This window comes from Anomaloglossus baeobatrachus, chromosome 10 (assembly GCF_048569485.1).
Source record: "Anomaloglossus baeobatrachus isolate aAnoBae1 chromosome 10, aAnoBae1.hap1, whole genome shotgun sequence".
Classification (NCBI taxonomy): domain Eukaryota; kingdom Metazoa; phylum Chordata; class Amphibia; order Anura; family Aromobatidae; genus Anomaloglossus; species Anomaloglossus baeobatrachus.
Window position 1 is genome coordinate 38,315,978 of NC_134362.1, and position 288,358 is coordinate 38,604,335.

A 288,358-nucleotide genomic window follows, 5' to 3' on the forward strand; every position below is an offset into this window, starting at 1 on the left:
CAACATGAGGGGGATCAGTGTTGGACAGGTCTTGAGAACCTTGAGAAGAAAGATGGGGTATGAGTAATGCAACAATGACATTTAGTAACCCAATATTGTTATGCTCACCAGGCTAGAAGGGATTTTAGCGAACTCAACTGGGCCACAGCACACAGAAAACCCTAAGGGGCCTGACTACGGAACCACACCTGGTTTTCACCAGGGTGTTACGCTGCAGGTGTGAGACCAGGTGCCACTTGAAAAGACTGGTGCTGCGATGGCTGGCCCCAGGGGTACGAGAGTGACAGTCTCTGGAGGGAGATAATGGCAGTGGCAGGTGTTGACCGGGATAGTGCAGGTACTTTACAGCACAGGGTATTGTGGTTAACGGCCCAGGTGGCAACTTGCAGCAGCAGCAGGTTAGGGATATCAGCAGCAGTACTCTGAAACACAAACAAATGTGGATACCAGCACAATAAAGCAGAAGCAGCAGCGGAGAAAGCAGTGCAGTGGTAAGGGACCTGAGAACTAACAACATATAAGACTTGCTGCACAGGCACTTTCCTAAGAGGAGGAATACCTTACATAACTGCAGCCTCTCAGCTGACCTGAGAGGCACTTCCGGGTTAAGGGTACGCTGGCCCTTTAAGAAAAGGGCGTGGCCACACACAATTTCCTAGAGCAGAAGCAGGAAGCCTGCGATGAGAACCCAGCCTCCAAGAGACAGCAGCATGGAATGGGAACGGAGCGGCCACCGCAGGTGAGACAGATGGGTGAGCGAGCCAACGCCTGCGCCGGGGGAGGGTGGTAGGACCATGCAGGGATGCCAGTGTGGGCATAACAAATATCTTCTAGGCATCTCCTTGTTCCACTTCATCATTATCCTTAAATCTTGCTATTATAGCTGTTGATTTTGTATTGGACGTTTTAAACGTGCTCATGTAACACAGTTTGTGATGAGACAGCCGTCTATTCTTCTTCCTCTGTAGGAATTTGACACTTAGATAATAATATGACTTCTGTCATCCATTGGCTTCTCCGCAGCCAGAGCTATATAAGCCCTGTACATGCTGTATACAAGCTGACAGCATTGGCTCAGCTGACAGGTAGACGCCATTTCTTATTTACAAAGGCAGCCACATTGAGAGAAAGGTAAGTCCATCCTGTTTTGTTGTGTGATGACTTTAAATGGTGGAATTCCATGGCCTTTATGCTGGACAGATTGTATGTTAACTGTCTAGTTGTTTACTGATTACTTTCTTTAATTATTACTTACTGAGTTTATTCCCAAAAATAAAGTTACCCGCTAGCCATTGGATATGGGATAGTTGTTGACCGCGGGGGGGGGGGGGGGGCTCCGACACCTAGAACTCAACTGATCCTGAATACGATGTTTTGGAACCCCGAGAACCATCTCATTCTGGATGGAGCATGCTTTGTTAATCCGCTCTATTAATTGTCTAAGGGACTGATGGAAAAAGCCAAGCACTGGGCTCAGAAGTCCCATACACACCTCTGCTGCATTCAGGACAAGGCTGAAGAGCCTCGTTCTCAGGGTTCTAGAACTACATTATAGAGACTCATGGGCATCTCAGTGGTCCAATGAGCAGGGCAGATCAAAGTATTGTAGTGCAGCTACGCAGGACCTCAATGCTGGCTATTGTGGATGACGTAGGACGCGTCAACCAGGCTTCAGAAGAAGGAGGACAAAGATGGACAAAAGAGGAGGCGCCGGTACCGGAGAACAGAGACACCCATCCGACCAATCTGCACCGCACTGCTCCTTAGTTGAGTATTATAAAGTGTTATTTTATGTTCTATACAGCGGCCTGGGCTTTTATATACAGCATGTGTTAGAATGCTGTATATACTGTAAGAGCCCACTGGTGGTAGCCGCAGCTTATAGGTCCCAAATCCGGTGACCAGTTCCCTGTAATCAAAACTCAGAGATAGAACTTTCAAGAACAGATATGTCCTTACACTTCAAATAAGGGAGGCCCCAATTTGGAATGTAGTCTTGAATATGGTTCTGAAACTCTGCCTTAGCAGCCTCAGAGGAATGTCTATCAATAGAATATAGAGAAGTGTAAGGCTATGTGCGCACAGTGCGTTTTTCGCGGCGTTTTTGCGCGTTTTTCGGGTGCGTTTTTGGCCTCAAAACTGCATGACTTTGCTTCCCCAGCAAAGTCTATGAGTTTTCAATTTTGCTGTCCGCACACAACTGTTTTTTTTTAAGCTGCGTTTTTGAGCTTAAAAAAAAATGGACATGTCAATTCTTTCCTGCGTTTTTCTGCGTTTTCCCCCCATGCAATGCATTGGAAAACCGCAGAAAAACGCAGAGATCAAAAACGCAGCCAAAAACGCACCAAATCGCGGTAAAAACGCATGCTTTTTTTGCCGCGGGTGCGTTTTTGTGCGTTTATAGCAGCCAATAATGCACAAAAACGCAGCGTCAAAAAACCGCAGTGTGTGAACTTGCCTTAAACTCCTGAAAGAAAGAGGAAATGTCCTCAGTTATAATAGCTTTACTACCCGAAGAGGTTCGGATCGAAGGAAAAAATCCCTGCAATTGCTAAATACTCACTGTTCTGGCGAGTGTTCTACTCCTTTTTTTTCCAAATTCGTAAAAGTGTCTTCTACATTTGGCCACGGAGCACTTAGCTCTATGAGATAATAGAGATCTCAACTCCTCTCCTTCTTGATGAGAAGAACTTTTGTATTGCAATCAGGAAGTCCGCTATGATGAGTTCCAAGTGTACGAATATCGGTGAGCAAATCATTGATTTCTGAAACTCTCTTCCTCTTTAGACAAGATCCACGTTTAATAAAGTTCCCCCTGACCACACATTTATGAGAATCCCAGATTATATTTAGAGCCATTCCCTCCGTAGAGTTGGTAGTGAAAAAGTGTGTTAGAGAGTTCTGGATTTTTTGGATAGTAGTCTGGTAATTTATTAAAGGGAATCTGTCACCAGGTTTTTGCTCCCCCATCTGAGAGCAGCATAATGTAGAGACAGAGACCCTCATTCTAACGATGTGTCACTTACTGAGCTGTTTGCTGTAATTTTGATAAAATCAATGTTTTCTTGCTGCAGATCTAGCAGGTATACAGAGCTCATGAATATGCTGCAGCACACCAAGTAGTCCTGTAATGATAATCTACTGCTGATTAAACTGTGATTTTATCAAGACTACAATAAGCAGCTTAGTAAGTGACACACTGGAATCAGGATCTCTGCCCCTACATTATGCTGCTGTCAGTTTAGGTAGCAAAAACCTTGTGCTAGATTCCCTTTAATGTCGTATTTAGTATACAATGCCCATGTCTGGGAATAAGATGAGACAATGAGAGAGTGAGAGTAACCAAAGCATGGTCTGAGAAAGAGATGCTATCAATTGAGACATTAACAAGTGAATGTAGTTTATTTTTCTAATCCGATTTGTGTGTGATGCATCAGCATTAGCTAGTCTAAGGGGTACTTTACACGTTGCGACATCGCTACCGAAATATCGTCGGGGTCACAGTTGTTGTGACGCACATCCAGCGCCAGTAGCGACATCGCAATGTGTAAATGCTAGGAGTGACGATGAACGAGCGCAAAACAGTCAAAAAATCGCTGATCTGTGTCACGTCGTTCATTTTCATAATGTCGCTCCTGCTGCAGATACGATGTTGTTTGTCGTTCCTGCGGCAGCACACATCGCTGTGTGTGAAGCCGCAGGAACGACAAACATCTCCTTACCTGCGTCCACCGTGAATGCGGAAGGGAGAAGGTGGGCGGGATGTTACGTCCCGCTCATCTCCGCCCCTCCGCTTCTATTGGCCGGCCGCTTAGTGACATCACGGTGACGTCGTGGTGAAGCCGAATGCACCTCCCCCTTGAAGGAGGGATTGTTCGGCAGTCACCGCGACGTCGCCGACGAGGTATTTGCGTGTGAAGCTGCCGTAGCGAACATTATCACAGCAATCACTAGATATCGCATGTGCGAAGGGGGCGAGTACTATCGCGCCGGACATCGCTAGCCGATGCTGGCGATGTCCCAACGTGTAAAGTACCCCTAAGTTGTGGAAGTGAGAAAAATATAGGCAAATATTACATTTATGGGATAACATAAATAAAAATTGACATGTGCATATGTATTCACCCCTTTTGCTATGAAGCCTCAAAAAAATTCTGATGCAAGCAATTAATTTCACAAGTCCCATGTTTAGTGAAAGGAAGTCCACCTGTGTGCAATCTAAGTGATCTGTGGTCTGTCAGTATATACACACTTTTTCTGAAAGGCCACTAAGGCCTTGTGCGCACTAGGCGTTTTTAGCGGCGTTTTTTACCGCGTTTTTGTGCTGAAAACGCAGTGACATTGCTTCCCCAGCAATGTCAATGGGTTTTCATAAGTGCTGTCTGCACACAGCGTTTTTTTTAGCTGCGTTTTTGTGGTGACCACAAAAACGCAGCATGTCAATTATTTCTGCGTTTTTCACTGCGTTTTTCACCCATTGAGTTCAATGAATGTTCAACAACGCAATGAAAAACGCATATAGCCGCGTTTCTATGACTAAAAACGCAGCTATAAACGCAAGGGGTGGGTACTACAGTGACGTGTACAGGAAGAGGATTCCTTCTGTTGGTAAACACAGAAGCATGAATCCTCCCGGTACCGTCACCGCTGCGTCCACAACCCGCCCGGTGCCATGTCAGCTCCGTGCGGCACCATGTCTGGGCGGGAGGTGGAGGCAGCGGCGAAAACCAAAGTGAACAGTAGAAAAAAAAAATGTCATATATACTCACCTGTCTGCAGGGTCCCGGTGCCATGCCCGCTCCCAGCCCCTGTCTCGGTACCGCCGCTCTGTGTGCAGTCTCCCCGGGGCAGGACCTTGCTTGCAGGACCTGGCGGTGGATCACCTGATGCAGTCACCTGACGCATCAGCTGATAGTAGTCTCGCCGGCTTTTTCGCGGCCGGCTATCAGCTGATCCTGCCGTCAGGGGAGTTCATCAGCTGATTACCGGCAGCTCCTGCAGCGATCGGACGGGATCAGACTCCTGTCCAATCGATCGCTCCAGGAGCTGCCGGTAATCAGCACAGCACATAAGTGAGTATTATTATTTTTTTTTTTCTACTGATGCATCTGCTGATTGTATAATCGGCTTTTATACAATCAGCTGATGTGTCACGTGATTCACGTAGTTTAACCTGACACATCATCTGATCGCTTTGCCTTCCAGCAAACCGATCAGATGATATTGGATCCGGATTGGACGGCGCGGGACCCTGACCCAGGATTACTGCGGAGGGGGGTTTATTTCAATAAAGATGGAGTCACTAATTGTGTTGTGTTTTATTTCTAATAAAAATATTTTTCTGTGTGTTGTGTTTTGGTTTTTTTTTATCATTACTAGAAATTCATGGTGGCCATGTCTAATATTGGCGTGACACCATGAATTTCGGGCTTAGGGCCAGCTGATAATATACAGCTAGCCCTAACTCCATTATTACCCGGCTAGCCACCCGGCTTCAGGGCAGCTGGAAGAGTTGGATACAGCGCCAGAAGATGGCGCTTCTATGAAAGCGCCATTTTCTGGGGTGGCTGCGGACTGCAATTCGCAGTGGGGGTGCCCAGAAATCTTGGGCACCCTGCACTGTGGATTCCAATCCCCAGCTGCCTAGTTGTACCCGGCTGGACTCAAAAATTAGGCGAAGCCCACGTCATTTTTTTTTTTTTAATTATTTCATGAAATTCATGAAATAATTAAAAAAAAAAAGGGCTTCTCTATATTTTTGGTTCCCAGCCGGGTACAAATAGGCAGCTGGGGGTTGGGGGCAGCCCGTACCTGCCTGCTGTACCCGGCTAGCATACAAAAATATGGCGAAGCCCATGTCATTTTTTTTTTCTTTTTGGGCAAAAAACTGCATACAGTCCTGGATGGAGGATGCTGAGCCTTGTAGTTCCGCAGCTGCTGTCTGCTCTCCTGCATACACTAGTGAATGGAGGATACTGAGCCTTGTAGTTCTGCAGCTGCTGTCTGCTCTCCTGCATACACTAGTTCTGCAGCTGCTGTCTGCTCTCCTACACACACTAGTGAATGGAGGATGCTGAGACTTGTAGTTCTGCAGCTGCTGTCTGCTCTCCTGCATACACTAGTTCTGCAGCTGTCTGCTCTCCTGCATACAATGAACATTTTGAAGAAGGAAATGACATCAGACCTTTTTTTTTTTTTTTTTCATCAACAATCTTTAATGGCATTGTGCACTGATTAAAAATGCAGTGAGCAAAAACGCAGCAAAAAACGCACCAAATCGCGGCAAAATGCGTTTTTGCCGCGTTTTTTTAGCCGCGGGTGCGTTTTTTGAGACAAAAACGCACATAAAAACGCAGCGTGAAAAAAACGCCTAGTGCGCACATACCCTAAGGCTGCAACATCATTAAAAAAGAAAGAAAATCGCCATAAAAATAACCCCTTCACGACCGGCCAATTTTTCGCTTTCCGTTTTTCTTTTTCGCCATTTTTTTTCTGAGAGACATAACTTTTTTATTTTTCAGTCAATATGGTCATCTGAGGGCTCATTTTTTGCGGAACGAGCTGTACTTTTAAATTAAACCATCAGTTTTACCATGTAGTGTACTAGAAAACGGCAAAAAAATTCCAAATGCAGAAAAATTGCAAAAAAAGTGCGATAGCACTATGGTTTTTGAGATATTTTATTCACTGTGTTCACTATATGGTAAAACTGATGTGTGGGTGTGATGCCTCAGGTCAGTGCGAGTTCGTAGACACCAAACATGTATAAGTTTACTTTTATATAAGGGGTTAAAAAAAAATCGGAAGTTTGTCCGAAAAAAGTGGCGCACGTTTTACGCCATCTTCCATGACCCGTAGCGTTCTCATTTTTCGGGATCTATGGCTCAATGACGGCTTATTTTTTGCGTCTCAAGCTGACGTTTTTAACGGTACCATTTTTGCGCAGATGCTACATTTTGATCGCCTCTTATTGCATTTTGCGCAAAAGTTGTGGCGACAAAAAAACATCGTTTTGGCGTTTGGATTTTTTTTGCTGCTACGCCGTATACTGATCAGATTAATTGATTTTATATTTTGATAGATCGGGCGTTTCTGAACGCGGCGATACCAAATGTGTGTATATTTTATTTTTTTAACCCTTTAATTTTCAATGAGGCGAATGGGGGGTGATTTGAACTTTTAGGTTTTTTTGTTTTTTTTTTTAAATTTTTTAAAACTTTTTTTTAACTTTTTTTTTTATTTTACTAGTCCCCCTAGGGGCTATTGCGATCAGCATTCCGATCGCTCTGCAGTATCTGCTGATCACAGCTACAAGGCTGTAAACAGCAGATACGCTCTCTTTCTCTTTTGCTGTGCCGCTGGCACAGCGAAAGTGAAAGCAAGTCAGGTGTAGTACAGGAGTCCTCACATGACCCTGTGCTACCATGACAACTATCGGAAGTCACGTGATCGTGTCACGTGACTTCCGGTATCGGGCGGTAAGTAAATGTTTACCGCGATCGCGCTTATAATGGCGCTGTCACATATTGACAGCGCCATATAAGGGGTTAAACGGCACGAGCAGATAACGATTCTGCTCGTGCCTAGCAGGCACACATCTCAGCTGTGAAAATTAGCTGAGATGTGTGCCGATCGCAGCATGAGGCTGCCGGCAGACCGCGGGCAGTAACATTATGACCGCAAGGACGTAATTTTACGGCCCGCGGTCGTTAAGGGGTTCATTAAACATTTAAAAGTTATAGAATTACCAATAAACAACCCTCTCTAGTAGTAAAGGGGCAAAACTTAGATAAATTACCAAACCTATGTGCCGCACTGGGAAAATCAGGGTGTCACAGAGGTTTGCATCCATGTTTTCGGTGCAGATCTCACTCTCCCTTGGGGAGTTTTCAACACAGTGACACACAACACCAGTGGGCGGAGCTGAGAGGTCTGGGAGGAAACTATATAGGGAGTTTCCAGTTTGCAGGCAGACGTCAGTCTGCAGGAAGCGTAGAGTCTGGAAGGAGCTCCTGTGTGGAGCTTGGGAGGAGGGGCAGTAAGGGCCTCAGGAATAGGCCAGCCGCTTGTGGGACCCGAAGTGTGCAACCCCCACCCCCCAAAAAAAATGAAAACCCCACCCACCGTCCCCTGGACGTGTTCTGCCTATGGCTAGCAGCATGTTGGCGGAGACCCAAACTGCTAATCAGTGCTGTCCATGGGAATCCGGGCCAAGTCCAAACCCGTGGAGGTACGGTTTGGCTTCACCCGCTGAACCGAACTTCCATGGGTTTTCGCATCTCTACTCTTGACCATGCCAAAGGTGCACATGGCCATCCTTATTAATACATTCATTTTATCCCATTGAGAACTTTTGGTTAATCCTGAAAAAGCATGAGTTCAGGTGTGTCAAGGGTGACAGATAGTCATGTGGTTTCTGGCAATAGAAGGTCACAGCATTTGGTTGCGCAAAATTCTCCCTGACTTTCTATTGTTCCTGCTGTTAGTATTCATTGCAATAGGTAGCTTTCCCGCTGGATATTCATCTCTCCCCCATCTGTAGAATCGCTGCTGAAGCTTTGCTGAACTCCTGCCTGAGTCATCTGTGGATAAGTAGTTCAGGCTTTTTCCTCCTTGTGTCTTCCTTTAGCGTTTAGTGGGGTTTAATAAGAGCTCATCCCATCCATTTCCTATTTAGGGTCCAGCACTAGGGATATCTATGGTTAGGTATCCGGCTCAGCGCATAGGTGCGGAACCTATCTAGGGTGGTGAGGGACCAGCAGTACGTTTGATCAGGGGTCACCCACTCCCCCTTTCCTAGACACAGGGTTTCCCTTTCCTTTCGTTGCTCGCTTGGTACTTCCCCGTACCTAGCATGACACTCCAAACACTGATTAGACAAGAATAGACCATCAATCAGGCTCTGATATCCAGCTGCCAGGGGCGAAGGGCAGAAATCTTGAAAAAGAAGGGACAACATTGTAAATATTAAGTCTTCGCATAAACTTGATGTATTTGTTAAAAAAAAAAGTTTAAAAACTTAGGAAATGTGTATAATTGTACTTCAGTAACCACAGAAATATCTGACAAAAAGATTGAAAAACACCGAAGGAGTTTTCTTTGTGGGAAGCAAAATTTGTCTCAGTCTTAAAACTTAGATAATGAATTCAATACATCTTGAATGGTTTTAATAAATGAACATATCTTTAAAAAAAATAATCTTAGCATATTTTATAACAATATAATTTTTAGGTTCAAAAGTTTGTGTTAAGTAATTGATTGCAGCGCGGTTGCTCAATGGTTAGAGCTTTAATTTTGCAACGCTGGGGTGTTGGATTCAATTCCCATCGAACACAATATCTTCAAGAAGTTTGTATGTTCTCACCGTGTTTGCGTGGTTGTCATCCCACACTCCAAAGACATAGTGATAGGGCTTTTAGATTGTGAGCCCCAATAGGGACAGTGATGACGTCTGTAAAGCTTCTACGGTTGTGACAGGGAAATATGGCGTACAACACAACACCAGGGGTACGCCAAGGCACTTTAACAATGGTGCGCCCTAGTACTAGTGAGGGGGAAGATGGACACCTCCTCCACTTACCTGCAATTGTACTCTGCATTCCTCGCCAACCCCTATAGAGGTTCCTCACCTGTCGCCGAGCAGGAACCTGAAGCCCTGAGTGACCCTACAATAGTCTTAGCTAGTGAGTGGACAGGTAAGGGACACTAGCCCCACCGCGGCACCAAAATAACACACGAGGGAAAGAAAAACAGACAGGGGGAAACACACCAACAGACTGCTGCAGTCAACAACAATACTGCAGCATACACAGCAACTTGAAGAGAGAGTTCCACGAGCTCCTTCCAACTCCAGGGACTGCATCCAAATGAGAGTGAATAAGCGGCACTCTCTACTGGGAGTAGAGGGTACATATAGGCAATGAATCACTCAGATGTTAGAATTCAGATAATATTACCCTTTATTGTCCCAAATATACATTCATTATGGCAGGAACTTTAAAGATAATCACTGGAAGACATTAATACTCTATGTACAAAGACTTTCGATCCAGGCCATCATCCTTCCTTCAGAATGTTCCAGCGGTATGCATCCTAGTAAAGCTCTCATTGTCCCATCAGCATTCACAGTATTTCTAAGCCATACCTGAAGTAACAGTGGATCCAGATTCTCTGGCCACTTCGGAAAGGATTTGCTTCCCTCTGTTTGTGTTTTCTTTTTTGTCTGATCTGTACGGTTTATATTTTCTTCATTGATTCAGTCCCCTGAAATATTTGTTAGTGGTTTTCTGAAATAATTATACCTGAACACCTAAATAATTCAGTGTTTGACTCGTTTTGCGCTCCGTAAACCATCTTTCCCTACGTTTCCAAAAAACCTCTATTAAATTATAGACCGGTATTACCTTACATTGTCTTTCAATTTGATCATATCATTGATTTATCATGAAATGATTCCCTGATCCCAAACTTTCTCTATAAAGTTCTTAATAATTTCTTCATAATTTATTCATTAGCCGTTCCTTCACAGTTACTGACTCCACCCCTGAGGATCTTGGCACCGCTTTCTCGGGGCAAAGTTCCAGTGAACGCTTCTTCTTGGGTCCTTTTCAGACTCAGAACCTCAGCTTGAAGTTGTGCTCTTCCCTCTTGCTCCTAAGCAAAATTTAAATGAGATTTTATTGGTACTTCCAATTATTTTTAAATATCTTTGGGAAGGAGTTCATATGTGAAACAAGGAAAGACAACATGACAGTTTTGTACAAATGATTTTGATTGGACCTCACATACAGTAGGTTTAACTGGATTTGAGTGCTACAAAAGTAGACACTTCAGTATTTGTAAAAAGATAAAAACTAGAGAATCAAGGAGCTCAAACAGCATCTTATTGGAGATACAGTGAAACCATAAGCAAAATCGTGCTCAACTGATGTAGTTGTCTAAGGGGTACTTCTCACATAGCGATATCGCTGCTGAGTCACGGTTTTTGTGACGCACCAGTGACCTCATCAGCGATCTCGCTGTGTGTGACACTGAGCAGTGATCTGGCCCCTGCTGTGAAATCGCTGCTCGCTACACACAGTGCTGGTTCATTTTTTGGACGTTGCTCTCCCGCTGTGAAGCACACATCGCTGTGTTTGACAGCGGAAGAGCAACAATCTGAATGTGCAGGGAGCCGGCTTCTGACAGCTGCGGAAGCTGGTAACCAAGGTACACATCGGGTAACCAAGCGAAGCGCTTTGCTTGGTTACCCGATATTTACCTTGGTTACTAGCGTACGCCGCTCTCAGGCTGCCAGTGTCGGCTTCTTACTTCCTGCACACGTAGCCGGAGTACACATCAGGTAAATAAGCAAAGCGGTTTGCTTATTAACCTGATGTGTACTCTGGCTAGGAGTGCAGGGAGCCAGCGCTAAGCGGTGTGCTCTGGTAACCAAGGTAAATATCGGGTAACCAAGCGAAGTGCTTTGCTTGGTTACCCGATATTTACCTTAGTTACCAAGCGCAGCATCGCTTCCACGCGTCGCTGCTGACTGGGGGCTGGTCGCTGGTGAGATCTGCCTGATTGACAGCTCACCAGCGACCATGTAGTGACGCACCAGCGATCCTGACCAGGTCAGATCGCTGGTGGGATCGCGGGCGCGTCGCTAAAGTGTGACAGTACCTTAAGACACAACCACTAAAAAGCTTAGAAATGGCTGCAGCAGCCCCGTGTATAATCAGCATCTGCGGTTGGATAGGAAGGGATTAATTCTGCTCTGCCAATGGAATGAAGGCAAAAGGGATATTCCTGAATTGTCATTTATTAGTCAATTTGTTTCGGAGTGCTCAGACTTCTTCATCAGGACATTCTTGTGATTGTCCTGATGAAGAAGTCTGAGCACTCCAAAACTCGTTGACTAATAAATCATAATACAGGATTATCTGCCATTGGTGAGTAAGGCTTGAAAGGCAGTCCTGTGGTGTCCAACTGTAGAAGGTCATAGTTTGGCTGCACAAACTGCTCCCTGACATTCTTAGTTGGTGTTAATCTGTTTCCCTTTAGTATCCTTTGAAGTTCTTCACTACAGATGAGCGATCGCGAGGTTCGGTTTTCGAACCAAACATCATCTCAAAAATCAGGGCTCAGATTCAGAGTTCGGATGCTTTACGTCCAAACTTAACTTGCGCGATCAATGCTGTGCTCAGGTATGATTTGTGCTCAGCCCTGTGCGTGCTGCTTGCGGTGTTTGAACTGCTTGCACTTGTAGTACCAACGGTGTGATTAGCTGTAGTGCATAACAAAAAAAGTTTGAAAAATTACGCCCAGCCTCTCCCAGAAGTCATCTGCTTATGGCTAACTGTATGTGCATGGAGACTAAAACTGCCAATCAGTGATTCTGTACATCCGCGGGCCAAGTTCAGACCAATGGAAATTTGGTTTGTTTGCTGCCAGCGAACCGAACCTCCAAAGGTTTGTTCATCTTTATTCCTCACCTTCAGCTGTTAATCAACAGTACTTCCCTTTGTGTGCTTAAATACCCTCATTCCCCCTGGATCTGTGCTGTTGATGGACTTAAAACCTATACAAGCTCTGGATGCTGGATGCCAGCAGGCAGCTTGCACTCATCTGAAGAAACATTGTTGTTCTTTGCTATACTTCTGCCTGAGTCATTTGGAGATAATTTGTTCATGTGCTTTCCCCTGTCTATTCCCTGTGTCTTATTTGGAGCTTAGTGGGGTTGACTAAGTGCGTATCTCACCCATTCCTCTACCTAGGGCTCAATTCTAGGGTCAACCTAAGATAAGGTATCCTGCTTGGCGCATAGGTGCGGAACCTATCCAGGGTGGTGAGGGAAGCCAGGGGCCAGCGATAGGTATCGTCAGTGGTCAACATCTCTCCCTTCCCTAGACACATGGTTTCTCTTCCCTTTCGCCGTTTGCTTGGTACTTCCCCGTACCTAGCTTGACAATATCTATTCTGTCTTCATTCCATCAGCAGCGCAGGATTAATCCCTTCCTCTCCAATGTCATATGTAAAAATTTGAGTATCTTCACATATCGATTGTGGGTACCTTGACCACTGTGATCCTTTATCACAGAATCCAGTTGTTCTCCATTTTTTCTGTTGTGCTAATTTATTTAGAGTGCATATGTCCAGTCAATACAATTTTGTTGTAAAATTAAAATAACCCAAACCTATGGATTTTGACTATAGAGCCTTAAATATTTCATATGATCCTACATGATGCCTGCAATTCCAATTGCTTCCGCAGAAAATACTATCTAAGGATAGGTTAAGTCTGAACTATTTTATAGTCCGTACATGGACAGCAATACCTGTATTGACTTCTGAACTAACTAACAGCTTCATAAGCATGTGAGGTTTAAAAGGCGATGCAGACTTGTGAATCCTAATATGCATGCAGTGCATGCGCTATCAGGAGTCTTCGATGCCAGGAGCAAATATGTGGTCATTTGCCGATTAGACGTGCGTTGCCTCGCTCAATAGAAGTGACTTGAGTGAGGCCGGAGAAGTCTAGTCGTAATCTTGCCGGAAGTATGCAAATCATATACTTGCAGTCAGACTGCCTACTCCCAGGGCCCGCATCGGAGAATCTTCACAGTACATGCGAGGTGTGAGGATTAACAAGTCTGCAGTCACATAGAGTGACTGCAGACATGCACCCCAAGGCCTGGAAATCCTTTTAAGTTCTGGTCAAAACATTGGTGGGTAGTATAGGTATTGTAGTCTACATACTGACCACGAAATTCAGCATTTTAAACCCGGCCTAATATGACATCTGATTGAGCTTGGCACATTTCCTTCAGATTGAGAACTACAGCACTCATTATATAGAGTTGAAAGCTTTAGAATTGTATTAAAACTATATATGGGAACACAATTTTTGTATATTTCAATGAGTTGTCCTATTTGGAAAACACAAGTCTATAGTAGGAATCACAAACTTCTCTCTGCACATAGGATTACTCTTTATACACTAGAACAACTGTGGTCTTTCCCTTGTGGTAGAAGCTAAGTACACAGGGGTTCCAAAAGCCGTACCCTTAATAAACAGCTTGTAATCGGGGGAGCACAAATTAAAATAGGCTCAAACTTCTTGACACACTCCACAAGGAGGGTAAGCCACAAAAGGTCATTGCTAAAGAAGCTGGCTGTTCACAGAGTGCTGTATCCAAGCATATTAATGGAAAGTTGAGTGGAAGGAAAAAGTGTGGTAGAAAAAGGTGCACAAGCAACAGGAAAACCGCAGCCTTGATAGGAAAATAATTTGTAATTTTTTTACCCTTTTAAGGTCTTCCTGAAGTTTCTTCAGCTTCATTTCCAGCTCTGTAACTTTGTCATTAAGATTTCTAGGAGAGAGATGACATTTTATGAGTACAGCAAATGTCATATTGACATCCAATGGTGTGAAATGCGTGGACCTGACAAATTAAGGTGTTTGCTGCTTACCCTGATGCTGCTGGGAGAGAGCTTTGAGCTCCCAAATCATTTTTTAAAGCTTGTACCTGTTCTGCAAGAACACACAAAGTTTAAGAAAAAAGTAATAATCTCCTTGTCACATACTCACACAAGTATCAGCATTGCTGGAAATATTTTATTACGTAGCATCACACTGGTATAAGCATGTGGCTTACAGACACATTAAACGCCCTATACAGTAGCAGTGTGATTATTAGCTTAACACTACCTTATCTTTTTGGACTGTGTGAGAGCTCATTTATGCTATGTGCACATAATGTATTTTTTGGATGGATTTCGCTACAGAACCCACCTGAAAAACCTATCAAACAATACTACAAAGAATGAACATATAGAAACCAAGGGAAAAATTGTGAAAACATACCCTGCTGTAACTAAATAAAAGCATAGTGCATATAAACATAGGGTACTTAGTAAACACTGTTTTTGATCAAAAAAAGCATAAAGCTATCCCACCAACGCCAAGGTGTACCCAGTTGGGATAGTACCTACACTCTCTAATATTAAAACCTTACCATGGGTCAAAAAAACTACATAAAAACAAAAAAGTGAGCCGGAGTATGAGATGGTATACATGGAGCTTGTGAGCTCATGTTCACACTGGCCATTAGACAAAGAGAAACCAAGGGAAAAATTGTGAAAACATACCCTGCTGTAACTAAATAAAAGCATAGTGCATATATACCATCTCATACTCCGGCTCACTTTTTTGTTTTTATGTAGTTTTTTTGTATTCAGTACAAATGGGGTGTGGCCCTCCCTCTTGGTGAGCTGGACATTTCATTCTGTGAATTCCCCTGACTGTGTGTGTCCTGTTGGGACCCGGTCGCTCTCAGCCCTTAGCCACATTGAGGCCTATTTTAGACCCATGGTAAGGTTTTAATATTAGAGAGTGTAGGTACTATCCCAACTGGGTACACCTTGGCGTTGGTGGGATAGCTTTATGCTTTTTTTGATCAAAAACAGTGTTTACTAAGTACCCTATGTTTATATGCACTATGCTTTTATTTAGTTACAGCAGGGTATGTTTTCACAATTTTTCCCTTGGTTTCTCTTTGTCTAATGGCCAGTGTGAACATGAGCTCACAAGCTCCATGTATACCATCTCATACTCCGGCTCACTTTTTTGTTTTTATAAAGAATGAACATATGCATTTCTAGGGAAAAATGACTTATTGTTCATATATTGAGGCTTTTGAACATCTTTTAACCCGGTTTCTAAAACTGCCAAGTGGTTAAAAGAAGTGACGGTTCCATCCTTCTGGTGGAATTTGCTCTGTACTTTGCAATACAAGCAAATAGGAGGATGCTCTAAAATCTTTTGGTGCATTTTACCATCAGCTTTGCTTAAAAAAGCTAGCTTTTCTTAATTATTTAGGGCTGTAAAAAAAACTACCCAAATATGTAAAAAGAAAAGTCACTAAAGATACTTCAGGAAAAAAAGCACAGTTTCTTGAAGCGTCTTCTGCTTGAAAAACTTGATGGTCTTGCCAGATTTTAAAAGACGTTATGTGCACATACTCGAAGGTGTATTGTCAGGTTTGAAAGTGGTCTTATATCCTTTGGATAGCAAATAACTTCTCGATTGCTGGGGTTTGATCGCTAGGATCCCAACTGATCGCAAGAACTGGAGGTCCATCATGCACACGACCACTACATTCAATCTTATGAGACTGCCAAAGACAGCTTATGAGACTGCCGAAGACAGCAAAGACCAGTATTTGGCACCTTTGGCACTCTGATTAAGAATTAATCAAATGTCCATGATTGACCATTTCTCAGTATTCGCTGAGATCCCAGTGGTCGGACCCCAGGAACTGATAAGTTATCGCCTATCCTATGGAAAAAAAAGTTAACTTTCAATCTTGAGATCACCGATTTAATAAACTACAAATTTGATTTCTTATTACAATAAATGTTGTCTATCTGTTCTGAGGTTTTAATATAAAGCAATGAGAAAAAAATATTTACTCCCCAACTTTAAGAATGCCCCAATATTGTATGTTTGTCACATCAAAAAAATGTCAGATTTTTCTGCAAATCGTTAGATTTAATATATAGCAAAGAAAAGATTTAGCACGTGTTTTTTTGTACATTTTGATAAAGAGACTAGGTAAGGCAGGGTTTCCACACTGCAGGAATAGGAAGCCCCAAAACTCTTTCACATTCGCAATTTTGTAGGTAATCCATCACCTCTAGGGCTCACTCACACAAGCATATACATCGGATGGGGACATTTTCCCTGCTAGTAGCTCCTAGTTAATTCACTCCACATGCTGCCGGTTTGTGACGACTCCCATCTCCTTTAAATAGTCACTTGATCCATCACCTGATGCTAGAATTAAAAAAAATCTATTCTGTTCTGACCATGTTTGGAGGGAGGAAGTATTAAGGAGCTTCTGGAGCTTTTGCTGTGGTTGTTCTTCTGTCTGGAGTCGTGTTGTCTGCAGTCTTGGTGTCTGGCAGCAGCCCTGTAGTTTTGTTATATCCTTTTTCTCTATTTCCCCCTGTCTGACTGTCACAGTTATCTTTCTGTTGTGGAGACTAGTGACAGGTTCTGGACCAGAGTCTGTTTGCCTTGAGACTCTGCAGTTTAAATGTATTTCCTTTCCTTTGGGGAGGAGAGGGTTAATGTCAGTTTTTCCTTGCCAACAAGCATTCTTATTGCCTTCCCAGATGTTTCCGGTTTGGACCACTCCCAGTCCCTATATACCCTCTGCTCCCAGTAGAGGGTGTCAGTTATTCTCTGATCTCACTTGCTTCTTGGCCTGGAGGTGGAAGGAGTCTTGGTGCAGCAGTCTTGGTGCAGCAGTCTGTTGTGTTTCCTCCTGGCTGTCTTTCCTTCCCTTGGTGTTTTATTAGTGCAGTAGTGGGGCTAGCATCCCTCACCTGCCAGCCAGTAGCCAGGGCTATTACAGGGTCTGCCACAGAATCCGGTATCCTGTTCGGTGACAGGTGCAGAACTTGTCTAGGAGTGCAGGGTACAGCTGCAGGTGAGTGAAGAAGGTCTTCACTCAGGGCTTAATTATGTTAAAGTGACCCCGGTGTACCCCTTGTGTTGAGGTGTGTCGACTCACATGGCACATTTGCTTGTCACCCCGCATGACACTTTCTACCTACCCTTGTATTTGATTATTATAGTGGTAAGACTAGTGCTCTCACCAGCCTTTTCACTAGCCAGGGCGAGTTTGGGCAAGCGAGGACCTAGATACGTGATCGCCGATGGGGTGAAATAATCTTTATAGGGACGTTAGAGAGTGCAGGGATCAGCCACAGGTTAGTGCAGGTGGTGATCTCACTCCCATCTCCCTAGCGCCAGGGCCCACCGTTATATTGTGTTCCCGGTGTATTCTATTCGTGGCGGCGCTTGTTGGGGGTTCCACTATATCTGGTGGAATCCCCAATAGCCACAGGGTGACAAGCAGAGAACATAAGCTCGCGTAACTCTAGCCTTACTAGCAATATCATGCTATTGCTGCAGCATGGAAACCCAGACTAAAATAACACCGTAATCTCCATTGTGAAAAAGAAGAAACCGATTATACAATTTTGAAAGAGGTCCTATCGGTTATTAGAATAACATTAAGGGTTTACTCACACTAGAATATAAAAAAATAGCTCCCATTCTCATACAGAAAAGGGGTCCAATTTTTTTTCTGACTTGCTGTCGGTATCCAATTAGTTTTTTTTACTCAGCAGCTATTATTCATTTACAATAATTGTTCTATGCAACAGAATTGTAATTTATCCATAAAATGCCACTAGGATAGTTTGTGTGGCATCAAATTTTTTTCTCAAACCCGAAGACTTGAATAGGTGAGTCTAGTCCGATTTACGCGTCCACTTGCAGCATGCTACAAGTTCTTCCTCAGTTGGAATGCAGCTGAGAAAAAAATTGCAGATCTGCATTGCCTCACTGCATGATATTGGTTTGAGTGCAATCCCTTTTTTTATCAGACTGCACCCGTCAAAGTTACACGCCAGTGTGAGCGTACACTAAAAGTAATATTAGATCAAATTCTAAGACTTTTCTCAAATACATGTCGTTAGCAAATATGATAATTTCCCTCGGTATTACAGGGACGCAGGTTTTATTCTCATTCTATGAGCGTGAGCTCAAACTCTTGTGAGGTTCTCTTCTGTAGGAGATACCATCTGTGATAGTGGGGGACAGGGCCGGCGCCAGCACCCGGCAAACCCGGTCAAATGCCGGGGCCCTGAGCTGCCGGGGGGGGCCCACTCGCGGTGGCAGGAGCACCGCTACTCAGGGGGGCACGGTGGCCGCGCTGTCACCGCCCCCCGCCGAGGATCGCGCTTTCAATTGCATCGGCATCGCAGGTGCCGATACAATTGAGAGCAATGATGAGAGAGTGAGCAGCGCGCTCTCTCTCTTATCATTCTCCCCGCTGTGACTATCTGCGTTCTGACAGCTCTGCAGAGGACCGCGGTGATGTCATCACTGCGTGCCTGCTGAGAGGTCAGAGCGAGTGACAGCAATGGACGACGCGCCGAGGAGACCGGATCAGCGGGGGAACGAGGAGAAGTGAGCCGCCCCTCTACTGACACTGGGCTCCCCTGACTCACAGGCCGACCACTACACAGCGGCACTAGTACACATAGGGGCCCAGCAGCCGCTCTGCAGAGCCGGCTGCCGGGCCCCTATGTGTAGTGCCGCTGTGTAGTGGGCGACAATGCGACCGTCAGGGGGCCGGCCTGTGAGTCAGGGGAGCCCAGTGTCAGTAGAGGGGCCCCTGACCTGGAGAGGCCCACCAGCCGTTTCTGAGCTGCAGGAGTGCTCCTGACCTGCACAAAAGACGGAATAAGCCATCCTGCAGGACCTGCGATGATGTCACTCCCATGTGACTGTGAGGGAGGAGACACAGGATGCCGGCAGAAAGCAAGAGATGCTGAATCCTGAAGGAGATTTGGACACATGATGACTGGTAATAAGAAAAGAGGGGACATGAGGGGAAAGGGGGCTGCAGGGTGAGTGGCATATGAGGGCTGCAGACTGTGACAGAAGGATGGGAAGGGGTGCAGAGTGTTTGAGAGGGGTAAGTTGGGGTACAGGCAGGGTGAGATATGTGGGCAGGGTGTGTGTGATATGGGGGTGTAGTGTGTGTGATCTGGGGGGTGCAGGCTGTATGGGGAGCAGGGTGTGTGAGATATGGGGGTGTAGTATGTGATATGGGGGTGCAGGCTGTATGGGGAGCAGGGTGTGTGAGATGTGGGGGTGTAGTGTGTATGATATGGGGGTGCAGGCTGTATGGGGAGCAGGGTGTGTGAGATATGGGGGTGCAGTATGTGATATGGGGGTGCAGGCTGTATGGGGAGCAGGGTGTGTGACATATGGGGATGTAGTGTGTGTGATCTTGGGGGGTGCATGCTGTATGGGGAGCAGGGTGTGTGAGATATGGGGGTGTAGTGTGTGTGATATGGGGGTGCAGGCTGTATGGGGAGTAGGGTGCGTGACATATGGGGGTGTAGTGTGTGTGATATGGGGGTGCAGGCTGTATGAGGAGCAGGGTGTGTGACATATGGGGGTGTAGTGGGTGTGATCTGGGGGGTGCAGGCTGTATGGGGAGCAGGGTGTGTGAGATATGGGGGTGTAGTGTGTGTGATATGGGGGTGCAGGCTGTATGGGGAGCAGGGTGTGTGAGATATGGGGGCAGGGGAGTAACTACCGCGGTCGCAGGGGTCGGAAGGAAAAGACAGGTACTTGTTTTTTTTATTTTGCTGGCTGCATGACACATGATGCCTGGGGGTGCTGGCTGCATGATACATGGAGGTCTATGGGACTACATAATAAACATGAAGGACACCTTATACATGGACTAGGGGTGCATTATACATGGAGGAGTATCGGGCTGCATAATACAAAATGAAGGACACCTTATACATGGAATATAGGGGTGCATTATACATGGAGGAGTATGGGGCTGCATAATACAATATGATGATTTATGGCACTACATTATAATACATATAGGACAATGGGGGCTACACTATAATATATGGAGGAATATGGAGGCTACCTTATACATGGACTATGGGTGTGCGTTATAAAACTGGAGGCCTATGTGGTGCAGTATAATATATGGAGGACTATGTGGTGCAGTATAATATATGGAGAACTATGGGGTGCAGTATAATATATGGAGAACTATGGGGTGAATTATAATGCATGGAGAACTTTGGGGAAATGCATTGTAATACATGGAGAACTACAGTTAGGTCCAGAAATATTTGGACAGTGACACAAGTTTTGTTATTTTAGCTGTTTACAAAAACATGTTCAGAAATACAATTATATATATAATATGGGCTGAAAGTGCACACTCCCAGCTGCAATATGAGAGTTTTCACATCCAAATCGGAGAAAGGGTTTAGGAATCATAGCTCTGTAATGCATAGCCTCCTCTTTTTCAAGGGACCAAAAGTAATTGGACAAGGGACTCTAAGGGCTGCAATTAACTCTGAAGGCGTCTCCCTCGTTAACCTGTAATCAATGAAGTAGTTAAAAGGTCTGGGGTTGATTACAGGTGTGTGGTTTTGCATTTGGAAGTTGTTGCTGTGACCAGACAACATGTGGTCTAAGGAACTCTCAATTGAGGTGAAGCAGAACATCCTGAGGCTGAAAAAAAAGAAAAAATCCATCAGAGAGATAGCAGACATGCTTGGAGTAGCAAAATCAACAGTCGGGTACATTCTGAGAAAAAAGGAATTGACTGGTGAGCTTGGGAACTCAAAAAGGCCTGGGCGTCCACGGATGACAACAGTGGTGGATGATCGCCGCATACTTTCTTTGGTGAAGAAGAACCCGTTCACAACATCAACTGAAGTCCAGAACACTCTCAGTGAAGTAGGTGTATCTGTCTCTAAGTCAACAGTAAAGAGAAGACTCCATGAAAGTAAATACAAAGGGTTCACATCTAGATGCAAACCATTCATCAATTCCAAAAATAGACAGGCCAGAGTTAAATTTCCTGAAAAACACCTCATGAAGCCAGCTCAGTTCTGGAAAAGTATTCTATGGACAGATGAGACCAAGATCAACCTGTACCAGAATGATGGGAAGAAAAAAGTTTGGAGAAGAAAGGGAACGGCACATGATCCAAGGCACACCACATCCTCTGTAAAACATGGTGGAGGCAACGTGATGGCATGGGCATGCATGGCTTTCAATGGCACTGGGTCACTTGTGTTTATTGATGACATAACAGCAGACAAGAGTAGCCGGATGAATTCTGAAGTGTACCGGGATATACTTTCAGCCCAGATTCAGCCAAATGCCGCAAAGTTGATCGGACGGCGCTTCATAGTACAGATGGACAATGACCCCAATCATACAGCCAAAGCTACCCAGGAGTTCATGAGTGCAAAAAAGTGGAACCTTCTGCAATGGCCAAGTCAATCACCAGATGTTAACCCAATTGAGCATGCATTTCACTTGCTCAAATCCAGACTTAAGACGGAAAGACCCACAAACAAGCAAGACCTGAAGGCTGCGGCTGTAAAGGCCTGGCAAAGCATTAAGAAGGAGGAAACCCAGCGTTTGGTGATGTCCATGGGTTCCAGACTTAAGGCAGTGATTGCCTCCAAAGGATTCGCAACAAAATATTGAAACTAAAAATTTTTTTTGGGTTTGGTTTATTTGTCCAATTACTTTTGACCTCCTAAAATGTGGAGTGTTTGTAAAGAAATGTGTACAATTCCCACAATTTCTATCAGATATTTTTGTTCAAACCTTCAAATTAAACGTTACAATCTGCACTTGAATTCTGTTGTAGAGGTTTCATTTCAAATCCAATGTGGTGGCATGCAGAGCCCAACTCGCGAAAATTGTGTCACTGTCCAAATATTTCTGGACCTAACTGTATGGGGGTACATTCTAATATATCAAGGGTTATGTGGGACCCTTTATATTATACGGAAGGCTATGTGGGGGCCATTATAGTATTTGGAGATCTATATACAAGGGGGGACAAAGATACAAGTATGGGATGGAAATGTTTTGTCCTGAGTGAAAAAGGCTCTTTCCCTCAGCACCCAGCTTTCCCATGCTCTGCTGTACATCTCTCAGCACCCAGCTTTCCCATGCTCTGATATGGGAAAGCTGGGTGCTGAGGGAAAGATGTATATCAGAGCATGGGGAAGCTGGGTGCTGAGGACAAGATGGATATCAGAACATGGGAAAGCAGGGTACTGATAGAGGGATTTCAGATCATGGGAAACCTGGGTGCTGAGGGTAAGAGCCAAGTGTCAGCGTCATTATCCTGTACCCCAAGTGTCAGTGTCATTATTCCGTACCCTAAGTCTCGGTGTACGTGGAGGGGGGCCCCGGTCCAAATTTTGCACCAGGGTCCATCAAACTCTAGTTACGCCACTGAGTATTAATCACTGTATTCTACATGAGCATGAGGGTGCCTACTGCTATCTGACTCTGCACTGTGCTGTATACAGGCTGTGCTATATACAAGCTGTATGCTACATGAGGGTGCCTATTGCTATCTGGCTCTGCACTGTGCTATATACAGGCTGTGCTATATACAAGCTGTATGCTACATGAGGGTGCCTAATGCTATCTGGCTCTGCACTGTGCTGTCTGGGTCTGCACTGTACTATATAGGTCTGTGTACTACATGAGGATACCTAATGCTATCTGGCTCTGCACTGTGCTATATAGGTGCTGTGTACTATATGAGGGTGCCTAATGCTATCTGGCTCTGCACTGTGGTATATAGGGGCTGTATACTACATGAGGGTGCCTAATGCTATCTGGCTCTGCACTGTGGTATTTAGGGGCTGTATACTACATGAGGGTGCCTAATGCTATATGTGTCTGCATTGTGCTATATGTGGGCTGTATACAACATGAGGGTGCCTATTGCTATCTGGGTCTGCATTGTGCTATAAGTGGGCTATATACTACATGAAGGTGCCTAATGCTATATGTGTCTGCATTGTGCTATATGTGGGCTGTATACTACATGAAGGTGCCTAATGCTATCTAGGTCTGCATTGTGCTATATGGGGGCTGCTTAATGTTATATGGGGGCTGCATAGTGCATATGGGGGCTTCATAATACTATATGGAGGACAATGGGGGCTGCAAACTACTATACCCCCAGAGTTGTATGTCCCCTCCACCCAGGTGCTGTATACCCCCTCACAGCTGTATGTCCCCCCCCCACCCCAGAGCTGTATACCCCCAGAGCTGCATGTCACCCCCCACCTCACAGCTGTTTGTCCCCCCCACCTCAGTCACTGCCCTCCTCTAGAGCTGTATGCCCCCCATTGCTGTATACCCCTTTCCTCAGTAATATATATTCCCCCAGTAATGTGTTTGTCCCCAGCCTCTCTTGTGATGTATATACAGCAGTGTTAGTGTGCTCTATGTGTGGCCATGTCTGTTAGACAAGCCGGGAGGTGAATGAGGCTGTTGCCGGCTTCCCAATATTAGAAATATATATACAGGATAAATATATAAAAATAATGTGTGTGTGTGTGTGTGTGTGTATGATGTGTATCTATGTATGTCAGTGTATATGACTGTCTAGATTTATGTCTATTTATGTGTTTTTGTGAATTTCTCTTTAAATAAGTATGCGTACGGATGCCTGTATGTGTATGTATCTGTGCATGTCTATGTGTGGATGGGGCCCACTGATACTCTTTCGCCCAGGGCCCACAAAAACCTGGAGCCGGCCCTGGTGGGGGATATTCTATTCATCTCTTGAATGGTGAATGGAGCTTTGTGTTGAGATCTTGAAATCTGGCAAGATTTCTCCTATTTTACCATTTTGTTGTTTCACTGGTGCATAGAATATTTTTCTCAAAAATTCTTAAAGCAAGAATTCAAAAATGCATCGCAGTAGGCAGCAAATTAGTACAACTCAAAATTTAGTGAAATTTTTCCTTACCCCCAAACAGGAGCTTAAATTTTACTTCATACTGAACATTGTTATTTATTAGCCATGTAAGAAGATATCCCTATGTATGCAGCGCAGATAAACGATGACAATTCGGCTTATTCTAAAGGGTTAATCTACAAGAAGAGGACATAGCTGCTTGTAAATGGTAAATCTAATAAAAGGAGGACACAGCAGCTTGTAAAAGGTTCATTTAAGTCTCTCACTACAGATTAACTACATGAACACAGACCCAGTAAACTGTAAGGGTACATGCCCACGATGAGTTTACCTTGCACTTTGACACTAAATATGTTCACGGAGTCTAAAACGCAGCGTTTTACAGTACAAGCAAAGTGGATGGGATTAATAGAAATCTCATGTCCTCTGTCCTTCTATTTTACGCTGCATAGACTCAGTAGTGGTGCGTTTTTCTAAGGAGCAGCATGTCATTGCTCTTGCAGGTACGCTGAGTCTTCTAAGCGGAATTTCCCGTATACTTAACATTAGATGTGGAAATTCCACAGGTAAAAAACACACATGCGATTTTGGTGTGTTCATGAAGCTGAAACACATCAAAAATGCATGTAATCCCCACCAAATGATATCAACACCGGGAGGTTTATTTAAAGGGTGACAACTAGTGTTGAGCGGACCCGAACTGTAAAAATCTGGATCCACGCTGTTTCAGCGTCCGATTCGGGTCAGACCCGAACCCGGGAATCTGGCTGCAGAATCCGGATTCAGGGGTTTTTTTTCTCTCTCTCCCTGAATTCCACGCACCATTGTCATATATGGGGCTGGATTCCGGATCGGATCCGGACTACTTTACCAACCCACACCGGATCCGCCGAATCCGGATTATTGACAATCTGCTCAACTCTAGTGACAACCAAACGGAGACAAAAAAGCAGCGTAAAAAATGCATTAAAAACAATAAAGAACGCAGACAAAATGCAATTAAAATGATGCAAATAAACTAAGGTGCAGAGATTCTGCAGCGTCAAAAATTCAATGGATCCATGATCGTGGGACCATAGCCTAAAAGGTTTTTTCATTGTTGCAGCTTCTAGCCTCCTCCCACTGATTCTTCATAACACGCAGGGATACATCTTACATATTTTCTAATAAAACAACATCCAGTATGAAGAAAGAAAACAGGTCAGATCTGCACACTTACATTCCTCCCAAAAAGTGGTATCTCCCAACTCAGAAGCAGAAAGTCTCACACAGCTGTCAAATAGTAAGACAGTGGAGAGCCACCTTCAATCAATCCTGTTCTTTAAGGGCCAAAGCTTTCATCACGACATTTCTTTAGTTTTTATAATTAAATATATTTGAGAAAGGTTTTATAGTTTGGTTTCTTATCACTTTATATTGTATTCCAGGAGATGATTAGTTCCCTTTAATTGCGATACAACTTATCATTTGTTTTGTGCATCACTTTTTTGGCAGAACGGTATTGGAACCTTATGTCAATAGGGGTCATGTGGGGGAGTAAATACTTTTTCAAAGCAGTGTAAAAATAAAATTGTGTGTAAATACTATTCTTTCTAAGATATTAAAAATATTTCTTGATGTTTTCTAGTTTACTGTTTAATTCATTTGGTGGAATTCAGACATTAAAGGGTAGCAAGCAAAACAAAATGTTACGGGACCCAGCAGCCAGAGAGCCCACCTTCTCTGTTAAAGGAGGTGAGGGGTAGGCAGTTATATAAGTGTTAATGACACTTGCACATAGAAATCAGAAAAGTAGAGATGAAAAGAGAAAACAAATGTGTGGAAGACTGGAGACGCAGTGAATTAGAAGTCAAGGAAGCAAAATGACGAAGAACAGGTTGAAAATCACAACAATTGCACTTCCAAAAGTACCTCTAATGAAAGACCCTTTGTTTTAATTTAAAAGGGCAGCTTACCCTCTTTAGACATGGCTTCCAGTATGCTGTTACAGGCGAGGGTTAGGTCAGAGATACTTTGCCATTCATCTTCAAGAGACTGCGGAGGTGGTGAGAGTGCTGCAGGAAAAAAATAAGCAAAATTCTCTTTGGAACAATACTGATAACACTGTATTACGCATATATTTTCTATTGTTATACCACTTTGCAAAAACAAGAAAATTCTATTATAGAAAGAGCTCGTACAGACGATTGTATTTTCGGTCCAAGCGATATCCGACAAAACATCAGACCAATGTTATTTAATGAGATAATGGCACAAGTGGTCGGTCAAAACAAATTGCAGCATGCACCATTTTTGCCTCTGAGAATCGGATGGCACTCTGCCTTTCAGGTCTATGGGTCCTTGAAAAAAGTGGATGACATCCAAGTGCAGTCCAATTTTCAGGTGGAGAAACTTTTTTTTTTTTTAAAATCTCCTTTCCCAAAATTCCTTTCACTCTGATTACACCCTGATCAGATTCTAATTAGCATATGTAGCGTCGGCATCTCTGCAAAGACACCGACTTACTCACCACCCAGGCCGGATGGCGTCCTCCCCCAGCCATCCAAGTGTGCTGCTGCCTCCTTCCCCTCCCAGGCCCTGTACATGCCGCACAGGGTTTCCGGGAGTTCACCTATGATGCGTGCGCGCACACCATCCCTCGTCTTAAAGAGCCGGCTTGCTATTTCCAGGAAATGCCTCTCAGCCTATGGCTAAAAGGCACCATGTATTTAAGGCAGCCTCCCATTAGGGAAGGTGCCTGCGCAACACCTTTAGTTAGTCAGTCAGTCTGCTACCTAGCTAGTTGTCAGGTCCTGAGCTCCTGCCCTATTGTCCCTCTGTCCGTTTCCGATACCTGCCCTCCAATATCTGTCTATCCCTGCCAGGCCTACCATTCCTGTCTATCCCTACCATGCTTACCATTCCTGTCCAGCCTGCCGCAGTCACCCCACCTGTACCAGGCTATTCCAGAGTCCATCACCTGCTCTTGGGGTCATCTGCCACAGTCCCGGTCACTGTGGTCCAGTGGGTCCACTAATCCCAATCGCTGCCCCTATACTAATCCCACTTGCTGGCCCTATACTAATCCCACTCGCTGCCCCCCTATTAATCCCACTCGCTGCCCCTACACTGGCTGCAAGCGTTACAGCATAATCAGACTGTTTTTCTCGGATTAAGGCCCCTTTCACACGTCAGTGATTCTGGTACATTTGTGCTTTTTTTATACGTACCAGAATCACTGACATACGCAGACCCATTATAAACAATGGGTCTGCTCACACATCGATGATTTTTCACTGAACTTGTCTCCGTGCAGCGTGCACGCGTGGCCGTGATTCTGCACGGAGACAAGTCAGTTTTTTTCTGGCATCACTGATGACCCACGGACCACACTATGGTGTGATCCGTGTGTGATCAGTGAAACACGTACCAGAAAATCACGGACATATTAAATATTTTCAACTTACCTTGCCTGTGATTCGCTCTGCAGCCTCCGCTCTCGGCAGTTTCTGCCTGGCTCATGAATATTCATGAGAGCAGGAAAACCCGACCAGGAAGTAGGTGCTGAGAGCGGTGGGCGGACGCTGCAGAGCTGAGGACTTCAGCACCATGGACAGCAGGAGCAAAGGCAGGTGAGTAATGTCCATATGCAATCACGGATTGCACATGGACAACCCACGTGTGCCGTGAATCACGGAACACGGAGGGACATGTGCATGTTTTACACGTCAGTGAAGAACGTCAGTGTTTTTCACTGACATGTGAAACGGGCCTTAGAAAATATATGGTCGTCTGCATGAGCCCATGTTAGATGGTGGTCGAGTTCCTACCCCTGATGACACCGAAAGTGTTCTTAAATATATGTGTGTGATATACAGTATGTGATTATGTGATAAAATATAAAGTAATGTTATGTAGGAAAGTAATCTAAAGTATAGGGATGCCTAACATGTAGTGTAATTTATAGATGTAGCAGTGCTGGTAATGATAGAAGGTTATAACATAGGATGTTCGTAAGATAGGTTGCCTGGTAACCGAATGCAGGACAGTGACAGTTGGCAGCTGGGATTGGACCATGGGGAGGAGCTGGTGCGGAGGGAAAGGGACATACTCCATCTTAGAGTTCAGTTGGAGAATGACCAGAGTTAAGTGTAGACGTATGGGTCTGTCAGGTCGCTTTGGTCACATCCTTTGGGTGACTCGTGGAGGGATCGAACAAGAGTAGCATGACAAAACATATGGATACATGGAGAGTGGTTGTAACCCAGAACGAAAACCAGTAGAAAAATCTAGGATTGGTTGAAGGCAATAACACCCCTTATGGATAGCGTCTGCGGATGTACGAGTCAGTCTGGTTGTTTTGATCACATTCTTTGGGTGACTCGTGGAGGCTGCAACGTCGAGATCGAACAAAAGTAGCATGAGAAAACATATCGAAACACGAAGGGTGGTTGTAACCAGAATGAAAACCAGTAGAAAAATCTAGGCCTGGTCGAAGGCCGTAGTGCCCCTTGTCGGTAGGGTCTGGAGTTGGACGAGAGACGAGTATGCTGTCCAGTGTGGCAGATCTGAGAGCATCGCTACTCCCTGTTGCTGGGAAGACAAGGTACTGCTTGGGGACTGGATTGACTCTCAAGGACAGTTCTGTTGTGCTAGGCCAGGCTGTGGCAGGAGGACTGGGAACATCCACACAAATAACAGCTGGGTGAACTTAGAGAAAATGTGTCTGTTGGTGTATGATGTTAATGAAACGTACTACAAGATGTGTGCCAGCTGTTTTTAGTGTAAAGTTGCCATCCAGAGACTGTGTAGTAAAGAACTGTTGTGTAATAAGAACTATCAGTCTCTGTCTCTGTTTCCTCCACAATCCGACCCGACCTGTCCATGACAACAGCGACACTCCATCAGTGTTTGTTCTGTTGTGTACAATGTTATCAGTATATTTGCCTATAGAAATAACACAGGTTTTGAAGAAGCATATGTCTCAGGAAGTGAGAGTAGTGATTAGGAGAGTGGCTCTGAAAGTAGCGACAGGTAGGAGTCGGTGACTTGTGATTATGCAGGACTGAAAACAGGTCAGGATCAGGACCTGACAGGGAGATGAGCATATAATTGGTTTGTATGAAGTAGTGTGCTAGAAAGAGGTGGCTGGGATCTCAGGAGCTAAAGGGAATCTGTTATAAGGTTTTGTTACCCCATATGAGAGGAGTATATAGTGGTAAAGATCCTAATTCCAACAAAGTATCTGCTTGCTGCAGTTTTGATACCTACCATCTTCCTCCCTTAATTAACTAATTTACTTAATTAAACTTAGTTAACACTTAATCATTCTATTATCTGGTCACTCTTTCTGGAAGTTGTTTCTGTCTCTAAAGCAGGGTTTACACGCAACAACATCGCTAACGAGATGTCGCTGGGGTCACGGAATTCGTGATGCACATCCGGCCTCGTTAGCAACGTCGTTGCATGTGACACCGCAGGAACGACTGTTAACGATCAAAAATACTCACCATATGGTTGATCGTTGTCCAGTCGTTCCTATCCCGATTATCGTTGCTGTTGCAGGACGCAGGTTGTTCGTCGTTCCTGCGGCAGCACACATCGCTACGTGTGACATCGCAGGAACGAGGAACAACATCGTACCTGCAGCCGCAGGCAATGAGGAAGGAAGGACTTGGGCGGGATGTTCATCCCGCTCATCTCCGCCCCTCCGCTTCTATTGGGCAGCCGTTTAGTGACGCCACTGTGACGGCGTACGAACTGCCCCTTTAGAAAGGAGTCGGTTCGCCGGCCACAGCGACGTTGCTAGGCAGGTAAGTATAGTGTGCCGAGTTTTAGCGATGTTGTGCGCCATGGGCAGCGATTTGACCGTGACGCACAACCGGCGGGGACGGGTACGTCCGCTAGCGATATCGCTTGCGATATCGCTGCATGTAAAGTCCGCTTAAGACCAGGAGATCTCATGTTCCATATGGAATATAAAATGCTATCAATTCCAGGGACAAGAAAGGGCAAAATTCATGACTTTTCATGCAGGATAAGAAACTGCGTCATAATGACTTCTTGATAAAGTCACAATCTAAAATAATTTGTTTAGCCAAATTTATCTATCCATCCAAACAGAAGCGCATGCATGACCGAATTCCGAGAGCACAGAAGCAGCATTGAAACTTCTCTTTTTTCTGTATGTAAGAATTATGCCGCCAGTTCAGGCTCTACGTATTCTGTCATACTGTTATCTTGGATATGGTTGTATCTAATTAGGACACAGTATCTGAGATGAAGAGCCCGATTCATTATTGCATTTGCGTATTCTTATTGTCTAGGTTTTGGTGGTTTTTTGCATGTTTTTGATTTGCTCCAAATTCTTCTTTCAATTTGTCCCATTTTTGAAATTGATGTTCTAGATGTTTGCCTGTTTTTTTCTATGTTTTACAGATATTTCTGCATGATTCACCAATTGTGATTTAAAAAAAACACGTTTATTACAAATATATACTCTGTATAAATATATTATTATTCTTTTTTTGCTTTGGCAATGCTAATAGTTTTTTGGTCCTGCCAATAAAGCCTATTTGATTGGATTTGATTATATACACTGTGTGCAGAATTATTAGGCAAATGAGTATTTTGATGACATGATAACTTTTATACATGTTGTCCTACTCCAAGCTGTATAGGCTTGAGAGCCAACTACCAATTACAGGGTACTTTACACGCTGCGATATCGGTATCGATATCGCTAGCGAGTGTACCCGCCCCCGTCGGTTGTGTGTCATGGGCAAATCGCTGCCCGTGGCGCACAACATCGCTTACACCCGTCACACTACTTACCTGCCTAGCGATGTCGCTGTGACCGGCGAACCGCCTCCTTTCTAAGGGGGCGGTTCATTCGGCGTCATAGCGATGTCACTAAGTGGCCACCCAATAGCAGAGGAGGGGCGGAGATGAGCGGGCCGAAAATCCCGCCCACCTCCTTCCCTTGCTCGTACGTGTTATGTACCCTCCTGAGGTCGCTCGTACGTGTTACGCTGCGATGTCGCTAACGACGCCGGATGTGCGTCACAAACACCGTGACCCCGACGATAAATCGTTAGCGATATCGCAGCGTGTAAAGCCCCCTTAAGTAAATCAGGTGATGTGCATCTCTGTAATGATGAGTCGTGTGGTGTAATGACATCAACACCCTATATAAGGTATGCTTAATTATTAGGCAACTTCCTTTCCTTTGGCAAAATGGGTCAGAAGAGAGATTTGACGGGCTCTGAAAAGTCCAAAATTGTGAGATGTCTTGCAGAGGGATGCAGCAGTCTTGAAATTGCCAAACCCTTTGAAGCGTGATCACCGAACAATCAAGCGTTTTATGGCAAATAGTCAACAGGGTCGCAAGAAGCGTGTTGAGCAAAAAAGGCGCAAAATAACTGCCCATGAATTGAGGAAAATCAACCTTGAAGCTGCCAAGATGCCATTTGCCATTAGTTTGGCCATATTTCAGAGCTGCAACGTTACTCGAGTATCAAAAAGCACAAGGTGTGCCATACTCAGGGACATGGCCAAGGTAAGGAAGGCTGAAAAACTACCACCTTTGAACAAGAAACATAAGATAAGACGTCAAGACTGGGCCAAGAAATATCTGAAGACTGATTTTCAAAGGTTTTATGGACTGATGAAATAAATGAGAGTGACTCTTGATGGGCAGATGGATGGGCCAGAGGCTGGATCAGTAAAGGGCAGAGAGCTCCACTCCGACTCAGACGCCAGCAAGGTGGAGGTGGGGTACTGGTATGGGCTGGGATCATCAAAGATGAACTTGTGGGACCTTTTCGGGACACAAAGAGATATCCTCCTAAGATAGCCAAATCTAAAAAATACCCCACACCAACTTCCAAAAATATTAAGCTTTGATATTTATGAGTCTTTTGGGTTGGCTGAGAACATAGATGTTGATCAATAATAAAAAAAAATCCTCTAAAATATAACTTGCCTAATAATTCTGCACGCGGTGTATATATACAGTATGTATAATATATATATATATATATATATATATATATATATATATATCAGAGTATCTTTAGGTCTCGTGTAGACGGTAGAGAAATGGGTTGGAGACTGACACTGTATGGAGGGCTCAAAGAGTTCCTACAACTTCAAGCTAAGCTTCAGACCTGACAATGGCCACTACACAGTGTATGGAGCTGTGATGTCCTCCTGACTCTGTAGACTGAATTCTGGTGGCCAACGGACTAGCAGACATCGGATCAGTGAGGGTGCCAGGTATCAAACCCCCAACAATCTGAAATTGATGACCTACCCTGAGGCTAGTCCATCACTTTAAAAGTCCTGAATGAGTCCCTTAATGTGACACATGTGCTACATCATATAACCCTATTGTGAAGGCTCTGTCCACACTTGGTTAGTTTGTTTCCTTTAGGCTTGGTTTCTTTTGGATGGTCTTAATAGCACACTGCAATATTGCATTCACCTCCCAAAAAATGTTCATAAACTTGACTGTCCCATTATAAGTTAATGGAGAAAAAAGGGCCTAATTAATCACTTGCAGTTTTTGTTTTATGCCACTTTTTTGTCTTGCGGTACACAACGTTTTTTTGTACCAAATTCTTCCAAGTGTCTCATGTGGTTCATGAGTTTAGAGCAAAATCAAAAATATTTTTGTCTTTGTCCAGTTTTTCAAACTTCTTAGCACCAAAAGTCATCTTCACCAAAAATGACACAAATTTTGGTCCCCATCAAATAAATCCACTTTACATAAAATCTGGTGTACATTGGCACAGGTGTGTTCCACTGCTTTACTTCATGTCACTACCTGTCATTGCGACAGGAATTACATCATTTCCTTGTGTCTTCCTTTTCACCTATGCGACCTGTTAAAGGTTTGATTGGTCCATAGGTTGTCTATCAAGTTTGCATCTTTTGAACTATCCAATTATTTTTAAATTGCTGCACTAATCACACAGCTTTTTTTCAATAGCATTACTTCTTTTATACTATATAAACCCCCTGTGTCACTATTACCATTATCAACCCGTGAAGAAGCTACGGCGAAATGCACGTCGGGCACTGTAAGGAAGATATGATGCTGCTCTATATTTGATGTTATTTACTGTTAGTATAGTTCACTAAGGTACTTCACTGCACAAATTTGTTATATTTAAAAAATTACAAAAAATTTACAAAAAATCAGCTACCTAGCCTGCTCACTCCATATATTTATTTATTCATTCATTCATTCATTCATTCACGTGGTGTGTGCAGTGAAGATACATTACTTATCATATGTGTTACTTTTTAATATTTTTAATGGGCACTTACATATTACTAATTTATCTTTACCTGGGACATCACGTGCTATTGCATTATGTAGTTCCACATGTTAATATACTAATTTGTGATACACGAAATATATATGTTTAAGTGTTCCCTTTTTTGAGCAGTGTATATATATATATATATATATATATATATATATATGTGTGTGTATATATATATATATATATATATATATATATAAAATATATATATACAGTGCCTACAAGTAGTATTCAACCCCCTGCAGATTTCGCAGGTTTGATAAGATGCAAATAAGTTAGAGCCTGCAAACTTCAAACAAGAGCAGGATTTATTAACAGATGCATAAATCTTACAAACCAACAAGTTATGTTGCTCAGTTAAATTTTAATAAATTTTCAACATAAAAGTGTGGGTCAATTATTATTCAACCCCTAGGTTTAATATTTTGTGGAATAACCCTTGTTTGCAATTACAGCTAATAATCGTCTTTTATAAGACCTGATCAGGCCGGCACAGGTCTCAGGAGTTATCTTGGCCCAGTCCTCCATGCAGATCTTCTCCAAGTTATCTAGGTTCTTTGGGTGTCTCATGTGGACTTTAATCTTGAGCTCCTTCCACAAGTTTTCAATTGGGTTAAGGTCAGGAGACTGACTAGGCCACTGCAACACCTTGATTTTTTTTCCCTCTTGAACCAGGCCTTGGTTTTCTTGGCTGTGTGCTTTGGGTCGTTGTCTTGTTGGAAGATGAAATGACGACCCATCTTAAGATCCTTGATGGAGGAGCGGAGGTTCTTGGACAAAATCTCCAGGTAGGCCATGCTATCCATCTTCCCATGGATGCGGACCAGATGGCCAGGCCCCTTGGCTGAGAAACAGCCCCACAGCATGATGCTGCCACCACCATGCTTGACTGTAGGGATGGTATTCTTGGGGTCGTATGCAGTGCCATCCAGTCTCCAAACGTCACGTGTGTGGTTGGCACCAAAGATCTCGATCTTGGTCTCATCAGACCAGAGAACCTTGAACCAGTCTGTCTCAGAGTCCTCCAAGTGATCATGAGCAAACTGTAGACGAGCCTTGACATGACGCTTTGAAAGTAAAGTTACCTTACGGGCTCGTCTGGAACGGAGACCATTGCGGTGGAGTACGTTACTTATGGTATTGACTGAAACCAATGTCCCCACTGCCATGAGATCTTCCCGGAGCTCCTTCCTTGTTGTCCTTGGGTTAGCCTTGACTCTTCGGACAAGCCTGGCCTCGGCACGGGAGGAAACTTTCAAAGGCTGTCCAGGCCGTGGAAGGCTAACAGTAGTTCCATAAGCCTTCCACTTCCGGATAATGCTTCCAACAGTGGAGACAGGTAGGCCCAACTCCTTGGAAAGGGTTTTGTACCCCTTGCCAGCCTTGTGACCCTCCACGATCTTGTCTCTGATGGCCTTGGAATGCTCCTTTGTCTTTCCCATGTTGACCAAGTATGAGTGCTGTTCACAAGTTTGGGGAGGGTCTTAATTAGTCAGAAAAGGCTGGAAAAAGAGATAATTAATCCAAACATGTGTAGCTCATTGTTCTTTGTGCCTGAAATACTTCTTAATACTTTAGGGGAACCAAACAGAATTCTTGTGGTTTGAAGGGTTGAATAATAAATGACCCTCTGAATAAACTTTTCACAATTTAAAAAAAAAAAAGAAGAACTAACATTCTTTTTTGCTGCAGTGCATTTCACACTTCCAGGCTGATCTACAGTCCAAATGTCACAATGCCAAGTTAATTCCGAATGTGTAAACCTGCTAAATCTGCAGGGGGTTGAATACTACTTGTAGGCACTGTACATATATACTGTATATATATATATATATATATATATATATATATATATATAGATATATATATCTCGTGTATCATGAAAGTGAATACACCCTCACATTTTTGTGAATATTTTATATCTTTTCCTGTGTATATGTATATATATATATATATATATATATATATATATATATATATATATATATCTATATATATATATATGTTTTTTGAGCAGTATATATATATATATATATATATATATATATATATATATATCTATATATACAGTATATACATACACACACATAAAGCTGATGACTGTAATATATATTGCGCTTACTGTTTTTGGCACGTTCCTGAGCAGAGGGTGCAGGAGACGAGGTTTCTTCCTGGGAAAGAACTTCGGAATCAGTCATCTCTGCCTGAGGCTCCTCGAAAGTGTCATCCATCATCTAGGAAATAAAAATTACTTCTCTGTTTAGTACAATGACATTGGGGGGTTTATGTAATGAGTTCTGCATTGTTCTCACTGTAAAAATGAACATTACATAATGGATTATTTCCAGTGCTATAGTTAGAATTATACAAACCAAGGCTGTAGCGTAAAAGATTCATCCAGTGACGGCCATCTTTAGCATAAATGTTAATCGGTGAGGATCCAGCTCTACCATTTGGCTGTATTTGGCTACCATGGACCGGTGTGAACTATGGCTCCTTAATTGTCTACACTGCTCCGTACTAAACCACAGTGTACTTTTAGGATATGTTCCCAACAGTGTTTGGTATTTGCCAATTTTCCTATTACCAATTAGGTGTTTTTATCACGTTTTTGATGTTTTTTGCCTCTTTTTGGTATATTATGGTTTAAAATAAGCTGCTTTGTTTTTTATACTTTTTGGTATTTGGCTTTGACAAAAAAACCATATTGAAACAGTCATGTTTGGATTACATGAGTGTATGGTGCAGAAAGGCATATGCATTTTTTTTATTTGCAGATTTCCCAATTCAATGCAGATTTAGGTGGAAAATCCGCCATTAAAACTCAGCGTACCCGCAAGAGAAATTGACATGTGGTGGATTTGAAACATGCACCGCAGGTCAATTTATACAGAGTAAAAAAGAAGCACATTGGGCACAAGATTTGTATAAAGATGGGTTTTCAAAAACTCACCAAAACCTTGTTGTGGGCAATTAACCTTAGTAGTAGCTGGGGTGCGCACAGATCCCCAGATCTGTGCTGGCTTCATGCTTTCTGGTAGGCAGTTAAAAGAATTTTCCACTACTTGAACAACCCCTTCTGCTTCCACATTTCACCCAGGTAAAATAAAAAAGCCTATACTCACCTCCCGTACCAGCGTCATTTCAGCAGTGCCGCGTTTCGCGTTCCTAGGGCTCACGTGACGTCACACGAGCTCCACGTCCAATCACCATCGACTTTTCTCTCCCCGCCATCAGACCAAATCGCTGTGGAGTACTAGTGCCACTTTTTACTCTCCTGGTTTACTGAATTACAACCTTGATTACTGGCTTTTACCATTATTGCAGGGCTTTTTCCTTGTGGCGGTTAGGGTTGTTTTACTACAATTGTGTTCGATACCATGCTTGTATATCTCTATCCATCTATGACCCTGTGATTTCATCCTTGCTTATTGCATATTGCAAATATTGTGACTTTTGTGAGATTAATATTTTTAATGATATTCTCAATAAAATTTATAACCTTTTTTGCAATAATCTTGTGCCATAAATTTCTTTGTCCTCTTTGTTCACAATGTTTTTTGAAGTTGGCACCCTCCCTGTGGGAATTTTTTTGGAATTTTCCCCCAGTGTATATATAGATTAGCCATGCAATTTTTGTTTACAAACAAGCAATCAACAGGAAGTGAGCACAGTCGCATTGATCACTTCCTGTTGATTAACACGTCAACGTCACATGAGCCCTGGGAATGCGAAACACGGCACTGCTGGAATGGCGCTGGTATGGGAGCTGAGTATGGATTTTTTTTATTTTATTTGGGAATATGGGGAAGCAGAAGGGGTTGTTCAAGTAGAGATGTTGATGGGGATTGGACGTGGAGCTCATGTGGCGTCACAATGTTACCTGAGCCCAGGGATTGCAAGTCTCGATACCATTTGAACGGCGCCAATATAGGAGGTGACTATAGGCTTTTTTATTTTACCCGGGGGGAAACATGGAAGCAGAAGGGGCTGTCCTAGTAGTGGACAAACCCTTTATTTGACAACTTCGATTGACATTTCGGAGTGGACACAGTAGCACTGATGCTGCTGAGGACCGGGTGCTAATAGTGCACTTCCAAGATTCTGACCAGGTTTAGATCAGCGTTTACAAGCTCTATACAATAGAGGTGAGGCCGGTAACCTAAGCAGTGAACAGTAAACAATAGAATAATAATGCCTCCATTCTTGAGAACGGAGAAGATTTTTAATAGCTAGTAAATTGCCAGGATGCTGATATTTACAAGCCCTTTGCCATATTATTTTTTACGATGATGCGAATAACCCTTTAAGAGTCAGACTCCCACAAATCTAATAGTTGTAGCCTTTCCTAGGGATAGGTCATCAATTTAAAAAAAAAAAAATCCCTTTAAAAGAATAATTATGCATATCGTCCAGTAAATTTGAACAAGAAATGAATCTCACCACTTCATCTCTCGATGGTTCTGGTTGAGGAATGATATCGGGTGGAGCCAAATCCGCTTTATTGAACCTTAAGGAAAAAACAAACAAACAAATTCACCCACATTATAAAAAAAAAAATCTAGATTTCCAAAAATTCCAGGACTGCTAATAAAAATAGGGCACTTTTTTGCCCTTTTCGTTAACATTTTTTTTTGATTTTTTTTACTGTAATTCTTGTCATTTTATAGTTCACAGTGAATGCAGCTGATGTCTTCATATCACAATTATGGGCTGTAGACATGGATCACTTATAATCGTAATGAGTGGTTTTCCCAATGTGTCCGTAAAAAAACATTGACTGTGATTTTTATAAGTTGTCTAGAAAAAATAAAAAGTCAAGTGGGCAAATCAGTCATGATGACAGTACACAGACATTGAATCTGTGGGGACAGCAATGGGCTGTTCGGATCTTTTGGCAGATCTGATTATCCATATTAAAATGGTCAAACCTGTAGAATTTCTTTACACTTTAAGATCTCATTTATATGCCTCTTTTATTTCACATAAGAGGCTAACCAATTTGTTTCAATGTGATGGATCCAATTATCATCCATTTTTGGTCCGTGTGTCAATCTTTACCATGAGTGTTTTATTTGTTATTCTTGTGTTCAAATAAAAAAAAAAACAAAACATTTTCAAGCATCTTTGGCAATTTTTTTCCACTGACCCATTTGCCCACTTGCCGCCGAGTTCGAGCTGTGAATCGAACAAGTCAGATTAAAAAATATTACTCCAAAGGAGATTTCTTAATTCCGCTGAACCTGCAGATTTCAATAGGACCGGTGGATCATCAGATGTGAAATGCAGTTGTGATGCTTGACAAACTATGTAGCGTACTGTAATGCAAGTCACTAGGTGGCGCTAGATACTACTTGCGTGCAGTGTGAACGGAGAGGTAGTCAAACAAGCTGAGATCAGGAACCAGGAGTACACGACAGGACACAGGGAGCAGAGGCAGAGACGAGATCAAGATACAGGCCGAAGGTCAGGATACCAGGAGAATACATATAGGATACAGGGAGCAGGAGGATACATGGTCAGGAGAGGGTCCGAGGTCAGAAGCCAGGAGGAACGGTAAGTCAGGGGGGTGGGCAGAGCAGAGTCAACTACAGTCCAGGTTTGAGAAGCGAAGATCAGATAACTGGACACAAACAGGAGCAAAGAGTATTTACTGCGGAACCAGGAAATACCACTGGCGACGTTCCAGGCGAGCATGCTCCTTAATGAAAGTAGAGCTATCACTCGGAACGAGGTGCATCTGAGAAAGCCCCTCCCAGCACCAGTGTAAGGTGGGCTTTGCACGTTGCGACATCGCAAGCCGATGCTGCGATGTCGCACGCGATAGTCCCCACCCCCGTCGCAGGTACGATATCGTGTGATAGCTGGCGTAGCGAAAATTATCGCTACGCCAGCTTCACATGCACTCACCTGCCCTGCGACCGTCGCTCTGGCCGGCGACCCGCCTCCTTCCTAAGGGGGCGGGTCGTGCGGCGTCATAGCAACGTCACACGGCAGGCGGCCAATAGCGGCGGAGATGAGCAGGATGTAAACATCCCGCCCACCTCCTTCCTTCCGCATTGTGGCCGGCGGGAGGTAAGGAGATGTTCCTCGCTCCTGCGGCTTCATACACAGCGATGTATGGTGCCGCAGGAGCGAGGAACAACATCGTACCTGTCGCTGCACCGGCATTATGGAAATGTCGGAGGCTGCAACGATGATACGATAACGACGCTTTTGCGCTCGTTCATCGTATCATCTAGGATTTACACACTACGACATTGCAAGTGACGCCGGATGTGCGTCACTTTCGATTTGACCCCACCGACATCGCACCTGCGATGTCGTAGTGTGCAAAGCCGCCCTAAGACCCAGTGCTGAGGAACAACCCGTCCACAAAAGGTCAAGACAAACAGCAGAGCATCTAAACCTGCAAAACGCTCTGCGTGATGGAACAGGCAAGTACCAGCTCTGCAGGAGAGCATGGCAGAATATAACAGAGCACAAGATGATCCGCACATCGGAACCGTGACAGCAGAAGGCCGTAGGTTCTCTCCTGTGAAAGGATATGGCCGATTATGCTAATGACAACTCTGAGCTGAGTGTCAGATTGATATGATCTGATTCCTTTGGATGAGAGAATGGTAGCACACTGCAAGAGAAGATGGAGAACAAAATTTCTCCATCTTCTCCGTTCGGTGGAAATCGAACGTCATCTGAGTGCAGTCGATAATATCTACGCACTTATAAACTTGAATGGGTGCGCGCAAAGTGGGATTGAGAAAAAATAAGCTGATTGGCAGTACCTCATAGTTTAAGATCGGTCCAAGGGCTATCACATAACATTGGCTAGCACTCGTCCAAGTTATACGCTTGTGTGAGTGCAGCCTATAGAAGCCTCTCCGGATAGATGACGGCAGGAAGAGTAGAATCTGGCAATTGGAATTTTCCACTCATGATCGTTTTCTTTTCAGGGAAGATAAGCTACCGCCAGAAGTGTGTGGCAGCAGCTTTTTCCTCTTTCCCCTTGGAGACACATGAATTATTGGCAGAGTTGAGCTTTTGTGTTAATGAAGGAATCGTGAGAGATAGCGTCTGTTGAGCGAACATATGGCACAGTTGTCTCTTGTGTACGTCTTGAAGTTGCCTTTACAAAGTTCTTATTAGTAAGTTGTAGCAATGATATTATGGTACCTGAACTCTGTCCTCTCCTCCTGAACAGATAAGGTGCGCAGGATGCTCTTAGTCTCCGGAGCAGTTTCTGCCTTTCTTGCAATCACGTCCTCCTTCTCTATGTCTCCTTCTGAGCGTCTCATAATTCTCTGTTCTTGCAATGACTTCACATATAGCTCAGAGAAGCTCCTAAGGACCAAGTACAGCAAAGGTTAGGACTTGCAAGACACTTGTAAACACGACTTGACTCCTCCGTCTACACCTGTACTCTTCTTACCTGCGGGGCTTTCCAGCTTCATCTGGAGGCAGAGTGGTCACTGTCACTTTTTTTGACTTAAGGAAAAGGTGGCGGACATCGTCAGGGGTCAACGAACAGAAAGGTTGACCACAGATCGCTACAAGCCTCGCTCCAGGACACAATCCTACAGTCTCTGCCATGCTGAATCTTTCCACATCTATCACAAAGCCACCAGAATCGGCATTAAATCCGAGCTGCCCAAGACCGTTCCTCAGTAGAGGGATCTCACGCGTCTCACAGCCACCGGAGACAACCTACAGAGAGAAAGACATCTTTTTGGTGAAGATACTCGTACAAACAGTCCATCAAATAATTCACGAGATAGGGATGGTTTTTTTTCCCAAGTGATTCTATCCATTATTTTTTAAAACCTTGATGATTGTGATCAACGCGAAAAATAATATAAAAAATACTATGAATAGGGTAAAAAGGAAAAACAGGAAATGGAGGTTATTAACTGCTAATTAAAATTTGCAGATATTAGCACTTTACGTTACAGCTTGTTGCCTAGGAGACCAACCACTGCTGCTGTCTAGCTTGTAAGCCCTGTGCTGAAGCTTGCTGGGATTAGGAGGTAACAGCACTCCAGTGATCATGGTTGGCATCAAAACAGAGCTTGTAAGCTTAGTAGAAAAGGGCTTGTGAGAACTGCGCATGTTCTGTTGTCTAGCAGCAGTCCTTGGTCTCCGAAGAAACAAACTGAAAACAAAAGGAAAGAGTGTTAATATCTCAAGAATGGCTACAAATTTTATTAAGCGGTCAATTGCAAATTTTCTTGTCTTTTACAAGTACTATCCAACAATACTAGAATTAGTGCAAATTAGTTTACAGGACCATCAGTAATCTGTGGCCACTGGATGGGAGCAATGAAAACAGTTTTTACCTGAGTACAACCATGGCTCTTCTTTTGATTAGCCCGCGCAACTTTGTTGTAATGCTGACGCCGGCGTCCTCTCTCTGTCCCTCTTCTTCCTCTCAGCAGGGATGCCAACAAACTCACTATCCCGGTTGCTCAGCGGTGGTGTCAGCATCTGTCCTCCCTGCCAGGTCCTTCGACCAGTGCACGCAGCATAGGTCTCCCAGTAGCGCGCTTAGGGCGCGCAAGCTCCTACTCTTAAAGGGCCAGCATGCCCTAACCCTGAAGTGCCTGTCAGCCTATATCTGAGAAGCATTAGGCAGTTTAGGTATCCTCCACCTATGAGAGGTGTCTGGGCAACTTGATCTATTGCTAGAGATGCCAGCATGCCCTAACCCGGAAGTGCCTGTCAGCCTATATCTGAGAAGCATTAGGCAGTTTAGGTATCCTCCACCTATGGGAGGTGCCTGGGCAACTTTTTTCTATTGCTAGAGATGCCAGCATGCACTAACTCGGAAGTGCCTGTCAGCCTATATCTGAGAAGCATTAGGCAGTTTAGGTATCCTCCACCTATGGGAGGTGCTTGGGCAACTTGATCTATTGCTAGACATGCCAGTATGCCCTAACCCGGAAGTGCCTGTCAGCCTATATCTGAGAAGCATTAGGCAGTTTAGGTATCCCCCACCTATGGGAGGTGCCTGGGCAACTTGATCTATTGCTAGAGATATGCTGCTAGTTGTGAGGTCCCATCCCTTTCCCTGTATCCGTACGTATGCTTGGTAACCTGTACCTGTGTTCTAAGTATATTCTTGAACCTGCTGTACTTGCTACACCTATCCGTACCTGCTATACCAGCCGTGCCCGCTGTATCTGCTGTACCATCCGTGGCTGCTGTAACTGCCATATCTGTATCAGCCGTGCCCTCTGCGCCCAACGACACCAACCATCCAGTCTGCACCTGTCTGCATTAGAGACTGTTCCTGCCTGCATCTGTGCCCGTGCCTCCATCCACGACCCATGGGACAGCTGTCACGGTACCATGTCTCACCTGGTGGCTACCTTCCAGCATCAGAGGCCCTCACCATCAGATGCCCTAGTGAAGATAAGGTAGCCACTAAGTTACGCTCTTTCAGGTTAAGCCAGTATTGTGGCCCAGTGGGTGCTCTTCCGTTCACACCTTACAGTTGTCGTGCCAGGTTGGCTAATATAAAAAGAAGCGCATGCCGTCAGGTAAGAAGCTGTTCTCACAGCTCCAGTCTACTGGCCACTGGTATTTTTTCGTCTCCTAACTTTCAACTGCCATGACATCTTATTTTCTACTTTTCTCATCACCAAAGCTATTTAGGGCCTTATTTTATGTAGGAGACATGGTACTATTTTCAGCACTGCTTTGTGGTTCATATAAATTACTATGAAATTTGTGATGTAAATCGCCTCTTCAGAAGGTAGAGGACTTGATTCCTGGCACCACCTATTGGATGTAACAATGTCGCTTCCCCCTTAGATCCCCCATCAGCGGAATCTCATACAGCCAAATCAGATTTTCTGCTTTGCATTGATGAGGGGCAACAACCTGGAACACGTCTCTGCAAATGGAGTTTCTGTCTTAGCTTATTATCTGTTTCAAGGCTCTTTAAATTGGCTTTTAGGATTTCTACATCCAATAGGTGGTGCCAGAGATCAAGTCCTCTGACTTCTGAAGAGGCAATTTGCATATTTAATTTCCCAGAGGGACATTGCATGGCCTATAAGTCTCCTTACACCACCATGTCAGATATGTCACTCTCCACAATGAGAAACATTCTCCCTTAGATCCCCTAGTCAGCGGAATCTCATACAGCCAAATCAGATCTCCTGCTTTGCATTGATGAGGGGCAACAACCTGGAACACGTCTCTGTAAATGGAGTATCTGATTTGGCTTCTTATTCTAAGTTATGTTGCAAGGCTCATAAATTGACTTTTAGGACTGTTACATCCAATAGGTGGTGCCAGAGATCAAGTCTTCTTAAGAGACAATGTACATATTTTATTTCCCAGAAGGATATTGCATGGCCTAAAAGTCTCATTACACCATGTCAGATATGTCACTCTCCACTATGAAAAATGTTCCCCCTTAGATCCCCTAGTCAGCGGAATCTCATACAGCCAAATAACTATGAAATTTGTGATGTAAATTGCCTCTTCAGATGGAAGAGGACTTGATTTCTGGCACCACCTATTGGATGTGAGAATGTCGCTTCCCCCGTAGATCCCCCATCAGCGGAATCTCATACAGCCAAATCAGATTTTCTGCTTTGCATTGATGAGGAGCAACAACCTGGAACATGTCTCTGCAAATGGAGTTTCTGGTTTGATTTCTTATCCTAAATCATGTTGTAAGGCTCTTTAAATTGACTTTTAGGATTGCTACATCCAATAGGTGGTGCCAGAGATCAAGTCCTCTGTCTTCTGAAGAGGCTATTTGCATATCTAACTTCCAAGAGGGAAACTGCATGGCCTATAAGTCTCCTTACACCACCATGTCAGATATGTCACACTCTACAATGAGAACTGTTTCCCCTTAGATCCCCCAGTGACATGTCTCTCATACAGCCAAATCAGATCTCCTCCTTTGCATTGATGAGGGGCAACAACCTGGAACACGTTTCTGCAAATGGAGTTTCTGTCTTGGCTTCTTATCCTAAATCATGTACATACAAGGAGAATTGTTCCCCTTTAGATATAAAATTTGTATAATTTTTTATTCTGAGAAGAATTAAAGAAACCAGCATTTTTTTATATTGTTGGCCACAAAAGACAATTATTGATTTGTGTTGTTCAGTTTTTCATTGTATCTGCGACCTGCCACAGTTATATTAAAATTTAGGGGCAGAGAGCCGGATTCCAGTGATGTGTCACTTACTGAGCTGTTTGCTGTAATTTTCATAAAATCAGTGTTTTCTCTACTGCAGATCTAGCAGTTGTCTGAGCTCTGCATAGCCCCACCCTTTCCACGACTGATTGGCTGCTTTCTGCCTATGCGCAGTCTACACAGAAAGCTGCCAATAAGTGGTGGCGCGGGGGTTATACAGAGCTCATAAATATGATTGGGAGTAGGTTTAGTAGTCCCCTAGTGATGATCTCCTGCTGATAAAACAATATTATAAAAAAAACTATACTAAGTAGATTAATAAGTGACACGTTGCTGGAATCAGGGTCTCTACAATATTATGCTTTTAGATTGGATGACAGATCACTTGTAATCTATATCCATGTAGGCGATTGACAGTTTTTCATAAAAAGATGCAGTACCGAATTTTAATTCCCTACATGTGATGACTGTCACAAGGTGGCGCTGGACACACTTGTATACAGTAAATGGAGAGGTAGTCAAACAGGCCGAGATCATAAACCAGGAGGGCACGACAGTACACGGGAGGCAGACAGACGGGATCCAGAGACAAGCCGAAGGTAGGGGTTCCGGGAGAGCACGTACAAAATACAGGGAGCAGGTGGGGACTTGGTCAGGAGGAAGTCCGAGGTCAAAAGCCGGGAAGTCACAACAGAAACAGAGGAGGATAGGCAGAGACAGGTAATCAACAGTCCGGAGTCAAGAGACCAATACCAGAACACTGAGCACAACGGGAGCCAACAGCACAACTGAAAACCAGGAAGTTCGACTGGCGGTGTCCTGACCTAACATGCTCCCTAATAAAGCAGGGCAATCATCGGGAACGAGAAGCATCTGTGAGAGCACCTCCCAGGACCAGCGTGAAACCTAGTTACATAGTTAATTATTTTGAACCTAGGTCCATATAGTACAACCTTCCTCCACCAGTTCTACCTTTGGTCAGTAAGTCATTTATAACCAACAATGTTGTGTGCACTGAGGAAATCATCCAGCCCTTTTTTAAAATCTGTTATCGTATCTGCCATTACTACATCTTGTGGTCGGCATTCCACAGTCTGACTGCTCTAAGGGGTACTTTGCACGCTGCAACATCGCTAGCCGATGCTAGTGATGCCGAGCGCGATAGTACCCGCCCCCATCGCAGATGCGATATCTTGTGATAGCTGCCATAGCGAACATTATCGCTACGGCAGCTTCACATGCACTTACCTGCCCTGTGACGTCACTCTGGCCGGCAAACCGCCTCCTTCTTAAGTGGGCGGGTCGTGCGGCGTCACAACAGCGACGTCACACGGCAGGCGGCCAATAGAAGCGGAGGGGCGGAGATGAGCGGGACGTAAACATCCCGCCCACCTCCTTCCTTCCGCATAGCCGGTGGAGGCAGGTAAGGAGATGTTCCTCGCTCCTGCGGCTTCACACACAGCGATGTGTGCTGCTGCAGGAACGAGGAACAACATTGTCCCGACATTATGGAAATGACCGACGTTACACAGATCGCCGATTTACGACGCTTTTGCGATCGTTTATCGGTGCATATAGGCTTTACACGTTGCAACATCGTTACTAGCGCCGGATGTGCGTAACTTTCGATTTGACCCCGACCATATCGCAGTAGCAATGTCGCAACGTGCAAAGTACCCCTAAGGCTATGTGCGCACGTCGCGTAAAAACATGCAGTTACGCTGCGCTTTGTAGCGCAGCGTAACTGCATGCGTCCTGCGTCCCCTGCACAGTCTATGGAGATTGTGCAGGGGCCGTGCGCACGTGGCGTCTAAGAGCGCAGCGCTTCGGCAGTAGCCGAAGCGCTGCGCAAAAAGAAGTGACATGTCACTTCTTTCCTGCGCTTTGCCGGCAGCTCCTGCTCTGTCTATGGCAGGAGCTGCAGGCAGAGCGCATGGAATCGGCGCTCACTACGGACATTTCTGCAGCGATCTAAAGCGCACATGTGCTCTTCAGATCGCTGCAGAAATTTCTGCAGGGCTTGTACGCAACGTGCGCACATAGCCTAACTGTAAAGAACCCTTTCCTATTTAGCTGCCGGAATCGCTTTTCTTCCACTCGCAGTGAGTGCCCCCTGGTCCTTAGTATTGTCTTTGGAAGAAATAAGTCATGTGCTTGTGAAACAACCTGCAAAACGCTCTGTACCTTAGGCGACATATACCGCCTCTACAGGAGAGCATAGCAGAGCGATACAGAACGTTTTGCACATAGGAATCATGACACTAGAATTGTGTTTTGGGACTAACCCTCTTCTTTTCGAGTGCATGTAATCCATAACAGGCCAGGTCACAATTTGGCGTTTGTGTTGTAATTGGTCGCAAATTGACTATATTTTTGCAGATTAATTTGTACTCGATGCACGGAAATCCCGGACATTGCAGTCGTGGTCTGCTTGGAATAATAAACAGTGTGCTGTCGCCTGCATCCTGAATCCTTTGGTGTCCTTGGTGCCGTCAGTTCTTGCAGATACGACTACACTATGACCTTATAAATGCTGTCCCTGCGATAAAATCTATTAACGAAGAGGAAGCCATGTTTTTACATTCTGACACATTTCTGATATACCCCAGCGTCCCGTATGGCATAACTGCTTACGCTACAGCACAATGTCAGGATTGATTACCGCTGCACTTTTACAACTGATTTGATTTAACAATACATCCCTTTAACAATGACTATCCCGCATTATATTAAGCTTCGCTTCCTGAAATGTATTTCCTGTTTTTTATCATACAAATTTCCTGATTTCTGCATTCATGAAGGAGTTGTTTCCTAGAAAAAAAAATAGCCGATCCTTTCCCATAATGAAAATACAGGAGTGTGGAAATACAATGTAGATGCAACAGAGAGGAATTCAATTTGTTGGTAATTCAAATACCCTGTATCTCTGAAAGATCTACCCCAAAAATAATTCCTAGTAGGAGTTTTTGGGACATTTTATGACAAATACCCTGTTTTACCAACCCCAAAAATAAGCCCTAGTAAGATTTTTTGGGGTATGCTTAAAATTTAAGCCCTATTCCACAAATAAGCTCTAGTTGCGATTCCTTTTGGGACTGTCTGCTTTCTTTTGGGACTGTCTGCTTTCTTTTGGGACTGTCTGCTTTCTTTTGGGGATGTCTGCTTTCTTTTGGGGTTGTCTGCTTTCTTTTGGGGCTTTCTGCGTTCTTTTGGGGCATCTGCTTTCTTTTGGGGCTTTCTGCTTTCTTTGGGGACTCTGCTTTCTTTTGGGGCTTTCTGCTTTCTTTGGGGACTCTTCTTTTTTTGGGGGGCTTTCTGCTTTCTTTGACGGAGAGTCTTGCTGTATTCTTGAACTTTATTAGCTGCTTGGGCACTTCCTTATGAAAGCAGACATACCCAAAAGAAAGCAGGAAGCCCCAAAAGAAAGCAGACAGCCCTAAAAGAAAGCAGACACCCTCAAAAGAAAGCAGGCAGCCCCAAAAGAAAGCAGAGAGCCCCAAAAGAAAGCAGACGCCCCCATAGGAAAGCAGACACCCCCAAAAGAAAGCAGACAGTTCTAAAAGAAAGCAGACAGTTCTAAAAGTAAGCAGACGCCCCCAAAAGAAAGCAGATATTCCCAAAACAAATCAGACAGCCCTGAAAGAAAGCAGACAGCCCTAAAAGAAAGCAGACGCCCCCAAAAGAAAGCAGACAGTTCTAAAAGAAGACAGGTCTAAAAGAAAGCAGACGCCCCCAAAAGAAAGCAGAAACCCTCAAAAGAAAACAGACATCCCCCAAAAAGAAAGCAGACAGCCCCAAATTAAAACAGGCTGCCCCAAATGAAAGCAGGTAGCCACAAAAGAAAGAAGACAGTCCCAAAAGAAAGCAGATGCCTCCAAAAGAAAGCAGACAGCCCCAAAAGAAAGCAGACAGCCCCAAAAGAAAGCAGACAGCCCCAAAAGAAAGCAGACAGTCCCAAAAGAAAGCAGACAGTCCCAAAAGAAAGCAGACGCCTCCAAAAGAATACAGACATCCCCAAAAGAAAGCAGACATCCCCAAAAGAAAGCAGACAGCCCCAAAAGAAAGCAGACAGTCCCAAAAGAAAGCAGACAGTCCCAAAAGAAAGCAGACGCCTCCAAAAGAATACAGACAGCCCCAAAAGAATACAGACATCCCCAAAAGAAAGCAGGCAGCCCCAAAAGAAAGCAGACATCCCCAAAAGAAAGCAGACGCCTCCAAAAGAGAGCAGGTAGCCCCAAAAGAGAGCAGACAGCCCCAAAAGAAAGCAGACACCCCAAAAGAAAACAGACAACCCCAAAAGAAAGCAGACAGTCCCAAAAGGAAGCAGGCACCCATTCCTCTCTAGGCATCTTCAGGGCCCTCAGCTTAGTAACAAATCAGCCTTAAAGGGAACCTGTCAGCAGAAAATTAGCACTAAACATAAAAGATTCCCCCTCTGCAGCTCGTGGGCTGCATTCCAGCAATGTTCCTATTATTATTGTGCCCCCTTTTAGACCAAAAAAAATACTTTATAAAGTGGTACCTTTTTGAAAGGAAAAACTGGAAATGGTACACGGGGGCGGGCTGCCTGGTGTCCGTTATTCTGCCTCCTGCCGCTTTAGGCCGTCCCCCATCACTCATTTCCATAGCTGTGGACGCCGCCCAGAGATCCAGAGGTCCCCGCGCATGCCCAGTGCCTATCTCTCGTGAATGAGCACTGTGCCCAGTGTCGCCGCTGGTGACGTGTGCGCAGGCTTTAGATAATGGGCGGTGCTGTGATGTTCCTCAGCAAGTAACCGCCCATAATCGCGTGACCGCGCGTTCCCCTCTGCCTCCACTGTTCTGCGCAAGCGCGGGCCTGCTGACCCCACGTTACCTCTTTCCCATCTTGCCCTGAGGCAGGAAATAAATGGGAGGAGCGCGGAGCAGGACACCACAGATCAGGAGGAGACGCGGAGAGAGGCTTACCGACGTACACAGTAAAAAAAAAACCGTTTACCGTACTGCTTTTCACTATACAGAACACAATGTGTGACTGTTTGTTTTTACATGTTTTTTTTTTTTACTGTGTACGTCGGTAGCGCCTCTCCGCGCGCCGTCACGCGATTATGGGCGGTTACTTGCTGAGGAAAATCACAGCACCGCCCATAATCTAAAGCCAGCGCAACACGTCACCAGCGGTGACACGGCACAGTGCTCATTCACGAGAGATAGGCACTGGGCATGCGCTGGAACCTCTGGATCTCTGGGCGGCGTCCACAGCTATGGAAATGAGTGATGGGGGACGGCCTAAAGCGGCAGGAGGCAGAATAACGGACACCAGGCAGCCCGCCCCCGTGTACCATTTACAGTTTTTCCTTTCAAAAATGTACCACTTTATAAAGTATTTCTTTTGGTCTAAAAGGGGGCACAATAATAACAGGAACCTTGCTGGAATGCAGCCCACGAGCTGCAGAGGGGGAATCTTTTATGTTTAGTGCTAATTTTCTGCTGACAGGTTCCCTTTAAGCTGAAGATCTGAAGCTGCAGTAATATAAAACCCGACTGATTTCTACAGTCAATCTGCCCAAGAATCCCATTAAAAGGGGTTCTCTGGGAATAGAAAAAAATAATTAACTAAATGAAATTTAATTATAAATAGTTTTCTAAGTACCATCAATTAGCAAATCACATTTGGTTTGTATGTGGACTAGGAGATAATGGCTGTAGAATTCAAATGACCACGACCTTATTACATTGACCAAAACTTGTGCTAGAATGTTAATAGGAAAGAAGCCTTTGAGCGTGTGCAGTACATACTCCTTGTGGGTATGCAGATCTAATACTGGAGATAAGGTAGGAAGAGGCTGCTCACACTGATGTCCTCCCTGTCTAGCTGACCTGATACTGGCTACTGATATCAGGGATACTTAAGTAACAAGAAGCTGCTCACACTGCTGTCCACACTGTCTGATCTCATAATAAAGATATCGGAGGTACTGAGGTAAGTAAAGGTTGCTCACACTGCTGTCCACACTGGCGATCTAATCTAATGTTTGAGAATCCAGGGATGCCGAGGTAAGTAGCATGTGCTCAAACAGCTGTCCACACTGTCTGATCTAAAACTGAAGATCCCACGGGTGCTGAGGTAAGAAGAGGCTACTCACACTGCTCTCCTCAGTGTCTATCTGATCTAATACCGGAGATATAAGGGTGCTGAAGTAAGAAGATGATGCTTACACTGTTGTCCACCCTATCTGGTCTAATATTAGAGATGCCATCGTGCAGAGGTAAGAAGAGGCTGCTCACACTGGTATTCACCCTATCTGATCAAATGGCAAGAAAAAAAGGAAACACAGCCAGCACCAAAATTCTCAAGAATTAAAAACTTTTCTGTATTTTTCCATTTTAAAAAAGAGTGTGCAAGAGTGGCATAACAAAGATGGCAGTACCCTTACATGTTTCAGACCTCACAGGGTCCTTAGTCATATGGCCATGTTTTTTATTCCAGTTTTGCACACTCTTTTTGTAAAATGAAGAAATAAAGAAGAAATTTATTCTTGAGAATTTTGGTGATGGCTGTTTTTCCTTTTTTTTTTGCCATTGTCCAGTTGTGATCTCCGTTTTCAGGCCGTGCATCAGTGGAGCTGTTTACAAACTAAGGGGTAGGCTGAATTCAATTTTTTTTCTTTTCACTATCTGGTCAAATATTAGAGATGCCATGGTATTGAGGTAATCTGGTTGCTCACACTGCTGTCCACCCTGACTATCTGATCTCATCCTGGAGATGCAAGGGTTGATGAGGTAAGAAGAGGCTGTTCACACTGCTGTCCACCCTGTCTATCTGATCTAATACTGGAGATATCAGGACTGTTGGGTAGGAAGAGGCTGCTCACACTGCTGTCCACCCTGTCTATCTGATCTAATACTGGAGCTATCAAGACTATTGGGTAGGAAGAGGCTGCTTATACTCCTGCCCACCCTGTCTATCTGATCTAATACTGGAGATATACTATATATATACTGGAGTGTTTGGGTAGGAAAAGGCAGTTCATAATGTTGTCCATCATATTTATCTAATGTAATACTGAAGATATTAGCAGTGATGAGATAAAAAGAAGCTGCTCACACTGCTGTCCATCTTGTCTTTCTGACGTACTACTGGAAATACCAGGGTTTTGAGGTAAGAAAAGGCCTCTCACACTGTATAATGAAAAGTTATACAAATGTATAATATACTTTGCGTATCAATTCCTTACACTTTTTAAGGTAACCGCATGTCTAAATATAAAATCAGTGTCTTTCGGATGTACAGTATAGTTCCACAGAACTATTAAAGCCGTCCGTGCTTACCTGCAGCCTCTTGACAATGTGGTTGATTTCATTTTCCACTTCTGTCTCATTGCTTGCAATTGGGCACAAGGCTAATCTTCCGGCCCGTCCATAGTAAAGATCCAATCCCCCTTTAGTAGAATAAGTCCAGCCAAGTACGTCTCTACATGAACAGTGAAAGCTGACTGCTCCTTCACGCTCCTTTTTCGGATCAACCAACACCAACATCTCGGAAGATATCCCCAGCATGTAAATACCTTCTGGAATGGAGACGCTCACAGCTTTAACTGTCCAGGCTAAGGATCCAGAACTATGGAATTCTGGAGGAACACTGTACGCCCAACGAGTTCCTTTTCCCCCTTTGTCCCCAGTTCCTGTGCTTCCTGCTCGATCCCTTTTCTTGGCAAGACCCAATATGGCTAACTTAGAAGAGCACGATTCCAGAGTTGTGGTGGTAACATGGTCTCTAGCCAAATCCCTCAGGTATTCTTCCCTGGTTCTGGTAGCCATGGCTAGAAATTTACCTCCGCGTTCAGCTGCATTCTCTCCATTTACAGCTTTGGAAAGCAAAAAGTCTCTAAGTTCAGGAGAGCGTCGGAATAATGTAGTAGGAAGAGCAGGGCCAAAGGGTGGAGTGTCGGCAGTGCGAGTAACGGCAACGCTGTAACTGGTGTGGTTGGCACATGGATTGAGGACACGAACCACAATGAATACATGTTGGAAATGGGAACGAATAGTCTGTGGAGTGAAGGGGAGGGCACCCGGCTCTTGGAAGACAATGGTCACAATGTCATTACCAATATGTCTTTTACGAAGTAACTGCAAAAAAACAAAAGAAAAAAATAGTATCACTAAAAAAAACACACTTAAATTTCTTTAATTTTCTATCCAATATTCACGTTTTACTCTTTGTTTTTACTAAATTAAAGGGGTGTTCCAGATCTTATAAAATAAGATAGGTCATCAATATAGGATTGGTGGGAGTACTAAGCCGAGAAAGGTGTGGGGGTGAACATGTTCCTAAGGCCGGCTTCACACTTGCGTTTAACTCGCACGAGTGCAATGCGAGAAATTCTCGCATTGCACTCGGACACATGTTAATCAATGAGGCAGCACCCATCTGCTATTTTTTTTTCAGTCCAAATCGGACTGAGAAAAAAATCGCAGCATGCTGCGTTTTGGTGAGTTTCTCGCATGAGTCTCTTCAATGCAAGTCTCTAGGCCGCTTTACACGCTGCGATATCATGACCGATATCGCTAGCGTGCGTACCCGCCCCCATCAGTTGTGCGACACTGGCAAATCACTGCCCGTGGCGCACAACATCGCGTGAACCCGTCACACTAATTACCTGCCTACCGACGTCGCTGTGACCGGCGAACCGCCTCCTTTCTAAGGGGGCGGTTCGTACAGCATCACGGCGACGTCACAGCTGCGTCACTGAACCGCCGCCCAATAGAAGCAGAGGGGCGGAGATGAGCAGGACGTAACATCCCGCCCACCTCCTTCCTTCCTCATTGCTGGCGGCCGCAGGTAAGGTGAGGTTCCTCGTTCCTGTGGTGTCACACATAGCAATGTGTGCTGCCGCAGGAGCGACGAACTACTTCGTACACCGATCAGCTGCGATATTTGAGAATGGACCCCCATGTCACCGATGAGCGATTTTGAACGTTTTTGCGACGATTCAAAATCGCTCATAGGTGTCACACGCAAAGACATCGCTAAAGCGACCGGATGTGCGTCACAAATTCCGTGACCCCAACGAGATCGCTTGGGCGATGTCGCAGCGTGTAAAGCCCACTTAAGGGTGCGTGAAAAAAAAAAGGATGTCACACGGACAGCACATATACCATTCTAGTGACATGCGTTTTTCTCAATACATTTCACGCATGTAGCAGAGAACACTGTAAATGCTCCTGTACATAAGAGTACATGAGTAACAGCTGCTGAGGGTAAAAACTGATTGCACTCTGACAGCACACTGATGAAAAGTGAACTAAAATCGTCCGACTTTCTAGCATGAGAATCGGACCGATTTTACACTCGCAAGTGTGATTCCAGCCTTATGAATACACCAGACTGGTAAAATATGGCCCTAATTTATCTAGACTGGAATTTTGCATTCACTAGAGTCAGATTTTCTAAACTCAGCTGTGCTTTATCTGTACACAGTGCAGTACCTTTAAAGTTTATATGTTGTGTTATATAATATGCTTTGAATGGTATTGTGGAAACATCAAGGCATAAGATTTAAGTGGTGGGTTACTGTATATATATTTTTTTATAATTGTGATTTTATGGTACTTATTAATATACTAGATGTAGTACCTGGCGTTGCACAGGAGTGTCTCTCTGTCTCTCTCCCACTCTTCCTCTATGTCTGTCTGTCTCTCTCTCTGTCTGTCTCTATCCGTCTCTTGCTGTCTCTTTCTGTCAGGCAATCTCTCTCTCTTTCTCTCTCTCTGTCTGTCTCTGTCTGTCTCCCTCTTTCTCTCTGTTTCTGTCTGTTTCTCTCTGTCTCCCTCTCTCTCCCTCCCTCTCTCTATCTCTGTCTCCCTTTCTCTCACTGTATCTCTATGTCTGTCTCTCCACCAAAATCATATTACCTCACACATAGGCTTCTTATACTAAGAATGTCCTTCGTTGACTATAGCAGCCAATCACAGCTCCTATTAATGACCTGTAGCTCCCAGCTCCATTGACTTTAATGTAAGCAGGTTTTTTGGTGAATAACTGTAAAGCGCAGGGTTAAATTTTCTCCTCAGAACATAGTCTATGACCATGCCTGAGTTAAATGAGGCGTCTGTGCAAAATTTCATGATTGTAAGGCCCGTTTCACACGTCAGTGAAAAACACAGACGTTTTTCACTGGCGTGTAAAACACGCACATGTCCCTGCGTGTGCCGTGATTCACGGCACACGTGGGTTGTCTAAGTGCATTCCGGGCTCCGTTCTCCGTGGCCCGTGATTACACTTAGAAAACTACTCACCTGTGCCCGCTCCCGCTCTCCATGGTGCTGATCGCTCCCGCGGTGCAGCATCCGGCCGGCGGTGACCCCCGCAGCAGCTGCTTCCGGGTCGGCTGTGTCGCGCATCATGAATATGCGCGACAATAATGAGCCGGCTCAGAAGCAGCAGGGAGAACGGGCTGCAGAGGACATCGCTGGACGCCGGGTGAGTTAAAATGATTTTTATTTTAAAAGCACGTTTTTTTCTGGCACGTGTTTCACGGACCACACCACTGCGTGGTCCGTGGAACATCAGTGATGCCAGAAAAAAATGGACATGTCTCCGTGCGGCAAACACGCACACGCGGGTACGCCGCACGGAGACACGTGCAGTGAAAAATCACTGACGTGTGAGCAGACCCATTCATTATAATGGGTCTGCGTATGTCAGTGATTCTGGTACGTTTAAAAAAAAGCACAAACGTCCCAGAATCACTGACGTGTGAAAGGGGCCTAAATGAGACAGTGCAGATTCCTTTATTGAACACACACACACATATACACACACATACATACACATATACACACACATATACACACACACATACATACACACACACACACACACACACACATACACACATACATACAGCTTTATATGTTAGATGAGCATCATAGGTTCTCCTCCTCCTTCTTCACAGACTGCACAGCTCTAATGTTCTCACTATGGCTGCTGATGGAGGAGCATGTGACCAGTCCCGCCCACCAGCCTCCTCCAATTAGAAAACACTGCACACGGGAAAGCTGATTTTTCTATTGGAGGAGGCTAATGGACAGGTCTGGTCACATGCTCCTCCATCAGCAGCCATAATGAGAAAGAAGAGAGCTGTACAGTCTGAGAGGAAGGAGAAGAATCTGCTATACTTATATATTACTACGTTTCATAAAGGCATGTGAATAACACTTTTAAAAAAAATATTAAAATTAAGTGGACAATCCCTTTAAATTAAAAAAAAAACATTAGCAGGAGTAATGAAAAATTCAGAGGTTTTAATGTATTTCAAAACAGAATTTCAGAAAAGCTTTCAGTTCTTTTTGCCTACCTGCTGACTGTTGCTTGCTGTAAATGGAAGCATTGTTGAAACGTGGAACATGATCTCGTAGTCCTGGTAGCGGGTGTAGAGGGAGTGCGTGCCTGTACTGTCAGCTGAAGAAGAAGAAAAATGGATTTATAGTTGGAGAAGATAAACTGTGCTGGGGGAATGTGTATAAAATGAGGCGGCTTACTTTTGTTGTCCAGCTGTGCTCTGTACTTTTCAAAACCCTTTAATTTGACTTCGTCTCCCAGTAAGCTCAGGAACTCCTGGAAAGCCGGTCCTGCTGTTTCGTTATTATACATCTCCTCCTCTGATGACTGCCCACTGCGGCAATACAGAATACCAATCTTTCGCTGAAAACTGAGCTGGAAGAAGAGATATAGTAATGTAATACCCCAAAGTTGTGTATACGCCTTTAAGATGTAGCAGATCTGACAGCTACCTTATTATGTTTGCACTCTGCTAACATTTCACTTTGCAGATATTGCAGATAAGAATTCAGCACATAGATGTGTTTTTTATGTGCACAAAGTGATGTACCTGTTATGTTCTGCTATTAGGAGGTTGTTAAGGGTTAATGAGGCAGCCCTGCTTTCCAGGTCACCTGTTAGGACTACGTGGCCAGGTCTCTGGTAGGACTACGTTACCAGGTCTCTGGTAGGACTACGTGACCAGGTCTCTGGTAGGACTACGTGACCAGGTCTCTGGTAGGACTACGTGACCACGTCTCTGGTAGGACTACGTGACCACGTCTCTGGTAGGACTACGTGACCACGTCTCTGGTAGGACTACGTGACCACGTCTCTGGTCGGACTACTTGACCAGGTCTCTGGTTGGACTACTTGACCAGGTCTCTGGTCGGACTACTTGACCAGGTCTCTGGGCTTAGCAGGGAAGGAGAGGAGATATTTTGTTTCTGTGTGAGTTGATCTGGAGAAGCTGAAGGGGAAGGTAAGAGAGCAGCCATAGCTCCTGTATATATATCATTACATAGAGCCTAAGCTGCAGATAATACATCGGAATACACCACATTACTCCACACTGCCAGGAAACAGATATAAATTTAGTGCAACTTGGCATCACAAACTCTCTTTTCTTTTGATTTACTGTATTTTTTGGTTTATAAGATGCACTGGATTATAAGACGCACCCCAAATTAAGAGGAAAAAAAAAAGGTAAAAAAATAATAAAAATCGGGTCAGTCTTACAATCCGGTGGTGTCTTACTGGGAGCGGGCAGCAGTGGTGGTGCGGGGTCATAGGAGACAGGGGCGCTGGTGGAATAGGCAATGCTGCGGGTGGTGTGCTGGAGCTGCAGTGTGCTGGGGCTACAGGCCGAGGGCACTGTGCTGTGTTGGGGCTGCAGGCGCCATCCTAAAAACGTCAATGGTGCGGACTTCAAATAATGGCACTCTGAGTCGGTGTGTGCACAGATAGAGCTCTAGTCTCAAGATCTCATCTGCGCATGCGCTGCCTCCGGCCCATTGGTCTCCCAGCAGCGAACTTAAGGAATGGCGCCCAGAGGTGGCGTGTGCGCAGATGAGATCTTTAACTGAGAGCTTCATCTGCGCATGTGATAACTCCGGGCGCCATTATTTTGAAGTCTTCACAGCAGACATTTTCAGGATGGCACCTGCAACCCCAGCACAGCATAGCACCCTTGGCACAGTCTGATGCTCCAGCACATCGCCTGCAGCCCCAGCACAGCAAAGCGCCCACAGCGCCAGTGGCATTGCTACATCGTCCGCGTTAACCAGCATTCGGATTATAAGGAACATCCCTCATTTTCTTCCCAAATTTTTTTGAGGAAAAGTGCATCTTATTATCTAAAAAATAAAGTAGATTCTTTTTGTCACTGCCATGGTGGTGTGGTAAATCTTCATATTTCCGACTTGCACAGGTGCACTTTGCCCGACAATGTGGATGATGTGGGTGACGTCATCCACATCGCTGGGCAAAATCTTGTGCCTGCGCAGAGAACTCGCCGGTTCGTGCAGGCGCACGTATGTTTGCAAAGTGCAGCCGGCAATGTGTCTGCGCAGGCACGAGATTTTTCCCGCCTACGTGGATGGCATCCAAGGCATCATCCATGTCAATCAGAACAGGGGTGAAAGGAAGGGCAGGAGGGTGCATATTAGGACACCTATTGGACCGGACAATTTACATACATGGCGGGAGGTATTATAAAGCTATTTCTGGGTCTACAGGGGGAGCAGGGGGTAACATGCACTTTTATAGAATGTCGTACAGGCGCTGCTTAAGGTGCTAGTTTTAGTTTAGAAGGCCAAAACCTGGTGACAGGTTTCCTTTAAAGAGCTTCCCATCCAGGACATTATTGATATTCCACAATTGTCTTGCCGCAATTTTTGGAGCTCCCGTAAAAATTTATAAGAGCAACCTCTTCATTTTTGAAACCAAACACCAGGTCCCCGCTCTTGAGACAGATGTCCGTCCCTGTGGTTTGGCCCACATCTACCAGACATTTATCGCATAGCCTATCAATATGTCATAAAACATCTGTCAGACCACCAGCCCAGAGGCATCAGCGGCGCTCGTCACTCACCGCCCCGGCCTCCATGCCTCCTACTCCAGACTGCTGCCCTCGGGTCTCCCCACCGGCGCCGCCAGCGCTCCCTGACCAGGGGTCCCAGCATCGCTTTCCACTTCTGTCCCCTCCGCACTTCTGCCACCATTCCAGCAGGGTCTGGCTTCTGCACGCCTACGGTCCGCTTCAGCCTCCTCTCCTGTGCTTCCTGCTCTGGCGTCCAGGTCTCGGGGTTCGCACATGCACACTAACGTGCGGGGGTGCGCTTTTTCCTCTTCTTAAAGGGCTAGCATCTCGACCCGAATCTTCCTCTGCTGAGCTCTGACATGTACTGGGTACTTAAGCATTCCTTCCCCATTGTGTAGTGCTTGTTCAACGTGTTCCTGTAGCTTGTCTCTTGTGCTAGTTGTTCAGGTTCCCCTGTGCTCCATACTGTGTTAAATTTGTCTCTGCCTGCAGACCCCGTGTGCCAGTCTTAGAGCATCCATCTTCAGGTCCCTCCTGCTAGTTTCCTCTGCCTACCAGCTACCACCCGTGCCTGCCAGCTTCAGTCCCCATCTTACCCTGTGAGCCTGTTCCTGTCCTGGACCTACTACCACCTCACCTGGAGACCCGCACGGGACGCTATCCAGTCTACTACACTGGTCCCGGATGCCGTGCATTTAGGCCCTCTAGGGTTACCCCCAAAGGTCCCTGTATAGGGGTTAGCTCGTGGTTATCTCCCCTGGGGGAGTCCGGTGCATGGTCCTATGGGTCCCGTTCTGGACTGTTGTAACAAGATCTATTTGAGAACTCCCCTTTTGCATCGAGTCCGTACAGAAGCTCACAATTCATTTCTATCAAATTCATGCAGAATGTACGCTTCTGTAAATCGGAGCCATACGGAGACACTGCTAGCCGTCTTGAAAATGTGAAGCACTTGGCTTGGTTCTTACTAAAATGCAAGTTCTGTATATTTTGCATTTCCCCTTCTGTCTATGTGAATTTCCGTTGGAGGATCTGGCTTCCTCTCGGGCAGGTTAATGAGCTTCCTGAAAGCTTCACTGTGTTAGGAACAGATGTGCTTGAATAAAGATCAGGCTGAATAATTCTGCCGAGTATTTTGGCACAGTGTACATAGAGGAACAGAAAGTGCAAGGATAATCAATCTGCTGTTTATTTCTGTCCCAGCACAATAGACACTACCCCACGTTGGTTATTTAATAAGCAAAACAATTCATGACTTACATGTTATATGATGAAACGAGTAATGCACACTCACCCCTTGTTCATCCAGCTTCAGGAGGGTCTCCGGGACTTTCGGGGAGTTAGATGCTAGCCGTAAACACTGCAGATTAACTTCTGGTACTATGTATTCAAGAAGCTTTTTCGGTGAAATGGCCCTGGAAGAATTGGGTCTTATGGATGATGGAAAGGCTTCCTCTAGGATGGACCCTCGAAGTGTCTTTAACTGTAAATAGAAAATTAAGCTCATGGTTAAATACATCCAATAATTGGCAAATGAGCCTTCATATGGTCAGCCGATCAGTTGCCATCGCTCATTTGTTGGCTAAATTAAAGGGAACCTATCTCCAGGTTTTCCCTTATGAACTGCGGCCACCATCAGCGAGCCCTTATGTACTGTATTCCAGAATACTGTATATAAGAGCCCAGGCCACTCTGTATAACGTAAATAAACCCTTTATAATACACACCTAGGGGGCAGTTTGGTCCGATGGGTGTTGCTGCTTTCTGGTGCGGCGCCTCCTCTTTGTGGCAATCTCCATCCCTCTTTTGAGGCCTGTGTGCATGACACATCCCACGTCATCCACACTAGCCGGCATTGCAGTCCTGCGCAGGCGCATTTTGATCTGCCCAGATCAGGGCAGCTCAAAGTATTGTAGTGCGCCTGCGCGGGCGGTCTTTAATCTTTCCTCGCACCTGCGCATTACAGTACTTTGATCTGCTATCAGCAGGGCAGATCAAAGTGCGCCTACGTAGGACCGCAATGCCGGCCGAGACTGGATAGAAGGAGGACAGAGATCGCCGCAGATAGGAGGCGCTGGACCAGAGAGCAGAGACTCCTATTGGGCTGGACCATCCCCCTAGGTGAGTATTGTAAAAGTGGTTTTACGTTCCACACAGTGGCCTGGGCTCTTATATACAGTACTCTAGAATTCTGTATACAAGTATAAGGGCTCACAGATGGTGACTGCAGCTCACAGTTGCCAAATCTGGTGACAGGTTCCCTTTAATTGTTTAGTCCGGCATCAAAATCATCGGCAGAAGCACATGCGCAACTGGGATGTGCTAATGACAATACGACTGCTGTATGGGGCCAGGACACACGTATTCCGGATCATTCTGTGCCCACACAGTATGTATTGGTCCTTGTGATTGGACAGTTGAAAGAGTGCCAAACATCAACTTGAATATTATTGAATAGCGCATGTTTATAGACCGAAATGCGTCTTCAGCCCGCACCTTTCCAATTGTTTTACAGATTTCTCTCTATACTCTGTACACACCAGACTAGTCAAGTCTCTCCCTATATTCCCCAGCCAGCTTTTCAAACTAAGTTTTCTCTAAAATGCCATAGTGTTTAAGAGTTAACCATGCCTGGCTGCAATCACACACTCATGCTCTGATTCATGCTGCCAGTGGTTCGAGAAGCATCATGACTCTAATCACAGGTACTCTTTAAGTCTCCTCACCTGGAAATACCTGATTAATGTATAGGCAGTATTACTATTACAATGGCCCAGGAAAATACTTTTTATTGTGCTAAATTAAATACTATAATATCAAGTAAAGGAAGGGCTTTCCAGCATCCAAGTCCGTAAATTAAAATTTTCTGTTTATTGGGTATACATTAAAAAAGTATCTTTACAGGTTCCACATTATAAAAACCATGAATGGATGATAATCAGATGGTACGCGTTTCGGACATCTTGTGCCCTTAATCCTAATCCAAGTCTAAGTCTACAAGGGTGAGCTGGATTTTTCTGTGTTTTCTCTATTTCCTCATACTATAATATAAGTATACTGTCAGGGAGATATGAGCTGCTATCATCTTTTACATGCTTAACAACTGGAGAGAAAGGGTTAATTCACGCTGCTGTATGGATGGAGACCAAGAAGAACAAATCCTGGATAGTGATTTATCTGAAACGCGTTTTGGAGTAAAAACAACTCTTTCTTCAGGACAATCACAATGTTTGTTGTGATTGTCTTGAAGAAGGAATTGTTCTTACTCCAAAACGCGTTTCAAATAAATCACTATCCAGGTTCTGTTCTTCTTGGTCTCCATTCCTACGGCAGCCGGAAGAACCCCTTCCATTCAGTCGCTCACCATGTATTTCACTGTGGTGCTGCTGCAGCCGTTTCATGTTTCTTCAATAGTTCTGACTTTCACAACTTTTACACTTGAGCAAGTTTCCTGAGTTTTACACCCTTTCCATGTTAGATAAGACCCTACTTTGTACTATTTGTCTCCCTAGTCGCTCTACTTTCCAACTGTGTGACAGGAGCTGTCTAGTCATAATCAGTAACTGTAATAAGAGTTTCTGGCTCTCAATCCTCTCTCCATGGAAAATGTCAATGTTACTCTCCGTGCGATTTTTTAAGACAGGTAGTTCTGGTAACTGAAACCTAAGCCTCTTCAGAGAACATAGAGTCATATAATTCCAAAGGGGGAAAGGTCTACATGCCCAAAGTAAGGAGAAGAATGCCTGAATTTTCAGATAGAAAGGAACAGGTAGAAAAATAACATTGGCTAAATTATGTATATATTTGGATTAGTGGCAGAATAAATAAATTAAACAAAATACTGGACAAGGACATGTACACTAAACTCTTCTTTTACCTCAGTGATTCGGAATATTAATCTGTAGTTATACTGGACACCATTGGCACCTTCTCTCTCATCCCTCCGTAAGCTTATCGCCACAGGTCCCAGTCTTTCATCAACTCCAAAAAAATTCTGATGTTCTGAAGAAGAAATCATACAAAATTATGTAAAGTGTTCATAAAACACTAACGTGATTAGTAAATAACATATGTTACTGACCTTTTCCATAAAAATACTTTCGGTAATATAGTGCACCCAGGTCTTGGTATTCCACAAAATAGCTGCTATCTCTGATCCTCTCTCTAGCTTCCTCTAATACTGACACAGAAGCATTTGGCCCCCGAACTGGAAAATTGATAAGTGGTGCATGGCGATATGAAACAGAACAAAAATCCCATCCTTGATCTTTTTGGCCTTCTGCTTCTTCTCCTCCTACCTCATTGCGAAAATATGGACAGCTAAGGAGGAGCTCATTGTCTTTTCCATCTCCTGGGTCACCTGGATCTTCTGGGGATGATAAAGATCTTCTAGGTGAAGTATTAGTCCTGATCTGAGAGGCAGCAGATGCCCCACTTCTCACATTTTTTCTGACTTCTGATTCCCTCCTTCGAAAAGGGTCAAACAGTATACTCTGGATGTCATGGTGAGCAAAACTCTTTGGTCGCGGAGCCACAGGATCCCCTTCAGGAGGTTTTTCCTTTATCTCTTGGGCCGATGGCCCTTGGTTGTTTCCAGCCAGCCCAAGCAGTATGAATGGATCTTTAAATCGTGGGGCAGATGGGCTTCCAGATCCTTTATCACGAGGATCGAACTCTGACTCTGAAAGTGAACGTGCTCCACCGTTGTGCTTGCTGTTCCCAGAGGCTATCAAGGACTTAGACTCTCGAGGACTCTTGTGAGGGGAAGATCGAGATGGAGGTTGGCGGAGCTTACGCACAAAGAGGTCATCGGACTGCATCTCATGAGAAGAAACTCATTTATGATATTTAAGAGGTTCCAGGTCTTCAAATATTTTGAAGAACTTCATAAACATAAATTACCTGCGCCTCTCTCTCTATGTATATATATTTATTTTTTTATTTTCCACCTATCCCCCTTTTTGTGTGCTTTTTAGTATGTGCTGTATATTCTTATTTATGTTTAACTGATATGTTTCATTATATTACGTTTCTTGTATATAGCAATTTGATTGTTGTTTCTCATTATGTGTCTGTACAAAGTCAGACTTTGTGTGGTTGTTGCTTTTGTCTTGGTCCTGGTTCCTTTTCTTCTATTTTCACATGCTGTACTACCTGCATTTACTCTACTTTGTCCTTCTTGGTTCCTCTTACTGCTCTCTTATGTTGACCACTTTCTTCTTTCATCCTCTTTTTTTGTTGGTTCATTAAACATATTCACCTTCATGTGCTTTTTATATTTAATCTAGGTTAAAAGTCCACAAAAGCAGTTCAGACCTACAGGAAGAAATAAAGAACATTAAAATTCAGTAAGTTCTTTTTTTTAAGCTTATATTCATATCATTATTTGCTATGGAAACTGTATATTTTGAATTAGGGTCTAAGGGGAAAACGTTTCGCCTTGCGGAGACTGACATACCAATCTGGCTGCCAGTGAGGACACTTATAGCTGCAATGCTCCTCTAGCAGCTATAAGACTCCTCACTGGCAGCCAGATTGATTTGTCAGTCTCCGCAAGGAGGAACGTTTTCCCCTTAGACCTCATTATAGCTTTTCATACAGCCAGATCAGTTACCCATACTTTGCACTGTCAAGGGGCAATCACCCCGAAACACCATGTCTGCAAATTGAGCTTCTTATCTGGCATAAATCCATGTCATATGAAAAAGCTCGTTAAAGGGTCACTTTTGACTTTTAGGATTGATACATCTAATAGGTGGCACCAGAGTTCATCTCCTTCCTCCCTGGAGAGACAATTTGAATATTTTAGATTAAATATGAAGACACTTAAAAGGTTGTCACATAAACAGAAAAAGTGATAAATGTATGATCACTGGGGGTCCGACTGCTAAAAACCACACCAACTCCAATTATGGGAGGTTCAAATCCCCGGCGTCAAAATAGTAGTGCACATGTGTGACCACCGGTCTATAGAAGTGGTGGTCGCACATGCTCACTACCACTCTATTCACACAAGCAACAATGAACCCTCTGTTCTTATGATAACTGAAGATCTCACGAGCTGGTTCCCAGCAAGCATAACTGTATAAACTATTCTGTACATTTTTTTTGCTGTAAAGTCTTTTTAAAATAGAATTTTTCACACTAATCACTGGTTCTTTTATTAAATTCTAACTTCCTGTTGTTTCAGGAAACAACACATGTACATTAACCACAATAGTCAGATCGAGATCCTATCTTTTGTATTGAAGTGTCGAATGAGCCTGTGGAAAGCTCATTGTGAAGGGAGAGGGAGGAGGTGAGCTGTGACATCGATTATTGTGATTGGTAGCTCCTGTGTGATGAGTTGTGTATAGAGGGGTAATCAAAGAAAAAGACTGATGTCACATCCTACCTTTCTAATGTGAACAGGTGCAAACTGCACATGAAATATAGTAACAAAAAGGAGACAGTTGCAAAAATATATGGAACAATGAATATGGGAATATAGACATGCATTACTGCTATGAAAAACATGTAAAAATTGAGATACTTAGCACACAGAAATGGCCAGTTTTATGTGAGCCCAACAGCCAACAACAAAGCGACCTGTTTTTATTGGGTCCCTGCCTACTCTAATGTGTCTTTTTGGGTTAAAAAAAACCCCTCCAATTTATGGGCGGAAAGGAACAAGCAAATAAAGAATTAAAAAATGTATTAAAATCGCATATCTATATTTCCACATGCATTGTTACACATATCTTAACACTACAGAGTGTAACTGTCTGCTTTTTGTGCATAGAGGTGTGACCTGTCATTGTGATACTGCTTCTGATGATAACTAGCCTGCTGAAAACGCTTCAGAAAGTACAGGATATATGTCTAAAGAAAGCCCTAGTGGCAAGTGTGAATATTCCAAGATTATGCATGTTATTATTTTTTTTTTTTTAGAAAGATCATCATATATCTATATTTTATATATATATATATATATATATATATATATATATATATATATATATATATGAGTCCAACAATGTAGACCAGCTCACTCCTGTGAATCACCTGGATCCTCAGCTGACCTGGTTAACTCCGTTGTGCCTGGATCAGGACGTAGGAGTCCATCCATACAAATGTGAACAACAACAAGGCAGAGTCCAGCAATAACGTGAGCAATCCAGGATGCTGTTAAAAAATGTTTTCCTTCTTTTTCTTCATAAATTCATTAAAATATAATGGTCCAAGCAATTCAGAGCAGCATTATCGCAGGCAAATAGCGCAGATAGGACTACGCGTTTCAGCGGTAAAATCCGCCTTATTCACGGTCCAGAATCTGATCTGCTTTCCAAACATAGAACCTTATATACAGTTAGGTCCAGAAATCTTTGGACAGTGACACAATTTTCGCGAGTTGGGCTCTGCATGCCACCACATTGGATTTGAAATGAAACCTCTACAACAGAATTCAAGTGCAGATTGTAACGTTTAATTTGAAGGTTTGAACAAAAATATCTGCTAGAAATTGTAGGAATTGTACACATTTCTTTAAAAACACTCCACATTTTAGGAGGTCAAAAGTAATTGGACAAATAAATCAAACCCAAAAAAAATATTTTTATTTTCAATATTTTGTTGCGAATCCTTTGGAGGCAATCACTGCCTTAAGTCTGGAACCCATGGACATCACCAAACGCTGGGTTTCCTCCTTCTTAATGCTTTGCCAGGCCTTTACAGCCGCAGCCTTCAGGTCTTGCTTGTTTGTGGGTCTTTCCGTCTTAAGTCTGGATTTGAGCAAGTGAAATGCATGCTCAATTGGGTTAAGATCTGGTGATTGACTTGGCCATTGCAGAATGTTCCACTTTTTTGCACTCATGAACTCCTGGGTAGCTTTGGCTGTATGATTGGGGTCATTGTCCATCTGTACTATGAAGCGCCGTCCGATCAACTTTGCGGCATTTGGCTGAATCTGGGCTGAAAGTATATCCCGGTACACTTCAGAATTCATCCGGCTACTCTTGTCTGCTGTTATGTCATCAATAAACACAAGTGACCCAGTGCCATTGAAAGCCATGCATGCCCATGCCATCACGTTGCCTCCACCATGTTTTACAGAGGATGTGGTGTGCCTTGGATCATGTGCCATTCCCTTTCTTCTCCAAACTTTTTTCTTCCCATCATTCTGGTACAGGTTGATCTTGGTCTCATCTGTCCATAGAATACTTTTCCAGAACTGAGCTGGCATGAGGTGTTTTTCAGCAAATTTAACTCTGGCCTGTCTATTTTTGGAATTGATGAATGGTTTGCATCTAAATGTCAACCCTTTGTATTTACTTTCATGGAGTCTTCTCTTTACTGTTGACTTAGAGACAGATACACCTACTTCACTGAGAGTGTTCTGGACTTCAGTTGATGTTGTGAACGGGTTCTTCTTCACCAAAGAAAGTATGCGGCGATCATCCACCACTGTTGTCATCCGTGGACGCCCAGGCCTTTTTGAGTTCCCAAGCTCACCAGTCAATTCCTTTTTTCTCAGAATGTACCTGACTGTTGATTTTGCTACTCCAAGCATGTCTGCTATCTCTCTGATGGATTTTTTCTTTTTTTTCAGCCTCAGGATGTTCTGCTTCACCTCAATTGAGAGTTCCTTAGACCGCATGTTGTCTGGTTACAGCAACAGCTTCTAAATGCAAAACCACACACCTGTAATCAACCCCAGACCTTTTAACTACTTCATCGATTACAGGTTAACGAGGGAGATGCCTTCAGAGTTAATTGCAGCCCTTAGAGTCCCTTGTCCAATTACTTTTGGTCCCTTGAAAAAGAGCAGGCTATGCATTACAGAGCTATGATTCCTAAACCCTTTCTCCGATTTGGATGTGAAAACTCTCATATTGCAGCTGGGAGTGTGCACTTTCAGCCCATATTATATATATAATTGTATTTCTGAACATGTTTTTGTAAACAGCTAAAATAACAAAACTTGTGTCACTGTCCAAATATTTCTGGACCTAACTGTACATCTCACTCCCATCAGGGTAATTACAAACATGTGTGAGAGATTTAAAAACATAAGCTAGAAAAGCAAATCAAACATGTAAGCTATCCGCATATTGATCAATATACAGCATGCATAAGAGTTATAAGGAAAGGATTCAACATTTTGGAGAAAAATACAATCAGAAAATCCAATAACCTGACCATAAAATTATTTTTAAAGTAATACAAAAAGCCTAACACAGTAGTAATAGCCAGCAACATATAATGCAACAATGTATCAATAGTGCATAATGATATCCATACGATTGTTAAAGCCCTGTGGCATGCGGGTCCCCAGCTCAAATATCCACCTACTCTCTCTTGCAAGCACTTTTTTATGAAAATCTCCCCCTCTCAATGTTTTTTTTACATGCTCTATGCCCATAAAAGAAAATCCGCGTAAATCCCCATTGTGTTTTTTTGAAAAATGTCGGGATACTACTGATGCACCAACCATTGGCAAATTGCTAGCATCTGAAAGATGTTTGCGGATTCTGGTTTTAAGGGGGTTCATCGTGCAGCCTACATATTGCATGCGGCATATATTGCAATTAATTAAATAAACTACATTCTCCGTATTACAGTTTATAAAAGAACGAACATTAAACTGTTTTTCATTGGAAATAGATGTAAATATTTTAGACTTATTAGCAAAACTGCAGCACTTACAAATATTAGCACCGCATTTAAAAAATCCTATTGTTTTTAACCAGTTGCTAGGGGCGATTTTGTCTGGATCTTTGAACATGCTAGGTGATAATAATGTAGCTAAGGTTGGGGCTCTTTTTGCCACAAAGGCAATATCATTATTCTCCACAATGTTTTTCAAAATATCATTCTGAGATAATAACGGAAGATATTTTCTGATAATTTTAACAATAGAATTAAACTGAGGACTATAGTTGGTGCTGAAAACTACCCAGATTTTTTGGAGCCAAACTGTCTTTTTTTCTTAGTAGAATCCAACAGCTTAACCCTATCAATGCCTGCTATTTTTTTCTTGGCTCTCTCCAAAGACCAATTGGGATACCCCCTTTTTTTTAAATTGTTACACGTTATTTCAATTTCTTCCTCCAATCTATCACTAGATGTGGTATTCCTTTTTAGTCTAATAAGCTCCCCCACAGGAATATTCTGAATGACATGTTTGGGATGACTAGAGGAAGCCATTAAAATACTATTGCATGCAGTAGGTTTTTTATAGGGAGATATCAAGACCTTGTTGCTATCCAAATCTGCGGTCAATTTTAGGTCCAAGAACTTTGTTGATACCTCATGACCACTACTCATAAATTTTAGATTGAAATCATTCAAATCCAAATAAGAAAAAAAACTTTTCGCAGACGAGAGACTACCCCTCCAGACAAATATCAGATCATCAATAAATCTACCCAGCCAAACAATATTATCCTTGTATGGGTTATCAATGTTAAAAATATAATTTTCCTCCCACACGGACATAACCAGGTTAGCTAGGGAAGGTGAAAACTTAGCGCCCATGCTCACGCCTTGTGTCTGGAGGAAGTATCTCTCATCAAACGAAAAATAATTGTGACCCAAAAGAAACTGAATTGAAGAGACAATAAACTTCTGGATGGAATCCTCGTAATTACTGTATCTGGACAAATAATATGTGATACATCATATCGCGATGTGATGGGGGATAGAGGGATATAACCCCACCACATCGCAAGATAGCCACATATAGTCAGATTGCCAGTGACATTTTTCCATAATCTGTATCATACTTTTGGAATCTTTAAGATGACTTAAGGTCCAGTCACACTAAGCAACTTACCAGCGATCCTAACAACGATAGGGATCGCTGGTAAGTTGCTAGGAGGTTGCTGGTGAGATGTCACACTGCAACGCTCCAGCGATCCCACCAGCAACCTGACCTGGCAGGGATCGCTGGAGCGTGGCTACACAAGTTGCTGGTGAGCTCACCAGCAACCAGTGACAAGCCCCCAGCGCCGCGTGGAAGATGCTGCGCTTGGTAACTAAGGTAAATATCGGGTAACCAACCCGATATTTACCTTGGTTACCACCGCACGGAGCTACACGTGCAGAGAGCAGGGAGCAGCGCACACTGAGCGCTGGCTCCCTGCTCTCCTAGTTACAGCACACATGGGGTTAATTTCCCGATGTGTGCTGTAGCTACATGTGCAGAGAGCAGGGAGCAGCGCACACTGAGCGCTGGCTCCCTGCTCTCCTAGTTACAGCACACATGGGGTTAATTTCCCGATGTGTGCTGTAGCTACATGTGCAGAGAGCAGGGAGCAGCGCACACTGAGCGCTGGCTCCCTGCTCTCCTAGTTACAGCACACATGGGGTTAATTTCCCGATGTGTGCTGTAGCTACATGTGCAGAGAGCAGGGAGCAGCGCACACTGAGCGCTGGCTCCCTGCTCTCCTAGTTACAGCACACATGGGGTTAATTTCCCGATGTGTGCTGCAGCTAAATGTGCACACAGCAGGAGCCGGCACTGACAGTGAGAGCGGCGGAGGCTGGTAACAAAGGTAAATATCGGGTAACCAAGGACAGGGCTTCTTGGTTACCCGATGTTTACATTGGTTACCAGCCTCCGCAGAAGCCGGCTCCTGCTGCCTGCACATTTAGTTGTTGCTCTGTCGCTGTCACACACAGCGATGTGTGCTTCACAGCAGGACAGCAACAACTAAAAAATGGCCCAGGACATTCAGCAACAACCAACGACCTCACAGCAGGGGCCAGGTTGTTGCTGGATGTCACACACAGCAACATCGCTAGCAACGTCACAAAAGTTGTTCGTTAGCAGCGATGTTGCTAGCGATGTTGCTTAGTGTGACGGGGCCTTTGGTGTTAATGGCACTAGGGGTTGAAGATAAAAATCCACCCACTCCCCTAGTTTCTCACTGAATGACCCTATCCCAGACACAATAGGTCTGAGAGGGGGAGGAAAAACCTCTTTATGAACTTTGGGGAGTGAGTGGTATATTGGGACAATCGGTGTTTCACAAAAGATAAACTTCTTAATTCTATCTGAAATAGCACCCATACTGATCCCCTCCTGTAACAGATGTAATAATTCAGAATTAAATGAATTAGTTGGATTTGATGGCAATTCAACATAGGTGCTACTATGTTCCAGATCCAACAAGTTCACTTTCTTGTATAAACCAGCATTGAGAGCTACAACAGCGCCCCCTTGTCCGCCTGGACAACAAGGAGATCGCTGTTTGCTCTCAGCTCATTAATTGCCCTATGTTCAGAAGTACTCAGATTGAATTTAACCTCTTGATGTTCCACCTGGTTGTAAAGAGACACCAACTCACTTTCAATTGTTTCTTGAAAAAAATCAAGGAAAGGAGGTCTCGATTTTACTGGGTAAAATATAGGATTACGAGTCTGAAACCTGTCATTTAAATTCACCCTATGCTCCAGCTCTGTCTCCCCCTCTAGTTGTCTTAGATTGGAGACCGCTACCTGTTCACTAAAATGAATACAATTATTATCCAATGATACACTGGTAGATGATAAATCATTATACACATGAATATTATCCTCATTATAATGAACTTTTAGGGTCAAATTGCGTGCAAATCTATTGATATCAACAATAATGTCAAATAAATTGAATTTTTTGACTGGAGAGAAACATAGTCCTTTAGACAAAAGTCCAATTTGTGAATCTGCTATAATATAATAGGATATAAATATATCCTATCTGCGCTATTTTCCTGCGATAATGCTGTTCTGAATTGCTTGGACCATTATATTTTAATGAATTTATGAATAAAAAGAAGAAAAAATTTTTAACAGCATCCTGGATTGCTCACGTTATTGCTGGACTCTGCCTTGTTGTTGTTCATATATATATATATATATATATATATATATATATATATATATATACACATGCACACACATATATATTTATATATATATATATAAATATTTATATACATATATATATATATATGTATATCTATCTATGTATATACCGTATTTTTCGGACCATAAGACGCACTTTTTTTCCCCCAAATGTTGGGGGAAAGTTGGGGGTGCGTCTTATGGTCTGACTATAGGGCTGCGGCTGGGAATGAGGGTGCTGCGGGTCATCGGGGGCACGAGCAGGCAGCAGCAGCGCCTGCCGTGACCACGTGGGCCCGCTCATTACATATGCACGCCCATCCTCCCGCCCATCTCTCAGCGCTGAAGTCGGCACTGACAGATGGGTGGGAGGACGAGCGGGGACGCGCGCATAGCAAAGAGCCGGCCGCATGATCACCCCTGGCAATTACAGCCTGGAGTGATCATGTGCGGCTGTATTCACTGCCCCCCGCGCGTCATTACCAGCGCGGGGTGCAGTGAATCAGTGTACAGTACTCACCCGTCCCCGTGTGTGGAGCCGCCCCCCTGCTGCACGCGATGTCTTCCTGTCTGTGCCGGTCAGCTGATCTGTGCTGAGCTGGTCAGCTGATCGGCACAGACAGGAAGACATCGCGATGCAGCAGGGGAACGGCTCCACACACACAGGTCAGTGGCGCACAGAGGAAGATGTGATCGGTGCTGCAGGGAGTGAGGAAAAGGTGAGTATAAACGTTTATTTTTTTCTCTGTGCTATAGGATACAGGCCATATACCAGGATGGTATATGAGCACGATGGAGGCATATAGCAGGATGGGAGTATATGAGCAGGCAGGATGGGGGTATATGAACAGGATGGGGGGTATGTGAACAGGATGGGGGGTATATGAACAGGATGGGGGTATATGAACAGGATGGGAGTATATGAGCAGGCAGGATGGGGGTATATGAACAGGATGGGGGTATATGAACAGGATGGGAGTATATGAGCAGGCAGGATGGGGGTGTATGAAGAGGATGGGGGTATATGAACAGGATGGGAGTATATGAACAGGATGGATGGGGGAATATGAGCAGGATGGATGGGGGGTATATCAATAGGATGGGGGTATATCAATAGGATCGGGGTATATGAACAGGATGGGGTATATGAACAGGATGGGAGTATATGAGCAGGATGGGGGAGTATGAGCAGGATGCTGGTATAGGAGCAGGATTGGGGTTTATAGCAGGATCATATACAAGGCAGGAGGATCATTACCAGGATGGGGTACCGTAGTAGAGAATTTGGGGACATTACCCCCATAACAGTGTGTCATGACCACATTTTTTGCTTAAAGTTTTATTTTCCCATTTTCCTCCTCTAAAACCAGGGTGCGTCTTATAGTCTGGTGCGTCTTATAGTCCGAAAAATACGGCATATATATGTGTGTGTATATGTATGTATATATATATATATATATATATATATATATATATATATATATATATATATATATATATACTGATATGTGTAGGAATATGTAAATTGACTACATTTAATAAAAAATTTAAAAAAAAAGTCACACAAAGACCTGATTTAATCAATATGTACATTTCTGACTATAGCCTCTCTTTAAGTGCATGGTCAGCTTATTGGTGGTTTTACATGTTGTATTCTTTGCAAAAATGTCACAGTATGGCTATGTGCGCATGCTGCGTTTTTTTGACGCTGCGTTTTTGTGCGTTTTTGGCCGCTAAAAACGCAAAACGCACCTGCGTCGAAAAAACGCATAAAAAAAGCATGCGTTTTTACCGCGATTTGGTGCGTTTTTGGCTGCGTTTTGCTGCGTTTTTGATCTTTGCGTTTTGCTGCGTTTTTCCAATGCATTGCATGGGCGGAAAACGCAGAAAAACGCAGGAAAGAATTGACATGTCCATTTTTTTTTTCAAGTTCAAAAACGCAGCTTAAAAAAACAGTTGTGTGCGGACAGCAAAAATGAAAACTCATAGACTTTGCTGGGGAAGCAAAGTCATGCAGTTTGAGGCCAAAAACGCACCCGAAAAACGCGCAAAAACGCCGCGAAAAACGCACTGTGCGCACATAGCCTATAGCTGCTTTTTTGACAAAACTATGTGGTCAAAAGTTGTCTGTAACTTAATAGGAACATATGAAATCGTCTGCAAATAATGTTTTTGTGTCATTTATTCCACACTATTTAGTGTTTTGTTGTTTTTTTTCCAAACCGCATATTCAAGTTGGAATTTTTTTTCCATGCATTTTCCCATAAGCTGCTTTATAAAAAAAAATCATGAAATAATAGTATGTATGTATAGAAAATAACCATGAAAACCACCCATTTTTTTTTTATCAATCACAAAAATTGCTAACTAATGGCTCATTGATTATTGTATTTGCACCTTTTCTTGTGTGTTTTTTTTTTTACATTTTCCCTATGTTTTTAATTTGCACCTTTTTAAAAGTCTATTATATTTATACTGTATGCTTGCCTTTTTTTTGTGTGTTTTTTTTATGTTTGCAGTGTGGGTGTAGCATGGGCTTCCAGATTATTTCCTGTGGTTCATAAGTTGCTTTTCAAAAAGATGCTACATTTTCTCAAAAATGTTATTCCAGTCGCCCTCTGGAATGGTTTTATGTTCGTCTGAAATGTTGCCTTAGGGTAACCCTCGACTCTACTCTCTCCTTCACGCCACACACCCAAGCTCTCTTCACCTCCTGCCGACTACAACTCAAAAATATCTCCCAAATGTGTGCATTCTTTAACCAAGAATCAGCAAAAGCACTAGTGCATGCCCTTATCATCTCCCGCCTCGACTACTGCAACCTGCAATTCTGTAGCCTCCCTTCTAACACTCCTGCACCCCTACAATCCATCCTAAAATCTGCCTCCCAATTAAATCACCTCTCCCCTCTCTATTTTCCAGCCTTGCCACTCTGCCAATCCCTTCACTGGCTTCCCATTGTCCAAAGACTCCAGTTCAAAACACTAACCATGACCTACAGAGCCATCCACAACCTGTTTCCTCTATACATTTGTGATCTAGCCTCCCGATACCTACCTGCACGCAACCTCAGATCCTCACAAGATCTCCTTCTCTTCTCCCCCCCCTCTTATCTCCTCTTCCCACAATCGCACACAAGATTTCTCCCGTGCTTCCCCCATACTCTGGAACACTCTACCCCAACATGTCAGACTCTCACCTACCATGGGAAGCTTCAAAAGGAACCTGAAGACCTACCTCTTCCGACAAACTTACAACCTACAATAACCCGCAGTCCACTACACCCATCTCCTGTAGACTGTGAGCCCTCGTGGGCAGGGTTCTCTCTCCTCCTGTACCTGTCTGTTTTGTATTTCTCGTAATTATTGTACGTATATTTTATGTTTATCCTTTTCCCTTGTAAAGCGCCATGGAATAAATAGTGCTAAATAATAAATATTAATAATGGTAATTTTTATTTTGTGGAAAACTCATGAGCTACATGGACCATTTTGAAGAACTTGGCACAATAAATGTCAATGAATACCACAAAATGAAAAAAGAAAAGTCACAAACAAGTGAAGAATCTAGCCCTATAAGTAAAGGAAGCCTTACTGCGACTAAAGTGCATATATGCTGCCCCATGTATAGGTAGCACAGTGAAGCTATAGGACTGCAATCCTAGTTGCCACATTGGCTCAGAGTATGCTGTGAATAAGGACTACTGAAAGAATAAACCGGAGAGTTGACTTATGAATCCGATGTATTTACGCCTTTTCCTGCTTTCTCCCTCACAAGGAGCTGGGGGAGATAGGGAGAGTGGTGAAAAAAATAGTGATGACCTAAGTTTTGTCAGCACTAGAGATGAGCAGACCCGTTGAAGTTCGGTTCGGCGAAATTAAGTTCAGTTTGTGCCCTGAACTTCACCTGAAGCCCAATAGAAGTCACTAATTGGGCATTTTGGGTCTCTGTCTATATTCAGCCAACCATAAGCAGATGACTTACGGCGACTGAGTTTTTTCAGTTTTTTGGGGAGTGCACACTACATCTGTTCATGCTGTTAACCCCCTGCAAGCGGATCACACTGGGCTGAGCACTGAGCATACCCGAGCACAGCGATGCTCATGTGAGTGGTCATCATTCCTAAAGCACCCGATCTCCAAAATTGAACTCAACCGGATATTTAAAAAAGTTCAGTTTATGACTCGGACTTGACCTGAACCCCATTGGAAATCAGTAATTGGACAATTCTGGTCTCCACTCACATGCCACCAGCCATAAACAGATCTCTTCTGAGGTGGATGGGTGGGGTTTTTCCATTTTTTTTGGGTTACACACTACATACGATCACGCTGTTGTTACCCCCAGTGCGAGCCGATCAAACACTGCAAGCAGCTCGCACTGGGCTGAGCACCGAGCGTACCCGAGCACAGCAATGCTCATGTGAGTGGTCAGCATACGTAAAGCACCCGATCTCTGAACTCAAACTCAACTGGACTTTTAAAAAAGTTCAGTTTATGACTCGAACTTGACATAAACCTCATTGGAAATCAGTAATTGGACAGTTCTGGTTTCCACTCACATGCCACCAGTCATAAACAGATCTCTTCCAAAGTGTATAGTCGTGGGTTTTCCATTTCTTTATTTTTGGGGTGCACACGACATCTGATCACGCTGTTGTTTCCCCCAATGTGAACGGATCAAACACTGCAAGCGGCTCACACTGGACTGAACATTGAGTACCTGAGCACAGTGATGCTCCCGCAAGTGAAGTTCATACGGAAAGCTTCTGGACTCAAACTGTATTTTCATAGAAGTCCAAACACCGAAAATCAAACCTAGGGTTCGCTCATCTGTAGTCAGCCCCCTCTGGTACAGACAGTGATTGGCTAGAATAGTTACCTATCAACGTGCCATGTCATCATAATTGCCCAGTAAACAGAGACCGGCGTAGTACCAGGGAAATGTTCATAGCTGAGCAGCATTGGATTGATAATGTATCGCACTATAGTTGATCTTTGCAAGCTGTTTTTTTCTTTTTAATCATGGGGTTAGGAACCACTTTACACCCAACAGTAACCAAGTAAAGACAGCCCTGACCATATAAGAATAAAATCTAAAAAATTCTATTAATAATTATACATGGCTAGTGGGTCTCCCGCCATCAAAATCTTCAGTTTTTCATCAAAACAGTATAACAAAGCGGAATAATGTCAGAATAGTCTAGGTTGGGGTCTCTAATATGATGATTACAAAGTTCCAACTCTTGGATCATTTTTCATTTCCATTGCGATAAACATGGTGATGACATATTTCCTTCTGTTTTCTGTTAGAGAACAATATTAGGTTCTGCTTTAATTACATATACAGTGTGAAAATAATGAACGCAGGTCTGGGAACTGTTAGGTTCTGTTCACATGTCCAGTGTTGAAAAAACAAAAACGGAGATATTGCAAAATGAGCAAAAACGGATGAAAAACGGAAATTAATGTTTCCGTTTTAGAACAGATCTTTTTTTTTTTAAAATAAAACAAAACTAATCTATTTAAAAACACTTTTGTTTCCGCTTCGCATCCATTTTATTCCATTTGGCCATATGCTGTATTAAAAAAAATGAATCTATTATTTAATGAAATAACATATGAATATCCTTTATGATTAGTGATGGGTGGTCCCAGACTGTAAAAAAAAAAAAAGTGTCTGACTACAACCAATCATAAACCCTGTTTGCGGGTCACTATCTTGCTATGCAAATAGATTAATTAAAAAAAAATTGGCATAGGGTCCCCCCGTATTATGATACCCAGCACAGATAAAGACCATGGCTACAGGCTGCAGCCCCCAGCTGTTCACTTATCCTGGCTGTGTATTAAAATAAGTGGAACCGTATGCTGCTGGGTTTTTTTAATTATTTAAATAAATACTTTTAAAAACTGGCGTGCGTTCCCCCACTATTTTGATACCCAGCCATGATAAAACCTGACAGCTGGGGGCTGGTATTCTCAGACTGGGGAAGCCCATAGTTATTGGGCCCCCAGCCTAAAAATAGCAGCCTGCAGCTGCCTGGAATTGCCACATCCATTCGATGTGACAATCCCAGAACTTTGCCTGGCTCTTCCTAATTGCGCTGGGGGCACATCTGAATGCAACCAATCACAAACAGACTTACGGCACTCACCAAACTGCAATGTGAAAAGGTGCATAACTGAACATGACGTAAAATTACAAAAAAGAGACAGTTTGCACACTGAAATGCTAAAGCAAGAAAACCATGAATGTATGAATATAGATATGCATGACTGCTAAAGAAAATGTAAGAAAAATTAGATATTTAATATACAAAAATGGCTTTTTTCTATCTGCCCAGTCGCCACGTCATGGCATATCTCGTAACTGGGTACCTACTCTATAATCCTTTAGCATTTCAGAGTGCAAACTGTCTCTTTTTTCGTAATTTTATGTCTTGTTCAGTTTTGCACCTGTTCACATTGCAGTTTGGTGAGTGACGTCAGTCTTTCTGTTTAGATTAATGGGGGTCATGCCTTCTGACCGTGCACCCCTCCCCCACTAGCCACAGGTGATTTTATCCTGTATAGCAGGTTCATACTTGCCCAAACACAGGAGATTTTTAAACCCATAGAGAGGCTTCAATATAGAGTAGGTACCCAGTTACGAGACAATATGCTGCGACGTGGTGACTGGGCAGATATACGGGCCATTTTTGTATTCTAAATATCTAATTTTTCTTAGATTTTCCTTGGCAGTAATGCATATCTATAATACATTCATGGTTTTCATGCTTTTGCATTCCAGAGTGCAAACTGTCTCTTTTTTTGTAACCAATCACAGACGCCAGGACTACCAGTGGGGGCAGTGAATATGTATTAACAATAATCAGCGGCCCCGGAAGTGGAATGAGCAGCTGCGGGAGCAGTTACAGCTGCGCCGCAGACACAGTAAGTATAGCACACTTGCTCCAATCCCCCTATGCCCTCTACCACCATTTTTAAGTGCCAGATTCTGGTTCCCATAGACTTATATGGGGACCAGTATTCGGCCAGATATTCAGGATCAATCCTGTATTTTTTTAATCCAGTTAGATCTGCCGGTTATCTGCGAGCCCGCCATCACTATTTATGATCCATTTCTCTTAGATTACAATGTTAAAAAAACTGATATGTTTGCTAACAAATTTCTTGGACGAACAAAACTTTTGTGCGTGCTGCATTTCTTTTTAGCTAAAAAATGGATAACAATTAGAAAGGAGGCAAATGGAACTCATTTTATGACATATCCCTTCCCACTTAATTGCTTTTATTTCCTTTTTATGATCTCAAAAGCTAGAATACCTACTGGACATGTAAACAGAACCTAATGTTTAAACGGACAAAATTAATTGAAAACATTAAAAAAATGGTCTTCCCTATACATTTACAATGATTGATTATCTGTACATAAGATTCGATTAACCAAGTTCCTTCGCTTATCAATCAATAGGCAATTTTTAGATTTGAAGCTCAAAATTGTTCATTTGATGTTCGTTAGTAATTTCTTACAATTCGAAAATTATATTTGCAAACTAAGAATCAAAAAGTTGTCAAATGCATAATGTAAGACTCCGTTACAAAAAATAATACACAAGAAAAACACTGAGATGAAATGTGGCATATATGGAAATGACAAAAAATATACCTATACAAAAAAATAGATGATATATATAGAAATAACCAAAAATGTAAAAAATATACATAGCAAAACAAAAATAGTATTTTTCATTAAGGTGCAAACTAATCTGATACAACTGCTAAGAAAATAAGACTACAGAAGAAAACTGTTATATCAAGCAAGAGAAGCGTGAAAAAAAAAGAAAAAGGAAAATTACCTTGAAATAGAACATCAGTCTTGTATGTCAAGCAGAGACACACTAAAGCGCGAATGCTCGTGACAGAGGAAAAAACACCAAAAGCTTGTGGTTTATGTGCTGTATAGAGGAACTGAAATTATAGAGACTAATAAAAAAAGGAACCAAAATAATGAAGCTTGCATAAGTAAAGCCATAAAACTAAGCTGACAAGTAATGTGCACCGTGGCAATACACCAGGTATGGGTTCCCATAGGTCAGTGTTCCCCAACTCCAGTCCTCAAGAGCCAACAACAGATCATATTTTCAGGATGTCCTACGTATTACATAGGTGATAATTTCATCATCTAGGAATTCCTGAAAACATGATCTCTTGGTGGCTCTTGAGGCCTGGAGTTGGGAAACACTCTATTAGGTTCTGCTCTGCTTCACGTCTCCAGACCCCATATGCCACATAAAAAGTGAAAAAAAAAGATCTTGGGTATGTTCTGTGCATGCCACAATATAAATGACCGTTCGGTGCTGACTGAGCCGATATGAGGACACTCTTAAGGCCGCTTTACACGCAACGACATCGCTAACGAGATATCGTTGGGGTCACGGAATTCGTGACGCACATCCGGCCTTGTTAGCGACGTCGTTGCATGTGAGACGCATGAACAACCGTTAACGATCAAAATTACTTACCTTATCGTTGATCGTTGACACGCCGTCCATTTTCCAAATATCGTTGCTGTTGCAGGACGCAGGTTGTTCATCGTTCCTGCGGCAGCACACATCACTTCGTGTGACACCGCAGGAACGAGGAACATCACCGTACCTGCGGCTGCCCGCAATGAGGAAGATAGGAGGTGGGCGGGATGTTCGTCCCGCTCATCTCTGCCCCCCGCTTCTATTGGTCGGCCACTTAGTGACGTCGCTGTGATGCCGAACAAACCATCCCCTTAGAAAGGAGACGGTTCGCTGGCCACAGCGACGTCACAGGGAAGGTAAGTATGTGTGACGGGGCCTAACAATATTGTGTGCCACGGGCAGCGATTTGCCCGTGACGCACAAACGACGGGGGCTGGTACGCTCGCTAGCGATTTCGCTAGCGAGATCGCAGCATGTAAAGTGGCCTTTAGTCTGAGTGGACAAAGATTTCCGCAACTCTTCGTACTATTGCCTGGTCAAGACTGGAGATGTTTCTCCACCATTACTGGTTGTCCTGGTAGCAGAGCTCCTAACACTCCTGACTTTTTATATAGTAACATAGTTTGTTGGGCTAAAAAAAAAAGACCAGTTCAGCCTGTTCTCTTACAATGTTGATCCCGAGGCAATTCAATCCTGTTCTGAAAGAGAGTTCCATAGTCTAACTGCTCCTACAGTAAAGAACCCTTTCTATGATGGTGTGGAAAGTTCCTACAAACCTCTTTGTTATCTTCTTGGGTAAAACTAGATTGTAAGAGAAATTTCTGCAATGACTTAATATATTTATGCATATTTATTAGATCATTCCTCAGCCATCTTTTTTTTCAAACCTTAATTTTTATAATTGTTACTTTGGTTACCCACCTTTGAACCCACTTAAAGAGAGTCTGTCATGCCCAAAATACTAACTAAGACAGGTATGTTGGGACTTAGTGCCTTTAAAAACCATAACGAATGGTGGCTGCAGACCGAAGGCAGTGATGAGAATTGGTAATGATCGTATGTGATCATGGCTAGGATTCTTCAGTGTCCGTGAGGAGGTGCAGAGTCGCTAATTGTCAGCGCTCAACTCAATCATCTCTGCACAGATACTGCAGCCGGGCTCACTTAGTGCCACTGTCGGCCCTCATTACCGGCCCTGGTCGGCGGCTGTCGCTTAGTTCAAGACTATTTTTACCAACGTCACTAGTAGGTATACTACATACCTTTATAAAGTCGCACTACCCTGAAGAAGATTCCGAAACGCGTTGGGTTGCGGTGGCGTCTGGTCTGTTGAGGTCTCACCATGAGTAAGTAAACTATTTAATGTTAAAATGTCCACATGTGTTTTTCACTGGGAGTTACTATCCACATGTTTGGGCTCACTCTGCAGTTGCATCTCATGGTGATTCCTCTGGCCTGACTGTCCCTATGTGTGCTCTGGGCTTTTATCTTTTTACCTGGCTCTACATTTAATCATGTGTAATCCCCTGGATCACTGTCTCTGGTGTGATTTTACCTGGATCTTTTGTACCTAATAAAGATTGTTTATACTTTTTGCATCTGACCCAGTTTGAAGTGTTTTCTTTTAACATCTGACACAGGGTATCTTTTCCTCCCTCCTTGTTCTCTGGTTTAGTATACCTTTATAAATGTATTGGTTAGCACATTTGGAGGTGATAGACTCTCTTTCAAGGGAATCTGTCAAGTGATTTTCTAGTACAATACTAATAGCATCCTGAAATATGGCTTGGTCATCTCTTTCAGGATAGGTAACTTTCATTGCTGTAGCTTCTCCGGTTGTGTTGCTGTAAGCCCCGTAGAAGTCAGCGTTGTGCTCCGACTAGTCAAGCATACGTAAATCCAAACTGAATAGTCACTGCTCCCCGTACCCATAATCCCTCCCACCCCTCAGCAGGGAAAATAAATAACAGTGAAGATTTTTACTATCACTGACACCGGCACCGAGAGGTGGGGGGAATATGAGCATGGGGAGCAGTGCATATTTAAGTTGCATGTACATACACTTGACTAGCTGGCGCACAACGCTGAATTCTCGAACTGCAAGACAACCGGAGAAGCTATAGCAATAAAAGTTACTGATCCTGAAAGAGCTGCCCAAGCCCTATTTCAGGATACCATTGGTATTGTACTAGAAAATCACCTGACAGATTGCCTTTAAGTTCTAATAGGTATTTCTTGTACACCGACGCCTAAAACCCATTTCACAAGGTTTCATGTGAAACACTTTTGTATATCTCGTATAAGATAATTTTTACATTTTGTTAGTGGATGAGTTGTTTTTATAAATGACAAATGTTCAAGTTGACCAAACCCCACTAATATCGATGGGACTTGCTACCATTTGAGATGTATGTGTCACGGCTATCTCTCTGCATTATGAGACTAGTGACAGATTTAGGACTTGAGAGTTATTTTCCATTCTTGACTCTCAATATGAATGTGTTTTCCTTTCATTTGGCAGTTGTAGAGTTAATGTCAGTATTCCTTGACGGCAAGCAGGCTAATTACCAGCTCAGGTGTTTGAGGTTTGGGACCACTCCCAGTCTCTTAATATACCTTCTGCTATCAGCAGAGGGTGCCGGTTATTCTCTTTGCCATTTGGATGCTGGGCCAGGAGCTGGAAGGGGCTGCTGAAAACCCTCTGTTGAAGTAGCTTTGGTGGCTGCAGTCTTGGTGCTGACTGCAGCAGTCTGTTGTTGTGTTCCCCCCTGTCTGTCTTCCTTCCCTGGTGTGTAGTTCGGTGCAGCAGTGGGGCTAGCATCCTTCATCTTCCCACTCCCTTGCCAGGGACTATTGTAGGGTCGTTGCAGGGCTTCAGGTTCCTGCTCGTTGACAGGTGAGGAACCTGTATAGGGACTTGCTAGGAGTGCAGGGTACAGCGGCAGGTAAGTGGCGGAGCTATCCATCTTCCCTCTCACTAATCCTTGGGCTCTCCTTTGTTAAAGTGTCCCCGGTGCACCCCTTGTTTGTTGTGGTGTAACCCCTCTTGTGTGTTTTGACTCATTCAAGACTCTCCCCTAGTGCGCGCCATGACAGTATGGGGGCCAACCACTGCCAGAGGTGTCTGAAAACGCGTTTCTCTCCTCTCCCAAGTAAAAACACAAATGCTGAGCTTAGCATCCATGAGTATGGGAAGTCAGAAGGGATGAAGGACAACAGCTATCTCGTGTACATAGGTTTCATTTGCAGACAGGGAATGTCATAGCATCATTTGGACCTCTCGTAGTGCAGGAAGGTAACATAAGTGAGTTGGAAAATTGTTTTAAGATTATGGAACAAAAATTTTCCTTACATCTTTTCTAAAGCGGGCTTTACACGCTACGAAATATCTAACGAGATGTCGTCGGGGTCACGTCGTAAGTGACGCACATCCGGCATCGTTAGTGATATCGTAGTGCGTGACAGCTATGAACGAGCAGAAATACTCACCTTCTCTATAATCATTGACACGTTGCTCATTTTCTAAAAATCGAACTTCCTGTTGTTCATCGTTCCTGAGGCAGCACACGTCGCTCCGTGTGACACCCCGGGAATGATGAACTGCAGCTTACCTGGGTCCCGCCGGCAATGCGGAAGGAAGGAGGTGGGCGGGGTGTTTACGTCCCGCTCATCTCCGCCCCTCCGCTTCTATTGGCCAGCCGCTGTGTGACATCGCTGTGACGCCGAACGACCCTCCTCTTTCAGGAAGTGGATGGATGTTCGCCGCCCACAGCGAGGTCATTTGGAAGGTAAGTACGTGTGATGGGGGGTTACAGCATTGTGCGACACGGGCAACAAATTGCCCATGCCGCACAAACGATGGGGGCGGGTGCGATCGCAAATGTGATCGCACGATTAATTGTAACGTGTAAAGCAGCCCTTAGACTCTCATTCCAGCCCTGTACTTTATTTATCCAGTGTGACTTAATTTACAGCAAGGTAAATATTACTGTCACACCTGTTATAACATGTTGTACTTGTTACCTCTTTTTCTTCCTTTTCCTCTTTCGGCTAAATTACATCATGATTTGTTCTAAAGAGGAAGCTCTGTATACGTTATATACACAAACCACTGTTAAAAGCTGGAACATACAGAAGTACAAATTATACCACAATTAGTCAACTAAGAGTTCATTGCAGCGCTCCAGGCAGAACAAAACTACAAAGAAAGAAGCTACAGAACGAACAAAAAAGTCTTCAAAGCAAAGTGTGACCAATGGCGAAGATAACATCAGAGAAATTGTGATTACCAGAAAGGCGAAGGAAGGACAATGTTCCATTATTTTCTACGTGCAGAGCTCAAATTGCTGAAATACATTCAATTTTTACGACAAAATGTGTTTTTTTTCCATTTTTAAGCAGTGATGAGTATCCCGAATGCAAAATCTTGTTTTATGATGATTCGAGAATGCATTAAAAGAAATATTAAGCTGACCATAGAAATGCGATAGTATATCTTACATGGCTATCATCAAATAAGGTCATCTTCCGTACCAATTTTATATATCCTCCACCTTATACCTTTATCTTTTCATTGTAGAGCGCAAAAGGAAAAATAGTCCTTTCTGGCATTTTGTGTACATACAGCATGCTCTATGTGAAATAGGTTTGCAGATTTTTTGATAAGCTTTCTTTCTTAAAAAGGTTATCCACTACATTAACATTGATGGTCTATCCTTACGGGTACTTTGCACACTACGACATCGCAAGCCGATGCTTATGATGCCGAGCGCGATAGTACCCGCCCCCGTCGCAGCAGTGATATCTTGTGATCACTGCCGTAGCGAACATTATCGCTACGGCAGCTTCACATGCACTCACCTGCCCTGCGACGTCGCTCTGGCCGGTGACCCGCCTCCTTACTAAGGGGGCGGGTCGTGCGGCGTCACCGCGACGTCACACGGCAGGCGGCCAATAGAAGCAGATGGGCGGAGATGAGCGGGACGTAAACATCCCGCCCACCTCCTCCCTTCCGCATAGCCGGCGTGAGCCGCGGTGACGCAGGTAGGAGATGTTCCTCGCTCCTGCGGCTTCTCACACAGCGATGTGTGCTGCCGCAGAGCAACGAGGAACAAGATCGTAACATCGCTGCCGCGCAATTATATAAATGTTAGACACTACACCGATGATACGATTACGACGCTTTTGCGCTTGTTAACCGCATCAAAAACGCTTTACACACTACGATGTCGACAGCGACGCCAAATGTGCGTCACTTTCGATTTGACCCCACCGACATCGCAGCTGCGATGTCGTAGTGTGCACAGTAGCCCTTAGAATAGGTCATCAATGTCTGATCTGCCTGGGTTCGACACCCGGCATTTCCACTAATCAGCTGTTTTTCAGTGCCAGCGGTAGCAACCTGTGTCCAGAAATGCTGAGTTCTGGAGCTGCTCAGTTTTCTGATAGTGGCCTCTGCCAGGTACTGCACATCATCCTATTGTCATGCTTGCTTGCTGGGTCAAACAAGCTTGGCGGAGGGGGGGAATTCAGACCAATGTGCGTCTGACGTGCAAAAATACAACTAAAAAAGGGAACACCGGGGAACACAAAAACAGTAAGAGGCCCTGGAACAAGTGAGATGGAATAGTGGGACACCTCCTATCCTCACCTGCAGCTGACCCTACTTTCCTAATCAGTTCCTATACAGTCTCCGCAACTATCACCGAACAGGAATCTGAGACCCTAAGAAGACCTTATAGGTACCTTAACTAGTAGAGGGCAGGTGAGGTACACTAGACCTCACCGCTGCCCCAACTAGACACAAGGTAGGGTAAGACAAACAGGGGTAAAAAGTAACAAAAGGATAACGCCTGAGAGGAGGAATCTTCCTCAGCAGAACCTTCCTCCAAGACGGCCAGAGACCAAATGACTTTGTATCTTCAGCAGGGATTGCTGGGTAACACCACTATTTAAACCTGAAGGGCATGACTACTTAGTAAGTGCAGCTGATCACTTAGCAAGGAACTGCTTGGAAAAGCCGGAAGAGCAAAACTAACATTTAGCCATTTCAGAATCAAAAGAAACCCATTTAAATGTAGAAAGCCAGATGAGAGGCTCCTATCCAAAAACTGTCACTGGTCTCTAAAATCAGGGAGATGAACGTCACACCTATTGATTTGAATAGGAGGCGGATGTGCAGTACCCGGCCATGACCGCTATCTGTTGACAGGGCAGCTCCGGAACTGAGCATTTTCTGCCACTGCCGCACCCTTAACAGCTGATCAGCGGGGGTGCTGGGTGTCAGACTTGACCAATCAGACTTTGATGACCTATCCTAAGGGTAAGGCATCAATGTAAAAGTAGTGGATAACCTCTTTAAATGGTCAATGTGGTTTCAACAAACTTTGCATAAATCAAAAGTTCAAGTAAATGTAAGAAACTTTGTTATATAACTTGGAAAATAATTACGCTTCTGTCTCCACTTATGTGCCACTTCTCTTCCCCTGCCTCTTGGACTTACTATTTAATGATACAACTAAAATCCATGCTCAAGATAAAAATGACTTCCAACTTAATGGTCAGCAAAGAATAATAAAAAAAGTACAACTCCGATACTGTGCAAGGAGGGATCTATGAATGTCTGCTGCTCCGGCCACTAAACTCACAAACCTTGGGTGAAGAACAGATCTAAGGAATTGTGGAGGACTTAGTTCTGTCTTACGGGCGCTGCCAAGAATTTCAAGACCATCACACTATGAAGTTTTAGTCATACACTTTGCGGAATTGGTTTAACTCCATCTTCAGGTAACATACTGATCATATCAGATGACAGCTGCCTTCTAGAGTGTATGAAGAGTGAAGGGGGAGCAGCTAAATGGAAAAGAGAAGCAGAGACTATAATGTGACTTTCTGGTAAGTGTTTTATCTCACCCAAGGGCTGGAGTTATAGCTATACAACTCAGTGCCCCTGTATTACATCCTTTATGTTGCTGCTACTTCTGAACACGTGATAAGTGCTAGAGACCGAAAAGCGAGAATCCCTCTTATCTCGGTGTCATCATAACAGCCAGTGTCCACCTATTACCCTGTTTCTCTGAAAAAAAAAAAAAAAAAGATCTACGCCAAAAATAAGCCCTAGCATGATTTTACAGGATTTTTGTCGAATGCCCTACTCCAAAAATAAAGCCTTCTAGGGGTAGTCAAACTGCTCAATTTCTCAGGGACCCCCCTCTCTTAGGGACCCCAGCAGTTATATTCCGAGGTTACGATTGTTTAAGGACCTTTGATGACTTCACAGTCAAGTGACCATGATGTAACCAAAGGTCTAAAAGAACTGAACAGTATACAAGCTGGTATGCAGGACTGGCATTAGGGAGAAGGGAGAGCAAACTTAGCAATTTCTTGGGGCCCCCATTCTCGTAGAGGCCCCAGCGTTTTATTCTGATGACAGAACTGCTTAAGGACCTTTGTGACATCATGTCATGTGACCATAGGATTATATTTGAATAAATGGAGATAATTTTTTTGTTCAAAATTGTTTTTCATGGAAAAAAATAAGATATCGACTGAAAATAAGCCACAGTCCATCTTTGGGAGCAAAAAATAATAAGACCCTCTCGTATTTTCGTGGGAAACACAGTAGCTCAGAGACAAAGGAAAATTAAAAACAAAGAGGCGTGAAACTGTTGGAAATGTTACAAAATGTGTTTACATGATTTACACCGGAATTATGATAAAAAGTGTTGGAAAGGGAAAAGTTATTCCTGGAAAACTGTTTAATAGTGTAAAGGCCGCTTTACACACAACGACATCGCTAACGAGATGTCGTTGGGGTCACGGAATTCGTGACGCACATCCGGCCTCGTTAGCGACGTCGTTGCGTGTGAAACGCACGAACGACCGTTAACTATCAAAATTACTTACCTTATCGTTGACACATTGTTCTATTCCCAATTATCGTTGCTGTTCCAGGGCGCAGGTTGTTCGTCATTCCTGCGGCAGCACAAATCGCTATGTGTGACACCGCAGGAACGAGGAACATCACCGTACCTGCGGCCGCCAGCAATGAGGAAGGAAGGAGGTTGGCGGGATGTTACGGCCGCTCATCTCCGCCCCTTTGCTTCTATTAGGCGGCCGCTTAGTGACGTTGTTGTGACGCCACACGAACTGCCCCCTTAGAAAGGAGGCGGTTCGCCGGCCACAGCGACGTCGCTAGGCAGGTAAGTACGTGTGACCGTTTTTAGCAATGTTGTGCACCACGGGCAGCGATTTGCCCGTGACGCACAACCGACGGGGGCGGGTGCTTTCACCAGCGACATCGCTAGCGATGTCGCTGTGTGTAAAGTGCCCTTAAGGGTCATGAGTCTGCTCAGCGGTGCTCTGCTCTCCTGCAGAGCCTATGCTGGGCCTCATATTTTTTTCCCCAGTTCCTGGTCGAGTCCTGTGTGGTGTGGGAGGGGTCTGTTCTTTCGAGCCTTGCTCCGGGTGATAGCTTCGCTTTATCTGCGAGCTGTTTAACCCAGAACGCCGCCAGTGATAGTTCCTATTTTGCAATGCATGTCTCTGGTTCCCGTAAGTGTTTGACCTGATCTTGTCCCACTACCTAGTTCCTCTGTTCCCCTCCCGTCTCCTTACCTACTGACTTGATTCTCTGACTCCCTGACCTTGGCTCGTCCCCTGACTCCAGCTCTGCTCGCTCCCTTGTACTTATGTGAGAGTCTGAAATGTGATTGTGTCAGCAGTGCACTAGGACCCTGTGAGTTCTGCCTGCCTGCACTGATCAGCAGGGTTTTGGGTCAGAGACCCTGTAGATGCAAAAGATACCTCAGAGAAAGTGTGCTGAGGCCGGGCTGCCTGAGAGAGACAGTTGTGTGAATGCGGGCTAAAACCAGTCTAAAAAGAGAAAGATCAGTGAGACTGTTGGAGAATATTTTTTTTTTTTTTCATTATCTTTTCCTCACAAAAGAACCAGGAGCTGTGCTGAAGAAATTGGACCATGTTGTGTGAGAAAAAGGAGCTTCAATTTCCTGAGGGGAGGGCTGCTCTCTGGACCAAGGAAGCCTGTGTTCTGTCTGAGGATTACTACAGCGCTGTGGGCCTGAGACCGTGTTCTGTGTGGAGTAATTGGCTGATATCGACTAAAGGCTACTTTACACACTGCGATATCGGTCCCGATATCGCTAGTGTGGGTACCCGCCCCCATCTGTTGCGCGACACGGGCAAATCGCTGCCCGTGCCGCACAACATCGCCCAGACCCGTTACACATACTTACCTGCCCGGCGACGTCGCTGTGACCGGCGAACCGCCTCCTTTATAAGGGGGCGGTCCGTGCGGCGTCACAGCGACGTCACTGAGCGGACACCCAATAGCAGCGGAGGGGCGGAGATGAGCGGAACGTAACATCCCGCCCACCTCCTTCCTTCCGCATAGCGGCCGGGAGGCAGGTAAGGGGAGCTTCCTCGTTCCTGCGGCGTCACACATTGCGATGTGTGCTGCCGCAGGAGCGACGAACTACATCGTTACTGCTGCAGTAACGATAATCGAGAATGGACCCCTATGTCACCGATGAGCGATTTTGCACGTTTTTGCAATGATGCAAAATCGCTCATCGGTGTCACACGCAGCAACATCGCTAATGCGGCCCGATGTGCGTCACAAATTCCGTGACTCCAACGACTCCGCATTAGCGATGTCGCAGCGTGTAAAGCCCCCTTAAGTCCGGGGTCCCTGCGTGGCAGGACCGGGGTGAAGACATCCTTAGAGCAAGAAGATTTTTGTGTTTCTTTTTTTTTTGTTCCTTCTTTGTAATTATATACAGCGGACTCGGACTACAGGCCTGTGTGAAACTTCCCTTGAAGTTAACGGTACCAAAGTTTTAAGATACCTGGGTATCCCTTTGTTCAGTGTAAAAGCAAATTTAAAACTTTGTTATTAGTGGTGTTAAGTTATACTCAGTGCGCCATCTCAGATGCCCCCATTGGATTTACACCTCTTGCCTTTATAGTTAATTGTTTTTCTTTGTTCAACCTGGTGTGAGTAGGTAAATTTATTCCCGATTCCTGAGGTAATATACATAACCCGGGAACTCTGAGATCGGCGCATTGATTCCGGCTAAAAGCTGAGTGTTAATTCCACTTTTGTGGTGCTTTGAGGGGTTCTTAAGTCAGTCATTATTTATACTGAATCATACTCATTCTCAACCCAGTAAAGGAACCCTTGTTTATTTCTGCCTCTGTCTCAGTTTGTGACCCACTGGATTCTCTTCGGACCTACGGTCATTACACTTACGTGACCTCTCTGCTTACCGACCCCGGCTGGTCTCCTTACTCCAGCTCTGCTCACTTGTGTTGCCATTTGCGTTATCTCCTGGCTTTTGACCCCTGGCTTGTATGACTGCCCCTCACTAGGTGTGTTTAGCAACACCTAGTGTACAAACCCGGCAGATCCACTCCACTAGTGTGCCTAGTGGTTTAGTGTCTTATTACACCCAGTTTCTTGTCATCACAGTAAATAAATAAGTGTACAATATACAGTAAAACGAGAATTTGCTTTTTGTACCTGACAAGTTTTAACCACAAGCTGTTAACATCAGTGACTTGTATACACCACTTCACCGCATTCGCTACATATATTCCATTGTGCAGAAGAACAGTCACCTTGTGATCACAGCCATATGCTTTTACTTATGTTCTGTTCACACTTCTGTCGAGCCTTTAGTTTCTCTGTCCCGTCATAAGAGCAGAAAACTGAAAATAACAGTGCCGGATAAGTCAATGATGGATCACGACTTTGCCCGATCGATCCCACTGACTTTTCATTGGGCCTGTTGACTTCCCCCATAGTGTTGCCTTTCTCACGGGAATTAAACCGCCGCATGCTGAGCTTTTGTTCCTGTAATATATGAGGACAATTCCTGGCAGAAGTTTGATCGGAGCTTTATGTCGTGTTTTTACCTTGCTATTGATATTTCATTACATTTTAGTGAAAGCGGCTATTTGTGGGCTAAACCATTATTAACGATAACAAAGCCAATGAATTTACTTGGTAAAAAAGATAATGCACATTCATGAATATTTCATACCAGCAAAAATGCCTGTTCGGCTTCATGCCATGTCTCTACTCTGCAAATGTTTATATCTACCATTGTAAGCTATGTCGTGAATGCAATACTATAATGATCCAAGTCAACTCTTCTTAATAGATCAATATATTCATCAAGTGGTTTACACCACTCCAGATAAAAACATTTTAATCGGGCTAATGGATAAAATGTACCCCATTCGTAGTACTATATTTAAGTAGTCGACCATCATCTGATCTAATGCCGTAGGCTATTCTAGGTCATCACCGGTACTATCGGAAAAAAAAATATACCGGTGCCCACAGACATTTTCTATGCACAATTGTTTTATATGACACAACGTGTTCCATCTGCTCATGGAAGGAGTTAGTTGTCCTCATCCAGTCATAACAGTTTTCTTTCTTGCCAAGAGTTGAATTTCTCTCTTGAGAAAATGATCATAATGTTGCTATTATTCATCATTCAATACCCCAAATAAGCGCACCTCGGGGAGTAGGGGGGCCGGAACAGAGAGCAATCTAGAACGTGAAAAAGTCATCTAGATAAACTATAAAACATTAAGAAATCGAATGAGCAAAGTTGTCTTTTCTATTAAAAAGCTGGCCAAACATGAGAATAGCGGTTATTCAGCAGTCAACTATTTCTCCCAACTCCCCCACACATATGAGTCTTTGGCTTGGCCTAACAGTCATATATTGTCAACAAGAAGCTACAGTAGCTGTTGCCAGAAGTGTCTGCCCCATATCACCCCTGAAACCATAAGTATCAGGTGCTGAAGTTCCAACTCTCCTCTCCCAACATCATCTGTATTGGGAGACGGGAGAGTCAGATGGGCAGCCTGTCCCACCTAAATCTGCGAGCTCAGCTAGCTTTTGTCTATTGTGTAAGGGTGTTTTCAGATTCTCAGTCAATATGTGTCATGGATGGTGGTTTCATGGCCGGCTGACCATCCAGTGGCAGTGAGTGTTAGAAAATCCCAAAGATTGGCGCACTTGACAGTTCCCTGTTTCTGCAGCTGCTGACTGTAGGACCCTGGGAGACTGTCAGTTTTTCCTCTCAGTTGCCAGCCTCTCACTTCCTTTATAAACCTCTCCTTGGGGATATTTGGGTGCGGTTTATAGTTTGGTCCAGACTGAGCTGTAAAAATGTTCTTCTATTGCTCCAGACTCCTGTGGTTGCTACAGCTCAGATAAAAAGTTTTTATGTTTGCTATCTACCAGGGCTCTGGTGATTGCAGTTGCGTTTCCCTAGTATTGTTCTCTTGTGTCTTCCTTTTAGGGTTAGTGGTATTGACGAAGAGCACATACCCTCCATCCTTACTTAAGGCCCATTTGCCAGGGTGTAATAGAACCCCAGGAATTCCTGCTTGGCGACAGGTGTGGAACCTGTATAGGGTTCGTCAGGACAATGAGGGTGAACTGCAGGTTGTTGTCAGGGGTAACCACTCCCCCCCCCCTTTCCCCAGCTACAAGGTATTCCTTGGCCCTTCCTGTGTGTTGTCTTATATGGCTGGCTTAGCCTCTCGCCCCTGCAGTGTAACCCTCTGTATAATGTGGCTGCATCCCCAGTTTATTGAGATCCCAAAGCAGGATACAAGTTTTGTGTACCTGCGCTGTCTCTAGAGATGGAACCATTGTCCAAAGAACGTTCGGAGAAGGACAGGAAGTGGTCAGGGAATGTGTCTCTACAAGTGACTTGGGCAAGGTGGACAGGGAATGTGAAGAAAGATGGAAAAACTGCAAGTTGGAGAAAAGTGATCATTGGACATCCTCTGCCTAGGGTCGAAGGCAGAAACAACAGTCGTATGGTAGCAGTACCACAGTATAGAGAGAGGTTAGCATCGTCTGTACGGGATGGGATGGTGATAGCTTAAGTCTAAATCAGAAGCAGAAACTATGTGAAGAAAAACGCAGCAGCTGCCAACAGCAAGAACAAGAGCACCCGGTATCAAGCATAAGTAACCACTTTGTGATTATTGCTTAAAACCATTTTCATCATAACAAGAACGGTTGGGGTGAATCGGAAACTGATTACAGTCACTATTACAGAGAAAGACTATTTTTAGTCGTTGCTGCCAAAACTGATATTATCACAGAGGTGATCAAAAATATGTTCCGCTTGTTGCACCCCTCACCTTGTCATGGACAAGGTTAGAATAAATTTCAGTTTATTGCATGTGTCTGACCCCGTGTCACCATTCAGCCAAAATTTTATGGCCCCCACACATTACACTAACATCAACCAAACCATCGGCGGTCTCTTGTGTGTGGGGGTTTCCTGACTGTTCCCCGATAGCTAATGTCGGGAAATATATAAATCTGGCATGTCTGAATTTGGATTGCTAATACATTTGTACTCTAAAGGGCACTTTACACGCAGCGATATCGCTATCGCTAGCGAGCGTACCCGCCCCCGTTGGTTGTGCATCACGGGCAAATCGCTGCCCGTGGCGCACAACATCGGTAACACCCGTCACACTACTTACCTGCCTAGCGACGTTGCTCTGGCCGGCAAACCTCCTCCTTTCTAAGGGGGCGGTTCGTGCGCAGTCACTACGGCGTCACTAAGTGGGTGCTCAATAGAAGCGGAGGGGCAGAGATGAGCGGGACAAACATCCCACCCACCTCCTTCCTTCCTCATTGCGGGCGGCCGCAGGTAAGGTGATGTTCCTCGTTCCTGCGGTGTCACACGTAGCGATGTGTGCTGCCGCAGGAACGACAAACAACATCATCCCTGCAGCAGCAACGATAATCGGGAATGGAACGACGTGTCAGGCAAGTAATTTTGATCGTTAACGGTCGTTCGTGCGTTTCACACACAACGACGTTGCTATTGAGGCCGGATGTTCGTCACGACCCCAACGACATCTCGTTAGCTATGTTGTTACATGTAAAGTGGCCTTAAGAGATAAGTTGTCGCCAGAGAAGTCCGTCAATGGCTCTCTTATAGAGGACAGAGAGCGAGTGTTTCTCTGTATGAGAGAGTCAGGAGAGATAGCTGCTGGCCAAACAATTGGCAAAACCATTGTTTGTTTGATACCTATATAATTTATATGAAGGGCCTTAAGCCTGCTTTACACGGGACGACCTATTGTGCGATTTCACAATCGATCGTACCCGCCCCCATCGTTTGTGCGTCACGGGCAATTTATTGCCCGTGTCGCACAATGCTGTAACCCCCCGTCACACGTACTTACCTTCCAAACGACGTCGCTGTGGGCGGTGAACATCCTGAAATACAGCAATAATACCTAAAATATAACTTTTATTAATTCCTCTAAAAATAGGGAAGGATCACCTTGCCTATGCATAAAAATAGATTAAATGCAGGGAATAAACCACCTGCCGGAACTCTCCCAACTTCAAGGGGAAACCAGCAGACCCTGTGAGGTAGCAAATACACCTTAAATACACTGGTGTTATAGCAACATAAATTAATCAACCGGATGTGTAATTTGTGTAACCCAGCTGCTTATTCACACTCCGTTGATATTAGCAGCGTCATCCATCAGATTATTGTCCAAAAATAGCACGAAGTCCTAATTAGACCCCAGCTACCAGTGATTGTTTCACAACCGGTTGATGCTGGAAAACAATAACCAGGAATACAAACACCATAGGTTAACCTGATACTCTCTATCAGGGAACAATCTCACCCAAATCCTGGTATCTTGTTTCCCAGAGTGTCAGTGTGTCATCATATTCGGCGTAATCCAAAAAAGACCTTCATCAAAAACGGTCTAGGACCCCTTATGAAAAGACCCACTTCTCCTCTCCCAGACTCTCCTCCTCCCGACGCGTTTCCTGTGTGTCATTCATCAGGGGAGCTTAAAGGAGTAGACCTATACTGGGTTATCAGGCGGTCACGGCGTTAGTCCTGTATGTGGATGGGCGGTGAATATCCACTTCCTGAAGGGGGAGGGACGTTCGGCGTCACAGCGACGTCAGACAGCGGCCGCCGAATAGAAGCGGAGAGGCGGAGATGAGCGGAACGTAAACATCCCGCCCACCTCCTTCCTTCTGCATTGCCGGCAGGACGCAGGTAAGCTGTGTTCATCTTTCCCGGGGTGTCACACAAATCGCTGCCCGAGTCGCACAAAGTCGTGAAACCCCGTCACACATTCTTACCTGCTAAGCGACCTCGCTGTGGGCGGCGAACATCCTCTTCCTGAATGGGGAGGGATGTTCAGCGTCACAGCGACGTCACACAGTCGCCGGCCAATAGAAGCGGAGGGGCGGAGATGAGCGGGATGTAAACATCCCGCCCACCTCCTTCCTTCCGCATAGCCGGCAGGAGCCGTGGGACGCAGGTAAGCAGAGTTCATCGCTCCCGTGGTGTCACACGGAGCGACGTATGCTGCCACGGGAACGATAAACAACCAGCACAAGTAAAAATAAATGAAATTATGAAACTGAGCGACGAGTACACGACTCACGATTTGTGAGCGATACTGCGTCGCTCAGAGGTTTCACACGAGACGACGTCGTGTATGATCCCGGATGTGCGTCACGAAAATCGTGACCCCGATGATGCATCGCACGATCCGTCGTCTCGTGTAAAGCACCCTTTACAGTCTCACCTACAGTATACTTACCACTGCCTACAGACCACCCTGAACGAACCAACATTTATGGCTGCAGACCAACCACTAGACACATATCTAAGTCCTTCTCCTACTGTTGTAACCCAGACATGGTAGTGTCACAGCCCATGTAGCCATCAAATGGTTTCAAAACCATTTTGGACTCCCATATTGATCTTTAGAAAAAAGTTGACAACTTCCCAGAGTAGGTGACGAAATCAAAAAGCTTCTTTATTCTGCCATGAATGCAACGTTTCGACCTACCGTAGCAGGCTTGAAGAAGACCTATAGTAGGTCGAAATGTTGCATTCATGGCAGAATAAAGATGCTATGTGATTTCTTCACCTACTCTGGGACACTGTCAACTTTTTTCTATTGATTTATGCAGCCACGTGGAGTCCTTCGACTTTTTTGACCGTGCGTCCACGTATTTTTGGCCTTGTCCTCTTTTGAGTGCTGCGCGACCCCCGTGGTTGTCTCGTATTGATCTTGACACCTTTTATGTCCTGCCATATGTGCTAGTTAGATAGCTCAGTGTATGATTGTGCACTACGGACAAGTGATGAACAATGAAGACCCCCCCCAATGTGCCAGATTACAATAAACTGGCCAAATAATACTTAATAAAATATATAAATCCATTGTACAAGCAAGAGATGTACAATACCATCCTTCCTGGTATTTATATGACTAAGTTCTGAATATTTTGATTTAGCATTTACCAAGAGTAGATGGAACAAGCATTAAGTGTTGCTACTGTGATTCCTCTTTCCACTTCATCAAATAACTAAACCAGCCAAAGTGTATGCTAACCAAAATGTGTCACTGGTGTGTCATGGGTGACAGACAGTCATGTGGTTTCTGGCTGGCAATAGAAGGTCACAGGATTTGGCTGTGCAGAATGCTCCCTGACTTGCTATTGTTCCTGCTGCCAATATTCAATGTGATAGGTAGCTTTCCTGCTGGATTTATCTCTCCCCCTTTTGGACCCAACAGGAGCTTGCCTTCCACCCAGCTGCTGATCATCAGTATTTTCTTGGTGCTTAAATACTCCTTTCTCTCCTGGACTGGGGCTGGTGATATTATTTAATTCATTCTAGCTCTGAGTGCAAGCAGGTGGCTTGCTGTCATCTGTAGTATCATTGCTGAAGCTTGCTGAACTACTGCCTGAGTCATCTATGAATTAGTAGTTCACTCTTTCCCCCCATGTTTCCCCCTTGTGTCTTCCTTTAGCATTAGTGGAGTTGACGAAGAGCTCATCCCATCCATTCCCTATTTAGGGCCCAGCACTAGGGATACCTAGGGTAAGGTAACCAGCTCTGCTCATAGGTGAGGAACCTCTTTAGGGTGGTGAGGGACCCCACGGACTAGCTGCAGGTTTGGTCAGGCGTCACCATCTCCCCCTTCCCTAGACGCAGGGGTCCCCTTCCCTTCCCTTACGTCACTCACTTGGTTCTTCACCATATGTAGCATGGCAAAATGCTTGAATATTTACTTTTTAATCTACAGATTACTTTGCAATACCTTTCTTTAAAGCGAATTTCAGTAGGATAAACCCTCCAAAGCTGTCTATATAGGCATGTAGGTCATAGAAAGTTGAATAAAATCATACCCTGATATTTACGATCTGATGTCTTAATTCAGAGAATTCAATGTTTTTCTTAATATGTCAATGAACTGTTAAGATCTATAGGCCGGATATAGATCTCCCTAAGAATCTGCCTCCATTGCGTATTTTAAATTAAAGGGAGCGTTACCGGTATGACACATGTAATGACTGACAGTCTGCTCACCTAAGCTACATGTCTCAAACTGGTAACCATCCTTTCATTTAAAATAAGCTTCAGAGGCAGATTGAAGGGAGATCTGGGTCTTCCACAAACATCTTAGTGGCTAATTTACATATTATGAAAAATTGTAGATTTCTCAGGAATAAGATCTCAGATTCCAGGTATCAAGGAGTTATTTTATTCAGCTTCCTATAACCTGCATGCCCATATAGACGGCTTAGGAGGGAAGATCCTACTGAAAAATGACCTTTAAGATTACAGCAATTGCAGCAAAGCTACAAGGTCAATAGATTGAGACAAAACTGGCCGGAGCCTTACACAATCTAATATCTAAGTGGACCTCTAACCTTCCTTCGAAGGCATTTGTTGGAGAAAATAAGGATTGTCATGTCAGTGTTTGGCCGACAGATATCTATAGCTTTCAGTTCGTAAGATTGTATAGTTTTAACTTTCACCTATCAGATGTCAATGGATGCAACTGTTTACTCCAAATGTGATATCAATGGAACCTTAAGGCTTTAGTCTTCACGTCAGTGATATTTGCTTCCTCCGAAAAAAATTAACTTTTACATCATTTTGCTGGATCTGTTTTTCATCTCTATTTTTGGTACATGTATCTCTTTTATGGATCCATAAGTCCCCTGTTTTCTCCATATGCAAAACGAAACTAATGGAGGTTTCTAAACTTCTCCAAGGATGGCATCTGTACAGAGTCAGGCAAATTAGATGGTTGACCAATCGTGCTGAATTTCGCGGGTTCATTTCACAAGCCGGATGTGATCTCGGAGTGATCTGGGATCAGAAGGTCACAGCATGTTGTTGATCGCAGATCTGCTTTAGTGCCCGATCGTCATTTACCATGAGTTGGGGCGTATTTAATTCCTTCAGGCACTGAAAGGGGTTAAGGTTCTTTTCTATCCTGGCGAGATCTAACAGGTAGTTGTAATCTCAGCTACAAGCACTCCTTTCTACTATGAATATCTGCTCCTCACTCCTCTCTGTGCTGGCTATAGCTCATACCTATGCTGTCCACTTGGAAGGAGCCAGTCTCTGGAGAAAGCTGTGGTGTTGCTTCAGTTACAGTTGACAAGTTGCTGCTGGAGTGTTATTTGTTGTGTCTTTCCTCACCTGTTTGTCTTTCCTACCTCGTGTTATGTCGCTGGCCTTCACTAGTCAGGATGAGTCCAGGGCCATCGAGGGCCTAGGCATGTGATCAGTGTACTGTACAGAGGCGGACCCGTCTAGAGATGTTAGGGATTTTAGTAATCAGACTTCGGTGGAAATTAGGAGGTGACCTCGCTGCACTCTCCTTAGCGCCAGGACCTTCAGTTGTATTGTTACCCTGGTGTTCCCTTTGTGTTACGCCGCTCGCCGGGTGTCTTCTCGGATCCGGCGCGCCAGATGCAGTCACATTGTCACAATTCAGCCAACTGTAATCTAACCTGTATAATAATACTACATGATCTAACCTACGTTATTAAAAGTTAGACATAGCAAGTATTGTACTTTTTGTACCAAAATACAAACCGGAGACAGTAACCTCCAATCAGGAAGTCTCTCAGCAGTTACTCAAAAGACAAAAAACATGCAATGAATTTCCTGGTACACAACAGGCGCGTCAAAAGACAAAAAAACACCCAAATACACAAAGTATTTAGCAAACGTTCTCATAAATTGTAGAACAAATTTTCCACTATTTCTTAACCGAACCTTTAAATGACGAGAAGACCACAACAGCCAGACGTGTATGAGTGAGGATTTTTACTTTTTGACCCTTAATTTGACAGTAAATGAGGATTTATTTGGGTATTCAAAGAATAAGAATGTTATATTTATACTCTACTTTTTGCTCTTTTTTTTTTCTATGTTGGCGTCAATAGAGAATAAAAATGCAGATGATTAAAACTGCAATCAGGAGTACAATTGTTTTACGGATTTGTTTTCTATGGAGCCAAAATAGGACCTCTATAAAAGTGTAATGGGGCCATTACTCTGGTTCTGTAAGCCTCTGATTATACAGTGGTGGTGGTGGGGGGTGGTCTCCCAAAATATGCCTAGGCATAATGGAAAAAAAAATTCATATATTTACATATTGTTCTTAGGGCAACATACCTCCTTACTAGTGATGAGCGAGTATGCTTGTTACTACTCGGTACTCGCACGAGTATCACTGTACTCGGGCTACTCGGCGGGGACCGAGTAATCTCGCAATACTCGTGCTGTACTCGTGGTCTTCATGTTGGCGCTCTTTTTAGAGCCAGCCCTTATGTAGGGATTGGCTGGCAGACCACTGCAATGCCACAGCCCTGTTGTGGAATTGCAGTGATTGGCCGGCCCTCACAGCATGACCGTGCCTTTAGCCCGACACTTCCCCGCTCGGCTACGGCCCCTCCCGCACTCCACTCCGCGTGTATATATATATGCACGCTTTCACACACACGCACGTTTTTTTATTTAATTTACAGTTTTATGGTTTCTACATGCTGCCGGTGGTCATTTCAGAATAATACTCGGGTCCCCCATAGGATAACATTGGGCTCGGTGCTCGGGCCGAGTACACGAGTATCTTGGGATGCTCGGCCCGAGCCTCGAGCACCCGAGCTTTTTAGTACTCGCTCATCACTACTCCTTACATGACAAAACACTTGGCAGTGGCGCCGTGTCCCTTTTTTTTTTAGTAAGGAGCCACATGGGACCCTTTGTGCCACAGCCTCCGAGTATTATACAGAAGGGTGGAAGATGCAACACATGTTCTTCTGATGTCTTGGTTGACCCCAATTAATGGTTGATGTCATTCTAGATTTTTTTGTAGCATGTGTTATGGAAATTAGATTGCAGATCATTTGTTTTTGTATTTTTTTGTATTTCTACCTTTAAAGAGGTGGTTCACTATTCTGCAATAGTGGCCACATCCCTGTAAAACTGATAAAGATAGGGAAGGCTTTTTCTAAATACCTTCTTCAGCCAATTCTCCCTCTGAGCAGCGCTATCGCGGTCCACTCATCCCCATGAAGTGACCCCCCCGGGCTCCATTACCTCTGAGATCCGGTAATGTCACGTCAACTTCCAGTTGACGCCACATCAGTGAGCCCGGCCCCAGTCTCCATGAGTGACTGGGCTGTGGGTGCCATTTCACCGCCCGTCACAGCCCAGCATGTTGTATGCTCTCTGTCCACAGCCCAGTCACTCAGGGAGACTGGGGCCGGCCGCGGTGATGTCAGTTCAACCGGAAGTTGACCTGACATCACCGGATCTTTAAGGTCACGGAGACTGGGGGCGTCATTTCATAGAGATGAGCGGACCGCGATAGCGCCGCTCAGAGGAAGAATTGGCTGAACAAGGTATTTAGAAAAAGCCTTCCCTATCAGTTTTACAAGGATGTAACCACTATTGCAGAATAGTGAACCACCCCTTTAAGGACACACATTTGTGCTTCACAGTCCAAGTATATAAAAGCAAAAAAAAACCTGTTTTTGCCACTATTTGGTTCCTTGTATTATGTGAGTTTTAAGTATATTGTTGGTTGTTGTTTTTTTTTTTAATTTTTGTGAAATTTGGAGCTGTTTTTTTATTTATTTTTTTTGGACAGAAACACTTTATGTTCACACACGTTTTTTTTTTTCACATGGATTTTGGATCATAAAATCCACCGGAACAAAATACATAAAAAAAACATTTGGAAAAACAGTGGAGGAAAAAAAAAAGTAATGTGTAAATTACATTACTTTTTTTTTTCCTCCACTGTTTTTCCAAATGTTTTTTTATGTATTTTGTTCCAGTGGATTTTATGATCCAAAATCCATGTAAAAACAAAAAAAACGTGTGTGAACATACCCTCATAGAAGGTTCATATTCAATATTTTGAAATGGACTTTTTTTAGCTAAATGTTCAATGTCCAAAAACTGCCTCAGAAGAACATGTTTTTGTAGTAGTTGTTTGTGTTTGTTGATGTGGTTTTTGTACATGTGGCATTTCTTTCTGCTTCTATTGATTCAGTGGTCAAATTTGGAACGATGTTTCAAGCAAAAATGTTTTAAGAATTGACATGTTGCTTATTATATTATGGAAAAACACACGGTGAAAGAGGGAACACCATGTGCACTATGGGCATCTTTCTCTATTGAAATCAGTAGGAAGTGTATCTTTAGCGTGTGTTCTCAGGGAGTATCTTGATGGCATTTCACATCAAAATGACCCTTGTGATCATACCTAAAAAGTCCAGTAGGCCATCCTACTCAGTGATTGACAGTTATCTCTGCATACATAGTAGAGGAAGACTGTCAATCACTAGTAGGACCGCCCACTGGACTATTTTATATACATTTTGGATATATAGACAGCAGGGTTTTCAATGAACGAAATGTAAGTTTTATTGAATCTTTCTCAACAACCCTATGGTATGTATCAATCTGATCCTCTTCTCCTGCTCTATAACATCCTGCCTGCAGATCATAGACCATTTTCTACATGACTCATTGCCTTTAAAAGGGTTGTCCACTACTTTAACCTTAGGATAGGTCATTGATGTCTGATTAGCCGGGGTCTGACACCCGGCACCCGTCCTGATCAGCTGCACCCGGTGCCGGCAGAAGCAGTCTGCTGGAAATGCTCAGTTCTGGAGCCACCCTGTCTACTGATAGTGGCTGCAGCTAGGTACTGCACATCCGCCTCCTATACAAATCAACAGGAGGTGGATGTGCAGTAACTGGCCGCGGCCACTATCAGAAGACGGAGCAGTTCCGAAACTTAGCATTTACCGCCACCTGTTCCCACCGCCGGCACTAAGAACAGCTGATTGGCAGGAGTCTTGGCCAATTAGACAATGATGATAGGCCATCAATGTTAAAGTAGTGAACAACCCCTTTAAATCTCATGGCAGCTGCAGATGATGCCTGTATGTTATGTGCTCCCTAATACAACGTATTATCGTGACATAGGGACGTTCAGCCATACATCCATGAAGGTCATTATTCTCTTTTCTCCGGGCTGCTTTTGTCCATCCCTCTGGTTTTGTTTTTTTTTTCGTGTGACACCAGGTGATAGATTTCTCCACACCCCTCAGTTTCCCCTCAAGAAAAAAAATACTAAAAGGTTAAGTGGTACTGGCCTAATTGGTAGTCGATCTGCACTTTTGATGTAGAGATGAGCGTGCCCTCGCCACTGGCGCACGGACTGAAATGCGTGAAAGCTTTGTTTGTGGAGCTCTGCAGAACACTTCAGAGCCTCAGTACATAAAAGAGAAAGAACTGGCAAGAATGACTGGTTGTTAAGTCCCTGTGGGACAATATGTAGCGCTAAGAACTGGTAATAAAGCTGCACAAAAGCTACTGGTAACAGAAAGGTGTCGTATAGTTTTATAGAGATGGCATCCGTAAGACTTTTCATCGGCAGATTGAATAAATGCCTAAGGTCTTTCCTAACCACTATTAATTGTGAGTTTCCAGATACTTAGGATCAGACGTGCATGGATCTGTAAAAAAAAAAATGGATGCCATATGGACGCCATCTATATTTTATGGATCCACTGTAATTATTAACTTAAATTGTTGATGGATAAGGCCAGGGATGCTTGGTGATTTTCGCTCTACGGCACAAAATTTTTCTATGTCGCTGCTACATCCCAGTATAACACAAGTGAATTGGGTACATTGTGAACCCAAGGGTACCATGACTGCGACAAGTTGCCAAAAATCCACCTGGTTCTGACTTTTTGAGATTTGTTTGTTATGGGACCTCTACCCTAGGGGTCACAATGGACCTCATCACCTGCAATGTTGACCACACAACCTGTATTGCAACCAAAATCGCCGTGTAGCCCCAGCCAATGCAAATATCATACAGATGGCAAATCAGATGAAAAATTGTTTTATTTTTGATGAAAAAAAGGACAATTTTTCATAGTATATATTTGGTGCAAATTTATTCACATTTTTATTCCATAGGCAAATGACTTTGGTCTGTGGATGCTGCATGGGAGAGAAGAGCTGCCTTTGAGCTGTCGGTGTCCATGTCTTGGGATTTGACATCCTGGTACGACGTTACATGTGTCTCACATTGCAACAATGATATTACGCCTGTCACGGGATGGCAGGAGATAACAAGTGCCGGGGCTCCTAAACTGGTCCTCAGGCTAGGGGAGTCCTAGCTGTCCCTGATCCCAGAGATACGTCTGATTGTAACGATGTCTGGGCCACCTTCCTACCCCTACTCCTGACCAGCCCTGATCTAGTAGTACCTCATCCCTCCCTACCCCAGGGTGTAAACACCAACAATGATAGACAAACGGGGGATAACAGGGGATAACAGGTGCCGGGGCTTTTAAACTGGCCCTCAAGCTAGGGGGCCCTAGTTGTCCCTGATCCCAGAGATACGTCTGAAGGTGACAATGTCTGGGCCACCTTCCTACCCCTGCTTTTGACCAGCCCTGATCTATTAGTACCTCATCTCTCCCTACCCCAGGGTGTAAACACCAACAATGATAGACAAACAGGGGATAACAGGTGACGGGGCTTCTAACCTGGCCCTCAGGCTAGGGGGCCCTAGTTGTCCCTGATCTCAGAGATACGTCTGTTGGTGACGATGTCTGGGCCACCTTCCTACCCCTGCTTTTGACCAGCCTTGATATATTAGTACCTCATCCCACCTTACCCCAGGGTGTAAACACCAACAATGATAGACAAACAGGGGAAACCAAAACTGTATCACACCACATGCTCACACAAAGTAATCATACAACAAGTCATAAGGAGGAAAACTAAAGCAGGGATGAAATAACCAGATGACAGGAGGTAATCCACAACACACCAAGCAACACGCATTAAATTACGAGACTGGAAACCAGCACACAGACCAGTATAGAAGAAAGCTATAGTCGGCAAAGGAAGGCAAATTCCTCCATCTTAAAAAAGGTGGGGATTACTTGTGATGGGTCTCCCATTACATGTGATGAAAAAGATAACCAGCAAACTAGCAGAAATTAACTACTGCTAGTCTGATCACTAATGACCACATAGCTGGTTGACGCCCGAACCTGACTTTGCAGTTCAGAAGCACCAGAGAAAGTATAGTGAGGAGTGTCAGAGTCTGTGGTTGGTATAGCGTCTGATACCACCATGACACTCGGCGAGTTTACAGCAATACGCCATGTGACAACGCCATGCAGGATAATCATAAAAAGCAGCGGATTTCGGCAGCTAAGAGGCGGTACTCCTCTCGTACGGCGGCCACAGATTACTACAGGGCCAAGTCTATTATCCACTTCTCTGAATCGGGGATAAAGTGAGGATTGTTAAAAAAGTTTAAAGACCATCTATAAATGAACGTTCATAAGAGTGGCCAATGAGCAAGCAAAATTCTCATTCGTCAACTGAGTAGATTGATTGCTCATGACGGCCATTAAATTACCGTCGTCGGCATCACCATAATTTGCTGCCAACAACAGTTGGTTATAAGTTGGTCAGCCCATATGAAAGAGTATCCATACACTTGTACGGTATATAGTTGATAGGCGCCATTTGTGATTAGAAATCGGCTTGTGCCCGTCCCACTGATTTTACCAAGGTTTGCCGAATTCTATCTGATATTACATACATTTATTCCACCCCAATCAGATATATGAATGGATATTTCTGCATAAACCGACCGTTGCACAATAGTTACCTATAGAATGATCTAATATCTGTGTGGATTCATTAGAGGTTTGACGCCTTTTGCTGCTTTCTAAAGAGAAAAATATGCCAGATAAAGGAATTATATTTGTTTTATTTCAAGTGAAAGTCCTCGCTTGGCGCCGGGAAGCTTTATGTTTCCCAATCTTAAACTGTGCCAGGAATGTGTGACAGAAGGAGTCCTTGTAATAAGAGATCTAGTGTAAGCTGGAGTTCACAGCCCGTAGTCTCTGAGCTTTCTTGAGTGTCAGGGTCCATAAAAGTCAGCCTGGATATCAACATTATCAGTCAGTTATTTCTCCTTTTGTACTATTTCCCACCATTTTTTTTAATAATTAGGTTGAGGTTTGTTGTATCCATATACAATTTGACTGTCTATGCCATAGAGTCTATGGGATCATCAAGATCTTCAGTCACTTGACTGCTAAGGCATGTGATTGGCTGCCAAGGTCAGGTGACTGGAACAGGATGTGATGCGATGTACAACCAACAGGGTCCGGGTCTAAATTCATAATAGGCCCCAGCAGTCACGTCGCTAAAGAAAAAAGATTTCTTCACTTTCATTTCTTGATAGAATGTACTATGTTACCATTAATTGCCCTTCGGGGAATTTTTATTTTACCTGGACTACCCCTTTAAGTAAGGAACATATTGTGTAGACTACTGTCGGGTAAGGTATTTTCTTACAAAAGACTTTACACTATTATTCCCACTGGTGAAGAGGAAATAATGAAGCAATAGGACATGGAACGTATCATGAGAAAAATATTTCAACAGGTTGTCCACTACTAAATTTGATGGCCTGTTTACATGTTCTTCTCATCTATGTAAACCTTAAAGGAATTGTCCACTTCCAGACAACCCCCGTTTAATCAATCCACAGCCACATAGAAAATAAAAAAGCAATGTATATTTGCCTCCCGCAGAGGCACCATTCTTCCAGTGTCGGAGCTGCTGTTTCTGGTGGGTCATGTGACATTGTTGTGTCGTGTGACCGCTGCAGCCAACCAAATGATTGGCTGCAGCTCATCAACATTCCATCAGCGCAGACTACCCTTCTGATGAAATAGAAAACACTGCATGTAATCAGTCAGTGGCTGCTGATTGGTGACACAACAGTGTCATGTGACCCCCTGGAAATCACAGCGGCGCCGGCAACACCGGAATGGTGCTACTGCAGGAGGAGAATATACATTGTTTTTATTTATTTTCTATGATGCCATGAAATTATTAATCTGGGGTTGTCTGGAAGTGGACAATCCCTGTAAGGTTCATTTGAATGAGACTTCAAAGAACATGTAAACATGCCAGCGATTACACGACGAATGAGGAAAATGCTTGTTTGTTAGGTGCTTGGACTGTTTATGCCGCCATAGAAATCATCATTATCGGCAGCACTTTGTGTAATCAGGGGATGTGCTGCCCATAGCCTGGAACCGTATGGGCACAGAATGGTGGCATTAGCGACTCTTCCCTTCACATCAGTGATTTGTGGCGCCCCTGAGGCTTCCGTCGCCACAGGTCATTGCACCCCATCCAGCGGTGTGATGCCCCATTCTGGGAGAGGAAGAGGGTGAACTCCGGTCCCCTGGTAAATCCACACTACACCCATTGTTAGGTACATACTGGGACCAGGGAAAGTGGCAGTTACCCCCCCCATGCTGCATGCTGGGAGGGGCCGTAAGACCCATCCCTGCTCCTATAGGGTACAGCTTAGCAACTGGGGAGGTGGGAGGAGCCATCCGAGAGCAGACACAGAGAGGAAGGTCAAGTTTAGTTAGTCTACCTCAGGGAGTGAGAGAGTGAGCATGTAGTTGGAGAAGAAGAACGAGAGAAAGGAGGGAGGAGGAGGCCTGTTGGAGGCAGGCAAGGAGGAGAAAAGAAAGAAAGAAAGAAGGAAAGAAAGCTCCAAGTCAGACAGGAGCAGAGAAACAGAAGGAGACGCTTCCTGGTGAAGATCCTGGGACCCAGAGGTCCAGGTGACACCACGTAGGAGATAGAAGGAGTTGCAGGGCCACGGGTAGTCTGTATAGCTGTCGGGGAAGTTTAAAGCTACGGTGGCCTGTTCCACAATAACATCGGTGGAGGGATCAAGCTGCGACAGGGGACGGTCCCTAGAGACTGGAGGAGTGCAAAATCATCTCCAAACAGTAAAAACCGAGGCCCAGGGAAGGTTGTAGACTCCCAGGGCCAGAACCCATAGCAGACTTCCAGAAAAGGGGTAATCAGCCGACAGGTGACCCCCCAGCCTGGAGGCTGTAGTGGAGGCCAAGCCAGGTTCATCCTATCAAAGGCAAGGCTAAGGAAGACAGCAGAAGAAAGAGACACTAAGAGAAGGGTACCGGCTTTTACTCTCTGAATCACCCAGAAACGGCGGAGGTCCCTGACAGTGGTCCCAGCAGTCCAAGGGTTCCTGCCGGCCTTGATAAGAACTGTGAGTAAAGAACTTGAACTGCACCCTTGGAGTGGTCTCTGTTATTTCAGCTGCATAGACATTCACAAGCACCAACTGTGCCCCGGGCATTGCTCCACCTGTGGGGAGCAGTACCACCATTGCTGCCATAACATCATCCCGGTGGCCTCACACAGCAGCGGCGGCTTAATAGCCGCATACCACAGGTGGCGTCACGAACACAACCTTTATTCAGCAAGCCACATATTCTACTGACACCCACCAGGGCCACGGAGCCGGGCCCAGCCACCACTGACTACCACCGGACTAGTCCGGCCCGGCACCGGGTGTCCCATAACCCTGGGGTGGGCGAGTCAGATTCATTAGTCATTGAGGACCGGCCCGAAAACGAGCGCCGATCATCAGTTATATCATTGATCCGTTCTCTAAATGGGTCTTAGTTTACATATTTGTTCTTACTTCTCCCACAGCAAAGAGGCCATTGAGCGCAGTATAATGTCGGCTCAGATAGCCGGGATCGTTCACACTGAGGTGCAGAGAGATACAGCTGTGAAATGCCTTCAACACTTCATGGCCTAGGCAAATATATCTTACTCTTTCAGAAAGTGCAAAAAAATCCATCAGATTTAGCCTTGGCTGCTTAAAATACTCAAGTTTAAAGTTAAATAAACACATAGAGAATAAAATGTGAGTAATGTCAGAGAGCGCGTAGAATATACCAGGTATGTGTGTGTATATATATATATATATATATATATATGAGATAGAGGGACAGATAGATAACAGAGCATAGATAGATAGACAATGTAGATAGATAGATAGATAGATAGATACATAGAAGCTAAAAAGATAGATAGTAGAGCATAGATAGATAGGTAGGTAGATAGATAGATAGATAGAAAGAAAGATACAGTGGGGAAAAAAAGTGTTTAGTCAGCCAGCAATTGTGCAAGTTCTCCCACTTAAAAAGATGAGAGACCTGTAATTGACATCATAGGCGACCACAACTATGAGAGACAAAATGAGAAAACAAATCCAGAAAATCACAGAATGCTGCATTGCATCCAAAGAACACCATACCTACTGTGAAGCATGTGGGTGGCAACATCATGCTTTGGGGCTGTGTCTTTGCAAAGGGACCAGGATGACTGATCCAATTACATGAAAGAGTGAATGGGGCCATGTATCGTGAAATTTTGAGTGCAAACCTCCTTCCATCAACAAGGGCATTGAAGATGAAACGTGGCTGGGTGTTTCAGCATGATAATGATCCCAAGCACACCACCAGGGTAATAAAGGAGTGGCTTTGTAAGAAGCATATGAAGGTCCTGGAGTGGCCCAGCCAGTCTCCAGATCTCAACCCCATAGAAAACCTTTAGAATGAGTTGAAAGTCTGTGTTGCCCGCGACAGGCCCAAAACATCACTGCTCTAGAGTAGATCTGTATGGAGAAATGGGCCAACATATCACCAACAGTGTGTGCCAACCTTGTGAAGACTTAAAATATTGAGATGAACTTTTGTTATTGACCAAATACTTATTTTCCACCATAATTTGCAAAAAAAATCTTGCCAAATCAGACGCGGTGATTTTCTGGATTTGTTTTCTCATTTTGTCTCTCATAGTTGTGGTCACCTATGATGTCAATTGCAGGCCGACCTCATCATCTTTAGAAATGGGAGAACTTGCACAATTGGTGGCTGACTAAATACTTTTTTTTCCACTGTAGATAGATAGATAGATAGATAGAGAGATAGATAGATAGAGGGATGGATAGATAGATAGAGGGATAGATAGATGGATAGATAGATAGATAGAGAGATAGATGGATGGATAGATAGAGGGATAGATGGATGGATAGATAGATAGATGGAGGGATAGATAGATAGATAGATAGATAGAGGGATAGATAGATGGAGGGATAGATAGAGAGATAGATGGGGGATAGATAGATAAATAGAGGGATAGATAGAGAGATAGATATTTAGATAGATGGAGGGATAGATAGATAGAGTGATAGATGGGTAGATAGATAGATGGAGGGATAGATAGATGGAGGGATAGATAGAGAGATAGATGGGGGATAGATAGATAAATAGAGGGATAGATAGATAGATGGAGGGATAGATAGAGAGATAGAGGGATAGATAGATAGATAGAGGGATAGATAGATAGATAGATAGATAGAGGGATAGATAGATAGATGGAGGGAGAGATAGATGGAGGGATAGATAGATGGAGGGATAGATAGATAGATGGAGGGAGAGATAGATGGAGGGATAGATAGATAGAGAGATAGATGGATGGATAGATAGATAGATGGATAGATAGATAGAGGGATAGATAGATAGAGGGATAGATAGAGGGATAGATAGATAGAGGGATAGATAGATAGAGAGATAGATAGATGGAGGGAGAGATAGATAGATAGAAGGATAGATAGATAGTTAGATAGATGGAGGGATAGATAGAGGGATAGAGGGATAGATAGATACAGTGCTTACAAGTAGTATTCAACCCCCTGCAGATTTAGCAGGTTTGATAAGATGCAAATAAGTTAGAGCCTGCAAACTTCAAACAAGAGCAGGATTTATTAACAGATGCATAAATCTTACAAACCAACAAGTTATGTTGCTCAGTTAAATTTTAATAAATTTTCAACATAAAAGTGTGGGTCAATTATTATTCAACCCCTAGGTTTAATATTTTGTGGAATAACCCTTGTTTGCAATTACAGCTAATAATCGTCTTTTATAAGACCTGATCAGGCCGGCACAGGTCTCTGGAGTTATCTTGGCCCACTCCTCCATGCAGATCTTCTCCAAGTTATCTAGGTTCTTTGGGTGTCTCATGTGGACTTTAATCTTGAGCTCCTTCCACAAGTTTTTAATTGGGTTAAGGTGAGGAGACTGACTAGGCCACTGCAACACCTTGATTTTTTCCCTCTTGAACCAGGCCTTGGTTTTCTTGGCTGTGTGCTTTCGGTCGTTGTCTTGTTGGAAGATGAAATGACGACCCATCTTAAGATCCTTGATGGAGGAGCGGAGGTTCTTGGCCAAAATCTCCAGGTAGGCCGTGCTATCCATTTTCCCATGGATGCGGACCAGATGGCCAGGCCCCTTGGCTGAGAAACAGCCCCACAGCATGATGCTGCCACCACCATGCTTGACTGTAGGGATGGTATTCTTGGGGTCGTATGCAGTGCCATCCAGTCTCCAAACGTCACGTGTGTGGTTGGCACCAAAGATCTCGATCTTGGTCTCATCAGACTAGAGAACCTTGAACCAGTCTGTCTCAGAGTCCTCCAAGTGATCATGAGCAAACTGTAGACGAGCCTTGACATGACGCTTTGAAAGTAAAGGTACCTTACGGGCTCGTCTGGAACGGAGACCATTGCGGTGGAGTACGTTACTTATGGTATTGACTGAAACCAATGTCCCCACTGCCATGAGATCTTCCCGGAGCTCCTTCCTTGTTGTCCTTGGGTTAGCCTTGACTCTTCGGACAAGCCTGGCCTCGGCACGGGTGGAAACTTTCAAAGGCTGTCCAGGCCGTGGAAGGCTAACAGTAGTTCCATAAGCCTTCCACTTCTGGATGATGCTCCCAATAGTGGAGACAGGTAGGCCCAATTCCTTGGAAAGGGTTTTGTACCCCTTGCCAGCCTTGTGACCCTCCACGATCTTGTCTCTGATGGCCTTGGAATGCTCCTTTGTCTTTCCCATGTTGACCAAGTATGAGTGCTGTTCACAAGTTTGGGGAGGGTCTTAATTAGTCAGAAAAGGCTGGAAAAAGAGATAATTAATCCAAACATGTGAAGCTCATTGTTCTTTGTGCCTGAAATACTTCTTAATACTTAATAATAAATGACCCTCTGAATAAACTTTTCACAATTTAAAAAAAAAAAAAAGAAATAACATTCTTTTTTGCTGCATTTCACACTTCCAGGCTGATCTACAGTCCAAATGTCACAATGCCAAGTTAATTCCGAATGTGTAAACCTGCTAAATCTGCAGGGGGTTGAATACTACTTGTAGGCACTGTAGATAGATAGATAGATGGAGGGAGAGAGAGAGATAGATAGATAGAGGGATAGATAGAGATAGATAGATAGATGGAGGGATAGATAGATAGATAGATAGATAGATAGAAGGATATAATGCTAAATAGAAATAGCATAGATAAATAGCAAACCATACTCCTTCTGGCAAACAATATATTAGCAAAAAAAGGAAGGCAGCACTCCAAATAAAGTGAAAATGTGGATTTTAGCCTACTTGGCATGACGACGTTTCGGTTGTGACCAGCTTCATAAAGGTTTGTCACAATCAAAACGTTGTCGCGCCATGTGGGCTAAAATCCACTCTTTCACTTTATTTGGAGTGCTACCTTCTTTTTTTTGCTTATAGAGAGATACATTTAGAATTTGATTTTCTGTTTGATCTTTATGCACGGCCAAACAGCTGGACCACTTTGCACCAAAATTTGGCATATAGGTAAATCAGGCTCTTTGGAAGGTTGTACTCCCGGTTACAACTCTCTATGTTCTACCACATATTCACCAAAAAACAAGCAAAAAAATAAAAACGCAACACACATGCAAATATTAATTTACAGACAAATTGCTGTAAATCAGGAGCTTTGGAAGGTTGTACAGTGGTCTCAGCTCTATAGGAGTTTGTCCTATAGATATTTATAAAAAAAAATGTAACACAAAAATAAATATTCATTTATGGCTGGATCAATTTGCACTAAATTTGGAGCACAGATAAATCAGGCACATTGAAAGCTTTTGCACTGTGTTTGATCTGTCTATGAACGGGATCAGATAAGCGTTGATTAATTATATCTCATACGAGAGAATCTTATAGATGTAAATGACTCTAATCTGAGTGTGATCCAAGTGTCAGCTTTGTGTGATCTGATTCTCTCGGACGACAGAATCGCAGCACAGGTGCAGAGAAGATGGAGAAGAAAATTCCCACGCACCCATAGACATGAATAGGTGCGTACTGTCGGATACACGCTGAAAATCACAGCATGCTGCACTTGGTTTCTCTTGCCGAATCGGTGCGAAATGAAAAACACAGATCGGCACTGCCCCATTGAATAATATTGGAGCAAGGGCTAACCGATAAACATCAGATAGCACTCATCCGATTTATACGGTGGTGTGAGCGAACCCTAAGACCCACCGTTCTCCAGCAGTCCAGCCGTGGGAGGCTCATCTACTATTACTTCTCTGCTTGAAAAAAGTAACAGTAATGAGAGCCTTACATTTGAAACCCCCCCATGGTCTTTTTTTCACATCGCTATACCGTGACATCCTGTTGTCACACCATCAAACCCCATCACCCATATTCTTTTTGTAGTCTACAAATACACAGACGTCTTCCTGTTTAATCTGCACCCACAAAAACCACCATGACATTGGGCTGAGTAAGAAAGAATCCAGTTCAGGTTGGCCACCTTTGTGTTCCCCGTCAGCAACTTACGTAAGGTGGTGGGAGTGACGTCCTTCACTTGTACATGGAGTAGGCAAGGAATAAACAAGCTCCTGGCTCGGGGCGGACATCAACCCGGTAAACCGAAGCAAGGGTCGGGGCTAAATGCTCCTGGGGGCACCAGATTTCCATTGGTGACATCCACTGAAAATTTATGGTGCATTTGTGCACTGCATACAAGGAACGACGCTGGATTCAGGCAGGTGCCAGCTGTGTTATACAGCCAGCAACCAAGTCTTACTGGTACATGGAGTAGGTGAGGAGTAAAAAAGCACCAGGCTCAGGGCCGGCATGGGCACCTGGTAATCCCAAGTAAGTGTTGGATCACACTGTTCCTGGGAAATCCCAAATTTTCCCTGGTGACATTTGTTGTACATTTATGGTTGATTTTTGCACTGCATGCATGGAATGATCCTGGATTCAGGCAGGTGCTAGCTGTGTTATACTGCCCACACCCAAGTCTTACTGGTACTTTGAGTAGGCCCGGAGACACCAGGTTCAAGGCTGGCATCGGCACTTGGCAAACCCAAGTAAGTGTCGGAGTTCACTGCTCCTGGGAAGGCTCAGATTTCCACTGGTGACATTCGCTGTAATGGTGGATTTCTACATTGCATCTATGCAGTGGTCACAGAATAAAGAGCAGATGCAAGCTGTGTTATACAGCCAGCACCCGAGTCTTATTGGTGGGGTAAGTTACGTTCGGCAAAATTTAAGTGGTTGGAAAAAGACGGAAGGTGTCCCATCCAACGCCGGTCAACCCCCCCATAAATCAATTAAAGGAGTTTGATGCCACCATCATGGCAGCCAATGGCTTAAAGAAAGCTCCCATGTCTGTTATGTTTGTGTAACTAGAAAGAAAAGGTTAATCCACGCTGCCGTAGGAATGGAGACCAAGAAGAACAGATCCTGGATAGTGATTTATTGTCAACGCGTTTCTGAGGAAAAATAACTCCATCAGGACAATCACAGCTTCACAGGGGACTGGTAATTTTACAATATACTGAGAGATGAACTGGAGACAATGGAACAGCCCAGCGACTGGGGACATGTGGAAACAGGACCGTGGAGGAGACCTTGTGCCTTACATTATACATTTTCCACTGTATCATCTTAGGGCCGTATATTACACCTCCAGACAGTTTTCATGACAGTTGTCTCATTTTTATCCTTGCAGGAATAAAATGGAGGTCGCATGTAACAAACTGCATTATCCTGTAGAGTGACTTTCCTCTTTGGGATGACGTCATTGTGAATGTCCGCCAGTACGAGCAATCGCAGGTCTTATTCCCCTAGGGGGACCAATACAAAAAAGGAAAATACCCTCAAAATAATAATAATAATGTAAAAGATCAATCATCTTCCCTTTTCCTGGAACATAATAATAATAATAATAATAATAATAAAAAATCTTTATTTCTATAGCGCCAACATATTTCGCAGTGCTTTACAATTCAGGAGGTTCATATACAAAGAAAATAAAATCTAAAAACATTAACAAGTTTGGTATCACTAAGTGGGTAAATGTAATCCACTGACAAGAACTGAATAAACCCCCCCCCCCCCCCCAAAAAAAAAATAATCACAAAATAAGGGCAATACCAGTATACAGAAGGATGAGGCCTTTTATTATAGGGATGTCTTTTATCACGGAGGTCACAAAACTGTATCCTGGTATATAGTGTGGTTGTCATCAGGTATTGGACTATTTTCTGTATTTTTTTTTCTGGATCTGATGTCCTTTTCCTTGAATTACAGATTACAGTTACGCACTCAGCAATACCAAAAAATATTAATTGTTTCTATTTTTTAGATTTAATTTATATTCTAGGAAAAAGGTGATGAAACTTTATATATGTATATATAAATAAAATCTAAAAAAAAAATCCAAGGCCCCCTGGGTGGACCAATAGAAAAGGTAAAATAGAACAAAAGAACAATATAATGGCCTAATTATTCCCCTTCCTGGAATATAAATAAAATGTAAAAAAGGTAAAAATACCAAGTAAAATATATATATATATATATATATATATATATATATATATATATATATATATATATATATATATATATATATAAAATACATATTATATATATATAAAAATAAATAAGTGTATATACATATACTATGCACTGTATGTATGTGTGTAGATATATATATATATATATATATATATATATATATATATACTGTGTTTATTTATTTAGGTTTTAAGATTGTACTTATATTCCAGGAAAAAGGGGAATTATTAAATTATTATATTTTTTTATAGTTTTCATTGTATTTTACATTTTCTATTGGTCCCTCTAGAGGGGCTTGGACCTTTTTTTTTTAAGATTTTATCTATATTCGAGGAAATAGGAAAATGATTGAACTATTATATTGAGCCTTTTTTTGTTTGTTTGGTTTTTCAATAGTTTTCATTGTATTTTACATCTTCTATTGCTCTCCCTAGGGGGAGACTTGGACCTTGTTTTTAGATTTTAGTTATATTCTAGGAAAAAGGGGAAGGATTTATTTTAATATATATATATATATATATATATATATATATATATATATATATATATATATATATATATATATATTTTTTTTTTTTTTTTTTTTTATATATTTCATTGAATTTTAAATTTAAATTGAATTGATCGCAATACTGATGGGCAGCAGCTTTCACACTGATATCATCCCCAAAGTCACCCTACTGCATCATGTTATTTATTACACGTCACCTCCTTTAGTTTCTCTTCTATCTAATAAAATATCCGATTATTTATCCTGAACAATGACCCAAAAAAATAAAAATAAGTGAAACGGCAGAATTGCTGTTTTTTTGTCACTTCACCTTAAACAAAAAATCTTATAAAAAGAGATCGGAAAGCCGTAAGGACCCCAAAATTGCAAAGATAGAACTACAGTTTGTACCGCAAGAAACGAGCCCTGATACAACACTATGGTCAAAAAATAGAAAAGTTATAGCTCATAGAAGGCAAGGAGGAAATATCAAAAGCAAAGAGGTGCCCACTCAGACTCTGACCGGGACGTCCAACTGTAGAATTCGGGCCCATAACCAAAGCTCCCATTTTTATTCTTTCTGAAGCAAACCTGTTAAGGCTGCTTTCACACATCCGGCTTTTGCAATGCGGCACAATCCGGCACTTTGCAGGAAAACCGCAACCGTTTTTTTTGCTGCCGGTTGCGTTTTTCCTGCATAGACTTTAATTAGTGCCGTATTGTGCCGCATGGGCTTGCGTTCGGTCCGGTTTTTGCCGCATGCGGCAGATTTAGCCGATGCGGCGGCCGGATGGAACATTCCCTGGCACGTTTTTTGCTCCGGCAAAAAAAAACCGCATCGCGCCGCATCCGGCCGATGCAGCGCTTTTCCCAATGCATCCCTATGGATGCCGGATGCGGCGCGATGCGGAAAAAAACGCATCCGGCCGCCACATGCGGTTTTTGCCACTGCGCATGCTCAGTAGCATGCCGCAAGCGGCAAAAACCGGACCGGCCGCATGTAAAAAACTTATGCAAAGGATGCGGTGTTTTCACCGCATCCGTTGCATAGCTTGCACAGCCGGATTGAGCCGCAGAGCTCAAGCCGGATGTGTGAAAGCAGCCTAATTGAGGTGAAGCTTATTCCTAAAGGCCCTGTCACACACATAGATAAATCTGCGGCAGATCTGTGGTTGCAGTGAAATTGTGGACAATCAGTGCCAGGTTTGTGGCTGTGTACAAATGGAACAATATGTCCATCATTTCACTGCAACCACAGATCTGCCAAAGATTTATCTCTGTGTGTGACAGGGCCTTTACTGATATCAGATGCGGAGACACCAATTGTTTTGCACAGCACATCCACTAGCATTATGGTGAGTTATTGGGCTGAAAAGGGCCTATACTTTGTTCTTTCACAGGTGCTCTCTTCTGTCTATGTCCACTAGTTCACATTTCCCCAACTCCAGTCCTCAAGGTCCATCACCAGTGCATGTTTTTGGGATTTCCTTAGTATTGCAAGGGGTGATAATTTAATCACTTGCACAGGGGATGATTCCAGAACCTGTTCAATGCTAACGAAATCCTGAACGGTCTTATCCTAAAACACTGTCAGCAAAGGTGCTCTAAGGGTAGACTCACCTGTGACAACCACTGTAATGGTGTAAATACGGCTGCAGCAGAACCCACGTTGAGATGCAGTTCACATTTGGAGAGAAAAGGGTTAATAGACCGCGCTGCCAAAGAAAAGAGGATCCATGTAAAAGGAATGATTCTATTTGTTTACTCGTTTCGAAGCCTTATGGCTTCATCCTCAGGTATAGGATTTGTCCTGAGGAAGAAGCCATAAGGCTTTGAAACGCATTGACAAATGATAATCATTCTTTCTACATCGATCCTCTTCTTTGGCAGCATGGTCTCTTAAAGGGGTGGTTCACCCATATTTTTTATTGTCTAGATCGATATTATAATGAGAAACAATGTTTCTCTCAAATACCTTATGTTGGCAATAGTGCCTGTGAAAGTCGCTATTGCAGACCGATGTTCCTCGCTCTGTGACCCCTGGGCTCCGTGACCTCGGGGATCCGGTAATGGCATGTCAAGTTCCTGACCCGCGGCCAGCCGCAGTGTCCGTGAGTGATGGACTGTGGGCGGTATTTCACCGCTCGTTACAGCCCATCTGCTCCCTCCTCCCTCACAGCAGAACGCTGCAAGCAGGAGACGCGCTGAGCTGTGACAAGCAGTGAAACACCGCCCACAGCTCAGTAAGTCAGGAAGACTGCAGCCGGCCGCATGGATGTGACGTGTCCAGGACTTGACGTGACGTCACCAGATCCCCGAGATCATGGAGCCCGGTGGTCACGGAGCGGGGAACAGCGGTCTGCAATAGTGCCTCTCACAAGGCACTATTGCCAACATAAGGTATTTGAGAGAAACATTGTTTCTCAATATAATATCGATCTAGACAATAAAAAATATGGGTGAACCACCCTTTTAACCCTTTTTCTCCAAAGAAAATCCTGGAATAATGCACTGTTGGTGGGTTTTGAGGACTGAAGTTGGGGAACTCTGCACTGGCGGACACAGATAGGAGAGGGCGCCTGTGCAAGAACAAAGTATGGGCCTTTTCAGTCCAATAACTCATCATAATGCTTCAATATCTTCTGCTTTGGAGGTGGTAATGGGCCCCTAGACCTCTTGGACCCCTGGTTGCCCCAATAATATGTCCACCCCTGAATGCATCCACTATGATATCTCCAATGTCACGCTACGGCATAACACTTTTTGATAAAAAAGCGTCATAGCGTTGCGATATAACATATGACCCTCAGATAAAGGACATAGTAGTAAATGAATAATGTAAGGAACAAGGTCTCCTTCACAGTTCTTTTTCGACACGTCTCCAGTCGGGCTGAGCTTTTCCATTGTCTCCAGTTCATTGTGAGCAGGAACATATGTACACCTTATGAATAAATGATTATACTACAGGACGGAAGAAAGAGAAATGGAGGAGAGAGCCGAGGAATACACTGGGGGGAGATAAGTGTTAACAATGATTGGTATTGAGCAGTGAACAGAGGCCCCTCTGTAGCATGAAACCGCCTCCTAGCATGACATACCGGGCTACCCTATCCGGCCATGGAAACCGGCCTGTACTGTATATTGAAATAGCCGCATATAAATAACACAGAAAACCAATAAACGCCTGACTGCGCGCTCATGTACGACATGTTTATACCACCGCAATATGCACCATGGATGTCTTTCTGAGAAGCAGATTGTGTAGACGGAAAATGTAAGACTAACGTGAAGTCATTCCGAGAAATCACTGCCATGAAAATACTCGAAATTTTAAGGACTCCAGGGACCAGATTAGATTTCAGGACTACGAAGACCACAATGCATTGCAAGCACCAACGGTCTGTGAATGGACGTGATGCAACGCACGGATTATAGTGCAATAACGTCCCAATAAATGACAGCTCCCATTCATGTATCACACATCTCTCCCGTCCGGCCAACCCTCCTCCTCCTCCTCCTCCTCTCTCTCTCTCTTCTTTCTTTCTCTCTCTCTCTCTCCCCACATCCTTTCCACCCCCTCCTGTCTACGTCTGTCACTTCCTCCGTCTGTTTCTGTTCCACATGCCCTTTTTCCTCTGTCATCCGAGCGGAAATTAGAGAGACCGAAAAAAAAAAAATATATAAAAAAAATAGAAGTAAAATTACTTTTTATAAATAGAAAAAAAAACAAAGGAAAAAAAATAAATAAAAAACAAACTACAGCTCTGGAGCACTTAATGAATCTATGACTACAAATGCAATGTAACAGCACGTGTGTTGTAGAAAGGATTTTTCACATACGTGTCAGGAATACAAGGTGCAAAAAAAAAAAACCAAAATAAGGAAATAACTGCTGTGTGTGAACAAGCATCATGTCAGGTCGTAGGCACAGATGTGGCGGTCGTCCACACACGTTACACACATGCACCACACATGTTACACACATGTACACGGATGTATAAGACACGACTGTGCGCTCGCTGTCACCTACCTCCTTCATCTGCTCTCCTCTCTGATCTGTGCCTTCGCTTTCTCTCTCTCCACTCCCCCAATCCCTTCTTTCTCTCAAACAGCTGCAGGCTGCTGCTCCACTCTGTCAGTTTCCTCCCATCAGCATCTCCTCCTCTGACCTCTCTCTTCCTCCACCCCCCTTCCACTTCCTCGCTCCTTTCCTCCCATCCTCCCCCTGATGGGTGTCACAGTGAATAGGGAGCCATGAACCTCTCTCCTTCCTCACACCATCATCACTGATTTGTTGTATCCCTTCTTTTTCCCCCCTATTATCCCTAGAGTCAGAAATCCGAGCAGCGCATATGGTGCCGTATACATCTTGGAGTCACTTAAACACCCATAAACCTTTTTTCAAGTCATTTTCTGTCCGCACAATGCCACAGCTGCAGGACAAAGGCAAAAAAAAAGCAAAAGTCATCTGCTTCTCACAGATGTGACAAAATATCCTCCTTCGCCTTCTCCTAACAGAAAATCTGACAACAGATTGCGACAAAACAAACAGTCGTCACAGGTCACAAAAATACAAAACATCGCGGAAGAAAATAGTGAAAGAATAAACATCCATGTGTGTTGGGCTATGTTCACATCTTGCGTTTTTTGCTGTGTTTTTTTCTTTGCATGGTTTTTCATGACTTTTATGCAAATTAAAAGCTGCTTTTTCGGCTATGTTCACACGCTGCTTTTTTTGCATGTTTTTTTTTTTCATTGTTTTTTTTGCAAATTAAAAGGCTATGTTCACACATTGTATTTCTTTGCATGCTTTTTTTCACTGGTTTTATGCAAATTAAAAGCTGCTTTTTAGGCTATGTTTATGTGGCGCCCCTGAGACTTCAGGCGCCACAGGGTACTGCAACCTGATTTTAGGTGCTGTGCTCATCCCGGATTCCTAGGTGACCAGTGCCGGTTCCAACACCACACACTGCAGACTTCCCCACCAATGGGGACTGGGACCAGGGTCCGGTCACAAAGGGGATCACCACAGCGGTTGGGTCTATAGGATGGCACCGCACTTAGGGACTTCTGATCTACTGGATCCGGGACACAGGGTTGGGGAGGAGGAGTCACCAGGTAGTGGGAGGAGCCAAAGAACCGTTAGTGACAGTTGGAGTAGGCAGTCAGCGAGGGACTTCAGTCCAGAGAGGACATCACCTAGTGACGTTGATGGAACAGAGGAGTTGCAGCCGCCAGTGGAATACGGTGTCATTTCCCCCGGGACCGGCGCAGTTGGGGTGTAGAGCCCTAGGTTAGGGGACGCTTCTATAAATCTACGGGGAGAGAAGATTCTACGTTTCTTCACCCACCACAGTGTTTGGGGCACAGCAGCACATAGAGCCTGGGAATTGAGACTTAGAGCCAGCCCACTACAGGTTTGCGCTGCCTGCGAACGGGCCGGGACTTTTTACACAAAAGGAGACCCCAAGTAGCTTCAAGCCATGGGGACCCACCAACAACAGAGCGCATAGAGGAAGGGCCCACCAGTCACAATACCAGCACCGGGATCTGAAGAGTTCGGGATCGTTTGGAGCCCATCTTGGTGGAGACCGGCACCCCGTGGGCAGAAAGGACAATCAGTGAGTAGACATCTTAAACTGCAGCCCCTGTGTTGTCTGTTTACTTGCCGTCACCCTGTGCCTCAGCGCCACCGTCACTACGACCACCATCATCCTCCCTGGGGCCTAGCTCTGCTTGCGGAGAGCTGAAACATCTTAGCTGTGTCATACCATCAGTATACCGCCCCCGCGTGATCCTTCTGCCGCCGCTGTTCAGATCCGGATCCGCGGTGGCTCGAGGGGTCTCCAGACCCGGGGGTCGGGGTGGCGCGGCCACTCGGAATAGAAGGGGGGTTATTTACATGGGATTGTAAGGACAGTTCGTGACACCACCCGTGCTGCGTGGTAAGGTGTAGTACCACCGCTGCAATGGGAGTACCCAGTGGCGATGGTGCGGGCAGCCAGATGTTTAACCCCTCCACGGGTAGCGGGGATGCCCCGGGACTCGGTGTAGGTGACAGGGAGGTGCCCTTGGGATGGTCAGGGATCACTTTAGTACTCACTCAGTGCAATAACGCTGACACCGATAACCCTGGTAAACCAAATTCCTTAGCACCGCTGCAGCAGGGAGGGAGCACGCCTGAATCCCGTGCCCGTTGGTGTTGCTTGTTAGCCTGTGGCCTTTTCCATGTTCCCTCTAGCATGGAACAATGGGTCCCGCTCACCAGTATGGCTAACTGGGTGATCTTGCTCTTAGGGTTCACGCTTGGGATTTTCTGGACTATGTAGTGGGAAAGTCCTATCCCCCTTGTTGCGCTAGTACCCCGATTTTGGAGCTGGTGGAGAACGGATCTTGAAGACTCCGTCCTCTTCGGGTAAATTGTCAAGACGCTTTAAGCTCCTTCTCGACCTAGGGTCCACGTACCCCATAGTGCCCTGGCCCCTGCCCTGTGATTGCACAAGGCTGTTGGCTGTCCTCCTCGACAGTCCGTGCCCCTTGTCACGATCCCCTGTGACCGGGGTCCAGCTCCTATCAGGCCCATACCAACGTTTGCCACCTAGTAACCAAGGAGCCCGGCTCCTGACCTCTCCTCTCACTTTCTCCTCCAACACTACACTGCTCTGCTCCTAACACTCCTGACCTCCCCTTAACCAACCCCCCAAATGGGCGACCCTATTCCCTTCAGGCCGTCCACTTTTCTGTCTGGTGGGTGTGGTGCAGAGTGTTCCTAGGATTTTGCTTGTTCTTGGCAACACCAAAGGTCAGGGACCCGTAACCAAGGAGGAGGTAGATACTGTGCACAAGGGCAGATTGCACAATACCCTGTGACGACCTGATAGGCCACGGCGTCACATCAGCCCCAGGAGTGAGAGAGACTACACAGCGGCAGCTCCCTCTCATACCCGCACACCGCATGTGGCGTCACAAACTTCATTTAATAGCAAATACAACTCCCATCATCATCATCATCATTTCCCTTTCATTTATTTAAAAGACACCGCCAGGGTCACGGAGCCGGACCCCGCCACCGCTGACGTCCCCGGAGTAGTCCGGCCCGGTTCCGAGTACACCCGGCCCTGTGGCTGGGCGAGTCACATTTACACGTTGCTTTTTTCCATTGGTTTTATGCCAATTAAAACTACTTTTTAGGCTATGTTCACATGTTGCATGTTTTTTTCCATTGGTTTTATGCAAATGAAAAGCTGCATTTTAGGCTATGTTCACATGTTGCTTTTTTTGCATGTTTTTTTTCATTGGTTTTATGCAAATTAAAAGCTGCCTTTTTGGCTATGTTCACACGCTGTGTTTTTTTGCATGTTTTTTTCCATTAGTTTTATGCAAATTAAAAGCTACTTTTTAGGCTATGTTCACACGTTGATTTTTTATAATTTATTTTTTTTTCCATTGGTTTTATGCAAATTAAAAACTGCTTTTTTGGCTATATTCACACGCTGCGTTTTTTTTGTATGTTTTTTTTCATTAGTTTTATGCAAATTAAAAGCTGCATGTTAGGCTGTGTTCACACGTTGCTTTTTTTGCATGTTTTGTTCATTTTTTTATGCAATTTAAAAGCTGCTTTTAAGGTTATGTTTTTTGTATTTTTTTTTCATTAGTTTTATGCAAATAAAATTCTGCATATTAGGCTATATTCACACGTTGCGTTTTTTTGCATGTTTGTTTATTGGTTTTATGTAAATTAAAAGCTGTATTTTATGCTATGTTCGCAATTTGCATTTTTTGCGTGTTTTTTCATTGCCTTTATGCTATTTTCATGTGTGTTTTTTGCATGTTTGTTTCTATTGGTTTTATGCAAATAAAAAGCTGCTTTTAGGCTATTTTCACATGTTGCTTTTTTGCATGTTTTTTTCATTGTTTTATTGTTATTAAAAGCTGCTTTTAGGCTATAGTCACACATGGGTTTTTTTTGCATTTTTTTCATTGGTTTTATGCAAATTAAGGCTATGTGCACATGTTTCTTTTTTATGCTTTTTATTTCATGCGTTTTTCCTTGCAGATTTTAACCATTGAGCAAATATTTTTTGCCCTAAATATGAGGCAACAGGAGAACCATTGTACAAATAATTTGTGCCTTAAGTATGAGGTGACAGGAGAACCACTGAGCAAATAATTTGTGCCTTAAATATGATACAACAGGGGAATCCACTGAGCAAATAATTTGTGCCTTAAATATGATACAACAGGGGAATCCACTGAGCAAATAATTTGTGCCTTAAATATGAGGTGACAGGAGAACCACTGAGCAAATATTTTGTGCCATAAATATGAGACGACAGGAGAACCACTGAGCAAATAATTTGTGCCCTAAATATGAGGCGACAGGAGAACCACTGAGCAAATATTTTGTGCCCTAAATATGAGGTCACAGGAGAACCATTGAGCAAATATTTTGTGCCGTAAATATGAGACGACAGGAGAACCACTAAGCAAATAATTTTTGCCCTAAATATGAAGAGACAGGAGGAGCCATTGAGCAAATATTTTGTGCCGTAAATATGAGGCGACAGGAGAACCACTGAGCAAATAATTTTTGCCCTAAATATGAAGAGACAGGAGGAGCCATTGAGCAAATATTTTGTGCCTTAAATATGAGGCGACAGGAGAACCACTGAGCAAATAATTTTTGCCCTAAATATGAAGAGACAGGAGGAGCCATTGAGCAAATAATTTGTGCCCTAAATATGAGGAGATGGGAGAGCCATTGAGCAAATAATTTATGCCCTAAATAGGAGGCAACAGGAGAATCATTGAGCAAATAATTTGTGACCTATATATGAGGCGACAGGAAAACAACTGAGCAAATAATTTGTGCCCTAAATATGAGGCCACAGGAGAACCATTGAGCAAAGATTTTGTGTCCTACTGAGCAAGTAATTTGTGCTGTAAATATGAGGTGACAGCGAGAACCACTGAGCAAATAATTTGTGCCCTAAATATGAGGCGGCAGAAGAACCACTGAGCAAATAATTTGTGACCTATATATGAGGCGACAGGAGAACCATTGAGCAAATAATTTGTGCCCTAAATATGAGGCAACAGGAGAACCATACAGCAAATATTTTGTGCCCTAACTATGAGGCGACAGGAAAACAACTGAGCAAATAATTTGTGTCATAAATATGAGGTCACAGGAGAACCACTGAGCAAATATTCTGTGACATTTAAAAAGGCCTCACATAATTATTTAGCTGGAAACTCATGGCTAATGAAAACCAAGTCCAAAAAATACTAAGAACTGAAAAAAAACTAGTGTACTGAAAAAAAACTAGTGTAAAAATTAAGCAAAAGCTGCAATTAATTTTTCCACGTAAGTTAAAATTATTTAAAACCGAACAAGAGAATGAAGAATCTTAAATGTTTGAAAAATAACAATAAAATCGATCTACTGAACAATCCGCCACCTCTGCAATGGCATGTTGCACCACCATAAGACCATGAAATCCAATTACTGGCGCAAAGATGATGCCTCTCCCTGACAGACATCTCCACTAAGACCAGTGATGAGTTACACTTCGGGATGACATGTAATTGCAGCACCAGTGTAATCAATCATCAGCGTGGAGCAGCAGGAGATTTCAGAGGTGAGTATATCATTTACTGATAATGTGACACATACAGTTTGCTGCTCTGCGAAAACTCAATGGAAAATTTGCCAGAGCGTTTAAATTTTTCCAAAATACTTTAGGACAAATTAATAAAATGAATTGCACCAGAAGAAGTAACACAAGTGAGATGTTGTTGTATACACTATTTATGAATGTGTCAAAAAAATGGGTAATTTTTTAGCTTTTTTTTAACTCATTTAGTATAAAAGTCTAAGATTAGAGTTACAACAAGGCTGTGGCTCCTGATAGTTGGTACAAATTGTGCAAAATTCTGGCAAACAGGTGCTACAGGCATAACATGCGATTAAGGGGTTGTCCCAAATTCAGAAATTGTCTCTAATAGGTTATTCAGTTTGTGATTAAACATTTTTCTACAATTTCTATAAACCTGAATTACTTATTCTCACTTGTTGTTTTAACATGCCCCTTCCCTTGTTGGATACCCCATCGTGTTGGATGCCCCCTCCCGTGTTGGTTGCACCCATCGTGTTGGATGCTTCTGTCATGTTGGATGCTGTCTCCCCTGTTGGATGCCCCCTCCCGTGTTGGATGCTGTCTCCCGTGTTGGATGCCCCCTCCCGTGTTGGATGCCCCTGTCATGATGGATGCTGTCTCCTGTGTTGGATGCCCCTGTCATGTTGGATGCCCCCGTCGTGTTGGATGCCCCCTCCCATGTTGGATGTCCCCGTCATGTTGGATGCCCTCTCCTGCTGTGGCTCCAACCCCAGCGTCACCCAAGCTTCACCCATTTCAGTGGAGCTGATTCAATCTGGTGTGATAATTTTTGGACAGCTCTGTGCTGCACAATTTTTTTTTCAAATTTTTAAAGCTTTTATGTTGCTTTTCTGCCGTAAAATTGGCCCCAATGTGGCAAAGTGCTGCAATTAGTATTGCTTATTTGAATACAATAATAGAAATTAAAAAATTATTATTATACAATAAGAAAATATCTTCACTGTATTGTGAGGGTTTCTGGAAGTTGACCTGACATCACCGGATCTCAGAGGTCACTGAGCCCGGGGATCACGTGATGGGGATGAGCAAACCACAACAGCGCCGCTCAGAGGCACAATTGATTAAACAAGGTACTGTATTTGAAAAAAAGCCTTCTTTATGAGCTTTACATTGACCACATACATGGCCACTATGCGGAGTAGTGAACCCCCTCTTTAATAGCTGCATTACCACTCGTGGCTGCGTTCACACTCGTGGCTGCGTTCACACTCGTGGCTGCGTTCACACTCGTGGCTGCATTCACACTCGTGGCTGCATTCACACTCGTGGCTGCATTCACACTCGTGGCTGCGTTTACAATCATGGCTGCGTTCACACTCTTTGGCTGCGTTCACACTCATAGCTGCGTTCACACTCAGCGCTCATGCTGAATCCTCTATCCGCAGTGGCCCTGTGACTCTCAGGTCCTTCATTTGATCTTGCAGATAAACAGCTGTTTCACCTAAAAAACCACGCCACCATTTCGATCTTGCAAGTGAAAGAGCCGTTTCCCTTAAAGAATGATTGTTCAAGGAAACAGTAGAGAGACGGCTGCGGCATTGGGCTGCTGCGGTTGAAAGCCACAGCCCTACTGCAGCGTGTGAACGCAGCCTAATTATTTATAAAAGACATATAAAAGGTAGACACGTTCACTCAGAGAAACACAATCCTCCAATTGTTCTCACAACAAGGATGGGCAACAAAAATGCTGAAAGGTCTGAGCGATGAGGCACATCGGGAAAGATCTGAGAAATGTAATACATACGAGTATAGCCGTATAGCCTTGAGGGAAAAAAGAAAAGAAAAATGTAACTGAAACCATTAAATAAGCTGAAGGATGGAATAATATACAAGAATGAAGAGTAGCAGCGCCGTGTAAGGAGCATCCAGTTAAGGCGGTGGAAAGATCAACATCAGGTAATGATTTTGGGCATCTGGGAAAAACATTAGTCCAAATTAAGCTAAACACATAACATAAGCCAAAAGTAAAGAAAAAAAGGGAACAAAAATAGAAAAGGAGAAGGGTCAAATCTATATTTCTAGGTACCTCGCTTTTTCATTCCACTCCCTATTTACCACTCTCCTCTGCTCAACTGTAGACGTCTTCATTTCTATGAGCTCGAAAAAAGCACAAAAACAAAGAACTGACATCAATAAAAGAAAGAAGGAAATAGTTGTAGGATATAAAAATCTATACAAGCGTTTATTACTGGTCTGGAAAAAGAGTTGTACATGGATGGTGGATTTTCTATGATACCATAATTCTCACAAGTCATGTCTTGTAACAGGATATACAGCAATACCCTGCAAATTCCATGGAGAAGTACACGAGACTCAAAGTCAGCCCCATTGTTCTCTCTGTTTCCCACAAGCTATGACATAAATCCTTACCTGCTACTACCTTCTCCAGCGCTGTAGGCAAGTGGCCTCTTTCTCTAGTAAAATGTAGAGGGCAGAAAAGCTAGAGACTAGTGATGAGTGAGCACTAGCATGCTCAGGTGCTCAGTACTCGTAACTAGTGATGAGCGGGCACTACCATGCTCAGGTGCTCAGTACTCGTAACTAGTGATGAGCGGGCACTACCATGCTCGGGTGCTCGATACTCGTAACTAGTGATGAGCGGACACTACCATGCTCGGGTGCTCAGTACTCGTAACTAGTGATGAGCGGGCACTACCATGCTCGGGTGCTCAGTACTTGTAACTAGTAATGAGCGAGCACTACCATGCTCAGGTGCTCAGTACTGGTAAGTAGTGATGAGCGGGCACTACCATGCTCGGGTGCTCAGTACTCGTAACTAGTGATGAGCGGGCACTACCATACTCGGGTGCTCGATACTCGTAACTAGTGATGAGCGGACACTACCATGCTCGGGTGCTCAGTACTCGTAACTAGTGATGAGCGGGCACTACCATGCTCGGGTGCTCAGTACTTGTAACTAGTAATGACCGAGCACTACCATGCTCAGGTGCTCAGTACTGGTAACTAGTGATGAGCGGGCACTACCATGCTCGGGTGCTCAGTACTCGTAACTAGTGATGAGCGGGCACTACCATGCTCGGGTGCTCGGTACTCGTAACTAGTGATGAGCGGGCAATACCATGCTCGGGTGCTCAGTACTCCTAACTAGTGATGAACAGGCACTACCATGCTCGGGTGCTCAGTACTCGTAACTAGTGATGAGCGGGCACTACCATACTCAGGTGCTCAGTACTCCTAACTAGTGATGAACAGGCACTACCATGCTCGGGTGCTCAGTACTCGTAACTAGTGATGAGCGAGCACTACCATGCTCGGATGCTTGGTACTTGTAACAAGAAGTAAATGCTCGGATGGGCACGACTCAAGTATCCGAGTATAATTGAAATCAATGGGGAATGTCCTGGAAAAATTCTGGAGTCCCCCATTGACTTCCATTATACTTGCACCCGACCGATCATCTAACTGCTTGTTATGGGTCCTGAGCACCCGAGCATGGTAGTGCTCACTTATCACTACTAGAGTCAGTAATACGCAGTACCACCACTTCTGTGTCATTATACTTGGTTTAGATGCTGCCTTAAGGGAAATCTGTTAGCAAGCTTTTGCTATGTAATCTGAGAGCAGCATGATGTATTGGCTGAGACATACAATGTATCACTCACTCACTGGTCTGCTTGGTAAAGTTTACAGGGCTGCCAATCAACCAACGAACAAGCACAATGCTTGTTCGTTGGGTGAAATGATCTTTTAGCTTGCTCAAAATATCATCATCCTCGACAACACATTGTACTGTGAAAATAGCTTTTGTTCTGCCAAGAACAATGACACTGATCTCTGGATTGGATCACATCTGAAGCGCGGGCTGTCTGTATAAACAGTCTATTACACAACAGCCAAATGGCAAACATGTTGCCCGTTGGCAGTCGTTTTTTGGTCTACAAGTCTTCCTTGATTAATAATTGCTATGGGAAACTTTAGTTTTCACTGGGGATTGCCTCTAGGGATGGTCAGAAAACAAATCGATGTTTTCAGACCATAGCGCCTAAGGGAGTACATACCAACTCAATGAATACACTGCTCCAAATGATGACAATGACTCGTCTTTAAAAATGAAGGTCCCATTTGAAGAAGGCGATTGTTATAAGTAATTGCTGATGACCAGAGATATTGATCTATTCATAAAGACTTTTATTTGCATCCAATGAGTGGAACCATGAACTTTCATGTATACCCAGGCGGTTCTAAAAATATATATATATATTTGTACTATCTACAGCAGGGGTCTCAAACTCGGCTGGGTGTATGGGCCACACAGAGGAGAAAAATAATTTGGGGAGCCGCATTCTTTGCAGGACAAAGTGACATTTTTATTGGTACCATATATAATATAATTTTTTTTTACACACCTTGGGATCACTGATTTTGAACATTTTTTCACTTGTTTATTATAGCAAACGTGCACATTCTTTGTTTAAATATAACATTTTTTTTTTTTTACATATTATTCCTTTTTTGTAACTACGGTAAGTCTTACAATTAGCACTATATAGAAATTTTGGCCAACATCTTTTAGTAATGTTCCCCATCTTGTAACGTGCCCATCCTTGTCCCCTTGTAGTATTGTGCCCCATCCTAGTCCCCATCCCACAGTAATGTGCTCATCCTTGTCCCCATCCTAAAGTAATGTTCCTCATCCTTGTCCGTATCTTGTAGTAATGTTCCCCATCCTTGTCCCCTTGTAGCAATGTCCCAATCCTATAGTACTGTCCCCATCCTATAGTAATGTCCCCATTCTATAGTAATGTGCCCACCTTGTCCCCATCCTATAGTACTGTCCCATCCTATAGTAATGTCCCCATTCTATAATAATGTGCCCATCCTATAGTAATGTGCCCACCTTGTCCCCATCCTATAGTACTGTCCCATCCTATAGTAATGTCCCCATTCTATAGTAATGTGCCCATCCTAAAGTAATGTGCCCACCTTGTCCCCATCCTATAGTAATGTCCCCAGCCTTATCCCTATTCTATAGTAATGTTTACCATCCTTTTCCCCTTGTAGTAATGTCCCTATTCTGTAGTACTGTCCCATCCTATAGTCATGTGCCCACCTTATCCCCATCCTATAGTAATGTGCTCACCTTGTCCCCATCCTATAGTAATAATGTCCCCATCCAATAGTATTGTGCCCATCTTTGTAATGTCCCCATCCTATAGTAATGTCCCAGCCTTATCCCCATCCCATAGTAATGTGCGCACGTTGTCCCCATACTGTAGTAATGGGTGGGGGTCAGTGGCAGTAGCGGCGGCTTCTGAAAGTGGGCAGTGGCTGTAACTTACCGATCGCTCTCCTCAGCTTCCACAGGCGCTGGAGTGAAGCTGAGGGGGCGGTCTCCGGCCCCAGATCCACAGTGATTGGAGAGATTGGTCACAAGGCCGGTCTCTCCAATCAGAGCTGGGGGCGGGTGAAACAGAGGTCACCCAGCTCCAGCCAATGATCGGTGCTACAGCTGCACTGATCTTGGCTGGATTTCAATGTTTCAGCAATTACAGTGGCTGTGATTGGCTGAGTGGCGTTCGTCAGCCAATCACAGCCTCCATAGGTCCGGGGAGGAGACACCACCCCTCCTGAGGTCAGGCAGAGGTCCCCTCCTCTTCGAATCTAAGGTACTTGCAAAGCGATCACAGCCACCGGGGCCGCGATTTTGCCATGACGTACTGGGTACGTCATGGGTCCTTAAGTACCAGGGAGCTATGACGTACCCAGTACGTCATAGGTCGCTAAGGGGTTAATGCGCCGTTCTTAACACACACACACAAAATAAAACCACCATTCTTCTCACCTGTGCCGCGTTCCCTCGGCTGCCTCACCTCTGCTTCGTGCGGCCCCCAGGCCTGTGCCCCTGTTCACTATCGCGGCAGGTGCCGCAGACCCTGTCTGCGCTTTATGTCAGATGATTGTATTGCCGGCGCGTGAGCGCAGCACCCGCAATACATTTGTGATGCCCTGGACCCCAGGGGTCACAGGTAACAACACCTACCACATTACACAGACACCCCCATCCCTTGTGAGGACACATCAGTCACCCGAAAGGGAGACCTGATGCCTTCCTCAGGGCCAGTAGGGCACACCAGGTGGGCGGAGTCAGGCGGAAAGGCATGCCCACCGAGGAGACTACTGTCCTGATGCTGGAAATACAGTCAGTTTGAGTTGTAGAGTGACAGTGACAGGAGGTGTAAAGGAGCAGAACTGTCAGGGACCCGGGTTGGAGCCTGGGATCCCCGTAACGTCAGGCAGGCAAACGATGGTGGCCGCCTGCAGTAGTACCGGTACAGCAACCGGCGGAACCTTAGGGACCGGGCCAGGGTTGGAGCCCGCCGGCCCTGAACCGGGGAGTCAACTGTTTACCAGAGCACCAGAAACCGGGTACTCAGACCCCGTCCTAGCTTAGAAGCCACTGAGTATAGGCAAATTAACTGATTGCAGTCTGGACCTCACGGGTTCATCCTCACCCAAAGTCCCGAAAGAAGGCAAAAGCCCACCGATGCCAGGTGAGAGCCACCGCCAAGGGCCAAACATCCGACGGGCCAGCGCCTGCGGGCAACCGAGGGCTCCTCCGGCAGCTCAACGCCGGGGAGCGGGCTACCACTGCCCAGGCAGGGGAGCCAACAGTTAAACAAGAGGTGCAAGGGAAAGGGGCCACCATCAGCCTCACAAGGGACACAAGCAGCCGGCTGCGGGACTCGACCAGATCCGAACTTTGGTTTACCAGTGACTGAGTGTGAATTAATCGTGAGTACACCAGTGCCATCCGGGCACGACACTGCTTCGCAGCACGGCACCCTGAACCCCGACAACAACACCGTTGCCAGTCCCTCCCAACCGGGACACACCGCCCCTACCCACGGAGGCGCTAACATCTAGGCTGCGGCCGCAACACCGATCCCGGGAATACCCTTCACTCCAGCCGCAGCGGTGGTGCATCCCATCACCACGACCCGTGGGTGGCGTCACGACCCGTACAACGACAACGCGGCCCTTGGCTGCGGACCTCGTTCCACACCACCACCCCACTGCCTCCCCTTAACAGAGCGACGTGACCCCCGGTCCGGAGGCGCTCGAGCCACTGACAACCCGAGCCCGGACCTCGAGCGGCTCGGCCCGAGCAGTCGAGAAGCGGCCGGGCCCCTCTCAGGGCGGTACACATTCATCTGACATAAAGCGCAGACAGTGGCTGCGGCCCCTGCACCGGCCGCGATAGTGAACAGGGACATGGGCCTGGGGGCCGCACAAAGCCGCCTGAGGGGCCGCATGCAGCCCGCGGGCCGCGTGTTTGAGACCCCTGATCTACAGAATCCATTGCATTTTAACGGTAAAAGATAATTACCGTGTAACTCTCCTTGTAAAAAGATGGCCACGCACATTTTAGTGGAACCTTTTGTTTTAAGGGGAAATTAATAATCTGGCATCTTAAAACCAAAGGCCAAAGATTTTGCTCTCAGAAAAGATCAGTGTCTGTCAGAAGATCAACACCAAAACATGCATGCCCAATCAATCTGAGCATACATGTTTATACGAGGGTTAAGAGGGGGCTGCTAATTAAACTGAATGGGCAGCTTTAATTTCAGACAAAAGTTAAAAATGTGGATAATCCCTGTTTTAAAAGGTTCCTTTATCAGTATTTTTTAAAGTCCCTATTAGAAAAGAGCCTGATAATATATGCTTTAATGACAAGCCCTATTCTAGACTGTCACAATGTCACTCTGGGTAGTGAGGTTCAAGGGGCTCATATGCTGTTCCTCCCACTAGAGGACCCTAGACTATCCCTGTACTCTGGGTTACCCCTAATGGTGGAGATGTTGGAGTCCTGTGCTTGAGTAAAGCTAATCTGTTCCCCCCTTCACCCAGGAAAGGAAGGGGCAGAAGTGTGAAACACAGATAAGATAGGTATAATAGAAACTCTGTCACACCTCAGTGCACACTCTCAGGAACAAACAGTAAGAAACTAAAGCATAAAAGCAAGAGAAGTAATGCAGCAACAAAAAGGACAACAAGGGTTAACACCACAACCTCACACAACAATAATGTAGCAACCACCAGTAAACCTGGATAAATCCACCTCTCCAGTCCAGTATAGACAAGCTATAGCTGGCACTAATGCAAGAGTCCAGCCAGTATATATATGAGGTGAGGAAATCTTAAATCCAACGGCCAATGATTTTACTCTCAGGAAAGATCAATGTCTGTCAGAAGCTCAGTTCTTTCTTCCAATCACCAACACATGCATGTCCGATCAAACTGAGCATCCATGTTAATAGGACGGCTAAAGGTGGGATGCTAATGAAACTGAATGGGAAGCTTTAGTTTCAGGCAAAAGTTAAAAATGTGGATAATCCCTGTTTTAAAAGTTTCTTTTATCGGTATTTTTTAATGTCCCTATTAGGAAAGAGACCAATAATATATGTTTTAATGACAAGTATATAGTATAGTAGACTACCACAATGTCACTGTGGGATAGTGAGGGACAAGTGTTCCTCACGCTAGAGGACCCTAGACTATGTCTGTACTCTGGATTACCCCTAATGGTGGAGATGCCAGAGTCCTGTGTCTTACTAAACCCCTGAGTAAAGCTAGTCTGCTCCCCCCTCCACCCAGGGAAGGAAAGGGCAGAAGTGTGAAACACAGATAAGACAGACAGAGATAACAGAAACTTAGTCACACTGCACACTCTCAGGGACAAACAGTAAACAACTAGAAGGAAAAGCAAGAAAAGTAATGCAGCCACAAAAGGACAAGAGTTAGCACCACTATAATAATATAGCAACCACCAGTAAGCCTGAATAAATCCACCTCTCCAGGCCAGTATAGACAAGCTATAGCTGTCACTAATGCAAGAGTCCAGCCAACATATATATGAGGTGAGTGAATATGATTAAAGAAGATTAACAAGCAGCTCAGCAGAGATTAACTCTTGCCAGCCTGCCTATGAACTACAGGTCTTTGATTTGACACCCGAATCTCCCTGTGCTGATCACAAACATCAGGGAAGATAGGCAGAGTGCAGGAATCTGAAGTTTCCCCAGATCATGACAGTTGTTGATGCTTGCAAAAAACCTCCTTGTGACATACACTCTCCAAACTTTACTCCTAGCTCTACAAAAGGAGTTACCATAGCCAGGACTTGACAAGTGCTAGCCATCCTGATTCCCCACAACTCTATTCCTTTACTCCTATTCAAGTTGTTGCCAAATGTTGATGCTTCACATAGACAGCTTGATTACAACTGAACATTTGCTGCCAAATTAGTCCAGAGATTACAGATAATTGTTGGGGGTGGAGACCTTGTGATTAGCTTATTGTCAGGAGGGCTCATTAAAGTGATTAATCTTGCACTTCCTTAAAGGGAAAAAGTCAGTACATTCACACATATGGAAGTATTTGTATGGATTCATAGGCAAATGATACTTTTTTTCCCCAAAAATCTAATGTGCTAGTCATGAGAAATCTAGTTTAGCACTTGTATATAAAACTGTCTGAAAGTGCACTGGGGTGTGTAATCTTGGAAGAAGCGGTGTAAGGACAGGAAGTCTTGGTCCAAACATCTTGGAGAACTAACCACAGATCTGTTGCTTGTGTAATTCCAGGTAGACTGGATGATGTTGAGATCAGGGCTCTGTGGAGACCGGATCATCACCTCCAGTCACCACCACCTCCTTGTTCTTCTTACACTTGCAGAGTTTAGAAAGAACTCGTCAGGAAGTCTTGGTCCAAACATTCTGGACAACTAGCCACAGATCTATGGATGTTGCATATGTAATTCTGTAATTCCAGGTAGACTGGATGATGTTGAAATCAGCGCTCTGTTGGGACCGGATCATCACCTAGGAAGAACTTGGCAGGAAGTCTAAAGCGGGCTTTACACACTACGATATATCTAACGAGATGTCGGCGGGATCACGTCGTAAGTGACGCACATCCGGCATCGTTAGTGATATCGTAGCGTGCGACAGCTATGAACGAGCAGAAATACTCACCTTCTCGTTCATCGTTGACACGTCGCTTTTCTAAAAATCGAAGGTCCGGTTGTTCATTGTTCCCGAGGCAGCACACATCGCTCTGTGTGACACCCCGGGAACGATGAACACAGCTTACCTGCGTCCCGCCGGCAATGCGGAAGGAAGGAGGTGGGCGGGATGTTTACGTCCCGCTCGTCTCCGCCCCTCCGCTTCTATTGGGCGGCTGCTGTCTGACGTCGCTGTGACGCCGAACGTCCCTCCCCCTTCAGGAAGTGGATATTCACCGCCCACAACGAGGTTGTTTGGAAGGTAAATGCATGTGACGGGTGGGGGTGTTACAACATTGTGCGACATGGGCAAGAAATTGCCCGTGCCGCACAAACGATGGGGACAGGTGCGATCGCAAATGCCATCGCACGATAAATTGTAACGTGTAAAGCAGCCTTTAGTCCAAACCTTTTGGAGAACTAACCACACAGCGTTCTGTGGGGGCCAGATCATCACCTCCAGTCACCACGAACTCCTCCTCCTCCTCCTCGTTCTTCTTACACTTGCAGAGTTTAGAAGTAACTCAGCAGGAAGTCTTAGTCCAAACATTTTGGAGAACTAACCACAGATCTGTGGATGTTGCTTATTTAATCCCAGGTGGACTGGATGATGTTGACATCAGGGCTCTGAGGGGGATCATCACCTTCAGTCACCACCTCCTCCTTGTTCTTTTTTATGCTGAAGATCATTCTGACATTGGCTATATGTTTAGGGTCTTTGTCCAGCTACAGAATAAATTAGGAGCCAATCAGAAGCCTTCCTGATAGTATTGCATGTTGGATGAGTGTCTGACTGTATTTCTCAGCAATGAAGAAAATAAGAAATGGTCAACATTGAAGACTATTGAGGCCATTGTCAGCCAAGGAAACTTAGTGCATGTTATTGACGACACATCATGTTATGTCTTCTTGAAATTGTAAGATGTCCAGCAGTGCCATCAGCCCAGAACTAAGAAAAAAACAAGGATAAAAAGTGGAAAAACGTCCGCGCTGCTGTGCCAATAAAGAGTTAATTCCAAATAAGAGCAATGCAGGGTAGTTTATTCTACGCGTTTCGGAGATAACCCCTCTCCTTCATCAGGAAATCCACCAAAATTTAAATTGTAAGATGTCCAGCAGTGTCATCAGTCCAGAATTAGCAGCTTTGAGTGGCATCAGCTACATGCATCTATTGATCAGAGAAGTCTTCATGAAAGAGTTGCGTCCACATAGCATACCTTCTAAATGGAAACATACCCAAAAAGTGACTCAGCTATACCTGAAAACATAGGAACCAGGATGTAGAAAATGGCTGCAGATGATGTGCTTCAGGAAACCAAAATATGACGTATTTGTCTGTAACAGAAGGCAGTTTGTTCTTAAAGGGCTGGAGAGCGACCAATAATGAGGGTCTGTAGGAACAGTCAAGCATGGTTGAGGATCCTGCAAGTTTGGAAAATGGAATTGGGGATTTGGACAGAGTTAATGCTGAGAAATCCAGGTAGATGTTTATCCATCATGTAAAATCATCAGGAATTGGCTCTAGGACAATGATCCCAAACAAACCGCAAATGTCAGGAAGAAGAACAAAGAGTCCTGGAAGTGATGATCCGGTCCCCATGGAGCCCTGATCTTATATCATCAAGTCTGTGTGAGATTATATGAAGATACAGAGAGATTTGTTCAAACCTTATATACAGAAGATCTGGGGTCAGTTCTCTGAGATGTTCGGAACAGACTACCTGCTGAGCTTCTCCAAAAACTGCGTGAAGGTAGTGTACCTAGAATATATACAATACTGTATATATTAAAGGTTATCTAACACCACTGCCATATCACATATATATATATATATATATATATATATATATATATATAAAATATATAAATGTAGGAGAATTGGGATCCGGCAAAAAGATGAAATTTCACCAGAATTGTAAAAAACTTCTTCTTTATTTATCCATTATGTCATATAAAAGTATAAGGAACTCCAATCAAATAATAGCACTCCAGCAAGTGACTACATGTTTCAGCACTATGTGCCTTCTTCTTGTTTGTTACAGTACATTGTTTGACTATTGTTTTCCGGGTGTTTCTTACATTGTTTGACATTATAAAGTAAATAGCGTGTGGACGATATATTATATATATATACAGTATATATATATATCATTTATATATATACTGTATATATATATATATATATATATATATATATCGTCCAGACACCATGTACTTTCCTCAATTTTTTCTTCTTCATTCTCATGTATATTAATTATTAAATTGTTGAAATTATACGGTACATAAGGGTGATAAATCCAGGCTACGCCGGTGCGATGCACAAGGACATCAGTATGTAATTAGTAGAAAGTTTAACAAATGTGTTTTTAGTTAAAAAAATATGATCTGAGCTGCATACGGTAGAATACTGGACATATAGGATCCATATGACCTCCTACTATTTCAATGAATATTAAACAAGCCAAACACCGGGTGAAGCTTTGGCGAAACACCTCGATCCCATCCAACCCCAGGAGTCTATGCCGGTACAGTAAGGATCCTACACCTCTCTTTTCTAGAGATGTTTTTATTCCAATACTTAGAGATTTGTATTTCAGCAACAGAAATGGAGAAACGTCTCTGCCTTCCAACTACAACCTCTACACCGCCTATAGCTCAAGTCCTTTTAATTGTCAGAAGTGACTCGTATGACCCTTTCATTGCTCAATTATGATCCAAGTATCAGGCAGACAATCTGCCACACGTTTCCAGCGTAAATGGTTGTCTGCTTCCAAAGTTTCGTAATGTCAAGGTTGAAAGAAGTCAATCACGTTCAATCTAAAAGCTAACATGTTGATCCAGAGAAAGACAAAAACCCATGATTTAGATGCTGATTGCCCCATATTAGGGGAAAATTCCTTCACATGGCAAACAGATTATTTCCTTTAATCAATGTCATACAGTAAACAATCCATAGTCTCACTGTTCTTACAATAAAGAATCCATGGAGTCTCGCTAGTTGCACAGTAAATAATATTTAGTGTCACTGCTGTTATAATAAACAATATATAGTCTCACTGCTCTTACAATAAAGAATTTATAGTCTCACTGCTCTTACAATGAAGAATCCATTATCTCACTGCTCTTACAATAAATAATCAGTTTTCTCACTGCTCTTATAATAAACAATCCATAGTCCCACTGCTCTTACCATAAATAATCCATATTCTCCCTATTTGCACAGTAAATAATATTTAGTGTCACTGCTGTTATAATAAAGAACACATAGTCTTACTGCCTCTTATAATGAAGAATCCATGGTCCCACTGTTTGCACAGTAAATAATCCATAGTCTCACTAGTCTTACAAAAGGAATTCATATTCTTACTGCTCTTAAAGTAAACAATGCATAGTCTTACTACTTGCGCAGTAAAGAATTTTTATTCTCACTGCTCTTACAATAAAGAATCCATAGTCTCACTTCTTGTACAGTAAAGATTGTATAGTCTAAAGGGTGCTTTACACGAGACGATCTATCGTGCGATGCATCGTCGGGGTCACGGTTTTCGTGACGCACATCCGGCATTGCTTGCGACGTCGGGCTGTGTGACACCTCCGAGCGACGCAGTATCGCTCACAAATCGTGAGTCGTGTACTCGTCGCTCGGTTTCATAATCTCGTTTAATTAAAATGGCGCCGGTTGCTCATCGTTCCCGGGGTAGCACACGCCGCTCCATGTGACACCCCGGGAACGATGAACAGCAGCATACCTCCGTCCCGCGGCACCCGCCGGCTATGCGGAAGGAAGGAGGTGGGCGGGATGTTTACGTCCCACTCATCTCCGCCCCTCCACTTCTATTGGCCGGCCGCTGTGTGACGTCGCTGTGACGCCGAACGTCCCTCCCCCTTTAGGAAGAGGATGTTCGCCGCCCACAGCGACATCACACAGCAGGTAAGTGCATGTGACGGGGGTTAACGACTTTGTGCGCCACGGGCAACTAATTGCCCTTGACGGGGGCAGGTACGATCGATCGTGTAATTGCACAATAGATCGTACCGTGTAAAGCAGGCTTAAGTGCTTGCACAGTAAAGAATAAATAGTCTAAGTGCTCATACAGTAATGAATCCATAGCCTCACTGCTCTTACAATGAAGAATTCATAGTCTCACTCCTCTTACAATGAAGAATTCATAGTCTCCCTGATTGCACAGTAAAGCATCTATAGTCTAAAGGGGGCTTTACACGCTGCGACATCGCTAATGCGGAGTCGTTGGGGTCACGGAATTTGTGACGCACATCCGGCCGCATTAGCGATGCCGTTGCGTGTGACACCGATAAGTGATTTTGCATCGTTGCAAAAGCGTGCAAAATCGCTAATCGGCGACATGGGGGTCCATTCTTAAAAATCGTTACTGCAGCAGTAACGAAGTTGTTCCTCGTTCCTGCGGCAGCACACATCGCTCCGTGTGACGCCGCAGGAACGAGGAAGCTCCCCTACCTGCCTCCCGGCTGCTATGCAGAAGGAAGGAGGTGGGCGGGATGTTACGTCCCGCTCAGCTCCGCCCCTCCGCTGCTATTGGGCGGCGGTTCAGTGACGCTTCAGTGACGTCGCTGTGACGCCGCACGGACCGCCCCCTTAGAAAGGAGGCGGTTCGCCGGTCACAGCGACGTCGCCGGACAGGTAAGTATGTGTGACGGCTCTGGGCAATGTTGTGCGGCACGGGCAGCGATTTGCCCGTGTCGCGCAACAGATGGGGGCGGGTACCCACACTAGCGATATCGAGACCGATATCGCTGTGTGTAAAGTAGCCTTAAGTGCTCATATAGCAATTAATCCATAGCCTCATTGCTCTTATAACGAATAATTCATAGTCTCCCTGCTCTTACAGTAAATAATCCACAGTCTCACTGCTTGCACAGTAAAGAATCTTTAGTCTCACTGCTCTGACAAAAAAAATAATCCATAGGCTCATTGCTCTTACAATATTGAATCCATAATCTCACTGCTCTTACAATAAAGGGTAAAAAAAAATAAGAAGATAGTGTGCACACACTTAGAATTAAAAGAATGGGGGAGGTGCTAGTGTAAGAGGATCAAAAATCCCTGAAAAATCAAACATAAATAACACTGCACTCTCAAAAATGAATAAAGATATAACTCTTTTTCTCAATGCTAATAGATTTTTAATACAGAAGACAAGATAGCAATAAATGAAAGACATGTGACAATTGTGACCATAACGTTTCGGTTCTCCAGGACCTTGATCACATTAATCTTACAATAAAGGGAACAGTTTCACTCCTCTTACAATAAAGAATCCATAGTCTCACATCTTGTACAGTAAAGAATCCATAGTTTAAGAATCCATAGTCTAAGTGCTCGCACAGTAAATAATCCATAGTCTAAGTGCTTGTACAGTAATGAATCCTTAGCCTCACTGCTCTTACAATAAAGAATCCATTGTCTCACATCTTTGATGATGAATAAACTTTTCCTCCTCTTTCACTCGGATAAGCGGCATCAATGTGCCACTGGCCTGCACTGTGTCATCATTGGTGCTGCAGGCAAAAGGCAACTTTTCTTTTGCAGCATCGAAGGGAGTGCAGGGAAACTGAATCCGGCAGAATCCAGAGGAAACCTTGCTAATTTAAGAGCAGCACTTACAAGTTCTATTGAAAAGAGCTTGTAATTGCTACACTCCTTGCCTAGGAAACCATCCACCACTGCAATATTTCAGCCTTTAGCTGGTTCCTAAACATGGGGTGCAGTGCTTACAACCTGTTTCCAATAAAACTAACCTTGGCAATAAACAGTAATCTATAGCAATTAAAATTTCCTCTATTCTCGAGAACGAAGAGGATTTTTAATAAGAAGTAAATTGCAAAGATTCTTGTTTTTACGGAAACATGCAATTTTTACCCATTTAATATATTGAGAATAATCCTTTAAAGGGCTTGTCCACTACTCTGACAGCCTCTTTTCAATTACATTATTCCCCCATGTAAAATATAAAAACAGCCTGTACTCCGCTCCAGTGCCTGTGCCATTCCAACGACGTCAGTATTAGGTCTCCTGGGGCTCAATTGACGTTGTTATGTCACGTGAGTGCCACAGTAAAGCACTCTCACTTCCTTCGGATGAAATTCACATCTGGAAGAAGTGAGAACTGCTGCTTCTTTCCGGATGTCAGAATCCGCCACTAATGCAAGGATCCTGTGGAACAAGTCAGGGGAGCCTCAGGATACCCGGCACCAATGGCTCTAGAATGGCGATGAGTATAGGCTGTTTTTAGGTCCGTGATACATTACTATGAGTTTTTAGCTCCACTTTACAATGTCAGGGGAGTCTCGGGATACCCGGCACCGAGGGAGCTGGAACAGTAATGAGCATAGACTGTTTTATTTCCATAGTTGAATATAGTAATTGAGAAAGGGTTATCTAAGTAGTCGACAACCCCTTTAACTATAGTTTTTTATTAGTTTTTGGCTGTGCTTTCATCCCCTGTATGGATGAATATCGGACGTAAATACCTAAAATCATTACCTAATTGGAAAGAACCGAGAAGATTGAGCTCCACGATCCATTACTATAAGTTTGTAATTCCACTTTCCAATGTCAGGGGAGCCTCAGGACACCCGGCACCGAAGGAACCGGAATGGTACCAGCAATGAGTATAGGCTGTTTTTTGTTTCACATGGTGGAATATAGTAATTGAGAAAGGGTTATCCAAGGAGTCAACATTGACAACCCTTTATAAGTAGAGTGTTTTTTGAGCTTTTTGGCTGTGCCTTCATCCTTTGTATGAATTAATATTCTACATAAATGAGTAAAATGATCTAATTGAAAAGAACCGAAAAGATTGCGCTCTGTTTTTAATACCTGTGTGTTTGTAGCTCCACGTTACGATGTCAGGGGAGCCTCGAGATACTCTGCACCGAGGGAGCTAGAACGGTGTCTGCAATGAGTATAGGCTGTTTTTTTTTTTTTTTACATGATGGAATATAGTAATGGAGAAAGGGTTATCCAAGTAGTCAACAACCCCTTCAACTATTGTGTTTTTTTGAGCTTTTTGGCTGTGCCGTCATCCCCTGTATGAATTAATATTGTACGTAAATACCTAAAATCATTACCTAATTGTAAAGAACCATGAAAATTCAGCGCCATGATCCATTACTATGAGTTTGTCGCTCTAATTTGCAATGTCAGGGGTGCCTTGGGATACCTAGCATCGATGGCGTTGAAACAGCAAATATTCTGTTTTTTGATCCTTTAGTATGAGAATGTAGCTCTACTTTACAATATCAGGGCAGCCTCGGGATACTCGGCACTGACGGAGCTGGAACAGTGCTGGCAATAAGTGTAGGCTGTTTTTTATTACATGGTGGAATATAGTAATTGAGAAAGGATTATCCAAATAGCTGACAACCCCTTTAACTACAGTGTTTTGTGAGCTTTCGGCTGTGCCTTCATCACCTGTATAAATGAATATTGTATGTAAACACCAAAAATCATTACCTAATTGGAAAGAACCGAGAAGATTGAGCTCCGTTATCAATAACTATGAGTTTGTAGCACTACTTTACAATGTCAGGGGAGCCTTGGGATAACCAGCACCGACGGCGTAGGAACGGCAATGAGTATACCCTGTTTTTTGATCCATTACTATGAGTTTATAGCTTCACTTTACTATGTGAGGGGAACCTCAGGATACTCAGCACCAAGGGAGCTAGAACGGTGCCGGCAATGAGTATAGGCTGTTTTTTCTTTTACATGGTGGAATATAGTAATTGAGAAAGAGTTATCCAAGTAGCCGACAATTTTTTTAACTCCAATGTTTCTTGAACTTTCTTCTGTGCTGTCATCCCTTGTATGAATTAATATTGTACGTAAATACCTACAATCATTACCTAATTGGAAAGAACCCAGAAAATTGAGCTCCGCAATCAATAACTATGAGTTTATAGCTCCACTTTACAATGTCAGGGGAGCCTCGGGATACCCAGCACCGACGGCATTGGAACGGCGTTGAGTATATCCTGTTTTTCGATCCATTACTATGAGTTTATAGCTCCACTTTGCTATGTCAGGGGAGCCTCGGGATACTCGGCACCAAGTGAGCTAGAACGGTGCCGGCAATGAGTATAGGCTGTTTTGTTTTTTTTACATGGTGGAATATAGTAATTGAGAAAGAGTTATCCAAGTAGCCGACAATTCTTTTAACTTTAGTGATTCTTGAGCTTTCGGCTGTGCCGTCATCCTCTGTATGAATTAATATTGTACGTAAATACCTACAATCATTACCTAATTGGAAAGAAACGAGAAGATTGAGCTCCGTGATCAATAACTATGAGTTTGTAGCTCCAATTTACAATGTCAGGGGAGCCTCGCGATACCCAGCACTGAAAGAGCTGGAATGGTGATGAATATATACGTAAATACCTAAAATCATGACCTAATTGGAAAGAACTGAAAAAATTGAGCTCCGCGATCAATAACTATGAGTTTGTAGCTCCAATTTACAATGTCAGGGGAACCTTGGGATACCCGGCACCAAGAAAGCTGGAATGGCGATGAGTATATACGTAAATACCTAAAATCATTACCTAAATAGAAAGAACCGAGAAAATTGAGCTCCGCGATCAATAACTATGAGTTTGTGGATCCAATTTACAATGTCAGGGGAGCCTTGGGATACCCGGCACTGAGGGAGCTGGAATGGTGATGAGTATATACGTAAATACCTAAAATCATGACCTAATTGGAAAGAACTGAGAAAATTGAGCTCCGCGATCAATAACTATGAGTTTGTAGCTCCAATTTACAATGTCAGGGGAACCTTGGGATACCCGGCACCGAGAAAGCTGGAACGGCGATGAGTATATACGTAAATACCTAAAATCATTACCTAAATAGAAAGAACCGAGAAAATTGAGCTCCGCGATCAATAACTATGAGTTTGTGGCTCCAATTACAATGTCAGGGGAGCCTCGGGATACCCGGCACTGAGGGAGCTGGAATGGTGATGAGTATATACGTAAATACCTAAAATCATGACCTAATTGGAAAGAACTGAGAAAATTGAGCTCCGCGATCAATAACTATGAGTTTGTAGGTTCTCTTAAACTTTTCTGTTGTCCAGAAAACTGTGCCGTTATTAGTCATCCAGAGTGCACTGCTGGCGATCATTACAGATGAAGCTATCAGTCTCTCTCATACCCATTAGTGTGACAAGATGGGACAAAGAGCCTACGCCATGAGCTCGTGCCTCCCCTTTGAGAATTACACAATGTCAGGGGGAAAGAAAAAAAGCCTTTGGATTCGTCCTGTCCCAGAGTTAGCGACGTTGACAAATAGAAGATGAAGTCGCGCAGAGGCTGCTCCCTCCTCGCAAGGTGACACCGAGATAATTGGGAATTGATGAAGATGAGGCTGAGGCTTGACCATCTGTGCTTCAAAAATTACAGAATTGGATGCAAATTTTGCATTTGCAGAATGAAATGAACAGCAGGAAGCCGCAAGCTCGGTCACTGGTTACGCCGGTGACGCGGAAGCCGAGCTCTTCGTCATCTAAGTTAGAAAACCTCAGTCTTAAATTTACCTTTCTGAAGCCCCTGATTCTGTCTGGTCTCGTCACCACTTGCATGTCTCTCTCACATGGCCTTGCGCTGTTAGTGACCACAGCTTCCTCTATTTCTTACCGGCAGCCCACCCCCTGCGCCTGCAACAATGACATCCTGAGAGTGCCAGGAAGCGTGAAACAAAGAGAAAGGAGGGGAGCAGCAGCACCGAGTGTCAGCGGCCCAAACATCCTGCCGCTACCATGCTCCTACACCCCAATATGACCCCCCCCCCCCATAAACCATTATTAATACTGCACCAAATGGAGCTGTCTTCCCAGCAGTACAGTCCCCGAGCGATGCTCTCAGGGGGGACATTGCGATATAGTAGATTAATAATAATCGCTTCTTCCAGCCACATATGCATTATCTCAAGCTATGAGCGTTTCTTCACTGGCAGTACAATTCAGAACCATTTGTTGATCTCATCTTATGGATATGTTTTAGTAAGTGGACATTTTTGAATCTTTATATATACTGTATAGATATATATATACAGTACAGACCAAAAGTTTGGACACACCTCCTCATCTCTAGAACAACTGTTAAGAGGAGACTTTGTGCAGCAGCCTTCATGGTAAAATAGCTGCTAGGAAACCACTGCTAAGGACAGACAACAAGCAGAAGAGACTTGTTTGGGCTAAAGAACATAAGGAATGGACATTAGACCAGTGGAGATCTGTGCTTTGGTCTGATGAGTCCAAATTTGAGATCTTTGGATCCAACCACCGTGTCTTTGTAGAAAAGGTGAACAGATGGACTCTACATTCCTGGTTCCCACCGTGAAGCATGGAGGAGGAGGTGTGATGGTGTGGGGGGGCTTTGCTGGTGACACTGTTGGGTATTTATTCAAAATTGAAGGCATACTGAACCAGCATGGCTACCACAGCATCTTGCAGTGGCCTGCTATTCCATCCGGTTTGCATTTAGTTGGACCATCATTTATTTTTCAACAGGACAATGACCCCAAACACACCTCCAGGCTGTGTAAGGGCTATTTGACTAAGAAGGAGAGTGATGGGGTGCTACGCCAGATGACCTGGCCTCCACAGTCACCAGACCTGAACCCAATCGAGATGGTTTGGGGTGAGCTGGACCGCAGAGTGAAGGCAAAAGGGCCAACAAGTGCTAAGCATCTCTGGGAACTCCTTCAAGACTGTTGGAAAACCATTTCCGGTGACTACCTCCTAAAGCTCATCAAGAGAATGCCAAGAGTGTGCAAAGCAGTAATCAAAGCAAAAGGTGGCTACTTTGAAGAACCTACAATATAAGACATATTATCAGTTGTTTCACACTTTCTTAAGTATTTCTTTCCACATTTTTAATTCATAGTTTTGATGCCTTCAATGGGAATCTACAATTTTCAGAGTCCTGAAAATAAAGAAAACTCTTTGAATGAGGAGGTGTGTCCAAACGTTTGGTCTGTACTGTACATGTATAAAATATCAAATCATGTAAGCACTGCACATGGCTATCTCCGGCGGTCCTATAGGGCATAACTGGAGCGGTGGTGTGCTTACAGTGCCAACCATCCAGGAACATAACAGGGTTGCAATCACACCCGGATCCTGGAGCCCAGGGGGTCCCAAAGTCCCTTTGAACCTATATAAATAGACCAATGCTATAAAAGACTTGCAATAATTGAGGGTCCCCATTGGAGCTTTTGCATTGGGGCCCATGAGCTTCCATCCAGCCAACCATCCATTGGATTTGGGCATTTCTCAACCCTGTTCTTGGAATTGGAAAACTCTCAGCGGTCAGATCTCCAGTGATCTACAAATTATCACCTTATCCTTTTAATAACGAGAATGACACTATGATATTGATATGCTCAATAGAAAAGAGCTTGTAAGCGCTGCATGTATTCGGCTATCTAGTAGCTGTAGTCGCTTACCAAAGCAACAATCTGAAGATTTCCATTTGGAATCGGAAAATTCTCAGCGGTCAGATCTGCACTAATCCATAAGTTATCATCGTTTCCTTTTAATAATGGAAACAACACTATCATATTCATATGCTCAATAGAGAAGAGCTTGTAAGCGCTGCACATATTTTGCTACCTAGTAGCGGTAGTCGGTTACCAAAGCAACAATCTGAAGACTTCCATTTTGGGAATGGAAAACTCTCAGCGGTCAGATCTCCCGTGATCCATAAATTTCACATTATCCTTTTAATAATGGAAACAACACTAATATATTCAAATGCTCAATAGAAAAGAGCTTGTATGCTCTGCGTGTGTTTTCTATCTAGTAGCTGTAGTTGGTTACCAAAGAACTGCTAAAAATTTTCAGGACCATTAAATTGCACTATGCGATAATGCCCATCTATAAAGAGAGGAGTAATCCTGTAAGGTAAAAAAAAATGCTGAGACAAAAAGTTAAAAGTGAACTTTTCAAGTGTGAAAAGTGTCAAGGGAACATTAATTTATGTTCTAACTACAACTAAAGTGATTTTAATAATCCGTTGATAGTATTGAGCTGAGAGTTTGCAGTGAATACACTGTAGACTAAGGCGGGCTTTGCACGTTGCGACATCGCAAGCCGATGCTGCGATGTCGCACGCGATAGTCCCCGCCCCTGTCGCAGGTACGATATCTTGTGATAGCTGGCGTAGCGATAATTATGTAAACATCCCGCCCACCTCCTTCCTTCCGTATAGCAGCTGGCGGCAGGTTAGGCCGGTTTCACACATCCGGCTTTTCGCCGGTTTGCCGGATCCGGCGCTCTCCCGTACAGACAATACAGTACAGTGACAGCGCTGTAACTTACGGGTCACATGCGCCGGTCACATGACAGCATGTGACCGGCGCTTGTTGCACTGTCTCTGTACTGTAGTCACTGTATGGGTGAGCGCCGGATCCGGCAAACCGGCGAAAAGCCGGATGTGTGAAACCGGCCTAAGGAGATGTTCCTCGTTCCTGCGGCTTCACACACAGCGATGTGCGCTGCCGCAGGAACGAGGAACTACATCGTACCTGTCGCGGCACCGGCATTATGGAAATGTCGGAGCCTGCACCGATGATACGATAACGACGCTTTTGCGCTCGTTAATCGTATCATCTAGGATTTACACACTACGACATTGCAAGTGACGCCGGATGTGCGTCACTTTCAATTTGACCCCACCGACATCGCACCTGCGATGTCGTAGTGTGCAAAGCCGCCCTAAGACCCCGATTCATCATTTGAGGCTTTTTTTAAGTTTTGCGGTATCCGCTGATGTTTATTGCGCCAAATTCATCCAAATGGTGCAGATGGTTTATGAATTTGGCACAAAGAAGAAAAACAACACTTCTTTCCAGACATTAAAGGGGTTGTCCTTGAATATTTTATTATTTTTGTTATGAGCCTAAGGGGGCTTTACACGCAGCGACATGGCTAACGATGTCGCTCGTGAAAGCAGCCACCCCCGTCATTTGTGCGTCACGGGCAAATTGCTGCCCGTGGTGCACAATATCGTTAGTCCCCGTCACATGGACTTATCTGCCTAGCGACGTCGCTGTGGCCGGCGAACTGCCTCCTTTCTAAGGGGGCAGTGAATGCGGCGTCACAGCGACGTCACACAGCAGGCGTCCAATAGAAGCGGAGGAGCGGAGAGCAGCTGAAAGAAAGTGACGCCCACCTCGTTGCCAGAGGACGTAGGTAAGCTGTTGTTCGTCGTTCCGGGGTGTCACACGTAGCGATATGTGCTGCCGCAGGAACGACGAACAAGCTACATCCACAACGACCAACGAGATTTTGAAAATGAACGACGTGTCAACGATCAGGTGAGTATTTTTGATCGTTAACAGACTCAGAGCTGTTACACGCAACAACGTCGCTAACGACGCCGGATGTGCGTCACGAATTCCGTGACCCCCGCGATATATCGTTAGATATGTCGTTGCGTGTAACGGGGCCTTAAGAATTAAGAGGCAGGTAGTTGCTAATTATTTGCCTGTTGTACGTGGTGCCATCTCAGACCAGTCACTAACTGCTCCTGCGGCGGCATCACATCAGCAGAGCCGTTCTTTCTCTTTTGGGCTGCTCTGTCGATGTGACTGCTGACATTAAGCTGATTGACAGCTGGCTTAGTTATGTAGCAAGGGGTCGGCTGTCAGTCAGGATAACATCAGCAGTGCCGCCTCATCAACAGAGTAGAGCGGAAGAGAAGATGCTGCCCTGTAGACGGGATGTCATCGGAAGCTGCAAAATTGCCGACAGGAGCGATCTATGCCCGGCAGAACACTCAGGTTGTTAGCAACTACCTGTTGGTTAGTCATTAAGCCCATAGTAAGAAAAATAAAATAAAGCCAGAAAAAACTGCAACTTTTTGAAGAACAAACATAAAAATACACTAGGAAGCAACTGGCGTGAAGTTGCGCCAAACGTTGCAACTTTTTAAAAAGTCAAAATTGATGGATCAGACAAAAAACATCTGGAATCATTAAACTCTGCCCACAAAGCAGGCAATAAAAAAAATAGATGCAAACAGAATAATGAAGTGGGGGCAAACAAAAGAATGCACACAACAAACAAAAGTAGACAAAAACCAGGCATTAAGGTAGCGATGAATCGGAGCCTAAATACTTGAATTTCAGCATTAAGCTTTTTTCATGCAGATTATCGGGACTAGTTGCAGGCAAACATTCAGTCCGCGACATCAATACCTCATTATCCATTACATTCGTACAATTTTTGGCAATTAAATTACATAATAACACCCGATTGAATGATGACATTGATGCATGTCTGCATTTGGGTCAGCACTGGGTCATCTGTTTTACGGCCGAGCACAATTTTATGCTAATACTGAAAATAGTTTGACAACAAGGACAGCTTTGTACATGGTAATCAGGAACAATAACCCCTAAACAATACCCCGCCAGCGGGGAAGGGGTAAACAGCACGTCCAGAGGAACACAGACATCACTTGGGACCTTTTCAAAAAGCTTTTTATGCAGGAAGACAAATCGCTATAGGAAGGAACACAGCAGAAAATACTTTGTAAATGTGCACAAGTGATCCGCCGAGCGCTGCAACAATGATCTTAGCTGTAAATAGCCGTGAAAAGTCCCGTATCCTAAACCAATGTTTATGTATTGTTCAGGAAACAACAGCGTACATTTTTTTTTACTGGAGAAAATATGTCTCAAATACTTTTATACTTGAAGGTAGACGTGTATTTCCGATTTTTTGGGGTGTACAAACAAAAAAGTCAAATTGTGAAGATTTTAGAAAGACGTAATAGTAATATATGTGCAACAACTCCAGTGTTGCCTCGATGAGGCCTGAGTTTAATATATTCCTGTCTGCCAAATATAAGAAGTCTACATAAAGTGGTCAACCCCTTTAAGAAACATTGAAAAGGTGACAATGCTGTCATACAGAGTTTTGTACGAACGTCGTCGACTGTCATGGTGGCATTGGACTCTGACACTCCACCCGATGGTTTCTCCGGTGTCTGAGATCGACATAGGTAGACTCGGGTGTCCACCTGCTGTGTGCTGATTCATAGGCAGGCTGGCAAGAGTTATTCACTGCTAGTTTGCTTGCTCTTTTAATCACATGTTATGGGGATTACATTTGCTCGCCTCCTATTTATGCTGGTGGATTCCTTCTACCCATGCCAGCTACAGTTTGTTCTGTTGGTCATTGAGGTGTGATCTCTCAGACGATCTCTCTGGGTTTTTTTGCTTGGTCCCGTTGTGGAGTTTTCCCCTGTTGTTTTGTACTTACTTCCTGCTCTTGTTTTCCTCCTGAATCTCTTTTTGTCTTATCCTGTATGTGTGTAACGCCTGCCTGTATCCACAGACTCAGAGGGGCTGTAATGGACAGGCTAGAGGGAAGCCACTCACCAAGCAGGACCCCCAGAACCCTGAAACCCTTTAACCCCTATACAGGGATTTGAAATTTCACAGGGCCCTGGATATCACTACCTGTGGAAGGCTGCAGTCTGAGAGAGTAGACGTCAGGCAGGGTCAAACCAGGAATTGCGGAACAGGGACAGAATCGGCAGGCAAGGACGTAATCAGAAACAAGCAGAGGTCAAAACCGGATCGGGCAGCGAGGTACAAAAACAGCAGGCAGAAGGGTAGTCAGGAAACAAGCGGTAATCAGCACACGAAATCACAAAACAGGATGAAATAGGAGCCAGAATTTTCAGAACTATCTCTGGCAGAGGTCAGCAGACAGGAGGGGCATTAAAAAGGATGTGGTGTCTTCCCATTGGCTGTAGCTGAATGAAGGGACTTCAGCTTGGAGACACCCGCCACCTACAGTCAGCAAGTGGTACTGCAGATCCCCAGGAAACCCAGACCAGTGGATGAGCAGAGCCTGCTCCCACCGGTGCCGCTGGCATAGACTCCTCTCCCATCACCAGCACCATCCACGGCAGGAACACGGCGCCGCCCGGCGATCGGAGTAGAAGTGTATGGAGCGGACTTCGGTGGTGACGTAACAATGTGTGATTGCTGTGTGACAGAGGGTTTTTTTCCCCCTTGTCTGTCCTTTTCTGTGGTTTGAACACACTCCTGTCCCATCCCTCCTTGGGGAGAGGGGGAATCGGATCAGGACTGGTCAGGAGCAGGGTCAGGAAGCAGACTCAAGCCTCTCCACTATTAGGAGTATCCCTGAGAATAGGGATAGCGTAGAGGGACAACTTAGGAGCCCTGGATCCCCACTATCCAAAGGTCTGCGTGACACATACACATGAAGTTATCTTCCCCAACAACAGTGAGTGTTAGCTGATTCTCTAGATATTGGTGGGTCTTTAAAGAGGACCTCTCACAAAGTCAAAAGTGGACAGTTTCCCCACTCTTTATTATTCCCGATACTCTCCTGAGTTTTCCCATTTTTCTGAATGCACCATAGGGTCTTTTTATTTAGTGTGGTTGTTGAGTTTACCCCTGTTGTTTTGTACTTCCTTCCTGCTCTTGTTTTCCTCTTGAATCTCCTATTGTCTTATCCTTTGTGTGTGTGTGTGCTGTGTGACAGAGTTTTGTTTTTTTCCATTGTCTGTCTTTTTCTGTGGTTTCAAGACACTCCTGTTTCTTCCCTTCCTGGGGAAGGGGGAATTAGATCAGGACTGGTAAGGAGCAGGGCCAGGATGGAGACTCAGGCCTCTCCACCATCAGGAGTATCCCTGATGTTAGGGATAGCATAGGGTCTCAGAGGTCTTTTTATTTAGTGCTAATTTTTATATCCCTTACCTAGGGGGTGTGTCTTACATGCAGAGCAACATAGACACACCCTAGAGGATCCTGATAGCCACGCCCATAAAATCACCACTGGATAAAAAGGCCCATATCTCTGGAACCGTATGGGGGATTTCAAAAAGGTAAAAACCTGAATAATCAGGGGAGCTCCAGGAATAAAATAAGAGCAAAAACTGGCCACATTTTAACTGGGTACAGGATCTCTTTAATTTTTTTTGACTGAATAAAACAATAATCGTTCCTTGAGACTGGACACTGCAGCAAAATTGCCTATGTCCAGAAATGTATGGAACTTTATTATTCAGTGTCCTTCACTCATTTCCTGTTTTGTTGTAGAGGCATCTGCGAAATGACATCATTATATTAAACCTTTCCTGCTGAGGCTGCAATTAGAAAGCTCAAAAGTCGTCCACTATCAGATCACCATGATCATATTGTTTATGAAAGTTTACAAATCCGTCAGGGAGGTGCTGACATGGAGTGCACGGCACCGATGAGTTATGATCCGTAAGATAAAATATTTGTACTAGTGACACAAGTATCACCACCTAATGTACTGTACGTATTAACAATTTTGGAATTTTGTACAGTAATAAGTTATATTTCTTAGGTAAATGTTATATTTTACTTTCTTAGTGCCTTCTTGTACCAATTTTTCCCTAAAAATTTGTTTACAGCAAAACTAGATCCATTAAGGCTGTGTGCACACATTTAGGATTTGGTGCAGAAATTTCTACACCATTTCTGCATCTCTTGGCAGGAAAACGCAGTCTAAAAAAATGTGCATTTTTGCCTCATTTTCAGTGCAGTTTTTATACATTTGCTTTTTTTAACATTCATTAGAATGGGTGAAAACACTGCAAAAATTGACATCCCACAGATTTAAGTCTGCACCAAATCTGCAAGGCAGAAAATACTTAATAAGTGCATGAGAGTTCATTATTCTCATTTACTTTTCTGGCATCAGGAAATCCTTCTGAGGGAGAGGACCCTGCTGATCATAAGAGCTTACACTCTACAGGAGAAAGAGGACCCCACTGACCATAAGAGATTATACTCTATAGGAGAGAGAGAGCGAGAGAAAGAGGACCATGGTGACAACAAGAGCTTACCTTCTACAGGTGAGAGAAAGAGGACTCCACTGACCATAATAGCTTACATTCTACAGGAGAGAGAAAGAGGACCCTGCTGAACATAAGAGATTACAATCTACAGGTGGGAGAGGACCCCGCTGACTGTAGGAGCTTACACTCTACAGTTGAGAGAGAGAGAGGACCCTGCTGACCATAAGAGCTTACACTCTACAGGAGAAAGAGGACCCTGCTGACCATAAGAGCTTACACTCTACAGGAGAAAGAGGATCCTGCTGACCATAAGAGCTTACACTCTACAGGAGAGAGAGAACCCTGCTGAACACAAGAGCTTACACTCTACAGGAGAAAGAGAGGACCCTGCTGACCACAAGAGCTTACACTCTACAGGAGAAAGAGAGGACCCTGCTGACCATAAGACCTTACACTCTACAGGAGAAAGAGAGGACCCTGCTGACCATAAGAGCTTACACTCTATAGGAGAGCAAGAGGACACCGCTGACCATAAGAGCTTACACTCTACAGGAGAGAGAGGACCCTGCTGACCACAAGAGCTTACACTCTACAGGAGAAAGAGAGGACCCTGCTGACCATAAGAGCTTACACTCTACAGGAGAAAGAGAGGACCCTGCTGACCATAAAAGCTTACACTCTACAGGAGAAAGAGAGGACCCTGCTGACCATAAGAGCTTACACTCTATAGGAGAGCAAGAGGACACCGCTGACCATAAGAGGTTATACTCTACAGGAGAGCTAGAGGACCCTGCTGACCATAAGAGCTTATACTCTACAGGGGCCAGAGAGAAAGAGGACCATGCTGACAACAAAAGCTTACACTCTACAGGAGAGAGAGGGGACCCTGCTGACCATAAGAGCTTACATTCTACAGGAGAGAGAGGGGACCACGCTGACCATAAGAGCTTACATTCTACAGGAGAGAGAGGGGACCCAGGTGACCATAAGAGATTACACTCTACAGGAGAGAGAGGGGACCCCGCTGACCATAAGAGATTACACTCTACAGGAGAGAGAGGGGACCCAGCTGACCATAAGAGCTTACATTCTACAGGAGAGAGAGGGGACCACGCTGACCATAAGAGCTTACATTCTACAGGAGAGAGAGGGGACCCAGGTGACCATAAGAGATTACACTCTACAGGAGAGAGAGGGGACCCAGCTGACCATAAGAGATTACACTCTACAGGAGAGAGAGGGGACCCAGCTGACCATAAGAGCTTACATTCTACAGGAGAGAGAGGGGACCCAGCTGACCATAAGAGATTACATTCTACAGGAGAGAGAGGGGACCCAGCTGACCATAAGAGATTACATTCTACAGGAGAGAGAGGGGACCCTGCTGACCATAAGAGCTTACATTCTATAGGAGAGAGAGGGGACCCAGCTGACCATAAGAGCTTACATTCTACAGGAGAGAGAGGGGACCCAGCTGACCATAAGAGATTACACTCTACAGGAGAAAGAGAGGACCCAGCTGACCATAAGATCATACACTCTACAGGAGAGAGAGGACACCACTGACCACAAGAGCATACACTTTACAGGAGAGGGAAACTCACACGGTGAATCTGGAGATGGAAAACTACTCTGGCATACAACCTGTGCTCCTCCGGTAACTGCTGATCTCAGATGGAACATGCACTCACCACTACTGTACAAGGTATGATAGTATATTGTTCCCATTAATCAGTCTTAATGGCAACTGTCACCAAGATTTTGCTATCCCACCAGAAAGGAGTATGGCGTAAAGGCAGGGAACCTGATTACAGTGATGTATGACTTACAGGGCTGCTTGCTGCAGTTTTGATAAAATTACAGTTTTCTCTGCTGCACATCTGCCAGTTCTTTGAGTGCTGAGTTCTACATAACCCCGCCCACACCACTGATTCACAGCTTTAAATGTACATTGTGCATAGGCATAAAGCTGCCAATCAGTGGTGGGGGTGTGGTTGGACTACAATGCAGAAGGTTTTAGTAGTCATCTAGTGATAATAATCTATTGCTGATAAAACAGTGATTTTATCAAAACTACAGCAAGCAGCCCAGTAAGTGACACATCACTGGAATCAGGGTCACTGTCTCTACATTATGCTGCTCTCAGATTAGGTGATAGATTTTTTTCAAGAAAACCTTGGGTGAAGATGTGAAAGGTAGTTGTAGTTTTTCAGCAGTGCCGACGGTGCCTACTTGCACAAAGGCAACCTAGGTAAGAAACATGGTAGGATGCCAGCACAATATGACCGCCGAGTACGTGAACGGATAGATATAGTATAACTCCACATTATCACCCAGGCGCTATCCCTGCCTATTGCACTGTGCAGAACGTCTTCAAAGGACAGCCATGATTTGTACATAACATTGCACAATTGTTTTATGTCTATGAAAATCATTTGCTTTCTCACAATGTGGTTAATAAATGATTCCATTTGCTAATGCTGACATCGCTCGCCTCCGATCCCGTCCTTTCATCTTTTCCCCAGATAAAATCTAAAACAAACACAATATTCTTCTCTATTTATTTGAGTCCTTCCCATGCGCTCACTTCAAGGACTTCTTTCCGCTTCTTTCCTTCTTTGGAGAAGATCTGGCCACAGGCTATGTAACATCTCCCTATATGAGAAGCCTTTACATAGAAATTGAATATGTAGACAAACACGTAATCTGCCGTAAGAAAGATGCGCTGACCATCAGCTGATATCACCACAGCCATAAAGAAGTATTGATTGGCACGCAATTAACTGAACGGTCACCCGTGTATTTGCTCCAGACGTCTGGACTATGGCTGTCCGGCTGGCGCTCCTTGTATACATCATTTTATAACTGTACTGTATTGTTTGCATGTTTACTGCACATTTATATATTTACTAGCTGTAGCACCCGGCGATGCCCGGGATAGTAACTGTCTCTCTGTCTCTATCCCAGTCTCTGTCTGTCTCTGTTTGTCTGTCTGTCTCTTTCTGTCTGTCTGTTCTGTGTATCTGTCTCTGTGTTTCTGTCTCTCTTTCTGTCTCTTTCCTTGTCTGTCTCTCTGTGTCTGTCTCTCTGTCTCTTTCCCTGTCTGTCTCTGTGTGTCTGTCTCTCCTTCTCTATCCATGTCTGTCTCTGTCTTTATCCATTCCATGTTTGTTTCTGTCTGTCTGTGTCTAACTCTCTGTCTGTCTGTGTCTATGTCTGTCTGTCTCTGTATCAGTCTGTCTCTCTCTATCTCTGTCTGTGTCTGTTTGCCTCTATCTATCTCTGTGTCTGTCTCTGTCTGTGTCTGTCTCTATCTCTGTGTTTGTCTGTATGTCTCTATCTCTGTGTCTGTCTCTGTCTGTCTGTCTCTCTTTATCTTTGTCTGTCTGTCTCTTTCCCCATCTGTCTCTTTCCCCATCTGTCTCTGTCTCTTTCACTGTATCTTTCCTTGTTTCTGTCTCTTTCCCTGTCTGTCTTTGTCTCTCTCTATCTGTTTCTCCACCAATATCATATTACCTCACACATAAGCTTCTTATACTAAGAATTTCCTTCATTGCCTATAGCAACCAATCACAGCTCCTATTAATGACCTGAAGCTCCCAGCTCCAATTGACTTTAATGGAGGCAGGTTTTTTTGGAGAGTACCTGTAAAGTGCAGGGTTAAAGTTTCCCATCAAAACATAGTCTATGACGTTCCCTGAATCACATAAAGCGTCTGAGCAAAATTTTGTGATTGTAAATATGACGGTGCCGATTCCTTTAGCGGACACACACACACATACAGTACACACACACACACACACACACATACACATACATTCACACATACATATACATACATACACATACATTCACACATACACACATACTGTACATACACACATACTGTACATACACACATACAGTACATACACACATACATACATACACACATACATACATTCACACATACATACATACTGTACATACACACATACAGTACATACACACATACAGTACATACACACATGCACACATATATACACTCAGCTTTATATATTAGATTGCATTCATCCCTTTTTGAGCCCGTACTGTTCAGCACACTGCATACAGGCATTTTTTTTAAATTTTACTTCAATTGCAGTGTGTTCTGTTGTAATGATGCACCGGACCACAAGATGGAACCAGTTCATCATCCACTCGTCACCATTTGATTTTAAAAGATAATCCGTTACTAGGTCAGACACCGCTATAAAATGCTCCGTCACAAACATGGTGCGCTCAAAGCCCCTCCATAGTACATTTCCTCACCACATATCACCTTCAATGTCCCCTCCACCATAGGATTTATGATGCCCCCACTGTTCCCCACACACAATATGATACCACTGTAAGGAAGTGAACAGGCTGTCACGTTTCCCCCCTGAAGGCACCATTCGTATTTGTGGACCACGGGGGGAACACTATTCTCCTTAAGGAGACTTTGCAAGCCAGTCTGGCTGCCAGTAAGGGGACTTATAGCTGCCACGCCCCTCTGGGAAATATTCAAATTGTCTCTCCAGTAAAAGAGACAATCTCTAGCGCAGCGCCACCTATTGGAAGTAGCGATCCTAAAAGTCACAAGTGGGTTTTTAACAATTCTTTGCAATATGACTTAGGATATAAGCCAGATCAGAATCCCAATTTGCAGACACAGTGTTTCGGGGTGCTTGCCCCTCGTCAGTGCAAAGTATGGGGTGTCTGATCTGGCTCATGAGAAAGCTATGTGGGGACCACGGGGCGTGGCAGCTATAAGTCCCCTTACTGGCAGCCAGACTGGCTTGGAAAGTCTCCTTAAGGAGAATAGTGTTCCCCCGTGGTCCCCACATAGCTTTCTCATGAGCCAGATCAGACACCCCATACTTTGCACTGACGAGGGGCAAGCACCCCAAAACACCGTGTCTGCAAATTGGGATTCTGATCTGGCTTACATCTTAGGTCATATGCAAAGGATTGTTAAAAATCCACATTTAACTTTTAGGATCGCTACTTCCAATAGGTGGCGCTGCGCTAGAGTGTGTCTCCTTTACTGGAGAGACAATTTGAACATTCGTATTTGTGTAATTTTTATATTTCTGCAATGTTTTCCTGAGGTAACGTGTTAATTCCCCTTACAGCTTATATAGGGACCCCATCTTACAAGGCTTCCCCTGGGCTATCTGATACAGAGCAGGAGAGAATTTCACTCAAGAATTGACATTTTATGATGCCCCAGGAGATGACTGTGAGCGAAATACACTCCTTCTATGCCTTTTGAACTCCAAATTAATAAGATCAGTTTTACGAGCGCTCGGGAAGTCAATACATGTTAGGGCCAGGTGGACGGGCAGACCCAGGAGGTGGATCCACTGGGCTGAACACCTCACCGAAGGCAAGGTGCCCGGTAGCCGGAGCACTACGGGTAGCAGGACAGTCCGTTCAGAGGAGTGGAGTGTAGAAGTCCCTGGGACCACGGAGTCACTGAAGGTAGTCCGGGTGACGGAGCTCAGGTTCGGAGGCCGAGATGACATCAGGCAGAGTCCGGAATCGACGGAGCGAGAAGACGGGTCACCACAGGGATTGGAGATGGTATAAACTGACGGGATGGCAGACCGTCACCGTTCGGGGTTCGGGTATCGTCAGGACCGGTTGGCGAGGCAGGAGCGGCTCTAGGAGAGAGATAGGTAAGTATACCACAAGACACAAGGGGACCTGACTCCTAGCTTAGCAAAACACGAAGAACAGGCCCCGCCCACTTGGAAAGGATCTCCCTATATACCCTGTACCTGATTCTTCAATATCCTGTTTGGAGGACACTGGCCCTTTAAGAGAGGGTCAATGACCGCGCGCGCGCCCTAATGCGCATGCGCGAGGCCCGGGTGCCAGAAGCCAGAGCAGGGAGCGGTGAACAGGAGGCAGGAGAGCCGGGCTGGCTCAGCATCGCAGACGGGCGCCGGGAGCGGGGATCGGGCTGCCTGGGGACCGCAGGTGATGGGGCATGGAGGCCGTGGAGCGGGGGACGCCTGGCAGAGGAGCCGGGGAGCGAGGCAGGAGAGCCGGGGAGCGTGGCAGGGGAGCCGGGGAGCGTGGCAGGGAAGCCGGGGAGCGTGACAATACAGCACATGCGCTTAGTATGGTGTACTGAAAGAACTCTCTTTTATTAGTACATGTGACCAGATTATATAAGCGCACAGGCAAAGGCCTTGTCCATCTGAACTACACACCAATAAGAACAATAGCGGCGTAAACAGAAATGTGAAACTTCCCACCCATCAGTGTTAGCTGAGCCCTATGATCATTAATTATAGGACAAGATGGACATTCTAGGAACAAAATAGAATCTATTCTCTCACAATGATGATGACAACTTACTACAAACACACCATCTCTGTCCACAGTCAAGTCCCCTAGTCTTGTGTATCCACCCATGCCAAAGCCAGAAGAAGATATACAGGCAAGTCTGTTTTGAGTGCTGCCGTGGCCATTATATCCAACGTCACATGAAGTATTATTTAATCAGACAAAGGGTGGGATTAATTGGTTCTTTAGATATATTTCGGTATGAGTTGTTATAGTTGTACATTCCTAAGTCAGGGCGTTACAGACATAATGACAACAGGTGCTTCTTCTCACAGTTGTAGGTTTTCCTACAGGAGTTCAGCAGAATGTTCCTAATCTTCATCCAGTTCATCCTTCAGATTCCAGGGCTCTAATAGATTGTATTGAAGATGCAAAAGGTGAAAGTAACGGGGGATGAAGAATGGAGTGCTGCTGCTACATTAGTGTTCATTCTCTTATACCTCTACAATATTCTACAGAGATGTCTGGATAGTGAGTTGTCTTGTTTTAACGTTTGATCTGCTTCTGCTTGTAAAGATATGGTGAGGTTAACACAATGTTTTGGCTATTGTTTGATGACACAATGGCAAGTTTCCAAGGTGGCACTTGGACTCGGTCTAAGATTGTGATTGTCCTACTGGAGTTCCTTCACACTCTTTCATGATTCATATTTTTCTTGGCTGGCCCATCTCTGTGCTTACTTAAATTTGGTACGTTCTAGTTCTTTAAAAAAAAAAAAGGGTACTGTTGATTTTTCCCCTCATACAAATTGAACCATGAATACTATGTTTGTCATATTTTCATGGTCCTCTGACATCATGATCAGGCACTACCATGCTCGGGTGCTTGGTCATCGTAACTAGTGATGAGTGGGCACTACCATGCTCGGGTGCTCAGTACTCGTAACTTGTGATGAGCGTGCACTACCATGCTCGGGTGCTCAGTACTCGTAACTTGTGATGAGTCAGCACTACCATGCTGGGGTGCTCTGTATTTGTAACTAGTGATGAGCGGGCACTACCATGCTCAGGGGCTCTGTACTCGTAACTAGTGAGGAGCGGGTACTACCATGCTCGGGTGCTCAGTACTCGTAACTAGTGATGAGCGTGCACTACCATGCTCAGGTGCTCAGTACTCGTAACTAGTGATGAGCGGACACTACCATGCTCGGGTGCTCAGTACTCGTAACTAGTGATGAGCGGGCACTACCATGCTCAGGTGCTCAGTACTCGTAACAAGTGATGAGCGAGCACTACCATGCTCAGCTGCTCGTAGCTAGTGATCAGTGAGTACTACAATGGTCGGTACCTGTAACTAGTCATGAGCTACCATGCTCAGGTGTTTGACACCCATAGCTAGTGATGAGCGGGCACTACCATGCTCAGGTGCTCGGTACTTGTAACTACTGATGAGTGGGCACTACCATGCTCGGGTGCTCAGTACTTGTAACTAGTGATGAGCAGGCACTACCATGCTCAGGTGCTCGGTACTCGTAACTAGTGATGAGTGGGCACTACCATGCTCGGGTGCTCAGTACTCGTAACTAGTGATGAGTGAGCACTACCATGCTCGGGTGCTCAGTACTCGTAACTAGTGATGAGTGAGCACTACCATGCTCGGGTGCTCAGTACTCGTAACTAGTGATGAGCGGGCACTACCATGCTCGGGTGCTCAGTACTAGTAACTAGTGATGAGCGGGCACTACCATGCTCGGGTGCTCAGTACTCGTAACTAGTGATGAGCGGACACTACCATGCTCGGGTGCTCAGTACTCGTAACTAGTGATGAGCGGGCACTACCATGCTCGGGTGCTCAGTAGTCATAACAAGCAGTTGCATGCTCAAAGAGCGTGACTTGAGTACCCCCGTATAATGAAAGCCAATGGAAGATTCAAGCACTTTTCCGGAAGATTTCGTGGAAAAAGGCTCTTGTCCCCCATTGACTTCCATTATACTCGGGTACTCGAGTTGTGCTCCAACTGCTCGTTGCGAGTACCAAGCACCCGCTCATCTCTAATTATAGATACTATGTAAGTTTGAAAAGACAAACTTAACTCACCTGCACCTGCTTCAGCGCCGGTCTTTGCTCCTTAGTCAGCACTGGGTTACTTTGATTACCCAGCAAACACCTCTGTTGTCATTATTCAAGGTCATCATTTTAAGTCAGGCTCAGGTAGCTCTGCTGTGCCTGAGTATTGAGGTATCACTTATAAATAAGTAAAGTCAAAGCACGAGTATGATTCATAAATCTTCATTAATTATAGCAGGATATAAAAGATTACAAATAGGGTCACAGTGAATAATATGACGTCATCCACAAGAAACAATGTTGGAACATGTACATTTTTTTTTACAAGAAAATCAACGACCGAATTAGTTGATAATATGTATGTGTATGTATACATAAGAAAGGGTTAATGCCAAGGTGAAATAAATCCAAATCTAAAATGAATACATAAGTAAGTAGTGCAAAATTATATTAGAGATATCAAAAAGGTAAAAATAAATCTTTCATATAGACGATGGTAATATATGGGGTGTTTGGCACAAAATAATTTGTATTTAGAATTGTTTTTCAATCACTAATTATTCCACTTGACGTCCAACAAGTCTGATTCTGCTGTGTCATGGCCTCTGGTCCGTGCTGCTCACCCTTTCCTATGGCTTATAGAGTCCTCCTCACCAGTTGAGCCCATTACAACCAACGTGATCAGTTGTACCTGATGAAGGCTGAAGTTCTGAGCCGAAACGCGTTGAATTTATCAATATAGACTCTTTGGATCTGAAAAGTCTGCAATTTTAATTTTTGTAATGTTTTTGTGATCTTCAAAGCAGCACTTGTTTAGTTGCCTTTTTTCAGACTATCCACTAGAAGTCACATTTTTGTTGGTACTGGTGCCTTTATATTTCTTATTTATTAGAGTAGGGAGATTAAGTAGCGTCACAGGTTGGGTGAGAACGTGTTTTAGGTTTTTACACATCATCTACAATCTGTTAGTTGAGAAGATCTTTGGATTAATCCACTAATCTGTAACCGATGCTTTGTTATTAATGGAAAGCGGCAGCAGAAAACAGAACAGAATCATCATGACATTGTGGACAACTGATGCGCGAATACGGCTGACGAAGAAGGGAAGAATATTTATCATATAAAGTATGAATAGGGAAGGTATGAAGATACTGTCAGCAAAAGTGGCACCAGCAACTGCTACATCGGCTCATATAATCGATGAGACTGAAGATACAGGTGAGTGGTAGCACCAAGGTGCCTAAGGCTCAGTTCACACAATAGTTTTTGGAGATAGGAAAATCTGTCAGGTTTTTAAGAGGAATCTACCTTGGGAGAGGCAGATGTTCTTTTTCTCGTTTTTGGAGTTGTTCTTTTTATAAGGTTTTCCAAAACCCGTTGGAAAATACTCACCAGTTGAGTTGATTTTTGATTGAAATAAATTGGAAGAGTAATTAAAGTGTATTTTTAGAAGATTTTTGGACCTGACCTTCTTTAAAATGTTATTATAAAACAAACTCTATATGAACCTAGTCTTAACAGATAAAAAGTCAAGAAAGAAGGGTATCACAATTCATAGTGCTTTGCTTTACATTAGATCTCACCTTTTCATAGACGTTTCAGCACATTTCGACACTCTAATTTTGGAGTCCGTAAACCAATATATTAACAGCAGCACGAGCTTTATCAAGATCGATGTGGAGAAAAAATTGGCAGATGACCATTGTGACCAACCAGACAAGTTATGAATCATATTGGTGGGGACTAGTGATGAGGGAGCACTACGATGCTCGGGTGCTCAGTACTCGAAACTAGTGATGAGCGAGCACTACCATGCTCGGGTGCTCAGTAATCGTAACTAGTGATGAGCGGGCACTACCATGCTCGGGTGCTCTGTACTCGTAACTAGTCATGAGCGAGCACTACCATGCTCAGGTGCTCAGTACTTGTAACTAGTGATGAGCGGGCACTACCATGCTCGGGTGCTCGGTACTCGTAACTAGTGATGAGCGAGCACTACCATGCTCAGGTGCTCAGTACTCGTAACTAGTGATGAGCGGGCACTACCATGCTCGGGTGCTCAGTAATCGTAACTAGTGATGAGCGGGCACTACCATGCTCGGGTGCTCTGTACTCGTAACTAGTGATGAGCGAGCACTACCATGCTCAGGTGCTCAGTACTTGTAACTAGTGATGAGCGGGCACTATCATGCTCGGGTGCTCAGTAATCGTAACTAGTGATGAGCGGGCACTACCATGCTCAGGTGCTCTGTACTCGTAACTAGTGATGAGCGGACACTACCATGCTCGGGTGCTCTGTACTCGTAACTAGTGATGAGCGGACACTACCATGCTCGGGTGCTCAGTAATCGTAACTAGTGATGAGCAGGCACTACCATGCTCGGGTGCTCAGTATTCGTAACTAGTGATGAGCGGGCACTACCATGCTCGGGTGCTCGTTACTCATAACTAGTGATAAGCGGGCACTACCATGCTCGGGTGCTCAGTACTCATAACTAGTGGTGAGCGGACACTACCATGCTCGGGTGCTCAGTACTCATAACTAGTGATGAGCGGGCACTACCATGCTCGGGTGCTCAGTACTCATAACTAGTGGTGAGCGGGCACTACCATGCTCGGGTGTTTAGTACTCGTAACTAGTGATGAACAGGCACTACCATACTCAGGTGCTCTGTACTCGTAACTAGTGATGAGCAAGCACTACCATGCTCGAGTGCTCAGTACTCATAACTAGTGGTGAGCGGGCACTACCATGCTCAGGTGTTTAGTACTCGTAACTAGTGATGAGCGGGCACTACCATGCTCGGGTGCTCAGTACTCGTAACTAGTGATGAGCGGGCACTACCATGCTCGGGTGCTCAGTATTCGTAACAAGTCATGAGCGAGCACTACCATGCTCGGGTGCTCAGTATTCGTAACTAGTGATGAGTGAGCACTACCATGCTCGGGTGCTCGGTACTCATAACTAGTGATGAGCAGGCACTACTATGCTCGAGTGCTCAATATTCGTAACTAGTGATGAGTGAGCACTACCATGCTCGGGTGCTCAGTGCTTGTAACTAGTGATGAGCGGGCACTACCATGCTCGGGTGCTCAGTACTCGTAACTAGTGATGAGTGAGCACTACCATGCTCGGGTGCTCAGTGCTCGTAACTAGTGGTAAGCGGGCACTACCATGCTCGAGTGCTCAGTATTCGTAACTAGTGATGAGCGAGCACTACCATGCTCGGGTGCTCTGTACTCGTAACTAGTGATGAGCGGGCACTACCATGCTCGGGTGCTCTGTACTCATAACTAGTGATGAGCAGGCACTACCATGCTCAGGTGCTCGGTACTCGTAACTAGTGATGAGCGGGCACCACCATGCTCAGGTGCTCAGTACTCGTAACTAGTGATGAGCGGGCACTACCATGCTCGGGTGCTCAGTACTCGTAACTAGTGATGAGCGGGCACTACCATGCTCAGGTGCTCAGTACTGGTAACTAGTGATGAGCGGGCACCACCATGCTCAGGTGCTCAGTACTCGTAACTAGTGATGAGCGAGCACTACCATGCTCAGGTGCTCAGTACTCGTAACTAGAGATGAGCGAGCACTACCATGCTCGGGTGCTCAGTACTTGTAACTAGTGATGAGCGGGCACTACCATGCTCGGGTGCTCAGTACTGGTAACTGGTGATGAGCAGGCACTACCATGCTCGGGTGCTCAGTACTCGTAACTAGTGATGAGCGAGCACTACCATGCTCATGTGCTCAGTACTAGTAACTAGTGATGAGCGGGCACTACCATGCTCAGGTGCTCAGTACTCGTAACTAGTGATGAGCGAGCACTACCATGCTCAGGTGCTCGGTACTTGTAACTAGTGATGAGCGGGCACTACCATGCTCGGGTGCTCTGTACTCATAACTAGTGATGAGCGAGCACTACCATGCTCAGGTGCTCAGTACTAGTAACTAGTGATGAGCGGGCACTACCATGCTCGGGTGCTCTGTACTCATAACTAGTGATGAGCAGGCACTACCATGCTCGGGTGCTCTGTACTCGTAACTACTGATGAGCGAGCACTACCATGCTCAGGTGCTCAGTACTAGTAACTAGTGATGAGCAGGCACTACCATGCTCGGATTTTCATCACTAGTTGAGACCTAACAACTGGGACCCCAATAGAGTGTTTGATTCTCAACAAATATGTCGTCAGCCGGTTATCATGGATAATCATCCCATCCATTGTGGGAGTCTGTTATTGGTAGTCTTTTCATTTTTTGTATCCATCTTTAAGCCTGCTTTACATGTTACGATTGAGCATACTATATCGTATGCGATCGTAACCGCCCCCATCGTATGTGCGGCACGTTCAGTTTTGTTGAATGTGCCGCACAAATGATTAACCCCCGTCACACGTACTTACCCGTCCATACGACCTCGCTGTGGGCGGCGAACATCCTCTTCCTGGAGTGGGAGGGATGTTCGGCGTCACATCGACGTCACGTGGCAGCCAGCCTATAGAAGCGGAGGGGCGGAGCTGAGCGGGACGTAAGCATCCCGCCCACCTCCTTCCTTCCTCATTGTGGGCCGGGAGCCGCAGGACGCAGGTAAGATCTGTTCATCGTTCCCGGGGTGTCACACACTGCGATGTGTGCTACTCCGGGTACGATGAACAACCTCACGTTCAATTTTTAGGAATTGAACGACGTGTATGCGATGAACATTTTAACGTTCAATCGCACATAGCTGTCACACAGTACAATGTACCTTACGATGCATCACTTACGACGTGACCCCGCCGACACATCGTAAGATATATTGTAGTGTGTAAAGCGCCCTTAAAGCCTGCTTTACACGCTTCAATAAATCTTTCAATCCGTCGTCGGGGTCAAGTTGTAAGTGACGCACATCCGGCATCGTTCGTGAGGTATCTGCGTGTGACATCTACATGCAATCAAGATTGAACGAAAATACGGTGATCGCATACACGTCGTTTATTCCTCATACATTGGACGTTTAGTAGTACGAAACTAGTGAATTGTAACGTGTGACATCCCTCATACGATTGTGATGTCTGATGCTATGTGCGCAGGTGTGCGCTCTGCACCGCAGCTTAAAAAAGGTCCGCTTCAGAGCGCAGCTGAAAAGCTGCATTCTGAAGCGCCTCACAATGTCTGTCAGTCACTAATCTCTGTCAGTCGGTCACTATCTCTGTCCCTCTCTCTCTGTCCATGTCAGTCTATCCCCCTCTCTCATATACTCACCGATCCCCGATCCCCGGCGCTGCACGGCATTCACACTGATCCGGCGGCTTTTACTATTTTGAAAAAGCCGGCCGCCCATTAAACAATCTCGTATTCCCTGCTTTCCTCGCCCACCGGCGCCTATGATTGGTTACAGTGAGACACGCCCCCACGCTGAGTGACAGGTGTCACACTGCACCCAATCACAGCAGCCGGTGGGCGTGTCTATACTGTGCAGTGAAATAAATAATTAAATAATTAAAAAAACCGGCGTGCGGTTCCCCCCAATTTTAAAACCAGCCAGATAAAGCCATACGGCTGAAGGCTGGTATTCTCAGGATGGGGAGCTCCACGTTATGGGGAGCCTCCCAGCCTAACAATATCAGCCAACAGCCGCCCAGAATTGCCGCATGCATTATATGCGACAGTTCTGTAACTGTACCCGGCTCTTCCCGATTTACCCTGGTGCGTTGGCAAATCGGGGTAATAAGGAGTTATTGGCAGCCCATAGCTGCCAATAAGTCCTAGATTAATCATGTCAGGCGTCTCCCCGAGATACCTTGCATGATTAATCTGTAAATTACAGTAAATAAACACACACACCCGAAAAAATCCTTTATTAGAAATAAAAAACACACACATATACCCTGGTTCACCACTTTAATCAGCCCCAAAAAGCCCTCCATGTCCGGCGTACTCCAGGATGGTCCAGCGTCGCATCTAGCGCTGCTGCATGGAGGTGACCGGAGCTGCAGCAGACACAGCCGCTCCGGTCACCTCCACACAGCTAATGAAGACAGCCGGCGATCAGCTGAGCTGTCACTGAGGTTACCCGCTGTCACTGGATCCAGCGGTGGATGCAGCGGTGGCCGCGGGTAACCACAGTGACAGCTCAGCTGATCGCGCTACTCACCTCAGTTGCTGCGTGGAGGTGAGAGGAGCAGCGGTGAGTAGCGCGATCAGCTGAGCTGTCACTGTGGTTACCCGCGGCCACCGCTGCATCCACCGCTGGATCCAGTGACAGCAGGTAACCTCACTGACAGCTCAGCCGATAGCGCGGCTGTCTTCATTTGCTGTGTGGAGGTGACCGGAGCGGCGGTGTCTGCTGCAGCTCCGGTCACCTCCATGCAGCAGCGCTGGAAGCGACGCTGGAGCATCCTGGAGTACGCCGGACATGGAGGGCTTTTTGGGGCTGATTAAAGTGGTGAACCAGGGTATATGTGTGTGTTTTTTATTTCTAATACATGATTTTTCGGGCGTGTGTGTTTATTTACTGTAATTTACAGATTAATCATGGAGGGTGTCTCATAGACGCTTAACATGATTAATCTTGGACTTATTGGCAGCTATGGGCTGCCAATAACTCCTTATTACCCCGATTTGCCAACGCACCAGGGCAAATCGGGAAGAGCCGGGTACAGCCCCAGAACTGTCGCATCTAATGTATGCGGCAATTCTGGGCGGCTGCTGACTGATATTGTTAGGCTGGGGGGCTCCCCATAACGTGGAGCGCCCCATCCTGAGAATACCAGCCTTCAGCCGTATGGCTTTATCTGGCTGGTTTGAAAATTGGGGGGGACCGCACGCCGTTTGTTTTAATTATTTAATTATTTATTTCACTGCACAGTATAGACACGCCCACCGGCTGCTGTGATTGGGTGCAGTGTGACACCTGTCACTCAGCGTGGGGGCGTGTCTCACTGTAACCAATCATAGGCGCCGGTGGGCGGGGTAAGCAGGGAATACGAGATTGTTTAATGGGCGGCCGGCTTTTTCAAAACAGTAAAGGCCGCCGGAGCAGTGTGAATGCCGTGCAGCGCCGGGGATCGGGGATCGGTGAGTATGAAAGAGGGGGTAAGAGGGATAGACTGACATGGACAGAGAGAGAGGGACAGAGATAGTGACGGACTGACAGAGATTAGTGAATGACAGATATTGTGAGGCGCTTCAGAACGCAGCTTTTCAGCTGTGCTCTGAAGCGGACCTTTTTTAAGCTGCGGTGCAGAGCGCACACCTGCGCACATAGCATCAGATATCAAAATAGTATGAGGGATGTCACACGTTACAATTGACTAGGTTCGTACAACAAAACGTCCAATGTATGAGGAATAAACGACGTGTATGCGATCACCGTATTTTCGTTCAATCTTGATCGCACGTAGGTTTCACACGCAAATACGTCACGAACGATGCCGGATGTGCGTCACTTACAACTTGACCCCGACGACGGATTGAAAGATTTATTGAAGTGTGTAAAGCAGGCTTTAGAATTAGGAATTGGACAATGCTGCCCGAAATGTTTTTCTTGGGACGACACTTTTTAAGTATATAGAGCCCGATTCTTCATTAGAAATGTATTGAAGTAATTTTTCTTTTTTTTTACCTTATGGTATTAGTTGATGTTTTTCTTCAAACTGGAACACATGGTCCATGCATTAAAAAAAAAATAAATAAATAAAAAAAAAAAAAAAATAAATATATATATATATATATATATATATATATATATACAGTACAGACCAAAAGTTTGGACACACCTTCTTATTCAAAGAGTTTTCTTTATTTTCAGGACTCTGAAAATTGTAGATTCACAGTGAAGGCATCAAAACTATGAATTAGCACATGTGGAATGAAATACTTAAAAAAGTGTGAAACAACTGAAACTATGTCTTATATTCTAGGTTCTTCAAAGTAGCCACCTTTTGCTTTGATTACTGCTTTGCACACTCTTGGCATTCTCTTGATGAGCTTCAAGAGGTAGTCACCGGAAACGGTTTTCCAACAGTCTTGAAGGAGTTCCCAGAGATGCTTAGCACTTGTTGGCCTTTTGCCTTCACTCTGCGGTCCAGCTCACCCCAAACCATCTCGATTGGGTTCAGGTCTGGTGACTGTGGAGGCCAGATCATCTGGCGTAGCACCCCATCACTCTCCTTCTTAGTCAAATAGTCCTTACACAGCCTGGAGGTGTGTTTGGGGTCATTGTCCTGTTGAAAAATAAATGATGGTCCAATTAAACGTAAACCGGATGGAATAGCATGCTGCTGCAAGATGCTGTGGTAGGCATGCTGGTTCAGAATAAATCCCCAACAGTGTCACCAGCAAAGCACCCGCACACCATCACACCTCCTCCTCCATGCTTCACGGTGGGAACCAGCCATGTAGAGTCCATCCGTTCATCTTTTCTACAAAGACACGGTGGTTGGAGCTACAGATCTTAAAGGCCTGCTGCACAAAGTCTCCTCTTAACAGTTATTCTAGAGATGAGTGTGTCCAAACTTTTGGCCTGTACGGTGTATATATATATATATATATATATATATATATATATATATATGTAATTTGTTTCTTAACTGTTTGTTTGTTTTTTTGACTCTTCAGCCACAAAAGTCGTAAATCCTTTGAACAGTCACAAAAATGTGCCAAATTTAAAACTGGTGGAGTAGGATCCTCTCCCCAAAAATGTGACATTTGGTAAAATCTTGAGAGTAAAGTTGTTGAGGAAATATCAAAAAGAAAGTCAACTTAAAAGGTGGCACAAAACATGTAGAGTGTAACGGGTACTTTGCATGTTGCGACATCGCTACTGCGATCTCGTCTGGGTCAAATCGAAAGTGACGCACATCCGGCGCTGGTAACGACGTCGCAACGTGTAAAGCCTGGAAGCACCGATAAACGATCTTAAAAGCATCGTAAAACGGTGATCTGTGTAGTGTCGGTCATTTCCATCATTTCGCTGCAACGACAGGTACGATGTTGTTCCTCGTTCCTGCGGCAGCACACATTGCTGTGTTTGAAGCCGCAGGAGCAAGGAACATCTCCTACCTTCGTCCCGCCTGCAATGAGGAAGGAAAGAGGTGGGCGGGATGTTTACGTCCCGCTCATCTCCGCCCCTCCGCTTCTATTGGCCGCCTGCCATGTGACATCGCTGTGACGCCACACGACCCGCCCCCTTTGGAAGGAGGGGGGTCGCCGCCCAGAGCGACGTTGCAGGGCAGGTAAGTGCGTGTGAAGTTGCCGTAGCGATAATGTTCGCTACGGCAGCTATCTCAAGATATCGCATGTGCGACGGGGGCGGGGACTATCGCGCTCTGCATCGCTACAATCGTCTAGCGATGTCGCAGCGTGCAAAGCACCCCTTAGGCGCAAACAAAATAAGGAGGAAATTATTCCAGGAAAGAGGAGATACACAATCATTGATTTGAAATTGACTTGTTACTTTCTCATTTTTTTTTCTGGAATTTTTTTGTCCAGGATTATTGTTTCCTAGATCTGGGACTGCCCCCGTGGATCATCTCCTGGTCACTCTGCATGTGTCGGTGTTTGTGTGTGTGACTTTCCAGTTTTCTCTGAATTATCACAGAATGAATCCTTCTCTCTCGGCAGATTGCTTAATTCACAGCAATGTCACGTTGTCTTTTCCCCGCAGTCTATCACATGATCTCGCTTTCTGAGAACCATTATACTGCTTCATTGTCTGTGCACAGCATCAAGGCGCTGCGGTAATTGCTAAAATCAGGCAGAACTGCATTAGCAGTGATGTGTTGTCCTAAACGTCTTCTTGGGTTGCGTCTTTTCAGCTTTACACAAGATAATAAATCCATTAATGGTCCCCAACTTCCTGCACAGAATTGATGTCCTACCTTCAGGCATATTCACACTGCATCATAGGCTACTTTCACACATCAGTTTTTTGGCATCAGGCTCAATCCGGCGTGTGCCTGATGCAACGGATTCGGTGCAGAATATGCAAAAACGGATGCACCTGATCCTTTTTTTTTATGGATGCGGTATACCTGATCCGTAAAAAAAACGTATCCGGCGCATCCGTTTCGTCCGTTTGTTTGCTGGATCCGTTAAATAAATTGGAGCATGCTCAGTTTAAAAAAACAGATCTGGCGGCTGCATCCATTTTTTGCCGCATTGCGCCGGATCCGGCGTCCATAGGCTTCCATTGTAAATCACGCCCTATCGCGCCACATCCGGCGCGATACGTTTTTTTTTCAGAGACAAAAAACGTTCAAAAGATGTTCCATCCGGCCAACGTATTGAGTAATTACGCTGGATCTGTCAAAAGTCGGATGCAACGCCATCGGGCACAATCCGGCAGTAATACAAATCAATGGGGATAAAACGGATCTGGCGCCAAATCCGTTTTATTCGTTTAATCCGGATTGTGCATGATGGAAAAAAAATGATGTGTGAACATAGCCTTAAGCCCGCTACACACGCTTCAATATATCTCACAATCTGTCGTTGGGGTCAAGTTGTAAGTGACGCACATCCGGCATCGTTTGTGAGGTATCTGCGTGTGACATCTACGTGCGATCAGGATTGAACGCAAAACCGTTGATCGCATACACATCGTATCATTCTCTAGAATTGAGCGTTTTGTTGCACGAACCTAGTCAATTGTAACGTGTGACATCCCTCATACGATTTTGGTGTCTGAGGCTATGTGCGCAGGTGTGCGCTCTGCACCGCAGCTTAAAAAAGGTCCGCTTCAGAGCGCAGCTGAAAAGCTGCGTTCTGAAGCGCCTCACAATGTCTGTCATTCACTAATCTCTGTCAGTCGGTCACTATCTCTGTCCATGTCAGTCTATCCCCCTCTCTCATATACTCACCGATCCCCGGCGCTGCACGGCGTTCACACTGCTCCGGCGGCTTTTACTGTTTTGAAAAAGCCGGCCGCCAATTAAACAATCTCGTATTCCCTGCTTTCCCCGCCCACCGGCACCTATGATTGGTTACAGTGAGACACGCCCCCACGCTGAGTGACAGGTGTCACACTGCACCCAATCACAGCAGCCGGTGGGCGTGTCTATACTGTGTAGTGAAATAAATAATTAAATAATTAAAAAAAACGGCGTGCGGTTCCCCCCAATTTTAAAACCAGCCAGATAAAGCCATACGGCTGAAGGCTGGTATTCTCAGGATGGGGAGCTCCACGTTATGGGGAGCCCCCCAGCCTAACAATATCAGCCAACAGCCGCCCAGAATTGCCGCATACATTATATGCGACAGTTCTGGGACTGTACCCGGCTCTTCCCGATTTGCCCTGGTGCGTTGGCAAATCGGGGTAATAAGGAGTTATTGGCAGCCCATAGCTGCCAATAAGTCCTAGATTAATCATGTCAGGCGTCTATGAGACACCTTCCATGATTAATCTGTAAATTACAGTAAATAAACACACACACACGAAAAAATCCTTTATTAGAAATAAAAAACACAAACATATACCCTGGTTCACCACTTTAATCAGCCCCAAAAAGCCCTCCATGTCCGGCGTACTGCAGGATGCTCCAGCGTCGCTTCCAGCTCTGCTGCATGGAGGTGACCGGAGCTGCAGAAGACACCGCCGCTCCGGTCACCTCCACACAGCAAATGAAGACAGCCGCGCGATCAGCTGCTGTCACTGAGGTTACCCGCTGTCACTGGATCCAGCGGTGGCCGCGGGTAACCTCAGTGACAGCTCAGCTGATCGCGCTACTCACCTCAGTTGCTGCGTGAAGGTGATAGGAGCGGCGGTGAGTAGCGCGATCAGCTGAGCTGTCACTGAGGTTACCCGCGGCCACCGCTGGATCCAGTGACAGCGGGTAACCTCAGTGACAGCTCAGCTGATCGTGCGGCTGTCTTCATTACCTGCGTGGAGGTGACCGGAGCGGCGGTGTCTTCTGCAGCTCCGGTCACCTCCATGCAGCAGCGCTGGAAGCGACGCTGGACCATCCTGGATTACGCCGGACATGGAGGGCTTTTTGGGGCTGATTAAAGTGGTGAACCAGGGTATATGTTTGTGTTTTTTATTTCTAATAAAGGATTTTTTCGGGTGTGTGTGTTTATTTACTGTAATTTACAGATTAATCATGGAGGGTGTCTCATAGACGCCTGACATGATTAATCTAGGACTTATTGGCAGCTATGGGCTGCCAATAACTCCTTATTACCCCGATTTGCCAACGCACCAGGGCAAATCGGGAAGAGCCGGGTACAGTCCCAGAACTGTCGCATATAATGTATGCGGCAATTCTGGGCGGCTGCTGACTGATATTGTTAGGGTGGGGGGCTCCCCATAACGTGGAGCTCCCCATCCTGAGAATACCAGCCTTCAGCCGTATGGCTTTATCTGGCTGGTTTTAAAATTGGGGGGGACCGCACGCCGTTTTTTTTAATTATTTAATTATTTATTTCACTACACAGTATAGACACGCCCACCGGCTGCTGTGATTGGGTGCAGTGTGACACCTGTCACTCAGAGTGGGGGCGTGTCTCACTGTAACCAATCATAGGCGCCGGTGGGCGGGGAAAGCAGGGAATACGAAATTGTTTAATGGGCGGCTGGCTTTTTCAAAACAGTAAAAGCCGCCGGAGCAGTGTGAACGCCGTGCAGTGCCGCATCGGGGATCGGGGATTGGTGAGTATGAGAGAGGGCTGCTAACTTCAGTCACTCAGTGGATTAGCGGTCACCGGTGAGTCCTTCACTGTTGACCGCTAATCAGGACGCGACACAGACAGAGCCGCAGCATGACCATGAAGTCGGGGGAAGTTCACCCGAGTTCATTCTGACAGTGCGGCTCTGTCTGTGTCTGCTGTCATCTGCCATTCAGCTCTGCTACATGGCTGTCTGTGTCTGCTGTCATCTGCCATTCAGCTCTGCTACATGGCTGTCTGTGTCTGCTGTTAGCGGCCATGTAGCAGAGCTGAATGGCAGATGACATAGTAAAAACGCATCCCTACACATTACACACGCTTGGCAAGTCAATAAATAAAAAAAAAAAAGGTGCCCAATGCATACGTCACAGAACACATGATCTAAAGGATCGCACACAAAATTGATCAATTTAACATAGACTACTAACGCTCGTGTGACAGCAAATGAATGACCAACGTGAAATCTCATAGATCCCGTATGCAACCTGGGCGTGTCACATCGCAAATGCGATTGTACAACTAATTGCAACGTGTAAAGTGGGCTTTACTCTGGAAGTACAACTTGGGAAACAACGCTAAAAAAACCCCGCTCATTACTTATTTCTATGTAAAAATGACTTGCGCAGAATCCAGCAAGTAGTGCGCACACAGAATCCAGCAAGTAGTGCGCACATAGAATCTAGTAAGTAGTGCGCATGCAGAATCCAAAAAGTAGTGCATACACAGAATCCAGCAAGTAGTGCGCACGCAGAATCCAGCAAGTAGTGCACATGCAGAATCCAGCAAGTAGTGCGCATGCAGAATCCAGCAAGTAGTGCGCACGTAGAATCCAGCAAGTAGTGCGCATGCAGAATCCAGCAAGTAGTGCATACACAGAATCCAGCAAGTAGTGCGCACGCAGAATCCAGCAAGTAGTGCACATGCAGAATCCAGCAAGTAGTGCGCATGCAGAATCCAGCAAGTAGTGCGCATGCAGAATCCAGCAAGTAGTGCATACACAGAATCCAGCAAGTAGTGCATACACAGAATCCAGCAAGTAGTGCGCACGCAGAATCCAGCAAGTAGTGCACATGCAGAATCCAGCAAGTAGTGCGCATGCAGAATCCAGCAAGTAGTGCGCACGTAGAATCCAGCAAGTAGTGCACATGCAGAATCCAGCAAGTAGTGCGCACACAGAATTCAGCAAGTAGTGCGCACGCAGAATCCAGCAAGTAGTGCGCATGCAGAATCCAGCAAGTAGTGCGCATGCAGAATCCAGCAAGTAGTGCGCACATAGAATCCAGCAAGTAGTGCGCACGCAGAATCCAGCAAGTAGTGCACATGCAGAATCCAGCAAGTAGTGCGCATGCAGAATCCAGCAAGTAGTGCGCACGTAGAATTCAGCAAGTAGTGCGGACGCAGAATCCAGCAAGTAGTGTGCATGCAGAATCCAGCAAGTAGTGCGCATGCAGAATCCAGCAAGTAGTGCGCACATAGAATCCAGCAAGTAGTGCGCATGCAGAATCCAGCAAGTAGCGCATACACAGAATCCAGCAAGTAGTGTGCACACAGAATCCAGCAAGTAGTGCGCACGCAGAATCCAACAAGTAGTGCGCATGCAGAATCCAGCAAGTAGTGCGCATGCAGAATCCAGCAAGTAGTGCGCACGTAGAATCCAGCAAGTAGTGCACATGCACAATCCAGCAAGTAGTGCGCATGCAGAATCCAGCAAGTAGTGCGCATGCAGAATCCAGCAAGTAGTGTGCATGCAGAATCCAGCAAGTAGTGCGCACATAGAATCCAGCAAGTAGTGCGCATGCAGAATCCAGCAAGTAGTGCATACACAGAATCCAGCAAGTAGTGCGCACACAGAATTCAGCAAGTAGTGCGCACGCAGAATCCAGCAAGTAGTGCGCATGCAGAATCCAGCAAGTAGTGCGCATGCAGAATCCAGCAAGTAGTGCGCACATAGAATCCAGCAAGTAGTGCGCATGCAGAATCCAGCAAGTAGTGCATACACAGAATCCAGCAAGTAGTGCGCACGCAGAATCCAGCAAGTAGTGCACATGCAGAATCCAGCAAGTAGTGCACACACAGAATCCAGCAAGTAGTGCGCATGCAGAATCCAGCAAGTAGTGCATACACAGAATCCAGCAAGTAGTGCACATGCAGAATCCAGCAAGTAGTGCGCATGCAGAATCCAGCAAGTAGTGCGCACGCAGAATCCACCAAGTAGTGCGCACGCAGAATCCAGCAAGTAGTGCGCATGCAGAATCCAGCAAGTAGTGTGCATGAATAATTCAGCAAGTAGTGCGCACATAGAATCCAGCAAGTAGTGCGCATGCAGAATCCAGCAAGTAGTGCATACACAGAATCCAGCAAGTAGTGCGCACGCAGAATCCAGCAAGTAGTGCACATGCAGAATCCAGCAAGTAGTGCGCATGCAGAATCCAGCAAGTAGTGCGCACGTAGAATCCAGCAAGTAGTGCGCATGCAGAATCCAGCAAGTAGTGCGCACACAGAATTTAGCAAGTAGTGCGCACGCAGAATCCAGCAAGTAGTGCGCATGCAGAATCCAGCAAGTAGTGCGCACATAGAATCCAGCAAGTAGTGCGCACGCAGAATCCAGCAAGTAGTGCACATGCAGAATCCAGCAAGTAGTGCGCATGCAGAATCCAGCAAGTAGTGCGCACGTAGAATCCAGCAAGAAGTGCGCATGCAGAATCCAGCAAGTAGTGCATACGCAGAATTCAGCAAGTAGTGCGCACGCAGAATCCAGCAAGTAGTGCGCATGCAGAATCCAGCAAGTAGTGCGCATGCAGAATCCAGCAAGTAGTGCGCACATAGAATCCAGCAAGTAGTGCGCATGCAGAATCCAGCAAGTAGTGCATACACAGAATCCAGCAAGTAGTGCACACGCAGAATCCAGCAAGTAGTGCACATGCAGAATCCAGCAAGTAGTGCGCACACAGAATCCAGCAAGTAGTGCGCACATAGAATCCAGCAAGTAGTGCGCATGCAGAATCCAGCAAGTAGTGCATACACAAAATCCAGCAAGTAGTGCGCACGCAGAATCCAGCAAGTAGTGCACATGCAGAATCCAGCAAGTAGTGCGCATGCAGAATCCAGCAAGTAGTGCGCACGCAGAATCCAGCAAGTAGTGCGCACGCAGAATCCAGCAAGTAGTGCGCATGCAGAATCCAGCAAGTAGTGTGCATGAATAATTCAGCAAGTAGTGCGCACATAGAATCCAGCAAGTAGTGCGCATGCAGAATCCAGCAAGTAGTGCATACACAGAATCCAGCAAGTAGTGCGCACGCAGAATCCAGCAAGTAGTGCACATGCAGAATCCAGCAAGTAGTGCGCATGCAGAATCCAGCAAGTAGTGCGCACGCAGAATCCAGCAAGTAGTGCGCACGTAGAATCCAGCAAGTAGTGCGCATGCAGAATCCAGCAAGTAGTGCGCACACAGAATTCAGCAAGTAGTGCGCACGCAGAATCCAGCAAGTAGTGCGCATGCAGAATCCAGCAAGTAGTGCGCATGCAGAATCCAGCAAGTAGTGCGCACATAGAATCCAGCAAGTAGTGCGCACGCAGAATCCAGCAAGTAGTGCACATGCAGAATCCAGCAAGTAGTGCGCATGCAGAATCCAGCAAGTAGTGCGCACGTAGAATCCAGCAAGTAGTGCACATGCAGAATCCAGCAAGTAGTGCGCACACAGAATTCAGCAAGTAGTGCGCACGCAGAATCCAGCAAGTAGTGTGCATGCAGAATCCAGCAAGTAGTGCGCATGCAGAATCCAGCAAGTAGTGCGCACATAGAATCCAGCATGTAGTGTGCATGCAGAATCCAGCAAGTAGCGCATACACAGAATCCAGCAAGTAGTGTGCACGCAGAATCCAGCAACTAGTGCACATGCAGAATCCAGCAAGTAGTGCGCACACAGAATCCAGCAAGTAGTGCGCACACAGAATCCAGCAAGTAGTGCGCATGCAGAATCCAGCAAGTAGTGCATACACAGAATCCAGCAAGTAGTGCGCACGCAGAATCCAGCAAGTAGTGCACATGCAGAATCCAGCAAGTAGTGCGCATGCAGAATCCAGCAAGTAGTGCGCACGTAGAATCCAGCAAGTAGTGCGCATGCAGAATCCAGCAAGTAGTGCGCACACAGAATCCAGCAAGTAGTGCGCACGCAGAATCCAGCAAGTAGTGCGCATGCAGAATCCAGCAAGTAGTGCGCATGCAGAATCCAGCAAGTAGTGCGCATGCAGAATCCAGCAAGTAGTGCGCATGCAGAATCCAGCAAGTAGTGCGCACGCAGAATCCAGCAAGTAGTGCGCACGCAGAATCCAGCAAGTAGTGCGCATGCAGAATCCAGCAAGTAGTGTGCATGAATAATTCAGCAACTAGTTCACATGCAGAATCCAGCAAGTAGCGCGAAACTCCAGTTATCCTTCTTATTTAAGGCTGGAAACACATCTATGCGAGTAAAATCGGTCCGAGTTGGCTGAAAAAAACTTAGCTGATTTTAATTCACGTTAGGTCCGAGTGCAATGCAAGTGCGATGCTTTTTCTGAATAAATTAATGATTTTACTAGCGTGTGTAATGCGTGTGTAATGCGTATTTTTTACTATGTCATCTGCCATTCAGCTCTGCTACATGGCCGCTGACAGCAGACACAGACAGCCATGTAGCAGAGCTGAATGGCAGATGACAGCAGACACAGACAGAGCCGCACGATCAGAATGAACTCAGGTTAACTTCACCCGACTTCATTGTCATGCTGCGGCTCTGTCTGTGTCACGTCCTGATTAGCGGTCACCAGTGAAGGACTCACCGGTGACCGCTAATCCCCCGAGTGACTGAAGTGTCCCCCCCTCTCTCATACTCACCGATCCCCGATCCCCGGCGCGGCGCTGCACGGCATTCACACTGCTGCGGCGGCTTTTACTATTTTGAAAAAGCCGGCCGCTCATTAAACAATCTCGTATTCCCTGCTTTACCCGCCCACAGGCGCCTATGATTGGTTGCAGTGAGACACGCCCCCACGCTTAGTGACAGGTGTCTCACTGCACCCAATCACAGCAGCCGGTGGGCGTGTCTATACTGTGCAGTGAAATAATTAATTAAATAATTAAAAAAAATGGCGTGCGGTCCCCCCCAATTTTAATACCAGCCAGATAAAGCCATACGGCTGAAGGCTGGTATTCTCAGGATGGGGAGCTCCACGTTATGGGGAGCCCTCCAGCCTAACAATATCAGCCAGCAGCCGCCCAGAATTGCCGCATACATTAGATGCGACAGTTCTGGGACTGTACCCGGCTCTTCCCGATTTGCCCTGGTGCGTTGACAAATCGGGGTAATAAGGAGTTATTGGCACCCCATAGCTGCCAATAAATCCTAGGTTAATCATGTCAGGCGTCTATGAGATACCTTCCATGATTAATCTTTAAGTTACAGTAAATAAACACACACGCCCGAAAAATCCTTTATTAGAAATAAAAAACACTAACAAATTCCCTGGTTCACCACTTTAATAAGCCTCAAAAAGTCCTCCATGTCCGGCGTAATCCAGGATGGTCCAGCGTCGCTTCCAGCTCTGCTGCATGGAGATAACCGGAGCTGCAGAAAACACAGCCGCTCCTGTCAGCTCCACGCAGCAACTGAAGTGAGTATCGCGATCAGCTGAGCTGTCACTGAGGTTACCCGCTGTCACTGTTGGAGGATCCAGCAGTGGCCGCGGGTAACCTCAGTGACAGCTCAGCTGATCGCGATACTCACCTCAGTTGCTGCATGGAGCTGACAGGAGCAGATGTGTCTGCTGCAGCTCCGGTCACCTTCATGCAGCTGAGCTGGAAGCGACGCTGGACCATCCTGGATTACGCCGGATATGGAGGGCTTTTTGGGGCTTATTAAATTGTTGAACCAGGGAATTTGTTAGTGTTTTTTAATTCTAATAAAGGATTTTTTCGGGTGTGTTTATTTACTGTAACTTAAAGATTAATCATGGAAGGTATCTCATAGACGCCTGACATGATTAATCTAGGAGTTATTGGCAGCTATGGGCTACCAATAACTCCTTATTACCCCGATTTTCCAACGCACCAGGGCAAATCGGGAATAGCCGGGTACAGTCCCAGAATTGTCGCATCTAATGTATGCGGCAATTCTGGGCGGCTGCTGACTGATATTGTTAGGCTGGGGGGCTCCCCATAATGTGGAGCTCCCCATCCTGAGAATACCAGCCTTCTGCCATATGGCTTTATCTGGCTGGTATTAAAATTGGGGGGGACCGCACACCGTTTTTTTTAATTATTTAATTAATTATTTCACTGCACAGTATAGACCCGCCCACCGGCTGCTGTGATTGGGTGCAGTGAGACACCTGTCACTCAGCGTGGGGGCGTGTCTCACTGCAACCAATCATAGGCGCCTGTGGGCGGGTAAAGCAGGGAATACGAGATTGTTTAATGAGCGGCCGGCTTTTTCAAAATAGTAAAAGGCGCCGCAGCAGTGTGAACGCCGTGGAGCGCCGCGCCGGGGATCGGGGAACGGTGAGTATATGAGAGGAGGGGAAAATGACCGACAGACTGTGAGAGAGGGACAGAGATAGTGACGGACCGATAGAGACCGAGAGGGAGAGACCGACTGACAGAGAATAGTGATTGACAGACATTGTGAGACATCACTCGTTTCCAGTGTTTTAGGAAACATGCGAGAAATGTATTTAGAAAATCGCATGTCACTAGGATGGTGTGAGTGCCATCCCGTGACATCCGATTGTTTACACGCTCCCATAGACTTGCATTGGAGAGACTCGCAGTAGAAACTCGCAAAAAAGCAGCATGCTGCGATTTTTTTCTCAGTCCGATTTGGACTGAGAAAAAAATCGCAAATGCGAGCTGAATTGTGAAGCCCCGAGAACGCTGTGTCGGTGCATTACCTTCAGGGACTCCACTCGGCTGAGTCTGGATCTTGTCACAGGTAGGGAAATCTTCTGTTTTGATTGTCGTGACGCCACTCTCAGAATTGCGGTCAGTGGGGACCGCCACTGCAGGTTGAGGGTCGCCTGGGGCTGATGGTGTGTGCAGTCAGTTGGGATAGCCTCCTGAGAGTGAGGCAAGCCCCAGGGCCCGGTGTAGGTGTGTAGAACCACAAGGCGCAGAATAACTCCACACAAGCAGGATGTCTTTCAGGGGTTTTACTCACTTCAGATGGCAGGGTGAGTAACCCGGGCGTAGCTGGGATGAACCAGGCTGGAACCAGGTATCCTTCAGGCTGACTTCTGATGGTGACTACCGACTCGCCTTCCTTAGCCCTTAGTGGTTTGGGGTAACCCCGACTTTTAGTCCCTATGGGGGTCACCCAGGGAAGTTGCTGAAGCCTCTCTCCCCTTCAGTTGCCGTTTGCTTGTCGCCTGGACCAGATCACTCCAGCTGCTTGCCTCCTGTGAACTATGGGCCCTAACTGTGGCTACGTGGCTGCGGCTTTTGGGTGTTGTGGTGTGGGCTTTGAGGGCCCCACACCGGCAGGTTTAGCAAGGAAAGGTGGATCTATCCCCGCTCCGGGATCTGCCGCCCGTTTGGGCCTGGTACTCCCTAGCAGTCTCCTTACTTCCCACTCCGTGCTCTCTCTTTAGCTGGAGATGGGTTTCGGGTAGCACTCCTAGGTGACCGTTCTCCCCCGTCGGTAGCCACTGCGCGGGCGCTGTTAGACGACAACAGCCCCAGGGGTCTGCTCCTCTCTGAGCTCCCTGGACTTCTGCCCTAAACCGGCTCACTGCTCCTCCTCTCCTGTTCTTGCCTACGCCACCTAGCAACCAGGCTCTCTTACCACACCCCTTGAGTGGAGATGGAGGCTTTTGGCCCCCTCCACTATTCCAGTGGAGGTGAAGGCTTTGCCCCCTCCTGGGATCCCCAGGGGTCCTCCCAAAGGTACATGTGTGAGACCTGATCACTATGCGCCTGTGTAGTCACACCTCGGTCAGCCTTCTGGATTACCTGTATTGTACTGTCCCCAGCATGGGTGCAGTACTCAGTGGTGCCTGACCAGGTCAGGGGCGCCACATTCCCCCTTAGTTATCACCAGCACGTCCTCGGGCTGCAAGACAACATTTTAAAATGCATAAAACATTAAAACATGGTAAAACATTTAAAACCACCAGGTACCATACATCACCACCCTCCACCCACAAGTCCGTTAACCCACCCAAACCCTTTCAGGAGGCAGGTCACCGGTCTTTTTGGTAACCAGATCTGGGCCATCTACTTCCCCAGACCTTTCCTCCAATCTGCCTCTCCCGTTGGCCGCGCCTTCAGCCACTTCTGGCAGGATGTAGAGGCGGCTTTCATGGGCTGGTGGTCTTCAGGGCATACCTGGCCTGGTGAAGCCGCGCCTTCAGCCACTTCTGGCAGGATCCAGAGGCGGCCTTCACAGTTGGTGCTGACCAGGTACCCTCTTTGTGGTGGAGAGCCAGGCCCCATAAACAGGCATGCTCTCTGGTTGCAGGTAAGCCAAGGCCCTATATACGGACGTGCTCCCTGGTTGCAGACGAGCCAAGCCCCTAAACAGGCTGACTCTGGTGGTGGTGGTGCCCTCTGGTGTAACTATTTACACTGCGAGAGTTTGTGGCTATAGCCAGTTCATAGCCTTAAGGTTCATTTCTCACATTAGTTTATGTGGGCACATCTCTTAAACAGTAACGTTGCAAAACTTCAAACTGGTCAAACAGTAACTTGTTGTACTTTACTTTATGCAGATTCCTCCTCACCAGGGCTTGGGCCTGTAGGGCTGCGGCACCTGTTGCTTTCTTGACCTCTTTCTTCATCCGTGGGTTCTTTGTATTTTCTTTCTTCTTCTTCAGTGTCTGTTTCTCTTTCTTTAGGACATGGCGTGACATCTAGGGCATACCAGCCTCTTTCTCCTTGATGCATGGTAAACTGCACTGTGTCTCCCATCCTTAGGTTCCTTCCAGGATGTCCTCTGGGCAAATGGGCTCTAACGTCTCTTCTGTTGACAAAAATGCCTTCTTTCATACCAGGTGCTACGATGAAGCCGTATCCTGATTTTAGGCTAAAATCTTCCACTACTCCTCGACAAAGGGGTCCTCTGACCTGGGCTTTGGCTCTTCTCAGGAACCGTTTCTCCTCTAGGTCTCTGGCCGTTATTTCATCTCTTTGCTCTGGGGACTGCGGTGCAGGGAAAGACTGGGTTCTGTTACGGCGCCGTGTCTTGCGGACTGGATTCTGCGAGGTACAGCTTACAAGCTCCCAGGTGAGGCTTTTGGGTAGGTCTTCTTCAGCAGACGGTGTCAGGTCTTCCTCATCCCAGCGGGAATATGGCAACATCTCCGGCTCTGGGTATGGATCCAGTGCGGATGGCTCTGGAGTCAGCTTCTCAGCTTCCTGGCCTCCCCTCCCCCTTAGTTCTGCTGAGCACTCCGGTGGTGGCAGTGCTGGGGATGGGTGCTCTTCAGCCGGCCCAGGCGGGGATCTCTTTGGCGTGGTCGCTGCAGGAGTCGTCTTGGGGGTATGCGGAGGGAGCATGTACCGGTCCACCATCTCCTGTGGGAACTTGGCCTCCAGGTCAGCCTTCAGCTGCCAGTATGCGGGGTCCTCACCTACCAGGGACTTCCTAGCAGGGACTTCCTTAGACTGGGGAGCGGTGTCTGCTCTGGCCTTGCAGGCCGGGGTAAACAATGGTACGTCTGTCTTTTCTTGGCGGGCCGCGCCTGGCATGGCGGCGGCCTGGTCTTGGCGGGCCGCGCCTGGCATGGCGGCGGCCTGGTCTTGGCGGGCCGCGCCTGGCATGGCGGCGGCCTGGATGGGCGTTTCTGTCGCAGCCGGAGCCTTAGCGGGCATCGCTACCGTGGCCGGTGCTTGGCGGGACGGACTGGGCGTTGCTGCCGCGGTCTGGGCTTGGCGGGCCGGGCCTAGCATGGCAGCGGCCTGGGTCAGCGTCACACCTGCGGCGTGGATTAGGGTCGCGGCGGCAGCCGGATCTTTGCGGGCCGGGCTGGGCGTTGTTGCAGGGACCGGGTCTTGGTGGGCCGAGCAGGGCATCGCTGCGTCGGCCTGGGCTTGGCGGGCCGCGCCTGGCATGGCTGCGGCCTGGATCAGCGTCGCCGCGCCGGGCGCCTCTTCAGGGACCGCGGGCGTGGCAGCAGGGGTCGGGGCACTCGCGCTGGCAGGGGCATCACTGGACTCACCCATCGGTGGCAGCATCGGGGTCTGAGTCGTCGCCGTCCGGTCTGGCACTCGGCGCGCGGCTCTCCCTTCATAGGCCTGAACCGCCGCGGTCATCCCCAGGAACTCCGCACGTCCCTCTCTGATCTGCCTTCCGATCCTGGCTTCCAGTTGTTCGCAGAACTCGGCAAGCTCCCGACACCACCAGGCAGCGGAGCCTGGCTCTGGGTCTCTGCATTCAGACGCCATTTTCTCTAACAACAAGCTGCTGGCTTCTTTTCCGTTCCGCCGTCTCTGGACGCTTCCGCTCTCTTCACAAGCGAGGTCAGAACTCTGCAGGGGATCTCTGGGTAGCCACACCTCTTCGTGGGCGGTAACTTCTCCCAGCGCGGGCTGCTGTTGTTTTTCAGCGCGCTTTTCATGGTGGCAATATGGCGGCGCTTCCAATTTTTCAAGCGGACCGCCCAGGCACATGGTCACCTGTCTGGACAGGTCTAGTCCTTATCCTGTTCGTGACGCCAGATGTGAAGCCCCGAGAACGCTGTGTCGGTGCATTACCTTCAGGGACTCCACTCGGCTGAGTCTGGATCTTGTCACAGGTAGGGAAATCTTCTGTTTTGATTGTCGTGACGCCACTCTCAGAATTGCGGTCAGTGGGGACCGCCACTGCAGGTTGAGGGTCGCCTGGGGCTGATGGTGTGTGCAGTCAGTTGGGATAGCCTCCTGAGAGTGAGGCAAGCCCCAGGGCCCGGTGTAGGTGTGTAGAACCACAAGGCGCAGAATAACTCCACACAAGCAGGATGTCTTTCAGGGGTTTTACTCACTTCAGATGGCAGGGTGAGTAACCCGGGCGTAGCTGGGATGAACCAGGCTGGAACCAGGTATCCTTCAGGCTGACTTCTGATGGTGACTACCGACTCGCCTTCCTTAGCCCTTAGTGGTTTGGGGTAACCCCGACTTTTAGTCCCTATGGGGGTCACCCAGGGAAGTTGCTGAAGCCTCTCTCCCCTTCAGTTGCCGTTTGCTTGTCGCCTGGACCAGATCACTCCAGCTGCTTGCCTCCTGTGAACTATGGGCCCTAACTGTGGCTACGTGGCTGCGGCTTTTGGGTGTTGTGGTGTGGGCTTTGAGGGCCCCACACCGGCAGGTTTAGCAAGGAAAGGTGGATCTATCCCCGCTCCGAGATCTGCCGCCCGTTTGGGCCTGGTACTCCCTAGCAGTCTCCTTACTTCCCACTCCGTGCTCTCTCTTTAGCTGGAGATGGGTTTCGGGTAGCACTCCTAGGTGACCGTTCTCCCCCGTCGGTAGCCACTGCGCGGGCGCTGTTAGACGACAACAGCCCCAGGGGTCTGCTCCTCTCTGAGCTCCCTGGACTTCTGCCCTAAACCGGCTCACTGCTCCTCCTCTCCTGTTCTTGCCTACGCCACCTAGCAACCAGGCTCTCTTACCACACCCCTTGAGTGGAGATGGAGGCTTTTGGCCCCCTCCACTATTCCAGTGGAGGTGAAGGCTTTGCCCCCTCCTGGGATCCCCAGGGGTCCTCCCAAAGGTACATGTGTGAGACCTGATCACTATGCGCCTGTGTAGTCACACCTCGGTCAGCCTTCTGGATTACCTGTATTGTACTGTCCCCAGCATGGGTGCAGTACTCAGTGGTGCCTGACCAGGTCAGGGGCGCCACAGAATCATTCACTAACATGTGTCCGATTCCAATGCGAGATTTTCTCGCATTCCTCTACTGCTAGAAACTCGCAAGTGAGAAGCAGCCCTAAGATTCCACCTAGACAAAAAATAAACAAACACTTGCACAAGTGAAAAATAGACTTCAAAACAGGGACAACTGGCTGTAGGCTAAAAAATAGGTTCAAATGCAATAATGAATTGGGCCCTTAGTTTCTCTGATATTCTTCGTATTTGAGATTTATTTTTTTCTTTCTCCCTTTTCCAGAACACCCAGTAATTCCCTGGTGGGGCTGTGGACGCTTCCTACTTTCGGTTCTCATCTCTGCCCTGTTGTGGGGCTGCGGGACCCATACTGCATCTCTGGCTGTAGAGTACGGCTCGGATCCCGTGCTTTTGGCTTGGCTTTGCAGTGTGACTTCAGTCTTGGCCACTGTTCTTTGCCGCATCATTAAATGGGGACGGGGTGAGCCGAGGAACAGGTGATCATTTCTTGAATTTCAAAATCTTAGAGAATCCATTTATCTGTGATCATATTTAAAGGAGTTTTCCTGTTTTATTAATACCCCTGTTCCACTGATGTAGTTTGTATTAGAAAAACAAACTCTGCCTTACTCACCCTTCCCAGGTCCAGTGCTGAGTCTTTGCAGCTCCTGTTTATTGTGAAAGTTAATGTCTTTAGCGCTGACGTCAGATCAACAATCAGTGTGCTCAGCGGCTCATGCTGTGAATTTGGGCAGAGGTGTTGATCTCACTTATTGGCTTCAGAGCTGTCAACATAACTGATACTGGGCACAGCAATGGCAACTTGGCACTGGACCTGGGGAGGATGAGTAAAGAAGCACAGTGAATGAAGCACATTTTCAGCTTCTTGTTCTGCATCTACCTCCAGCCTCCTTTTCCTTGATTGACAGCTCTGCCTTTACACTGTCTTACTAGGTTTCTTATGTACATAAGTGTATGCTCTACATTTGTAATTATTTTACATTTTGTCTCTTCTGTCCCTTTTTTGCTCCTAATCCTCATTTCCTCTAGCTGGAAACTTGGTCCTCACACTGTCACCACTGTGCTTGTCATAAAGAGAATCCTTCCGATCTGTAGTTTGTCTCTGCTAGCCTTCTCCCTTTACTTTCTTGCTTTACGCAGCCTGTGCGCCTCGGAGGTAGCTGCACTTTATTCCTGCAACAAGGCTGTCTGTTATCTTCTCTCTTGGACCATACTAAGGGACCAATTTATGGGGACCAGAGTAAGTATTGCAATATAACTGTCATAAGGAGGTTTTTACAAACAGTACTGACTGTCACGGCGACGTCAGGATCTGTAGAGACTATAGATTTTGGCACTCTGCCTGCTAACTTCTCTAATATATGTGATCAGTGCAGGGAGACTCAGGCATCGACCCACAGACTTGTAGTTCATAGTCAGGCTAGCAAGAGTTAATCTCCGCTGTGCTGCTTGTTAGTCTCATTTGATCACATGGTATGGAGGAGCCAGTCACATTCGCTCCCCTCCTATATATGCTGGCTGGACACTTCCTTTAATGCCAGCTATAGCATCTCCATCGTGGTCTGGTGAGGTGCTTCATTGCTGTGATCAGTTGTGGTGTTAACCCTTGTTGTCCTTTTGTTGCTGCCTTACTTCTCTTGCTGTTTGTTCCTGTGGGTTTGCAATGTGTCTGAGATTTGGGTTTCTCTTTCTGTCTTTATCCGTGTTGCCATCACACTCCTACTCCTTTCTTTCCTGGGAAGGAGGACAGTTTAGCTTTGGTAAGGGGAATAGTAAGGCACGGGACTCTGATATTTCCACCATTAGGGGTAATCTGGAGGTTAGAGATAGCTTTGGGTCCCATTGCATGAGGGACAGTTTAGGAGCCCCTGTGCCTCGCTATCCTGCAGTCACATCGTGACAATAAACAGGTCATTCAAATCCACTCTACTGCAGGAAGCTACAAAAGTGGTATATCAAAGTCCCAGTCTGAAAGGGGTTGTCCACTACTATCTAATACATAAAGCTGAGTGTATGTGTGTATGTGTGTGTGTGTGTGTGTGTGTGTGTGTGTGTGTGTGTGTGTGTGTGTGTGTGTATGTCCACTAAAGGAATCCATACCGTCGCATTTACAATCACGAAATTTTGCACAGACTCCTCATGTGACCCAGGGAGCGTCGTAGACTATGTTTTGACAGAAAAATGTAACCCCGTGCTTTACAGTTAGTCTCTAAAATCCTGCCGCCATTAAACTGAATGGAGGTGGGAGCTGCAGGCTATTAATAGCAACTGTCAGTGGTTGCTATAGGAACAAAATAAACTGTTAGTTGAAGCTTATGCTTGAGATTATGTGATGTCGGTGGAAAGATGGATAAAGAGAGACAGAAAAAGACAGACAGACAGAGACAAATGGGGAAAGAGACAGCCCTGGAAAGAGACAGCCGGGCAAAGAGACAGCTGGGAAAAGAGACAGTCGGGCAAATAGACAGCCATGGAAAGAGACAGCCCTGGAAAGAGACAGCCGGGGAAAGAGACAGCCCTGGAAAGAGACAGCCGGGGAAAGAGACAGACCAAGACAGACGGGGAAAGAGACAGCCGGGGAAAGAGACAGACCAAGACAGACGGGGAAAGAGACAGCCGGGGAAAGAGACAGTCGGGCAAAGAGACAGCCCTGGAAAGAGACAGCCCTGGAAAGAGACAGCCGGGGAAAGAGACAGACCGAGACAGCCGGGGAAAGAGACAGCCGGGGAAAGAGACAGCCCTGGAAAGAGACAGCCGGGGAAAGAGACAGACCAAGACAGACGGGGAAAGAGACAGCCGGGGAAAGAGACAGCCGGGGAAAGAGACAGACCAAGACAGACGGAAAAGAGACAGATGGGGAAAGAGACAGACCAAGACAGACGGGGAAAGAGACAGACTGGGAAAGAGACAGACCAAGACAGACGGAAAATAGACAGACAGGGAAAGAGACAGACTAAGACAGACGGAAAATAGACAGACAGGGAAAGAGACAGACAGACACACATAGAGACAGACACAGTGATAAAGAGAGACAGACAGACACAGAGATGGAGACCGATAGACTAATACAAATACAGACAGAGATAAAAATAGTCAAACAGAGATATAGACACAGACAGACAAAAAAAAGAGACCGACAGACAGCGACACACAGACAGAGACTGGGAGAGAGACAGAGAGACAGTTACTATCCCGGGCAATGCCCGGGTACTACAACTAGTGTCATAATAAATTTGATTCTATGGGGTTATTAGAAAAATATGGATAATTACCTACTGGACTCCCACTATCCCACCACCTGTTTTTCTGGACAGTCTTCTGACTGATGTACATTATTGATTTTTGTTCCTGAAGAAGGGGTTATACAGCTCTGAAAATGCATAGAATAATAAAGTCCAATCCCCATTGATCTTCAGTGATCTTCTTCTGGCAGCGCAGATTAACCCTTTTCCTCCATCTCCTCCAACAACTTTCTCTTCCCGGGGATGTAATGTATCCACTGCATCCAATGAGCACTGACTGATCTGCTGCAGCCTTATCATTCCATTCAAGTCAGAAGAAATCCTCTCTATTCAGGCTCGGACAGAATGTGAAGGATGGAGCAAAACAGTAGGTGCTGATTGGATGTAGCTGATAAGTGACATCCCCCGAGGAAAGAGGAAGCGAAGAGATTGGTGGGGATCCAGGCAGTAGTGCAGAGGAATGATGGTGATTAAGTAGGTGATCCATTCTTTTTTTAGCAATACCAATATGGGACCATATTCTAATAAATTAATGGAAAAACCTTTTAAATACCGATCTTCTGCTGATCCATTCCCAGTCTACACAGCAAAGCTAAAAGATGATCTGCAGAAAACAGCAAGTGTCAGACATTTTTCGATTGCTCCAGTGAACAGTATGAAAAGTGCAATATTTCCAGAATTTTTAGGGATCGTAAAAAATGTTGGGAATTCTTAGCCAGATCCGCCAACTTTTTGCAAACCAGGTGACGCCTGGGCAGGATGGTGCATGGTCAAACGTACCCGACAAACTCATCATCATATTAATGGCTGTAGTGCCCAGCAGCTGTAAAACGCCAACTTCATTAGAGAGCGAATTCAGTACAACTGACTTCAGCTCTCCCATTATTAAAGGAGTTATCCAAGACTTTGCTTGATTTTCCCTATGGGGCTAAGGACGTATAGGCAGGTAGTTGGGAACTACCTATCTCTTCTGCCCAGCGCCGATCTCTGCCGGCTCAGAGCAGTTATGAACCAATCCTGCCGGTGATTCTGCAGCTTCATTTGTCCTCATGTGAAGCAGCTCTTTTCTTTCTGGGCTGTTGTGTCGATTTGCATTACTGCTGACGTAATGCTGAATTACCGCTGACTCCCTGCAGTTAGGCAGCAGGGAGCCAACAATCAATCAGAATGAGATCAGCAGTGATGCCTCATCAAGTAGTTCTTCCACTTCTGGGCTGCTCTGTCGATTGGCATCACTGCCGACATCATGCTGATTGACCGCTGGCTCCCTGCAGTTAGGTAGTGAACAGAGAGAGATAGAGACGGGTTTTCATATGCCGCACCAATGATCATCAATCAGCAGATCAGATTCATGTATCCTTTATTTTTTACACAGGTCTACGCGTTTCAGGAGACTCTGCTCCCTTCCTCAGGACCGTCAGCAATAAGACAACATCAAATTGTGTGGTTTGATGTTGTCTTATTGCTGACGGTCCTGAGGAAGGGAGCAGAGTCTCCTGAAACGCGTAGACCTGTGTAAAAAATAAAGGATACATGAATCTGATCTGCTGATTGATGATCATTGGCGCGGCATATGAAAACCCGTATCTACCTCTCTCTGTTATCTGCCGCTTGGGGTGCTGCTGCCTTGGTCAACTTCCATATGCGATTACAGTAGTTGTGACTTTCACAACTACGTTTGGTGAGTATTATTGCTCCCCCCCTCACCACGTCCATATTGGGGTAAGACCCTATTGCGCTTTTGTTTTCCACAGTTTTTTCTAAATATTTGCAGTTAGGTAGTGGGGAGCCAACTGTCAATCAGCATGAGATCAGCAGTGATGCGCCATCAAGCAGCTCTTCCACTTCTTGGCTGCTCTGTCGATTGGCATCACTGCTGACGTCATGCTGATTGACCGCTGGCTCCCTGCAGTTACGCAGCGGAGAACCAACCAACAGTCAAGCAGCATGACATTGGCAGTGATGCCCAGTCAACAGAACAGGTGATAGAGATCACATCCATAGCATACTAATGCCCATGGGAAATGGTAAGAAGAAGATGGTACGCGTTTCGAGCTATGTGCTCTTAGTCCCAATCCAGTCTTGGATTGGGACTAAGAGCACATAGCTCGAAACGCGTACCATCTTCTTCTTACCATTTCCCATGGAGATTTTTATGCTATGGATGTGATCTCTATGACCTTTTAATGGAATGTGAATAAAATCAAGTTTTATACTGTGGACATGGGTGCTGGATTCTCTTTTCTTCCCTGAAGTTTCTTGGCCAGGCCGGCCTTTTCCGTGCACCTGTCCCTCATTGGAGTCTCTGCTAACCTGGGTGAGCTGATTTTTTTCTCCTCCCAGTCAACATAACAGTATTGCAGATAAGACATTGGTCTGTCGACGTGATGTTCCTGGTAGCAGCAAAATTGCCGGTACGATCAGTCCATGACTGCTCTGACCTGCAGAGCTCAGCTCCGGGCACAAGAGGAAAGTAGTTACCAACTACCTGCCTGAAAGTTTTTAGGCCTATAGGGGAGAATAAACAAAGTTCTGGATAACCCCTTTAAGACTGGTGTACAGAATGCCAGTGTTAATGAACCAGCCACTGTTTTTGCATGAGGTCAATGGTTTCACATGTGACACCAAACTCTTTGCAGGTCTGCATCCTCCTTGCCCTCACTTACTTGCACCCGCAGGTCGTTGCTGTGGTCTGTTGTATGGCCGGGGTGGTGATGATGTCCTATGCCGAGAGCCCTGAAGAGGAGGCACAAGACGGTCACATTCTGGCAATCTCGGCAGCTGCGGTGACTGCATCAAATGAAGTAATATGGCAAACGGTGAACGTCTATTACATATTGGCCTTTACTTTTTCAATGTATTGTTTAACCTTTAGCAGTTTGTTCTGCGGCAAAACATCTACTTTTTGTACAACTACGTCAACTGGATGCTAACGAGCCGCTGACGTGACTTGATATTGCATGCCCTGGTTTCATAGACGCTAGGACAAATCTATTCTCGTGACAAGATCATAAAAATGAAGTGAGAAATAATTATTATGATAGGAGTCTACACAATGAGAAGTAGAAGTCCGTGCAATCCAGAGCTACAGTATTTGTGCCGATGTTAATATCGGAGGAGCGTTGGTGACTTTTCTGTCCTCTGCTCCTCAGCACTCAGCCCCCAGCTCTGTAACATTATGGGGTCTCCATTTAGTGACTGAGTTCCTGCAGTTCCTTCCACCTCTCTATAATATCACTCACATGTGATGGGGGAAGATTTTCGAAGGAAGAAACACCATGAACAGACTTGTTACACCAATGGCTAATATTACAAAACTGCACTGATATCAGTGAGGTCTGCACCACCGGCCGTTCTGTCACATGTGCGTAAAGACACCGAGGGTGAGGTGCTGGATTTTATATACCGGGGAGGTGAGGAGCTGAATGTTATACACTGTGAGCGAGGGGCCGGATGGTATACACTGGGGTGAGGGGCCGGATGGTATACACTGGGGGTGAGGGGCCGGATGTTATACAATGGGAGTGAGGGGCCGGATGTTATACAATGGGAGTGAGGCCCCGGATGTTATACAATGGGAATGAGGGGCCAGATGTTATACACTGGGGGCAAGGGGCTGTATTTTATACACTGGCGAGTGAGGGACCACCTGTTATATACTGGGGGGCAGGGAGCCGGATGTTATACACTGGGGGCAAGGGGCTGGATTTTATACACCGGCAGGTGAGGGACCACTTGTTATATACTGGGGGGCAAGGGGCCAGATGTTATATACTGAGCGCTAGAGACTGGATGTTATATGAAGAAAAACAAAAAGCCAGCACTAAATGTGCACTTCAGCACTAAAAATTCCAAACTGTACTTATTATAAAAATTTTGAGATTTTTGGCAAAAAATTGCAATTTCTTGAGCTGCCCCGCCACGTCACGGCAAATCTCATTTGAAGCAGTCCTACACTAAAATATTTTTATAAAATGTGCCATACAGCCTCACATATGAATAGTAGAACTGCTCTTAGCAGTACTCACCTGGTCCATTTCAATCCCGTACCCATGACTGAGTCATGGCTATGGGCGGGACAGGTCCAAGCAAATGCTGCATGAAGTAAATAGCCTGTGGACAAAGCCTGATGACTTAATGTGAACAGTCACCAACCGCCAAAATCTAGACAGATGGGCAAGGGGCTGGATTTTATACACCGGCAGGTGAGGGACCACATGTTATATACTGGGGGGCAAGGGGCCAGATGTTATACACTGAGCTCTAGAGACTGGATGTTATATACCAGGGAGGGAGGGGCCAGATGTTATATACCAAGGCTGCGGGATTGGATATTATACACCAGGGTCAATGGGACTGAATAATAATCCTTAATTCAATTATTAAGACATGCATCCCAATACTTCTCTCCATATAGTGTATATGTCTCCTCCCAGTGTTTGAGTAGAATGCCAATTGCTCACCAGTTATTTTGACTCTGGGGGACTACTATTTAGCTACATGCAAATATTACATTACCATCATTCACAAATGTAACTTTATTCCTATGTAATACCGCAATAATCTCGGTGGTTTGTTGAAGAATGAAATGCCATCTTTGTATGTAGAGAATCAAGTATATTGTAACAACTGCTGCTCATATAGAGGGTTGAATGGCCCACCGGGGAATTCTCCAGTTCCCCAGTTGGCCAGTCGAAGCCTGTCTCCTCCTCACATATAAGTGGAATTCAATACCTATATTGCTTCTAAGCAGGCAAATGACATAACATACCTGGAAAGATCAAATCAAACTTGTTATTATAAAACAGTTAATTCCTACTCTTAAGCCATGTACAGTATAGCAAACAGATGGATAACCAGTATAAATATCAATGGGAAATTTCCTTCTGTTCACAGGTTCTGTTTCGCCTTCTTATTGGTAGACTGAACTGCCAGGATGCTGCTACGTTCTTGGGGCTGTGTAGTGTTTGCAGCAGTTTGTTCCTGTGGTGGGTTCCTCTACTAGTATATATGCAGCAAAAGGCGGAGGTCCCCGAGCTGTCGGCAGCATCATCCATGGAATATCTGTGTGTAACAGTAATCATCTTCTTTTGTAAGTTCATGAGGTCCGATCGGTGGATTTTCCTGAGGAAGTAGAGGGGATATCTCTTCGAAACCCGTAGAATAAACCATCACCATTGCTTTTATTTTTTGGAGTGTTTCTTTGTACAGCAGCGCGGAGTATACCACAATTATCCTGTTTTTTGTATTTATAAACTCCAGGCAGATGTTTTATAGAACTCCAATCCTGCAGAGGAAAAGCACTAAAAAAAACTATAAACTCCAGGCAGAAATTGTCTAGGACTCCAGTCCTGCAGAGCAAAAGCACCAAAGAAAACCTATAAACTCCATGCAGATATTGCCTAGGACTCCAATCCTGCAGAGGAAAAGCACCAAAAAAAAACTATAAACTCCAGGCAGAAATTGTGTAGGACTCCAGTCCTGCAGAGCAAAAGCAACAAAAAAACCTATACACTCCAGGCAGATATTGTCTAGGACTCCAATCCTGCAGAGGAAAAGCACCAAAAAAACTATAAACTCCAGGCAGAAATTGTCTAGGACTCTAGTCCTGCAGAGAAAAAGCACCAAAAAACCCTAGAAACTCCAGGCAGAAGTTGTCTAGGACTCCAGTCCTGCAGAGGAAAAGCACCAAAACCCTTTAAACTCCAGGCAGATATTGTCTAGGACTCCAGTCCTGCAGAGCAAAAGAACCCAAAAAAAGGTTTTTAAAAATGTTGTTGATTGAAAAGCTGCAAACTGAAAATGTTGAATCCTTGTATATTTTCTTGTCTCCAGTATTTCAATTTATAGAGAAAATAGGAAGTCAAGTCTTACCCCCATCTGGCGTTTCTCTAGGCATCTATCTAAGTGTGGCGGTTATAGCAGGTAAACTGTGTATTTATCATAAAAAATAATGTAAAATAAAAATAAATAAAATTGTTATAGACTGTTACATTTCCTCTCACTTGCCTTTGTATACCCTTTTTTTCTTTAAATCTTCAGGGTTTCATAAGGGTATGTTCATGCGCGTCAAATTGGTAGCAGAAATTTCTAAGACTGAAAAAAAAGTTCCACCATCTGAATGGGGTTGCTCATTTATGCTTAGCTACGCTTAGTTATGCTGTGTTACGCTTAGTGATTACAGATCACACTCAGTGGTGCCGAACACTTGAACATTCGAGATTGGAACTTTAACAGTTCTCTGTGAATATAATCTCTGGTTTGACTGTAGTTAATGTAGGATTAATGTAGCCTTCACGTAGGGTTGCCAACTTGATTTTTTATCTTTTCTGGGCAGCTTATCAATAAATTACGGAAAGGCAGTAATTCTTCGGACACATTGAAAAATCACGGACGTGAATTTCTCAACGGTTGGCAACCCAGCCTTCACACTAGACTTGAGTAAAAAAAATACATGGGACCCTTATCCATTGATCATGTTGGAAATCTGGGGCCCACATACCAGACCCCTGTGAACCTACACCTGCCTAGACAGTATCCCTGGCACCTCTTCTGGTTAGTAGGTCCAACAAGACATCATCTTCTTGCCCAACTCTACATCACTCAGATCTCCTTGGCACATATTGCGTCAATTCTGTAATTTCTCGGAACTCATATCTACGTAACAAAAAGTGGATCACTCATACGGGGCTTATTCCTGAGAGTCCTTCTCACTCCTTGTTCCTCCTGCTCAGTCCTCCAGGGTACAAGACCAAGTCATCCAGGCTAAATCAAAGTTCTCAGGCAACTAATATCTTACTCAACACGTTCTAGACCCATATCTAGAATAGCTTTTTCCTCCCAGGGTTGCCAATACACTGGAACCACAAAGCCCTAGTAATGCCTCCACAAAGCTTCAAAATTAGGGATGATCGAATACCTCAAATATTCGGCTTCGCGAATATTTGCCGAATAGGTCGCCACTATTCGCGAATATTCGATGTGCAATGTAAGTCTATGGGAAACCCGAATAACAACTATTCGGAACTATTCTGGCTTCCCATACACTTACATTGCGCATCGAATATTTGCATAGCGGCGACCTATTCGTTGGATGTTCGCGAAGCCGAATATTTCAGGTATTCGATCATCCTTATTCATAATCAATCCTCGCCATGACTGATGGAAGTTCACCACTCTATGTCCCAATATCAAGTCATTGTACAATCTCCATTGATGATCTCCAGGTATTGCCAGACAACACCACAGACCTTATCAGAATAGGACAGGTCTATGATATCTGGCATCATTGGTGGGAAGTCATAGTAGCTGGATTACACCTTTAAGGGACAGTCCAGAAATTAAGCCATATCTTATTGAAACCACTGTGAGAAGTGTAAAGCTCGAGTGAGTTGGTCTGTGCTTCTCTCGCGTCTACAAGTTCTAAAGATTATGGCATGTCAAACAACTAAGTACGGAAAGAGAAGTGTTGGCATCTCCACAACCTAGAAAGCTTATTGTCAGGAATAGTGGAGAGATATTCACTCTCGCAGTTGTTGCTGTGAACCTTTGGTTTTACTATGAACTCGTCCTTAAAAGAAATAATAAAAACAAAAGTGGAAAGAGTGTTTGTCCTTGGGAATAGTAGCACCGATAGGGAGCTCTCTCTAATGCAGTTTATGTTTTATTTATTTATTTATGTATTTATTGGTATTGTTTTATTTCTTTGGTTTTTTTTTCAGCTATGGATCATTTGTGGGAAGTTCCTTCTACTGGGAAGTTGATGGGGATCTCTGCTATCGGCATTGGAACAGCGTTGGTTATAATACCTGAAAACTGGCAGGAGTATTTTGGTTTAGAGCTTAACGAGCAAAGTTGTCAAGAAGAAATTCACGAGGAAACCAAGAGGAAGAGGCATCTCCCAGACACCTAATCCCACCTGTGAATTCTTGTTACCTTCTCTATATTACCATCCTTTTTATATATATATATATATGTTTAACTGTAGTAACCAGGGTTGCCTGGGATAGTAACTGTCTGACTCTCTCTCTCTGTCTCTCTCTCTCTGTCTCCCTCTCTGTCTGTCTCTTTCTGTTTCTCTCCCTGTGTGCATCTCTCTCTGTCTCTATCTCCCTGTCTGTCTCCCTCTGTCTCTTTCTCTCTCTCCCTGTCCATCTCTGTGTCTGTCTCTCTGTCTCTCTCTGTATTTCTGTCTGTATCTCTGCATCTCTTTGTCTCTCCCCATCTGCCTCGCTCTCTCTATCTTTGTCGCTCTGTTTCTCTGTCTATCTCTCTAGCAACAAAAGAGCAAATAGAAGTGGACTCTTGTGCTGTCATAAGAAGATGGTCAGTAGTAATGGTTAAACCGTGATTTATTACCTGATGCAGTTGTGAAATAGTCTCTCTCTCTGTCTCTCTCTATCTCTATCCGTCTCTCTCTCTGTCTGTCTCTCTGTCTCTCTCTGTCTATCTCTATCCATCTCTCTCTCTGTTTCTCTTTCTGTCTCTCTCTCTGTCTCTCTCTGTTTGTCTCTCTCTGTCTCTCTCTATCTCTATCCGTCTCTCTCTCTGTCTCTCTGTCTCTCTCTGTCTATCTCTATCCATCTCTCTCTCTGTTTCTCTGTCTGTCTCTCTCTCTGTCTCTCTCTGTTTGTCTCTCTCTGTCTCTCTCTCTGTCTCTCTGTCTTTGTCTGTCTCTCTCTGTTTCTCTCTCTCTGTCTCTCTCTGTCTCTCTGTCTCTCTGTCTCTCTCTGTCTGTCTCGCTCTCTCTCTGTCTGTCTCTCTGTCTGTCTCTCTGTCTCTCTCTCTCTGTCTCTCTGTCTGTCTCTCTCTCTCTGTCTCTCTCTGTCTGTCTGTCTCTGTCTGTCTCTCTGTCTGTCTCTCTGTCTCTGTCTCTCTCTGCCTCTCTCTCTTTTTATGTTTTTAGATCCTAAGGTACTTTACTTTAGGTGACTTGATTGTTCATAAAATATACAGCAAACCTCTATATAGGGTTAATTGCTCTAAAACACAGCAGTTGCAATGGGACACCCACGTCAGTTAGAATTTGGCTCCCACTAGCAATTAAGGGCGTAAATACAGAGATGGCAATCATTCTAGGATCCAGCGCATAAAGGATCCCAAAAGGACCCTTTGTTTTATATATGGTAAGAAGACCAGTATTTTAACGATTCTTGATAGTTGGGGCCATGTTGCAGAATTGGCATTGGGTTTGTCATTGGGCCCATCAACTTTAAGTTATGCCACGGCATTCTGGGGCAACTACCATACATGCTGCAGATGACATACATTCACATAATTTTGCATGAAAGAGATTAATTAGAACGATAAATGCCCCAATTTATTTTAATTTTCTTTTTTTGTGATCTTATAGTTGCCAAAGATTAAGTTCTGGCCTAATCCTGGGAACACCCACACCCCTCCATTAAATGACCCTGAATATCCACTTTACGGCGGAGTTTACTCTTATGGCTCAAGTGTCATCAAAAATACTGGACATTTGGTGACTATAGACTCTATTTGGAGCTGTTTTTTCACAGCAATGTTGAATATTGGTGGGAAAAACTTGCGACTGCTTCCAGAAAAAATTTGTCTTCAAGAGAGGCTTAAAGGGACAGTGTTAGTTTAAGTCAAATCCAGAAGCGTAAAACACATTTACCGGTGAAAACATATTACTTAGCCATCATGTGGAGGATATTCAGCTGCATTATTTTAGCTTTAGACTACCTAAGAGGATTACTATACGATAAATCTGGGTATTAGTGACAACTAAACACACAGAAACATTTGGTTCCAATGAGATTTGTAAGGATTAATGTAGATAAAATATCAGGAGCTTGTAGCTCTCATCAGTGATTTCTGAAAACAGCTCACTTAGAATTTTTTTCTATTGTTTGTTATCAATCATTATTCAATAAAAAAATGTAATTATTATTAGTAGTAACAAAAACTTTTGCTTTTAACCCTTATCTGGTAAATGAAAAAAAATCACTAGTTGAACCAATCCGCATGGGGTAACTGTAACGCTCATACCGGCGTCCCCGCGCTGTCCTGCCCCCTTCTCCCGATGGGGACGACGGATCTCTCACCTGCCTGGCCGTCCTGTGGTGGCTGCTTCGTCTCCGGTGCATGCCTCTGTCTTCCAGACCCTGTGTACACCTCACTGGCTTCCTGGTACTGCCCAAAGGGTGCACGTGGCCACACCCCTTTTCTTAAACAGCCAGCGCATCCTGACCCAGAAGTGCCTCTCAGGTCAGCTGAGAAGATTCAGGTATTTAAGACACCTTCCCCTTAAGGAAGGTGCCTGAGCAGCAAGTTTCCAACGTTACTAATTTTCAGGTCCCATTTTGCTGCTGTCATTGTTCTGAGTTCTGTTGGTGACACTTATCTACATGTCAGTACTGTGTCAGTTTTCTGTATTGCTGCTGCGGCTACCATCCACATCGGCCAGCCACCATGATACCTGCCACTACAAGTATCCATGCCGGTCGCTGATCCATCCATTCATCCATCCCAGACGGATCCACGACTCAGTAATGACAGCAACAGCAGACAATCAGAGACTGTATTGTGTCCGTGGCGCCAGCAGCCGGGGTACCGCAGATCCCTTTTGGCTGCCCTCTGCCGGCTGTTGACCAGCATGTGTACCTGCTGCCACCTCCGGTGGCAGTAGTGAATGGTAAATTCAGTCCAGTGGATCCACTAATACAGTGTACGCCCTGAGAGCATAACAGTAACATTGACCCCAAGGTGCAAGACAAGGGTTAATGGTGAGAGAAGCAAAAGTAGAGTATCAAATAACCTGAACAGATTTTTGTCCCATGGCTGTGGGTAAACAAGTGTTATGTGTTCTTCACTTCTAGAATAAGGTTTATGGCACACTCGGAAATATGGGTGCTCAAGAAGGGTTCAAGCCCCTTAGATACATAAGTACTTGGCACACCAAAATGAATATAAGGACTTTATTGTAAAGGCAATGAAAAAAAATTAACATTTCGACCCCTATATTTGGATCTTCATCAGAACCTCCTATAAGTCAATGGGGACCTGAACGTCGATACTTTAAAATGGTCATATTAAGGGCTAGGGGGCTGCAAAAGGAAGCAAAATGGGGGTAAGACCGGGACTATTGCCCTGCAAACAAATGTGGATCGGGAATAAATAAAAAAAAATTATGTGGGGTCCCCCCTATTTTTAATAACCAGTGCAGGTAGAGCAGACAGCCGGAGGCTGCAGGACATGTCGGGTAGTAAAAAAGAAATGTAAATGATATGTAATTTTTTATGTTGAGCAGTCTGAAGACTTTTCTATGAGTAGCTCTGGTGGAGCAGTGAGTTGAAAAACTGCAACTAACAAATATGACAATACACAAAGAGCTTTATGTAATACAAGGTGTGTGTGTATATATATATATATATACGGTGGCTCAGTGGTTAGCACTGCAGTCTTGCAGCGCTGGGGTCCTGGGTTCAAATCCCACCAAGGACACTATCTGCAAGGAGTTTGTATGTTCTCCCCGTGTTTGCGTGGGTTTCCTCCGGGTACTCCGGTTTCCTCCCACACTCCAAAGACATACAGATAGGGACTCTAGATTGTGAGCCCCAATGGGGACAGTGTTGCCAATGTATGTAAAGTGCTATGGAATTAATAGCGCTATATAAATGAATAAAATTATTATTATTAATTATATATATATATATTTTGCTGTTTGTAAGACATCCAGTAGATATCTTATGTTTCCACAAGGTGGCACAATATGCCTACTGTCTTCCACTAAATGCTAAGACTCCTCTAATATAATATTTGCTGAAAATTTGCAACTTAAATACAACAACCAATCGGCAATTTTCTTTTAAATGAAAAAAACTTTAATATTAAAAGAGAAGATGATTGAAGCTTTATTTTAATCCCTCTCCATAGTGAAACGGGTGCTAATATGGTGCTGCACCGATTCATAGAGCAGGGATGCGTCACCCAAAACTATTTGTGTATAGTAAGAGATCTGGTAATCAATCACTAAGGCCTTGTGCGCACGCTGCGTTTTTTATGCGTTTTTCGGATGCAGTTTTGGTCTCAAAATTCCAAGCACTTCCTTCCCTAGCAAAGTCTATGAGATTTCATTTTTCCTGTGTGCACATTGCAGGTTTGTTTTGGCTTTTGAGCCCTGGTATCTGGCCCGATGCTGGTCCCCCTCTAAAGTCTATGGGTACCAGAATCCGGGGCAAAGGGGTAGGATGAAACACTTCATACTCACCAAATCACCGGGGCAGCTGTCACTCTGCTCTCGCAGCCTCTCATTCTTCTTCCCGGGCCGCTCATTAGGCTCAGACACATTCACTGCTTCACCCGCCCACCAGCATCTGTGATTGGTTGCAGTTAGACGAGCCCCCACGCTGAATGAAAGTGTGTCTGATGCGTTCAATCACAGATGCTAGTGTGTGGGTCTATATCGTACAGTAAAATAAATAAATAAAAAAAATTGGCGTAGCATCCCCCAGCCTGACAGCTCGGGGCTGGTATTCTCAGGCTGGGAATATCCATGGTTATTGGGCGCCCCCCAATGTAAAAATATCAGCTAGCAGCCACCCAGCATTGCCGCATCCATTAGATGCGACAGTCCCGCCACTTTACCCAGCTCTTACTGATTGCCCTGGTGCGGTTGCAATCGGGGTAATAAGGAGTTAATAACAGACCACAGCAGCCACTAAGTCCTAGATTAGTAATGGGTGGCGTCTATGAGACACCCCCATCAGTAATCTGTAAATGAAAGTAGATAAACACAATCACCAAAAATGTCCTTTATTTGAAATAAGAGACAAAAAAGCCCCTTCTTTCACCCCTTTATTAATACCAAAAACAGCCCTGCAGGTCCAGCGTAATCCACACAAGGTCCCACAACGCTTCCACCACTGCTACATCTGAAGCTCACAACGAGATCCATAGAACATGACTGCCCGCTGTGAGCGCCATGCAGCGACTGAAGTGAGCTGTGTGATCAGCGGTGACATTACTCAGGTTAGCCGCAGCCACAGCCGGAGTCCTCCACCTGTAATTGTGCGGCTCACTTTAGTCGCTGCGTGGAGCTCACAGCGGGCATTCATGTTATATGGCACTCACTGTGAGCTTCAGATGTAGCGTTTTTGGGTGCATTTTTTTGGGGCCAAAAACATGCATCTTTGTGGTCACCACAAAGATGCAACGTGCGCACATAGCCAAAATATTGCTCTTAGTGAAACCTGTTAGTGAGCCCACACAGTATCATACCACAGTGCCGGTGCTGCATCGGTTGCACCAATGATATCTCCACCCCTAGAGATATAGGGATATAGCACATGGCCTCCTACCCTACGTTACTTGCTTTGCAGGGTATTGATTTTTCACATGCAGATGAATACATCTGTAAACATTTTTGAACATATGGCATCAGTAAAGGTCCCGAATGGATCTGAAAATCCTCTGCCTTACACTCACACAATAGTCAATTAATCTAATCAGTGTGTTTTTTGGAGTATGGAGCACCTGGAGGAAATCCACACAAACATGTTTCCCTACTGAGAATGACATGGAAGCATCTGCCTAGGATCAATCATGTCAAATGAAAAATTTGTGCACATTTTTGCAGAATATGTAGGTGCCATGTAAGCAACAAGAAATTTTAAAGGGAACCTGTCACCAGTTTTTTCAGTATTGAACCAAAAGTATCACCTTCTGCAGCTCCTGGACTGCATGCTATGAAGGTGCACTTTGTTCCCTGACTCCCCTTGCAGACCCCAAAAATAACTTCATAAAATATGCCGCCACGTGTATAAATGACCTGTTCTGGTCGGATGGTTGTGCTCTTTTTCAGCTCCTGTCCCCTCTCCTGCCGCTGTTTGCCGTTCTCTTTTGATGATTGACATGTCTGACACCTCCATCATCATCCACGTAGCTGGGCTGAATCGCGTGCCTGCGCAGTCATTCCCCTCTCACGCAGGCGCACTTTGCTCTGCCCCATCGTGTGCAGAGCCGAAAACAGGTGCGCTTGCGTGAGGCCGTGAGCTCTCTGTGCAGACGTGAGATTATGAGCAAGCTCACAGGCTCGCACAAGCGCACCTATCTTTTTGGCTGTGCCCGCAATGCGGCAAAGCGAAGTGTGTCGGGAATAACTGTGCAGGCGTGAGATTCAGCCCACCTACGTGGATGATGATGGAGGCGTCAGACACGTAAATCATCAAAGGAGCATGGCAAACAGCAGCAGGAGGGGGGACAGGAGCCGAAAAAGAGCATGCCCATCTGACCAGAACATGTCATTTGTATACGTGGCGGCAGATTTTATAAAGGTATTTCTGGGGCCTGCAAGGGAGGAGTCAGGGAACAAGGTGCAGCTTCATAGAATGCAGCCCAGGAGCTGCAGAAGGGGAGACTAGGTTCAATACTAAAAAAACTGGTGATAGGTTCCCTTTAAACTCCAACCACCAACAGGAAGGACGTCCTTTCCATAGTCGAGAATGTCCCTCGAGAGAAAGAGCAATATGCTCCTCCTCTCATTCCAGAACCACATTGTGTGTATTCCACCTCTGCAAGCTTTACCCTCATAAGTACATTCACAAAAAATTAGGAGACGATGCTCTTTTCTCGGTAGTTATTACCATCAATTACAAGACAGAGTAGAAACAGTAAAATCTTTTTATTGCATTTATTTAACACATCAAGCAATGCAGCAATCTCAAGAAGACTTTCAGCATTCCCTCGTACCATGACAGTAACATTTACCACTGGATGCAGTGCAAAGCCAATAAAAGTGAAGTAAATGTCTTAGGAAATAATCTGTTGGCATCACTTGTAATAACAGTAAATACCCAAACAGCCAGGTTGTATCTGTACAGTTGTATTGTAGTACTGTTCTCATATTTATTGATATTTGACTTATACTTGATCAGTCCATTGCTTTTACATCATGCAGATATGTTTTAATAAATTATCCCTGATTTGATTGACTGATACACATGGCCACATATTAACGGGGTATTCTCAAGTTTGGAAGTTATCCCTTATCCCCTACAGTGTATAGGAGATTACTTCCCAATCTCTGGTGCCATAACCCCTATCTATCCCAAGGACTTGGGTTTTTGAAGAGCCCCATGTAAATGGGGTGGTGGTCGATCATGCACACTGCCTCTTAATTCATTGTTATTGGAGTGTTGAAGACCACATCTACGGTGGTTTCATTAAGAGTGACTGGAGCCCTGGAGCATGATCGACCACTGCTTTGTTCATATGGGGCTCTTCAGAACCACAGTTCTTGGTATTGGTGGTTCTTGTGAGAGGTCAGACCACAAGTGACCAAGAAGATAATAGAGAATAACTTCCAAACTTGAGAGTACCCCTTCTGAAAAAAGATATATATTTGTGTTTCTTCTTCTGAGGGATCCGCTATTACACCATACTAGTCAACTCTTTGTAATGTTCTGGAGGTTACCAGAGAAAAAATAGGGCTCGTGGATTCCAAAGGAGTTGCAAAATCTCCAAAGAATCTCTACATTCCTTCCGAAACAAGCTTTTTTCGGAAGAATTTCTAAGCCTGGCGCCTTTTTGGGTTGTCCATTTGCACTTTGAAGTGGCATGGAACGGATGAAAGGTGCTTGATCTTTGTAAAAAGTTCTAGCAGCACGCTTTGTGTGCCCTATTCAAGGTTATCATGGACACTATTAGAAACTATGTTACTAGAGTTGGGCAAATAGATTTGCAGGACCCTAGGCCATGTTGGCAGTCCTTAGACACTGGATCAAAGCCCTGTGAAATTGCTACTCCTTGTGGCATCTACAGTACCTTTTTTTATTGAGCCAAAAGACTTGCAGTACCTTAGTACAGCAGCCACGTCGGTAGTCCTTGGCCTCTGGAACAAAGCAAGTCAAACCTGCATGCCCGGCACCTCTTTTGACTAGCAGGCTGTGATAACATTGTCCCAAAATGTAATGATGACGAGAGGTAACGGGGATGCTGCAAGTGGTAGCAGGTTGGCAGGCAATGGTTGGGAAGCCATATAGACTACCAATGTAGGAGCTGGATGAGGGTACTTACTGCACATCTTTCTGCACAACTCTACTGGACAGCCAATGCAAAAAGTTGGTATGTATATATTACACTCATAATTTTACCAGGTAAATCAAGATTTTTTTCGGTAGGTCGTAGAGATGGTGCAATCAATTCGCAAGGCACAGTCCAGCTGCCACGTGCTTATTCTGTGGCTGCCAGAAGGGAGCCCTGTGAACCCCTTCTTACCTGACGGCATTCTCAACTCATCTTTTGATTAGCCGGCTTGACGAGAAGTCACATGTGCGTCACACCACCATCAATGAGGTCACACCCGGCCAGCTAATCAAAAAGAAGAAGCCTAGACGCTGGCGGTTGGAGGTGATTCTCAAGGCTCGTATAGGGCGTCCACGGATTACTGATGCATCGATTTGCACAATCTCTAGTAGGTACATTATATCATGTTGTGGTTACCGTAATATACACTCATTATATAATACTGATAGAAAATGCTGTGCTTTTATACAAGTCATGACAAAATAAATAATCTGAGGATATGGCCTGTATATTTCATTGTATTTTTTTCCACTTTAAAGCAGCAGAATAGAGGTGAAGTTTCATTAGAAATAGTGACTGTAATTAATAATTATGGGTTATTTACATCTGATTCGTAAGCAAGGAAGTCAACTCAGAAGTCTTGTGGTTGGCATGTGTCCGCATTTTCTATGAATTATCTAATTTTATCAGAAAACACAAATATGGAGAAGGAAGCAGAAGAATGTGATAATTATCTAAGTTAGAAATAAAAATCTGTAATGTAAAAGAGCAAATGTGTCTAGAGCGGAACAAAAAAAACCCCCAAATTTAGACCATGGCAGTGGCTTTCGATAAGACTTTGTACATGTCACCAGGTGAAAACTTCTTCTTTATGAGGCAGAAGTACTTAATTATTTATCTCAGAGGCAACTGTCCACAAGTTTAACCAGCCCTTAAGATGGTACAGATGATCTTGACATAAAGCCTATAAAGAACTATACTATCCACATGAGAGCAAGTTAGCAAAGGTTTAAAGAAGACCTTTTACTGGAATTTATTTTTTTTTTGCTGAAACTGATTAGCTCATCCTATGGGCGTATCTCCACTGATTCGGAAACAGTTTTTCTTTTTCTTCTGTGCCATTCCGTTCCAAAGTTATGCCTGTAATAATAGGGTACATTTTCCCTTCACCCAACTGGGAGTGTATCACAGAGCTTGTTTGTGGGTGTGGTCATGTTTTGATTGGCTATTGTCAAAGGAGAATAAGCAAATGGCCACAGAGAAATTCTGTGGTACACGCCCAGTTGGTTGAAGGGAAAATTTGCACCATTATTCCACAGGGGCATAACTTTGGAACAGAGGGTCACAGAAGAAAAATAAAAAATGTTCCAGAATCAGTGGAACGGCGCCATTCCATTCTAAAGTTATGCCCTTAGGTAATAATGGTGTAAATTTTCCCTTCACCCAACTAGAAGTATACCACAGAGCTTCTTTGTGGGTGTGATGATGTTTTGATTGGCTATCATCAAAGGAAAATTAGCAAATGGCCACAGAGACATTTTGTGGTATACGCCCAGTTGGTTGAAGGGAAAACTTGCACCATTATTCCGTGGGGGCATAACTTTGGAACGGAGGGGCTCCGAAGAAAAAGAATTCTGTTCCAGAATCAGTGGAGCAGCGGCAATTGGAGGAGGTACTCAGATTAAGTAAAAAAAAAGAATCCAAGAAAAGGTTATCTATAAGTAATTCACCAAATGGCTATGGAAAGATTGTAGATGGGAAAACAGACACACCAGCCAGCACTACGATGAAGAGCCCATTTTGATCTTTACTATGGGTCCACCTCTTCTTTGTAAGCCACTGCCCGGCCAGCATTTGATTTATATCCTGAGATCGTAAATCGAAAACCAAGTTACAGTCTCAATACTCTTTGCGAGGGTCGTGTAAAGCCTTCCTTATTCCTTAAGGCACTTCATGAAAGTCAGTAGAGGAGCTCTCGTGTTGACACACACCTATCTTAAACATAAATGGGCTTTAAAATTTGCAGAGCGCCATAGAAATCCAACCAAGACCAAGTGAAAATCTGGATTCTGAATGATCGTCCATATCCGTTGTTAATGTTCCATGGCTCCTTAGCTCTTGAGTGGATTTTAGTTCTCAACTGTTCGAACAGTATGTCCAAGGTGTCCACCATTATTAACCTATATAATTTTACACACAAAAACTATAGTCACCTCACAGCTACTCCTAACGCTAATGTAGAACAGCGCATAAAAAATATTCCCACACATTTAAATATTATTCTCTATAGATCTCTAGCAGCAAATAGAAATATGCAGGAACAAGGAAGGTGGATAGTGCTTGGAAGGGATCTCAGTGTCTTGACCCAAGGGTCCTTCTTGAGGCACGGGTCCTTCTTGAGCCTGTTGACATGCATCTAATATATTTCCACATATCTCTCTCCATATGTGTCAAGTGTGAAGTTTTCTTTAATACTGAAGAGTTTGTGATAAGCTTTGCTGTCCAGATTTTCTTTGGCCCCATCAGTTCAACTGATCTGACACTTCTCCTTTTTGCTCAGCTTCCTCCTCCTCTGCTCAAGACTTCTTTCTATGAGTTCATCTTCCTCTACAGCCCTGATAAAAAAACCAAAACATATATTACCAAACCCAATGTCACCATGGTTGAAATACTTGTTTTATGAGTATTTTCAGATGATATTTAAAGGCACAGATACATACTTTCTCTCCTTGATATGTAGATCTCTCACCAGACCATCTCGCTGGTCTACAAGAGATACGAGCTCTTCAAGTAAGAGCTTTTCCCTCCGCTTCTGAGCTTCACTTTTTAGGCATTCTGGAGAAAAGATAATGAAACAAAAATATAAACCATAAACTCAATCATGTAGGATTCGCATTAGTATAATTTTGCTATTTGTGGACCTACATAATTTTTTATTCCTCCAGGTATAGGGCAGCTGGGTTATAAAAATAGATTTGAAAGGTTTTTATGAAAAGTTAAAGATGTTGGCCACTACTTTACATTAATGGCCTATCCATGGTGTCGGCGGCAGCAGGCGGCCGGAAATGCTCAGTTCCGGAGTTGCTCCGTCTTCTGACAGGGGCCGGTGTCGGGCACTGCACATTGGTGTCCTATTAATTTGAATGGGAGACGTATGTGCAGTGGTTATGTAAAAATTGATTCCTAATCTTAATTATAGACCATAAAGAGATTTGACCCTTAAAATACACTGATTCTGTACTTAAAGAAATTGTACGATGAAAAAAAGTTATCACTAATCCAGAGGATAGGTGATAACTTCATGATCGGTGGGGGTCTGACTGCTGGGATCCATACCGATCAGCAGAATGGGGCACATCTATCCCCTTGAAAATGGAACGGAAGTGCGCATGCTAAGGTTGTGCTCCATTCATTCCTCTGACTGCTGGGACCCATAAGGATCAGCAGAATGGGGCACTTTTATCCCCCTGAAAATGGAATGGAAGTGCGCATGCTCGAGCTGTGCTCCATTCATTCCCCTGACTGCTGTGACCCATACCGATCAGCAGGATGGGGCACATCTATTCCCTTGACAATGGAACGGAAGTGCACATGCTCGAGCTGTGCTCCATTCATTCCCCTGACTGCTGGGACTCATACTGATCAACAGAATAGGGCACATCTATCCTCTTGAAAATGGAACGGAAGTGCGCATGCTCGAGCTGTACTCCATTCATTCCTCAGACTGCTGGGATCCATAAGGATCAGCAGACTGGGGCACTATTATCCCCTGAAAATGAAACGGAAGTGCGCATGCTCGAGCTGTACTACATTAATTCCCCTGACTGCTGGGACCCATACCGATCAGCAGACTGGGGCACTATTATCCCCCTGAAAATGAAACGGAAGTGCGCATGCTCGAGCTGTGGTCCATTCATTCCCCTGACTGCTGGGACCCATGCCGATCAGCAGAATGGGGCACTTTTATCCCCCTGAAAATGAAACGGAAGTGCGCATGCTCGAGCTGTGCTCCATTCATTCCTTATGGGGCTGCCAAGTGCGCATGCTCGGCCTTTTCCGGCAGCCCCTTAGAGGATTAATTGAGTGGCGGTTGGATGATAACTTATTTTCACTGGACAACCCCTTTAAAGGGGAAATACTCATGCATCAAAAGGGAAGAATAACTGTGCTGCAGACAAGTTCACCGCTTCCCATCCAGATATATTCCCATATTCTGGTTGGTGGTCTCACCATCTGTACACAGCAATGCTCGCAGGTCTCTGCTTAAGAGTTCAAAACGCCTTTCCAAGTCTTGCTCTTCTGCCCTAAAAGAAGAAAATTAAGTGCCTCTTTAGGTAAATTTAAAGAAGTTGTCCAGTTACCAAAACTGATTTTTTTTTTCCTGATAAATCTTGCTAATATGTGCCCCTCAACACATCTATTATGATTTTTCAGCAAAATTACCTTTTATTGTGCACTAGCAGCACATGCTCATTGCTGGCTCCAGCTCTGATGGGGTTAATCTCTCCTCTGACTTCCTGTGTTCAGTTCCTACAAGTCCCAGAATTCTTTGTGGCTCTAGGGCGGTGTCTAGCTTATCTAACACACCCACTGTGTCTAACACCCCCACTCTCCTCTCCACCCAAAGCCTCCTCCCTGCCTCTTCCCTGTGTGGATGCACTGAGAGCAATCACACAGAGACATCTGAAGCTGCCAGCTCTGCACAGCCAGGGGAGGAAAGTGTGTGTGTGTGTGTGTGTGTGTGTGTGAGAGTGTGTGTGTGAGTGAGTGTGTGTGTGTGTGAGTGTGTGTGTGAGAGAGTGTGTGAGAGTGTGTGTGAGAGAGTGTGTGTGTGTGTGAGTGTGTGAGTGTGTGTGTGTGTGTGTGTGTACAGAAATTATGATTATTAGCCGGCGCAACATGTGAAAAAAATAATTGGGGAAAAAAAAGTGAGGGGGTGATGAGATTGCTTTTTTCCCTCTTGCCTAGTCTGTGTGAGTGTGTGTGTGTGAGTGAGAGTGTGTGTGTGAGTGTGTGTGTGTGAGAGAGTGTGTGTGTGTGAGTGTGTGTGTGTGTGTGTGTGTGAGTGTGTGTGAGAGTGTGTGTGAGAGAGAGTGTGTGTGTGAGAGTGTGTGTGTGTACAGAAATTATGATTATTAGCCGGCGCAACATGTGAAAAAAATAATTGGGGAAAAAAAAGTGACGGGGTGATGAGATTGCTTTTTTCCCCTCTTGCCTAGTCTGTGTGTCGTCCGTATCATCCGCAAACCGCATATGACCGGATCCTGTGGATTAAATGTGCAGCGCATGCAACCGTTATTTTACCGGATCCTTCTGCAGCGGGACACAGAATTTATCGGCCGGCGCTGGAGTCAGCTGACTCCTGATATCACAGCCCGCACACGCTGCAATGGCTGCAGGTGGGCTCATTCACATGACCGTTCCGTTTGTCCTGGTCAGTTCCTGTTTTTTTGCGGCCCCACAGACAGGACCATCTTTTCAATGTCTTTTGTGTAGGATCAGATGGCACACGGTAGCACTTCCATGTGCATCCGATCCTACAAAAAAAAAAAACATCGGATGCCGTATGTCCGCTCCGTTATTATGGAACATGTCCTATTCTGTTCCGTAATAACGAACCGTGACTCAATACAAGTCAATGGGTCCACAAAATTCCCAGAAGCAACGCGGAAAGACTTCCGTGTGACTTCTGTCGGGTGCCCGTGCAGTCAGTGTCCCGCTCCAGCCCCAGCCCTGCGGCTGCCCGCTCAGCAGTGTCAGCTGCGGCCCGCACTGCAGTGTCAGCAGCCACGGGGATGACAAGCGCTACCGTCAGGAGGTTAGTAAGTTCATTACCTACGGTGATGAAGTCCTGCCCTCCTGACGTCAGCGGTCGTCACTGCCTTCTATGCCCGCCGCTTGTCACATCACCTCTCGCTGTCGACCAGAGACTGTGACTAGTGGTGACATCACGGGCCGCTCGCGATACTTTGTTTGTGAAGGCGGCGGTCATTGAACTCGGTGACAGCGCTGCTGTCAGGAGTTCAGCGATCATCGCAGGTAATATACCTCACTAACCTCCTGATAGCAGCACTCGTCATGCACTGCAGTGACCTGGGCTGACCTATTGATGTTAGCTCAGGTCACTGCACGGCTCTCCCAGCAAATAGGGAACATACTGTTCTTCATTGACTGGGACATTGACTATGGTATGGATCATCGTGGGACCCCCTTGTATTACACCAGACCTGGATTTGTTTTTCTTTCTAATAAATTGGTGAAAGAGGGAATGTGTTGGGGAGTGTTTTTTCAAATAAAAATGTGTTTGTTGTCTATTTTTTTTTTTTTTATTACTGCCTGGGTTGGTGATGTCGGGCATCTGATACACGCCTGACATCACTAACTCCAGGGCTTGATGCCAGGTGACATTACACATCTGGTAGTAACCCCATATATTACCCCGTTTGCCACCGCACCAGGGCAACGGGATGAGCTGGGAAAAGCACCAGGACTGGTGCATCTAATGGATGCGCTACTTCTGGGGCGGCTGCAGCCTGCTATTTTTAGGCTGGGGAGTGTCCAATAATGGTGAACCTCCCTAGTCTGAGAATACCAGACCACAGCTGTCCGCTTTACCTTGGCTGGTGATCCAATTTCGGGGGACCCTGTGTTTTTTGTTTTAAATTATTTATTTAATTTAAAATAACAGCGTGGGGGGGCCTCTGTTTTGGATTACCAGCCAAGGTGAAGCTGCCAGCTGTGGTTTGCAGGCTGCAGCAGTTTGCTTTACCCTAGCTGGCTACAAAAGATAGGGGGACCGCATGTCATTTTTTTTAATTATTTATTTTTGGCTAAATACAAGACTAAGCACCTTAATGCCACATGAAAGTCACAAAAGGGTGCCAGCTTAGAATATGCATGGGGGTGGGACATTATATATGTCTTTCTCATCTATTTATCTATCTATCTATCCAGCCCTCTATTCATTCATTCATTCATTCATCTCTCTAGGCTGGGGCCACACGGGGATTACTGCGATCCCTTCGCATTACACTCGGCTCACGCTCAGTACAGCAGAGCTGAGTGTCATGCGTGTGTCCCTGCGACTGAGGTCCGACTGTGCGAGCAGACCTCAGCTGCGGAGGGCGGTCCGCCACTCGAGGGGTGGGCCAGCACTGAGGAGGGGTGGGAGGGATTTCTCTCCCTCTCTCCTCCGTAGTCCACCGATGTACCGCGAGTGCAGTGCGATTTTTCTCTCACCACATACACTTGAATGGGTAAAAGAGAGAGTCTTGCATTACAGTTGTAGCATGCTGCTATTGTTTTCTCGGTCCAATTAGGGCTGAGAAAATAATCACTTAAGTGCGCTAACACACAGACTAATATTGGTCCGAGTGGAATGTGATGTTTTATCGCACTCCACTCTCACTGTTTTTCTCGCCGTGTGGCTTAGACCTTACTTGTTCTGTGTCCCCCTGCATCCATCACAGTCCACGTGTGCAGGCTGGAGTTCAGCTGAGTTCAGATCAGCTGACTCCAGTGCTGGACTGAACTCAGGTGACCTCACAGCCCGTACACACTGCGATGGATGCAGGGGGACACAGAACAAATAATCGGCCGACACTGGAGTCATCTGATTACTTGGATGAATGAACAGTAAAATGCTCTGGTGCTCGATGGGCGAAGCCCATGCTGATTTTTTTTTTAAAAATTTCATTAAAAATAAAAAAACACAAAAAATCACATTGTTTGTGGGCTCCCGCTGCATTTTCTATTGCTAAGGGTAACCAAAGCAGCTACTGGCTGCTAGCCCCCGCTGCTTGGTGTTACTTTCACTGGCAATAGAAATCCAGGGAAGCATTTTTTTTTTTATAAAGGTTTTTCCCTGAAAACTTTTTTAAGAAAATGACGTGGGCTTCGCCATCTTTTTGTATGCTAGCCAGGTACAGCAGGCAGCTACGTGCTGCCCCCAACCCCCAGCTGCCTAGTTGTACCCGGCTGGGAACTAAAAATATAGAGAAGCCCTTTTTTTTCATGAATTTCATGAAATAATTAAAAAAAAAAAAAAATGATGTGGGCTTCGCCGAATTTTTGAGTCCAGCCAGGTACAACTAGGCAGCTGGGGATTGGAATCCGCAGTGCAGGGTGCCCAAACTTTCTGGGCCCCCCACTGCGAATTGCAGTCCACAGCTGCCCCAGAAAATGGCGCTTTCATGGAAGCGCCATCTTCAGGCGCTGTATCCAACTCTTCCAGTGGCCCTGGTGGCAGGTGGCACGCTGGGTAATAATTGGTTAATACCAGCTATGTTTTACCAGCTGGTATAAAGCCCAAGATTCTTAATGTCAGGCCAAGTTTGACCTGGCCATTAAGAATCTCCAACAAAGAGTTTAAAAAAAAAAAAAAGACATCACACAGAGAAATATACTTTATTAGAAATAAATACACAGACACAGAAGGGACTCCATGTTTATTACTCCCTCTCACCCCTCCACGATGGAGAGATTTCTGTACTGACCATGCCAGGAGAGAGCGAGGGGGGGGAGGAAAAGAGAGCGAGTGGGGGGAGGAAAAGAGAGCGAGGGGGGGAGGAAAAGAGAGCGAGGGGGGAGGAAAAGAGCAAGGGGGGGAGGAAAAGAGAGTGAGGGGGGAGGAAGAGAGAGCGAGGGGGGAGGAAAAGAGAGTGAGGGGGGAGGAAAAGAGAGCGAGGGGGGAGGAAAAGAGAGCGAGGGGGGGAGGAAAAGAGAGCGAGGGGGGAGGAAAAGAGAGTGGGGGGGAAGAGAGCGAGGGGGGAGGAAAAGAGAGCGAGGGGGGAAAGAGCGAGGGGGGGAAAGAGAGCGAGGGGGGGAAGGAAAGGAGAGCGAGGGGGGGAGGAAAAGAGAGCGAGGGGGGGGAAGGAAAAGAGAGCGAGGCTGGGAAGGAAAAGAGAGCGAGGGGGGAGGAAAAGAGAGCGAGGGGGGAAGGAAAAGAGAGCGAGGGGGGGAGGAGAGAGCGAGGGGGGGAGGAGAGAGCGAGGGGGGGAGAAGAGAGCGAGGGGGGGAGAAGAGAGCGAGGGGGGGGAGAAGAGAGCGAGGGGGGGGAGAGGAGAGCGAGGGGGGAAGGAAAAGAGAGCGAGGGGGGAAGGAAATGAGAGCGAGGGGGGAAGGAAAAGAGAGCGAGGGGGGGAGGAGAGAGCGAGGGGGGGAGGAGAGAGCGAGGGGGGGAGGAGAGAGCGAGGGGGGGAGAAGAGAGCGAGGGGGGGAGAAGAGAGCGGGAAAAGAGAGAGGGGGGGAGAAGAGTGTGGGGAAAGAAGAGAGGGGGGGCAGAGGTGCTCTGTCACCAACTGTCTCCACTCTGTGACTTGTGGTGCAGGTGACAGAGTGCAGACAGTTGGTCCCATGCAGCAGGACAGATGGCAGAGCACAGCGGTGACATGCCTGTCAGTGTCTTGCTGCGTCCTGCAGTGCTGCTGGGAGGAGCCCATGATCACACTGCCCGACACCGGCCGCTCTCCTGACATCGCAGCAGAGCGGGCAGGTGGAGAGTGTGATCAGATACTTACGTGACAGGGGGGATTTCAGCTGAAGAACCCCCCCCTGTACTGCACACTGGCGCCCTGTGCCTCACCATCTGCAGGTCGCTTAGCCGGCTCCACACTGACGTCCTCCGGCTCCTCCCCTCGATGCTGGGCTGTGACGTGCGGTAGTCACCGCCCACAGCCCTGTCACTCAATCTGAGTGGTGCCAGCCTCCTCTGACGTACCTGTCAAGTTTGAGAGCCTGGAACTTGCCGGGACGTCAGAGGATGCTGGCGGCCACAGCTCCAGGGGGTCATGTGACAGGCACTGAGCGTGCAGGATAGCGCCACTCAGTGCCAGAAATGGAAATACAAGCCAATGGAGAAAATACCTAGAATTGTAAGTAGAACTCCTACAGAAAATAAAAAAAATGGGTGAACCACCCCTTTAAAGGGTTTGTTCGGAGGATGTAAGTGAAAAAAACACTAGTGAAAAAAAATGTCAGCATGCATAATTCTCATCGATATAATAGAAAAGAATAGTGAATGTGATCACAGGAAATCAGGAAGCGTTCTTTCCCGTTGATCTTTGTACTACCTGCTCCTTTTAGATGGGCGTGCCATGGGACTTTTTCAGCCAATCAGTAGACACAGCTGGGACTAACACTTCACTATTAGAGGCTATGATTGGTTGAAGCAGTCACATATTGGTCAGCACTGAGCAGGAAGAGTAGAGACTGGCGGGGAACTTGGAAAGCCTTAGAGCTGGAGTGGTAGGGGATAAGGTTTTAAAAAGGTTTCCCACCTTTGGGGATTATTTAATTAATTGCATGTAAAATCGGAATGTATTAAAAATGTTGCACCACTTGGCTCTTACGGTCTCTTTGTTTTCCTGTGCATTCAACTTTGATGTGGTCTATGCTCATACATCATCTGCGAGGAGCTCAGAAAAAAGACAGGTGATGAAACAAACTCTCCATCAGACCATAAGAACGAGCTCACTGAAGTAATATCAGTTCACTCATTCTGCAGCCAACAATGAACAGCGCAGCACGGAGCCTCTAGGAGGCAGCTGTGCAACATTTTTAATGATCTCCAATTGTAAAAATGATTTTTAGCCCTGATTACACTTGGCGTAGTAAATTAAAAAAAAATAACAAATGTAGCTATTCTCCTACGCTGCGCGCTCTGGATGTCATCACCATTCAAAGCCAGTGTAAGCGTAGAGCATGCAGCATACTATAGCTTAATATGTTATTCTTTAATTTAGAAAGCCACCAGTAAAAAAAAAAAATAATAATAATATATTTGTCCCCAAAGATGGACATCCTCTTTAATCATTTTGAGAGATTTTTTTTTTTAATGATGAGCAAGCTCTGCACTGCTCAATATTCGATCAAGTATCAGGGTGATCAAGATGCTTGGTACTCGATTTCCCGCCTGGCATGTTCTCTAGCCTTCATTTTTCCAGAAGTGCATAACAGGAGGTTTGGGGACGAGAGAGAGAAGAGAGAAAAGAGAGAGAGGAGATATAGAGAAGAAACAGAGAGAAAGAAGAGAGAATAGAGGTAGAGAGAGAAGATATAGAGAAGAGAGCGAGAGAAAAGAAAAAAAGAGAATAGAGGTAGAGAAAATATAGAGAAGAAAGATAGAGAAAAGAAAGAAGAGAGATAGAGAAGATATAGAAAAGAAAGAGAGAAGAGAAAAAAGAGAGATGGAGAGAGGAGGAGATATAGAGAAGAAAGATAGAGAAGAGAAAGAAGAGAGAATAGAGGTAGAGAAAATATAGAGAAGAGAGAGAGAGAGAAGAGAAAGGAGGTTAGAGAGAGAAGATATAGAGAAGAAAGAAAGAAGAGAGGTAGAGAGAGAAGATATAGAAAAGAGAGCGAGAGAGATGACAAAAAAGAGAATAGAGGTAGAGAAAATATAGAGAAGAAAGAGAGGAGAAAGAAAAGAGAATAGAGGTAGAGAGAGAAGATATAGAGAAGAAAGAGATAGAGAAAGAGAGAGAGAAGATAGAGAAGAGAAAAAAAGAGATAGAGAAGACAGAGAAGAAAGAGAGAATAGAGGTAGAGCGAGAATATATAGAGAAGAAAGAAAGAGAGAATAGATATAGAGAGAATAGAGGTAGAGACGATATAGAGAAGAAAGAAAGAGAGAATAGATATAGAGAGAATAGAGGTAGAGACGATATAGAGAAGAAAGAAAGAGAGAATAGATATAGAGAGAATAGAGGTAGAGACGATATAGAGAAGAAAGAAAGAGAGAATAGATATAGAGAGAATAGAGGTAGAGACGATATAGAGAAGAAAGACTATAGAGAAGAGAAAGAAGAGAGATAGAGAGAAGATATAGAGAAGAAAGAAAGAGAAATAAGAGAGAATAGAGATAGAGAAGATATAGAGAAGAAAGAGAAAGAAGAGAGATAGAGAGAAGATATAGAGAAGAAAGACAGACAGAGGAGAGAGAATAGAGATAACGAGAAGAAAGAGAGAATAGAAAGAAGAGTTAGAGAGAAGATAGAGAAAAAAGAAAGAATAGAAATAGAGAAAGACGATAGAGAAGAAAGAAAGAGAGGAGAGACACTAATTGTATTTTGGTCCTGCTAATAAAGTATATTTAATTTGAGAAAGAAGAGAGACAAAAGAGAGAGAGAGAGAGAGAGAGATCTCATCCCGGTCCCTTTTCTTCTGGAAAAATGATAGACTTTCCCATTGACGTCCATATCCACATTACTCTAGTTGAGCCCGTCCAGGCGTCCGACCTGCCCAATTCCAGTACCGAGCACTCGCACATCTCAGTGCTCGCTCATCCCTAATTTATTGGTAACTATGGACAGTGCGTTTCATACAGGGGTGTGTAGTAGTAATGATGTAGCATGCATTTGCATCTCCAGAAAACCGGCCACTGTCCATAGTATTATGTTCCAGACATTTTCCCACCCTGCATGTAAATAAGATCACCCCTGTAAAGGTGCCATCATTTTTGCAGCTGTACTTGTGCACAGCATTATTAGTGCTTATCTGAGTCCCATCCATAATGTGCTGCTTGTTTTTCCATTACTCACATCAGCTGTAATTCATCCTGTCTCCGGATTAATGCATTTTTCTGATTCACCAGTGTAAACCATTCCTGGATTAACGTCTCCTCGGCTTCTTTGTCATTACCTGGGAATGAATATGGAGAGGCTGATAGTGCAATGTGTATTCATAGAGAAAGAATGAGGCTCTGCTGCCCCCTACTGGAGAAAGAAAATATTACACCTTTGGCTCTAGGCTTTGGTCTACCATGACTATTTTTTTACTTAAAAGAAAAAGGTTTTGGTACCGTGTTAGCCAGTTAAAAAATGATTGATTGCTCTCAGTGAGAGAAACAAAATTAAAATTTTGTAGTTGTGATACCTTTTAATGGCTAACTAAAATAAAATATGATGTTATAAAGCAAGCTTTCGAGACATCTCAGGTTTTATTTTTTTACCAGCACATTATGTAGCAAATATACAAGTTGTAATGGTCCGTACCATTTTCCATCAGAAGTCGGAGGTCTTTTTCTACAATGGCTGCCCTAGAGTCAATTTCATCCTGCTGATGTTCCAGGGCTTCAAGCTCCGAGGTGACGTACTGGCTTGTGTCTTTAAGAACCTGAGAAGAAAGTAAGACACGGTGGGTGAGTACAGAACGTTTCGATAACTAGGGAGAGAACTGATGAATTCACTTCTATTTGTAAACATGAATTCTAAACATTTACTACAACATTCCGGGGGAAAACAGGGTTAAGCCCAAACCCATGCCTGACCCTCATAGTAACACCTCCAGTCAGACCAAAAACACCTACTTTTGGGCGAAGCATCCTGAGAAATCCTGAACATTCGGAAAATATGATATTGCAGCATAACCCATATTATTTTTGCAATTGGGTTTCATTAACAATTTTGCATCGTTTGCTTTCTGTAGTCTATTGCTGGCTGCAGAATGAGTTAACTAAGGATCCATCAGTGAGCTTATTCTGATGAAGAGCTTGTAAGTCCTTTATCTGCCTTTTTCTAAGCTTCTTTTAGCTGATTTATGATCATATCAATACTGAGCTGACCTTTGTGGTCATAAATCAGCTAAGAAAAAAAGCTAAAGGCTTGAAAAAAAATCATTAGAACTCCCTGTGATAACAAGCTGGCTGATGGAATCTCCGTTAACTCATTCTACGGCTAGCTAACTATGGAAAAGCTAAACAATATGACATTTTTAATCTGTTTATTTTTGGATTACTCTAGTCTCAGACATGATAATAGGACCTGGTAAAAAAAAACAATATGAAAATATAAATGTATTATTATTATAATTATTATTATTAATAAATATATTAATAATAGTAATAACAAAATAAAAATAATTATATTAATAAAATAAATATAAGAATACTAAGAATAATAAATCTATTGATAATAATACTAATAATAAATATAATAATAATTCTATTAAAATAATAAATCTAATAATAATAAACCTAATAATAATAGTAATAATAATAATAATAATAAAACATATATTATTATTAATAATAAATCTAATAATAAATCAAATAATTATAATAAAACTAATAATTAACATAATAATAATTGTAATCATATATTATTAATATTAATTATATTATTATCATTATTCATAATAATAATAATACATCTAATAATAATACATCTAATGACAATAATTATATTATTATTAATAATAATAATCAATAATCATCATACACATCATTAATAATAGTAATAATAATAATATTTTATTAATAATAATAGTAATAATATCTATTAATATTAATAATAATACTATTTTATTATTATGAATGAATATAATAATAAATATATTATAATAATAGTAATAAATCTATTACTAATAATAACAATCTATTATTACTAATAATAAAACTAATAATAATCAAAAACAAAAATATATTGATAATAGTAACAATGATACTATATTATTATTAATAATAGTAATAATAATAAATATATTAATAATAATAGTAATAATAATACTACTAATAATAATAGATGTTATTATTATAAATAAATATAATAATAAATATAATCATTATAATAATAGTAATAAATCTATTAATAATAATCTATTATTATTACTAATAATAAAACTAATAATAATAATGAATCTAATAAGAATAATACATATTATATTATTATTATTAATAATAATAATAATAACACTAATAATAACAAGAATAATAATAATAAACAATGTTTGCACATACGACAGTTTCTTCTTCTTTTCCTGGTGTTTCTGGTGTCGGAGCCACAGTTGATGAAGACGATGTGGAGGTTGAAGGATGAAGTTCTGTATAAAACAAAAAACAAAAAAAAATTTAGTGGCAGAAAAAGAATGTGTTCTCCATGCATATAAAGACCCCGATGTATGAAAGTGTCTTATGCCAGAATTCTGTCTTAAAACAATTTGAAAAATTTGGTGCAATGAGAATTTGTGCCAAAATATTGCAGCTTTTGTCATTTTTATGCAACTTTTAGACAGTTGCAGCAAAAAGAGGACAAGCTAGGGAGGATCCAGGGTGGGGCGGAGCGTAGCACTGTGCATAGAGGCGTACGCCTGTGATGAGATGCACCACATTCATTACGTGGTATGCACCCTATAATCTTATTCATGGCGTCGTTCATTAGAGAGTGTTGTATGAAGCACCAAACATAATGAATCGGGGCTATAATGTATCACCATGTTAATCCCTTCATGACCAGGCTTTTTCGGCTTATCACTCCCCTTCTTCTAAGCGCCATACATTTTTTATTTTTCCATCGACATAGCTGAATGAGGGTTCATGTTTTTGTGGGAGGCATTGTAGCTTTGAATAACATTATTCACTTTACCATATGAAATATGAAAATTACTGACCTCCTATGAAGCCCTGCCACAGGCCAGGCTTCATAGAAGCACCAAGATGATATCAACCATTGGGCGGTGGAACAATGGTGCCATGCAGCTACAGAGTGGCATTCAAATAGTTAAACAGCACCAATCGATCGACGTTAGCTCTGATCACACCAGTTAGTGGTAGGTACTGACTGTATAACACAGATGGCACCTGTTTGGTATTGAGCAGGATCAGCTACCTGAGTCCATTCCATACACTCATACCCAAAGTGTGGACATGTCAAAAAGGGTTAACATTAGTGCATCTGCGAAAAAAAAAAAAAATAGAGTTTTTCTTTTTGCTGAGTTTTTGGAGTAGAAACTCTCCAAAATCCTCTCCAAAAACCATGGGGAGTTCAAAAACCACAGGTTCTGATTGGAGAATTGGTATGTTTTGTTATGTTTTTGGATCAGAAACTGTGGATAAACTAAGTTCTTGAGGAGTCTTGAGGTTTTGAGAAGGATTTGGAGAGTTTCAATTCTGTTTCTGCTACAAAAACCCTAAAAAAAAAAAACTCTGTCTGTGTTTCTCTTCTGAAAACGCCGCATATAATTTCAGTGTGAAAACACTCTTAGGCGGGCTCTGCACGTTGCGACATCGCAAGCCGATGCTGCGATGTCGCGCGCGATAGTCCCCGCCCCCGTCGCAGGTACAATATCGTGTGATAGCTGGCGTAGCGAAAATTATCGCTACGCCAGCTTCACATGCACTCACCTGCCCTGCGACCGTCGCTCTGGCCGGCGACCCGCTTCCTTCCTAAGGGGGCGGGTCGTGCAGCGTCATAGCGATGTCACACGGCAGGCGGCCAATAGCGGCGGAGGGGCGGAGATGAGCAGGATGTAAACATCCTGCCCACCTCTTTCCTTCCGCATATCCTACGGAAGCCGCGGTGACACCGGTAGGAGATGTTCATCGCTCCTGCGACTTCACACACAGCGATGTGTGCTGCCGCAGGAGCGAGGAACAACATCATACCGTCGCGTCAGCATAATTATGGATTACGCCGACGCTGCACCGATGATACGATTACGACGATTTTGCGCTCGTTAATCGTATCATCTAGGCTTTACACACTACGATGTTGCATGCGATGCCGGATGTGCGTCACTTTCAATTTGACCCCACCGACATCGCACCTGCGATGTCGTAGTGTGCAAAGCCCGCCTTAGGATATATCCACTCTGAGTATTTCAAGACATTTTTGAACCAGAAATTGAGTGGAAACTCTCCAAACCTCAAAACCTTTCAAAGACTCAGTTTTCGCTCCAACAAAATAGCCTTTGAGCCCAAAATAGACCTCAACGAGGCCAAAACTACACCTTAAGAGGCTAAAAGTATCTGGGAAATCAGACAACCATACCTAGGGTGTGAATAAGAGACTCTAGAAAAGCAGTGATAGACATATAGTAGTCAATTATTTGCATTAGAAAGCTCCAGAAATCAGGCAGGTAATTTTCTATGATACTAACCGCTGACAATTTGAGAAGAACTTGTTTCATGACTCTTTCCCGAGAGATCTGTCTCCTGTCGATGGACATAAGACAATGTGATAATAAACACAGTCAATGAACTAATAAAAAAAGTGTATAAAACAACTGTACACTCCACTGAGCTCACCTCATCTTGAGAAAGTGACTGTGACCGAATAAGAGAACGTCGTTTCTTGACGAGGTCGGCATCGCGCAGATGACCTAGACCACCGGCCTTTCGTGGAGGAGCAACTGGACCCGATGCTGAAGAATCTCCATCATCCAGGCTCATATCTAATAAGCCCCCATTGACGCTTAGTCTCTTTTTAACGCGAGGTGGTGGAACAACCCCAGAAACATTCTGGCCTTTCTCAGTAGTTGCAGTCTCCTGTACCTGAGACCCAATTGTCCTCTTTTCCTCGGTGGGGTATCTTGGTATACTTTCCACCGGAGAATATATTGGCAAATCTTGTTTCCCAGAAGAAGCCTCTGGACTTTGTGCCTCATTTGTGACTTTTTCTTTTTTCTTGGGTTCTTCTCCAGCCTGACATTCAGGAACTGGCCTTTTCTCCGAATGCTCATCAGAAATTATGCTTGCAAATTTTTGTTTCATAGACTCAACATTAAGGAGGAACTTGTCACTACTAGAAGAGTGTGACTCAATATGTTCCTCAGAGGTGGGGCTTTCAGTGCTTTGTTGCTTTGATGTAGAGTTCAACTCCTTGGGTATTTCAGGGACAGTTTCTGGTTTCTCCACCTCAATAGTAGTCTTTGAGGAAGCAGGTAGATCATCCAGATCCTTTTTCCTTGTAAAGTGAGATCGTATTTGGCAAATGTAAGTAAGGATGATAAGTTTGTCTGGTACAGCGCGAAGCAACATGTCTGATGGGGAGAGAAGTGGTGGTATCCCAAGAGCAGCAAAACCATCATAGGCCTATAGGAACAAGTATACATATGAAATTTATGTACCATAAATTCTCCACAAAATATGTTAAGGAAGAAAACAAAAAAATTACCTTTTTGTTATTTTCCTTTACGTTTAATGGATCCAAACTGTCATAGTTACTGCAAGGAAGCGAAATAGACATTAGATGGAACGTTTACCACACCTTCATAAAGATAAGTTATGGTCACTTAGGTGGTCTCTGCTAGTGCAAGAAGTGGGAAAAGTCCTATTCTTTGGTTACCTGACTGTTGTGGCTTGTGATTGGCTGCGACGGTAGGGTTACAGGATCGGGATGTAATCAGATATTTGACAGATAACATCCCATTCTAGTCACCCGACCCCTGCAACCAATCACAGACCAAACAAGAACAGGACATCGTCAGATGGGTTTTGGATGATGTCAAGTTCCACTCTCCTGACCGCTGCAGCTAATCGGAGGCTTCATCAATCATGTGACCAAAGAACATAACATCATCATTTCCAGTCCTGGTGGAGATCACTCGAGCAGCCAGCATAGGAGAGATGGGAGTTAGAATGGATGAACATGCCTCATTTTATCACTTTGCATCTACATCTGCTGTTGGAGCATTTTGGGGAAAGTCACACAACCCTTTTACTATTTATCCATTAATAAATAGTCCTAAAAAAGGTTTTTCCAAGCTCTTCTCTTGTACCTACCTGCCACAAAATATAAATATCCTAAAACATTACAATGAACCTCCTTATATATTTTAACAGGGTTTTCTCAAGTTGTCTCTTAAGCAGTTCACAGCTCTGCAGTCTCAATTCTTTGTTCCTTGGGGGTGGGCACTACTCACTTGAGAGACAGCTCTGGTCAGAAATTCTATATGTTTACATATAGATATAACATTGCCTTTGAACAAGCGCACAACTCAGGAAAGTGAGAGTCATGATTAGGAGAATTGCTTTGGAAACTGTCGATGGTGGGTGCCGGGGAATGTGATTGTGCGGGACTGATGAGGAAGGGAGAAAAATTAGAGCTAACTGCTGTATATAAATAAATGGGCTGGGGAGAGCTGGCTGGGCTAGGAGTTAATTCCTCATGATATGTAACTACTGCTCACATAAACACTGAGCTCTTTGGAAAAAATCTGTTCACTATGAAAGATAAAAGCTCTCAGAAATGTAACTACTGAGCACAGCTTGCTGAGCTCTTTGGAAAAAAGCTGTACACTATGAAAGATAAAAGATCTCAGAAATGTAACTACTGAACACACTTTGCTGAGCTCTTTGGAAAAAAGCTGTACACTATGTAAGATAAAAGCTCTCATCATAGTAGAATGACAGCAGATCGAAATAGCAAGTCAATTGCAAACCTGCTTATTTTCTGTCTGACTAACTAAAGCAATCTAATTACAAGGGAATACCGTTTTAGATTTTTTTTTATGTTTTTTAGACCCGAAAGTGTTAATTTTGGATCCCATCAGACTCTTAACTAAACAATATTGCCATCTTACATGCGTTCAGGATGGAAGTGATGCAGTATAGCGCAAAAGGCGAGACCATTCCTCCACGATGTGGTGAAATTATTTACACGTACGCCGCGATACCCTGATGTCACCTCCTGACTCCAGCGCAGAAGGGAGTCCGTGCTTGGTGCTTCCTATAAAGACAAAATTCAGTATAAACTGGTAAATATAAGCCAAATAAGTGGATATGTGTGAAAGAATGCATGTAGGTTTCAGATTACAAAAGCAGAAACTGCCCAGAGTACATTATTAGTACCAACATACTAATAATCAGCCATCTCTTTTACAGGTGATAGTTTTATATATACAAGGACCCCAACACAAGACCAGCAGCTTAGCATTTGCCAGGACAGCCACAGAGAGCTTCATTCCTACATGCAAGTAGTACATTTAGGGTAGTCAGATTATTTTTCAGGTTTGCAGCAAGAGAAGAACATGCTACGTTCTTGTCAGTATGTATCAGTATACTTAGTTTCTTTCTGAACTGGTAATGTTATTTTCTATGTCACACAACATGACAGATTAATGCCATTTTGCAAACTAAATTACACAGAGAGCGATGATATTCAGCCCAAGAGCATGTGGCAGCAGCAGAAAAGGTTTCACACATACAGTAACTTAAAGGCGACCTATCACTTGCCATTAATTTGTATTTTTTCTAACCTGGTGTAAATGTCACTGTTCTCCTGAATCCGGCGATGTTTTCCTTTTGTTTCTACGCCTTTCCATTCCTGAGATATGGCCCCATCTTACTGAATATACATCAAGATCACGCCCACAGTGAAGTAATGACCACGCCCCCTTAGCTTTCAAGAGTAGAATTACACACAAGAAAAAGAGCCATATCTCAGGAACGGAGAGGTGCAGGAACAAAAAAACAACAGCAACAGATTAAGGAGAACAGCGGCATTTAGACTTGGTAAAAAAAATTAAATGTTTTTGGAAAGTGGCGATCCCCTTTAAGGGCAACAGCGCAGGAGGCAAATATAGTTCTAAAGTATTTCTTTAGGGTTATGAAAGCATAAGGCTATAAAGTAAATAGCAGGTCCTCGGAGGACCAGTAACTGCGTGGTATTAGGCAGGATGCAGCAAGAAGTAGAACAATACAATTAGAACATTGCAAGCGTCAAAAAAAGAAGACCGTGTTTCTTCCAACCGGGGACATAGCAGCAACAACAAGGTTGATCAATAACTTTGAAGTTTACAGGATTTTAATGGTCAAGAAACATGTTACTAACAAGTAAAATGCCATTACACCGGGGATATTAGATAGAGCCATGTACACTGCAAAGCAGCCATATTTGGAAAAGATTGATAGCACAGTTTTGCAGGTCCATTAATGGTGCAGAAGAAGAGAGCAGAAGAAACAATAAATTGTGGATGTGGAGCAGCTACAAGAGAGGTACACTGTGCAATGCAAGCAGGACGCGACATAACGAGTGAAAGCTGCGCAGAAAACAGAATGATCCATGGGGTGGACGAAAGAGGAAACTGTGGAAAGCATGAAAGGTGGAATTGTCATTAGGGTTTAGGTAATGATGGACACTCTGCAGTTATATAATGGATGTGTGCTCAATGATGGGAGAGCCAATGACCAGACGTCTAAACTCGAGAAGCAAAATCATCCAAATAGTCAAAGCTTTTTTATCAAATAAATACATTCTACTATTTTTGCAAAATATTCATGTTATATTTCCAGCTTTTTAGAAGTTATAAAATCATTGCCACTATTCAGACAGGTAAAAATAATCTGCAGCAAAGTAGGCAGTTGCAGGTAGTATAGTCAGTAACTAACAGCCAATCAAAGCCGATCTGTCACCAGATTCTACAATACAAACTGCAGAGGCTATTAAATTGATATCTTAGACCTGATGAGTCTGGTGTGCTTATTTTAAAAGATTAAAGGGGTTGTCCGGTCTAAAACTACTAGTCTGCAGGCACTTTATGACTGCAGACTTGTGAATCCTCATATTGTGTGCACTGTGAGCTGTGAGGATTCTTTGGTCGTGGGAAAGGAGGGCGCAAGACCTCAATAATGCAATTTGCATACATGCAGTCATGTACCCACTAGACTTTATCCAGCCTTGCTCAATGCAAATTTATTGAGCAAGATAGGATACAGTCAAGTTGGAATGTGGCTGTAAATATGCAAATCACCTTCTTGTGGTTGCATGACCATTCAGTGACGGCACCGGAGAATCCTCACAGCGCACAGTGCACGTGATGTGAGGATTTACAAGTCTGCAGTCACATAGAGTAGTTTTAGACTGGGCAACCCCTTTAGGCTGGGGATACATGGCATTAATACGAGACTAATCGCATGACACTCGGGTACCGCTCTGCTGGAGTGTAAGCCGAGTGTTATGCGATTGTCATGCCACTGTGCTGTGATCCTGCGATCACAGCACAGCCGCAGAGGACAGGGCGGGTGCTGTGGAGGAGAGATAGGGAGTAATCCCCCCATATCCTCTTGTCAGCTGATGCGATTCTTGCACTGCACTTGCATTACACTGGTGTAATGCGAGTGCAATGCGATGTTTCACTTGCACCCATAGACTTGTATGGGTGCGAGTGAAAACAAATCGTATTCCACCCACAGCATACGGTGATTGGTTTTTCGGTCCGATTAGGTTTGAGAAAAAAATTGCTTATGGGAGTGGCCCCATAGAGTAAAATTGGTCTCAGTGGAAAGTGATTTTTTATCGCATTCCACTCGCTCTGTTGTACTCGCCTTCTGTGCTTACCGTTAACATCAGAATGGATGCATACAATCCTTTTATCGCATAGTTTTCCTTTAACATTTTATGAGTCCAGCTCTAGCAAAATTTTCAGTAAGGATTGTACAACCATTCTAATGTGGATTTTTAAGGTATATTAGCCTCGTCTGCTCTAAAATATATATATGTGTAAATGGATGTAGTTTGTATTGTGAATTGTGTTGGCAGATCAGCTTTAAAGGGGGTGCTTCATGTTTATTCTTCCCACTTGCCAGGTGGCGGTATGCTCCTGATTTAGTGACAGTTCAGACCAGTGCCAATGCTACAACGCTGTGCCAAACTGTGTGCTCCCTGCTGCTGGAATTAGAGCAGTGTAGGAGGATAGCAGTGGCACTGAAGCTGGTCAGATCCAGTGATAAAACTGGATTCGGTGATCTGGCCAGCTTCAGAGCAGTGGTTACAAGCTCTATAGAAAAGAGCTTGTAAGCACTGTACTAGGAAACCAGCCGCTGCAGCTGGATTGCAGAAGTGACCCATAAGACAATAAACAGAAAGATGGTCAAGGCAAAACTGCACTCTCCAATTTTGGCAAGCAGTACAGCAGGTTCTTAGTGCCATTTGGGATTAACTCTTTATGGTCATCAGATAGCGTTTGGCCAAAATTTACTTTAATGATGGCTTCCCCATCGTTTTTTTCCTTCTCACTTCCTCCATTAGATGATAACTGCAGAGTGCCATCACAGGTATGTGTATTGCTCAGTGCTTCGCTGAATTTCATCCTCCCCATAGAACATCACTCTCCCTCCTCTTATAGAGGATATCAGTAATAACCACAACCCATGCAATGTCTCTTCCTCTTCCGGGTCACAGACTGTCACATACCTCCCCTACTTGCCCTGCGCTCTGGCTCAGTCTCTTCTTTTCTTTGCTCCACTGTTGTCCAAGGGTTTGAGAAGGGGATATAGACAATGTGCACTCTGACAACAGGTGAGCTTTGTGTTCCTCAGCCCCTGGCAAACTATTATCTATAGAATGGGTTTTCCATGTCTCACTAGCGGCAAACATTGGGTGAAACTCTTGGATAAAAGACTTTATATCTTTTCTGGAAAGTTTAGTCATTTCCTCCTCCACTGTCTCTAGCACATTCTCAATGTCTTGGTCTTCTAGGTCTAACTGTTTCTGACCTTCCACCTTTACTTCCTGTGACAAATCATTTTCCTGCATAATTTTTGCATGGTTGTCTATTAAATCTTTAGAAAATGATGACATTTCTATCAACGTCTCAGTTCTAAAATGTTGGGTTTCTTGTGAAACAGATTCCTTCAAGGTTTCTTGTGATACATCGTCGTTGAATGTCCTATCTTCTTTTGCAGCTGTATTTTCTTTCACTGTTTCTCTTTTCTCGAAATCCTCAATGTCTAATTCTACATTACTTGATATAAAAGAGGACATTTGTTCACCAAACCCAAAACCAATCTGTTCCAAGGGTATTTCATCTTTGGTTTTGGTTATTTGCATCACGGCAGAAGCGTCCTCCTGAAAACACGTTGACACTTCTTCCTTCTTGCCTTCAGAAGAGTCTTCCTTCATACATGATGACAGTTCCTCAGCCTTAACTACATACTCATTGGCCTTCATGGTCTCCTCCTCATCTGTTTTCTTTTCTTCTTCCAGTTCTTTAGAAGAGGAGTCCTGTTCAGTTTGGATTATTAGTTCTTCAGCAGTGCTTGCCGTATTGATCCTGCTTTCGATCGTGACTTTTTGTATCTGGTCTTCTATGCTATCCGCGGCATCCTGTAAATTTCCAGCATGTACTATAACAAATACACTATCATCTGTCCTATCTCTTACCTCTACATGACCCTCTTTACTTTCCTGCTGCCCATATTTTTGGCCATCGCTGTTTTTCTCATTTTCTTCAGCTTCACGGAGGTTGTATTTTACAAGCAAACATTCCTCTGTTTCTTTTTCTACTGTAAAGGTTTTATCCTTTTCCAATTCACTGCTATCTGTCTCCTTAGGTAGCTCCTCATTTGCCCAGAACCATGTCTCTTCACCTTCATCGTCTTGTCCCTCTTCAGCTTGATCTTCTTGGCTCTCAAGATTTTCAATTCTGGCTGGTTCCACACTTATGATCCCATCTATCGAACGAACTGTCTTTAAATCTTCTTGATCATCTACCTCTTTGGCTTTCTTTTCTAATGTATTTATTATTTGGATACCTATATCATAACCCTCGTATTTTTGACTCATTGGGTTCTCATTAGTTGCTGCTTCAACCACCATCTTAATATCTGTCCTAAAACATGGCTCTTTTTCATTCTCTTGACCTAATTCTTCCATTACTAAACATGTTTTCTCAATCTTGGTTGCCCCCAGATCCACCTCTTCCATATTGAGGCTTCCATCTATCACAGAGCAGGTATTTAAACCTTCTCGCTCAGGGACTTGTATTAATTCATTTGCTTCCTTATCTAATTTTTTTAATGCACATTTAACTTTATTATAAATCTTATCTTTTATGTTCATAGTCTCCTTATTTGTTGAAGCTTCCACTGCCAGACTAGAATTTGTCCAAAGACTTGACTCATCACTTTTCTTATCCATTTCCTTATCTATGTCTAGTTTTTCAATCGAGGTTGTCCCAAGATAGACCTCTTCTATATTTAGATTCCGATCTACCAAAAGGCAGGTATTTAAAGCTTCTTGATGAAGTACCTTTTTTGATGTATCTTCTTCTTCCAATCTCTCTATTGTCCAGAAACTTGAAGTATGATCCTCATGTTTTGTATCCACAGTTTCCTCATTTGTTTCCGCTCCAACCGCCAACCTAATATCTTTCTGAAGACATGAATCTTCCTGCTTTTCTTGAACTGCTTCTTGCTCTGACAAGTCTGTTTTTCCAATCTTGGTTTTCCCAAAGTATACTTCTTCTATATTTAGACCCTCATCTATCAAAAGGCAAGTATTCAAATTTTCTTGATCAGGAAGCACATTCGATGTATCTGCTTCATCTTCTAATTTCTCTAGTTCCCAAATACTTGTCTTATGACCTTCATCTTTTTGGTCCATTGTCACTTTTGATGCTTCCACATCTTGACCAGTATTTGTCCAAAGGAATGAATCTTTCTCGTGATCGAATACTTGATTATCTATGTCTGTTGGCTCATTCTTGGTTGTCCCAAGGTAGACCTCCTCCACATTTAGACTTCCATCTATTAAAAGGTAAGTATTTAATTCTTCTTGATCTCCAACCTCTTTTGATCCACCTGTTCCCTCTTCAAATCTTTCAGCTGTCCAGATACCAGTGGTATAATCCTTTTCTTGATTCATAGGCTTCACGTCTGTTGCTTCTACATCCGACCTACTGTTTGACCAAGAGCTTAGATCATTCTTCTTCTCTTCATCCAAAACTTTCTCAACATTGTCTGTTTTCTCAATCTTCCCTGTCCTGATATTTACCTCTTCTACATTATCTTTTATATCAAATCTATCTCCATCTGTAGATACACTACTGTTTGTCAAAAGACATTTCTCCCTTAAATTATCTTGACCATCTGTCTCTTTATCTCCGTCTCCTTCTCTGGGAAGATTAATTATTACTATATCTAAACTATCTTCTTGACTTGTTGAATGTCTGGCAGTGGACGCTTCTTCGTCAATCCATCCGCATGACTGAATATACAACTCTTTCCTGCTTATTAGATTTATTGCTTCTTCAGATCTACTGATGTTCTCAAGTAGTTGCGGATTCTCCTTTTCATCTTTAAGTGTTTCCTCTTCAAGTCTCTCATTAGTCAACATATGTGTTTGTGTAACTTTATTTTGATCAGATGCTGATTCTACTTCCAAAGTATCATCTGAATAATGATATTTCTCAGATATCAGATGTTCTTCTGATGGATCTTGAATTTGCTCACATGTAACTCTTTCAACATTGATTTCTTGGGTTATTTCCCTGTCGCTAACTTTATTTTCCTCCGAAATAAAGTCCCCTTGAAAAGCTAGTTCTTTTCGATCCAGTTTCTTAGCATTGACTGCCAATTCAGGTGACTCCAACATTATCACATACTGTGATTTAGGGATGAAATCTTTTTGATTCCCTAGTAGTCCACTTTCTACCACATCTATGGTGGACCTTTCTGCTGTCTGTCCAGCAGATGTTTGTATACTACTCTCAGGCTCTCCCACAGTGTGATATTCAGCTCTATAGATTGTATCCTCAGTTTTATCTGCCCCATCCTGATTGTCGCTATCTATTTCCCTTTGTGTACATTGTATTAAGCAATGTGTAATATATTTCTCCTCTTCTCCTATTTCTACTGTTGTCACAGTCATGTCCTGTAGATCTTTGTCAGTCACTTGGTACAGTCTCTCATCTAGTTGTGTCATTGTTTCCTCCACCCTTTCAGGTTCACTCACTCTATATTCACTTCTGCCCGTAGACTCTTTGATCCGTGTCTCCTTCTCAATGTCCACAGTAGTCACAGCCCCATCTTGCCTTTTCTCATTATTTTCTTGGACTTGGCCCTTGCTGTACTTTTGCACTGGCATGTCTTGCATTGTTTCCTTTGCTACAGTAACTGGCTGTGGTGTGCTCAGTTGGTCACATAAAGTATCTTGCGTATGCTCAGTCTCGCTTAAAGTATCTGGTGTATGCTTAGTCTCACCTAAAATATCTTTCATATGCTTAGTCACACCTAAAGCATCTTGTGTTTGCTCAGTTTCACCTAAAGTATTTTGTGCATGCTTAGTCTCACCTAAAGACACGTGTATATGCTTAGTCCCACCTAAAGGATCTTGTGTATGCTCAGCTTGACCAAAAGTATCTTGTGTATGCTTAGTCTCCCTTAAAGAACCTTGTATATGCTTAGTCTCATCTAAAGTATCTTGCATATGCTCAGTCTCACCTAAAGTATCTTGTGTATGCTTAGTCCCAACTAAAGTACCTTGCGTATGCTCAGTTTCATCTAAAGTACCTTGCGTATGCTCAGTTTCATCTAAAGTACCTTGCGTATGCTCAGTTTCATCTAAAGTATCTTGCGTATGCTCAGTTTCATCTAAAGCATCTTGTGTATGCTCAATCTCACCTAAAATATCTTGCGTATGCTCAATCTCTCTTAAACTATCTTGCGCATGCTCAATCTCACAAACTAGAAATGGAACGTCTTCTTTTTGAAGTCCTGTCCTCTCCTGATCTTGTAAATTTTCTAAAATAATACTTTTTATCTTACTTTCTTTTTGTTCATCTGCATTGTGTTCTCGTTTGTCTTGCAGCCTTGTATCCACAGTACAAAATGTGTCTTCCGGTACTGTGTCTTTAACGCACATCGTACCCTTTGGTATCTCTCCTACCGACAGTATGAAATCAGGTTCACTAACTAACACTTCTCTTTCTTTTACAGTTTCATGGATTTTTTCCAAAAACTCTGCCTTACATGTAATTTCTTGCTCTCTGTGGACTACGGCCTCTCGTGAGTCACTAATTTTGCTTTCATCCTTTGTTGTCTGTAATACAAACTGTTTCTCTACATTTTTCTCCCTTTCTTCTCCTTCCTCTATGTGTATCTCCTCTACACCCTCTCTCTCTGCCAATCTTTGATCTCTCAGATCCCATAGTCCTTGGTTATCATTACTGCTTTCCTGATTTGTATTACTAGCTGAATTTGGCAAATCCTCAGCTCCATCAGTTGCTGGTTGTGTTAGTGCAACTGCAAAATAATCGGGCTTGGGGGAGCCTGGCACGTAACCTATGGCTATGGCTCTGACGGCTGACTGATTTGCCGATTCGTCTAGATTTGTCATATCTACATCCTTTTCTTCGGACCTAATCTCGAGAACTTCAGATACTTTATCTGGGCTCTTTTCGACATAAAGTAATTTTTCGGGAAAACTTGCATCTGTGCTAAAAGACATTCTTTGCGGCAGATCCCTCAATGGAACTTCTTTATCTGAAAAAGGAACCGGTTCTGGAGCTATGTCTACCGGTTGTTCTCTCTCTGCTGTATGGCCCACTTTTGCCCTCTTTGGTATACTTGGTATTGGAGGTATCTTGACCTCCGTTTCGTCTCCTGTTACTATTATTGTGTGACCTCTTTTCTTTATTGCTGCATCCTCAGGAAGGATTGTAGGCTCTGACACACTCTCTTGCAAACCCTCCCTATCCTCCCTATACCCATCCCTAGGGGCTGACTCTGGCTGTTCCATGGCTCTGTCACTGAGAAGCGGCTTATTGTCAGGGGTGACTTCTCGGATCTTCCATACCTCGTTCAGCCTAAGGAAACAGATATAAAAAGGAAATGCAGGGAATAAGCAGAGAAGGGCGTAAAATGTAAGACTAACATGTCTATATAATATTTATTTTCCTCTACGATTATTATTTTTTTAATATTTAACAATATTTCACTTTTTAAAAAATACCCACATTCAAGCATAATGTAAAATCCATTACATCACCATTGTTTTACACAAAAAAAGCAACTCCAAGACTTTGACATAGATGGCAGCAGGGGTTTGACTAGTGCCACCATCCCGACTGATCAACCGATTGAAGGGTTCCCAATGTTCATTGATTACCAAGCACAGCGCCACACATTTTATAGTGGCTATTGCTGGTATTGCAGCTAATTTTTCTTTGTGCCCATTCATCTGAAGCTGCAATATTATTATTTATTATTATAGCACCATCAATTCCATGGCGCTTTACATGTGAAAGGTGTATACATAATAGGGACAAGTACAATAATCATAAACAATACAAGACACACACAGGTACAGGAGGATAGAGTCCCTGCCCGCGAGAGCTCACAGTCTACAAGGGATAGCTGAGGATACATTAGGTTAGGGTAGAGCTGATTGTGCGGCGCTGTATCAGACTGAGCAATACCAAGCATAGCCACTACATAATGTATGGTGCTATGTCTATACTGAAGGACCATAGAGTACAGCACTTATGAAAATCATAGGATTGGGGTAGTTTAGAGCCCCCTAAGATAGGGTTCCCCAACTCCAATCCTCAAGAGCCACCAACAGGTCATGTTTTGAGGATTTCCTTAGTATTGCACAGGTGATAATTTAATCACCTGTGCAATACTAAGGAAATCCTGAAAACGTGACCTGTTGGTGGCTCTTGAGGACTGGGGAAGGAGAACACTGCCCTAAGGTGTATATGTGATAGGGTCGTAGACTAATTTATGACAAGATTTCATGGTGTATATAATTCATACACGCTCTGAGCTGCCTGGAGCTCTCAAAAATATCATATGAGGCAGCTAGAGATGAGCAAATCGATCAATGGGTAATCAAATTTATTATGAGTTTCCAAAAATATTTTGGATCCTGGAGAATCCCAAATTTTCAGGGTTTAATTCTCCGTAAGCTAGAAAACTGGTGTCCAAATGGCCTTCATTTTTCAGGATTATTTTGGGGGCCAGGAAGGGGCTGATATGTGTCCTAGGTCCTCATCTGACTCCCTTCATCACCTATGCCACTTCTCAGTCGTTTGCGCTAGACACTTTGGTTCTTCCAGGGCTGAGGCCTACATGGGCACATGAGGGAGAAAAACGCGTTGCCCACTTCCTGATCATGTTGGCCTCATCGATGGAAGAACTGAAGTGACCTGTGAGACGACCGGTGGCAGATGCTACAAAAAGAGTCAGGTGACCTCCTAGGACAGGTGAGTATTTTTATATTTTTAACCCCTTTTCTCCTCACTGGAGAAACTTCAGAGTGTGATATCAATAAACATCTTTTCACGACAATTGGGGAGCTTTCGAATTTGGATTAAATTGACTATGCCAGCAAATTCAAATCAAATTTTGTTAAATTTTCTCATCTATACAACCAGAGTTTAATCTTTTGTATGAATCTGCCAGAAATAAAATAATTTGGATGCCATATTTATGAGTTGAATGGCCACACAAAAGCCCCAAATTAAAGGGTTTTTCCATCATAGCTATTCGCGGTAAAGATGGAAACCCCTGTTGATATGCGGAATCTCAAGGTGGCGGAGATTACAGAAACTCATTCTTAGAAGTGAATGGTTGTTACATCTTATTTACTAGAACTTTGTTTTTTACTGACCTCTGGTCTTGGCTTGGGATTGAAGTCATCTTTGCCTCTGATTCCAGAGATTTTCTAGACAAGCGCTTGGCCCTTTCATTGTTATGATGGCTATGTTTGTCATCAGTTAAAGGCTTAGTGCTCTCTTTCTTGGCTGTAGGGAGAGAATTCTTATCAGATTTCACTTTCTTATTTATTCTTGGATAGAATGGAGGCACAGGAGGAGGACTAGTAAGAGAAGGCTTCGAGGTACCACGGAAAGAAGGAGTTTTCTCTGAAAGAAGGAAAAGGCAAAAGATAGAAAGTAAGAGGGAAAGTAAGAATGAGACGTATAAGTAAACTAGATCCAAGGAGACCTACTTGTAGAAAGAGACGTTTCATCGTCTTCCTCAGCAAGAGTACTAAGCTCCCGCACCGGCTCTAGAAAAATTGACCGAAAATCAGATGTGTAAAATACAAGATATGAGGAGAGCAGAATTATAGGAAAAAGAAAGAACAAGGAGCCTTGTTTACCTGACATGTAGTCAGACAATATGTTTTTAAGATAACCTGAAGTAGAAAGTAAGGAGAGAAAGAGAAAGTGTAACAAAGAGCAAAGAAAAAGAAGGAAAACACAATAGAGTCATTACAAGTAGAGCTGGTGCAAATCCGGTCCATAATGTGTGACCATTGGATGGGAGCCCTGAGAACCTCCTCATATCCCGACATCTGTGGCTCTCCTTTTGATTAACTGGCCTGGATTAACGTCACATATGCGTCACGTCAGGCCAGCCAATCAAAGAAAGAGCTGTGGGTGGCTGAGGTCTGCGCTCATGTCCAGCGGTCACAGATTACCATATTTTTTTGATTATAAGACACTTTTTTTCTCAAAATTTGGGGGGGAAAATGAGGCTGCATCTTATAAGCCGAATGTATCTTACTGGGGGGTGCTGAGGCTGTGGAGCTAAGTCACAAGAAGCGGCGGCACAAGTGGGGCAATGCATTGGCCCTGTGCTTGGAGGAGGTGGTGTACTCGTGGCATTGATCTCCCGGTGATGGACTTCAAGAAAATGGCAGCAGAGGCGGCGCATGTGCAGATTGAGATTTCGGAAAACCGAGATCTCAATCTGTGCATGCACCGTCTCCGAAGCCATTGTCGGGAGATCAATAGCGCCTGACTCGCGGCGCTGCAACATCCCCTCCTCCTAGCATTGCTCCACTCGTGCCCCCATTTTTACATTAAAAATAGTTGGTTTTTTTTCCTATTGTCCCGCTCTAAATTTGGGGTGTGTCTTCTAGTCCGATGCCTCTAATAATTCGAAAAATACGGTACTGACATGGCCGATGGATGGGTTCCTGCGAATCGATTCGCACCAGCTATAATTACAAGTAATGTAAAGCCAAATAATGATATAAGTAATAACAGCACACACAACAATGTATATGTCATATATATATATAAATAGTATATATATAATATATACAATATATATATATATATTATATATATATATATATATATATACACACACATCTAAAAGCATCACAAAATATGAGAATATTCTGTCTTGTCTCTGTAAGCGGGCTTTACACGCTACGATATATCTAAAGAGATGTCGGCGGGGTCACGTCATAAGGGACGCACATCCGGCATCGTTAGTGATATCGTAGCGTGTGACAGCTATGAATGAGCAGAAATACTCACCTTCTCGTTCATCGCTGACACGTCGCTCATTTTCTAAAAATCGCAAGCCTGTTGTTCATTGCTCCCAAGGCAGCACACATCGCTCCGTGTGACACCTCGGGAACGATGAACTGCAGCATACCTGCGGCCGCCGGCAATGCGGAAGGAAGGAGGTGGGCGGGATGTTTACATTCCGCTCATCTCCGCACCTCCACTTCTATTGGCCGGCCGCTGTGTGACGTCGCTGTGATGCCGATCGTCCCTCCCCCTTCAGGAAGAGGATGTTCGCCGCCAACAGCGAGGTTGTTTGGAAGGTAAGTGCATGTGACGGGGGGTTACAGCATTGTGCGACACGGGCAAGAACTTGCCCGTGCCGCACAAACGACGGGGGCGGGTGCGATCACAAATGCGATCGCACGATTAATTGTAACGTGTAAAGCAGGCTTAACACTGTCCCTCCAATGTTGGCGATTGCTGCACGTCTGATATCTCAGTATCGGGATATCGGTCAGTTACAGGAAATGTGATAACTGATATCATTAAAAAAAATCTCCAACTACGATTCCATCCTTCACATGACATTAACCTCCTACTTTTCTATTCTCTGTTTAAAGGGGTTGTCCAGTCTTTATTCTATCTTTATCTTACCTACTATTAGATTGGGGGGAGTCCAACAATTGTCAATCGTTCGGATCAGCTGTCTAAAGAGTAATGTTTGCAGAGGCTGGTAAAATTGATTTTACTTGCCTTTGCCTTAATTTTTTAGAAGATATTCACATTTTAGATTTTTTAATTGAAAGATATTGGAAAAGCGCTAAAGGGAACCGGTCACCAGTTTTGGGGCCTATAAGCTGCGGCCACCACCACTGGGCTCTTATATACAGCATTCTAACATACTGTATATAAGAGCACAGGCCGCGCTTTAGAACATAAAAACACTTTATAATACTCAACTAACGGTCGCACTTTGGTGGAGTTGGGCCATATGGGCGTCTCCTTTCCCTGTGCCGGCGCCTCCTCTTTCTGCCATCTTCATCCTCCTTCTGAAGCCTGTGTGCAGGACTCGTCCTTTGTCATACACACTCGCCGGTCGCGCGCAGGCGCATTACAATACCTTGATCTGCCTCGAGCAGGACAGATCAAAGAGCGCCTGCACAGGACCCCAGTGCCGGCGAGTGTGTATGACGTAGGACGCATCATGCATGCCGGCTTCAGAGGAAGGAAGACCAAGATGGCCGAAAGATGAGGCGCCGGCACCGGAAAAAGGAGACGCCCATATGGCCCAACTCCACCAAAGTGCGACCGTTAGGTGAGTATTATAAAGTGTTTTTTTATGTTCTACAGCGCGGCCTGCGCTCTTATATACAGCATTCTAACATGCTGTATATAAGAGCCCACTCGTGGTGCCCGCAGCTTATAGGCCCCAAATCTGGTGACAGGTTCAACAGCCTTATGGGACAGTGTGTAAATCGTGGTCAGTTCATGGACTGTAAGACTTGGATTATCTTGAAAATGTACAATACTTTTAAGACTCAGGAATATTTTTACAAAACTGTGTGAAATGATATCCCAACAAGACATGAGGCAAAGCTAATGGTTTGGGCCGTAGTTTCCCAAAGTGGACATATCTAGATGTAGGGATCACAACATTCTCTTTTAGCAAAAAATATTCATTAAATTTTTAGAAAATAAAGTTTCAGGTCAATAGGCATGACCTAGAACAACAAAATGATCTGAATCCAAATGTCACCTCGAGGCGCCGAACCCACAGAACTGCGATTCTGTCTTTGTAATTTGTCCTCCTCTTCCTCGTCATTGAAGTCATCGAGGTCTGCAATGTCCGATGGTTTCAGACTCAAAAGACTGGCAATACTCTGCATGTCATCGTCCCTGGAGAACAGCCAAAAAGGCAATTATTACACAACAGAATATTACTTACTAAATGGTTGCCGAATATACGTAAGGCAACAAGTCGGCATTCACTGTCTATAAAACCGCACCTCCCTATTCCCTGGGGAATATTTTAGCTATATACCCGGTTAGTGTTATTTCTGCATTCTCTGCCCAACATTCTCTTTTACCCTTATTTTATGTATGTACTAGTAATAAAATATTCATAAAAGACCATTATATAAAATAAAGTTTTGTGTTCGATGCACCATGAGGAATTCCCTATTGTATCGTTACTTTTTTTTATTGTATTGTCTTTCAAGTTTATATATTTACTGTGAATATTACACTTATTAAAGTATCTCTAAGGGCTGCTTCTCACTTGCGAGTTTCTCGCAGTAGAGCAATGCGAGAAAATCTCGCATTGGAATCGGACACATGTTAGTGAATGATTCAGCTCGCATTTGCGATTTTTTTCTCAGTCCAAATGTCTATGCTGAGCAGTAAAATACATAAATAAATAATTTAAAAAAACGGCATGCGGTCCCCCCCAATTTTAATACCAGCCAGATAAAGCCATACGGCTGAAGGCTGGTATTCTCAGGATGGGGAGCTCCACGTTATGAGGAGCCCCCCAGCCTAACAATATCAGTCAGCAGCCGCCCAGAAATGCGGCATACATTATATGCGACAGTTCTTGGACTCTACCCGGCTCTTCCCGATTTACCCTGGTGCGTTGGCAATCGGGGTAATAAGGAGTTAATGGCAGCCCATAGCTGCCACTAAATCCTAGATTAATCATTGCAGGCGTCTATGAGACACCCCCAATAATTAACCTGTAAATTAAAGTTAATAAACACACACAGTGAAAAAATCCTTTATTTCAAATAATAAACAATAACAAAGACCCTCGTTCACCACTTTATAAAGTACCCAAAAATCCCATCCATGTCCGACGTAATCCACGGAGGTCCCTCGACGCTCTCAGCTCTGCTACATGAAGGTGACAGGAGCTGCAGAAGACACCGCCGCTCCTGTCACCTCCACGCAGCAACTGAGGGGAGAAGCGCGATCAGCTGATGTCAGTCAGGTAATTCGTGGCCACCGCTGGATCCTCCAACAGTGACAGCAAGTCGCCCGAGTGACAGCGATGAAGTCACAGGTGAGTTGCGGTCACGGGGGGAGGATCCAGCTGGCCGCGGGTAACCTGAGTGACGGCAGTGCTAATCGCGCTGCTCAATTCAGTCACTCAGGGGATTAGCGGTCACCGGTGAGTCCATCACGGGTGACCGCTAATCAATACGCGACACAGACAGAGCCGCGGTATGACAATGAAGTCGGGTGAAGTTAACCTGAGTTCATTCTGATCGTGCGGCTCTGTCTGTGTCTGCTGTCATCTGCCATTCAGCTCTGCTACATGGCTGTCTGTGTCTGCTGTCAGCGGCCATGTAGCAGAGCTGAATAGCAGATGACAGCTGCTGAGAAAAAAAAGGATCACACACGCATTGCACACGCACTGCAATCATGAGAAATATCTCAGGATCGCAGTGCAGTTGCATTGCACTCTGACCTAACGTGAGCTAAAAATCAGCCGAGTTTTTTTCAGCTAACTCTGACCGATCTTACTCGCATAGATGTGTTTCCAGCCTAATACATGTGATGTACTGCGAGCGTCGAGCCACTAATATTATGTTATGTTATGGTGCAGGAAGAAGAAAATGAAAGCAATAATGTATAAGAATCTGCTGCACATATACTGTATATATATATATATATATATATATATATATATGCACGAACAGTATATATATATATATATATATATATATATATATATATATATATATATATATATATACAGTGGGTACAGAAAGTGTGCAGACCCCTTTAAATTTTTCACTTTTTGCTTCTTGGCAGCAATTTGGAAGATTGAGAAAAATTGAAAAAAAATCCTTGTTTTCTCATTAATGTACACTCTGCACCCCATTTTGACAGGAAAAAAAAAACAGAAATTTTTGCAAATGTATTAAGCAAGAAAACCTGAAATATCACATGGTCATAAGTATTCAGTCAGAACTCATATTTCAGTCACATGCTGTCCATTTCCTTGTGATCCTCCTTGAGATGATTCTACTCCTTCATTGGAGTCCAGCTGTGTTTAATTAAACTGATAGGACTTGATTTGGGAAGGCGCACACCTGTCTATATAAGACTTCACCGCTCACACTGCATGTCACACCAAATGAGAATCATGAGGTCAAAGGAACTGCCCAAGGAGCTCAGAGACAAAATTGTGGCAAGGCACAGATCTGGCCAAGGTTACAAAACAATTTCTACAGTACTCAAGGTTCCTAAGAGCACAGTGGCCTCCATAATGTTTAAATGAAAGACGTTTGGGACCACTAGAACTCTTCCTAGACCTGGCCGTCCAGCCAAACTGAGCAATCATGGGATAAAAGCCTTGGTGAGAGAGGTAAATAAGAACCTAGCAATTCTTCTAGCAACCTTGGTATTGCTAGCAACTCTACGGTGATGTTCCTCCACGTCAGACCCCAATCTATCATAGTGGAATCAACCCCATGAAAAAAAGCCATAAATACCGTATGTGTCTGACTTACGTAGCTTTGCCTTCTCGCAATAAAGTGCAGGTAATACTGACAGTGAGGGCTGCGGACACGACCTTTACAGACCGGGGAGTCAGTGTCAACCTCACTTCTCGAGGAGCAGAATTAAAGGCTGCAAATTTACGTAGGTCGATAGGAGCCACGGCCAGGAGCTTTTTGTGGCCTCGAGATTCCTAAAATGGCATAGAAAAAAGTATAATTAACAAAAAGAACATAAAAGGTGTAATAAAACATAAAATTATTTTGTTATTAAATTACCACCTTAAACTATTTTAATTTTTGAAACAGAATGGATATGTCTATAAAGCTTTTGCTTACATGTATTGAAGCAACCCAGGATTACAACAACTTGCTTTTTAAGATGTGTGCTTTGTGGGTCTCTCCCAGTAATATAGGCTGGATGTGAGGTCTGTGTGTCTCTCCCAGTAATATAGGCTGGATGTGAGCTCTGTGCGTCCCTCCCAGTAATATAGGCTGGATGTGAGGTCTGTGTGTCTCTCCCAGTAATATAGGCAGGATGTGAGCTCTGTGTGTCTCTCCCAGTAATATAAGCTGGATGTGAGATCTGTGTGTATCTCCCAGTAATATAGGCTGGATGTGAGCTCCGTTTGCCTCCCCCAGTAATATAGGCTGGATGTGAGCTCTGTGTGTCTCTCCCAGTAATACAGACTGGATGTGAGATCTGTGTGTCTCTCCCAGTAATATAGGCTGAATGTGAGATCTGTGTGTCTCTCCCAGTAATATAGGCTGGATGTGAGGCCTGTGTCTCTCCCAGTAATATAGGCTGAATGTGAGCTCTGTGTGTCTCTCTCAGTAATATAGGCTGGATGTGAGGTCTGTGTCTTCCAGTAATATAGGCTGAATGTGAGCTCTGTGTGTCTCTCCCAGTAATATAGGCTGGATGTGAGGACTGTGTGTTTCTCCGAGTAATATAGGCTGAATGTGAGCTCTGTGTGTCTCCCAGTAATATAGGCTGGATGTGAGGTCTGTGTGTTTCTCCCAGTAATATAGACAGGATGTGAGGTCTGTGTGTCTCCCCCAGTAATATAGGCTGGATGTGAGGTCTGTGTGTTTCTCCCAGTAATATAGGCTGGATGTGAGCTCTGTGTGTCTCTCCCAGTAATATAGGCTGGATGTGAGGTCTGTGTGTTTCTCCCAGTAATATAGGCTGGATGTGAGGTCTGTGTGTCTCTCCCAGTAATATAGGCTGAATGTGAGCTCTGTGTGTCTCTCCCTGTAATATGGACTGGAAGTGAGGTCTGTGTGTACCCACAGCACTGCTTTTCTCATTAGCTTATATATCAGCACAGCTTCTATCCTTCCTTTATTTTCTCTTTATGTGATATGTTCAGGGGCGTAACTACCGCGGTCGCAGCGATCGCGACCGGGCCCGGGAGGTTAGGGGCCCGCGGCCGCCCGGCAGATCAACAGCCAGCCCCTTTCTGTGAGAGGAGCTGCGCTGTTCTGCACCAGACCACGTGGAGCGGCACGGCGGTCGCTATATGAACCGGTCGGCGCCGCTGACACCGAGCCCCCCTGCCTGGTATCAGCGGTTGCGTCACCGCGCTCCCGTCACTCACCGCGCTCCCATCACTCACCGCGCTCCCATCAGCCACCGCGCTCCCATCAGCCACCGCGCTCTCGTCACTCACCGTGCTCCCGTCACTCACCGCGCTCCCGTCACTCACCGCGCTCCCGTCACTCACCGTGCTCCCGTCAGCGCGTTCTGCTTTGATATTGCATAGAGTGGCCAGCGCCGCTCTATGCATCATCAGTCTTCCCCCGTGCCTGCGCGGTGACGTCACTCCTGCGCGACTGCTGTGTGTGGTGAGAGCACAGAGCGCAGGAGGACGCAGACCAGAGCCACGGGGGAACGAGGACAGAAGTGAGGACGGGCAGCGGTGAAACAAGTAGAGGTGAGGACAGAACTGCGGTGGAAGGAGAAGAGAGGTGAGTACTTGTTTTTTTATTTTTTTTTATAAATCAGTGAGTACACGGGGAGGCTGGCTGCAGGACACATGGAGTCCTTTGACTGGGCCCTGGCTGCAGGACACAGGAGGCCCTGGGGGGGGGAGGCTGGCTGCATGACTCATGGAGGCCTGGTAAGGGGCTTGCTGCATGACACATGGAGACCCTGGGGGGCTTGCTGCAGGACACATGAAGGCCCTGGGGGGGGCTGGCTGCATGACACATGGAGGCCCTGGGGGGGGGGGCTGGCTGCAGGACACATGGAGTCCTTGGGGGGGGAGGCTGGCTGCCAGACTCATGGAGGCCTGGGAAGGGGCTGGCTGCATGACACATGGAGGTCTTGGGGGGGCTGGCTGCATAACACATGGAGGCCCTGGGGGGCTGGCTGCATGAAACATGGAGGTCTATGGGGCTGCATTATACATGGAGGTCTATGGGGCTGCATAATAAACATGAAGGACACCTTATACATGGACTATATGGGTGCATTATACATGGAGGAGTATGGGGCTGCATAATACAATATGAAGGTTTATGGGTCTGCATTGTAATACATATAGGACTATGGGGGCTACATTATAATATATGGAGGACTATGGAGGCTACTTTATACATGGAGGACTATGGGGGTGTGTTATAAAACATGGAGGACTGTGGTGCAGTATAATATATGGAGGACTATGTGGTGCAGTATAATATATAGAGAACTATGGGGTGAATTATAATACATGGAGGACTATGGAAATGCATTATAATACATGGAGGACTATGGGGGTGCATTCTAATATATGAAGGGTTATGTGGGACCCTTTATACTATATGGAAGGCTATGTGGGGGCCATTATAGTATTTGGAGAACTATATACGAGGGGGGACAAAGATACAAGCATGGGATGGGAATGTTTTGTGCTGAGGGAAAAAGGCTCTTTCCCTCAGCACCCAGCTTTCCCATACTCTGCTGTACATCTTCTCTCAGCACCCAGCTTTCCCATGCTCTGATATGGGAAAGCTGGGTGCTGAGGGAATGATGTATAGCAGAGCATGGAGAAGCTGGGTGCCGAGGACAAGATGAATATCAGAACATGGGAAAGCGGTGTTCTGATAGAGGGATTTCAGATCATGGGAAACCTGGGTGCTGAGGGTAAGAGCCAAGCGTCAGCACCATTATCCTGTACCCCGAGTGTCAGTGTCATTATCCCGTACCCTAAGTGTCGATGTATGTGGAGGGGGGGCCCCAGTCCAAATTTTGCACCAGGGCCCATCAAACTCTAGTTACGCCACTGGATAGGTTTCTTATTTATACACTTTTTCTCTGCCCTCCATAAGACTAAAAATACTTTCTCCCCTCTCCACTTTTAAGGTCTGCACACTACTCCTTTCCTGCTGCTATATCTTTCTGGGAAAAGGGTCGGGGAGATCAGAGAATCATTAAGAATTAGGAGTAGGAGCTCGGATGGATTTATAACATTTTTGTCAGAGAATTCATCTTAATAAAGATGAATTATATATACTTAGAAATAAATATAAATTATTGCAAAATATAGAATGACAGTAACATTCTTTTTTGTAAAATTGTGAAAAATAAAATGCTTAAAACTACCGGCGTTTTTTGGAAACACAGCATTTGAAAGCTGGAAAAAAAAAGTAAAGGTGCGAAAAGTAAACACTTCAACAGAAACACCTAATAGACAAACACCATTATTGAAATGTTAAGGTGGAGAAAAGAAAGGAAGAACGGAATATATCAGCGGAGAGGTGTGAACATAAACAGAATGAATATGTCAGCGCTCGCGGGCGGCAGCGGCGGTAAATGATAATTATTAACTGCTGTGTTGTGGATCGCTGTTTAATCCAATCACTACTTCTAATGGATGCAGAAAAAATAACATATAGAAGGAATGGTAAGGATGGGTTGACATGCAGCGGTTTTTTTTTTTTTAGTTTTCTTTTAGTTTTTTTTTGCTGCATTTTCTTTACAAACTAAAAACTGCGTTTTACGCTACAGCAAAAGCTCTGAGATTTCAGAAATTTCATGCACACGCTTCGGTTTTTCTTTCGAATAAAATTTGAGAACTGCAGCGTTTTTTAAATCTGCTGCACGTCAGTTTTTTCATTACTTTTACAGCGTTTTTTCCACCAATAGAAAGCAACGACAAAGTGCAAAAAACGTGACAGTGTTTTTCGTATCGTTTTTGGTGAATAAGGCTACGTGCCCACGTTACTTTTTTGTATGCGTCCTTTCTGCACATAAGAGAGCATGTTTTGGCAGGAAAAATGCAGCTGAAAATATGTGCATTTTTTTTATTGCTTTTGCACATTTTTTTCATGAGTTTTTTCTGATTTTTTTGGGCTTTTTTTTTAGTCATGGCGATTGCGAGGGTACAGGTACTGTTCCCACGCAAATCGCCACCAGGTGTGCGGCTGATATTACAGCCAGGACCCAGCTCTCACTGCCACGAGGGGTGCCGGCAGTTTAACCCCCTAAATGCTGCGATCAGTGCGATCGCAGTATTCAGAAGGTAAGGAGAGGAACTGCTTACCTCTCCCTGGAGATCGGGTCCCTGTAATTCGATCAAGAGACCTGATCGCTGTCATGGTAACCCTAGGTAGTCACCATGACTTCCCCGGGTTACTGAGCTATGGAGAGCCTCACACACACCATGCAGTATGTGAGGCAAAGTGTTGTGCTATAATCCCCTGTAGTGATAAAGTATTGCAGGGGATTATAGAAACGCAGAAAAACGCACCCAAAATCCACATGTGGTTTTACCGCGGTTTGGTGCGTTTTCGGTGTGGATTTGCAGCGATACTCATACTAATGAATGGGAAAAATCTGCACAAAAAAGCAGAACTTTTTCTGTATAGGAACACGTGCAATGATCGCGTACCGGTTGTCAGTTTGCACAGCAGTTGTAATAGGAGCCGCAGGGAATCGGTTTACTCTAATCTCGAGTGTTACTCTTTGGCCACTTACAAGAGCCTGATACAAGCGCTTTAATTATAAGAGGAGTTCTACATGTGATTAATGATACAGCGCCTCAATCTGGATTGTGCAACTAAACAAGTCTATAAGATGATTGCAGGATATCAATCTCTTGATTTTCTACAATGTATCCAGTCATTGTATTATGAGAATCACCTATTATACCGCTATCATCTGAAAATATTCCCCAAAAACGGGGTAAATGGAGTCAGCAGCTAACTATCGTTATATTTTTTTTGTACCACCAAATAGATATTTATTAGGGATGAGCGAATGTATTTCCGGCGTAATGAGAGAGGAGAGAGGGTAGAGAGGAGAGAGAGAGGAGGGAGAGAGGAGAGAGAGAGGAGAGAGAGGGGAGACAAGAGAGGAGAGAGAGAGGAGAGAGAGAGAGAGAGGAGAGACAAGAGAGGAGAGAGAGAGGAGAGAGAGAGAGAGGGGAGAGAGGAGAGAGAGAGAGGAGAGAGACAAGAGAGGGAGAGAGAGAGGAGAGAGAGAGGAGAGAGGAGAGAGAGGAGGGAGAGGAGGGAGAGAGGAGAGAGAGAGGAGGGAGAGAGGAGAGAGAGAGGGGAGAGAGAGAGGAGAGACAAGAGAGGAGAGAGAGAGGAGAGAGAGGGGAGAGAGGAGAGAGGAGGGAGAGAGGAGAGAGAGGGGAGAGAGGAGAGAGAGGGGAGAGAGAGGAGAGACAAGAGAGAGGAGAGAGAGAGGGGAGAGAGGAGAGAGAGAGGAGAGAGACAAGAGAGAGAGGAGAGAGAGAGGAGAGAGAAAGAGGAAAGAGGTAGAGAGAAGTAGAAAGGAGAGGAGAGAGAGAAAGAGGAAAGAGGTAGAGAGAAGTTGAGAGGAGAAGGAGGAGAGCAGAGAGAGAGGTAGAGAGGAGAGAGAGGAGAGAGAGAGAGGAGAGAGAGAGAAAGAGGAGAGAGGTAGAGAGAAGTAGAGAGGAGAGGGAAGGGAGAGAGAGGAGAGAGAGAGGGAGAGAGAGAGGAGTGAGAGAGAGAGGAGTGAGAGAGAGAGGAGTGAGAGAGAGAGGAGTGAGAGAGAGAGGAGAGAGGAGAGAGAGGGAGAGAGGGAGGAGGAGAGAGAGAGAGGAGAGGAGAGAGAGAGGAGGAGAGAGAGAGAGGAGAGAGAGAGGAGGAGAGAGAGAGAGAGAGGAGAGGGAGAGGAGGAGAGAGAGAAAGAGGAGAGAGGTAGAGAGAAGTAGAGAGGAGAGGGAGGAGAGGAGAGAGAGAGGAGAGAGAGGAGAGAGAGAGGGAGATAGAGAGGGGAGGGTGGAGTACAAAGAGGAGGGAGAGGGGGGAGGGAGGAGAGAGGAGAGAGGAGAGAGAGAGAGAGAGAGAGAGAGAGAGAGAAAGAATAAGAATAAGAATAAATAGCGGTGACGTATTCCATCATCCCTAATATTAATGCATTTATTTTAACTCCCAAGATTGCCCTTTCTATCACAAAAAACCCCTCTCTTAAAGCCATCACCAGCAACTTACCAAGGGGCAATGCAGGTATATAAAAACACAGAGGGTGAGGGATGATGATTAGCAGCTAAAAATAAAAGATCTCCACAGGGTCCTAAAAGGAAAAGAGTAAGCCCTGACAGAGAAGACACACAAAACTCCATTCACACCACAGAGGAAGGGATGGATTATCAAGGGGCAGTTTGTGCGGACAAACGCAGTGACCTTCTGCAGCCGGACACCACAGGGCTGTTTGTCAACCGTGACACGTATATTTCTAATTGTGCAAAACATCTTTAATTAATTTTAAATATATTTTCTGCCCCCTTCTACATGTACTACATATGCACAGCACATGTTATCCTACTATGTGCATGACTAGTACTGTTCAGCTGGTGCCAATCTGGAGCGATGAAGGAAGATAGAGCAGAAGCTTCAAGACAAAGGGTTTACAGACAAATGACCATGTAATAAGCACACCCGCTTATCTGTATACTCTGGTTTCCTGTGAATAAAGCGGCATTATGTTTCTTAAGCATGCCATGTTAATCCCACAGTCTTCTGGCCCGGCTTTTCTCTCTGCCTCGGGCACTATAATTATTAAGTCTGCCCTTAGTTGTAATTACATTGCCGTACGTCCAAGTTACACAACCGCACGGGATTAGGAGGCATCACTGATAGCGAACACTGACAGTGAAGACATGAGGAATGGCGATGGCGTGGAACAGGAAAGGATCATTTACAACGCCCGGCTATAGGGTCACACTTACCCCCTCAACCTGAAATGTCCATTCTTTCTCCTCAAAGTGATCAGAGTGTGGGTCCTACAAATGAAAATGAATAATCTTGGTTATTATTTTTCCGTTTTTTCTTTTATCATCAACTTTTAGCACACGGCTCCACAATAACATAATAATGTATAATATATCATTGCTTATGGGGTAAAGCAGGGGAGGACATATCTGAGCTTCCCCTGTGCTAGGACAACATGTGAGCCCCATTCAGCATCTCGAAACCTACGTTTTCCGCTCTGGCTAAAAAAGAAGAAACCCCAAAGTGGTTGATACCCTTCGATTACTTCCATAAAGCAGTTAGCCTGTGATTTTAGTGAACTAGTACGAATCCAAGATAGTAAATGCGTTAATGAAAATAGTTAAGAGCAGTGACAAGATGGATGGGAACTTTCCTGGTGATCTAGGGTAGAGGCTGTGCTTATAGATCACCAGGGAAGTTAAGCCTCAGCCGTAGATCACCAGGGCAGTTCCCATCCATCCCATCACTGCTCTTAACTACTTTCATCCCTGGTGACCTAGTGTCAATGGTAATATCACAGGGAGTTGCTGTAGACCAGGGATTGGCAAACTGTCCATCGACAATTATCAGTGTATGCCATGGTGTTTTTATCAACATTATAACAAGTGAATGTAGTAATATGTGATTGTTCGGTAATAAGTGGCACAAGGTTATTACATTTCTCCAACTTTTCTATTATCCAAATTGCTGCAGATAAGATCATTCTTTCCTTTTTCTGAATCACTTACGGTCCCGTCACACGTAGCGACGCACCAACGATCCCACCAGCAATCCGACCTGGCAGGGATCGTTGGTGCGTCACTACATGGTCGCTGGTGAGCTGTCAATTAGGCAGATCTCACAAGCGACCAACCACCAGCGACTCGTGTAACGATGCTGCGCTTGGTAACCAGGTTAAATATAGGGTAACCAAGTAAAGCGCTTTGCTTAGTTACCCGATATTTACCCTGGTTACCAGCGTACACCGCTTACAGGCTGCCAGCGCTGGCTCCCTGTATACGTAGCTAGGGTACACATCGGGTTACTAAGCAAAGTGCTTTGCTTAGTTACCCGATATTTACCCTAGCTATGTGTGCAGGGAGCCAGTGCTGGCAGCCTGTAAGCGGTGTATGCTGGTAACCAGGGTAAATATCGGTCAACCAAGCAAAGTGCTTTGCTTAGTTATCCGATATTTACCCTGGTTACCAGCATACACCGCTTACACAGAGTCGGTGCTCGTTGGTCTCCTGCAGTCAAACACGCCAATGTGTGCTGCCCTGTGGGAGCCCAATGACCAAAAAATGAACCAGAACAGTGTGTAACGATCAGAGATTTCACAGCAGGGGCCAGGTCGCTGTTTAGTGTCACACACAGCGAGATCGCTGATGAGGTCACTGGTACATCACAAAACCTGTGACTCAGCAGCGATCTCACTAGCGATCTCGCTATGTGAGAAGTACTCCTAACTCTGTACAATGTTGCTGTGATTTTAGTGACCTAGTAGGGATCCAAGATAGTAAATGCGTTAATGAAAATAGTTACGAGTAGTGACGAGATGGATGGGAACTTCCCTGGTGATCTAGGGTAGAGGCTGTACTTATAGATCACCAGGGAAGTTAAGCCTCTGCCGTAGATAACCAGGAAAGTTCCCATCCATCCCATCACTGCTCTTAACTACTTTCATCCCTGGTGACCTAGTGTCAATGGTAATATCACAGGGGGTTGCTTTAGACCAGGGATTGGCAAACTGTCCATCGACAATTATCAGAGTATGCCATGGTGTTTATATCAACAAAACCCCATTATAACAAGTGAATATAGCTATATGTGACCATTCGGTAATAAGTGGCACAAGGTCGTTGCATTTCTCCAACTTTTCTATTATCCAGATTGCTGCAGATAAGATCATTCTTTGCTTTTCCGAATCACTTACTCTGTACAATGTTGCTGGTATTAGTGACCTAGTAGGGATCCAAGATAGTAAATGCGGTAATGAAAATAGTTAAGAGCGCTGACGAGATGCTTGGGAACTTTTCTGGTGATCTAGGGTAGAGGCTGTACTTATAGATCACCAGGAAAGTTAAGCCTCTGCCGTAGATCACCAGGAAAGTTCCCATCCATCCCATCACTGCTCTTAACTACTTTCATCCCTGGTGACCTAGTGTCAATGGTAATATCACAGGAGGTTGCTGTAGACCAAGGATTGGCAAACTGTCCATCGACATTTATCAGTGTATGCCATGGTGTTTTTATCAACAAAACCCCATTATAACAAGTGAATGTAGTAATATGCGATTGTTCGGTAATAAGTGGCACAAGGTTATTGCATTTCTCCAACTTTTCTATTATCCAGATTGCTGCAGATAAGATCATTCTTTCCTTTTTCTGAATCACTTACTCTGTACAATGTTGCCGTGATGTCCACATTTTCAGGAACAGCCCAGACAACCGATCCACGGAAAGGGTCCTTGATCCCCGGCTGCCAGCTATGAGCCTGGATAAATCAGTATTGAAAGCATAATTACACACTGGAAATGAAGAGCATCACAAGGGGAAAAGTGAGGACTGAATGGACGGCTGATTAGACAGAAAGAGCAAGAAAAAAACAGGAGGAACCTCTCCGGTCTTTTTCAATTTGGTACTGAAACATTATGAGCATATCACAGCCAGAAATGAGCATCGTCTTCACATAAAACTGAACATCAGAGACAAAAAGTGGTAAAAATCATTTATACATAGATATATACGTCTAGGCTGATTCCCCAATAAAGGCTATAAAATGCAATATGACAATATAATAGAACCCAGTGAAAAGAAAGCAATCACTTTTATGATCTGTAAATATGATTTTTTTTTAAAGTAGAAGCTCAGCTCCTGGTGAAACCAAACAAATCATTCATCTGTGTAGCCAGGGAAGTGGAGCCTAAGGGGTTTTCTCAGGTGCAGACACACAGAGGCACGGCTGTGCTTGGTTATTTACCAGCCGCTGTGGTAGGGGCAGAGAGAGCTGCTGCATTCAGTGTCTGGACACAGAACTGTTTGCATTCTGGTTATAATCTAAAATATTTTTACATAGGAAAGAAATACTTGCTTTTATTAGATGGGAAGTATATAAAATGTTGGAAAATTGTCTTGAATAACGATATGTTAAACTTTCTGTGCTTACAGCTAAAAATCTATGGGTCCTACATTCTAGTTCAGCAGACAGTGGGCGAGGGGCTAAATGTTACACACTGGATGAGGGGCCAGATTTACACTGGAGCAATGGGATCAGATATTATACATAGCAGGTGAGGGGCTGGATGTTATACAAAAGGGGCAATAGGGCTGGATGTTATACACTAGGGGTAAGGGGCTGGATGTTTTACACCAGGTGGTAAGGGGCCAGATATTATACACACAGGGTGAGGGGTCAGATATTATACCCAGGGGGTGAGGGGCCAGATATTATACCCAGGGGGTGAGGGGCCAGATATTATACACCGGTGGCAATGGGGCCAGATGTTATACACAGGGAGCAAGAGGACGGATAGTATACACTGGGGCGAGGGGCTGGATGGTTTATACAGTATATTGGATGAGGAGCTGGATGTTATATATGACGCCCTGGACTAGCCAGGTAGTCACAGACATACCAACATACACACCCCCACCCTAGACAGTTACAACAGTCAGACAAAAAAAAACCCCTTGTTGCCTCCCTCCAGGGCCTGATGTCCACACCAGGTGGGGCGGAGCCAGGCGGTTGGCCCCGCCCACCAAGGAGTTCACAGGCCTGGAGGCGGGAAAAGGAGTCAGATGAGTTCAGGAGGTGAAAGTGAGAGGAATAAAACGTCTGCGTGTGCCTGAGTTGGAGCCCAGGCACTGACAGCAAGGTTGGCAGACGGTAGTGGCCGTCTGCAGGAGTTGGTGGAACTCTGCAAAGCCGTAAGGACCGGGGCTGGGCGGTGGCCCACCGGTACCGAACCGGGGAGCGGAGTGAAGCTAAGCACACAGGCAGGGCCATCGGACCCCGACCAGGCTTGGAGCCACCGTCAATAGTCAAATCCGAGTGTGACAGGAACCCCAGGGGTTCCCCAACAACCAAGTCCCGACAGGAGGCAACAGTCCACACCGTGAGGATATACAGCCACCGCCACAGGCTAGAGATCCAAGGGCCAGCGCCTGCGGGCAAAACGGGCTCCTACGGCACCTATATGCCGGGGAACAGACTACCGGTGGGCCACCACAGGAGTCAGAACACTTCTAACAGGTGCAGGGAAAGACAGCCACCATCAGCCGTCTGGGGAGAGCACAACAGCACTGCAGCCGGCTGCGGGAACCATCCATACGGCCGTTTTGGTTTACCAGAGACTCTGTCATTGATTGTCTGAGTGAGTACACCAGTGCCGTCCGGCACCGCGCCGCGCTGTCCCTGCAACCCTGCACCCCAGCCATCCAGCCTCCCCGTTACACCACCGGGCTCCAGGATCACCAACCCCCCTTCCCACGGAGGGAACAACATCCTAGCTGCTCCCTACCATCTCTCCCGAGATCCCCGTCACCAGCAGCGGTGGTGCCATCATCACAATGTCCCGTGGGTGGCGTCACGAACAATCTCCCCCACCCAAACTATCCCTTTTCACTCACGGGTGAGGAGCACTGCTCGAGTCCCCGGGTCCGGCCCACCGCTCGAGCCACCGAGCAGCAGAAGCCCCGGTCCCGAGCGTGACGAGCGCGTCGCCTCTGCCTGCGACATTATACACAAGGGGCCAGATGTTGTAGACAGGGCACAAGGGGCGAGGGGTCATATGTACACTGGGGGAGAGGGGCCAGATTTTGTACACAGGGGACAATGGGGCCAGATGATATATATATGGGGTGAGTGGGTTGGATGGTATACATCAGGGGCAATAGGGCCTGATGTTATACACAGGGAGAAAGGTGATGGATAGTATACATAGGGGGTGAGGGGCTGTATGGTATATATTTAGAGGACGAGGGTCTGGATGTTATACAGCAGGGGCGAAAGGCCAGATGTTGAACACAGGGCACAAGGGGCCATATGTACACAGGGGGCAATGGAGCCAGATCTTATACATAGGGAGCGAGGGACCGGATGCATGGGAAGGGAGGGGCCAGATGTTATCCATCAAAGGTGAGTGACCGGATGTTATACTCTGGGGGTAAGGAGCCGGATGTTATACACTGGGGGTGAGGGGCCGGATGTTATACACTGGGGGTGAGGGGCCGGATGTTATACACTGGGGGTGAGGGGCCGGATGTTATACATTGGGGTGAGGGGCCGGATGTTATACACTGGGGGTGAGGGGCCGGATGTTATACATTGGGGTGAGGGGCTGGATGTTATACACCGGGGGCGAAGAGCCGGATGTTATACACCGGTGGCCGAGGAGCCGGATGTTATACATCGGGGGCGAGGAGCCGGATGTTATACACCGGGGGCGAGGAGCTGGATGTTATACACCGGGGGCGAGGAGCTGGATATTATACACTGGGGGGAGAGGGGCCGGATTGTTAAAAATCGGGGGTGAGGAGCTGGATGTTATACACCGGGGGCGATGAGCCGGATTGTTATAAATCGGGGGTGAGGGGTCGGATGTTATACACCGGGGGCAATGAAACTGAATGTTAAACCTGAATTCGGTGATTCAGATGTGTCTATCTACTTTTCACATGTGGTACGAGTATATGGTACCGTATGTGAATATAGGGTATTTATATGACCGTGCCATTCCTCAGATGTGCATGCTATGCTGCTCACTATACAGCACTGCCGGACCTCAACAATAGGATGACAAATAAATGTGAGCGGACACATGCTAAGTACCAAGAATTTTTTATCAGAATGACAGCGTCTAAACTAATAGGAATAAAAGCTATTAATACAAAGACTAGTACATTTAGGTTTAAGTAGATGCATCAGGCTGCAATTTGCAGCCCACAGTGGAACATTTCTAATGTTAATATGTAGAAAATCATTTTTTTTTTCATAAATCTTCTCAGATTGTGACATTAGCTTTGGGATAATTGAGATAATTGTCTTAGGAAATGGAAGGCGTCAGTGCTTTTACATAATACCAGGCAATGTACCTGACAGATTGTCTAGATCACATTTATAGAATTCAACAGTTATCAAGTTCTAGAAAGAAAAAAAGCTAGCAAGCAAGTTACGAGCAAGTTCTGCCACAAAAATCCTATGACCCCAATAACGAAGGTCCAAATAGGCACTTACTAGTGATGAGTGAGCACTACCATGCTCAGGTGTTCGGATGGGTGCAACTCGTGTATTGAGTACAATGGAATTCAATGGGAAACACGAGCATTATTCAGGAAGCTGTTCCGGGAAAAATGCTCAAATTCCTAATGACTTCCATTATACTCATTACACGCGTCGAGCCTGTCCGAGCACCCAACTGGTAGTTACAAGTACTGAGCACCTGAGCATGGTAGTGCTCACTCATCACTAGTTACTAGTACAGAACACCCGAGCATGGTAGTGTCCACTCATCACTAGTTACTAGTACTGAGCACCTGAGCATGGTAGTGCCCGCTCACCACTAGTTACTAGTACAGAACACCCGAGCATGGTAGTGCTCACTCATCACTAGTTACGAGTACAGAGCACCTGAGCATGGTAGTGCCCGCTCATCACTAGTTACGAGTACAGAGAACCTGAGCATGGTAGTGCCCGGTCATCACTAGTTACGAGTACTGAGCACCCGAGCATGGTAGTGCTCGCTCATCACTAGTTACTAGTACAGAACACCCAAGCATGGTAGTGCTCGCTCATCACTAGTTACTAGTACAGAACACCCGAGCATGGTAGTGCTCGCTCATCACTAGTTACTAGTACAGAACACCCGAGCATGGTAGTGCTCGCTCATAACTAGTTACTAGTACAGAACACCCAAGCATGGTAGTGCTCGCTCATCACTAGTTACGAGTACAGAGCACCCGAGCATGGTAGTGCTCGCTCATCACTAGTTACGAGTACAGAGCACCCGAGCATGGTAGTGCTCGCTCATAACTAGTTACTAGTACTGAGCACCCGAGCATGGTAGTGCCCGCTCATCACTAGTTACTAGTACTGAGCACCCGAGCATGGTACTGCACACTCATCACTAGTTACGAGTACTGAGCACCCGAGCATGGTAGTGCACACTCATCACTAGTTACGAGTACTGAGCACCTGAGCATGGTAGTGCTCGTGTGACGCCCTGGGCAAGCCAGGGGTCACAGGTCATCACACCACCACACCCTACACCCCAGTCAGGAACATCAAGCTAACCCAGAAATCCTTGTTGCCTTCCTCCAGGAGCTGGTGTCCACACCAGGGGGTGGGCCAGGCGGTTGGCTCCGCCCACCGAGGAGTTCACAGCTCTGGAGGCGGGAAAACCAGGCAGATAGAGTTTGGAGTTTGAAGAGAGTTGAAGCCTAGCTGAGGGCTAGAGTGGAGTCAGCTCTGAGATGAGTTAGGGAAGTGAAGTAGTAGAGGAGCTGGAGAAAAGGAGTAAACGTGACAGTTTGCAAAGCCTGAAGTTGGTCCGGGTGTGTGCCCCGGACTGAGAGACACCAAGGTCAGCAGACGGCGGTGATAGTCTGCAGGGGGACTGCTCGGAGGTTCCTGGAAGGACCGCGGACGGGTGGTGACCCGGCGGTCTGGAGCAGTGGACAAAGAACAGTCAGCACCAGGGCAGGGACCTTTCGGATCCCGGCAAGGCTAGGAGTCGCCATAATTTGCCAAATCCATCAGTGAAGGGGACGACTGTCTCCCAACAACCAAGTCCCGAGTGAAAGCAACAGTCCAACCATTAAGGAGAAACACCGCCACCGCCAGGGCACCAGTTTCTCAGGGCCAGCGCCTGCGGGCAAAGTAGGGCTCCTCCAGCCCATATCCAAGCCGGGGAGCGGGTTACCAGTGGGAACCCATCGCTACCAACACAGAGACATTAGGTGCAGGAACAGTGACCGTCACCGTCACCTACTGGGGAGAGCAAGTGCAGCCGTCCGTGGGAACCGTCTTTCCAGCCGTGTGTTTTACCGAGAACTGTGTCATCGTCTCAGGCTGAGTGAGTACCACAGTGCCGCCAGGCACAGCGCTGCCCCCGCGCCCCTGCGGCCACCAAGCCCTGCATCTCTCACCTCACCACTGGGCCCCGGGATCACCAACCCCTACCCACGGAGGGGCAACACAACAACTAGCTGCTCCACATCATCACTCCCAGGATCCCCATACACAGCAGCGGTGGTGTCACCAAACCACCACAACCGTGGGTGGCGTCACGGACAATAAACAATTCCCACACCCAACAAACCCCCATTTCACTCACGGGCGAGGAGCGCCGCTAGAAGTCCCCGGGATCCGGCTCATCGCTCGAGCCACCGAGCAGCGGCAGGTCGCAGCAGCCGCGGCAGCCGGACCCGAGCAGTGGGGAGAGCGCGGCGTCCCCTCCTCCGCCCGCGACAACTTGGCGTCACGAACAGGATCTTACCGCTCTGCCGTCTGGTAGAGGTGCGCCTTGTTACCAGCGGAGGTGTCCGGCCAGAAAATTTCAGAAGCCGCCATCTTTGGCGCGAAAAGTCCCCACTTGAGCGTCTTCTCGAGTAGCAGAGGCGCGAAGGCCAAAACCCCGCCCCGATAGAGGAGTGGCTAAAGAGAAGCTAAGGGGGACGCGATGGCGGCTGGCTGCATGTGAGCGCAGCTGTAGAAGCGGGGACGCCAGGACCCTGCGGCCATTGACTGGTTCCTGGAAGGGGCCGCTGCTAAAGATGCTGAGTCCGACCAACAACACCGTGGTCCCCGCGCCTGGCCCCGCAGCGTGGGTGGAATTCCGGACCGTCCAGCTAAGCAGCCGTCTGCAGGTCAAGATGCAGCTCCTCATGGAGGAATGGGAGGCCGACATGGCGGGAGTGGTGGCGGCCATACGGAGACGCGAGGTGGAGGGAGTCTTGGAAGGGAGGGTAAGTGACCCACGCCCCTGTGCCCCTAGTGGGTCGGTCATCGCGGCTGAGGGACCCGGTCCATACCCGCTCGCCCTGCTACCTCCCCCGCTACCCGTGTTGGCTGCTGCTGCCCCACCACTAGGCCCGCTACCACCACCACCGGTAGCGGTACCCTGCCAATCCGCCCCGGCGGACCGACCTGCAGCAGAAGCTCGTGACCACCCTGATCCGCTTCCATGGAAGGAGCCGAAGGCTGAAGCCGTTAGCAAAGATGCACCGGAGGCACGGCGGGGATGCAGCTGCCAGGAGGCAGAGCAGGCCATGTCACAGCGGGGTCCCTCATTACTGAAGGTGCCGGTCGTAGCCGACACGGAGGGACTCTGGCTGGGCCCGTTCCCCGCACATGCTGAACCGGAGCAAACAGAAAGTGCTCCCGGCTGGGAGCGACGGCAACAGCAGCTGCGCAGGGAGATCGATGCCCGAGAGGGGTGTAGAGCGGATGTACATGCCCGCATGAATATGGAAGAAGATCGCCTGCAGCGAGCTACTATTGGGGTCCAGAGCGGTGCACCATGTGAAGGTGGCACTGGAGTCCCACGAGTGAGAATGGACTGTTGAGCCGAAAAAGGCAGCGGAGCACCGTTGCACCGTTCCCGTTGGGACCACCACTGAGTTGTTTACAAGTTTGAAAGTTTTGAAAATGATAAAATGATTACCGCACAGTAACCTGATTCTACTGTGATTTGGAAAACCGGCCGTTGCCGGCACCGTGTCCCCGTGGGGACCGTTTAAAACGTTTGTATGGAGAACTTTCCATGGACAAGCCCGTGAACTTGCAGGGCAACCACAAACGTTAAGTGGAATGTAAATAGTTGTTTACCGTTACCGTTGTCCGCAGTGCCGCCTCCGGAGAGGCAGGTTGGAGGGAGGGCCCGCAGTAGAGCCAGCTGGGGCCCAGCCACCACAGGGACCGGTGGCTACCCTCTGGAGGGGAAGGACCGCTCGGGTAACTTGTGCTGGACTTGGGTCAAGGGGTGCTGCCTGGGTTGTAGGGGCAGCATCAGGGCCAGGTTGCTTGGGTGGGAGAGAGCGGAAACCGTAACCGTAAACCGTTTTGCAACGTTTAAGAAATGTACCTCCCGATTTGGGATGAAGTTATAAAATGTAAATATGTTACCGTTTTACACTTTTATATATTTTTCAGAAAATAAAACCGGTGTTGGACGGGCAGCCCGCGGACGGTCTGCATTTTGCTAAGGGGGAATGTGACGCCCTGGGCAAGCCAGGGGTCACAGGTCATCACACCACCACACCCTACACCCCAGTCAGGAACATCAAGCTAACCCAGAAATCCTTGTTGCCTTCCTCCAGGAGCTGGTGTCCACACCAGGGGGTGGGCCAGGCGGTTGGCTCCGCCCACCGAGGAGTTCACAGCTCTGGAGGCGGGAAAACCAGGCAGATAGAGTTTGGCGTTTGAAGAGAGTTGAAGCCTAGCTGAGGGCTAGAGTGGAGTCAGCTCTGAGATGAGTTAGGGAAGTGAAGTAGTAGAGGAGCTGGAGAAAAGGAGTAAAAGTGACAGTTTGCAAAGCCTGAAGTTAGTCTGGGTGTGTGCCCCGGACTGAGAGACAGCAAGGTCAGCAGACGGCGGTGATAGTCTGCAGGGGGACTGTTCGGAGGTTCCTGTAAGGACCGCGGACGGGTGGTGACCAGGCGGTCTGGAGCAGTGGACAAAGAACAGTCAGCACCAGGGCAGGGACCTTTCGGATCCCGGCAAGACTAGGAGTCACCATAATTTGCCAAATCCGTCAGTGAAGGGGACGACTGTCTCCCAATAACCAAGTCCCGAGTGAAGGCAACAGTCCAACCATTAAGGAGAAACACCGCCACCGCCATGGCACCAGTTTCTCAAAGCCAGCGCCTGCGGGCAAAGTAGGGCTCCTCCGGCCCATATCCAAGCCGGGGAGCGGGTTACCGGTGGGAACCCATCGCTACCAACACAGAGACATTAGGTGCAGGAACAGTGACCGTCACCGTCACCTACTGGGGAGAGCAAGTGCAGCCGTCCGTGGGAACCGTCTTTCCAGCCGTGTGTTTTACCGAGAACTGTGTCATCGTCTCAGGCTGAGTGAGTACCACAGTGCCGCCAGGCACAGCGCTGCCCCCGCGCCCCTGCGCCCACCAAGCCCTGCATCTCTCACCTCACCGCTGGGCCCCGGGATCACCAACCCCTACCCACGGAGGGGCAACACAACAACTAGCTGCTCCACATCATCACTCCCGGGATCCCCATACACAGCAGCGGTGGTGTCAACAAACCACCACAACCGTGGGTGGCGTCACGGACAATAAACAATTCCCACACCCAACAAACCCCCATTTCACTCACGGGCGAGGAGCGCCGCTAGAAGTCCCCGGGATCCGGCTCATCGCTCGAGCCACCGAGCAGCGGCAGGCCGCAGCAGCCGCGGCAGCCGGACCCGAGCAGTGGGGAGAGCACGGCGTCCCCTCCTCCGCCCGCGACACTCGCTCATCGCTAGTTACGAGTACCGAGCACTCGAGCATGGTAGAGCTCACTCATCACTAGTTACGAGTACTGAGCACCCGAGCATGGTCGTACCCAGTCATCACTAGTTATGAGCACCGAGCACCCGAGCATGGTAGTGCCCGCTCATCACGTGTTACGAGTACTGAGCACCCGAGCATGGTAGTGCTCGTGTGACGCCCTGGCAAAACCAGGTAGTCACAAAAGTGTCCATCCTCCTTGTCACCATCAGAAACCCACACCCAGGCACAACACACAGCCATTAAAGCCTAGCCACCCCCTCGTGATAATAGGGACACACCAGTGGGCGGGATCAGGTGGATGAGAACGCCTACCTAGGGAACACAACAGAACAGAGTTAACTGGAAGTTCAAGTAGTAGTTGGAGTTGAAGTGTGGAGCAGTAGTGAGTGGAAGTCCAGTGCAGACTGTGCAGTGTAGTCAGGGGTAGGGGCCCTTGGACTTCCCGGCTAGGTGGCAGACAGTGAGCAGGGCCACAGGTGACGGAGATCCGGTCGCGGGAGACCTTAAGTGGACCGGGGCAGGGTTGTAGTCCGCCGGTGCCGACAACGGGAATCCGGTCCGGAGGCCTTGCACAGTCGGGGTACCTGGACCCTAGGGTGAGGAAGGTTGCAAGCCCCCTTGTCAATTGACCAGCCGGGGACAAGGTTTCAGGCCTTGTTCCGTAGAAGCCCAGAGAGTAAAACAGAAGCCTAACGCGGGGGATAGGGTGTCTGTCAGAACCCACAGAGATCCCAAGAGTCAGATTTCGCGGGCCACAGCTCCCAAATACATACAAAACCAGGAGTGGACTTCTCCATTCCATGCAAAGTCGTCCAAAAGGAGAGACAAACACAGCGTGCAGGAGGAAGAAACACCTGTTCACTTACCAGGGTGTGGGACCGAATACACCCTCCAATGGCAGCCGGTCACTGGCAACTTGGTTTACTACTGGACTTGTGTGCAATTACTAAACTGTGAGTACACCATTGACCCCCGGTCCAATCCGGTGTGCCACCTCCAGCAGCCATCACTCCCGTGTACCGATGCAGGGCCCCGGGGAATACACCTTCCCTACCCGTGGAGGGGATCCTATCTAGCTGCCCCGTTCTACCAGCCCCGGGTGCCCCATCACCAGGCAGCGGCGGTGTCACGGGTGGCGTCACAGACAATTCCCCCTGTAAATAACCCCCCCCTTTTCCGACGGTTGTGAGGACGGACGGCCGTGCGAGCCCGGGTCCGGTCACCACTCGAGCCGCAGCAGCGAACCCGGATCCGAGCGGGCCCCAGGGAAGCGGCAGTGGCCCCCGCCCGCAACACTCACTCATCACTAGTTACGAGTACTGAGCACCTGAGCATGGTAGTGCCCGCTCATCACTAGTTATGAGTACCGAGCACCCGAGCATGGTAGTACTCACTCATCACTAGTTATGAGTACCGAGCACCTGAGCATGGTAGTGCCCGCTCATCACTAGTTATGAGTACCGAGCACCTGAGCATGGTAGTGCCCGCTCATCACTAGTTATGAGTACTGAGCACCTGTGCATGGTAGTGCTCGCTCATCACTAGTTATGAGTACCGAGCACCCGAGCATAGTAGTGCCCGCTCATCACTAGTTACAAGTACAAAGCACCAGAGCATGGTAGTGCCCGCTCATCACTAGTTACAAGTACAAAGCACCAGAGCATGGTAGTGTTCGTTAATCACTAGCACTTACCCTTTATAAGCACCCATCTTCCATGACATCAACCAATTTGGTTCTTCCAATTGTGCTGAGGGAACCCAAAAAGGGTGATAATGGGGGCCCCGCATCTTTCTAACCACTTATATGTAGTGGTTGCTGTTCGTCACAGCATCTTAGGGGTTAAGATGTTGCGATCAGCGCTAGCTTCAATTGCAGCGATTACTGACGAGTTTCTGATGTATACAATACCCTACCCATTGCAGTTACGAAACACAGATAAAGAATAGTTACTACTGGCAGAAATAGATACCTTGGAGCAGACCCTTCTGTTCCTGCGAGTCCATACAATCACTATTTTGTCCGGTTGCCTAGAAAATAAAATGAAAAAGCCATTAGTGAATACACTGACCTAAGCACAGACACCGGCACTGATTTCATTCTTAGACAAAAAAAAAATCCTTAAAATTGGCAATTAATTCAAATGTTAATTAAATATGTCAACGTTACATCAATATTGTCCCAAATTCTGAAATTGTTAAGACATTGCTCCATATAAAAATGGCCACAGTTACGTGATTCTGCACAACTAATCTATTAGGCCATGTTGACCCTCTCGCAAACCTCTGGTCCTTTGTGAAGACTCAAGCTGTCATGGAGCCATTCGGCAACCTGCAAATACTGACGGATGTTGATGGACTAACAAAGGTAGTCAAACTCCTTAGATGCCTGGGTTGCTCTTGACCTTGGAATCCAAGAATCTCTGGTGCCAGCCCCACTGTGTATTACTCCAGTGCCGCTGTGGTCTTGTGAGTGAACTGGGAAGCACCAACTAGACTCACTAGATATCTGTCAATCATCAGGGTTTAGAAGGGATGCAAACTCCTAATTCAGAATTTGGAAATATTGGGTTTGCATGATACATCATTTACCCTTTCATGATCTGCAAATGCATTTCTGCTTTTCTTTTACCCATTGATACATAAATAACCAGGGGTGGAGTGTAACTCATCTGCAGGAAGGAAGCTGCTTCACTTTCAGGTCTTAGCCGAGTCATAGATCTAATTTTCAGCAAGAATACAAACTGCAATGTACAAACCCTGAGAAAAAAATATGGAAAATGTGTGTCCCCATAGGCCACAAGAAATGCTATGGATATGCCAGGCATCTCACCCTTTACAGTAAAGGATTCTTCTCAGCAATTGTCTTTAGGAACACCCTGCTGCCCTGCTGTCATGATATGACTGAAGGTTTCTTGCCTGGTCATGGAGGGCTCCTGGTGAGAACACCAGGGTAGAGTCATGCTGGGGGAGGGAAAGACCCCTGACGGGCAACGCAACACACGGGGTACATTAAGAAAACAATATAACAGTGGGCCCTCAGGCTAGGGAGAGAGGAGCGGGGTCACCTCTTAGCACTCATCTGAGGCTGATCCCTAGACAGGTCCTTCCCCCGTGCGCCGATCACATGCCTAGGCCCCTGCTGACTGTGAAGGCCACTACAATAAGACAACATGAAATACGTATGCAAATGAGTGGGGAAAGACACAACAACAAGCACTTCACAACTTCTTCAGTAAGGAACTTTGCAGCTGCAAAAGAAATGACACCACAGCTATGCGGTGACGAGCTCCTTCAACATGGTGGGCTTAAGGTTTGAGCCGGCCTAGAGAGGAGTGAGGAGCTGATCTTTATAGCAGAAGGGAGTGGCTGCAGCTGAGGTTACAACTACCTGTTAAATCACTGCAGGATAGAAATGAACCTTAACCCCTTCAGTGCCTGATGGAATTAAATATGCTCCAACTCAGGGTAGCTTGCGAGCGGGCACTAAAGCGGATCTGGGAACTCTGTGACTTTCTGATCCCAGATCCCTCCAAGATCACATCAGGCCGTGCCACACTTGTGACACCTGCCAGGGGGTGGTGTTCTCCAGATGACTGTCTGTTTGGACCACTCATATGGTTACGCTGCAGAGCCTGAACATTGCCTCTGCAGTATTGGAGGAGCACAGTGGCACTGATGCTGCCTGGATCATTGGATCTGGCCAGATTCAGAGCAGCTCTTACAAACTTTACAACAAAAAGCTTGTAAGCGCTGTTTTCCTTGCCTAGATAGACGTCAGAAGTGGCTGGTAACCTAGGCAACGATCACTAAATAATTAAATCAAAAATCCCTTCATTCCTGAGAACAGAGAGGATTTTTTAATAACAAGTAATTGCAAAGTTTTTGCTTTTACAAGCACATTGTAACATTTAGGATGAAGAGAAAAACATTTTCAAGCACCATAAATAGACCTTAAAGGGAGTCTGTCACCCTCAAAAATGTGATTTAAACTACTTATACAGTCCTTTAGGGGACATAGATAGCCCCCTTATAACGTTTACATGTAGAATAGATTTAGCTTCTTTAATTGGGCAGAAAAACAGTTTTATTTCATATATAAATAATGTCTCCTCTGTGCACCTTAGGGGTGGCCAAGGCCTCAGTGCGCTTTCTATTAAAATGTCGCGTGCCTCCCCTTAGCTAGATTGACCGCACTCGCTGAGCACGGCCTGAATTGAAAACATGGCCGTGCAAGTTTAGTTTTCTGTACAAAAAATGCTCATGTATCGAAACTATCTCATAGAAGATTTTTTGTTGCCCATGGCAACCAATCAGAGATCAGCTTTCATTTCATAAACTGCTCTACTGAAATGAAAGCTGTGCTGTGATTGGTTGCTATGGGCAACAAAGTCTGCCTTTACTGTAGACAGTTTTGATGGCTCTATCCCATTACGTAATATATACATGGGTAACACAGGGACCCCCGCCATTACAGTTATCAGGTAGTTATCAAGTAGGTAAATGTGAAAACGCCACAGGCAGAGTCACAGAGTGCTCACACGTAACGTCCACACAGCAGAAATCATGACAGGCCTCAACACGTCTCCATGTTACTAGGCCTGTCCTAGCTACTGCATTGCCGAACAGTGAATACAGCCAATATGGAGACCGGACGGTCCCAATATTCATAGAAAAATATATATAATTACGATTTATATCCTCTTTATCAGTATTCGGCCTCGTAACTGGGAAAATAGTGATCCTGGGAAGAAATACAAGGTACTGACAAACAGGAAGATACTCTTCGGGCCTAATTTATAATTTAGGGGTTTTTTTAAGCGAATTTGTCAGCAGGTTTTTGCTATTTCATTTGAGAGGAGCATAAACTAGGGAAAAAGCTTGATTCCAGGTATATGTCCCTTATTAGGGAGTGTGTTGCAGTTTCAATACAATAAGTGTTTTATCAACAGGAGATTATCACTGCAGGAAAAATAGTGATCCTGGGAAGAAGTACAAGGTACTAAGGAACAGGAAGATACTCTTTGGATCTAATTTATCATTTACTTTTTTTTAAAGGGAATCTGTTCTCAGGTTTTTGCTATTTTATTTGAGTGAAGCATAAAATAGGGCAAGAGAGCCTGATTCCAGGTATATGTCACTTATGAGGGGGTGGGTTGCAGTTTCAATACAATAACTGTTTTATCAACAGGAGATTATCACTGCAGGAAAAATAGTGATCCTGGGAAGAAGTACAAGGTACTAAAGGACAGGAAGATACTCTTTGGGCCTAATTTATCATTTACGTTTTTTTTAAAGGGAATCTGTCAGCAGGCCTTTGCTATTTAATCTCAGTGGTGCATAAAATAGGGCAAGAGAGCCTGATTCCAGGTAAATGTCACTTATTAGAGGTTGTGTTGCAGTTTCAATACAATAAGTGTTTTATCATCAGGAGATTAGCACTGCAGCATCGCAAGGAAAATAGTGATCCTGGGAAGAAGTACAAGGTACTAAAGGACAGGAAGATATTCTTTGGGCCTAACTGATAATTTACGGGGTTTTTTTTAAGGGAATCTGTCAACAGATTTTTGATATTTAATCTGAGTGGAGCATAAAATAGGGCAAGAGAGCCTGATTCCAGGTATATGTCACTTATTAGGGGATGTGTTGCAGTTTCAATACAATAAGGGTACGTGCCCAGGATCGGGACCCACTGTGTCCTGGACGCAGCGGGTCCTGACCTGTGGGGTCATGAGTCTCCTCCGCAGGAGATCGCAGCTGCTCGAACCCACGTTCAGGGTTCGGGGCTGAGGCTGTGTTCTCCCTACGGAGAGTTGACATGCTTTTGGCTCTGAGAGTCGCACTGCAGGTCAGTTTACACTGCGGGCCGTACACGCACAGTGAGCATGGGATTTCTAGAAATCCCATCCACTGTGCTTGTACTGTACAACGCACAGTTTTGAACGCAGCTGTGAGTCCTGATCATGGGCACATACCCTTAGTGTTTTGTCAGCAGGAGTTTATCACCACAGAATTAAGTGTTGCATGGAAGTCAGTCCAGCTAATGTGTGTAACCCCGCCCACACCACTGACAGCTTTCTGACAATATATAGAGGAAGCTGCCAATCAGTGATGTGGGCGGGGTTACACAGAGCTCAACATTCTGACCACTGCTACATATACAACAGAGAAAACATGGAATCTATCAAAACTGCACCAAGCAGCTCAGTAAGTAAGGCATCACTGGAATCAGGATTTCTGCCCCTACATCATGCTACTCTCAGATTACATAGCAAAAATCTGCTGACAGCTTCCCTTTAAGTCAGTGTTCTCTTTGTAACTATTTTGGATAGGACAGTGTGTATCAGCCATCAGATTCCCTGTAAGGTCAGTTAGAAGCGGTCCAAGGAAATGTAGGATAATATATACGGTATATATTTTATTACAGAGCAGAAGTTTATAATTTACTACACATGGGAAGCAATGCAATAAAGTCTATGTACACAATGGCCCAGATTCATCAGAACTTTCACACTAGAATTCTGGCTTAAACGTTTGAAACGTTGCAACATTTTCAAATTTAAATTTTGCATCTTGATGGGCGGAACCGAAGCAGGACGGGGGCGCTGCAGGGGTGGGACGCCACAGACCGTTTAATTCGTGACACGCTGTGGCGTTCCGGCAAGCAGTGAGACCTCTTTCTATAGCAGCAGAGATTTTCTTCCGTCTGTGATTTTCCAGTGAAGATTTCTCCTGCCGTCTTCATACCTCAGAGATGACCTTATTAGATTAAAATTAGCTTTTCTAAATTTACCAGCCTCAGCTGATCCCACGTAACCCCGCTATTGTAAACCAGCCTCAAACCTCAACTATGTTGTTGTGATTACACATTCCCAAAATCTCCAGCAGAATAAATATAGTATCAATCCGCCGCACAGATACTGTATAGTGTGTATCTATAATATATATGTCCTAGTAGAAAGATTTACTGGGTGCAACTACAGCCAGGGGCATGATATACAATAGTCAAGTAGAAATATGTAGAAAAAATTTGCAATTGGCAATAACTTGCTGACCATAAAGGGGTTGACTGCAGGGACCCCTAGCAATCCCAAGAATATGGCTCCAACCTTGTTTTTTAATTATATAGGCTCTCTCCTTTCATCATCTATAGGACAGCCCAGCAGTGGTGTAACTAGAGTTCGATGGGCCCCAATGCAGAATGTGGATCTGCTCCCACCCCACATATTGGTCAGATATACAGTTAGGTCCAGAAATATTTGGACAGTGACACAATTTCCGCGAGTTGGGCTCTGCATGCCACCACATTGGATTTGAAATGAAACCTCTACAATAGAATTCAAGTGCAGATTGTAACGTTTAATTTGAAGGTTTGAACAAAAATATCTGATAGAAATTGTAAGAATTGTACACATTTCTTTACAAACACTCCACATTTTAGGAGGTCAAAAGTAATTGGACAAATAAACCAAACCCAAACAAAATATTTTTATTTTCAATATTTTGTTGCGAATCCTTTGGAGGCAATCACTGCCTTAAGTCTGGAACCCATGGACATCACCAAACGCTGGGTTTCCTCCTTAATGCTTTGCCAGGCCTTTACAGCCGCAGCCTTCAGGTCTTGCTTGTTTGTGGGTCTTTCTGTCTTAAGTCTGGATTTGAGCAAGTGAAATGCATGCTCAATTGGGTTAAGATCTGGTGATTGACTTGGCCATTGCAGAATGTTCCACTTTTTTGCACTCATGAACTCCTGGGTAGCTTTGGCTGTATGCTTGGGGTCATTGTCCATCTGTACTATGAAGCGCCGTCCGATCAACTTTGCGGCATTTGGCTGAATCTGGGCTGAAAGTATATCCCGGTACACTTCAGAATTCATCCGGCTACTCTTGTCTGCTGTTATGTCATCAATAAACACAAGTGACCCAGTGCCATTGAAAGCTATGCATGCCCATGTCATCACGTTGCCTCCACCATGTTTTACAGAGGATGTGGTGTGCCTTGGATCATGTGCCGTTCCCTTTCTTCTCCAAACTTTTTTCTTCCCATCATTCTGGTACAGGTTGATCTTGGTCTCATCTGTCCATAGAATACTTTTCCAGAACTGAGCTGGCTTCATGAGGTGTTTTTCAGCAAATTTAACTCTGGCCTGTCTATTTTTGGAATTGATGAATGGTTTGCATCTAGATGTGAACCCTTTGTATTTACTTTCATGGAGTCTTCTCTTTACTGTTGACTTAGAGACAGATACACCTACTTCACTGAGAGTGTTCTGGACTTCAGTTGATGTTGTGAACGGGTTCTTCTTCACCAAAGAAAGTATGCGGCGATCATCCACCACTGTTGTCATCCGTGGACGCCCAGGCCTTTTTGAGTTCCCAAGCTCACCAGTCAATTCCTTTTTTCTCAGAATGTACCCGACTGTTGATTTTGCTACTCCAAGCATGTCTGCTATCTCTCTGATGGATTTTTTCTTTTTTTTCAGCCTCAGGATGTTCTGCTTCACCTCAATTGAGAGTTCCTTAGACCGCATGTTGTCTGGTCACAGCAACAGCTTCCAAATGCAAAACCACACACCTGTAATCAACCCCAGACCTTTTAACTACTTCATTGATTACAGGTTAACGAGGGAGACGCCTTCAGAGTTAATTGCAGCCCTTAGAGTCCCTTGTCCAATTACTTTTGGTCCCTTGAAAAAGAGGAGGCTATGCATTACAGAGCTATGATTCCTAAACCCTTTCTCCGATTTGGATGTGAAAACTCTCATATTGCAGCTGGGAGTGTGCACTTTCAGCCCATATTATATATATAATTGTATTTCTGAACATGTTTTTGTAAACAGCTAAAATAACAAAACTTGTGTCACTGTCCAAATATTTCTGGACCTAACTGTATAAGCCCTTGCAGCATTCTAAATTCTCTAAAGACATAAGTGTTGCCCCCCCCCCCTTCATTATATAGTAATGTCCCCTATCCTGTACTAATGTCCCTCATCCTGGGATCCTTCTTGGTATATGTGTCCCCCATCCTGGTATATATTTCCCCTATCCTAAGCCCTATCCTGGTATATATTTCCCCATCCTGGTATATACGTCCCTCATCCTGGTAAATATGTCCCGTAGCCTGGAAAATATTTCCCTTCTTCCTGGTATATATGTCCCCATCGTGGTAAATTTGTCCCCCATCCTGATAAATATGTCCCTCATCTTGGTATACATGTACCCCATCCTGGTATATATTTCCCCTATCCTAAGCCCCATACCAGTATATATGTCCCCCATCTTGGTATATATTTCCCACATCCTAGTATATATGTACTGTACCCCATCCTGGTATATATTTTCCCTATCCTAAGTTCCATTGCGGTATATATTTCCAACATCCTGGTATATTTGTCTTCCATTTCGGTATATATGTCCCCCACCTTGCTAAATATATACCCTCATCCTGGTATATATTTCCCCATCCCAGTATGTATGTCCCCATCTTGGTAAATATGTCCCCCATCCTGGTATATATTTTCACATCCTGGTAAATATGTCCCCCATCCCGGTATATATGTCCCCCATCCCGATATATATGTCCCCCATCCTGGTAAATATGTCCCCCATCCTGGTATATATGTCCCCCATCTTGGTAAATATGTCCCCCATCTTGGTATATATGTCCCCCATTCTGGTAAATATGTCCCCCATCCTGTCATTTATCCTGGGTCCCGTCCTAGTATATACGGTACAGGATTACGTTGGATGCAAATGCATACCGCCAACTTAGCAAAAGTCCACACACTCTGCCAGGACCCCCTATTTCATGTAGCGTGCCATGGCACAGACCTCACCCACCACTAACCCTCCATGCCACGTTACAACAGAAACTCATAAAAAGCCATTTTATTTCTTTTCTTCTGTACATTTGTATTAGCAAATTATATTTTTTTTGTTCCAAGTATTAGCAACTATCATTTTTCTTTTATCTTGCTTTTGTATATCAGCCAATAAATACCAGCAGTGAACTCTACCCCGGTATTATCTGGCTTCCTACCCTGTAATTACACTGCAGCCTGATACAAAGAGCCTCACACTATAGTTATGTGCGATGTTAGTGAGAAGGGAAAGTGATTCAGCGATCTGTCTGCTCAGCGCTGCACAAACATGAACTTTGAATGATATTTTTCCATCGCAGTATAATTTTACGAAACATCAAGCGGTGCACGCCGGTGTTATGTGTGAGTAGCCATGTTCTCGTCATGTAAACCAGCGCAGGTTACAACAGCCAATATTACAAGCAATGAACCAATATGGCACCAATAGAAGTTCAAACCAACATAATATGAATGTGCACCAGGATTAATATGAGCAGAAAGTAATGCAGACATATGAAAGATCCTGGTCAGCCAAAGTGTGATCTGCACCGACATTTGCAGACACTGAAAACGGACAATCTATGGTGACGCACGCCATAATCATTGAGGTCCGTTTTTTCCTTCAACGCTATTTCCCCCCAGTGTATATCATCTGGCCTAGTCACCTTCAGTGTATAACATCCAGTTCCTCACCCCCGGTTATATCATCTGGCCCTTCGCCCCTCTGGTGTATAAATCCAACCCCTCGCCCCCCTCGTGTGTAACATCCGGTCCCTCGACCCCCTCGTGTGTAACATCCCTTCCCTCGCCCCACTAGTGTATAACATTAAGTCCGTCTCCCCCAGTGTATAACATCCGGTCCCCCTTCCCCGGTGTACATCATCTGGCCTCGTCACCTTCAGTGTATAACATCCAGTTCCTCACCCCCAGTTATAACATCTGGCCCTTCGCCCCTCTGGTGTATAAATCCAACCCCTCGCCCCCCTCGTGTGTAACATCCGGTCCCTCGACCCCCTCGTGTGTAACATCCCTTCCCTCGCCCCACTAGTGTATAACATTAAGTCCGTCTCCCCCAGTGTATAACATCCGGTCCCCCTTCCCCGGTGTACATCATCTGGCCTCGTCACCTTCAGTGTATAACATCCAGTTCCTCACCCCCAGTTATAACATCTGGCCCTTCGCCCCTCTGGTGTATAAATCCAACCCCTGCCCCCTCCAGTGTATAACATCCGGTCCCTCTCCCCCGGTGTATATCATCTGGCCCCTTCACCCTCAGTATTTAACATCCAGTTCCTCACCATCAGGAAAAATACTCAGCCCTTCACCCATCACTGTATATAATCCGGCCTCTTGCCCCCCTCATGTGTAGCATTCGGGCCCTCTTCCCCGATGTATAACATCAGGCGTTCGCCCACCTCCCCCCAGGGCTGCCACTAGGAATTTCAGGGCCCCTGACTGGCATCATTTTGGAGCCCCCTTGAGACACCACCCCCTGGTTATAAGCCAATAAATGAAGCGTGAAGGGGCCTCCCTTCTGTTAGGGCCCCGGACTAGAGTTCTGTTTGTCCCACCCTGGTAGCGGCCCTGTCCCCCCGGTGTATAACAGACGCCCCCTTGCTCCATGAATAACATCCGGCCTTCCACCATGCCATCTGTCTTTACTAAAGTGACACAAGGGCCGGTGGGGCATATCTCATTGATACCAGCGCAGTCCTGTAATAGGAGCCACTGGGGTGACAAGTTTGTTCATGACATTTCTTCCTCCCTAAATCTTCCCCCATCACCTGTGAGTGATATAATTGAGAAGGGGAAGGAACCATAGCAACTCAGCCATGAAGAGGAGACCCCATAATGCTACAGAGTGGGGGCCAAGTGCTGAGGAGCAGAGAACAAAAAAGTCACCAATGCTCTGCTGACCCCATAACTGCAGAGTTCAGACCTCCTCTGGTAACATCAGCACAAACACTGCGCCCACCGGCAGCTTCATGGCCGAGCAGCTGCAGCCGTACATCACCAGACATAATGTCGAGCCGTACATCACCAAGCGCAATGCCGAGCCTCAGATGGAGTGGTGTAAAGCACAAACACTGCGTGCGCCGAGAGCTTCATGGCCGAGCCACTGCAGCAGCCGTACATCACCAAGCACAATGCCGAGCATTGAATAGAGAGGTGTAAAGCACAAACACTGCGCCTGCTGGCAGCTTCATGGCCCAGAAGCTGTAGCAGCCGTACATCACCAAGCACAATGCCAAATCGTACATCACCAAGCACAATGCTGAGCATCGGATGGAGTGGTGTAAAGCACATGTGACGCCCTGGACTAGTCAGGTCGTCCCAGGTAGTCCCATGCACACACACACCCTCCCTAAAAAGGTGATAGCAGCCAAACTTAAAAACCTTGTCACCACCCTCCAGGTTTGATGTCCACACCAGGGGGGTGGAGCCAGGCAGTTGGCTCCACCCACCGAGGAGTTCACAGGCCTGGAGGCGGGAAAAAAGACACAAGTTCTAGAGCAGAAGAGAGATTAGTCTTGACAGTGAAGGAGAGAGGTCGAGTTCAAGGGCAGACCTGTGACCAGGCCTGCCAATAATCTACTCAGGTGGCTGGGTTGGAGCCCAGTCACCTCTGGCAAGGAGGCAGACGGTGGTGGCCGCCTGCAGGAGCTGGGATTACAGCCGGTGGAACCGTAGGGACCGGGATTGGGCGGTGGCCCGCCGGTACCGAACCGGGCAACCGATTGGAAATCGGAGCACCAGGAGGGGTACTCAGACCCAGTACAAAGCCCCGAACCGACAGGGCCAAGTCAAATCAACTGATTGAGGACTGGACTTAGGGACCTTTCCCACACAAGACCCGTTAGAAGACAACAGCCCAACCATACAGGGTAAAGCCACCGCCAAGGCATAGAGACCCAAAGGGCCAGCGTCTGCGGGCAAAGAGGGCTCTTCCGACACCCAGCAAGCCGGGGAGAGGACTACCGTTGCTTAAGCATAGGAGTCAAACATTCACACAAAGAGGTGCAGGAGAAAGGCGGAAACCATCAACCTGACAAGGGAGAAGCTGCAGCTGGCTGCGGGCCCCGTTCATCATCCCGTTTGGTTTACCAGAGACTCCAGTCTATTGTGTCATAGTGAATACACCAGTGCCTTCGGGCCGCGCATCGCGCCGCACTGCACCGGCATCCAGCCCACGCCTGTCCCCTTGCCTCAGCTCCATCCCTCGGGCTCCCGAGACTATCACTCCCCTACCTACGGAGGGGTCAACACCAAGCTGCGCAACACCGTCCCCGGGAGGCCTAGTTAACAGCAGCGGTGGTGTCCATCCATTCACCACAACCCGTGGGTGGCGTCACGAACTTACATCCCATTCCAAACCACCGCGGCCCCGGCCGTGGAACTCCCCACCGAAGTCCCTGCGTGTAGCGCCAACCCCCTTGCAGAGCGACGTGACCCCCGGGTCCGTGAGGAGCTCGAGCCACCCACCGTACGAGCACGGATCCTATGCCCACCGGCAGCTTCATGGCCCAGAAGCTGTAGCAGCTGTACATCACCAAGCACAATGCCAAATCGTACATCACCAAGCACAATGCCGAGCCGTACATCACCAAGCACAATGCTGAGCGTCAGATGAAGTGGTGTAAAGCAAAAACACTACGCCCACCGGCAGCTTCATGGCCCAGAAGCTGTAGCAGCCGTACATCACCAAGCACAATGCCAAACCGTACATCACCAAGCACAATGCCGAGTGTCGGATGGACTGGTGTACAGTGACCAACACTGGACTCTGGAGCAGATGAAATGTGTTCTGTGGAGTGACGGGTCACACTGCTCCATCTAGAGTCTGATGAATGGGTTTGGGTCTCGTGATTCCTGGAGAACGTTACCCCCTGACTGCATTATACATGGTGTACAGTTCGGTGGAGGAGGGATATTTTTCTGGTATCGGCCTCGGCCCGTTGGTTCCAGTAAACAGAACTTGTAATGCTACTACATACAAGACATTTTGGATACTTGGAGCTTCCATTGTTGAGTGTTTTGATCATTGCCCTCCTGACCTCTCTATATTATTTCGGATGATTAAATCTACTGTTCTAGCATTTGGCAGATTTAGTGCCGTGTTCCCACTTGAATATATCCCTCTTTGCTGTATAGAAGCACTCGGCTTTGTGCCAGTATGTTTTTATTTCTTTTATAAGATAAAATATGTATAACTGAATTGCAACCACTGAGTTCCTTTATGAGGCCGCAATGTTGCCCTGAAGACCCATCAACAGGTGGCCACCACGTCCAGACTGCAGGTTGCTATCTGCTGATGGGACAGCATGGCTCTTACGGGAAGGCTGAAATTCTCATAAATCTTTATTATTGAAGTGCTCATGTTGCTAGATGGCAATGTGATATATATAGAAAGCAGCATGGGGGATAAAACGGAGCGTGAGAACCGCGGAACCAGAGGCAAGAATGGGAAAACCAAACACACCTTTGCGGCAGAGGTCGCACATCCATCTACGAATGTAAACCTCTCTCGTCTACCGTTTATGTATTAATAATTTCTATTCTTTTGGAGGTTTTGTACCTGCCGGGACATTTACAATAATCTGTGAATTATTTTTTTTTATCAAAATCAGCTCCTATATTCTAAATTTGGGGCTTATTCTGGGGTTTTTCAACATTATCTTCGGTCTAGAACATCAAATCACCAAGGAAATACATATCCACAATTCTATTAATACTATAAAAAATAAATTAATGGTGTAAAATGCAAAATAAAAGTAATTGCCTGCACTTCACCCTTAAAGTGACAATCTAGACCCCAAAACAAATTTCACAATGAATGCATAGTGCATATATAATACACCAGGCGCTCACCTTATAATTGTTTGTGCCTCAGGTCTTTTTTCATCTATGTCAAATGGCTGGCAGCATACTGTCAAGAGGTGACGGTTAGGATAACAGGGGTTTCTATGCTGTCCCCCACGCTAGGGGACCCTAGGCTATCCTTAACCTCAGGGTTACTCCTGATGGTGGAGATGCATGTGTCCTGTTCCTGACCAGTTCTACTCTGATACTCCTCTCCCACCAGGGAAGGAAGGGACAGGAGCGTGATGGAAAACAGATAGATAAGGGAAAACCAAAACTCTGACACACTGCACACACACTGGAATAGACAATGAGAGACTCAGGGGTAAAGCAAGAGCAAGAGCAAGAAGGTAGCAATAAAAAGGCAACAAGGGTTAACTTCACAACTTCACTCGGCAACAAGTATAACAACCACCTAAATAGTCTGGATCACAACACCTCACCAGTCCATATAAACTATAGCTGGCATAGGTAGAAGGATCTAGCCAGCATATATAGGAGCAGAGGAGATGTGATTGGCTTCCCCATAACATGTGATCAAAGGAGACTAACTAGCAGAAATTAACTCTTGCTAGCCAGCCAATGAATTATCACTTTGCAGGTCGACACCCGAGTCTGCCTGCATTGATCACAGACACTAGAGACGTTATCGGAATCTGTAGTCTGAACAGAACCCGATGCCGACATGACAGGCGCCAAAGTTTGTAAAAATCTCATTATCACACATCCTCTAAGCGTATTGGGCTTTGAAAGTCTGAGACACTCCCCCATGCTCTGGGCTGAATCATCTTAAAGAAGCAAAGGGGTGCAGGGAGTGTCTCCGGTGAAACTATACACACTGTGCTTGGGAAGTCTCAAATACTTTCCCCTGTGAGTGGGACTATTTTGGACAACTAAAGAACAGAGTGTATAGTTTCATCTGAGACAATCCTCCCCTGATACTTTTAGAAGGTTCAGCCCAGAACAGAGGGGAGTACTTCAGACTTTCAAATCACAGTGTGCATAGTTTAAAGTGAACCGGTCACCAGATTTGGGGCCTATAAGCTGCGGCCACCATCACTGGGTTCTTATATACAGCATTCTAACATGCTGTATATAAGAGCCCAGGCCGCTGTGTAGAATGTAAAAATCACTATATAATACTTACCTAAATGGTCGCTGTGGTGGATTTGGCTCATATGGGCGTCTCTGTTCTCCGGGACTGGTGCCTCCTCTTTCGGCCACCTTGGTCTTTCTTCTTCTAAAGCCTGGGTGCATGACGCGTCCTACGTCATACAGACAGGCCAGTATTGAGGTCCCGCGCAGGCGCATTACAATACTTTGATCTGCCTTGCTCAGGGCAGATCAAAGTGCGCCTGCGCAGGACCTCAATGCCGGCGAGTGTGGATGATGTAGGATGTGTCATGCTCCCCGGCTTCAGAAGAAGGACGACAAAGATGGCCAAAAGATGAGGCGCTGGAACCGGAGAACGGAGACGCCCATATGACCCAAATCCACCGCAGCGACCATTTAGGTAAGTATTATATAGTGATTTGTACGTTCTACACAGCGGCCTGGGCTGTTACAATGCTGTATATAAGAGCCCAGTGGTGGTGGCCGCAGCTTATAGGCCCCAAATCTGCTGACAGGTTGCCTTTAATTTGAGAACCTCTTAGATGGTTCAGCCCAGAGCATGTGGGAGTATCTCAGACTTTTAAGGCATAGTATGTACGTATAAAGGATGCGATCAGCAATTTTACATAGATGAAAACAGGACTGGGAATTGAAGAAATCGTATCAGAAAGAATGAAAAAGATGGCACCCGGTGTTTAACTCATGACTTATCTATTTATTATACATTTTTTATTGTGAGGTGGACGGCCCCTTTAAGTCTTGTAAGAAGTCTTGTTCTTCACCAGAGAGAATTCCTAATATGCATTTCCCAGAATAGTTTTTAAATGTGTCAACTGCCTGGCGGACATGTGTGATACCATATAGCATATTACAAAGTGTTCAGACAGTATCGTAATCACAAAAGCCAGAAGGTCGCAGCAGGTAGTGGATATATCTTCAACAGGACTGACTAAGCATAAGCAGGACAGGACACATAACTCTAAACCACAACTTCACCAACAGGACATTTTTGCTCGGACACCAAAGTGGTCTAGAATAGATCCAGAAGGTTTCTTGAATCCCTATTTGGCACATTAGGAAATACTATGCATTTGGCCCTTTAAATGACAAGACAAGTGTGAGGTTAATAATAGTCTCCACTTGCTTTGGAAAGCCTGAAACCAGTCTATACCATAGTTTAAAGGATTTATTAACAATGGGTTAGGTCACTGAAGCCATGACTCTTTGTACTCTATTATTTTAAGGCGGTTTTTACTTTAGTGTATATAGTACAATGTGCTCACTATGATTCTTTTACATAAATGTGAACTTACTGAAATATTCAGTTAAAGGGAACCTGTCAGCAGGTTTTTACATATGAAACTAGTAGTTAGCCTCGATAGGTGATTGTCCCCCGATAAAAATGATACCTTTTTTGTAAAGATCCGATGTGCCAGTCATGAGAAATCAAGTGTAGAAGACTTGGAGGCGTGTCTATGAACTTAGAAGAAACAGCTTACATGCAGAGACACGCCCCCAGGACACTTCCAGTCTGATTTGCATACGGCTTCTACACTTGATTTCTCATGATTGGGACATCGGATCTTTACAAAAAAGGTGTCGTTTTTACTGGGAGATAAGTATCTACACAACCATACCACTAACTCCATATGCAAATGTCGCGGGCGGAGGAGGGGACGCCGCGCTCTCCCACTGCTCGGGTCCGGCTGCCGCTGCAGCTGCTGCGGCCTGCTGCTGCTGCTGCTCGGTGGCTCGAGCGATGGGCCGGATCCCGGGGACTCGAGCGGCGCTCCTCGCCCGTGAGTGAAAGGGGATTGGGATTTGGGATAGTTTATTGTCCGTGACGCCACCCACGGTTGTGGTGATTAAGTGGACACCACCGCTGCTCTGTCTGGGGAGCCCGGGAGTGATGGTATGGAGCAGCCAGTTGTTGATTTGCCCCTCCGTGGGTAGGGGATTGGTGGTCCCGGGGCCCGGTTATGGGATTGGGATGGTGGACAGGCGGGTATGGGGCCTGTGGAGGTGCAGGGGCGCAGGGGCAGCGCTGTGCCGCACGGCACGGAGGTACTCACTCAGCCAGTAAACACGACACAGTTCTCGGTAAACAAATGGCTGGTTGGACGGGTCCCTCGGACGGTTACGGTGCTGCGGTTCCCTGCAGTTAGCGGTGACGGTCTCTTCCCTGCACCTATGTAAAATCTCTTGGTAGCGATGGGTCCCCACCGGTTACCCATTCCTCGGCTTCAATCTGGGCCGAAGGAGCCCTACTTTGCCCGCAGGCGCTGGCCCTGGGAAACTGGTGCCCTGGCGGTGGCGGTGTCTCCCCTTCACGGTCGGGCTGTTGCCTTCAATCGGGACTTGGTTGTTAGGAGACAGAGGTCCCCTTCACTGACAGATTTGGCAAATTATGGCGGCTCCTAGCCTTGCCGGGATCCGAAAGGCCCCTGCCCTGGTGCCGACTGTTCTTCGTATACTGCTCCAGTACCGCCGGGTCACCACCCGTCCGCGGTCCTTCCAGCAACCTCCAAACAGTCCCCCTGCAGACTATCACCGCCGTCTGCTGACCTTGCTGTCTCAGTCCGGGGCGCACACCCGGACCAACTTCAGGCTTTCTTAACTGTTCCTTTTCTGTCACTCCTCTTAAGCTCCTCTACCACTTCACCTCCTTCTACTTTCACTTCCTAAACTTCACTCCACTCTAGCCCTCAGCTAGACTTCAACTGCCTGGTTCTCTCGCCTCAAGGGCTGTGTACTCCTCGGTGGGCGGAGCCAACCGCCTGGCCCACCCCCTGGTGTGGACATCAGCCCCTGGAGGAAGGCAACAAGGATTTTAGGTTAGCTTAGCTGTACCTGCCGGGAATGTGAGGTGCATGTGATGTTGTGACCTGTGACCCCTGGCTTGCCCAGGGCGTCACACAAAGATGCGCTGACAGGTTTCCTTTAAATGGAAGACTCTTACAATGTAATTGTCGTTGGTGCGTAATCATATAGAAAAGTACAGAACACTGAAACGGCACTAGACCCCATGGGAAAATGCAAAGGCTGGGTGAGGAATGATTTATTCTGACAGCAATCAGACATGACAAACAGGGCTAAAATGAATATGAACTTGTAGGGGAGTTTGCCAGACTAGCAAATCTGAATCTATACGTATCGCTCTGATTAAGATAAATGGTGCGAGAGCGAGGAGTATTTGCATATAGAGCGACAGACTTATTTCTGCTGCTTCATCCACCGTCTAACTATTCTCCTGACAGTTATCTGAAATCGCCCTGACACTTTCTAATCAGTAACACAGCTACAAAAATGGAGGTAAGTGCTGAACAGTGACACTAAATAAGTGCAGAGTTGGGGTTGTAATTTTTTTTTAATTTTTTTTATTATTTTTTTTTTTTTACACGGTGTGCAGCAAATGCATCATATTAAAGAGAACCTGTCATTTTCCATAAATATGTAAAATAAAATAAAATTAAATTCTTGGCATAAATGCTGCTGTTCTCCTGAATCCGGCAATGAATTTCTTGTGTTCCTAAGCCTCTTTGTTCCGGAGATATGGCCTCCTTTATCCTGAATGTAAATCTACACTATTTTACCAATTGGGAATGGCCTTTAAGAGAACACCCACACAGAAGAAGTTAGGGCCAAGCCCCTTTGGCTACAGAGGCTAGTCTTATATACCGGGAAGAGAGGGTAATATTTCAGGAATGGAGAGGAGTAGGAACAAAATAAAAACGCCGAATTCAGGACAATATCGACACTTAAAGGGAATCTGTCAACAGGTTTTTGCCATTTCATCTCAAAGTAGCATAATGTAAACAAAGAGGCCCTGAGTTCAATGATGTATCACTTAGATTAGTGGCTGCAGCCGTTCTGAAACAGAGAAAGATTTGAGATTTTGAGCTGTCTCTGCCAACACCAGTCTTTCAGTGCACATTTCCATAAACAGAAGTTGCTAATCACAGTAGGGTTAAGGCCACATCTCACTAAGCGACATCGCTGCTGAGTCACGTTTTTTTGTGATGCAACAGCGATCTTGCTAGCGATGTCACTGTGTGTGACATTCAGCAACGACCCGGCCCCTGCTGTGAGGTCGTTGCTGAATGTCCTGGACCATTTTTTGGTTGTTGCTCTCCCGCTGTGAAGCACACAACGCTGCGTTTGACAGCAAGAGAGCAACGATCTGAATGTGCAGGAAGCCGGCTTCTGTGGACGCTGGTAACCAAGGTACACATCGGGTAACGAAGCAAAGGCTTTGCTTGGTCACCCGATATTTACCTTGGTTACCAGCATCTGCAGCTTCTAGAAGCCGGCTCCCTGCTCCCTGCACACGTAGCCAAGGTACACATCGGGTAACTATAAGCAAAGCGCTTTGCTTAATAACCCGATGTGTACTATGGTTACCAAGCACAGCGTCGTTACACAGGTCGCTGGAGGCTGGTGGCTGATCGCTGTGGAGATCTGCCTGTTTGACAGTTCACCAGCGACCATGTAGCGACGCTCCAGCGATCCCTGCCAGGTCAGATCGCTGGTGGGATTGCTGGAGCATCGCTTAGTGTGACGGTACCTTGAGGAATTGAACTACAACTCAAGCTCTGCTGAGACCCACTAATAAGAAAGATAAGAGGCTTAAGCTAACATTTCAGGTAAACAAACAAAAAAAAGACCGAGATAACAGACACAGGGCTGAAATCTCTGTTTTAACATTTGCAGCATGCTGTCTACAGGTTACATTGCAGAAATCTGCTGACAGAGTCCCTTTAAACCAAAAGGTATTTTTGGCAAGTGACAGGTCCCTTTAAAACCAGAGTTATCATGACCTACAAATGATGCAGCTCCAGAGAGTTAGCGCACAAATGCAGCTCTGCTACATCTGCATTACAGCACAGCTGATAATCATGCACAGTCACTAGATCATTAACGAAACCCGCAGTCTATAGCATGTCGGAAGTGTATGTTCAGCGTGCCATAAAGCAAGGCCCTATCACACTTGGATAACATCATAGTCCTCAATGTTAACATAGGAAAATTCCATGTATGTAAACACCAAGGTTCAAAGGGCCTTAAAAGGGATGAAAAAGAAAGAAAAGCAAAGGATGATTGATGGGATAGGAAGAATAGGGGCGACATCGGGGGCTGAACTGCACTTTACAGCAAGATAACTCACTCCTGTCCCAAACACTTCCGATGGCATCTATTTGGCCATTTCTGTCCTCATTTCTTGGTAGCAAACAACAGGTTGGGGACATTTAGGCTGTGTTCACATCTGCTTTTTTTGTAGCATTTTTCTTTTTTTTTAATCCAGAATTTTTTTTTTTATTTTTTTTTTATCTTTTTATAGTAAAAGCTATGAGATTCAGAAATCTCATACTCATTTTTTTTTCCTGACTGAATTGGAAAACGGCAGTGTTTTTATATCTGTAGAATGTTGATCCTTTCAGCGTATTTGCAGTGTTTTTTTTCACCCATAGAATGCAATGGGAAAAAAACTCAAATAAAATACTGTAAAACTCAAATATGACACATATAATCTGCACCCAAATAAACTGCCAACCCCCCCCCCCCCCCCCCCCCCGAGATGCTGAAAAACAGCTGTTTTGAACGCAGCATTTTTACTGCCAAGAGAACAGGTTTTGGCTGCAGAAAAAAAGCAGCAACAGAAATTTATGTGAACATAGCCTTAAAGGGATTCGGTCACCAGATTTGGGGCCTATAAGCTGCGGCCACCACCAGTGAGCTCTTATATACGGCATTCTAACATGCTGTATATAAGAGCCCAGGCCGCTGTGTAGAACGTAAAAATTACTTTATAATACTCACCTAAGGAGCGGTGCGGTGCAGATTGGTCAGATGGGGGTCTCTGTTCTCCGGTACCGGCGCCTCCTCTTTCGTCCATCTTTGTCCTCCTTCTTCTGAAGCCTGGGTGCATGACGCGTCCTACGTCATCCACATTAGCCGGCATTGAAGTCCTGCGCAGACGCACTACAATACTTTGATCTGTCCTGCGCAGGAACTTAATACCGGCTAGTATGGATGACATAGGACGCGTCATGCACTGTGTCTACAGAAGAAGGAGGACAAAGATGGCTGAAAGAGGAGACGCCGGTCCCAGAGAACGGAGCCACCCATCCAACCAATCTGTACCTCATTGCCCCTTAGGTGAGTATTATAAAGTGATTTTTATTTCTACACAGCGGCCTGGGCTCTTATATACAGTATGTTAGACTGCTGTATATAAGAGCCCACTGGTGGTGGCCGCAGCTTATAGGCCCCGAATCTGGTGACAGGTTTCCTTAAGCTATTAATCCCCAGTTACCTCATTTTCCGTTGCTTATATAGCACAAACATATGCTGCAGCCGTGTACAGGTATGATCACTGACATCAGTCACAATCTACTGTTTCTATCTAAAGCGGGCTTTACACGTTGCGACATTGGCAATGAGATATCGTCGGGGTCACATCGTTAGTGACGCACATCCGGCGCTGTTACCCCGACAATCGCAAATGAGCGACGATCAATGAGCACAAAAACGTCAAAAATCGTTGCTCGTTGTCACGCCGCTCATTTCCATAATATCGCTGCCGTGACAGGTACGATGTTGTTCGTCGTTCCTGCGGGCAGCACACATCGCTGTGTGTGACACCGCAGGAACGACAAACCTCTCCTTACCTGCGTCCACCGGCAATGTGGAAGGAAGGAGGTGGGCAGGATGTTACGTCCCACTCATCTCCGCCCCACCGCTTCTATTGGGCGGCGGTTCTGTGACGCTGCTGTGACGTCGCTGTGACGCTGAACGAACCCGCCCCCTTAGAAAGGAGGTGGATCGCCGGTCACAGCGACGTCGCAGGGCAGGTAAGTAGTGTGACGCTGCCGTTGCGATAATGTTCGCTACGGCAGCGATCACCACATATCGGCCATACGACGGGGGCGGGGTGCTATCTCCTCGCTCGACATCGCTAGCGATGTCGCAACGTGTAAAGCCCGCTTTAGTCTAGGTTCACACGTTGCAGATTTTACCCCTTGATTTTCTAAACTGAAATAGCAGTTTTTTTCATTCATAAAAACAACAAAAACCTTGCTCAGTTTTCCGCACAAATCCATATACCGGTATTTCCCACATATTCATGTTTTGTTCTTGTGGAAAAGCAGCAACAACAAAAACGCATTAAGACAACACCAAGCAAGTGGTTAAACCTACAGATGGTGGAATTTTAAAAAAATAAAATAATGCAAGGTGTGAACTTGGCCTATGGGACTTTGAACACAGGAGGACAATCTGGCCATGTGATGGTATAGTATGCCTATTGTTGCATGTATCACAGTCGTCTCCCCTGCTGTTTAGAGACTAGTGACAGGTTTTTGGACTGGAGCCCCTCTTTTCCATATTGATTCCTCATTTATACAAAGTTTTCTTTCTTTTGGTGTCTCATGAGTTAATGTCAGTTTTGTTACCAGCAGCTCTGTGCTGTGCAGGTCAGCTGTAGTGGCTTTGATCCATGCCCCTTTAGTTTAAATAGTAGGGTTTTCCCAGCAGTCCTTGCTGTTGATAGAATTCATTCTATTCTGGCCATCCTGGTGGAAGGAGCTGCTGGGGAATTCTCCTGTGCCCATCCAACTACTACTTTGGAGTCGTCTGCAGCTGTAGAATTTTGGTGTTTGTATCCTTCTCTTTATCCCCATGTCTGTCTTTCCTTTTCCCTCCATTTTTATTAAAGCAGCAGTAGGACTAGTGTCTCCCGCTGGGCCATCTCACTAGCCAGGGGTGTTTGCAGGGCTACTGAGAAATTAGGTATCTGTCTCGGTGACAAGTTGAAACATCCCTTATAGGGATGCTAGGGAGTTCAGGTAACAGCTTGGGGCAAGTTCAGGAGGTGTCCCCTCACCTCTCCCGTTGTTAAAGTGTCGGTCTGAACGCATGGGTCACGCGGCGCATACGGACTTCTCCTTCTCCATGGGTGACAGTTCCATTTATATGCCGCAAACATCTATATGGGGAGGAACGATTTGCACGGATTTCTCGTCCACATACAGTTTGCGTATTGTCAGCAGTATATCCGGTCGTTTACACATGGGGATGTGCTGCCAACAATGACGATTTTTTAAGCAAAATGATCGGGCGGGAAATAACATTCCAGGAACGTTCTCGGCGCTCTATCCTTGCAGATGACGTCTAACAGGCACAAACTGTTAAAATGTATTTTCTGAGCCCGACTCTCAATTTTTGGGCAACGTTGCAAGTGGCACAACTTTACTAATCCCCCCACTGACGCCTCTCTTCCCCCATCCAAAATACAGACCTGAAGTTTTGCAGAATATGGAATTTCACATGTGTTATTCTCATCGGGAGGAAGTTGTACGGAGAGGTTCTCAACGCTTCCAAAAGGGTTAAAGAAATCACAATTGTTAAAAGAGCGGAAGGCCGATGATGAATCATGGAAATTATTATGTTATATGGTAGCGAAGAAGAATCCGGGGAATAGTGACGGGACACAGAGAGGTTAGCCCTCACTACAATATTCGGGCCATATAGTGATAATACATTATAATGTATAATATGCCCTGTGACTATCTGCAGATCCTGAAGGACGCGAGCGTCTGTCTCCTCCACATTGTGTACAACTTTATGTTACTGCCATTAAGAGAATTTTGCATAGGAACATCTTTTATTACTTGGAAGAACGACCGCTCGATTGCATTCAATAGTAAATTAGTTGAAATTATGAAATCTCATGTCTTATTGCAGCACATAAACCCGCCTAATGTCAAATATAAGGTTAGACGTGCTTGGAATAGGTCACCATTGCCACTTACTACACACAATGGAGTTTTATCTATCAATCTTTCCAGGGCTGGTCTCACACAAAGGCTGAAGTGTTATTTATACCAACAGGACTTTCAGTTATTAATTCAGAATACAACAGTAGGGAACACAGGATTCCCCACTCAAAACAGCTCACCTCCTCCCCCTCCTGTACAGTGACCAATAAAAACTTTATATACAGTAGATAACGCAAGACCCACCATTCACAATAGGTGATGTCACAGCTCACCTCCTTCCCCCTCCTATACAGCGACGATAAAAACTTTATATACAGTAGATAACGCAAGACCCACCATTCATAATAGGTGATGTCACAGCTCACCTCCTTCCCCCTCCTATACAGCGACTGATAAAACCTTTATATACAGTACATAATACAGGGACCCACCATTCACAATAGGTGATGTCACAGCTCACCTCCTCCCCCCTCCTGTACTGTGAGTGATAAAACCTTTATACACAGTAGATAACACAGGACCCAACCCCATCGTTCACAATAGGTGATGTCACAGCTCACCTCCTCCTCTTCCTGTACAATGACTGATAACACCACTATATACAGTACATAACACAGGACCCACCATTCACAATAGGTGATGTCACAGCTCACCTCCTCCTTTTTCTGTACAATGACTGATAACACCTCTATATACAGTACATAACACAGGACCCACCATTCACAATAGGTGATGTCACAGCTCATCTCCTCCTCTTTCTGTACAATGACTGATAACACCTCTATATACAGTAGATAACACAGGAGGCACCATTCACAATAGGTGATGTCACAGCTCACCTCCTCCTGTACAATGACTGATAACACTTCTATATACAGTAGATAACACAGGAGGCACCATTCACAAAAGGTGATGTCACAACTCACCTCCTCCTCTTCCTGTACAATGACTGATAACACCTCTATATACAGTAGATAACACAGGAGCCACCATTCACAATAGGTGATGTCACAGCTCACCTCCTCCTCTTCCTGTACAATAACTGATAACACCTCTATATATAGTAGATAACACAAGATCACAATAGGTGATGTCACAGCTCACCTCCTCCTCCTCATGTACAATGTTAATAAATTACAGATAAGTGCACTGACTCACATCTTGTCTCATTGTACCACTCCCTTTTCTGCTTTTTTCCATCTGAAGTCTGCTATAAAAGCTTCTTCCAGTCAGGACTCTTGTGTTTTCTGCCTAGACATCTTTGGATCCTCAGGTTTCCAGCATCTTTCCTCCTTTTCTCAAGGAACACAACGAACATAAAGTTTCCATTCTGCTGTTAATCTTAGTTCTATGACAATTTCACCTTGTTACATTACATGCTGCATTGCCCAGTATTGTACTTCATTACTATAGGTGAACCCCCCCCATAAAAGTGCTCTAGAAAACATTGTGCTAAAAATAATATTGCCAAACAGTTCCAATATTCTACCCAAGATAGTAATAGTCAACTGCAAATAAAAGTTCCTTTCTTAATGTCTCTCAAAGAAATAGTGCCTCGTTTTATATCCTACATAGTAATACTGACTCATACACAGTAATAGTGATTTCCCCAGAGCCCTCAAAACAGTAATTGTTCCACCATTAGACCCATTCACTAACCAGGAGGTGCCCCCCACATTACTAATGCCCACAATTATCACCTCATGCAAAGTAATAACAATTCTGTTTTGTGCCCTCCTCATAGGAAGATTGCCCACAGTTGTACTCCCTGCAAAACAATAATGAACTCTTTCTACAAAGTAATAAGTAGTATATAGCTGTATATGTGTGCATAGGGGTGTGTGTGTGTCTAGCTGTATGTGTGTGCATAGCGGTGTGTGAATATAGCTGTATGTTTATATAGCGGGGTGAGTAAGGGTGTGTGTAGGTACATGTATGTGCATAGGGGTGTGTGTGTATAGCTGTGTGTGTGTGTATAGCTGTGTGTGTGTGTGTAGCTGTGTGTGTATAGCTGTGTGTGTGTGTATATAGCTGTGTGTGTGTATATAGCTGTGTGTGTGTGCGTATAGCTGTGTGTGTATAGCTGTGTGTATAACTGTGTGTGTGTATATAGCTGTGTGTGTGTGTATAGCTGTGTGTGTGTATAGCTGTGTGTGTGTATAGCTGTGTGTGTATAGCTGTGTGTGTGTATATAGCTGTGTGTGTATAGCTGTATGTGTGTGTATAGCTGTCTGTGTGTGTATAGCTGTGTGTGTGTGTGTGTGTGTAGCTCTATGTATATGCATAGGGCTGTGTGTGTATAGCTGTGTGTGTGTGTATAGCTGTGTGTATAGCTGTGTGTGTGTATATAGCTGTGTGTGTATAGCTGTGTGTATAGCTGTGTGTGTGTGTATATAGCTGTGTGTGTATAGCTGTGTGTGTGTGTGTGTGTATATAGCAGTGTGTGTGTATAGCTGTGTGTGTATAGCTGTGTGTGTGTATATAGCTGTGTGTGTGTATAGCTGTGTGTGTGTATAGCTGTGTGTGTGTGTATAGCTGTGTGTGTATAGCTGTGTGTGTGTGTGTGTATAGCTGTGTGTGTGTGTGTGTGTGTGTGTAGCTCTATGTATATGCATAGGGCTGTGTGTGTATAGCTGTGTGGGTGTGTGTGTATATAGCTGTGTGTGTATAGCTGTGTGTGTATAGCTGTGTGTGTGTATATAGCTGTGTGTGTGTATAGCTGTGTGTGTGTGTGTATAGCTGTGTGTGTGTAGCTCTATGTATATGCATAGGGCTGTGTGTGTATAGGGCTGTATGTTTCTATAGAGGTGTTCTTGTATAGGATGGTGTGTCTAGTGATGAGGAGGAGGTTGTGTGTATATGTGTGTGTGGCTCCGGTGTGACATTTGGTCAGTGCCATCTTTTGATTTATAAATGCCGCCATATCTGTGTACGGTTTTATTTTTTTTTGCATTTTTTAATAGGCTTTGTTATATGACTAGAAAAAAAGCCTTGTTCCATATAAATAAAAATCTGACCATGAAATGCAAGAAAACAATGTACTTCTCTCATCTTGATACACATTTGTTGCACTTGGGATTGTCTCCATTCCCCTTTGAGCAGCGATTCATTGTTACCCTTTATCACCTCCAGACTTCTTTTTTTAGTTGGAAGATCCTTGTGGCAGATTTTGGCAGCATTTTAATTACTTTATAATCTTTCAGCACAAGTATCAATGTGCACGAGACCAGAACCGGTTACGACCCAACTTAACGATATCCACCAATCATAGAGCACACAAGCCGCTAATCAGGGGTATAAGATAGCGGCCGATCTCAGTTTTTGCCAACTTTTTTATGATCTGATACATTGCACTGGGATTTATTACATTGTCCAAGTAGATTATTTTCAAAGACAATAAAAAAATCATCATCTCTCTTAATTTTGGGGAAAAAAATTAATCCGTCTCTTCGGATAGACGTGATTCTGTGATGAAAGGCCTCAAAAGACAACACAGGCCAAGATAGCGCTTTCCCATAGCTCAGAACTGCCATTATATGG

At 45.0% G+C, this 288,358-nt stretch overlaps 2 protein-coding genes across 8 annotated transcripts in view; both read right to left on the reverse strand.

The window, feature by feature from the left end:
* Positions 1–9,941: 9,941 nt before the first annotated feature.
* SIPA1 (signal-induced proliferation-associated 1) lies at positions 9,942–144,908 on the reverse strand. Of its 4 annotated transcripts, none has more exons than XM_075326200.1 (15): positions 144,817–144,908; positions 62,748–63,982; positions 62,544–62,668; positions 59,961–60,149; positions 56,346–56,520; positions 56,162–56,265; positions 52,134–52,931; positions 41,094–41,368; positions 40,838–41,005; positions 38,108–38,174; positions 35,787–35,898; positions 26,309–26,407; positions 14,452–14,512; positions 14,285–14,351; positions 9,942–10,653 (listed from the first exon to the last, which is right to left on the reverse strand). In XM_075326200.1, exons 2-15 carry the CDS (start codon positions 63,484–63,486, stop codon positions 10,504–10,506), a joined length of 3,129 nt encoding a protein of 1,042 aa, XP_075182315.1. In that variant the 5' UTR covers positions 63,487–63,982; positions 144,817–144,908; the 3' UTR covers positions 9,942–10,503. The 4 variants fall into 4 exon arrangements, with proteins under 4 accessions (XP_075182315.1, XP_075182314.1, XP_075182316.1 ...); XM_075326199.1 differs by lacking the exon at positions 144,817–144,908 and adding an exon at positions 119,565–119,704; XM_075326201.1 differs by lacking the exon at positions 144,817–144,908 and adding an exon at positions 79,395–79,439.
* Positions 144,909–203,830: 58,922 nt separating this feature from the next.
* The window catches only part of EHBP1L1 (EH domain binding protein 1 like 1), a 99,421-nt gene continuing 14,893 nt past the window's right edge, over positions 203,831–288,358 (reverse strand). Inside the window, exons 2-20 of one of the 4 annotated variants that reach the window (XM_075326213.1) lie at positions 262,183–262,240; positions 251,100–251,195; positions 248,680–248,733; positions 241,508–241,686; positions 238,750–238,889; positions 235,850–235,885; positions 235,697–235,756; positions 235,358–235,490; positions 228,158–233,549; positions 224,547–224,692; positions 223,139–223,187; positions 222,271–223,056; positions 222,123–222,177; positions 219,985–220,067; positions 218,243–218,363; positions 217,790–217,889; positions 209,481–209,554; positions 207,971–208,085; positions 203,831–207,865 (exon numbers count right to left, since the gene is read on the reverse strand). In XM_075326213.1, the coding sequence (XP_075182328.1) occupies positions 207,778–207,865; positions 207,971–208,085; positions 209,481–209,554; positions 217,790–217,889; positions 218,243–218,363; positions 219,985–220,067; positions 222,123–222,177; positions 222,271–223,056; positions 223,139–223,187; positions 224,547–224,692; positions 228,158–233,549; positions 235,358–235,490; positions 235,697–235,756; positions 235,850–235,885; positions 238,750–238,889; positions 241,508–241,686; positions 248,680–248,733; positions 251,100–251,195; positions 262,183–262,240 (7,765 nt within the window). In that variant the 3' untranslated portion in view covers positions 203,831–207,777. Of the gene's footprint in view, positions 207,866–207,970; positions 208,086–209,480; positions 209,555–217,789; positions 217,890–218,242; positions 218,364–219,984; positions 220,068–222,122; positions 222,178–222,270; positions 223,057–223,138; positions 223,188–224,546; positions 224,693–228,157; positions 233,550–235,357; positions 235,611–235,696; positions 235,757–235,849; positions 235,886–238,749; positions 238,890–241,507; positions 241,687–248,679; positions 248,734–251,099; positions 251,196–262,182; positions 262,241–288,358 lie in introns of all 4 variants that reach the window. The other 3 variants (XM_075326211.1, XM_075326214.1, XM_075326212.1) reach the window with 3 other exon arrangements.

Coding starts and splice junctions, on each gene's coding strand:
- SIPA1 (XM_075326200.1), bottom strand. CDS start 63,486: ATGCAGTCCGATGACCTCTTTGTGCGTAAGCTCCGCCAACCTCCATCT. Junction 60,150..62,543: donor TAATATTCCGAATCACTGAG/GTAAAAGAAGAG, acceptor TTCTATTTACAG/TTAAAGACACTTCGAGGGTC. Junction 10,654..14,284: donor TTCAGGAAGACCTTAAAAGG/GTAAAAAAATTA, acceptor AATTTTGCTTAG/GAGCAAGAGGGAAGAGCACA.